We start from the raw sequence: 238,244 nt of genomic DNA, 5'->3' as shown, positions 1-238,244 counted from the left end.
CATGTTTTCCTTCCTCCTCTTTAACTCCAAGATTAAGCCATGGTGTAATTGTCACACGTGTCACACCTACCTCAACATGTCATGGACCACACACTTCCTAAATCTTTGTGACTGATACATCCACCTCCTCTGCACTTCACCCACGAAAAACATCCAATTCCACGTCTTCAATAACATCACTTCCAACCCTGACACGTCCACGACATCCTCAAGACCAAGTTCAAGGGCACGTCTTTCTCCACTCTCCGGCAAGCAATATAGATTGTTGGACATTAGGACATCATGAGAAAATTCTCATTCGACATCATATGCAAATTCTCATTTAAAATAGACACTGAGTGCTTCGTTCCTTCTTTTCTAGAGTCCAAGTTGGCAGACAGTTTCGACCTCACGCTATCAGTACAACGAGCAATGTCGTCGTTGCCGCTCGTATAAAAACTGAAGCAATTACTGAACATTGGATCGGAGAAGAAGTTGAAGGAAGCGATCGGAGTGGTGGACAATGTGGTCATAGAGATGATAGGGCAAAGGAGGAGGGAGATGGCAATAACGACGACGGGTCTTAACAAATCAGACTTGCTGTCTAGATTCATGGGATCCATCGAAGACGATAACTAGTTGAAAGACATAGGCATTGGTTTCCCGAGTATGAATTGGTTGAGAACAAGTTGAGGATTTTGTTCTTGTGAACATTAAATTTATAGAGTGTTCATTGTGTAGTTTGAAGTTACAGTATTAAACTGCTAGTGTTATGCGAGATATGATGAAAATTGGGAGAGAACAGTGTCATTTCTAAACAGAGGATATCAGGGACCATTTTGTCACCTGTTAGAGTTGTCAGGGACTATTTTGTACTTCGTTAGAGATAACGGAGTAAAGGACCTAGTGACTGACAGAATTAATTGTTAGGGACCAATCGAGTAATTAATTTTAGTTGGGAACTAAAGTGTCCAATTTGAAATTTTTTGAGGACCAAAATGAGTATATACTCTTCTTTATTTTACGTGAATTATGCATTTTTTTCATTTTCTTTTTTTATGTTCTCTTCTTTTCTTTAATATTTTGTTGTTGTATTTTTTTTCTTCTTCTAATTTTATTATAGCATTTTTTATTTTTTTATCTTTTATTTTATTTAATTTTTTTCTTTTTTTCCTTTTTTATTTATTCTTTTTATAAGGTTAAAAAGTTATTTGAAAAAAATATAAAATAAAAAAATAATAAAAAAATATTTCATCGAATCTCTAATTTGATAGTAGGTATTTTATTTATGATAAAAATTTGAATATTATTTTATCGTTTTTTTTTTCTTCTTTTTATTATTTTTTATTTTTTTCCTCATCTCCAATCTCCTCATCATAGTGTTATTGTAGCATTTTTTATTTTTTCATTTTTTTCTTCTCTTTTTGTCATTCTTTGTTTTGTTTTGTTTTTTTTCTCCTCCTCTTAACGTGATTGTAACTTTTTTTCAGCGTCTTCTTCGTTCGACACATTTTTTCTTCTTCTTTTCTTATTTTTATTCTTTTATTTTTTTATAAAAAAATCATTTAAAAAATATGAAATAAAAAATAATAAAAAATTATTTCATTAAATCATAGAGTACATAATTATAACTTGGTTAAATTTGATTTAAGATTATTTGACTGCTTAATATTTTTTATTTTTTAATATTTAAAGACAAATATGTTATATTTTTCTCTTCTTAATGTATACCTCTAATCTTAAAAATGATCTTTTATTTGTTTAGATAATATATTTCATTTAAAATTGATGATGAAGAATAAAGAGGTTCTGCAGAAAAGTTGTAGTCAATAATATGGAAACCCTAAGCTATGAAGCTATGAAATACATAGTAGGTTTGTAGTTTCAAGATGAAGACTAGACAAATTAAAATAGAGCTCTACTTTTGGGTAGATACATACAAAACATGCTCAGAAAGAGAAAAGAAAGACTGCCACCATCAGAACTGCACTGTTCTCTCTCATCTGTACTCTCCAATATTGAAAATGAAGTACTTGATTAGTCACGGCTCATCTTCCACTATTTTTTCCAGGAAAGAACAGTTTTTTTCTCAGAAAAGAATGAGTTACCAAAGTTCAGTGTCTTAAATATCATAGTTGATATTTTAATTCATATGTCATAATTTAGGAAATTTATTTAGTTTTTCTGGCCCATATTCATAATTTTAATAACAAAAAATTTAGTTTTCATACAATGATAGAGTAAAAAAATTTACATAAATAATTAATTATGTGTCGTTAAATTGATAAAAATATTATTTTAAATTTAATATTTTAAAAAACTAATTAAATATATAAATACAATTAAATAACCTATAAATATAATAAGTTTTGAGGTTATAAATATCCAAACTTATATTCATTTTGGATTATTCTTATCTAATATTCTCTTTGATATCAATTAATCATCCCATTATTTAAAAAATAATTTACAAAATAATTATTGACATTAAATACTTGAAAAAATGAATTTTATTAAATATGAATATAATCAATGAAAAATAAAATTAAGAGTTCGTAAATTTAATTTATATTGACTAATATTTTTAACTAACAATTTATTTTTTTTTGTGACTAACAATCTAATTTCTTTAGTATATAGTTTAACTCTATATGTTTTGTTTATATTTTTTAATATTATTGATTAACAGTCTATAAAAATAATAAATCATAGCATTAATTAAAAAAAAGTCAATATTATCTCAACTTTTTGTGTAAGACCTTGTATCTTTTTGTGCACAGTGTCAGTCAACAGGTCAAGGCACGCGCCAGTAACTGCCTTCAAAATATGCCTTCTTCTGGAAAAAGAAACTACATCAGGGATCTGATCTTTGGACCTTGGTAAACTTTGGCCTTTGCCTACATTAGGATAAATACTAAAATTGATGTTTAAATCATTTTAGAATAAATATTTGGCAGATTTTTAATAAATTTTTTATTTAAAAAAATTCTCAAAAATTACTTTTATTACAGAATTTTAAGAGTTATTTTTATTAGATAAATTAGTTTATTTTTAATTAAAATTTTAATATGTGTATTGAATTAATAAATTCTTAACAAATTTTGATATCAGATAATTAAAATAAAAAAATAAATATAAAACAAATTACTCTCCATTCAAAATCATAGAAATCAATCTATCTAGTAAAATTAACTTTTGAAGATTTACAATGTAATAAACATTTGTTAAGAACTAAGGTGTTTAATGTAAATTCTTTAAACCAATATAGGTATTTATTAGTATCTTATTATATATTAAAACCTAATAAAATCTAATATAATTCCTAACATTATTCCAATGTTTAGTGGTTTTATATTGATAACAAGAAATAATTTAGGTATTAGAATAAGAGTTTAATTTTTATGATAGTATAAAATGTTTTATCCAATCAAGTAATCACAAATGTTTTCTAAAAATTATTTTTGCAGTTATGTAAAAAGTAGTTATTTTAGCTCATGTGACGTTATACGATTGGATGTATATATAAAACAATTTTATACTTTAAATTCTTAGAATAATTATTAAACCAAAATTAAATATAATAAAACTATTGGAGTTAACACATAATAAAATGATACTACTCAGATATTAAAAATATTTTTTCACAAAAGAACTAAACATTGAGGGATTAATTAATTTTATTATTATTAATGTTTGGCTATATGCATAGAATTTTGTGAAAGGAAGCTTAAAACAGTAAAATTAGATCATATTTTGACTATTTGCTCCTTTACACAGAATCTTAAAAATAAAAAATTTATCTTTTAGAAAAAAACAAACCCCAAAATATAAAATTAATATTTTTATAATTTAAAAAATAACAATTTTACTTTTTGACTACTCTAAAGAGTTGAAAAAAATAATATAAATAATGTTGCCGAAAGTAAATTCTGTACTTTTTGTTTTGAGAACAAAAAATAAGAATAAAAGGAAATGAAAAAATCTAATGTATAACTCAAATAAAATATGTAAAAGAGAGGCGCTAAACTATTGGAATAATAGCTAGTGTATGCACTAACCAACAAAAACAAATTCTTTTATTTGAAAGTATTTTAATTTTATAACAACAAATTTGATGTGATTTAAAATTCAAACAAATGAATTTTTGATAATATTAAAAAAATAAAATTATTCCTTTTTTCTAAGCAATTGAATTTGATGATAATATTCATTCTTTTAAAAAAAATACTCGAACGTAAGATTTGAATTATGAACGGAATTAATTTCTAAAAACATATATTAAAAGGTCATCTTAATTTATTATTTCTATCATTATATTTAATCATTAATCTAATTTTTTAGTCTAATAATTTAATAACATATTTTAATTTATAATTATAAACATTGATTATTAGATGGCTAAAATAATAAATTCTAATAATAGTACTCCTTTTAAAAATAAATTCTAATAGTCTTCTATTATTCTTATTTATCGGAACAAAATTATTTTAAAAATAAGTTGTCCATAAGACCTAATTCTTTTATGGCTAAGTTTACTGCATTCCAAAGATAAACATCTAATTCATTTCAGACAAAAATCTAATCAATAAATCAAATAATTTGGAATTAAATTATTATCATCCCAAGAACTACCTTATAATAGTTATCAATGAGCTATATATAAATTAATTCTAGTTATATATATATAAATAAACCATAAAATTAGTCTGTACTTAAAAAAAAATTTATTAGATTTAAAATTAAAATTGTACAACCTACCAATTCTTTAATTCCAAAGCGATCTTATTCCAAAAACAGTAGGTATTCCAGAAAAAAAAAACACAAAAAAAATTAGAAAAACAGCCAAAGAAAAAGAAGAAACGGAAAAGAAGACGACGATGATAATAACAATTAGCAAGCGTATAAACTAAAGTCGAGTAAGATATAGGGCTAAGAAATTAAATACAGAATATTATCAATAGATGAACTAAAATTTCTGTCAAAGAATAATAAATACAAAGTTAGGGGTAATCCATCAAAATTATTCATCATATGTAATAATCATCGTATTCGTAATTAAATCAAGATCTTGATTTCTGTAGTTAAAAAAATATTTTATTTGCAATATTAATATTACCTGTCATGAGTGTAGAAACATGTAATAGTAAGAAGAAGCCACAAAACTCAGGATAGATAGCGCCACTATAATAATGTATGGTTTGCGGTGGCGCTATCCCTCCTGAGCTTTATAGATTCTACCATACTTGCTTCATCAGTTTCTCTTTGCCATGGTTTAGTGTCAATTTTTTAAGAGATTGAGAGAGGAACAAGAGAGAGGAACCAGAGAGGAAAAAAAGAGAAGAGTAATTTATAGGAAAAAACTACGGTAGTTGGGAACCAAAATGAAGAGAGTTTCTGATGTGTGAATTCATATGATTCAATCTTTATCATGTGGTTTGAGGGAAGTCTACTTTGTTCACTTATTATATACAGGTTTTAGAGTACATAATTTCTTTTGTTTTTAATTATTAAAACTTAAAAGAAGTGTCTGCTTACATATAAATTCCGTCTTATACATACAATAATAATAATTAAAAGAATAGAATAATTATCAAGAACTTAAATATTAAACGGATTAAAAATCGTTAAATAATAATTTAATAAAATATATTAAATTATCTAAAAATTCTCAATTAATAACTTGAGTTTTTACGTAAAAATATTTATCATCTTAATCAATTTGGCTTTTAATTTATTTGATATTCTGTATTAAAAAAGATATATACACTCTTTTATTATTACAAAAAATTATATTAATGACTCCTTTCTAATTATAAAAAAACGTGTTAATTGAGTATATAACATGAGAACTAAGGTATACGTAATATAACATGTATACTTCTTTTGAAAAAATTTTATTTTCCAACAAAATCAAAAGTTCAATTGGGTTGCAAACAAAATATCGCTATAAATTTGTTTTCTGTTTTTATTTATTGTAATTTTCTATAAAATTATTTAGTCTTTTCATAGATCCCTTTAAGTTACATTACATGTTTATTAATTCATCATTTTTTTGTGTAAATTTCAAAGTATATTTTTATTTTTTTTGCTGTGAAACAACAAATAAATTTAGAGAAATAATACAAATGTGTAAGTTGGTGAGTTCGTAATTAGTGAATTATAATTTTTTATTTGACAACGTATTTTTTTATTTAATTTCTTCGTAATGTTGATTAAGTTAATTTATTATATAATTTCAATTTATTTAATATATTTTAGAGACACCAAGAGATAGTCATCTGAAATATTTATTAAAAATACTTTTTAAATAGTTTTACTTATTTGTTATATATATATATATATATATATATATATATATATATATATATATATATATATATATATAATAAGAATAATGTTAGTGAAAAAAAATTTTCAACCAATATCAACTATTTTTTTAGAATATTTTATTTATTTTAAAATTTAAAATTTAAATCATAAATTTATAATTATAAACTTTAAATATTCTGAAAAGTAATTATTTTAAGAATGAATAAAAAAGTTAATATTAATTAAAAATTAATTTCTTATATTTTTTCTCTAATAAACATCCTCTTTACTCTCGTAAAGGCAATACAATGTTAAAAAAGTTGTGCTTAATATTAAAAAAAAAAAATCGATCACCAATATTTTTAAAGATTTTTTCGCTCTCTTTTTTTTCTTTCACAATTAACTAAGAATGCTCAAGGAAAACAAATTCTTCTCTTTGTGCATAAGTATTGTAAAAGATTAAAAAAAACCGTGTATGCAATAGTTGTGTAAAGTTAGGACTGGCAATGGGTAGAGTAGGATAAGGTAAGGTACGATTTGGACTCTATTTTAGCTCTATCCGCAGGTTGAAAACTTTTTAAAATTCTATCCTACTCTACCTGGGTTGAGAATTTTTACACCCTAATTTTATCCGAACTCTAAAGTTATAAACCCTACTCTATCTAACCCTACCCATAGGAAAATAAAAAAATCAAACAAATATAAAATTCAACCCTTCCAAATATTATAAATATTAATAAAATAAAAAATAAAAATCTAAGTTCAAATTAAAATTAAAAATAATAAAATCTTAAAAAAATCTAACATAAAATTATAAATAATATGATTATCAATTAATTTAGTGGTTATTTTAATTTTTTATAAAAAAAATTTGTGAGTTCAACACTCACTTTTTTCAATACATACATAATATTTATATATATATATATATATATATATATATATATATATATATATATATATATTATATAATATATTAGGAGTGCAAGTAAAATAGAATAGAATATACCCTAAATTCGTATCTTATTATGCCCACAAATAAATTCAGATTGTATCTTATCCTACCACAATAAATCAAATAAATAATCTATCCAAACAAATTGGTCTGAATTAAATTCCTACGAATATATAGGGCAGCCCTATATGTAAAGTGCCATATACTATAACATCTATTCAAGGTTTGGCCGATCAAATTTGTTTATTCAAGTCTTCATTCCTTTGAAACAACCTGAACATACATGGGTATAAGCAATATAGATATGTGACATGAATATGTAGTAACATTAATCAATTTCTCTAGAAAAGTATTTTCCCACAATTCACAATTTTTTTTTCTCATCCTCAAAATATGTAGAAGAGAGACAAATTTCTTGATAATAAATTAGTAGCTAATTAAAAAATTTAGAGGTTTTGTTCTATTCGGAGTGATATCGTCATCAACTCAAAATTAATTTTGTGTGAGAGTAAATATATCTTTATAAAAATAACGATTTAATTATGTCTTACAACTACAAAAAATTAAGTTTTTTGTCATTTTTTTTCATAATTTTTCTAATATATTTAGATTTAATTTGGTAAAATTTTTATTTTTCACGAGTATAAAGCTTATTAAGTTAATATTTAAAAGATAACTTTTTAAATATTACAACATCTATATTTAGTAAATTAAAGTAAAATAACTTTAATAAATACAAATAACAATAATTGTATTTCGTAAATAATTTTTAAAATTTAAAATAACCATAATAGATATAAATAGAGAGAATCGGAAAAAAGTTTTAATAGTGAATAAAGTTTGGTATTAATAATTTAATTAACACTACAAAAAAATTGTTAAGTACTGTTGCATTAATCTAATAAATCCGTCACTAAAAAGATTATCGTCAGATTTATCGTTGTCTTGCAATTGAGAGTATAAACGACATCGAAAACCCCTTTCCGGTGAATTTTTTTGTTCAACGCTAATTACCGACAAATTTTTTGTCAGTGTTTTCAATGGATTGTCAAGCCTGGGGTTGATGATTACCGTCGGATTAACTTTGGCGCTATTTCGCTTTAAATGGCGCAAAAACTAATCCGACAGTAAATCCGCCGATAGCATTATTAATTTTTATTTTTTTTAATGGATTAATCTTGGATTAAAACTCTTGTTAATGAAATTGTTATCAGAAATCTAAAAGCAATAGAAATCAACAAATTATTTTATTAAAAATAAATGGTATGAATACAATAAAATGTCAGAGAAGAGTAATTACCCTAAAGAAACAAAAATGCATAAAATCCTAACAGTTAGAGATCCTGATAATCATCATCAGTCGCGACGACGATGTCGTTGTGGGTCCTCCCGCAGAGGCGACGGAGTAGGTGGTGCCATTTGTACCCGACCAGCAGCATCGCCGCCGAAACCAGCAGCGTCGCTACCTCCAGCACGCATCTGCTGGCTGTACTCCTCCATCTGCTGTTGCAGCCGATCGAGCTGCTCCAGCTTCTCCGTTAGATCCGAGCTGGCGGCAACGTGTGCAAGAATCTTTCGACACATCTGCTCAAACTGCTCCTGCTGTTGGTGAAGCTCCTGTGTTAGCTTCTACACCTCTTCCCTCAGGTCGATAACTTTCTAGGGATCAGCAGGGCTGGTGGCAGAGGCAAAGATAAAGGAAGCCGACAACGCGGAGGAGCGGAGGCCCTTGGCGAAGAACGAGCCAAACCTGAAATGGCAATTCTTGTGGGGTTCGGAGGTGATCTCGCGCCAAATCCTGTCAAGATCCACGACTGAGGTCTCCGAGCCGAATTCGTCGGCTCCACTGGATGGCTGAGATTGCTGGGTCACGGCCTCCAACATCTGCTAATACTCCTCATACATCACACACGTTAGTTATGATTAGGATAATAGTTAAATAAACGAACTTTAAACCAAATAATGTTGAAATTTAGGATTAATTTAAACTCACATAATTGGCAGCCGACCACTCGTCAGCAAATTTCTGCTTGTTTGCCTTCAAAGTATGCGTATACTTGAAGATCTCCGCCAGTGTGACCTCACGATGCAACGACTTAGAGCACAAATTCATATATCAATCAAACTGTAAAATAAACAAAAGAATTAAAAAATGACAGACAAATATATATGAAGCAAATTTTAATTTTAATTTTTTTATTTAAATAAAAATCTTATAAAAATTTCGACAGAGTCTCCCCTAAAATTCGAATTTAGCCACCATTGAAGGGTTCCATCCAAACCAAATTAACATCATTATTTTCACAATCAAGCATCCTGCTCGGGGGCATTGAACGTATCACCCATCGCAAGCTCTGTTAACGGAGTCGCTGCATCTGTAGGGGGCGAAGCAGACGGAGGCACGCAGTTCGGGTTTGGCACCATGATAAACTGATGGTCCGACGGATACTCCTATAATGTCATAGGGGTCGACGAGTAGCCGAGGTAGAAAGCGATAACTGGGCAGCCCTGGGGGATTTGGTGGCAGCTCGCTCTCTACCACGACCATGAGATGACCCACTTGACCTCCCTTTACTGTCTGTCATCATGTCTGCACAGCGAACATATTAGTAACATATTAATACCATAACAAACACTAATAAATAATAACATAAGAAGAAACACAAGAAATAACAAATAATTCTAAAATGTTTTAGTTTAGTAAATTATAAAAAAAGGGAAATTATAGTGTTTTAGTTTCAAAATAATTACATTAGAATGAACAAGTGTTTTCGTTAGTTTACTAGCATAAGAATAATACGAATGTTAAAACAAACATTAACTTCAAGAAGTTGACCAAAATTTGCAATAAAAAGTTCCTTAAGACATATGGACAACACATGACATGCGCAAAGACAAACATGCACAATGATGCAAGCAAGAAGTAATTGATAACCAAATTTAGATTAACGCCATTCAATCTAATTCTCAACAAATTTTTCAACAAAACAAGCATGCTTTCAACATACATTAGGTTACCAAAAATGATAAAAAATTAGCAGCACATCAACTAACTAAATCAACAACAACCTTTTAATAAATTTAACAATGCACTACTGAATCACAACACCATCAATCAATTCTCAAAACAATATAAATTTATAAAAAGCAATATTTTCTATTTTAATTATTCTAATATTATATTTTATTAATATATTAGAATATATTTTATATGTACAAAAATATACAATAAAGATTTTGACAATCAATAAAAATTGTACAAATTTAAAAGAACAAAATGTTTGTTATGCTTAATATCTTTAGTACTACTGAATCACAACACCATCAATCAATTCTCAAAACAATCAAGCATAATGCAGACAAGTCTAGCATCCACTTTTCAGCAAAAATAACCTTAACGCAGGAAGTTTGGAATCATCTAAAGAATTAAAACAATTCCAACATTTAGACATGTAAAAGTTAAACATCATCCAGACAATTTCAGAATCACAATTCATCAAAATCAATAGTGAAACCATGAATTTCCACACAATCAAACAAGTTTTAACCAATATCAAATCTCAGCAGCAATTTTCAGCAATTCAATCAACAACTCAAAAGAATTCCAAACACTTTCAGCTGAAATCAGAATTCAATAAACTAAACTAACCTATCCAAACTACCTAAAATTCACTAAACAATAAATTAATCTAACTAATTAACTACTATAATTAAACTAGATAAATAAAATTAAACTTAACTAAACATAAATTAGAAAGAATTTTAATCAAGAACCTGAAAGTAGAGACAACAAAAAATAGAGAAAAAGGAAAGGGTGCTCAGGCGTTGGGATGTGGTGGGAACAAAGAAGAGAGAACGGGGCGTAGGAGGCGGCGGCAATCAGAGAAGAGGGAAGGGGTGCTCAGGTGCTGTGATGCGGTGGGAGCAGAGAAGAGAGAACGGGGTGGTTGGAGGCAGTTGCGGTCTTTCCATCGGTGGCAGGGCAGGGCAGTGGCGGCGGAGGCGATTGGACCAGTGGTGGCGGCGGCAGAAGGGGCATTGAGAGGTTAGAGGTTAGAGGTTAGAGAGAGGGGGAAGGTTAAAGAGAGAAGAGAAATTCAAAATGAAAGGGAAAGGGTTTGCGGTTCCAATTTAGGGCACTATTACCGTCGGATTTATCGGCTCATATTTCCAACGGTAACGCGGTTCGGATCTCCAAAACCCAGCGTTTTCATTAAATGTGTTTACCGTCAGAGGTCCGACGGTAAATCCGATGCTACAGTTGGCACCCATTTGTTGTAGTTTCTCGCCAAAAGTTACTGGCATATTACAATAAATTATCATAATAGCGATCGATTTTAGCGATCGAAAAAATTGTTTGCTAATAACGACTGATTTAGCAACAGATATATAATTTCTAGGATCAGAAAAAAGTTGGCCGCTAAAAATTATTAAGGTGTAAAGAGAAAGAAGAAATTTCTTCAACCCCTGATTAGGTGGAAAGAGAAAGAATAAATTATTAAGGTGTAACTTATTTCAATTGTTTGATATATATTCGTATTTTTGAATTCTTAAGGTCTTTAGGTTTTTTCCTCTTCATGTAAATGGAATAATTTTTTTTCTTTGCTTGTTCTTTACATACATTTGGGCCATTGGCTATAAAGATGCACATTTAGATTGTGAATCATAAATTTGATATATTTATAAAATTTTTTATTTAATTTTTATATAGAAATTGTGAATATTTTTTGTATTTATTTAAAAAATTGATCTCTGTTTGATACTTATATTTTGTTGAAATATAATTATTTTTGAAAATCAAGTTTTAATAGTGGTATATCTAAAATTAGTAAAAATCTATATAATTAAGAAATCAGTAACAGCGACCGATTTAGCGACCGATTTTAAATTTTATAGTCAGACATCAGCGACTGATTTAGAGGCCGATTTTATTTGCAACCAATTTAGCGACCAAAGAGTTGGTTGCTATTTAGTGACCGATTTCTTCAGCGACCAATTTAGCAACCGAAAAATTGGTCGCGATTTAGCGACCAATATTATTTTGTACTAGTTTAGTGGCATTGGTTGAAAACGTTAGCGATCGAAGTTGGTTGCTATTTTTTAATTAGCGACCAAGGTTTTAGCGACCACCATAATCGATCGCTAAATCGGTCGCTGTTCCAATAATTTCTTGTAGTGGCAATTTTACCGTCGAAAGCCACTATCCGTTGGTAATTATTTGAAATGACAAATTCTTCCTCAATTCCGTTGCTGAATCCAATGCCAAATTCGACGCTAAGCATCGCGTTAAATCCAAGATAATTCCAATAATTCTAATCGTTTTTCCTTGTAGTGTAAGAGTAAATTTAAATATTGCTAATATATAGAATTATATTAATTTTTTATTTTAATAAATACAAACTAAATTACCTTAAAAAAAACTTTTTTTGATTACTAGAAAAACACCCTTGATAATATTCTAAAACTATAAATACAAACACATAATTTTTTTTAATTCAACAAATACAAATATGCTTACATTTTGAAAAGTACAAATATTTTGTCAAAAATTTTATCAAACCAAATCAGATATGAACAATTGTTTATATGGTCAAACCAAACTTTGGTTAAACAGTAGTATACTACATTTATTGAAAAAATAAAAATATTATCACAATAAATTAATACAAAATACTACTTTTATTACATATATATTAAATAGTTAAATTAATAAAAATTATAAAATATAATTTAAAATAATTATTTTATATAATTAAAAACTCTGTATATATATTAAAATTCTAACCGCATATAGATAAATATTAAATAAAACTACTTCATGGAACGCTTGACACTCAAACTCGATTATAATTACGAACCTAATATAGATATGTTTGAAGGGAACAAGAATATTAGAATGAGGATTTTCTTTTTTCTTCCTTTTAGTTCATTCTTTGTTGGAATCTAAGTATTTTTATTACAATAACTAATATTAGAATTAACCATGCAAACTTTCGTATATGATTCTGACAACAAAAAGTAGTTCTTCTTTCTAAAAAGTTTTAGAAAATACTTTTAAAATTGTTAATCATTACATGTGTTTTAAAAAAAAAAGAGTTAAAATAAAAAATAATTAAATTTAAATTTAAATTTTTAAAAAATACATAAATAGTAGCTTTCTATTTTATTTTTAAAGATTTTATGTTAATAAATAATATTTTTATAATTACTTAAATAATTATTTGTATTTAATTTTGTCTGTGTCTAAATATTTTTTAAGAAATACTACGCTTCAAATTTTAACCAAGTTATTGAAAGTTTGGAACACTATTTTTTTATTAAAAATAAAAAATTGGTTAAAGATTATGTAAACTAGTGCCACTACCTTTTATCAGTTTATACATTGAATCATAGACTATGGTTCTTCTTTGCTAAAAGACACAACTAATTTTTTTTAAATGCTGATTGTTGAGTACGTACTCTTGTACATTATTATAAGTTGCCGACTACGTATTTTTATTTCACTGTTGAGTGAATTATTAAAAAAAAGATTATGAATTTTTTTTATATAGTAAATATTTTAAAATTTTAATTAGATTTTTCTTAAAAATATTTATATGAAATTAACTGGTGTTTTTAGAATATTTTTTTGTTAATTAAACTCTAATAAATTTAAGAAAAATAGCTTTAATTATAGTTTTTTAGAATTTCGTTTATTTACATTTGAATGGATTTATAATTTTTCATTGGCACATGTACATTTTTAAATAAGTTTTTTTATATTATTGACTTTTCTTATTTCCTGAAGAATAATATTTATATGTAACTGAAATATGAGAATGAGACCAAGAATGAAATTAGTTAGAGTAATATAGAGCAAAATTGTTGCTTTACTCATATCTAAGAAAGAGAAAAGATGTGTGAAATTGTGAATCTCCATATATATATATATATATATATATAATTTTTATCTTTAATTAAAGTTTTTAAACGATTTTGATTTTGTTTTGTAATATTTTTTATTTATAAAATATATTTTTCATATTAATTAAGATGAACTACACATTAATGTAATTAGTTATTTTAAAATTTTATTTTAAAATAGCAGATATATTCTTTTATTTATAAATAGTAAAATATATGTGACATATATACATTCTTTAAATGTTAATAGCAGAGATATTCTTTTATTTATAAATGATGGATAATTTTTATTTTAGAAAATTTTATGGTTAATTTTTTTATATGGATTAAATATATGCATAGTATTTTGTAATTAAAAGTATGGATATATTTTTTAAGGTAAAATACATCATTAAACTAAACACTAACTAACATTATATAGAAGTTCTGAAACCAGAAACGTTACCAACGTTCTTGTGCATATACCTATATAAATTAAATTGGTTAAATTTAAATTATACATTATATTACTAAATCGAATCAATAGGATTTGAATTAGTAAGGAACAATGTTTGATTCGATTTATTATATATGTGTTGTTGATTCGTTTTACTATTTGTATTATTCGATTTACTATTTGTAATAGTCTTATTGACATTTATTCTATATTAATAGTAGAAAAAATGAAAAAATTGAAAATTCTAGTTTTATTTTAGATTTGAATATATTTGTTTGTATGTACGAAAAGTAATACAAAATAAGAAGTAGAAAGAGTTGTGGTCATTAGAATTAACCAGGAAGAATTTTAAATTAATTCACAAAATATCTATTTTTTTGTTAAGACTACTTATAACTTGAAAATAAATTAAATTAATTTTTTATTACTCATATATGTCATTTGGAATATTCATAACATGTTGATCATTTGCAAATGCACCTCATTGTGGAAAAATGGTTGTACATTGTTTTGTCAGAGGATGGTTAATTTAGCAAGAGAGACTATGCCATAGTTGTCCAAAGTTTTGCTAAATACAGTGGCCTGATTGATGCAGAATTATATATAGATGGAATCCCAGAATCATACAAAAGAGATTTGGTGTATGGAATATTTTTAAAAGAATGTCTTTCTGAGTCAAACCTCATCAAAGCTATAGAAACAGTGAAAAAATGAAAAAAATAAAAATTTTAATTTTAATTTTAGATTTAGATACATTTGTTTAGATGTACAAGAGAAAAACACAAAAATAAAAGGAGATTATAGTTATCAGAATTGACAAAGAAAAATTTTAAATTAATTCACGAAACATTTATATTATCTTTTTCGGTCAAAACCGCTTATACTTTAAAGGTAAATTAAATTAATTTCTCATTACTCATATATGTCCTTGAAACATTCATATCATGTTGATCAACTTTATCATTTATCAAGACTGTAGAAATGGTGAAAAAAAAAACAAAGAAAAGAAGAAATTGAACTTTATCTTTAACTTCTTTTTTTTTTCACTGTTTCTGCAGCCTTGATTTAGAGAGACATTCTAAAATCTTTTAGAAATGCTCCATACACCAATTCTCTTTTATATAATTTTGGAATTTTATATATATAAACTTTAATCTCGTTTGGTCTTTTTTAGAGGTGTTTAAGATTCGATTCGATCCAAAATCTAATTCGAATTTGAGATATACTTTGTCATATTTAAATTTTTTATTTTTATTTTGTGTTATTTTTGGATTGAATTCAAGTTATGCCTCATATCATCGCCTATGATTCGAAATGATTTTTTACAATATATTTTAAAATAAAATTAATAATGTTATATTATACTTTTATATTTCAATTAATATTTTTGTTTTAAAATAATTTATTTTATTATAAATATGATATAACATTTGTTAAATTTAATTTTAAAAATAAAATTTATAAATTTATATATGTTGATATTATATTGGATCCACCAGTTTTAACCCAATTTATTTTAGATTACTTTTAGATTTGTCAAAATTGATTCATTAATCTTTTAGATTTAAGTCTAGATCTACATAAATCCAACCCAACCTATAAATACTCTTAATCTCTTTTTATCAATCATTTTCTTCATTTTTTCTGCCTTATTGTTTCTGCTAATGCTAATTTTTTCCTCTCTTTCATAACTCTATTCCTTTGATGAATGTCGATGCCATCTTCTTCAACTCTTCCTTCTCTCCAGTTCTAATGTCGTTTCTCTTTTTATTCCGACATTGTTTTTCCTCTTTCCTATTTAGAGTGAAGATAGGACAAGTATATACATATTCACGAGTTTAGATACGAGACAAAAATTAAAATATTTGTAGATAATGAAAAAAAAATTAAATATTTAATGCGGATATAAATAATTAAATAACTCAAGCAGAAGGACTAGACGATTCAATTGTCTTTCATTCAGAGGCGGCGAATTCAATAGCAGATTTGCGAGTTCAATTCTTTTTTGTTTCCCTTTGTTTGTTAGCTTGTTAACACCAAAGAATATATTGTATTTATATTTTTAAAATACTAAGTTTGTGTTGTAGTTATCATAAATTATTGAATTTCTTTTTAAAAAAGATGAAGTTTAGTCAATGATAAATGGTTTTGCCGACTGCTTATTAATTCATGATGATTGCTTTTGAACAATTAATGGAGGCCCAAAAGTAGTAAACTCACCGGAAATGCTGTGATATTGCGGTTGATGTAATGACAGCTGACCAACCTTGTCTAATTCTACTTTTCATTAAATTAAGATATTTAAATGCATTCTTGTTCCATATAATTTGTCATAATGCAATCACAGACCTCTTAAGTCTTAACAACACTTCTCTTGCTTTCAACCACGTTTTAATTTTGTAAGATACATGGTATATCTTACTAACATACAAGAGATACACCATGGCCGGCTAGGTTAGGGATGGATGTATGGAGTTAGACTTGGGCTCCAACGAACTCAACCTAATATTTTTCATCAACGCATATATAAGTTGAGTTTATCCCGCTTTAATTGTTGTGAGAATAGTTGGATCTAATTAAAGTTTAATATACAACCAACTTGACTTGATTTAGTGGTTAGTTTACTATTTTGCTTAAATAAGTAATGGAGTTTGAATTTCTTCTTGTACATAAGCAACTCATTAGTCAGTAACAAACTTTTAAATAGAGTTTTAATCTGTGACGGATTAGTCTTTTGACCTTTTAGATTAGGGGATATTATGAAAAAAAAGTTTTAATATATAATTAATTTATTAGTTGAACTCATCTAGTTAAATAAATGTCACAGGTTCAAAACAAATGTCGAGAGTTCTTAACCTATTGATACAGAAAAATAGGATAAATATCTATCCGATCTAACTTGTCTACGACATAATTTGGGAATTAGATTGAAGGAACTCCTCAATGTTTTACCCAATTTCCGGATATAACAAGAGAGACTCACTCAATTTTATTTGTCCACATCATATTTTTTTTACAAAACCAAAAGGAAAATTTTACACCTCTAATCACTAAATGACAACTACCATAATTTATGAAGTATTTATAATATCTTATTAAGTTAACATAAAAAAAATTCTAAGCCCATAACATAAAACCCAATTTAGTAACTAAATTAGAGATATTGTGGCAAATTTTTTTTAAATATATAGATAGTTAATTTTTAATATGTACTAACATGATTGATATATATTATAATTTATAAAGTAAAATAAATTAGTTCAATATATAATATAGTTTTTTAGTATATATTACTAGTTTAATGAAAAACAAACTAGGTGAGGTCAAATTAATGTAAAATATAATTCAAAACCAACATTAGAAAAAAAAACAACAAATTTAACCTCAACCCAAAAAACTTCAGGCTTAACCAAAATTTCAGGTCGAATCAATTTGTGTAGCCCCCCTTTGAAACTGATCTCTTTGCACTTCCACGTGTAACTTGTTCTTTGTGTTTGCCCTTTTGTCTAAATCAAGCTCTCTTTGTCTAAATCAAGCTCTCTTTATTAGTAGACCACACTATATATGTTGGTTTAGGTTTGAACTTTGAACGATACAATGATGCCTTGGAGCTTGGCAAGATGTCTATGTGAATGGGAAGGTTTTTGATGTTCTCTTTAATTTGGAGCTAAGAAAGTTAAGCCTTTCCCTAACTAAAATTAAAAAAAAAAGTAATGCAGATAATATTCTTCTATTTTTTTAACACCCTAGAGTTTGCAGGATTGTTAAAACAAAATTCTAAATGTCCAATAATTTTTTTATAACAAAGACTAACTAACTTTTTTTTAGCTAAAATTATCAATGTCTTTTATTAATATTTTTTATGAATCCCGTTACACATTCAAACGATTTATGCAATCAAATAACAAGTCATATTTAATTTATGCTACGTGGAGTTTCGTCTTTTTTTTCTTTCTCCTCCTCCTCCTCCTTTTTCTTCATCTTGTTTTTATTATCGTCGTCATCACCACCACCATGAAAGAAGAAGAGAATCTTGAAGAATTTATGGAGTAACTTTTATTGAATGACAAAAAATGTGTACAAAAAGAAAAGGAACCATGTTTCTAATCCTAACCAAGCTAATCCCTTTTACACACCCACACTTATTAACTATTCTTGAGGGGTATTAACTTGATGGGCTGCTATTGGTTTATTGGGCTGCAATTGACTTATTCTTTGGGTTGCTGCTCTCAATACCCCCCTCCCTCAAGCTCAAGTTGCTTTTTGGAACAACTTTGAGCTTGTCTTTGAGCCTCTCATAGCTGGTTGTTGACAAATGTTTTGTTAAAATATCAGCAACTTGTTCAATTCTAGGAATATGTACAACTTGTAATGACTTATTGTTGATCTTTTCTCGAACAACTTGGATATCTAACTGAAAGTGCTTCGTTTTGTCATGTAAGACTGGATTTGCAGTGAGCAAAACAGTGCTTAAATTGTCACAAAATATTAACGGAACAGTAGTCAATGCAATCTTCAACTCAGACAACAAATTCTTCACGTATGTAATCTCTACTTCACAGGCTGTCAGGCTTTGAAATTCTGCTTCAGTTGACGACTTACTTATAGTTGTTTGTTTCCTGCAAGACCAAGTAACCAAATTAGCTCCGAAGAATACACAATAACCCAAAATAGACCTCTGATCCTCTAAATCTACTACCCAATCAGAATCAGAAAAACCGTACAACCTATAGTCATTGCATTTATGTAAGAGCAAACCATCCATGTTCTTGTGTTCCTTGAAGATATCGTAAAATCCTCTTCATAGCCTTCCAGTGAGCAAGTAAAGGGCTGTGCATGAATTGAGAAACCTTTCTCACAGTAAAACTCAGATCAAGCCTAGTGATGGTAGCATATTGCAATGTACCTACCATAGATCTGAAGAACTTTGGATTCTCAAATTGTTCTGAACCTGTAGACAGTAATTGCAAAGAGGAGATCATAGGAGTAGGCATAGCACTTGCCGTACTCATTCCTAATTTAGACAGTAAGTCTTTAATGTATTTAGTTTGAGATAAATGAAGCTGTCCAGTTTCAATTTTATGAACCTCAATACCAAGAAAGTAGGATAACTCTCCCAAGTCTTTTAGAGTTAAAATCTTGTTTAACTTTTGTATCATAACATCAATTTCATTCGAATCATTACCAGTGATGATAATGTCATTAACATAACATAGAATATAAATGACATAATGAGAGCCATGTTTGATGAATAAAGATGTATCAGACTTAGTACTAACAAAGTCAAAACTGTTTAGAGTATTACTAAGTTTTACAAACCATTCTCTCGGAGCCTTCTTGAGGCCATAAAGAGCTTTATTTAATTTATACACTAAACTGTCAAAATCATGAGAGAAACCAATAGGTTCATGCATATGTATATAATTTCATGTAAATCACCATTAAGAAAAGCATTATTAAAATCCAATTGTCTTATAAACCAGTCTATAGATAAAGCTATACTTAACACAATTCGAATGGTGTCAGGTCTGATAACAGGACTAAACATTTGTTCAAAGTCAAAGCCTTCAGATTGGTGGAAGCCTTGAGCCACCAATCTGGCTTTGTACTTTTGTATGGTGCATCAGGAAGTCTTTTTATAGTAAAAATCCATTTACATCCAATAATTTTGATATTTTGATATTTTAATTGGCACAAGTATCTAAGTATGATTTCTGATTAAGACATCATACTCCTCTTGCATAGCATTTTTCCAATGAGAAATAGCTAATGTAGCACTAGGTGTTTTAGGAGGTGTTTCATGTAAAATGTTTAAATCAACATTACTAATTAAGACTTTAGGTTTAGAATTTTCAGTTTTAGACTTAGTGAGCATGGGATGTTAATTTAGAGATTTAGAAGATATAAGAGCGTCTATAGATGTAGAAATGGGTGCAGAATTATTATTATTATTATTATTATTATTATTGATAGGGTCAATAGGTGGAGGGCAAATTTGTATCCCAAAAATGGGAATAGGATGATGTGTTTCAATAGTAAAGTGTATGAAATTAGAATTACTAGGAGTACTTGGATTATAACTACTAATATGGCTAGGATTATGATTTGTATATTGAATATCCGAAATAGAAGAACTATGAGATGAAGAGCCTAAAGCAGAATCTATACTAGGAATAAAATGGTTAAAAGAACTAGATTTATCTAAATCTCTAGAAGAGTCATTCTTATCAGTTTTAACAAATAATTTTTTGTAAGGAAAGGAAGTTTCATCAAATTGAACATGTCTTGTGGTATAAAGTTTACCACAAGGTAAAAAGCATTTGTAGTCTTTTGAGTTTGGAACATAACCAAAAAAGACACATTTACGAGATCTAAAATCCAACTTTGTTTTATTGTAAGGCCTTAAGAGAGGAAAATAACTACTACCAAAAATTCTAGAGAAGTATAATCAGGAACAGTGTTAAACAAGGTCTCGTAAGGAGATTTGTTGTCCAAAATTAGAGTTGGTATGCGATTAATTAAGTAAGTCACAATTAAAACAGCTTCATCCCAGAAAATAAATGGTATAGAGGCTGTAGATAGCATGACAAGACTCATTTCAATGAGGTGCCTATGTTTTCTCTTAGCTTTGCCATTTTGTTCTGGAGTGTAAGGACAACTAAATTTTTGAACAATACCTTTATTGGCCAGGAATTGACTGAACTGATGAGAAGTGCATTTTTCACCATTATCAGACTGAAAAGCTTTTATTTTGTGGTTTGTAAGATTCTCCATTTGCTGTTTAAACTATTTGAAAGCTAACAGAACTTGAAATTTAGAGACAAATAAAAAAAGAAAAATATACCGAGAATATGCATCAATAAAAGTAACATAATAATGAAATCCTAAGTGTGATACAATGGGTGCTGGACCCCAAATATCAGAATAAACAAGTTAAGAGGTGCAGTGTAGATAGTAAGTGAGGAATTAAAAGGCAATTTATACATTTTAGCATGCATATAGTTTTCACACACATCAAAAAACAAAGTATCTTTATTCTTATTCATGTCAATATTACAACTTGATAGAATTGTGAGTACAGTTTTCTTGGCTGTGTGGCCAAGTCTTTTATACCACAAGTCCAAAGAAATTTTGGATGAAATAAAAGCACAAAGTTGTAAAGAATCTAGAGAAAAATTAGAAACAGTAACATTAAAAAATCTGTAAATGCCACCCTATCTATGTTCTTGAAGAAGCACTTTGTCAGTTTGTTGGCATTTAACAAAACACATATGAGCATAAAATTAAAAATAAATATCATTATATTCAGCAAATTTAGAGACACTGATAATATTTTTTGTGATTTTTGGAGAATAAATTAAGTGTTGTAATCTAAAATATTTATTAGAATCATAAATATATAATAAAGAAGTACCAATTTTAGATATAGGCAAACTTGGGCCATTCCCAATATGAATTTGGTCAGGACCTGAGTAATCTGAGGATATGATAAACGAAGATGAATCAGGAGTAATGTGGTGGGAAGCACCAATATCTGGGTACCAAGAGGAGTCAGCAATAGATCCTGGAGCAGCTATGTAGGCAGTAGGATGATGAAAAGATGGAGGGGGTAGTGGTGGTGTAGTTGTAGTAGTACTGGCTTGTGACAGATTAAAAGAGTTTGGTGAATTGGTAAAGGAGGTGGAAGAGAGAATATGAGAATTTTGTGATGGAAGAGGTATATGTTGGTTGAATCTGTTGAAATAATGCCAAGCAACGTGGCCAAATCTACTACTTACCTGGCATTGTGGCCTATTCTGATTGAAAAGGATCTGCCTCCTTATGAAAATCTACCACCTTTACCTCTTCTTCCTCCAAAACCACGACCTGAATTGGAATTGGAAGGAAATGAACTCTGAAAGATATTAGCTTGAATCATAGAGATTGTGGATTTTCGAAATTTATCAAGCATATCATTAAAGGTCAAAATTTGAGTTTCAACCTCACAAAGGCTGAAAATTTCTCGTTTGGAATTGACAGTGTGAAGTAAAACTTGATACTCTTTATTCAATCCCTCAAGCAGTGCATTAACATATTCTTCAACAGTTAAAGGAGAGCCTAAAGCTGTTAGAGAATCTGCAATCTCCTTAATCTTCGAAATATATTCAGAAGCTGTTGAACCTTGCTTCTTGATAATCTTTATTTGTGCTTTGAGCTGTTTGACACGATATTTAGTAGATTCCTCAAAATATTATTCAATTCTGTCTCGAATTTCATGACTGAAAGAGCAACCAACCATTTTGGTTTTGAATACAGGATCAATAGATGCCAGAAGTCAAGACTGGAGATTATAATCATCTTGAAGCCACTAGGTAGTAGGTATACACTAATGACTCGATTTCATTTTGTTGATCTTCAATCGTAGTGAATCTAGGAGGAACACGATCTTTATAGAGATGATTTTCCAAAAGCTGACCTTGAACTGCCGCCAATGCTTATTGTTGTCAAGTTTTGTGATTTCTTTCTCCTAATTTATCACTAATCGGAGTAAAGGGCCCGGAGTTGAACAACTAAGGTGGGAAAGAAAAAGGATTGAGATTAGCAAGAAGATTATTGTTGTTGTTGTTGGTAGAATTTTCAGAATTTGAATTATTGTTGTTGTTGTTGGTCACAGGAGGTGAATTGTTAGATGAATATGAAGATGCATCCATGGTTGAGAAAAACCTAAAACTCTTGATACCATGAAAGAAGAAGAAAATCTTGAAAAATTTATGGAGTAACTTTTATTGAATGAGAAAGAATGTGTGCAGAAAGAAAATAAATCATGTTTTTAATCCTAACCAAGTTGATCCCTTTTACACACCCACACTTATTAACTATTCTTGAGAGATATTAACTTGATGGGCTGCAGTTGACTTATACTTTGGGCTGCTGTTCTCAATACACCATACCACCATATCCATCACTTTCTCCTCCTTCTCCTCCTCCTCATGTTTTTTTTTTATTTAAATTTCTTTGATCTCCTGCTTCCTTTTCTTCTTTCTCCTCCATCATCATTATCGTCATCACCAACGACACTAACATTTTGCTAACATCTTTATTGATTCTGATTCTCTGTGGTGACATCATTAAGTAATTTCGAAAACAAAAATATTATGAAAACGAAACTATTGTATAATATTAAATGAATAGAAAATTGTCCATTATACAAATTCGAATTCAGAAACATATGCGTCTCGAATGAACCGAAAATATTATCAAAACGAAACCATTATATAATACCAAATGAACCGAAAATTATCCATGATATAAATTTGAATTTAAAAACAAGTCAATTTTGAACAAAAATACATCCAAATCAATTTTGGATCCAACAATGTCATCAATATGACAAAAATTCGATGATAATGATAGCGACGATATGTATTAAAAGAAGACAATGACGATAACGATGATGATTATGATGATGATGATGACGATGATGATGATGATGATGGAGGGGGAGGAGGAGAAGGTTGAAAAGGAAAGAAGGGACGAAATTCGAGGAGGAGGAGGAGGATTGGAGAAGGATTGGAGGAAGAAGTATTGGCGACAACAGTAACTAAATTGAAAAATAATAAAACGAAAGAGAAAGGGAGGAGAAAAAAAAAACGCGTAATTTAAATCATTTAGATAAACTTAAATGTTAAAATTGTTTAAATGCCGGTATAATAAATTAACATTCATATATCAAATTCGTTATTTCTCCTTGTGTTAGCTAATGAATTTGTCGTACTCTGTCTTTGGTATCTCTTCATTCCTAACTCTATAAGTCATTCGAATTGGTGTTATTCTTTAATTTGCCTTGTGTCTCAGAATTGGATCTTAGTGGATTCTCAACTTGATAATAATCTTCTTGTAATATTTCTATCTACCTTCATTCTCTGCCACAATACAAGAAAACTTTTCTGTGCACTAATTCATTTGAGAATTGTGACTATCTGTGAAAGAAGAAGAATAAAGAGAACAGAGAAAAATATAGCATCGTTTTTATACTAATTCTTGATACTACTAAATGCAATGCTACTAATTGAGTTTAAATAAGCTATTTAAGCTCATCCTTGTTACATTTTAAAGTATAATATTCATACTACTACATGTGTTCATTTTTTCTTTCTAGTTTCAATTTTCTCATATTTGAGAGGCTTACTTTTTTAGTGCCAAGTATTACTAACAAAAAACATATATAAAGTATTCTTTATCCAAATGCATTAAAAAAATTTGGCTTAATTATATCATATATATACATCAAAATTTTACTACTAAATCGGTCATTCAAATAAAATAAATACATATTGATGACTGATTTTTTGTGTATAAATAGTTTTTTTTTTTACGGATGCATCAATAATATAGCAAATACCAAAATCAAAAGGATTATTATGAAGTGGTAAGCATCATCATATTCTTAAACTCCTCAAAATCAAGTTGTCCATCCAAATTAGTATCATAGGATAAAATCATTGCCCTGCAATCCTTATTCCCACTCTGTTGTTCCAACAAGCCAAGCCTCTTCAACACACACTCAAGCTCTTGGCTACTTATGAATCCATCTCCATTCAAATCAAACACCTCAAACGCCTTCGCAAGATCGCTTTCGACTTCCTCAACCTCGCCCTTGTCGTCGCCATTGTCGTTGATCTTTAACATGGAGTCGTAGAAGAACAAGAACTCATCCAAGTTGAGGCTCTTCTTTCCAACTACATGCTCTTCTAGCTCCTGGAGGCTAGTGCTGGAGCCTCCTGTCTTGTCTAGAAGCCAATTCAACTCGTCAAGGCTCACTAATCCATCGCCATTCTTGTCCAGCTTCTCAAAAATTCTTTTCAAGTCATTGTGGGTTAGGGAACACATTTTTGTTGAGTAGAGTAAAAGGGTACCAATAGCTTCAGTTTCAAAGGTCACAATTGTTATATGGTTATGTTTATGTGTTGATGCAATACGTGAAGGGTCCTTTATATAATGTGTGTAGGGTAGGCAACACTTCTAGCCTTTCATTTTTTTTTGTTTTTTTTTTTATTTTTTTTGTCAAGATCAGGAGTAAAATTCCAATCTATAATTTTTAGGTGAGTATGTATAAAAAGATTATTCCATTTGAATTATAATTCGTTAGCTTTTTATTTTTTGCATTATTATTATTACTACTATTGAGCAACATATTGACATCGAAATTTTATTATTATGACTAATCTAACAATTTAACCTGATATAATTAATTTGATTAAATTATAATTTAATTATATTATTTGTACATTAAAATAAGTTATTAAATCAGTTATATATATAAAATTAATATTAAAATATAAAATATATATTAAAAATGATTAAATGCACTTGTTATATATGAATATATGCTGACTAATTTTTTCTATGTATTTAGTATTTTTTTTATTGTAAAAAGGAGTTAAATGCAATCTTTATAACAATTTTTTTTAATTCAAATTAAAACAACTAATTTAAAACTTATCATACTTATTATTAACAACTTAATTCCACGCACGTCCTTAAATATTCTGAATTATTTATGAAAAAAGGAGAAAACTACGGTAAAGGAAATAATAATTAATTTTATAAATAATGTGGATGAGAATGATCCAAGTCAGTTTAGGAGGCAATTTGCATGAAGCTTCGCATAGTTTTGCTTTGAAAGCCACATTATTCCATCGAATGGGATGTTTTCCCCCATATCTAAAGCCTAGAATTTTCTAGTAGTCATGATATTTTCCTGCCCCCACTCAATAATTGTATATATGCCTCTTCAATAATTTGTATTTTAGTTGGATACTTTCCGTATTGATACTATACCTGTGCTGTCCTTTTGTATGTATGTATATCTCATCGACCATAGTTAAATATATAGAGGAGGGTTATACGTAAGCAGATTTTATAATTTGGAGTTATTAATTAATTATTATTAATATTTTTAATAATATAATATTATATTTAATAATATAAAATTTTTTGTTTATTAATTAAATTTTGACTAAATTTTAATAAAAATATTGATTTTTTAAACTTTTTTTAATATATAAATGGAAAAATCTAAGAAACGGTAATTTCAATTAAAATGGTTAGGATATTTAGTTAACGGTCTGACATTATATTTTTAGCCAATAATTTTAAATATTACTAATTAACTGTTTATAAAAAATGATAAATTGTACTATGTTTTGGGTCGCTCTCAATTGAGATTTCAGTAGAATATATGGGAATAGAATAGAATGGCATTCTAATCCTTGCGGGGGTGCCCCTCATTAGGAATACTTATCAACATGAACACGTATCAGGCCGGGGCCGGGCCGGGGCCCAGGGGCTGATATTCTTGTTTGTTTTCAACCAGATATTCTCACCTTCTCTTCTCTGATATTTAATTAATTAATTAAATATTCTATGAACAAATATATTAAATTATACGATTGGAACAGCTGTGGAGAGAAGCTAACCACATTAGCTGAAGCCATGGTTTGGTATGGTGTGTTGATGTCAATGAACGTACAATAATTGCAAGTTTGCTGCAACTAGCTGCTGCAATGGTGCATGATAATTGAGATAGGGGTGTGTAAATAAAATAACGAAAATATTTCAGAATAAAAAAATAAAAAAAGTTAATTTTTTTCTTATTTAATATTTGTTAAAATTAATAAATATTAAATAAAATAAAATTAATTTTTTTATATCTCTAATATTATCAAATAACAAAAATATTAATGAGCACAAGTGGCTTGTAAAAGTGTGAATGGGCTAGGGTCGAGAGTGCCTCCATGCTCTCCATTCCTATCCTTATCTCCTAAGTGCTAACTCCCAGATCATCACCATTTTTTATTTGCGTTGCGGGGACATTTTCGTTTTTGGCTTTTCTGCCAATTTTTGCGGAATCCTCCAAGTTAACTTAAAAATTGAAAAGAAAAAAAAAAAGAAAATAATCTAAAAAAAGATATGCAAAGAGAAAAGTACAACATGAAATAAAAATACAAGAATGCACGTACAAAAGGAATTGTTCAAATATGTAGAAGGAGCTTGAGAAATTAGTTTTTTCTTCAAAAGTTAATGACATGAAATACCATAAAATTTCTCAAAAAAAAATGTTGGATTTTATTAATTACTTAGTATTCTGAGGTTGTTACTTTGAACTAACAAAGACAGTTGGGCTCAAAATGAGGGCAATCTAAAGCTTTCGAGCAAGGTGTGAATGGCGGTAATTAAATTAGGTTAGTTTAGTGATTAGATTAAATAAGGGTGAAATTTTACTTTATGTATGTAGTAATTTATTAATCAATAATAAATCCTTAAATAAAATTATAATTCATGCCGGCGTGATTATTCATGCAATAAGAGGTTTATATGCAGATTGGATCCTCTCTTTAGTAAAGAATAGATTTGTTACACATCTAAATAATATTGTCATCCAAGTTTAATCAAGTAAATTCAACACGAATAAAAATTACTCTCATTTAAAAGAAAGTGATTACATTTACACGCACACAATTATTTTCTTAACCAAGTCATTTACGTTCATAAAAATCAAGTTATTCTTCTTATGGTTTCAGTGGCTAAGAGAAGGGGGTTGAATCTTAACCCCTTTTTGCTTGATTACACTTTCTGGTCTTGGAGGAGACTTTTTTGTTTTTGTCTTGTCCCTAGTCACGAGACTTTTTATTTTAGTCTCGTCACTTGGCACGAGATATTTTTGGTTTTAGCTCCTGTGCAGTAGAAACAGAAATAGAGTAGTAGAGAAAGAAGATTACACCTAGATATATCCTGGTTCAGCTGCTAAGTGCAATGCAGCCTACATCCAGTCTCCATCACAACTATGATGGAATTTCACTATAATCAATCTGATTACAAACTGTAAAGTGCTAACCCAACTTACAAGGGAATTCCCACATAATCATGAAACACAACATAGATGAACAAAGGAACTTTAAGACATCTATGATTTTTTCTTTTAATTTTTCACTTTCTGCCTTTTTTTGCTCTATGACTTTTTCATACAAACCTCACTGTTTGCCTTTTTTCCATGAGACTCAAGACATAACAAAATTAAACAGAAAAAATTACAAAACATAATACATTGAAGGAGAAGAAAATCTGTAAGCTTAGGTAGCTATGAGACTTCTGTGCCTTGCACTCTCAAACTTTCTCCCTTGAATCAAACCGTGACTATTCACCCCTTTTATAAAAAAGAGAAGCCTTCACAGTTGAAACAAAACCAAGCTTAACTTTTTTTCCTTCAAAACAGATCCGGTTCGGCCACATAGAGAGAAGAGGTAACTCATGCAAAACCCAACATACAAATACCTCTAGTTCTTCCTTGGTCATCACTCTTCATCAATCTGAGCGCTCCATCCTTGGCTTGCTCTCCAAGATGGATTTCTGGCCCTTGATGTTTCATGATGATGATGGCTTCATCTGCTCCAATCTCTGCCTCTTCCATCACTTCGCCACTCTAGCTACTTCCTGTGGTGGTTGAGCAGAATCAGAAACAAGCCATGCCTCCAAAGATCTCCTACTTGCTGGCCGAATCTCCTTCTTTCTTTTTGAGTATGAAGAGCTCGAGATTACCTCACCAAATCTTACCACTTTTGGTGAAAATCTCAGCCACAGCATACTTTTATTTTGTTATGTTTTCTTGCCATCAGCTTGATGGTCTTATAGCTTTCTCTTCCTTCGTTTCGGTAGCTCATTTTTTCTTCCATGACAACCATTGTTTTCTGGTTAATGACCAAAATAGAGAAAGAGAGTTGAGAGAGAAGAAAGAGAAATTGAACATTAACTAATGTATTTTTGACAAAGCAAGAATAAATGTCCACTTCCCTTTTACTGAACAACTTGTAGTTCAATGATACCCATCAAATCAAAGTCACTCATATTCTCTCTCATAGTTCCCATGCAATAAATGACAATTGAATGAGTTTTGGAATCCATCACATGGTTGAATTCTTGGATCCGTTGGAAGCAATTTTGCTTTCTTTCTTCATTGGTTTCTGGTCATGCATGAGGAACTTTTATCAAATATAAAATTGGATTTAGTTGCAACAACATTTAATCTAGCCCAATAATAACATTTGCTTTCCTGATGAATTTTTTCGGATCATGCAATGAGCAAATAGAAAAGCATGTTTAACTTGGACTTGTAACCATAATGGATTAATTTGGCCCAAGTAACATAATAATCAATTCAGCCATATTCATCATATATTTTTGTATCAAACCAAAGGCTAAATATTTTTTATATAATTGGGCTTGCACCAGAATTTTTTGGCCCAATATTAAAACCTGCAACAAAATTATTAATTAATATATGTTAAGTAAAAATTAAATTAATAATTTTGTAATTAATTATTTTAATAATGTTTAGTCATCACAAATATTAATTTAAAGTTTTCCAAACTCAACACTTCTTTTTCTCTTTTGCGTGTTTTCTCTTCTTCATCATTCTTTTGTTGTTGCTGTTATTACTGTTATTGCATTAGAAAGTGAAGAGAAATAGTTTTGAATTATGCAGGACAACGAGTCTAAATACACTTTAATTCACTAAAAAATGAACCAAAATTACATAAAAATTGCAACACAATTAACTCAGAAAGAGAGAGAAACAGAGAACAATGATAAAGAATCTGCAGGTTTGAGAAGCAATGGATGTTAATAATAAAAGATTTTCAATATGAACTTAGAGATTTTTGCATGTGAATTTTAAATTTAATGGAAGAGAATTTAGCTACAACAAAAGAAAAAAATTAAAAAAAGGCCTTTTAGAGAAAATGAGTATACTCATGGCATTTTATATTAGATTCATATTTTATATCAGAATTATTTGAGAGATTTATTTTTTAGGGTTGTGGAGGTTAATAAAATATTTTTTTCTCTAGTAGAATACTTGAGAAATATTCATTGTATTTATTATTTCTTGTTATGTTTTTTTTTCTATTTAATTTTACTGATTTTCTAAGACTTTGTCAAAGAGTTAAACTCAAATTTAACACATAAATTCAGAAATTGTGTTAAATTTGAGTAAATTAAGAAGAATTTTGAAAAAATTAAATAAAAAAGAGAAGATGAAGAAGAAAAAGATGAAAAGAGAAGAAGAAGAAATAGTAGAAGATGAGGAGGAAGAGAAGAAAGAGTTTTGAATTGTGTAGGACAACGAGTCCAAATGCACATTAATTTACTTAGAAATGAGCTGAAATTATATAATGATTATGACACAATTAACTCAGAAATAAATCGAAATTACATAATAATTGTGACACAATTAACTCAGAAATGAAAGAAAATTTACCATAATGATTGCGATACATAAACTCAGTTAAAAAATAAAAACACATCCAAAATCAATTTTTGAATCAGACAATGTCATTAATATATTTTTTTTCTTTTTTGTTTGATTTTTTTTCTTGATTTTATTTTTCTTAAGAGAGTAAATAAAAAAGAATTTTAAAAAATAAAATAAGAATGTGAAGATAAAAAAGAAAAGGATGAAAAAGAAGAAGAAGCAGTAGAAGATGATGAGAGAGAGGAGAAATAGTTTTGAATTGTACAAGACGAGTCCAAATGCACCTTAATTCACTTATAAATGAACCAAAATTATATAATTGATTGCGAATACTATTAACTCATAAATGAACCGAAATTACATAAGAATTGCGACACAATTAACTCAGAAAGAAAGAGAAGCAGAGAACAATGGTAAACAATCTGCAGGTTTGAGAAGTAATAGATGTTAATAATAAAAGATTTTGAACATAACATGAATTTATAGATTTTTGCATGTGGACTTCAAGTTCAATTGAGGAGAATTTAGCTACAAGCCTACCACAGAGGAAAAGATTAAAAAAAAGGCTTTTTAGAGAAAATGAGTATATTCATGGTAGCTTATATTAAATTCATAATTCATATAAAAACTGTTTGAGAGATTTTATTTTCTGGGATTGTAAAGATTGATGAAATACTTTTTTCTTTGTCTCTGTAGAATACTTGAAAAATATTCATTGTATTCATTATTCAAGAGCTAAACTCAAATTTAACGTATAAATTTAGATATTGTGTTAAATTTGAGTCAATCAAAAAGAATTTTGAAAAATAAAATAAGAAAAAGAAGATGAAGAAGCAAAAGATGAAAAAAAAAGAAAAAGAAGTAGTAGAAGATGAGGACGAAAATGAGAAATAGTTTTGAATTGTATAGGACAACAAGTTCAAATGCATCTTAATTCACTCAGAAATGAAACGAAATTATATAATGATTGCGACACAATTAACTCATAAATGAACTGAAATTACCTAATGAATTGCGACACAATTAACTCAGAAATGAATCGGAAGTTATCATAATGATTGCGATACATAAACCTAATTCGAAAACAAGCACACAAACAAGATTGAATCATAAAAAAAACATATCCAAAATTAATTTTGGATCAGACAACGTCATTAATATGCTTCTTCTTCTTTTTTGTTTGATATTTTCTTCTCTTTTTCTTGGTTTTTAAGAGAGTAAATAAAAAATTTTCTGAGAAAATAAAATAAGAAGGTGAAGATGAAGAAAAAAGATGAAAAAGAAGAAGCAGTAGAAGATGATGAGAAGAAAGAAGAGAAAGTGTTTTGAATTGTGCAGGACAACGAGTCCAAATGCACTTTAATTTACTCAGAAATGAACCAAAATTATATAATGATTGTGATATAATTAACTCTAAATGAACTAAAATTACATAACAATTGCGACACAATTAACTGAGTTCGAAAAAAATCACACAAACAAAATTGAATCATGATTAAAAATACATCGAAAATTAATTTTGGATCAGACAACATTAACATGACAAAAATTCAACATCAACAATAACAATAACGACGATAACGATAACAACGATATGTATAAGAAGATGATGATGATGATAATGATAATGATCATGATGATGAAAGAAGAGAAGAAAAAAAAGGAGAAAAAAAATTTAAATGAAAAAAGAAGGAGGATGAGGTGATGATATTGTTAGTGACGATGATAATAAAAGACTGAAAGAAAAAAATAACAAAGATAATAAAGAAGAATAAAAAAAAGGCTATAACAGATGCGCACAAATTTAAAATTCTTAGTTGGATTTAGTTAGAGTTGTAACTTGGCTCATAACTTTTTTTTTTTAGATATATTTGCAAAATGTCATTGAAAAAAGAAACCCACAAATTCGTGTGGAATCTGGCTCAGAACTTTTTTTTAAAAATATTTTTGCAAATGTCATTGAAAAAAAAAAAAAAACAAATTCGTGTGGAATCTGGAACCCCAATTTGAATAAATAACTGCAAGTTATCTTTCACAAACGGACATTTTCTTCATCAACTCCACTCCTTCAGATTCAGAATGTAAAGTCCAATCCCCATTTCACTTCTATCCATTAGCTAAATCCGTTTATGGCGGAAGAACACAAAACGCATTCCACCACCCAACAACAAAAAAATCCCACATCACAGTTCCAATTCTTCAAACACCCTTTCGGATTCGGATTCACACCTCCAATTAACCAACCAATTTAAATAAATATATATTTAAAAAAAAAACAACACCACCATGGCCACAGACGCAAAAACACCAACACCAGCAGCAAAATTTCAGAACGCAGAGTTTCGGGAATTAACGGCGCCGTTAACCTCCCAAGACGGCCTCCGTTTCTGGCAGCTAATGATCTCCGGTTCCGTCGCTGGCTCCGTCGAACACATGGCCATGTTCCCCGTCGACACTGTCAAGACCCACATGCAAGCCCTAGGCACCTGTCCGCTCAAACGAAACGTCACCGTTTCGCAAGCCCTAAGAACCATCATCACGTCGAACGGAGGGCCCATCGCTCTCTACCGCGGAATCGGCGCAATGGGCCTGGGCGCAGGTCCGGCCCATGCCGTCTACTTCTCCTTCTATGAAACCTGCAAGACCTTCTTCTCGCGCGGGAACCCTAACAATTCATTGGCGCACGCTGTTTCCGGTGTATGCGCCACTATTGTGAGCGATGCAGTGTTCACGCCGATGGACATGGTGAAGCAGAGGCTTCAGCTGAGTGGTGCGAATGGTTATCGTGGTGTCTGGGACTGTGTGAAGAGGGTGATGAGTGAGGAAGGGTTTGGTGCTTTCTATGCTTCGTATAGGACCACTGTGTTGATGAATGCTCCTTTTACCGCGGTCCATTTCGTTACTTATGAGGCTGCCAAACGCGGCCTTATTGAGGTGGCGACGCCGGAGAGCGCCGAGGACGAACGGTTGGTTGTCCATGCGACTGCTGGTGCCGCTGCCGGTGCTTTGGCCGCAGCGGTTACTACTCCACTTGATGTTGTTAAAACTCAGTTACAGTGTCAGGTATATATGTAGGGTTTGTTTTATACTTATTCAATAGTTATTTATATGTAAATATGAAAATTTGTTACATCTTTGGATCAATGCATTTAGATAGCAAGCGAGTACGAAACAATATGGATCTTAGGAGTCTAGTATGAGAATTGTACAACTATTGAGAAAATATGAGAGTAGAGAGGGAATTTGAGTGAAGAAATCAGGTAGAAAGACTCTAGTAATATTTCACTTAATGCCTCAGGTTTATACTATTTCCCTCCTATAATTAATCTATCTATTTCTAATAATTAGGCTTAATTTGCGCACGTACATGTTAGAGAGTATAATTAGAATGAGTGCATTATAAAGAAGAAATGGTTGGGGGTAGCACCTGTTGCCTATTGGTGAAAAAGATATGAGAATATTGTCTTAGGTGATTTAGTCGGGTAATGAGAATATCTACAGAGATAAGAAGACTAGAATGAATAGAAGACAGGTGAAATAGAGGAAGGCAAAGAAAATTTATTGACAAAAATATTGAAGCTGACTTTTTTGTAGATATGGTTTATCATTTTATGATAGGATGCAATAGGTGCTTTTGTTCTATGTAGTAGACACCCCTTTTCAGTGGGTAGAAGCTTGTAAGTTTTTCTTTTAATTATTCTTTTGTATCTGCCTAAAATGTTATTTGTTCTCAAGGGGATTATGATCATAGACTAGATAGTTGCAGTGTTAGGCTTTTGTGTCTACCTATTCATGCTGGTCAAGTTGCAAATATTCAAATATACTTGCAAATTAACCGAAGAAATTGTCAGCTGATGTCAAATTCGACTCTGGAGTTTTAGAAGCTCTGCTGAGGTCCTTGAAGCTGACCTAAAACTGAAAAGAAAGAAAGTAGAGTAAGTTAGTCCCTCAACATCTTGACCGACTTGTAGCAACTTCAGGACCTTTGGATTGGCCTCCTAACATTGGATAGGAATTTAATGTCAGTCACTCGTTGACTTCAATGACTAATATGATGGTTTGTTTGCAAATTTTGTGATAGCATAGCCTAACCTTTGATTGCATTAGGCTTATGACAAGTTGCAACCTAGTAATGCTATGTAGAATCATGAAGTGTCATGAACATAGATTAGTGATGGTAATGGGTCATGTCCTTGTAGCGGACACCAACCAAGGAGAAGAATAAGTTGTTGATCTGGATTTCAGATTATGATTTAATGGAACAGCTCTTTTGGGTTATTTATCAGAAATAGTTTGTTCCGGTTAGTGGGTTGTTAGGATGCTGAGTGTGAGGTTCTAACTTGTGAACAGTGTGCTCTCGTCTCACGAATCTGTATCCTGTGTGAAGGGAGTAATAACATTATAAACTTGAGGATGTGATTACAAGCTGCCTTGAATGGACCTGATGTATTTGTGGTGGGGTTGAGCTTAGATTCTCGTTATCCGATAAATGATGATTAAGATAAAATTAACCCCCCCCCCCCTTTTTTTTATTTCTTTCTCTTAGAAATGATATGAAACACATTTTCCTCCATAACTCTTCTCTACCCTCCAACCAAACATATCCTGGGAGTAGGTTATCTAGGTGGCCAGAAATGGCCTTGGTCCCAGGATCTCCTAAGAGACTTGCTGCCGTTTAAGTGTAACTATGAATATAATTTTAATTGATCGTTTGGTAATGTTGGTTTCATGGGAAGTTTGATGCCGCGTTGAAGTGTCTATCTAGTATATACTACATACCCTACAACACTTAGCCTGTAAGTTTGAATCTATCTATATGTTATTGCCTTGTTGGCTCAGTTTCGTACAAATCATGTTTTCCCTTCTTAAAATATAACTTACCCTGCTCAACTTAATTTAACAAATATCAAGAAAGAAATGGTAGTTGGAGCTGGGATTTTATTTATGATTGGTACTATGCTTTATAAACTTGATAAAAAAGATGATATTATGAAACCAGCACTTCAAAATTATTCATATACTCAAGGTAGAGTCGTATTCTGAGGTGTAAGTTTAATGTACTTGTGTGAATTGAGTTGAAAATAGTCCAAAATATATTTAGTCAAGAAGTTCACAGCGAACGGACATGGAATGAGTTGAGAGAAAGAGAGAGTTACTAATCAGGTATTTAATCTCAAACTGTAAAAATTGCTAGTCTACCATTGATTATGTTAGTAATAGTTAGTTTTCTATTATGACCCATCTGATTCTCATTTCAAGGCTAAGATGCATGCAAGAAATTTTATGCATATAGATACATGTGTTATTCCTTTGTATGTACCCTATCAGCTTCTGCACAACCAATATCATAGTTGGTATTTTAATCATATCTGCTGGAGGGAGGGAGTATCATGATATCGGTTTATGGTGCAGGGTGTCTGTGGATGCGATAGGTTTGAAAACGGTTCAATTGCAGATGTTTTAAAAACGATAGTGAAAAAGGATGGATACAGAGGGCTCATGCGAGGATGGATTCCAAGGATGCTGTTCCATGCTCCTGCAGCTGCAATCTGCTGGTCGACGTACGAGGCAGGGAAGTCCTTTTTCCAAGAATTAAATCAGAGTAAAGACAGCAGCACTATCATATGAACAAATGGAGTTAGAATATCCCTTGTTCTGTGTTTAGATTATGGTTAGTTTATTTGTCAACATCATTAGTAAAGAGCTTCTTCAATCAGGGGCATGGCCTAGCTTTTCAAGTCCAGTGGAACCCTGAAGGATTGCATAATTATGAGGCAGGCGTTAGCTTAAGTTAGGGGGTGCATTCTTTTTAGTATTGTACACCCTGCCAATTTTGATAAATTATTCTTACAATTATATTTTTATTATTTTTGTTTAGCTCATTGTAATATTTATACCTTTTACCACAAGGTTATTCCTTGAATACATCCCCTATCCCACGCTTATAGCAAATCCATAGTTTAAGGATTCATGATAATGCATTTGTTTCTTTACCTTTGTATTATTAACATTTGATCAGAAGGACTGTCATATTCTGGAACTTTAAGGGATTCACTTTTATGGCAACTACTGTGTTAGTATATTTATCTGGCTCTTTAATTTGTTGCTCTGTTATTGAAATCAGGTAGGGTAGGTTTTGTCATGTGTGATTCGTTCGTGTTTGTGGGATTCTCAGGACAGAGTTAAGTTTTGAATTTTCCATATAGTTTATATTTGGTTTTGGCTGGTCGTCCTTTTCCTGAAATTCTCCCTAACCTCTCATTTGTCACTTCACTTTTTAGTATTTTTTTTAGATCTCATAGTACTGATTAAGAATATATCAAAGTCTAAAATATCAGACAAAGGAATTGAAGAGAGTATTGTTTACCAGAATTCTAATTCAAATTACAGTAATTATAACGTTATTTTTCTGTAGAATTACTTACATAACTACCCTTCATCAGAAACAGACCTAACATTTCAGAAACAGAAATTTAATTTATAAAAAATATCACATTATACAACACACTCTAAATGCATGATGCACAACATAACACTTCATAGCAAAGCATAAATATTTCCATGATAAATCCTGATGTCCATTTTCCCAGTGCATCACCAACATTTAGTGATCACATTATACTGAAGAGAATTGCTGCTATGGTGATATCCACAATCAGGATCTTTGCTTTCTTCAAGTATAATCAACCAATCAAGGTGGATTAGCAGTTCTCAGGAACTTACAACCTGACCAACAATTACAGTAATATCATCAAGCTTTCCACCTGATACAATGATATAATAGTGTGGTTAGCCACAAATTCGGAGAAAAAATAGTCATTATAAAATTGCTAAGATTAGTCTCTAGGTAAAGATACGAATAGTAGCTTGCATGATGTCATAAATTCAAACCTCTATGCGCCTTGCAATACACAACTGTAAGAAGGAACGGATTTTCAGACGTGGAAATTTCACGACATTATCGTGTTGATTCTCGTCATTGATCAAGAAGGCAGAGCCAAGTATAGACCCATAGAAGGTCAAAAACATCTAATCAATGGTGAAAATCAACACGATAAGGTCATGGGAAATCTTCACATGAGCATACCCTCATTTTATGGTGTGTTTTGCCTTACCTGTAAGCTTCATTCCAAGAATCTTCTTCCATAGCGGCGCATCATAACCCTGGCATATTGGTAGAGAAACATTAAAAAAAAATATATGAAAAGGGAGAACCAAAGTTTGTGAAACACTTAACTAAACTTTCTCTGATTCAAAAAGTTGTCAATTTTGACAAAGTAGTACATTGAAACATTAATATACTTGGACAATCCGAGTATATTAATTTTTCAATACACTACTTTGTCGAAATTGACCATCATTTCAAAACGGAAGCGGTAACTTTTTCTTTACCTTAGACCTGGCCTCCAATGAATAGGGAGAATCAAAATTTGAATCCGTGGCATGAATTCTTGCCAAGTTAGCTAATGCCTTTGCTAGCAACAAAATGAATTTCAGGTTAATGAAGCTCAAATGGTGGTTTTCTAAATTCCTCCAAATGGATCAATCAACAAGAAAGGAAAGAAGGAAGACAATACCAGCCTCAGTAACATCTCTGTATGTAGCAATGGTCGAAACAATTTCATAGTCAAAAACATTATCAAAAAGACCATCAGACCCCATGACAATTGTATCTCCCTCTATCAACTCCACATTACTTACCTGTTTTCCCAGCTGAAGAGGTTGGTATGAAAAGATATAACAGAAAGAACCACAAATATCTCGAAGCAAAAATTAGAATATAAATCAAAATTGCAAGGTTGTGTGCAAAGGCCAGCACACAATTCTGAGTAAACATTACATGTCTTGGCCTTAACCTAAGCAAACACATGGTTCTTCATAGTTTGGGTGACAGGACGAAATTAAAGCAAGTTAAGATGAATGTGAAGTGGTACCGCTGCATCAAGATATGTTTGGCCGGCCCTCTCGGAGCTCAGTTGGAATGGACAGTCAAAGTAATGTTCTTGTGGTGAAGTGGAAAAAATTACACTGCCTGGAAAAAGAAAAACAGCACATAAAAGAAGATTTAGCTCTCAACACTGGAGGAGGGTGTTGCAAAAGAAAGAAAACATTAGCAAGAACATTAGAGTATCTCACTTTAATTTACCCAAAAATTTTCATATAGCAAATTCCATTAGACATATCAGCAAAGATCATAGTTGGATGAAATATAGCATTAGATCTTACCATTGCGGATAACTCTTAATCCACAATCCCCAACATTGGCAATCTTCAAAATCCCATTCTTCTCCAGCATAGCAACAATGCTTCATGAAAAAGATAGAAAATGAAGTAACTTAAAAGTGGAATTGTTTAAAATGCACAAGTAAATATTTGAATATATCTACTGAAAACTTAAAATCCAATTGAAAAGTGAATGGACTTACACAGTGGCTGAGCCTGTTGAGGAAGTAGCAGCATGCGATTTCCTTATAAGAATTTGAGGATCATAGTTCACCTGATTAACCCAACAATATCCAAGTTGCTAGTTAGCCAACAGCATTGACTACATAGAAACATTCACATCGATATTCCAAACAATACCCTTGATTCATCATGCTTACACATACCACCCAAGATGTTAATGGCATGTAGGGAGCTCGGTATCACATTTTGTAAGATAGAAATGTCAGTGTATTTTTTGCAAACAGAAGAGACTCGCGTGTAATATTCCTTAGCCTCAAGGGAGGACAGTGTCATTCACCCAAGAACAAATGCATGTAGCTTGAGAACAGAATCATTATAACTTAAAAAAATATTCGTTGTCAGTAATTACCTCCATATCTTCAACAAAATTAGAAGCGTTAGCCAGGAATTCACGTGGGAACAACGAAGGATCCACATCCTCTTCTGCCCAACTGTGGCACAGAACGAGAAGAAGATAATGTTAATACAGCTCAATTTTAACATATGATGCAATCTTACTCCAGTTAAAGTTAATTAATCAAAACCAGTTTCAAAGTTTTATATTCTGTTTTTGTTCAATGATTGAAGTTTTACACTAGGAAAGAGCTAGATACAGATAGAGAGAGAGAGTAGCATACCCAGAAACACCATCAGCAATAGCAAGAACTCCCCCATTATAGTTGCTGACAAGCAAAGCATCTTCCCCACCTCTATCAACCTTAAGAAAAAGAACAGGACTTCATAAAGTGGGAGGGACATGGGAAATGATAGAATAAATTCCATCTAATGCCACCATCTGGTGTTGGTTTTCTTCCCTCTAATTTGGGAGGAATAGGATTCAATGCAAAATGCTAATTTCTTTCCCCCAACAAAATTAGTATATTCCATTGCTATATAAAAAAAAATAGAATGAAAAATTACTCCATTTTAATAACAAAAATATCAAAACAATGGAACAGAACAATTATATGATTATATCACTCTACTCCATTCCATTCCCTTGCTTTCCTCTCCATCTTATTCCATTCTATTAGCTTCCACTAATTACCAATCCAAACATAAATATGACATGGGTTTATCAGAATTTAGCACTCTTAGTACCTTGTCTGGATGAGGAAGGAGGCAAGACCCAACAGAAAATGAAACCTCTGACCTATCAACATAAGCAAACATGAAACAAGCAAACCCATGTTTAAGAAAGGCCCAAGAACTCTAAAACCATGAAATATTCAGATAAGGTATAGTTTGGTCAGTAGCTGACCGAATTGCAGGATTGAGCTCAGAAGAAGAAGAAGAACAAGGAAGCAACAGTCTTTTCTTCTTTTTGGCAGTTTCATCAATACCACCAGATATAGAAGAATGAAGGAGTGGTTGAGAGTGAGGAATGATTGCAGCCCTCAATATGGGAATTGCCATTGCTTCCTTCTTCCTCTCCTTCACACACTGCCACTGCCATGAATTGTGAAAATGAACGTTTATCGCTTACAATAAAAGAAACAAAATTAAAAAATATGATATAAATCTTAAAGATTATATAATTCTCACAAGAAGCACCAGTGGTCTAGTGGTAGAATAGTACCCTGCCACGGTACAGACCCGGGTTCGATTCCCGGCTGGTGCAGAGCTGTGAAGAGGTTTGCGCTCACTGTGATGGATTGGGTCTATCACCAGCATCTGTTCACTCGGATGAAAAGGAACGCATCTGAGCTCTAATATATCAATTTTTTGTTAACCAACATTGTCTACGCCGATAGAATTTGTTGGTTTAATAATAGATGGCATGAGAATCATTTTATAAATTGTCTAAATACGAGTGTTAAGAGACGAGACCCACTCTTTTATAAAAATTGAAACATGCTAATTTTGTAGGCACTATACAACATACCCAAAAATTATTACTAACTAATTTGAATGTCGCTCATCTATTAGATAGTAACTTTTAAAAGGTTCATTAATTAGGTAAGGGTGGTTTTTTCTTTTCGTTTTCTGCCAGGAGAAGTAGTGGTGGTTGACAACGAACTAGTTCGGTTAAATCAAGGAAAAGCTATCACCTTATAGTTTAGTTTAAGCTGATAATAATTCTTGAATAACCCAAAATCAAAAGTGCTTCCATGATATTAAGGTTATAATATAATTTAGAAGCATTTCACTTAAGGTGGGCCATAATCATATAAAAGCTCATGATATTAACATTTGATATATAATGCACATTTGAAAAGAAGTAAAGGGGCTAGTATCAAATAACTTAATTAAATAGTTTGGTTGCTTATTGCTGGTGTTGTGTTCTTTCAGCCCCAATCACCACAAATTAGGAGTAGCTAGCTCTAAGGCCAATTTGTTACTTCACTATTAGTTTGTAAATAATATACTTACATTAGAACTTGATAGATATTAGAGATGTGAAAGATTAACTTGATGATGAATAATGGTGAATCACGAAAGGGATTCAATACAGCTATATACTGTGCTTTTTATATTACAGTTACATCCACCAATTAATCTACAGTAATCTAACTACAGTTGGTGTCAACTGCCAACTATGGTTAACTTAAAAGTGCCACCATGGTTAGTGTCATAGAACTGGACTCTGAGAAGGTCCAACAATTGTGTGATGCAGTGAATCAAGAAGTCCCTGAAGCTGAGAAGGTTCAGATTGCCAAATGCATTGCCAATTACCTATGTCCTCTATGTAAGGTTCTCATGGATCTGATCTTTGACAAGTTTAGCAGACAAAATTTAGTGTCTAAGTTTTTTATGGATAACTTCATTATAATGTTTTTTGTGTTCTTCGGAAAACTATGCTGTCTCTGTGGGCTTAAAAGTAGTAGAAGTGTTAGTAATCAAGGCAAAGTCTTAGGGTTAATTATGCACTTAAGCCACAGAATTTAAAAAATGTGTAAATCAACCTTCTGAATTTTCCTAAATGTGTAAATTAATCATGTTGGTAATTCTCCCATAAATTAACAAAACTAACCCATTTTTGTGTCAAGGACATTATCTATGCTTTCGTTTTTTTCTGATAGATCAATGGAAATTCAGGAACCTCGAATACTTCTAATCTCTTTTCTAACGCTACTATTTTAGATGTATCCAAAAATCAATCATTAAATTAGGCATTACTCATTAATATAAAATATATATTAAAATATAAATATTAAACAACACATATTTTATATATAAATACATCGTAATTAATTTTAATAATTATTTTTAGTGTGTATATCACAATTTTTTTTAACCAATGATAACTATTTTTAGGATTGATATGTACTAAACTTTGATGCTAGTAAAATTGTTGTTGGAATAATATTCGAGAAGGAATTTAATATACGATTTTCAATCAATTTTCTTATGATTTATAATTCAACTCGTTACATACTTTTTTGAATGTGCGGGAAAAAAAAAATATGGTTAATAATATTTTGGCGTTCATAAACACATACGCAAATATCCGAGACTATCAATCACTTCATTAACATGAAAGTCTTTCTAGATAGATATGCATAAGATTAATCTTAAAAAAATTAATTAAGAAAAAATAAGGATTAATGTTGATCAAGTGTTGGGTGACAGTCTCAACCTGCGAAGCTGATCGATCCAGCGGTCCTCGGGAACCCGATCGGCCCAATCGGGAGCCACGCCGCCGAAAGAAACGCCGCGCATGGCCTCCATAACCCGCGTCGCGTTCTCCTCACTCAGCGGCGCGTTTCTTCTATTCTCGTCCTCACTGAACGCCCTCCGTATCTCTTCTCTTCTATTCCTCTCTTCTTCTTCCTCTTCTTCTTCGTATACGACGCCGTTTTGATCCAAAGACGAGATCTCGTTCTCAGCCACACCGTTAATGCCGTTCTCGCCGTCTGATTCGCCACTGCCATCGTCGACGCCAGAGATCGGCTGGTAGTATTCCGCTGCAGCTGCCTCCTCTTCGGAATTCGTATCGGAATCGCTTCCGTGTCCGTTTTCTACGCACCACAGAAAAAAAAAAAGGGAAAAAATAATGAAATAAAAAAGAAAATTAAAATGAAATTATGGACATTGTGAAGAGATTTAGTTTTCACCTTGGTTGAAATTATTGATGGTAGCGTTCATTGTTGGGAGCTGAAGAAGAAAGTGGAGGCAAAGATCGAGACTGTAAAATAAGCGCCCTGAAACTGAAACGATATTTTAATAATAAATCAATAATAATCGTAAAAGATAAAAAATGAAATGCACCAGCCGGGAATCGAACCCGGGTCTGTACCGTGGCAGGGTACTATTCTACCACTAGACCACTGGTGCTTCTTGAAAATCTATGTACTTGCAAAGTTTATTGTTGGTATTTAGAAAATTTTACATTCTATACCAATTGCATGGATTCAATAAAAAGAAGTAAATTATTACCCTGTTTTATTTAACATAATTTTATATCTACTCAAGAATAATTGCCAGGCAACATGTTATAAATTAGTTAGTAATAATTTTTGATATACATAGCAAGCAACTAATAGAATGGTTAGGTGCCAAAAGGATCTCCTAAGACCTCTTCGCAAAATACAAGTGATGTGTGCTAACCACACCACTCTTGGAATCTCTTGGTAGAAATTGTTCAAGAAAGGTTCAAATGTTTAAATTAAATCCGAAGCTTCCATACGGCAAGTTTTTCTCATAAAAATGATGGACATAAATTCAAACCATTTTAGTTCCGGGGACGATAAGAACGAGAAAGCATGAGACATGTGTCAGCTTTTGTCACAAATATTATATTAAGTAAATTAAATAGCATGATGAACATGTATTATTGGTTCCTTCAACAAATTTGAAATCAATTAACTTTTTTTTTCATTCATTTTAATTTTTTTCTTTTTTTTTGTATAAACAAAACACTCACTCTAAACATTCTTATCATTCAGTTTCATTCATGGATTTAAAATAAGGTACTGTTTGGAGAAGATGCAAAAGATTGAGAGGCCTATTTGAGTGGTAACTAGGTGTGATGATTGTAACAGCGTGTGTGTGGGTTCTAAATTCTAGTTATGATGTAAGTTTAATTTAGGGTTTATAATAAATAACTTCTAGTATTGTAATCTATAGAATAAAAAATAGCCTTAATTTTAATTGTGTTAAATACATCTGACTATAAATTATGCATGCTTTCTTTTCATTATAGGTAGAAGATAAATTATAGGTGATTCTATGTATGCATCTTTTCTTGGTACGATTTTCACAAACAAAATCCAATAATATATGAATGAAACTTAAAGAGAGATGTTTATGAAAGAAAACAATTAATAAAGATAGCTACTTGCATGAGAATTATTAGTAATAATGCTACTACTACCTACTAGGTACCTTATATTTTTCAAATCAAATAACGCATGGATAAGAATTGAGAAACTTGCTTATTAATAAATCAAGCAAAAGAAATTTTTGTAATGGATATGTTTCTTTATTATTATATTTTGATAAACATGTCTCCTTATTATTATTATTATTATTATTATTATTATTATTATTATTATTATATAATACACATTAAAATAATAATGAAAGCGTGGCATGGAAGGGGCCAAATTACAGTTGATAATGTATTTGGGTGAATAGGCTTCAATCAACAATTATTAATCTAATGAAATAAGGGGGCCCATGGTTTCAAATTTCAGTTTGTATTGAGCTTTTTTTTTTTTTTGTACCGTTGGTGAAGCATGTAGGTCTAAGAGACAGAGAATGATGCATATCTCTCTTTTATTAATTCTTAACTTTTTAGCCTCGTAAAGTGATCTAGAAATTAACTTTTTTATATAATTGAAAAAGTTAAAAAATATTTTTCTTTTAAATAAAATAATAACTCTTATCTACTTCTAATAAAACTGAAAAATTGGTTACTTATATATATATATGAATTTTGATACACTAATCAAAGAATTTCAAGTTGTGAGTTTAAAAATTAGTTATTTTTTTCTAATATGATAACAATATCATTACATGTATGTATATCTTTTATAGTAAATATTATTTTGATATTAATATTATTTTAACAAATAATACACATTCTTTTTATTTTACTAATTAAAAACAATTTAAATATACAACTAATTATCTATTTTTATACAGATGTTAGGAATATTTGGTGTATAAATAATATTATTAATTTGGTAATACACGATCATCTGTGTTAAACTTTTTTACTTAATAATGTATAAATATTAAATTCATATATATATATATATATATATATTATGAAAATTGATTTTATTCTCAAAAAAATTATGCTTCCAAACGCACTCTAACTGCTTATAATTTGATATGTAATTTATCTTTAGTACATGACATAATTTGTACTAATCAAGAAAACGGATAAAAGCCTCATAAAGTAAGTGAATATAATGGATAGCATAACTTCAACTGTGAAAGATCTTGAGACAAATTTAGTTTACCCAAAAAATTCAATAAATGAAAAAATTGGCTTATCTTAAGAAAATTGGAGAATGGATTTATAAATATACTTTTCTTTCAAAAGGCTTGCTCGGATATATTTCTTTCCCTCTTTCTCTTTACGTAAGAAAGGAATTCTAGAACCTATTAATGTGTTCATTTATATACGGTATACTCATTCAGTATTTTGACAATTATTTAATGCTTTATTACTTAGCCCTCCAAAGGAAGCCAAAATTAAATGTTTGTTTAATTTTGACCCTTCATTGCAAGTCTCTTTGCCAATTGTGGTCAAAGCAACCCTTGGTTATTAATTAGCTTGGATTTAGTCTGTGATTTTATATTTTATTTTTAATAAAAAAATATATTCTTAATTTTTTAATTCAAAAACATATAAATATCTATTAATTAAAAATATAAAAATATTCTTATTTTTAAAAATACAAGACATTTAAGTTTTTTTGTCTAAAATATATAACGACAAATCGATCCCTTGAAATGACTCACATATCTCACATTTTAAAAAGTGATTGACGTTTTTGTATTTTTAATTAGTCAATAATTTATTTATTTTCGAAATAAAAAATCAGAGACTTATATGTCATTTACTCTCATTTTTACTTTTAATATATTTCTTTTTTAAAAGTTTGTAAAGAAAATTAAAATAATAAAAATAAAAGCTTCTTAATCCAAAAGCATCCTTAGGTTTTTATAAATTTTTGTTTCTTGAAATACACATAAAAAGGAGAAAAATTCTCGAACATTGACAAATTTAATTTATTGTGGAAAATGGTACAAGGGGTAGTATTGGAAATCCGGTAACGTTTCCTTTTATATATATATATAATTTAAGTTGAGATTCGAGAGAGAAAGAGAAACAGAAGAGTAGTACTGTAGAGAGAAGAATTTGAAACCCAAAAAGGCTCATCAAGTTCTTTTACTTTTCTGTTTTTTGAAGAAGCCTGGAGCTTGTAAGTATGAATAACAATAATAAAATTGAAGAAGTTGTGTTAGTTGTGGATGATTTGAGATCAATATGTATGAATTATCGGTGTAGAATATGCCATGAAGAAGAATTCGAGAGCTCCAAAAGCTTGGAAGCTCCTTGTGCTTGTTCTGGAACCGTTAAGGTAGTTATTTATTTTCAAATTTTCTGTTATTATGGCTTTGTTTTCTTTTTTATTTATTAATTTATTAATTGATTGCGTTTTTATGTTGTGCAGTTTGCTCATAGAGATTGCATTCAGAAATGGTGCAATGAAAAAGGCAATACAACTTGTGAGATTTGTCTCCAGGTATCAAAACTTTAATCAACTATGATTTTTTAAACTAATTAATTTCTTGTGGATGGTTTCTTCGCTTATGTATATTCGAATTCAATGATATTATTTTGACTTAGTCCGTTAAAAAAATATTGGGATTTGAATTTCGTTTTGAATATGTAAGAATGAAAGGATATTATTTAAATTTTTTTAAAAAAATTATTTATGCATCTTGTCTATTAAAATATTAAAAAATTTCAATTTTTTTAATAATTAATGATCAAATGTATTGGGGTGTCATATTGTTTTACGTTGGCAGTCGCACAAACAGAACAACCCTCCTCATTTTTTTGGACATGATGTAATAACGTTTTAATTCATGTATTTGATCTCACTTAGTGCGAAAAAGTTTAAAAAAAAGAAGTAATTAATGATCAAATAAGATATATGAACATTTAAAGTTCCTTTCAGGTTTTATTGTTTTTGATTGTCTTTGATTGACTTTGCTCAAAGTTTAAGTCTCCGTTCTATTTTTTTTCCAATGGTTTATTTGTTCTTGTTCTAATTAGCATCAATGTTATATTCTTATTATGATAATTTTGAGTGTATGGAATTTGTTTTATCTAAAATTGTTGAACATTAAGTGATCTAAAATTATTATTATGCCCCTGTTTTGACAGCAATATGAACCTGGATATACAGCACCTCCAAAGAAATCTCAGATAGCTGATGCAGCAATGACCATTAGGTAATTTCACATTATAATTAATTTTTATTTTAATAATTTTTAACGTATATTATTAGATTAGGATAAATATAAAAATCACATGCTTAGGCTGCTGATCGAGTGCAACACAGAATTTCACATGTCTCAAAGTGACTCAACTTTCCCGCGTGCAATACAATCAAAGTTAAATTATGTGCGTTGCATCTAATTATTTGACTTAATCGAATCTTAAAATGTGATCTCTTTTATTGTTTGGCACATTAAGTGTGATCCCTTTACGAAACTAAGTTGCACTTTGTTTCTTTTTATTTAGTCAAATTTGTTTTTAAAATGTAAAACTCCACACTTGTGTTCGTTTGTCCACGCTCCACATGGTATTTAAATTAACAACTAAAAAAAAAATTAAAATTGGCAAATTTTTATGAAATATATACGAGTTAATGATCAAATTAGTCTCTAAAAAATTATGCGTTATTCAAATTGGTTTTTGAAAATTTTTTTAATCAACTTTATCCTTTAAAGATTTTTAAATTAGTCATGTTAGTTTTTTCGTCACTTCCATTGTTAATGTGCCAGAATTTGTTGATGTGGTACATTAAATACCATCACAACACACACCTAGTAGTCCTAATTGACTATTAACATGACTAAATTATAAAATCAGACTAACTTAATCTCAAATTGAGGGATTCCAATGCCTCAAGTTCTCCCATCAATTACGCTTTCATTTGATCTAATTTCATAAATTTATTATGTTAATAGTCAGCTAAGACTTATAGGTGTGTGTTGTGGTGTCACTTAATGTTTTATATTAGCAAATTTTGACAATATCAACAAAAAAGTGACAGAAGGACATGACTAATAAAAAACGAATTTGATTAATAAAATATTTCGAAGACAAATTTAAAGATCGAATAATCTTTTAGAAACTAATTTGACCATTTATTCATATATATATATATATATATATATATATATATATATTGGTGAGCAATGAATTTTATTTTTTCACAAAAAAATTTATATAATTCTTTTCATTTTATTATTAGAAAAGTCTTATTTTAAATTTGAAAATATAAAAAATATATGTTGGTTTTTCCCTAAGTTCAATTAATAGGGGTTTTAGATATTACTCTTAATCTATTAAGCCGAGACACTCATAGTCACCAAAAAAAGGCAGACACTCATAAAACACATGTTAGATACATTTTTATTTATTTAATTATTTTTTTTCTCTTCCAAATTTATAGTTGTTAAGTTATAAGTATGAGAAGGATAACGAATTAGTCTCACATAAAAAAAACTAAAGAAAAATAAAAAATTTATATGACGAGAAATTCATTAATTTAACACTTTAGTGTCGATATTACTTCTTAATAGCGGTTTAACAAGTCTTTTGAATTACACATTAATGATTATTATTTTAATTGGTATACAGGGATAGCCTGCAAATAACAAGAAGGGAGGTAGAACCCTTAATAAACGCAACAACAATTGAAAGCGATTACTCTGAATGCACTTCTGCTGCAGATAGAAGCGCTTCGTGCTTTCGATCACTTGCTTTCTCTGTAAGCATTATCATCTTTTATCTTTTATTTCATACATCTAATGTATTTCCTCTTAATCACACTTAGTATTAGATTTTTCTAATGGGAAAATAACGAGTCAAGGACTCCAAGGTTGACTACAATTATGGTCAACTAAAACTACAATTGCACGTTGCCGTTTTCTTTTTCTTCAAGGAAATGAAGCATTTGTCGCCAAATGACCTTCTAAGCATTTTCTTAAAGAATTTTGGGTTAGAGAATAAATAAGATGAATAGTTCAATTTTTTTTTTCTTTGACTATGTCATGTGTAACAAGAAACATAATCCATACCTATAGATAATTGGATGTTATTTAGAAATATGAACATGGTAATATATGTCTATTGTTTGTTTAGTAAGACACATTTTAGAAAGACACATCAATATACAACAACAGCACATATTTAGTGTTTTGTTAGATAAAAAGCTAAGAAATAAATATTAAAGAAGATACAGATTTTTCTTACAATTTTATCCTTTCAAAATTTTTAAAATTTTACTTTTATTCTCATCACATCATCAACAAAAAATTTTATTAGAATTAAAATTGGTTTTTAATAACAAATGTATTTATATCTCTTTATTAGTGATTTAGTGTCTTAACAACTAAATTATAATATATATATATTATCTGAAAGTATTATACATTAGAAAGTTTTATCATTAATAATAATAATAATAATAATAATAATAATAATAATAATAATAATAATAATAATAATAATAATAATTGCACATTAGAAATTTATAGCCAAATTAGGATTCCAATAGATATTTCTATGCGTTTTTGTTTTTCTTTAAAAAAAAAGAGTTTACGGATTTCATCCTTTTCAAATTGGGTTGGATCACCTTCCATCCAGACTCCTTCACAATAATTACCTTGCAGTTTTGATGTTATATAGTGCACCTTATTATGTTGTTGGAAAGAAACCACTTTAATAAGCTAATGGGCTTATTTATTTCAAAAATCATAAAAATACTAGTCATTTTGGATATAATTAATTTGGGTCATCACAAAAAAATCCTAATCAAAACAAATTCCCAATATTTTTGTAGCCGTATTTATATCAATGATTTATCGAACTTAGCCAAGTCATCTAATAAACTTAGAAACCTTTGTGTGATAACTCATTATTGTTTCCTTTTTGTTATGCAGTTTACACTCATCTTGCTTGTAAGACATCTTTTTGCATTGCTTACAAGTGGCATGGAAGATTATCCATTTACAATTCTTACTGTAAGTACTTGGTTTCTACCATTATTTATTTATTTATTTTGAAAAAAAACTTAAATAAATATCTGCTTTTTGAATAATGTGTGTAACTTCTTTTTTATTTTTATTTTTTTAGGTGTTTATATTAAGGGCAAGTGGAATTATTGTGCCCATGTACATAATAATTAGGACAATTGGAGGCTTACATAGTAGTATTCACCGCCACTATCATCAGGTTTGAACAAACCACCTTCATTTTTTATTTGAGAAAATAATACAAATAAATAACCCCCTAAGTCCCTAACTTTGCTTTAGTTTTTGAAATGTGCAATTCAACACATTAAAGTAATCAAATGATGCAACACATTTTTAAAACTTTGGATTCAACTTTGCACATGAACCAAAGTTCAAGCGTTATCTAAAACATTCCACTTATAACTTAAATAGATACTTTAAGATATTTATTTGGTTGGATTTTATTAAGGAAAAGTATAGGTAAATAATGAAAATTTTAAACAATATAAATAATAGATATATTGGATGTTTATTTCACTAACGTACGGAAAGTTATTTTAATATTAAAATTTAAATGATTAATTTGGAGGTGTAGTGTATTTTTATTTAATTAGTAGTTGTTCATGTTGTTCAAGATAATCATTGTTTATCTAGTATTCCCTTTTTATTAATTTATTTACACACACTCTGATTTAGGCATGCAATAAAACACTTGGAGAATGACTTGTTCTGTGTATTTTAGGATTCTGATGATGATGACACATCGACAATATCTGATGGAGATGATGAAGAAAACGAGACAAGCCAGGATGAAGATTTAGGATATTCATAGTTATGGTTGTCATGGTATGCTTTAATTGTATCGGAGCATTGTGCTAATGGCTCTTGTCAAATTGCGATGTTTTGGTGTGCCACAAATTCTTTATTATCATCAAAAGAATGAAATTTAGATAGAAATGCAATTTATCTGCTGCCATAGTTTTTACTGTCTCAAGTTTTATCCTAGTGTCTATTAATCCAACAACAACAATAATTTAAAAGAAAGTATCAATATTTTTAGTATAAAAAAATTTATTCAGTATTAATTCAAAATATATGACAAAAATGTTAATCACTTAATATTTCTCTATTTAAACTTAGGATTTAGCTTAAAGACACATATTAACGTTATCAATTTTTAAAAAATATACGTACAATAATACAATATTTAAATTTCCAATACATTCATTATTTATTTATTAAAATAAAAATTTAAGAACTTCGATTAGTAATAATCTTTTTTTAACTTGTCAATCGAATGAATTTCCTAAGAAAAAAAAAAGTATTGTCACCAAAGCATTTTCTTTACTCTCCACCTAACCATCCAAACCTCAACTATGATCTTACTAACCAATGGTTGATCCAATCGAACTGGGAAGCTTAAAAAAAGGAACACCAACTATGACACAATGTTTATTAGGTACATATCGTTTAATAAATAAACCCATTATTCAGTCCAATACGTTCATCATCATGATAGTGTCAATTCTTAAAAGTTAAAACTAAAATTGAACTTTAAAATTGGCATTCAAATCCAACTGTACCTAATCTATGTTTACAAAATTTCCAAGCTCCATGTTCTCTTGCTTTGGGGATGCAACCTTTTCTCCCACATTGTACGAGACAAAATGTTGGTTTACTATTGGGTTGATTGGAATTTCGAAGTCACAGAAGGAGCAAGGTTTCACTGCCTTCTCACTTCTCAGGCACCTATGTTCTCAATATCAGCACCTTTGTCCACTCTCTTGATAATACCAGCAATTACCTGAGAAGAGAACAACAAAACAAATGTTAGCAGAGTTATAAAAATCAGGTTTAGTTTGTACTTTACTTCCAGTCCTTCACATCATGTGAACTTTCCATCAACTTTCCTAAATATGGAATTTTGATGCTCTAAATTTTGTTAAATGTGTTATTTTTGTTAATTTCTGGGAAAAGAACCAACATGGTTAATCCACACATTTAGAAAAATTCAAAACTCAAAAAGAATAATTTTCACATTTTTAAACTCCAGTGGCTTAAGTGGACATTGTGTGGTCATGGAGATAAAGTGTACTTAACCCTAAGAACTACAGGACTCCACCTTTGAAATGCTAATACCGGTTCCCCCACTGACAGTATTTGTTTACCATAACAGTATTTGTTATCTATATATCCTACCTTTCCAGGTCCTAGTTCATAACTTTTCTTCAGCCCCTTGTTTAGAAGAGTCTTCACTGTTGTTTCCCATTGAACAGGTGAAGTAACCTGCAAATTGTAGTATAGAATGCAATTATTTCCCATTCATGTATTTCTGCATGATGGAGTTTCAGCAGCATACCTGACGTGCCAATATCTTCTTGATTGTGTCGGGATCTGCATGTGGCTGTGCATCCACATTGGAGATGACTGGTATTCTTGGTGTTCTGATTTCTGTTGCTGCCAATGCTGCTTCCAACCTTGACACAGCTGGTTCCATAAAACTAGTGTGGAATGCACCGGCAACAGCTAAGCGAACCTGCAGAATAGAGTGAAAGGCATTAAAACTTTTTAAGAAAGTTAGCATTGGAAAGATAAGATTTGGGGATATGTTCATACAGTCATTCGAGCCTTGAAAGACTTTGCCTTAGATTCCAGCACTTCTACTCCTTTTAAGCCCCCAGAGACAGCATAGTTACCCTAAGAAAACAAAAAACATCAAAAAGAAGCTAGTGATGAGAAATTTAAACACTAAATTTTGTCTGCTAAGCTTGTTAAAAATCAGATCCATAAGAACCTTACAGGACATAGGTAATTGGCAATTTGAACCTTCTCAGCTTCGGGTACTTCCTGATTCGCCGCATCACACAATTGTTGGACCTTCTCTGAGTCCAGTCCTATGACACTAACCATGGCACTTTTAGCAGCATCAGCAGCATCCTAGATAAAGAGCGGAAGTTATTTCTGTGAATAAAAATTACAAGCTTCTATCCAAACAAGTTGATGTAAGTGAGACAAGAAATTGGAACACATTGTTTACCTGCATGGCTTCTCCCCTCAATTTGACCAACTTAAGTCCATCTTCAAAGCTTACAATTCAAATAAATACATGGGTTGATAGCAAGTCAATCAAAGAACAAAGTTGAACTCCAAACAAAATCGTACTTCATCGATGGTTCATAAACAATGGTTCTAACAGATGGTACTTTTATGACAGAATAGGTCACTATGACAAAAAAGAAGGGGCATATATGTCGTACTTGCTATTCCTTTGGTTTTACAGTGATTTCTTGATACATGAGGAATAATATGAAGAAAAGGGGGCCATAAGGGGAAAGCATTACAAAATCCAGTTATATATTAATTACTAATACTTGGCAAATCACCTGAAAGCCCCAGCAAAAGCAAGAGCAGTATATTCTCCCAAACTTAGACCACACGTAACATCAACAGAATCAATAATCTGTTGTCCTCCATCTCGTGCACGAAGTAGCTCCACAGCAGCGAGACTTGTGACATAAATAGCAGGCTGAAGAAGTAGAAAAAAATTGGTAAACATTATGTCCATGTAAATCTTTATATGTGACAAAAATAAACATGGAGAACAGACTGGTGGATAACTATGTATGGACTCACTAATATAATATATTAATATCATAATCATAAAAGATCTCTATTAAAGACGAATTTGTTTATTACTTCACTAATTCTTTTATTTTATTCTTGAATATAAATAAAGACACGATGAGGAGGAGAAAAATTCTTGGTGGGATTTGACCCAGGAATGAATTAACTGCCAAAGATATTTAGTATTTACACATTATAAAAAGGTTGAATGAAATACACATGCTGGAGGCACAAGTTAACAACAGCAATTTATGAATTGACTGTAAAAATATCCATCCAACCAAAACTAATTACCCTCCGCATGACAAGCAATCATTTAACTAAAGTTGCTTAGCTCAATTATTTGCACATAAACCAACTCCATAATACTCCACTAATTATTTTAACGATAAACTAAGATGAATGTACCCTATATTCTAAATTCACGTTCAATAGATTGTGAAAAAAACAACCACCACTACCCAAAAAGAAGTAAAAAAGATTTACCACTTTACCTGACTAAGAACAGTTGAATCTAACTTATCCTTTGGGCCATTGATGCATATATCAAGAAGATCATACCTGAAGGCAGAGAATAGACAATATCAGTTACAACAAGGAACCAGAATAACAGAATTTAAATAAATAAAAAGACAAACATGAGAAAATAGTTATTATAAAACGAAATCAGCAACTACCCCAATATCTCATTTGCCTTCTTATACAGAACAGCAGCAGCAGGCACATTCTGAGCTTCTTTTCCCATTCCAACGGCTTGTGCACCCTGTAATCACATTAATACAGATATTCATACATCGAATAAACAAAATATATCATATTCATAAAAATTAAATAAAAAATGCTGATCACAATTGTCCGTTTACCTGACCGGGGAAAAGAAAAGCGTTGGAGGGTTTGTAATCGGAGAAGAGAGCATCGTTGAGAACGGAGACCTGGGATCCGGAAGCGACGCTCATGAAAACCCTAGATCGAAGGAGGGGAAGGTTGAAGGTTCTAGAATGTGCATTTGATGGGGAAGAAAGGAAGTTGTTGAGAGAGAGAGAAGGGAGAGTGAGGGAAGAAGAAGAAGCCATAGCTGAGAAGGAAGAATGTGAGGTTCGGATAAGAGGGGAATGGTGAAGCAAAGCTTGCATTTGGTTGCAGAAATAAGAAAAAGTGTTGCTTGAAGACGGAGATTACAAAGACGTTGGATTCTTCATTCTTCTTCGTATTCAAAACCGAAGAAACCACAAACCACTTCACTCCCTACTAACTAAACTAATGCGGTGTTCTAAAAACCGAACCGAACCGGTCGGTTGGATCGGTTCAACCGTGAATCAGTGGCATTTGTGGTTCAGGAGTCTGAACTTTCTGGTTTCTCCTCTCAGTATCTTTCATATACACTACTAGAATTCGAACTCTTGACTAGATTCTTAAACAATCTAATTAAATCTCAACTATCCTAAGTTTTGGAAACATGCCTCTTTTTTTTTTTTTTTTCGTTATACACTTAAAAATGCAGATTTTGGCCAGCAAAAGAAAGAGAATCTTTTGGCCGGCAAAGGAATCAAGCAACTCACAACTTGGCCTGTTAAACAAAAACTTAAATCTCATTCCCTTTTCCTAAATTAAATTCTTAAAGGAAGTATTTAATTTTGATATAATGATGGTGTAAAATCGTCTATTCACATCTGTTCTTTTGGATGATCATTTATAGAATCAATATAAAAAGGAATTATTTTAACTGATGTGAAATTACGTAATTACTTATTTCATGTATGGTTAGAGATTTGTTTTCCTTATGTAAAGAACAACACAAAGTTAGTTGAGTGATTGAAGAGGCACAACATAGTTCCTCAAACTAGATTAGTTTAATTCCTATAGCAGTTGATCTATATACTGTAGTAAATAACAGACATCTAAAAATAGAAAGCAGTTGATTTGGCGTCTCGACGAATATTTGCTATAATTATTAATTTGTAAATTGGCCTTAGATAGAAAGGGATGAGAATTGAGATAGCTTGGTAGAGCTTAAACATCATTCATGATGTGTATACATGATGTTGTGGACCAAGCAAGGTTAGTGTGCATTTAACTTGGAAGCACATTCACACAACAAAGAAGACACTCATTCAGATGAGAGTGAATAGAGGAATTCATAGGAAATGGAGTTTTGAAGGAACTGCTTCCTAATTTGTTGGAAGAAGGTTGGGAAGATGTGCCAACCCTCAAGGTTATGAATTCAGAGGATATGGATTCAATGAACATGACACAAAAAACAAAAGGTATTAGCCATTAAACTCTGCTACCATTATTTGAACTTGAGTAAATTTAATTTAAACAAACAACTTTTCATTTTCTTATGTTGTAGGAGGCACTTGGAATCAGGACATACCTGCATGATCGCGGACTGATGCAATATGCAGATAAGATAGAGGCCTGCGGGAGAAGTTTGCCGGAGCTTCTCAATTTAAGCACTATAGATCTTTCTGCCCAGTTTGACATGAAGAGGGGTCATCAACAGAACCAGATTCAGTGAACCAGCATGAGCTACAAAGAAGATAGGATCCCAAAGCGCCTTTTATCTAATGGCTCCAATAGCATGATGAGATCAAATGAATACTCAAAGGATATGTCTTCAAAGGGATCCTAGAGCATGTGGCTGCGTGCAACCTCCATATTCTGCTATTGAAAATATATCAGTTCAAAAGCTAACACCGGAGTATAAGATTGGCATGGAACCATTAGTGAAAACCAAGACTCCTCCAATGATGTCTACGACGACCAGGGTAAATTCTCACAGTTTTCCATTCATTGCAAACAACCTATTTGCATAATCATATGCTTGTACAATACATTCACATGAAGGACTTCAGACAAGTAGATGTTAGGATACACAAACATGAGACATGCAAATAAAGCAAAATTAAAACAACAACAAAGCTTTATCCTACTAGGTGGGTTTGGCTACATGGATCAAACAACGCCAATAAACCCTATTATCTATCATGTCTAAAGTAGGACAAAATATAATTTAAAGCCATGTGAAGATTTCTAACCTACGCTCAATACTTATAAATATGTTTCTGTTGTTTAGGTCTAAATTCTAAATTGATAAAACATCTCTTTCAAAAATAAAATCTATTAGGGGAAATCAATGATTATTATATACAACAAAACCTCTCATGTTCAGTTGTCTTATAAAACTTAAGTTGTTAAATGAAATCTATATAGTTTCATATCTAACAACCTACGCTTACTTATAAATTGTGCATTTCTATACATCATGTAAAATTGAAACAGGTGCATCATGTGTAGAGCAGAAGCACACAAACTTTTCTCCCAGAAACCAATATTTGATGCACTTGGGGTTCAACTATTTGCTGTTCTTCATGAGCACATAGAGGCAGAGGTATTAACAGACTTCAACTATCACCATTTCTTCTATCAATCAACTTAAAGGTAAAAGATTTCTGGCCTAGATACTGGGGAGGTGTTGTACTTCAAAGCTCTTGGAGGGGGCAATCTGCTCAAGGAAAAGTTCCTAACGGTATTTCTGTTGAATCCTCGATGCAGGTAATTAATCATTGTTTCCTCCTTTTCAATATGATTGTTGGTCGCTAATAATAATTTTCTTTCGGATTTTACTAAATTTTCTGAACCTGATGCAGAACCAACAGCAAGGTTAGAGGAAGTATAACCAGCCATCAAACAAATGCATTCACTATTTCACTAGAATTCAGTTTCTTGCGATAATTCCATCTCGACTACAGCCAGTATAATGTTCTTTGCACTCTACAAGTCTGAAGCAGGTCAAGTAGCCTGAATTGAGCAACTCTAGTTTGACTTTCAATATAAATTATGCAAATCAGATATTACTTTTTTACCTTTCTATCTTCTGCCTGCTGAAAAGTATGTACTTATGGAAATTGATGTTATATCATCTTAGGAACCAGGATGAAGTTGTGAAACTTCGTAGTGTTAGAAAAGGGTTATAAAGAGTGCATTTTGACTACATAGGTATCCTTCCTTGTGCTGTAACTTCAAATCATGGTCATATCAAGTCTCTTCCGTTCTCCCCCCTTCAAATTGAGACAACCAACAATCTGTCATTTATAGAATGCATTCAGCCATACTCTTTGAAGAAAGTGATCTCATAAGTCTCAGTTATGCCAGATCTCGTGTTTCGTTCATCACATTTTGAAAGTCTGATAAATCGCTTTACACAAGTGGACTTCACCAAAAGTCTCCACATCTCTCACTAGAATTTCCCTCTGGGTGATCTTAGATATAATAAGGTTGCAAGGTTTGCGCATGAGCTAATTACACTCCCAAGGGTAAAATCATCTGCCTCCATCCCAAAGTTTTGCATATCACAAAAGACTTTAACAGCTTCTTCACTATAACCATTCTGTCCTTAATTTGATATCCTATTATAAGAATACAAGTATTGATTGATCTTACTTTAATTTCCAACAACTCACATGTCCACACAGGACAAATATGATTGTCGTATTATCACATGTGTTTTCTGTAGCTTGTCGACAAGTACAATTTTATGTTGAATTCTTAATAGAAATACAAAAACAATAGTCATGTGTTTTGTTCTCACATGTCTTTTCTTTGCTTGTCGTATCTATTTTTTTTTCATTAGATTTCAAGAAAACGGTAAAACATATTTACTAAAAGGTTGTTTCATGCAATTGCCATCCCCAATCATGAAGGAGTAGCAACTAGCAATTCGCAATTTCTCTCTCTCCTTAAATTACGGGGCGCTCTATCATACTCGTGTTCCTCGTGCCTCCTCTGACACCTTCTTCACTCAAATTAAGTGTGGATCTATCTATACGTTGGTTCTTGTTGGCTCAGTTTCGTACAAATCATGTTTTCCCTTCTTAGAATATAACTTACCCTGCTCAACTTAATTTAACAGATATCAAGAAAGAAATGGTAGTTGCAGCTGGGATTTTATTTATGATTGGTATTATGCTTTATAAACTTGATAAAAGAAAGATGGTATTATGAAACTAGCACTTCAAAAATTATTCATATACTCAAGGGTAGAGTCATATTCTGAAGTGCAAGTTTAATGTACTTGTGTGGATTGAGTTCAAAATAGTCCAAAATATATTTAGTCAAGAAGTTCACAGCTAACGGACAAGGAATGAGTTGAGAGGAAGAGAGAGTTACTAATCAGGTATTTAATATCAAACTGTATAATTGATTATGTTAGTAATAGTCTTTGATTATGGCCCATCTGATTCTCATTTCAAGGCTAAGATGCATGCATGAAATTTTATGCATATAGATACACAAGTTACACCTTTGTATGTACCTTATCAGCTTCTGCACAACCAATATCATAGTTGGTATTTTAATCATATCTGCTGGAGGGAGTATCTTTATGGTGCAGGGTGTCTGTGGATGTGATAGGTTTGGAAACGGTTCAATTGGAGATGTTTTAAAAACAATAGTGAAAAAGGATGGATAGAGGGAGGATGGATTCCAAGGATGCTGTTCCATGCGTACGAGGCTGGGAAGGCCTTTTTCCAAGAATTAAATCAGAGCAGCACTATCATATGAACAAATGGGGTTAGAATACCCCTTGTTCTGTATTTACATTGCCTTTATTTATTTGTCAACATCATTGGTATAGAGCTTCTTCAATCAGGGCCTAAACCCTAAACCCTGCCAATTTTGATAAATAATTCTAAAAATTGTATTTTTATTATTTTTGTTTAGCTCATTGTAATATTTATACCTTTTACCACAAGGTAAATCCTTGAATTCATCCCCTATCCCACGCTTATAGCAAAACCATAGTTTAAGGATTCATGATAATGCATTTGTTTCTTTACCTTTGTATTATTAACATTTGATCAGAAGGATTGCCATATATTCTGGAACTTTAAGGGATTCACTTTTATGGCAACTACTGTGTTAGTATACTCATCTGGCTCTTTAATTTGTTGCTCTGCCATTTTTCGATATAGTTATATTTGGTTCTGGCTGGTCATCCTTTTCCTGAAATTCTCCTACGATTTCAGTTGTCACATCACTTTTTAGTATTTTTTTTTGGATCTTATAGTACTGATTAAGAATATAACAAAGGCTCAAATATCAGACAAAGGAATTGAAGAGAGTATTGTTTACCAGAATTCTAATTCAAATGACAGTCATTATAACGTTATTTTTCTGTAGAATTACTTACATAACTACACTTCATCAGAAACAGACCTAACATTTTAGAAACAGAAAATGAATTTATAAAGAATATCACATTATACAACACACTCTAAATGCATGATGCACAACATAACACTTCATAGCAAAGCATAAATATTTCCATGATAAATCCTTCCGTCCATTTTTCGAGTGCATCACCAACATTTAGTGATCACAGTATACTGAAGAGAATTGCTGCTATGGTGATCTCAACAATCAGGATCCTTACTTTCTTCAAATATAATCAACCAATCAAGATGGATTAGCAGCTCTCAGGAACTTACAACCTGACTAAGAATTACAGTAATATCATCAAGCTTTCCACCTGATACAATGATATAATAGTGTGGTTAGCCACAAATTCAGAGAAAAATAGTCATTATAAAATTGCTAAGATTAGTCTCTAGGTAAAGATACGAATAGTAGCTTGCATGATATCATAAATTCAAACCTCCATGAGCCTTGCAATACACAACTGTAAGAAGGAACGGATTTTCAGACGTGAAAATTTCACGACATTATCGTGTTGATTCTCATCATTGATCAAGAAGGCAGAGCCAAGTATAGACCCATAGAAGGTCAAGAACATCTAATCAATGGTGAAGTGGAAAAAATAACACTGCCTGGAAAAAGAAAAAAAAGCACATAATAATAATAATAATAATAATAATAATAATAATAATAATAATAATAATAATAATAATAATAATAATAATAATAATAATAATTTTATATATATTTTTATCCTAATATATAAAGGAATACAAGAATCAACATTTTTAATTATGTTTAAAAAAATATAATAATCTATTTGTTTAATAAGAATTAAATTCATCCTATTTGATTTTAATAATGGAGTTGCTACAAATAAAATAAATTTTATTTTAATTTATTTGAATAAATCTAAAAAAAATCGAAATTTTTGAGTAATTCATATTTTCTTTTACTCCAGTATCCTTTTTAATGTTTTTTTTTTGACATCTTTATTTTCTTTTTATTCTAATATATCTAGTTTAATATATATATATATATATATATATATATGACTTTAATTTTAGATGTGTTCATAATTTAAATTATACATAATTATATTATTTTAAATATGTTGTAAAAATTTGATGTAGTATTTTAAATATGCTTATGACACATTTAAAATAACAAATAATAAAATTAACTTATTAATTAAATAATATTACCTATTTACTTCCGTATCCAATTATATTTTAGTTTCATATGTTTGTGTTTAAACATTCATTTTTTTTTCTTTCTTGCGTGATTATTTTTGTGGTAATTTTTTATTATTTTACATATGTTTATAACACATTTAAAATAATAAAATAACACATAAAATACTTTTGATACACATCCAAAATAATAAGACAACACATAAAATATTTTTAGTACACATCCAAAATTTATTTAATTTATGCTTATATTTTTTTTAACAAAATAAATTTTTAACACATCCAAAATTTGTTTAAATTCGTATTTATATTTTTAATTACACACTAAATAATTTCTTAACACATCCAAAATTCATCCAAAAATAATTATGTTCATTATTCTTGTTAATTAGAACTGAAAAAATTATATATACCCATCTTAAAACCGAAAAAAAATTATTTTGATAGTATTATTTTAATTTTAATTTTAATTTTAATTTAATTTTAATTTAGTTAGAATTTGATTTTAGTTTGTTAGTTTTGTTTCATTAGGTTTAAATTTAAATTTAAATATTTTAACTTTAAAAAGATATAATTTTAAATTTTAAATATATAAAAAAAATTTAAAACATAATATCTAAAAATAATTATTATAATAAAAAATAACTAATTAAAAGATAAAGTATAAATTTATAATAGATACCTAGTTTCACACTTGCACCGATACTTTGTTAGCTCTTTTGAAATGGAGTCCACTGGGGCAGCTGCTAATCATAAGGGAAAGGGAAAGCTTTTTTTCATTATACACTAGGGTTTTTCTTTTTTCTCTTTTTTTTCATAAAAGATTTAGTAAGTTTTTCTGGACGGAAAAGGCTCAGTAGTTAGTATTTGGGATGAATCCTTAGGCCCAATAATAAAGCTTTTTTTTGTGACAAAGCTTCTTATTTTATTCATAATACTTTTTTAATATTTATTTATTTATTTTAATAATAGATTTTATCTTTACTTAAGATACTAATTATATAATACATATAATTTAAATTAAAAGATATAAAATACATTTTTTCAAATATAAAAACTTAGGATAAAATACAATTATAATGACAAATTTTTTTTGTGTGGTTATTCTTTATCATTCTATAACATGTGATATATGATATCTTGAATTATACTTATTTTTAAGATAGTAATATAATAAATCTAATTTAAATTAAATATATTTTAAAAATTAAAAGATATAAACTAGACTTATATTTCAAATAAAAAATTTAAAAATTAAGACATAATTAAACGAATGCTCTTATTTGTGTTCTTTATTATATAAAATATAATATCATAAATTTTATTCATATATAAATATTAATATTTAACTATTTTCTTTGATATTTAACTCTTATGTTATATTTATATAGGATTATGAAATTTTGGTTGATTTTACACTTTTAGTTTACACATTTTTTAAAATTTATATATTTTTTATAATTTTATATATTATTTTTATTATAATTCAATTCTTTCAATTATTTTATGATTGAACCGATTAAATTTTTAAATTAATAAATCAATAATTAAAACGGTTTAATAATTGATTTGATTTTCGAAACATTGATTTCGCTCCAAATGTTAGTTTCGATGACTATTATTGTAACCCTTGATCCAACCAATTGAAATAAAATATTAGAATTTAATGCTCAATTTTTTATTATTATAATACGAATTATTCAATAAAACTTAATGAATATTATTATTATTATTATTATTATTATTAGAAGAAGAAGAAGAAGATTACTTAAAAAAATAAAAAGATAAATATTAAATTAGTATTTTAAAAATTTTGATATTGATAAAATAATATTTAAATATTATTATTAACAAAATATCTCTAAAATATTTTAAAATTTGACAAAATTACTTCTAACATAAAAATATGATGTCACAGTAAATAGAAATGCTAATATGACCATCAAAAGAGAATTTTAATAGTGACAGAAAACTCCGACAACATCAAAACTACCACCAACCCTTTCTTCTTCTTCTCTGATGGTGGGACCTAGTTAGCCCCTGCTGAAAGAGGACACCGACTTTTACAACGTATCGAAGCGCTAGTGGAGTAACGGACATGGCAGATGACAAGAGAGCCGGAGAGCTGGTCGAGTCGATGCCTTCTTGACCGCGATGCTGAAGAGCGTGGGATACGAGGTAGCAAAGGCGGGAGGTTTCGGGGTCGCCGTAGATTTCAACAACGCTGCACTTTGATCTTCACGTGGCTTTTCGTCGTCATCAGAGAAGAAGAAGAGAGACGGATGTTGGTGCTGTTGTAACTTGGGGATTGGAGAGTTGTGGTTGTGGGAGCTGGTGGCACATGTTGTGGTGGTCGCGGTGGGTTCAGCGAGGGTTTTGTTGTGGAAGAGAGGGAAGAAGAGGGTTTGGAGATTGAGGTGGTGGTGGAGGTGGCGGCAGTTGATGCGAGAGAAGAACAGATGTTCAAAAGTGAAGAAGTGGACATGAGTAAACGCGTCGCCCTCCTCCATTACACTACAGTGGGTTGTACTCTCTTGCGTTGCTAGGGGCGGAGCTAGATGAAATATTAAGGGGCCAAAAATATTTATATAATAAAATAAGACTAAAATAAAATTTTAAGGGAGATTAAATTAAAATTTACATATAATTTATATGTAAAAAAATTAAAATTGCCACTATGTGGCTCCACCCTTGTGCGTTACCATCGTGCATGTCCTCCCTCACCAGCGCCGACGAGGGAAGAAGAAGAAGGGGTTGGTGGTGGTCTTGATGTAGTTGGAGTTCTCTGCCATCATCGGAACTCTCTTTCGACAGTTATATTAGGATTTTTTGTTTGCTATGATGTCATCTTTTATGTTAGGAGTAATTTTGTCAAATTTTAAAATTTATTAAGAACTATTTTATCAATAACAACAATCAAATACTATTTTATGAGCATTAAAATCTTTCGGGTAATAATTTGTTATTTATCTCAAAAATATAAAGGTCGTATAACATGACATACCCAACATAAAGCAATAATTGAGATTCTCAAATAAATCTTCTTGCTTATTATTATGCACTACCATTTTATCCATTAGGCTTGAACACCACACTTGATGTTATATTCTTCAGAAATGCCTTGATATTAATTTGAGAAGACCCACCTTTTGCAATTGCAAGATGACACAATCTCTGAAGCTCTTTAGCCCTTTTTCTCATACCACTTCCAACAACACTATCCAATTGCATGAATTTCCTGAGTAACGTAACAATTTCATCACTTGTCACCAAAGCATCACTTCTATCATCTTTCTTCACTCTCCACCCAACCATCCAATCCTCAACTATCATCTTACTAATCAATGGTTGATCCAATCCTATTGGGAAGGTTAAAAATGGAACACCACCATAAACACCTTCCATTATGGAATTCCAACCACAATGTGTCCAATAACCCCCTATTGAAGGATGTAACAACACTTTCAATTGGTCACACCAAGGTACCACCAAACCCACCATGTTGTTGTTACCAAAAATCTCTTTTATTCTAGAACCCTCTTCACGTATAACCCACAAGAATCTAACACCACTTATTTTCAAAGCATTAGCAATTTCATCCATTTGTGCACTTGAAACCGAAAGAAAGCTTCCGTATGAGATATACAAAACAGAATTAGAGGGTTGGGTATCTAGCCACGCTAAATAATAACCGTCGCCATTAACATTTTTATCATCAACATCACTTCTTGTTCTTGAATTTTCTTCTTCAAGGCTAAAATAAGGTATGTTTGGGCCAACCGTGTAAATGGGTGTTGAGGTTTTTACTCTCATAGCATCAATGACTTTGGATTCTAAGTCATAGAAGGTGGGCAATAATATGCAATGTGATTTAAGCATCGATTCACAACTTTTCATAGCCCAATGCAACACTCTCTGGTTGTTCTTGTCAAGAAGAGGAATATCCGCTAAACGAATCCAAGATTTTCCAGGAATATAATCTACAAGTTTGTCACTATTTCCTCCTGCACATTGAAAATTTTGTTTCCTTGTATAAATATTATAATTAGAAATATGATATCAGTACAAATGATACTACTTATTGGTGCTATTAATTATAGTAAATTTTTTAAACTATGAAAATTGTACATAAAAATTGATATCCTATTATAAGAATACAAGTATTGATTGATCTTACTTTAATTTCCAACAACTCACAGGTCCACACAGGTTAAATATGATTGTCGTATTATCACATGTCTTTTCCGTTGCTTAAACTCGACAAGTACAATTCTATGTTGAATTCTTAATAGAAATACAAAAAACAATACTCATGTGTTTTGTTCTGACACGTACTATGCCTTTTTTCAAGTGAACCTGTTACTTATCTTTTTTTTTTTGTTCGCACCTGTCACTTATCTTTGTTCATGCAAGTTTCTATGACGATTTTTTTGTATGATTGTCGTATTGATTGATGCATGTTACCAACGATTTGTGAGAGAGACAAAAAAAAAAAAAAAATTGAGTCTCAGCGCGGCTGTAATTCTCAAATTTTATTATTTCCCTCACAAATTGTTTTTACTATACTTCAAACCGCTTCTACCATATTTTTAATAGTTCGCTTCATTTTCTTTTTTTTTACTATTTTTTTATCTTATTGTTACTGTTTATAAATTGCCAAGAACAATTTTCAGTGACTTTTAATATGGCAATAAAATACACAACTGTATTATAATTATGCATCACACTAAATATAATTCAATATTCAAAAATATTAACCTATCTATCACCTTTTACATTTTTTCAGTAAATTTTAAGAAAGGAGACCATTCCGATAAAGATATTAAAAATATTTTTTTTAAAGATGTTTACATGTGTTAAAATATTATTGGATATCTTTATTAAATCGGTTAATAATTTATTTTTTAATAAACCAGAACAAATCGGTTTATTATAACAATAACAATAAATCTAATTGTTCGCACTATAATTATTAGACCCAATTTGATCCGATCGATTTACACGATCTAAACCGAATCATGTTTAAATTTTTTGATAAAAAGATAAATATATCCCTGATTTTTGTTTAAAAAAAAATCATAATCCAGTGGATTATGTAAATTGGTTGGTTCTACTGGATCTAATAACAATTGAGTTTATTGTTATTATTATAAAAAATTGATTTTATTCTAATTTGTTAAAAAATTTAAAAATAATCAATTTATTGATACGTCAAATAATAATACAACACATAAATATCTTTAAAAAAATATATTTTACGCGTCTTTATGGCGTTCAAAAGAATGGTAAGCAACATATATACTTAAAAGGTTGTTAGTTGTACGAAACATCTTCGTTTGTTTCATCTAAAAATAGTAATATGAATGGTAAGATGATTCAATAAAAATATTAAATTAAATATGTTTAATTATTTAATAATTGATAATATTATAATTATATAAAAATATTTATATAAATATGTTTTTATGAAAGTAGTTACTTATACAATAATAATAATAATAATAATAATAATAATAATAATAATAATAATAATAATAGTAGTAGTAGTAGTAGTAGTAGTACTTATTACAAGTGTAGGAATATTTATATAGCTAATGTGATAAAAAGAAAAGAGCTAACAAATCCTCGTGAAAGTTTTACATTTATACATTATATTTGGCTCATAAAATTATTCATTTTAAAAGTTTAAATTATAATAAAAATAATATTATTTATTTAATTTTTGTATAAATATTTTTTATTTATTTTATGTTATTTTTTTATTTTTAAATTTTATTAAATTTTTATCGAATTCTAAATTTTTTAAACATAAAATTTTAATACCATATTATAAAATCACTCATCCAAAAAATAGAAAAAAGTAACCTAAATAACTATATTTCTAACAATAAACAAATATTTGAAAAAAAAACAATTATTTTCTACAAATACTATATATATAATATTTTTCTTAACAAGTTTTCTTAAAAGATTAATAAGGGTAATACTTTTTTATTAAAATTAATTATTTAAATATTTACATTTTTTCTTGTTACTTTTTAATGTTGAAAAAGATAATACACAAGTGAGATATCAAACTTACCTAACAGGTTTTGATGATATTGGTGCAGCAAGTTAAAAGAGTGCAGCCAGAATTCGGAAGCTGTAGTGGTCCAAAAAGCAGCCACCGGAATATTCCTCCGATTTGCAAGAGCTGCAACCCAATATAAGAAAGCGTCGTAGATGATAGCCGTGGGTGGTTGGTCAACTATTTCATTGAGTAAGCTGTCTATGGCAGGTTCCATTTTGGTCATAACGGCTTCCACGGTGCTACTAAAAGAGGGCGATGATTCGTTGGATACGAGATTGGGAATGGAATGGATTCGAATGTTGTTGTTTTGTTGTTTGGTAATAATGGAAGGGAGCCATTGTTGGGTTACAACAAAGGTGATGTGGATGTTGGGGTTGGTGGACACAATGGAATTGGAGAGGTACATCATGGGGTTTATGTGGCCGCAAGAGGGGTACGGCACAACCACCATGTGCTCATGCCTCGCCGCTCTTGGAGGATCATCAACACACTCCATCAAAACCTATAGATTATTGATTATTCTTCTCAAATGCTCACACACAATAAACTACCTTTCATTTATAGTAATCTACTCATCACAAACATTCTCGCTGAGTTATTGTGATACATTTTGAATATAATACTCATTAATATTTGTATAACATGTATGTTTATTGTGTGTTTAAATTGTGTCTTAATAAAAAATAAAAAAAATTAAACATATTTGGACACATTTATATACTATATCACATATCAGCATATATAATTTTAATTTTTAATATATATTTTTAAAATAAAATTAAAAATAGTATATATTATTATTTATTAAAATAAAAAATATTTTAAATAATTTGTGTAATTAAAATAAAACATGAGTAAAGTATCGTTTTTGTTCCTAACATTTTAGATAAGTCCAAAAGTTCATTGTTCCTAACACTTCAATAGTCCTATTTAAGTCCATAACATTTTAAAATTGATTCAATATTATCATGTCAATAGGGATCCGTTAACAAAATTGACCGCGGAACAAAATTTAGACGATTTTAAAACGTTAGGAACTTAAATAGAACGAAAACGTTGGGGACGAAAATGATACATAAAAATACATTTTAATTTTATCCTTTAATAATATTATTTTTTACTGTGTATAATATTCAATTATTTTTTAATCACATCTAAGTAAATTACACTTAATCACACTACTTTCATTCTAAATAATTTTTTTATATTTTTATATTAACTTATAACTTTAAGTGTAAAATTATAAAAAAAATAAAATGATTAAGTAAAATTTACTTAAATGTGATTAAAAAATAATTGAATACTATATACAGTAAAAAATTGATATTATTGAAGGATAAAATTAAAATTTATTTCTATATATCGTTTTTGTCCTCAACATTTTAGTCCTATTTAAATCCTAACATTTCAAAATCGCCTCAATTTTGTCCCGCCATCAATTCTGTTAACAGATCTCTAACGGCAAGACAATATTGAGTAAATTTTGAAACATTATAGACTTAAATAGGACGATTAAAATGTTAGGAATAACTTTGAGACTTACTCCAAACGTTGGAGACAAAAACGATACTTTACTCAATAAGACATTAAAAATAATAAAAATTAATTTATATTTTAATATCAATAAAATATCAAAATATTTTTACAATTTATCTAAAAAATAATTTATAATTTATATATATATATCAATGTCTCCGTATCTTATAACATTTTAATATTCATCTCTCGGCGTGTCCTGTATTAATATTCATCTTATAACATTTTAATATTCAATAAGACATTATACATTTATGTATCAATATATTTATGTATCAATATACATGTGTCATATCGTGTTCCAACATATATATTGATACATAAATATATAATGTCTAATTTTAGTATATAAATAACATTTTTGATAAGAATAATATATTATGTGTACACAAAAATAGTCACAGAATTAACTAATAATATAAAATATATTAAAATATAAAATATACATTAAAAATTAAATTAAACCATATATATATTTATATACAAATGTATAATAATTAATTTATTAGTCGATTTTTTATATTCAGGCAATATTTTTCTTATAAGAAAAAGTTATTTATGAACGTTCATTTTTATATTTTTCCCTCAGATTTATTACCTCTTTTATTTTTTAAATTAATAAAAAATTCATGCATTTACATATATATACGTTTAAAAATACTCTATCCTTGAATATATATCAAAATTATTAGTCATGTATTTTATATACTTATATGAAAAAAAATAATATAGTAAGTTTACTAAAATATCTCTCTTTTTATAAGTTTACAGAGTGATTTGTTTTAATTTTTTATTTTAACTTTAAATAAAAAAGATATACATAATATAAAAAATTATATACCAAATAATACATATATAATACTCCTAATTTAAAAGGTACATTCTATTATACATATACTAGCTATTATAGTTATAATGTTTCAAAAAATATATATTACTAAAATTAAAATAATACTTTTTATTATTTAGCAACATCTTTTAAAAAATATTATTAAAAAAGTATTATTAAAATATAAAAATATAACTTTAATTTTAATAATATTTACATGATCATTCTAGTTATAAACATACTAAAATCTACCCATATAAAATTCTAAAAATATTACATGTAGAACACTTGCTATCACATACGGAGACAAAACAATAAAATAAAAAGTAAATGCATCTTTAATTTGCTCAAATATAACCATTTTTCATTTGTTGTATTTGTGTAATATTAAATTTTAAATTATTTAATTATGTAACTTATCCTAAAAAATATATAAATAATAATGGCTAACTTTAAAAAAGAATACATGAGAAATTAAATTCACGTGGATATATATATATATATATATATATATATATATATATATATATATATATATATATATATATATATATATATATATATATATGTGGACCTATTTGAATAACTCGCTCCTAGCTAAGTCCTACCAGATACTTAAGATAACTAGATAAGTGACTTAGCTTGCTCTTATGACAACATAGTAAAAATGATCTTTTATATATTTAAAAAAGGTTTAATTATTTTGTAAGTCTCTATAATTTTATCGAATTTTTAATTATGTCTTTATATTTTTTTTTAATTGGATCTCTTTACGTGAATTTTTTTTAATTAATTCCCTGTTAACGTTTAACGTCACAAAAAACGTTCGTAAGTTATAAAATGACTTATTTACTCCTGTCTTCCACCTATAAACATTCCATGTTTGTGACTTATTTGAGGTTTCTCTTTTTCTCCGTTTTTCATTTTCATTTTTCATCTTTCATAAACTTATGGCTCAAAGTCAAAAAACCTCTTTCATTCTTTCTTTGAGAAGCTGTGTTTCCAGCAGCCCCAACTCGAAGGAAAGAAGACACCTGTGTTTCTGTGAAGAGACAATTACCGTCTGACGTTTCTCAGCCGTTTCTGACCATAGTAAGAGGTAAGTTACTTGTGGGAAGATACCAAAATGAAACTTTTTTGAGTGGATTGGTGATTTTGAGTGGATTGAGGATGATGACGGTACAAAGAATGAGTGGCCAAAGAAAAAGGAAAGGAAGGTTCACTGTTTTTGCGGTAATACTCTAAACCTTCAAATTTCAGGGACAACAAAGAATCCTAATAGAAGATTTATTTCTTACCCTAACAAAAGATGCAAATTTTTTAAGTGGATTAATGAAGTTGGTGCAAGAAGTGGCGTGTCTGCTGCTGCTGTTGGAGTTGTTGGAACACAAAATTGTGCTAAGTTGGAGGGTGAAATAAGAAAATTAGATGCATAAGAAAGAAAGATAGAGAGGCTAAACGTGAAGATGGAGAAATTGATTGTTGAAGCCAAAGAAATAGATGCTTGTGTGGGTAGATTATGTGATGAGTTCAATATTATCTAAGAATAAGTTGGGAGATTGGATGACAATATAAAAATTCAATGTAAAATGTAATATATGTTATTTATGTTTTTGCTAGTCTTAATAATTGGAAAGTGGTTTGCAAGAGTTTAATGTTATTTGTGTTATGAAATTCTAATGTAAGGGATTCTATGACTTCAATCTAATTACTGTTAATTATATTTAGTTAGAATAAATTTTGCATTTTAATACATTTTGTGTGTGCTTAACAATGAAATCATAGTTGGAAAGAAACTTTATCAATGTGAATATTTAAAGTTTTATTATTGCTCAACAAGTTGCAAGAAAAAGTGGCCATATAATAAGCCACATATCTAAATATCCAATAAGTAAATGTTTTTGTAAATCATACATATACAAAATATCACAAAATAAATGGTCATATAACATGCCACATAACTAATTCAAAATAAAGGTCCAAGAATATCTTCTCTTTAATAACATCCGTAAACTGACCAAGTGACTTGAACTCCAACTCCACCTTAAATACATATTTTCTACTCATTTTAGCCTTATTATATTTAGGGTATTTTCTCTTCTGAATTATATCATCCAGATTTTCCTCATAGCTATCAATATCTTCAGTTTCATAACCCTCAGAAATCTCTCCAACTTCAACATCATCCCTAACAGCGGCATCATGCACAACAACATTAACACCAGCAGTTTGAGCGTTGTCATTTTCATTTAACGGGCCATCAAACCCTCCCAAAAGCATTTCCAACTCCACCGTCATTTCCATCTTTAACATCAAACCTGAAATGATCCTCGTGATCTCCATCATCAGCACCATCATCAAATTCTATCCTCCTCACTAGATGCCTCTGATTCACCTTCAACTTCTACTTCTACGAAACCATTGCCACTGTACTTAGTTTCAGTTGGAACATAATCCTTATCATTCAAACATATCTCAACACCATTACCTTTCTTGCAGCCATCAACAATACACACCGAGCAATGCTTAACAGTCTGTGACACTAATAACCTACCCATTCTCATTGCATCTCCATCACTCATCAATTCTCTAAGACCCGAGCTCAATTAACAGTCTGGTTCACAGTACCATATCTTAGCATACCCTTTGTACCCTAACTTCTGCAGCTCACTAACTATTTGTTACAAACTCCATTCATCGAGCTCAAAATGCATATCTTCCAACATACCCTTCCCCCCAAATATTCTAGCACATTCCCTATATCATGAAACTTGCCACTGTGATGTATGTATATGGTAAATTTCGAATCCCCATCACTACATTAATAAAAACAGAAACAAAATACATTTAAAGTAGCATCATCACAGCAACAACAACCAACAATTAAGAATAAACAAAATTTAACATTAGCAAAATTAATTTATATTTCAATTCACCCATTAACAAAATCCATATACATAAATATCCATATTGTAAACCCTAAATAAACCATTATCAAAACAATCCAGAAATCAATTCAAGAAATAGATATTCAACCAATGTCATATTTAAAAAAATAAAATTAACCTACACATCAAGTTTTAAAACTAAAAAAAAAGCTTTTTTTTCTTCACATGTGTTCAGACAGATAGTTCGAGTGCAGGGAGATGGAGTAGACGTACAACACGGGGACGAGAGGCCAGGTGCTACAAGACTCGGCTCGATGCGGCGCAGCGACGGCGATGGGCTTCACCGTGATGGACGGCGACGGAAAAACTCGCAGACCACCTCCGAACAAAACAGATCAGAGCAGAGCAGACCGGCGCACAGAGAAGGAGGCGACGGACAGCAGACCACCAAGCGTTCGTTGCAGATGACGCCAGCGACGGATGACGATGATGGCCCGAAACAGGAGAAGCAGGAGACGACGGATGCATTCTCCAGAGAGAACCTTAGGGTTTTTTTTTTCTTGGAATAAAATGCAAGGGGTGCTTTTGGTATTTTGGAATAATACATGTTTGTTCAGCTAGCTACTCCAACCAAATGACAAGAATATTCTTTTTTTACTAAGAATATTCTGTTATCTTTAACGTTATACACATGACAGGGATTTAATTGAAAAAAAAAATCACGTATAGAGACCCAATTGAAAAGAAAAAAAGTATAGGGTTCTAATTGAAAATTCGGTAAAACTATAGGGACTTGTAGAGTAATTAAACCTTTAAATAATAATAATAATAATAATAATAATAATAATAATAATAATAATAATAATAATATAAGTTAAACTATTATTTAGTTTTCAATATTTAGACCACATTCTAATTTAATTTTTAATATTTAAAATTTTTTAAATAAATTTAACATTGTCCCACAGTTAAATTATACAAAAATTTAGAGAAAAAATATAATAATAAAAATATTATTATAAAAAAATTAATAAAAATAATAAAAAATAAATTATATTTTTTTATCAGTATCTCAAAGTATAATGTCTATGTACATACTATTCAATATAATTTTATATTTCTGTAATTTTATTTCAGTATTCAGTATTTATTTATAAATACAGTCTAATGATCAAATTAGATTTTTTATGTTAAAAAATTATTAGAAAAAATAAAAATGTCATTCTCTACTTATCTTATGAACATATATAGTAATTTGACAATTTTGTCGATAATATATCTAAGCTCTAAACTTTTGTCTCTAGTTATTAATCACTGGGAAATAAGAGTGAATGAAGTGACTTTTATACAATAAAATCTGCTATCTATAAGGGCCTATTATTGCAAATTTGCAATCCAACTTAACACATTGAAAAAGTTCTATAAAATCATAATTTATTTATTGAATGCAAAGTTCATGGGCACTTGATGCATTAATTGCTTTGCAAAATGTCTTCTAGAAATGCATTGAGATTCTGCAGAGAAGATCCACCTTCCACAATTGTATTCCTACAAACTTCTCTAACCTTATTTGCTCTTTCCCTTAACTCTCTCCCTTCCCTGCTCTCAAAATCCATAAACCCTTTGACAATCCTAGCAATTTCTTTTCTCATCACAACATCATTTTCTTTGTTATTAGTCCCTAATCTTTCTTTCATCTTAACACCAACCTTCAAATCCTCAACAATTTGCTTACTATTAGGAACTTGATCAATAGAAATTGGAAAAGTTAGAACAGGAACACCACAAAACATAGCTTCCAACACTGAATTCCAACCACAATGTGACAAAAAACCACCTATAGAGTTATGTGACAACACCCTCAATTGGTCACACCAAGGCACAAATAAACCACTGTTACTATTTTGACTTAAGAGTGTTTTGTTTGGTCCACGGTACACCATCAAGAATCTCACACCACTATCACATAACCCAACAACAAGTTCTTCCATTTGCTCCTTTGAAATTGAAAGATAACTTCCTAAGGATATGTATAGAACAGACCCTTTTGGCTGAGAATCAAGCCACTGCATGTAATTGATGTGTTCATTGTTGGTTGCTTCATAGAATGGAATTAAAGGGCCAATTGTGTAGAGTGGGAAGGAGTATTTGGATTTTAGAGTGTCTATTGCATTTGGTTCAATCTCATAGATTGAATTGAAAAGAAGGTATTTTGCATATTGGACCTTTGATATGCATTGCAAGTATAGTTGCAACACTTTTCCATTCTTGTCATGGAAAATTGAAGGCAAATCTGATATCCTTAATGGGGAAACGCCAGGGATGTAATCTACACGTTTTTCTCCATTCCCTGCTTGGAAAACCAAAATTTAATAAGAAACATATTTTTTGAACATTCATACATTCTATGTACTCTATCAACACCTATTTTATCACTGTTGAAAAGAAAAAATAGAACAGTAACTCAACAAAACATGCATAGCTTCTTCAAATCTAGATTGTGTTCTAACTTCTAAATTCAATTACATTTACCCTAGAGTTAAATGAGTGGAATCTAAATAGTATGTTCACATAATGAAATATTAAAAAAAAATAGTAAATTTTTTAGAGTCTTAAAGTTGGTCAAATGAAGTGTATTTTTTTTACAAACTATATTATTTATAAAAAAATATAAAATACATATTAAAATAAGTTAAAAGTTAAAATACATATTTTATACATGTAGTTCATTTGATGGCTGATTTTTTTTATATAAAGCATTTTTTATTTTCCTAATATTGGGTGCTAATTTCAAAATCTCCTAAAACTTTTCCTCATATATCTATAATATTTTGCTTTAAAAGTCAGGGTTAAAAAAAACACCATATCTAACTAGGATAATTCATCTATTAATGTTAATCAGTTATACTAAGTGTATATTAAAATCAACTATTAAAATTAATTATTGGTGCAGAATACATATCAAAAAACAAAATACATATATATATACAAATAAAGTATAGCTAATTCTGATGGCTAATTTTAGCGTGGAAATGGCATTTCTGAATTTGAATTTGATTTTACCGAAAGAGTGATTTTCCAGAAAGAGTTGATGATGAAGAAACATGGAGAAGACTGAAGCAGAAGCAGTCCAAAGCAAAGCCAAAGGAAGCAATCTACGAGTGGCAACAGCACGAGCCCAAAGAAGCTCAGTGTCAGCAATGATGAGATCCACATTCACATTGCCATTAATCTCATCAATCACTGCCTCAAAGGGTTCTTCCATCTTTGTCATCACTGCTTCATAGAATCCTGGGAAGTCGTTGCCGCGAACTTCCTCTGATGGCAGAACGTTTGGAAAGGTACAGATTCTAATGCTATCAGCATGAGCATGATTGGTGTTCTTGTTGATTAAGGTTTGCCATTCTTGTGTCACAACAAAGGTGATGAGAATCTGATTTCTTGAAGAAATTAATAAGGATTTGCAGAGGTTCATCATGGGATTCACATGGCCTCTGCCAGGGTATGGCACAGCCACAATATGGTACACCATTGTTGCTCAATCAAACTTATTCTCTTTCATGAAATTGCTAATGGTGTTGCCATATGTACGAGGAAAGTTTTCAAGTATATCGGTATTGGTGCAGTCAACTTCACGTGAAGTTGATACTTGAAAATTGTTAGATAATTTAACTTATTTGACTAAATTTTCATATAATGAGTCTCAGATATCAACTTTACCTGAATTTTTACCGATTTTTAATCATTAATTTTAATTACATATATTATATAATTTTTTTATAATTAAGAATAGTTAAAAATTACTGAAATAAATTTTTTTTATATATTATATGTGAAAGTTTTGTAAATTAATTTTTAATTAATAATATATTTTTTTATTTGTTAAAAAAATTAATATCAAAATGGTGTTTATTATAAAAAATACATATGTGACGGGATTTTATTTAATAAAATTAGCTAGAATATTAGGTTCCATTTATTACGAACACGTTTTGTATTCAATTATAATTGTTTCTTTCTCCTATATAGGTTCAGTATATTTGAATTCAAATGATCATTTTATTTAATTTGTAATATTTTTAAGAAGAATGTTAGGAGTTAATATTTTTTAGATTAATTAGCGTCGGTCACATATTTTTATATTCCAATTATTTCTTTAAATATTTAAAGTAGAAATAATATTTATTTGTGTACCTTATTCTAAAATAGAAAATAAGAGTTAAAATGTTTAAAAAAAAGAGTAATTTTCTAAATTAATTATTGATATTTTAAAATTAGATATTTTAGTTTTTTAAATTTTAAAATAACAAAACAATTTTTAACATTAATATTTTTGTTTAACAATACAGTTATTCTTTAATTTAATGCGAATAGTGAGTATAAATCCCTAAAGAATATAAAATATCTCAAAACAATGTTTAAAATATTTTAAAATTTGTAAAATAATTATTTTAATTAAATAGATCAAATTAAAAAAATTGTATTGGCTAACAGATATAAATTTTGAAATTATCTTGTGTAGTATAGAAAAACTTGGATGTCCAAAAAATATTTATCTAAATATCTAGGTACATGACAAAAGAAGTTTAGATATTTTCTGTGTAGGATAATATATTTTTATGACTTGATTTTAATGTAACGTCTTATTCATTCATGTAATGTCTTTTATTTATGGGGATGCATATATATAATTACTTAAATTATATTATTTTTATCAAAATTACGTTAGATAAATTAATTTAATTAAAAAATAGTGAATTAAATTTTAAATTTGTCTAAATTAATATTATTTTTTATAAAAAATGATTACAATATTTCTATTATATAAATTGACTAAAATACTCTTATTATATATATTAATTTTGAGAATTTTAAATTCTACCCTTTTTTTCTCTATCGTTATAGGGTTAGAATTTAAAAATATATATATATATATATAAATATTTTAATTGTGTTTTATAATAAAAATATTATAGTAATTTTTTATAAAAAAATATTAATTTATACCGGTTTAAATTTAATTTATTAATTTTTTTGTTAAATTAATTTGTCCGGTCTAATTTTAATAAAAATAATATAATTTAATTTATTTTACATGTTAAATTTTAATTTTTAAAAATATCTTTAAAAAAAATATTTTTATCATCTTTATTTAAGTAGCTCCTTTTATTTATTTGTCTCTGTGTTATCTTTTAGTACTGCTTTATCATTTTACTTTATATATTATTGAGATTCAGATTTCAGATTCACACGGAATGGACAAGACTGGTTTTTCTTTTCCCCTTTCTTTTCATTTGAAATTTTTAATGCTAGGCTAGCTTGGCGTTACTTGACATTTGACAAATCAGAGAGAAAAAACAGAAGCAAAAGGTCCACATGATAATGATGCTATTCTTAATTTTTCTTATCAGACAATTTTTTTTTACCCTTGAAATGATTCCATTTTATTTTTCTTTTTTCTTATATTCGTTTTTTTTACAGTAAAACACTGGTCTTTTAAAACTAATTAACTTTCATATATGAATTAAATTAATTGGAATGTCAGAAAGTTTTAGATATCATCAATAGTTTGAACTCAAACCATGTGAAAGTAAATTATAAAAACATTCATTCTATTAAAGTAACATGCTTGTAGTGAAATAAGAACACGCTTGGTTGAGATTTAACTCTGACACTAGTACATCAATCCATACATTAATTAAACAGGAATTAAAAAAGAAAAGAAAAACATTACAAATCCTCAACTAGCTAGAATCTAGCTAGATGAATTCTTTATTTGAACTATATAAGTATCTATATCGCACTCAAGTAAGTTTATTGGTGGTAGATTTAATTCCCTTAACTCATGCATGGAATCATGGGCTTGGGCCTCAAAGGTTGAATCTTAAAATCAGGCCTGTTCACTTTTTTTCTTGGGCTTGGATTTGTGAAACATAATCAATGAAAGAATCAAGATTGGTCTCAGTTGATCCACCAGGAGAAATAGCCTTTTGGCAAGCCTCCCTAAGCTCCAAAGCCCTTTTCCTCATTTCTTTGATCTCGTTATTTTCACCATCCATAAACCTTCTCACAAGGTCACATATTTCTTCCCTGGACACAAAATTCTCCTTCCCAATCTTCTTCCTCACTCCCCATCCTGCCCTCCAATCCTCCACAAACCTCTTGCTGTTAGGCACTTGGTCCCAAAATATAGGGTATGTGAGCACTGGCACCCCGGAGAAAGCAGCTTCTAAAGACGAGTTCCAGCCGCAATGCGACCAGAACCCGCCTATAGCCGGGTGGCATAAGACCTTAAGTTGTTCAACCCAAGGAACCACAATACCTTGTTCCCCAAGGCAACCATTAAGTTTCGTAGTTTCGCCACGTGCCACCCAGAGATAGGACACTCCGCTATCTCTAATCCCGGCAACAATTTCATCCATTTGAGCACTTGAAACTGAAAGAAAGCTTCCTTGTGAAATGTATAAGACTGAACCATCAGGCTGACAATCTAGCCATTTGAAGTACTCAGGAGTTTGTTCCTCCTCATGATTATGAGCATGACCATTGCTAATTAGGTTGGCATTAGAGGCAAAAGAGTCACCATTGGATTGGGCCAAAGTTGTGTTTTTGGGCTTGAGTTTGAAGAAAGGGACACTTGGGCCCACAGGGTAGACAGGAATGTTGTATTTGGATCTTAGAGCATCCACTGCTTGGGGTTCAAGCTCATAGGCTGTGGTGAACATAAGGCATTGGGCTTTTGAAACTAAGTTCACAGTGTTCAATGCTCTCTCCAATAGCCTCAGGTCCTCTCCATGAAGCACTGTTGGAAGGTCTCTAATTTGTGTTGGGCTCATTCCGGGGATGTAGTCCACCACTTCATCTCCAATTTCTGAAAATCAAGCCATGACTGTGAATTGTGATTTTTGTTGATATATTTGTATATTTTAATTTTAATGTACTTACAATTTTCACAGTCTTATAATCGTATCCGTTTTTTTATGACTATACACGTAGTTAATATAAAAAATAATTATTTTTATTGATGTGGTGTTACATAATTAGATGTACGTGTTATATTTATAACAATATATAAATATTCTTAAATGAATATGTATTTATAATTATATATAACTTACAAATAAAAAATAATTATATATTTTTAGATTAATATTAAAATAATGTTTGAACAAATAATTTTAAAAAATGAAAATGACAAAAGACTTGTAAAATATTTAAAATTTTGACCGAAATGATATTATTAAATAATAGCAGTATTTTTACTGACTAAAAGTATGACATGATTAATACGAATACTTACGTGACAATTCTATATAGTGATGGATTATTTTTGACAAATTTTTTTTTATTTTTTCAAAAATTTTTTGTCATTTATTTTCACCTTTTAAAATTATTTTATCAGAATATTTTGTATTTATCTTTGATAGTTTGTTTATACATATTATATTAGAGAGACATGATATTTAATTAAATCACTCTTTTACACACCCTCCAAAAGACAACTTTTTCTTTTTTTTTTTAACTTCTGATCAATAATCATTTTTAATATTAAAAACAAAATGATATTTAAAAGTAGGGTTTATAACATTAATCTCTACTAAAATGTTCGAAAATAGTACCTGAAATCTGAATGGGAAAATGACCATTCTCCTTGAGCATGTCAAAATGGTAGAGCAAGGAGTAAACCGTGGCGGACATGGGCCACAGCGAAGCCACCGGAATATTCTTCCGGTTGGCAACACCAATGGACCAAACCAGCTTGGTGTCAGCAATAATGGCGGTGACCGGAGGGTCAAGGCGGTCCAACAAGTCCTCAAAGGGACCCTCCATTTTGGTGGAAACCGCATTCATGAAAGCAGGGAAGTCCTTCGCTCGATCAAGCTCCGAAGGAATAACGTTCGGAATCGTGGCGAAACGAACGTTGTCGGGTTTTGCTTCGTTTCTTATGAAACCGTGCCATTCTTCGGTGACCACGAAGGATACTATGATGTCTGGTTTTCTTGTGGCTAGCATCGAGCAGAGGTTCATCATGGGGTTCACGTGGCCCCTTCCGGGGTACGGCATTGCCACCACGTGGCACATGGCTTTGGATTCCACGTGGATAGTTCCCATGACGATGATGCTCTTCTTTGAATGGAGAATTTAATGTTATTTGGGTTTGGAGGGACAATGAGGTTTGAAGGTGTTTATATATACAAAGAAGAGGAATACTTTATAGTTATATTGGAGCAGAGAATTATATTCTATTATTCTTACATTATTGTGATGGATGGGAAGAAGATAATTCATCATGTCATTTTTCGATTTTCGGACTATGATCATTTTATTTGTTTTTTTTTTCTCTATTTTATCACTTTAATTTGTGTTTTTTTTTTCTTATTATGTATGCCATGTTTTGTGGAGCAGTCTTTAATTTTAAGCAAAATTTGAAGAGAATTTTGAATGGATTACACCTGCATTTATCATAATTTTTATCTTTAAAATATGAGACTATAGGTTCAATTTGGATAAATAATTTAATTAAACTATTTTTAGAAAAATAATTTAAATAATAAATAATTATATTAAAAGTAGTTTATAAATAATTTATTTTGTATTTAGACTTTTAGTTCTAAAAGAACTTATTTTATAAAAATATAATAAAAAATAATAGTATTATGAGAGAATTCATTTTTTTAGTTTTTTTATAAGTTCCTAAATAACTTTTTAAAAAACTACAATTTTATTTTAAAAATTGTACCAAATATTAATGCTACTATTTTTAATAAATCAAAAACTCAAAAAAATTACTTTTAAAACTTTTTAAATGGAAGTAAAATTTTGAGAAAAAAAAGTAGTATTTATAAATAGTGTAATTAAGTATCTTTTAAATATTGTCTTTTATTTAATTAAAAAAAAAACAAAATAAAAAAATATATAATTTTTTTAGTTTTTTAAACAATTAGTACATAAAAATAAATATTTAAATTAAATAAATAATAATAAATTAAAAAAAACTTATTAAAAACTAAAAGTTAAAATACAACTAGCATTTCTTATTTATAAAAGGCACTATATGAAGTGCATGTTAGATATAAAGGTAGTGTAGCAATAATATGATCCTTTTGGAGAATTTCGAAACAAAATAAGAGTAATGGTTAGTTGCATGATTGTTCATGTCTGATTTATTTTAGCCCTTATTGGGCTGCTCTTTAAATGCATTGTACAATAATGGTTATTATGGAGCAATCATAGTCTGCAGAGTTGTTGTAATAATTTCTACTTTCTCCATATCCAATTTTTCACAATAAGTTACTAAATTAGTTATTATATATTTATATATAAATATATATATATATATTATTTAATTTATTTTTAATATATATTTTATATTAATAACTAATTTAAAATTAAATTTTATGATATATATATATATATATATATATATATATATATATATATATATGTTTTCAATCCATCAAACAAATAATGCATTATTTTTTAAAAATAAACAAATTTATTAAGAAAATTATTAGCACTACTTTTTTAAACATTCTGTATTGTTCACTACTTCTGTAAGACTGTCATATATATGATCACCTATATATAATTAAGAATAATCATGTTTCATGGATGTGTAAATGAATTATAATCATGCATTAGGTGTACTTTGGTCCAGAAGTTAAAATACCTTAAAATCTAAAAATTATTTTTATTTTATTTTTTTAAGAAAAAATATCATTCCTTGAAATAATTTTTCTTTTTAATATTTTAAAATGAACTTCAAACTTACTATGTTTTGAGGGAGACAAAATTAAATGTATTTAAGGTCGATAATTAATCTCGAATAAAATTTATAAAAATATATGGGAATATTGACACCTATTTTATTATTGTAATCTGTAAATATGAATTCATGATTTAAACGTTATCTTTTGTGTTATTTCTAAATACTCAAATTTGTATATGAAAAATAAAAGAAATCGACCAATGAATATAGCATTCTAGCGAAAATGAATAAACAATATAACGAAATTAAAAATTTTGAAGAAAAATTTTAAATTTTTTTTTTTGGTTTGCATCAGGGCATCCATTAGGCCATAAGTCCAATAACTAATCTCTCGGATATTACAGAGGCACACAAAATAGGCGATCTTCCCAAGTAAGCAAGTTTCATTCCCATTTTTTAGTAAGTATCAAATTCGGAAGAGATGGTTAAAGAATATATAGACCCTTATCCATCTGTGCCAACTTAAGTTGATAAAATCTCAAATATCTTTTTTTCTTTTAGTAAACTAGAGGGGTTTAAGCCCAAATAAACAAAAAACAAAACAAAAAAAGAAAAACCAAAAGACCAAAACAGCAAAGAAAGTTTAAGTACTTTCTTGTACTATCTCTACTGATCGGGTTATATTAAATCCTTTCACATCCTCAGCTAAGGTGGACCGTATGTAATCAGGCGGGAGATCTAGGAATTGAAAACTTTGCCGTTCATCAAGACTTTGCTTAGCTAAGATATCAGCACATCGATTTGATTTTCTATAAGCATGCTGAATCTTTATTTTCCATGGTCTTTCTATCAATTCTTTAATTTCTCTAATTATTGTATTATGTTCTCTGCAGGATCTTCCTTCATTCACCAGCTCTGAAACACTTTCTTCTCGGTTAGTCTCGACAATAACTCGTCTCATACCCATTTGCCAAGCCATGGTAAGACCATGAAAAATTTTCCATCGTTCAGCTTGATCTGCACTGCAAGTTCCGACATTGGCCAGGAAGCCTCTTATCTATTCTCCAAGGTGAGTCCTCAAGACCCCTCCACAACCTGCTCTTTGGTTATTTAAGTTTGTGGCTCCATCTGTATTGAGTTTGACCCATTCTTGTGGGATGGCATTCATTTAATTTGAATAATCGTAGTAGTTTTATTTGGTCTGCATATATTTCTTTTTTTGAAAGCTTTTCTTAAATTTTTGCTAAATTCTGCTATAAATTAGGTAGGATTCAAGGGTCTCGAAACTGTAAGAGAAAAAAACTCCGTGCACCTCCACTTCCATATCCACCAACAGGTTATTAAAAACTCCTCAAACCAATTTGTGGTATTAGATTTAGGCAAATTCTCTGGTATGGATGCCCAAAATAATCCATACATCTGGATCATGCGTGTCAATCTTCGGATTCTGACGCGTGTATGAATTGAATGCATTAAAAGTACTGCATTTTGAGAGTCCTGATGCAAGACAGTGACAGGAGCAGAAAAGAGCAGTGCTTCTCAGAAGTGATCACTTTTTGGCTGGAGTGATTATGTTGCTAATGATAATTTATAGTTGTTAATCTTTTTTGGCAAGTGGGCCAAAGGATGAGCTGGATGGAGTTTTTGGACGATAATGTGGGCCTTAATGCTTGGTTTTTAAAATAACAATGAAATTCTTGAAGTGCTGCATTGTTTTTTGTGTTTAATTTGGTTGTTATTTTGGAGGAGTTCTTCTATATGTCCAAAAGGAACTCATAGCAATGACCCCCCAAAAAAAAAAGAGAAGTCATAATATTACTTCGTTGACAAATTCTATTTTTCATTTTTTTGGATGAGCGTAAAAAGAAATAGAATAAGAGAATTTGGTGACCTTTGGGTGAGCTGTGACTATGTGAGCATATATTTTTCTGGGTTATTTTTAATAAAGAAAAGAGTGACTCATTTTACTCTTTCCCGCATGAGTTCATTCATCTTTTTAGTTTCTGGTACCAGTTTAATTTTTATTTTCTATTTTTCATAGAAAAGACATTACATATGAGAAACGATTTCCATAAATAATACAAATAATAACCATAGCTTTAGTGCAATTAATGGCAATACCACCAAGCACTAAGATAAAATAAATTAGTAAAAGAAACACTATTATTACTTACTAGACTCTCCAAACTAAGTCATTATAGCATAAATTCAATTTGACGACTAGTGATCTCTCTTTTTATTTCTCAATTAAATTCCTTCAATTTTTTATTTTCAACTACTGATGGCTAAATTACAATAAAAATAATTGAAATATGTCTCCTTAAAAAAAATGTATGTGTGTATCGATATTATCAATAGTGTTAGACAAGTAATACTCAAGATATTACCATATTGTTAAAGCAATATTAAGAAATTTAGGATTATTGAATTTAGGAATTTAGAGTTTTAAAATTTTTGGATTACAAGTCTTATTTATTTTTTCTAATATTTTTAGAGCTAAAAATTGATCGAGAATACTATTGTTTCCTTTTTTTTTTTGGGTCATTGCTATGAGCTTTTTTTGAACATATAGAAGAACACCTCCAAAATAACAACCAAATTAAACATAAAAAATAATGCATCATTTCGAGAATTTTATTACTATTTTAAAAACCAAGCACTAGCGGCTCACATTATGGTCCACAAAAACCCCAGCTCATCCTTTGGCCCACTTGTCAAAAAAGATTAACAATTATAAATTTTCATTAGCAACAAAATCACTGCAACCAAAAGGTGACTACTACTGAGAAGCACTGCTCTTTTCTGCTCCTGTCACTGTCTTGCATCAGGACGCTCAGAATGCGGTGCTTTCAATTCATACACGCGTCAGAATCCGAAGATTGACACGCATGATCCAGACGTATGGATTATTTTAGGCATCCATACTAAAGAATTTGCCTTAGATTTATCCATATTATTGTGGCTATTCAATTCTAGCCACTCTTGAAAGTTAGACCCAAAGAAGCGGGTTATTACCCTGAGTAGATATTCCCAAATATCTTTATATCCATAGGTAGATAAATGGGCCAATCATGGCCAAAATAACGAACAAATGACCAAAAACATGAATAGCCCGTTTATTGTATCAAGACCTTTTTATTTTATTAAAAGGGAAGTGTTTTGGGTTTAAGTTCACTGATAAAAAAAAAAGGAACTATAGTTCTTTGACCAAAATAAAAGAGGAATTAGGGTTTTTTATTACGCCCCTCTCTATCCTAAAAAGTTTCGAACTCAACTCCTACCAACAATAATAAAAAAAGAGGTAATAATGTGAGGAGTGTGTAGGTGTGTGTTATTGTACTTAGGATTGAGGATTGTTCAATCCATTTGAGATACCTAGGATTGTGGGTTGTCCAATCAACTTGACTAAAAAAACAAAAGTCTATAATTTTTTTTAAGTTGAATAATAAAATTTAAAAGTTGTCTATATTGGTCATTTTCATTAATTTACTATTAAAGTGGCAAGCTAAAATATTAAAGTAATACAATGTGTAACATCTGAATTTAATCTAAATTATATAACTTTTAAATTTTATTAGATCAAAACTGAAAAAAAAAATTATAGAAATTAAAAGTAAAAAAATGAATATTTTATGAGACCAATTAAGCCTTAATTCTTTGATACCAGGAACACTAAAATGTGTTTATAAAAAAATAGGGAGAATTACTCTAATATTAGAGGAGTTCATTGTTAAAAAGTACTTTTTAGTTTCTATACTAAAATTACTCCAAATGATTAATTTAAGTAATATTTAAGGAGAATATCCAAAAACAAAAAATTAAAACGATAATGAAATACTATTCTTTTGTTGTAAATGTTATTTTCTCTTCCTCCTCCATTATCAGCTTCCCTTGCTATCTCCAATTTCTTTATATATCTTCGTTTTTCAATTGTTATCGTCGTCTCCATCTACTGTGATGTTGAATTTAAGGAGCAAACTTGTAAAGAAAAGAATAAACTACAAGTAGAGAGAATGAAATCACAATATTTTATATATAATGACTCTTGCTATGTCATGGACTTTGCCTGTTGTTTTTCTGTAATAATATATTTGTATAATGTAGAATTAGGAATAATATTATAGAGAATTTGAATGGTATAAAAATTCAAATTTAGATTTTTTAAATTCAAATGAATTTGGATTCTTTAAATTTTAAATTTTTACTTTAGAGAATAAAATATAATTTTTTATCATTGAATAATTTTTCTTTCAGATTTTTTCTTGGTCTCATATATGAAATAAACGGTGAAAAATTACACTTTACTCTTTAAAGTAAAATTTAAAATTTAGATGATCTAAATTCAAATTATTCATAGGATCTTATTTGGATGGACTTTTCCGGTTGCTTCCTCCGAGTTTTTTTTTTTTTTTTTGTGTATTGATTTGCTTTAAGCTAATAGAATTTTTAGTGTGTATTTTTTTTGTTAGAATTATTTGGAATTTTTATTTAATGTAGAATTGCAGAATTTATTGTTTAATTGTAGGATTACTTGCTTTTGGTGTAAAATTGCAAATTACTTAATACAACTAAAATCAAAATTGTGGATTTTACTGAATTACATATATAATTGCAATTTTTCTCAATCAAAGAGGAATAATATTTACAAGAAAAAAAAATTAATGATGATGATGATGATGATAAGTGGTCCATGTTAATACTCACGTATGACGTATCTAGTTGGCCCTAATATTGTAGGAAAGTATCGTATAGGACCGTTTTTAGGACCCATATTTTTGGTGAGTGGAGCCTCCCTTTGTGGTAGAGGTAAAAACGAAAAATAATAATAATATGCATGAGTGTTCCTTTTGGAGATGGTAAAACAAAAGAACAATAATAATTGCAGTACCTTGGAATCACGACATCATCATTTTATGTTTGTTACAATTATTGGTTCCTTTTAGCTATTTAACGTGCCTTATGTTATTATTATTATTATTATTATTATTATTATTATTATTATTATTATTATTATTATTAACAAACAGTTACTTTACAATTATTATTCTCTTTTTATTTTTAACATAATTAATTTTTTAATATATATGTTCTTAAATAATTATTTAACAAGTCATTACCTCTTATTCAAGTAGAAATCTTTTAATAATGTTACACATATGCTTATATTTATAACTAACCATAGTTAGTCCTACGTACAAGTAGTGTCTAAAAACCTCTAACTAAACTCTTAAAATAGCTAACTAATTTAACTTGCGAACTAGATAACCAGTGGCTGTAAAACCTGATGATAATACAATAAACCTTCTATAAATTTCTCATTACACAACAATAAAGCCTTTTCTACTATCTTAAACTTATCGATCAGAATCACTAACAAACTTGCAATATTTAAAAATACTTAACACTCACATTATATTGTACAGTGAATACATATATAACAATTTTTTATTTTGATATTGCATAGCAACGTATAAATACATATATAATAGACAGAACGGTGTTTAATAGAAAGTTGAAAATTAATAATATATATATATATATATATATATATATATATATATATATATATATATATATATATATATATCTCCCGACAAATTGATAATACACCCTGGTAGATTATACTTTTACTAATAAAAAAATATTTTTTTATAATATGCCTTTTCCTATGCGGATTGACAATACATCTCTTATGAATTTAAATAAAAAATATATATATTTTCTTATAATACACTCCTTGCAAATTATTTATATCACAAACATTCTTAGAAGTTTATTAAATACCAAATCAATTAATATTTAAATAATTCACTAACACTAAAATAATATGTAAAAAAAATTAGTCTACAAATTAAATATATAATAACTTATCTATATCTCCAAAATGTTGCATGAGTTTTTTTTTTTTTTTTTTGAAATGATCGCATGAAGTATTTATAGTTTGGGAGAAAATTCATGTGATTCCTCACATCTTTTGTCTCTCAATTCTCAATAGACATGTCACTTCAATCTTCAAAGGTGTTTTTTTTTAACTAAAAAAAATATTACTTTACACAAAAATTATACACAGTACTATTACTTCAAATGATGCATGGCTATACATACCAATTGAAGAGATATTTATACCTTGTATATTTATATTATTTTAAATTAATTTTTAATTTCTAACATCTTAAAATGTCAAACTAGCTACTATATAAAATTGATTGGGTTGGAGATTTTTTTTTAAAGTCTATTATTCCATTGCAATTTCTCCATAAATAAAGTATCAGATAGTTTATTTTTTATTTTGAACTCATTTCCAAAATTAGGTTCTTTTATCATTATTGGTAAAGTATTATTTTAATTTAGACTAAATTTTAATTTTGTCTCTAATATTTAAATATCTTATTTTTATTCTAAATATTTTATTTTAATTTTTGTTATCAATTTTTTTTTTAAAATAGTCTTTTTCTATTATCTTTTATTATTTTATTGTTTCCAATCTCAAATAACTACAATAACTATGATAATTATTATAATTATAAATTTTGTTACTATTAGAAGAAAATAATAATAAAATATCTTTAAAAAAATATTTAATTTTAATCATAAAATTAAATTAAAATAAAATATTCTAAATAAAAAAAGTTCATACATTAAAAATAAAAAAAAAATTAATTCAAATATTAGGAATAAAAAAAATATTTTTTTATTATGTTATAACTTAACTTCTAAGTCCTAAGAGTCCCACGTGGCACTTGATTTATGACAACCCAAAAAGTGGGTCCATTTTTTTAGAAGAAAAAGAAGATATTGTGAATCTGTCAACTATTGTCGGGTCCTAAAATTCGAAGACGCGTGTCCTAATAAAGAAGTAAAGTTTCACTCTCCCATACAGAAACAAATCACTACTGAAGCATTGCCATTGGCTTTTTCTTGTGCAAAACTGATTAACATTTTTCAATTAATTTTATTTTGTGAAAACTACCTTATGACATGACACTCATTTGATTTCCGTGTAACAATCCACAAGTAAAAATCAGATTCTTTTTTTCTTTTTATGGTTCATGGTAATGTAAGTGTAAAATAACACAAATTTTCTTATAATAAGTGCAGGAAACCCTATAAAAACACAAGTTTTCCTTTTCCTTCAAAACTTTACAAAAAAAAGCATAAAACATGGAGGAGAGGTAATTAATAATTTCATTAAATCTTAACAGAAGTAAATATAAGTGCTAAATGAGCCATGTAAAAGAAACATGCCTATACTTGCACGGAAAATCATATACATATACTTTGAATCCAAAACGAATTCTATATACACACTTAACTTGTTCGAAAAATAAACTTACATACATAAAAATAAGGTGAGTTTTAGGATGTTTTTTGTTATGATATTTAAATTGTCTAATTTATTTTTTAAAATAAAAAATAAAATATTTAACGTAAAAAATAAATTATATAAAATATATTAAATATTATTTATTTTTTTTAATAACTTAGGTACAATATAATAGACACCATAGTATTTATCTAAAAATAATTACTAAATCAGTCATTAATTATATATATACATATATTTTATATTAGTGATTAATTTTAGTTTATAACTAATATAATTAAATTTGTATTTATTACTTAAAGAGATCTCTATTATTTAATATGGTTTTGGAATATAATTAATTAAACGAAAAAAATGTTTGGAATTGAAATTATATTTCTTAATTTTACATACACTTTTTTTATAATTAAAAAGAAATATTATTATCTTACAAGTGAAGTAGTGAACAATGAGGAAGAACCGAAGATTCTCTCCTCCTCACGTTTGGTTTATTCTGGCAGTTAAAAATCCAAGAAATCTTAGATATTTTTTCTTTTTATTATTATTTTGCTCTTCATTTTGTTCTTTATAAATAGCATGGACCGTTACCTGCATTCAACACCACACACATCAAAATCGTTTTAACTACATAACTAACTCATCATGTCGAAGGTCGTTTGTGTCACCGGAGCCAGCGGCGCCATCGGATCGTGGCTGGTTAAGCTCCTCCTCCAACGTGGCTACAGCGTCCACGCCTGTGTCCAAGATCTCAGTTACCCTCTCTCATAACTTCATTTTCTTTTATTCCGATCCTCACAATTCATCACTCTCATTATTATAACACACATTATCTAATATTGACTATGTTAGGTGTACCTGAGAAATCAGTTACCAAAAATATAAAATATATATTAAAAATAAATTAAATTATACACGTATTTATAATAAAGTACATAAATATTTAAAAACAATATTAGACTATTAATATTAGTCTCTTAGAATTCTTTTGTTATAACTAAAGGCATAATTTATTTAAATTTGATTTTTCATAATTTCAGAGGATGAGAAGGAGACGAAGCATTTGGAAGGCATGGAAGGAGCGAAGGGTAATTTGGAGTTCTTCGAGATGGATCTTCTAGACAAGGAGTCGATTGCGAAGGCCATAAAGGGATGTGCCGGTGTTTTCCACCTAGCATGTCCCAACATCATAGGACAAGTCCAAGACCCAGAGGTAGGATCGGAGTTTAATTAAGTTGGTCTAACGTCAACAAAAATCAGTTATGGATAGCATTACTCTAAGTATTACTATTTAACTTGATTAGATTTAGTTTATAAAAAGACTTGGATGTGTAGTATTACTCGCAGGAATTAATCTTGAATTTGTGATATTATATGGTTATTGATGAATGAATGAATGAGAGTGTAGAAGGAGATATTGGAACCAGCAATTCAAGGGACAGTGAATGTGCTGAAAGCAGCAAAGGAAGAAGGAGTGGAGAGAGTGGTGGCAACATCATCAATCTCTGCCATAACTCCAAGTCCTAATTGGCCAGCTGATAAGATTAAGAATGAAGATTGTTGGACTGATCTTGATTACTGCAAACAGAAGGGGGTCAGTATTTTAATTATTTTTTTACACTATTATCTTTTTTTTTTAATTTAATTTTAATGTATTATTAGTATAAAATAGTTTCACAAGTATATCTAATTTAAAAATACTATTTATAAATCAACCATTAAAATTAGTTACTATATATTTATATATTAATATATATATAATTTTACTATTTTAAATGTGTAATTTGTATTTCAATGTATATTCTGTATTGACCACTGATTTTTAACATAGTTATATTCTTATAGTTAATTACAAGATGCATAAATAATTATTTAAAAAATAAATATAATTAAAAATTATATAAAATATTTCATACAGCTAGTTAGGGTATTATAATTAAAACTTTTACAATAGTAGATTTCGTAAGGAGTATGATTCAAAACTCACTAACTAAAGAGGATGAATATGTATGTTATCCGAATCAATTAAGTATGTGTTCTTTCTCGCTTACTTATTTTAAGGAAGAAGAGATAATATCTAAAATGGGGAAATTTTGTGAATATACTAGCATATGTGTTTCTTCCTTATTGTGCGACTTATAATAAGTTTTAGATACATATTAGGTAAAATAATTTGTTTTAATAATTATATAAAATAACTATATTAAAAGTAAAAAGTAGGTATATATGCAAGAAGTATATTTCTTTTATATATATATCCCGTATAATTGTTAAAACGGGTTTATTTTAGCGTATCATTTATTTTTTAAATTCTAAAAATTAGGATAAATAATTTTATTTTTTTATATATGCGATCCGCATTGATTTAAAGATAAATGAAAGAGACAAGCCAGGCCAATTATAGTGAGACACTGAAACGCACGTTTTGGATGAATAGAAAAGGAGAGACAAGAAAATACAATAATTTATAGACTTAAAAAAAGTTCTAATTTATATATGATAATGATGTAACCCATTACCCTCTTTCCTGATTGGGTCCCAAACTAGTTCAATAATGCTAAAGCATAGAATGATTGTCTAAAGTTAATTGATGAGTCACTATTCAGTTTTTTTTTTTTTTAATATGAAATTGAAATCTATTTCTTAGCCATTAAATTGGAAGCTTATTCATCATATTAAGTTTTACATGTTTGTTTTTGGCGAATGCAGTAGTGTTTGCACTCTTCACTGATTGGCCTTTGTGGGTCATTTTATTTTTGGTCGGTTATTGGGGTCACTCTATGATGTCTTGATGGGACAAGACAAGTTAACTAATTAAAGGCACTTGAGGTTTTGGTTTAATGGCAATTTTAGTATCTCTAATGAAAATTTATGTGTTTTATGGGTGCAGTTATACTATCCTATTGCAAAGACATTGGCTGAGAAAGCAGGGTGGGATTTTGCAAAGGAGACGGGTTTTGATGTGGTTATGATCAATCCTGGCACTGCTTTGGGCCCTCTCATTCCACCAAGAATCAATTCTAGCATGGCTGTTCTTGTTAGTGTCCTTAAAGGTAATTTATTCTTTCCAAATAATTTTTTACTGCGACTACTTGGAATAAGTTGTTTTCGTTTGAAGATAATAGGTACAAATTATTATATAATTTGATATGTTTGATTAAATTATCTTTTTAATTATCGTCTTCATGTAAAAATAATTTTATTTGAGTAGTTACCGGATTTATTAAACATAATTATTATTGTAATTTTGGGATGATATATATAATTCATCCGAAATATAATAATTTATGTATTTTTACTTAATAATTTAAGTATGATTTTTATTACTCTTAAGAAAAAAAAAATTTAAAAAGATAAATGGTATTATACTATTATGACAAAGAATATATATGAATGATTATATTTGTAGATACCAAATAATACCATTGGAATTCTTCATAATCATATTTGTTTATCCTTTCCCCTGCAGTTAAGGAATTCATTTTGATGACATTCTAAGTATATATCATAGTCATGCAAAGTTACTAGTAAAATTTTGGAGCTTGTGAACCATTACATTACAGGTGACAAAGAAACGTACGAGGATTTCTTCATGGGAATGGCACACTTTAAGGACATAGCAATGGCACATATTTTGGCTTTTGAGAACAAGAAAGCATCTGGAAGGCACTTGTGTGTAGAAGCTATTCGTCACTATGGTGATTTTGTTGCCAAGGTTGCTGAGCTTTACCCTGAATACAATGTGGCTAAGTGAGTCACTTTCCATTCTTTTTTCAATTACCGAATTTCAGTTCAACAACAGAATCAGATGAGAATTAACGATTAGTTGAATGGTTATTTCATTTATCTGCTTAAACAAGTATCAAGGGTTTCAAAATCAAAACCCTTAAATGGAGTCTTAACCTGTTGGGTTAGAATAGGTGATACTTGGAAAAACAGAGTATTATGAGTTTTTTATTTTTATTTTTTAACTTTTAATTAGTAGTTATTTATTTTAATTTGCTTTTGTTTTTTTTAGGTTGCCAAAGGATACCCAACCAGGACTGTTGAGAGCAAAAGATGCATCAAAGAAGCTCATTGATTTAGGGTTAGAGTTCACTCCTATTGATCAAATAATCACTGATGCTGTGGAGAGTTTGAAGAGCCTTGGCTATGTCTAAATAATTTTTATTATATAATGATTCTATTGAAGAAGCCTTTGGGGACTGACTGCATATATCACTGTCACAGTGGTGATAATGGTGTTAATTATTATTATTATTTCTTCCATCATTACTTCTATGACTCATTGTTCATCATCGCATTTCATGTGGTTTTTGTTTTATACTACTTTAATTCTCAGTTACTGTTTGTGTGTGTGTCTGTTTGTGCTTATGGTGTAAAATAAAAGGTGAACTTATTGCAGTTCAGTCACCATAGTGACTATTAGTATTAATTTGACTAAGTGTTCTAATTTTATATATATCGCTATCTATAAACTTTTGGTTCGTTGTTATCAAAGATTGATGATTCGAAGAAATCACTTAAATGTAGCATAAATTTAATAAAATATATTGTCAGCATAAAATTATGTTAAGATTTATGTCATTATCTAACAAATACTGTCTACCAAATTTGTAGGAGATAGGAATTAAATTAATATGGGGCAGGATGGAAAATACTCATAATAGTCCTTAACTCCTTAACATTGGTGGGAATAAATTTTGTTACCAAATTTATACAACTCAGAATCTGACAAATGAGATTCCTCTAGGCTTTCTACTCCAACATCCATATGCTTAAACTTGAACACTCCCCAGTTTGAAGAAAGCAACTAGAGAATGTAGTTAGCAGCTTGCTAAATTAAGAATCCTTAAAATGAATTATTACTACAATTGTTTCTTTGATGCAAATTTACATGAAGCTTGTTGCAAACCAAGTAAAAATATTATGAGCTAAGGTGCCAATGATGGCCTATTTCTGCATGAAGGTAAGGAGAAGGATTCTCATGACCCATTCATTCAACCAAGAGAAATAATGACAATAATAAATATAAGCTCAGAAAAATCCATGATGTAACAATCAATTAACAAGGATCAGATTAGATCACTATACCAGTGTGTCCATGAATGACTTCAAATTCTTCGCATCTTCATCGGTTGTCAGGAACTTGGGAGGTTTAAAGAGTTTCCATAGACCAGGTGGATGCTTACTTTTAACTTTGGTAATTCCAGAAAACCGCCCATAAATCTTTTCACACTCTGGATAGGGCTTGACATAAAGATTGTAAAATCTAAGCCTGGTTGGCTTTACCATGTCCTTTAGTCCAAACTCGAAACCAAGCGTGCCTTTCGCTTTCAAGTACTCCATTACATTGTACCTAGGAACAATCTGCTTCTCAAAGTTCACACCCAAGTACTCAGGAACATGAAGCAAACAATCAACACTATAATTCATCCTCTGCACCAAGAACCCAATCTTTTTCTCAATGGACTCTACATCATAGGTTATCAACCTTGGCTCTTTCCATAACAACTTCAAAGCATCGCTTCGAATCAATCCGTGATGGCACAAGCAATCCACTTTTAACTTCACTTCAAAACAAGCCCTCAGCAAACCATCCTGAAAAATCCTCTCTTTGATGGCTTCCCTACACTTCAAACCCTCTAGCAACCGCAAACACCGTGAAAATTCCCCAATCTCCATTCCCAAAATCCTTGGCACCCTAACTACCTCGGTCCTAATTTCGTGCCTAGGAAATCTTAACTCCTCCAATTCACGAATCAGGGGCTTCAACCTCTGCTCAACCCCAATTCCCAAAACCCTTGGGTTCAACCGCACAACTCGATCAACCACCTCATCCCTCGGAATCCCAAATTCCACCAGAAACTCAATCACAGAAGCAAGTTGCCTCCTGCTCACTGCAATCACGCTCGGGAAACCCTCCAAAATCTTCGACACAACGTCATCAGAAAATCCCAAGCTCTTCAATGCCTCGACTTTCTTGGAAGCCTCAACCGGGTCCAGTTGGAATCTTCTAGAACACTCCAAGAAGTTCACAATCATGGATGAGGAAGGGTTCATGGCCTTGAGCTTCGACAATCCCTGCTCCCAGTTTTGGAGGAACTTGGGTTCCAACACGGCAGGGCAGTTGCGAATGAGGGAGACAACGGCATTTTGGGGAATTCGGAAGGAGAAGAGAGTGGCGAGTGATTTCTCAAGTTCAGGTATGTTGGAATCTAAGAGAAAGGAGTTGTTGGAGATGATGTGGGGAATTTGGGAAGGGGGGAAACCGTACCTCTGGAAGAGACTGGCGAGGGAAATCTGTTTCCGGTAACAAGAAGCAGTGGAGAAACAGAGGGAGTGGTTTCGGAGGATAGCATTGCCAATGCTTCTTGTTGCTGCCATTGTGAATGCCTCTCGTGCATTGTTCCCCCCTCCTCAATGTTGGGCAATCGGTCTTCTCTGATGTAATAAACAAACCTGCAAATTGACACGGCAAAAAATGAGTATCAAAATTATACATGAAAATTACATTGTTTAGGATATTTTTCTACATAAAAATTATTCATTTCGCAAAATGATGATAAATTGAGATGCTGTGGAATAAAAACAAATATGAAAAAATTTCACTAAATGGAATTAAACAAAGATCCAATTGTAGCAGCTAAAACACTAAGCTCACTATATCAGCTAGGAACTGAAAAAACAAAATCCAAGCAACTATAAAGATTAAACATAAGTCAGCTATAACAAAGTTATCAACAATATGTTTAATATGTTTACTCATTTTTTCTCACTTGAGATTATCTTACTTGACTTTTATCAACAATTTAATCAGCAATTTGATCAACAATCAGCAACAACAAAACATCGATAGCAGAATTTCAAAGTTCATAACTAACATCAATATGGTATTTTGTAGATTCTGGGCCAAGAGTATCTTCACTATTTTGTTTAAAGAAGTTAAACAGAAACTCAGCAAAAAAGGTTAAAATTGTTAAGAGAAGATTAAAGAGCAACTCAGCAATAGCAAACTTATTATTAATTAGGATAAACTCAAATTCATGAATCATGAATCATGAATCAAATTCAATGCAGAAATTGAGAGAACAATATGTAATAACCAAGGTTGCGAGAACCAAACTGGTCAATAAACCGGTAGAATAACTGGTTCAATGGTTTAATGGTTCAACTAAGATTCAACTGGAATTCAACCGGTTTAATTAAATATAAAATAAAATTATTAAAAAATTAATATATAATTTCAAATATTTAAATTCAATGATTTCTAAGCTAATAAACTTCAAAATTTCACAATAAATTGTTCATAATCTATCATTAAAAGTTCACAAACAACTTCAAACATCAAAGTTTATAACTAAAGAAAATTAAAACACACATAAATGACAAACACACAATGTTCTACCACCAAAATAAACATTAATAAATAAGTTTTCAACTAAACAAAGACACTACTCATCAAAAATCACAAAATTTAACAAAACAGCAACATTATTTCAAAAAATCAGCAACTGCCACTATAACAGAAAATCAGCAACAACATTGTTTCAGAAAATCAGCAACTCAGACTAACAAAATTATTTCAGAAAATTTAACAAAACACCATCAACCATCATCCATCAAAATTTAACAAAATAAGCAAAAATGAACAAAAACAGAAGAATCAGCAACTCAGAATCAGTAAAATTAACAAAATAAGCAAATATAAATTGAAGCAGCTTTGCTTACCGGCAAGGGAGGAAGGGAAGTGACGACGAGAGAGGAAGGGAAGTATGCTCGGACAGAGAGAGAGAGAGGGGGCTCGAAGACAGAGGCTTGATGATGAGGACAAAAACGGAGAAGCCAACAGCTCCGAGCAGACCTTCGAGAGGCGACGATGGCAACCGCTGGCGGCGATAGTGGTGGGGGCTGGCACACGTTCTGTTTGAAGGTGGCTGCAGCTCTGATGGGTTTAGGGGGTGTTGTGTTTTCTGCAAGGTTTTGAAAACCGGACTGGTTATCAAATCGTTCTTGTTACTGATTCACTGGTTTATTAATTCAACCGGTTCAACCGAAATAACCGTTTTACAATAAAATAATATATAAAATATAAATAAATACACAAAAACATAATTATAATCTAATATAAACATTAAAATGTCATTCAAATTTAAAGCATTATAACAACCAAAGTCTTATGATGTTAACAAAATACAAACTCAAAAACCAAATAACAAAAGAAAATATCCAAATATGAAATGCCTACATGAAAATCTCTCATCAATCATCAAAATCGCAAAAACTTACTGCAGATTTACCGCATTGCAGATTCACTGCATTAGAATCGTCTTCACCTTTATTTCCACCATCTTAAAAGGAGGAATCAAAAGATGCACAAATGAATGTTTATTGATTGACCCTATCATCCATAATTGAAAGAAAATTTCATTGAATTAACTTAATTCAATTTATGCTTTTCTTGATTGGATTAACTTCAAAACTGACCAATTTATGTTAGCACGACAATTAACAACTTTAAAAAAATTGACAAGATTTAACAAAGATTAACAAATTTTTTAACAAAAATTAACAACATTTCCCAATTTTAACAAACTCAGCACAATGATTATCGACAGAAAAAAGCACTGAATGTCTGAACGACCACAAAATTGATTATCAAGAAAATTTAACAACAAAGGAAAAGAAAAAAAAAAGCAAGATTGAGCAATGAATCAGTAACAGAGTTATCAAATTATCATGAAGCATTAAGACAGAGTTATCAAATTTAATATCATCAGGGAGCAAACTCAGCAAAGCCAATCAACCAAGAACAAACACTGAGAACTGAGCCACTGACTGAGAATTCGAGGCATTACCTTCGGCGAGGGCAGTGAGCAGAGGCTTGAGGGAGAGCGACGGACGACGAGACAAACACTGGCGAGCTGGCGACGAACACTGGCGAGCTGTAGACGCACACGACGGACGGATGACGGGCAAGAGAATTACCGAACGACCACGGTGAGACAGGAGGGCAGCGCGACGGGCGGCTAGGGTGAGACGAACGGCGGCGCGATGAGGCTAGGGTTATCAAGGAAGGGTTGTGCGATGGAAGACTTTTGGAACTTGGTAGAGGTGCGTGAGGGAGAGGGCAGAGACGCGGGTGGCGACGCAGGAGTTGAACGATGTAGAAGGAAATGTGGATAACGGAGCAACAATGCCGTCGGCGGGGACTCTGGCATAGTTGGAAGAATGGAGAGAAGAGGATGAGTCGGGGAGTTGGGCTGGGTTGAAAGGGGCGTTCGACCCGACCCTGTTTGAAAAACCGGCATGGACCCGAATCATATTTTGTAAAATTCGGATTTTTTTTTTTGGTTTAAACTTGTTGAAAGGGTAAAAATAAGAAAAATGGATTACATAGCTTTAACAAAATTATTATTAATATTACATTAATTTTGTTAAGTGTTAGTAAGACACACAAACATTTATAATCTTGATTTTTGGATCTAATAGATCTTATTCATGAATGAAAGCTACTTTTTTATATTGTCAACAAAGTTATTAAGTGTTAATAAAAAAATTGATGATGATAAAATAATATTTGTATAATTTTAAATGTTTTAGAATAAAAATAAAAAAATTAAAATATTAAAAACTAAAATAAAATTCACTCCCATGTTAGAAAAGAAAACAATATTTTATCCTATAATATAATTTAATTGTAGGCGGCTGAACTTTGCAAATAGAACCTAAAAAACCAGTTAAACCATGCATAACATATATCCCCTCCTCTTTCCCCTTTTAACTTTTTTTTTTTTGAAACAATAAATAGTTGCGGTAATTAAACTGCTAAGATAAAATTTCTATGAATAAATTTAATATATAAAATGCCATGTAAAATTTATTTATGACAATTTTTTTTAATAAGAGAATTTAACACAATAAGTAAAACAAAAATAATAACAAATAAATAGAAAAAAATAAAAAAGAACAACAAAAAAATAAAAGATAATTCATTAGTTATTTTTTGTGTTCTATTTTTTTATAGTGTACTTTTCATTTTGTACTCCTTAAAATACGTTCGACCATTCCAAATTTATTAAAACTCTGTCAATACGACTGCAAGGTCGGTCGAAACCATGTAAATTTTGGATTGCTAAGTGGAAATCCACCAATTATATATCTTGTATCCAATTTTTAGAATCGTTCACAGTCGCTATTAATCTAACATCTTTTCTCTTCTCCACGTGTACAATCTCGTTAAAATCTTTTATATAGGAGACTGACATATATTGCTATATAACTTAATTCCTTCCATACAGCAAGTTTTTCGTCTCTTGTATGAGCTTCATACACTAAAGCAAGTACAATTGAAATTATTTTTAATAAGATTCCTTTAACACACGCTCTCTTTCATGACAGCGATTCATTTTAAACATTATTTCATTCCAATTTAATAGCAAACTACCCGAAACACTTTGGGACCCAACATATTCCCATCCCGCAACATTATTCTCCCAAATTTTTATTACATCAAACTTCGTTACTACCTGCCTTTTAGCCTCAAACAAGCCTAACATATTCAATTTAAATTTTTTCTTGAGATTTTTGACCCTGCTCAATTTTTCATCTCTCCTCAATCCCCTCATTCCAAGAACAAAATTTTTTTTTGAATGAAAAAGCTCTACACCACCAGTGGAGCAAACAGTAAACATAAGTATAACTAAAAAACAGCACTAACAACCCAACGAATTAAAACAACCCCTAGTCATCTTCGAATTGTCATCAACAACCAAGAATAGTACCACCAATCCACTCGTCAAATAGCACAAAGGACCTGTTAATGATTTTCACTACACCTGAGCCTTGATTACGGAACAGCCTATCATTCCTCTCAAGCCAAATTGCCCAAATTGCCGCAAAGAAACCAATCAACCAGCGCTTCCTCTCATACTTTCTTAGTGAAGCATTCGTCCAGCTCTCAAAATGTTGCTTCAGTGTACCTGGAACGGACCATTCTCTTCCCAGAGCGAACAGCCAAGCACACCACACTTGCCAAGTAAGCGCAAAACCAAGAAAGAGATGAAAAGCAGATTTCACAGACTTACAGCACAGAGCACACATATTATCAAGCTGGTCTATGACACCTAATCTTCCCAATCTTTTCTTAGTATTCACCCTCTCAACCAATACAAACCAAGCAAATAATTCAACCTTTGGTGGGACGAAACCCCTCCAAATAGCACGTGTGAAGCTGTAGCTTGTTATTTCCTCCGGGAGTACTGCTTCCTGCATCACCTGCATGAAGGACTTAGTAGAAAACACACCACTCCTATCAAATTTCCAAACCACCCGATCCTCTCTCTCAGTTGTTAGCTTAACTGAACGTAAGATGACATGAAGTTGGTTCAAGAGTTCTAACTCCCATTGAAACAACTATCGCCTCCACTGGAAGCTCCAAATCCACTCTAGCCCATCCCAAAACCCACAGTCCCTTATAAAAGATCCTCTAAGGTTTGAAACCGAGAAAAGCCTTGGAAACAAGTCTTTCAAGACACCACTAGTTAGCCAAGCATCCTCCCAGAATCGGACTGTTTTGTCATTTCCTACTTCCATTGACAATCCACCAATCATCTGTTCCCTGACTTGTGGCTCTCTGATTTGAAGCTGACAAATATCCTTCTACGGGCCCCCTCTCAGAGGAATAGGTTGATCCCGCAGCATCACAGAAGGATTCAAGTTATTACAAGAACACACTACTTTTTTCCATAAGGGGCAATCCTCTTTCGAAAACCGCCACCACCATTTAAACAGAAGAGCTGTATTCCGAACTACTGCATCACCTACTCCCAGCCCACCCGCCTTTTTAGGGGCCATCACTACCTCCCATCTCACTAGTGGCAACCCAATCTGCCCATCCTCTTTACTCCACAAGAACCGTCTTTGTAATGAGATCAACTTCGCTGCTACTGCCTTTGGCATCTTATACAAACTAAGGTAGTATATAGGTAGGCTATTAAGAACAGATTTAATGAGTACCAGCTTACCTGCTTTATTAAGGCTCTTTGCTTGCCATAGACTCAGCTTTGCTTCCACCTTTTCAAGCACTGGTTTCCACGTCTTAACTAGTCTCGGATTAGCTCCCAAAGAGATCCCAAGGTATCGGACAGGGAGTAGTTGCTCCTTGCATCCCAGTAAAAGACACATCTTACTCGTCCACTGTTGGTCACAATTAATCGGAATGAAACTGGACTTTTCAAAATTAATATTCAAACCAGACATCAGCTCAAAGCAACGCAGTAGGCGCTTGTAATTCCTTATGGTCTCTTCCTCTGGAGGACAGAATAGGATAGTATCATCCGCAAATTGTAAGTGCGACAACTCGATGTTATCTCGACCAACCAACAGCGGCGATATGCGCCCATTCCTCACCGCCTCCCCGATCATTCTATGAAGCACATCGACAACCAGGACAAACAGAAATGGAGATAAAGGATCTCCTTGTCGTAGACCCCTTTCCATTTTGAACGGCTTAGCGGGAGATCCATTTATAAGAACTGACATAGAAGCAGAACATACACACTTCTGAATCCACCCCCGCCACCGATATCCAAAGCCCATCTTCTGCACCACGATATCCACAAAGCTCCATTTCACCCTATCATAAGCCTTTTGAAAATCCAGTTTAATTATCGCTGATCTCCGTTTTCTTGCCTTCAGCCAGTGCACTGTATCACAAGCTATCAAAGCCCCATCGTGAATTTTCCTGCCCTGCACAAATGCACTCTGAGTCTCGCCCACTAGATCTGGCATCACTTTTCGCATCCTCCGAACCAACACCTTAGATATGACCTTATAAACACACCCCACCATACTAATCGGTCGAAGGTCTTTTATCTCTGTAGCTCCAACAAATTTCGGTGCCAACGCCACCCACGTGACATTCGAATCTGTAGGTAACACAGCTGATTGGAAGAACCCCATCACTGCTTCCGTGAACTCCCTCCCAACTTCCTCCCAGCACTTCTTTATAAAATTCATGTTATACCCATCGCTTCCTGGTGCTTTTGTTGGCTCACAATCCCATACTGCAAACTTTATTTCTTCGGCACTCGGCATCAACTCCAGCTCTGTTGCCTCCTCTTCAGTTATTTGCCGTACCAGACCTTCCCGAAATCCTATATTTGGTGATGGCTCCTGATGGTACAACTCCTTATAGAAATCTACTATTGCAGCCTTAATCCGAGACTGTTGCGTCACTAATTGCCCATGGATCCTTAAGGCATCAATCCAATTGTTCCTCCTATGAGCCGAGGCTAGATTGTGGAAGTATCTAGTATTTTTATCCATCTCCTTAGCATGCTTGGACCGTGACATCTGCTTCCAATTAACTTCTTTCCTGATATACCATTTCTTACAGGAGCTCACTAGTGCCTTTCTTCTCGCTTCCGTAGTTCCATCACAAACTCCATTGCTCACCAAGTCATCTACTTTCCTGATCTCCTCTTCAAACTTATTAATCCTTATATCCACATCTCCAAAATGCTCTCTATGCCATCTGCCCAATGGACCCGTCAAAGCCTTTAACTTGTCCAAGAATGGAACTTCCCCTATGCTCCCCCACTCCTCCCTCACCATCCTCAAAAACCCATCATGAGTAAACCATGAATCCAGACTCCGAAAGGGTCGCGGCCCCCCTCCCAACCTTGTGACATTCACAATCAGAGGACAATGGTCTGACAATCCTCTTGGACCTCCTCTTAATCTTGTTTCAGGAAACGCTTCCAACCACTCCAAACTAATCAGTACTCTATCAATACGACTACATGACTGGCCTCTGAACCAAGTGAATCTACGATCAGTTAAACCTAAGTCCACTAGCTCCATATCGTGAATCCAGGATTTGAATTCTGTTGCAGATCTTGGCAATGAAATCGCCCCTTGCCTCTCTTCCACCTGAATAATCTCATTGAAATCCCCCATAAAACAGAAAGGAACTTGACATAACCCAACCAAAAAGCTCAACTCTTCCCACACAACAAGCTTGTCCTCCCTTACATGCTCACCATACACAACACGGAACGCACACCAAAAATTATTTTTTAACAGCACTCCATCCACGCATAGCCACCTAGTCCCTTTATAACAGTTGCTTAAGTTAAATACATTTACATCCCACATCAACAACAGGCCTCCCGACGCCCCTTCCGCTTCCACAAACTCCCATCCCACTACATCATTACCCCACAGTTGTACTACATCGAATTTAGTCACCACCTCCTTTTTTGTCTCTATCAAGCCTAGTATATGCACATTGAATTTCTTTCGAAAGCTTTTGACCATACTCACCTTTCCAATCCCCGCCAAACCCCGAATATTCCATGATGCAAAACTCATTTTAAAAAATTAGTACACACCTTGTTTCTATTTTTCGGACGACTCCAAGAACAAAATTATTTTAATAAATTATTACACACTTTATTTTTTATCTTTGGGTCTGCAGCGTCTTGCTTTCTTTTTCTGTTTTACCAATTTTTTTTGAGTAATTTTTTCATTTTATGCTCCAAGAATAGTCATGATATCATCTTTTTCATTGTATAAAATTGCACTTGATTCCAATACAAAGTCCTAATTTTCCCCTTACTTCCTTCATTCTTTGTCCGAATCACCATCATCAACAACCCTCTTTCTAACTACTTCTTCATCGTGTTCCGACAGATCCCCTTTCCCTTTATCAATGTTGTTCCCTTTGTACCGAAACACACACTACTATCAATCACCATGTCATCTCTATCACCCATTTTTTTCATCAATGTCTTTCGCACCATCATCAGCAACATACATATTCAACCCAACAGTCCTTTATTCAATGTCATCGTCGGGAGAGTAGTGGATTGGTTCTCCGCCACCAACTCCTCCTCGATCTCACGACCCATCATAGGCGGCGTCAGGATTGCGCATCTCCCTTGCCACATTGAGCCTCATTTGCCATAGTCAGATTTTACCTTCCCTCCTTCAACACCAATTTGGCCTCCCTCGGTCACTTCTGCGCTGATCTCCAACCCAAGTGTCACAGATGCAACTTTCTACACACTTGTCGTAGACCTTTTTCTAACGTGTCCATTTCTATCGTAGATGTTGTGATCCATTTCCATCAAGTTTGATTCGGATTCTAGACCCAACCTAACATCACCAAACTGGTTGATTGAGGAAACCGGGTCCAAAGATATTTTTCTATCTTTTTTAGACATCCTTGAATTGTTGGGCCTAACACCAAACCTACAAAGAACTTTTTTTTATTCCTTTTGTCTCTCCATTCCAGCCCAGTAGAATTACCTTTTATAACCCATGTAATTATATTTTCAAAAACAGCTTCATAATTAATATAACCACATCCCACACAATTCATTCTCCCTTCAATTCTTTCATAAATTGGTTGATATGTTATTGTTATTATCTGATTTTATTTTTTTGAATGATTATTAATCAACTCATTCAAAATAATTTCAAGAATTATCAAACTACCATTATCTTCTCTGTCTTCTTTAGCTCTCCATCACTACATCGGCTACCTGGTCGTTGAAAACCGTCGATTTTGTAGTCCGTGCACTCCTTAAACTCGTATTCACACATTCTCTTTTCACAACTGTTCTTTATTGTTCACAGCTATAGTTACTTTTTTCATTAGTTTCTTCGTAACAATTCAATCTAAAAGCCTCTTGTCTCACTTCTTTCACTAGCACATTGAATCCACTGATACCTACTGTGATATGGATTCATTCATTAATCATATCCACGATATAAGTATCAATTTGTACTCGTTCAACACCAAAAGATATGCACGGTTCTGTTACTTTGTTACAACCGACTACTTCCCTCCATTGGCCTCCTAACATGTTAAAGGTATCCGTTGACCACGCATGTAACGAAACTCTGTAGCATTCTGACCACACTTTTCGACTTTCGCATCACTCCGTCTCATCCCATCTCTATACACTATGAAAGAATTGCAAGAGACTATTCATTTTAAATGTATATGCTTCTTCTGCATTCAATACAGAATTAAAACTAAAAAAAAAATTATAAGCTCCCAGTTCTCATACTTGGATAACTTGAGACAGATTTTTTCTAATCATCTCTTTCAAGAAACTAAAATCAATTACCTTCATCGTACCGTCGACCAGACTTCTCCATAGTCAGTCTATATTCTCTTTCACCACCGATATTTCGACTTTTTTCGTCCATCCATTTCCATGCAAGTTTGGTTCTTTTTGGTGGCTCGTTAATTTCTCTATTTACCTTTGGTTATCTCTTTTATGAGGCTGAAAATTTGTCTTGTTCTACTTATCACTTTTTTCTTGAGTTATTTTTTGGATTTTTGTTTTAGTTGTCCTTCTATACTTCGCTTCTCCCACACACACAATCTTCCCTTTTAACCTCGTTCAATTCATTTCTGTTATAATCTTTAGAGCTCCACTTTTTATTGTGTATTGAACAAATACAAAAATATACATATTATCACTTCATGATAGATAAATATTGTTAATGTATCCAGTCCAATTAAATTGATAGAATAATTCATTCTTCAAAATATCTTCAAAAAAATTATTAATAAAGATGAAAAAAACCTCATTTTCTAACTATTGATACTCTTCTCGATCTTTTACATGCATTTTCCTAATTCTAATCCACCCTGTATTTTCCACCTCTTATCTCTTGCTCTTTGTCTCACTCGTTCTCTCATATTTATGACAATGTCTATCCTATTTTTATCTTTCAACTACCAGACATATCTTAATTAAGAATCAAAGTTTCCTTCAGAAAAGGTATATGTTTACTATGTATCAATGTGAATACGATGATTTCAAGTAGGGTCGACGGAACATTTGTGCAAAATAAGACATGGAACATGATTTATTATTGTAAATATAATTATCCTCATCTGTGTAAGCCAAATCTCACATGCAGAATTTGACCCGTACATCCTGATTCTTCTATTTTATCATTTTCTTTTTTCCTACTCTTTTCCTGTCATTAAACATTCATGTTCTTGATTTATGTTATAATAATATTTGCACATGATGCTCATTAAATAATACTTACATTAATTCTTTATAAATAATATATAAACTTCAATAAATCTTTTATTATTATAAAGTTTTTCTTTTGGTATTTTATTTTGGTTCAATACAATTTCCTTTTTAATTTTACATCTTGCTACATCAACAATAATTAATGGGTAAGAAATAAAATATAAACATTTAAAATTTTACTGACTAAAAATTATATATATATAGAATCCAAAATTATGCTTACCAAAATTTCTCCCTTGTTAAAAATTTTCTCTTTTGTCTTTCTTTTCGGGCCCCATTTCCCTATACGTGTCTCTCTAACATGATAAACACAAACAAGCATGCACTTATACAAGACAAAAGGTATATTCTCAGCAGACCCAAATAATAATAATAATAATAATAATAATAATAATAATAATAATAATAGTTTGATGAACAGAACTAATAAAATTCATTGATAAAGTTAACAAAAAGACTCTCTCTTAAGAGGCTCAGAGTCTTGGAATACATTTGAAGAAGAAGAAGAAGAAGAAGCAAAGCTAAGATATTGGGGAAGAAAGTCATAGTTGTTATTGTTTTCAGCTGATGATAGGAGCAGAAACTTTTCACTATAATCTTGATCTAATAATTGACTTGGTAATAAGGTAGTATTGTTATTAGAAGGGTCTTGTTGCATCTGATGGATGCTTAGAATCTCTGCCTGAGCCACTGCAAGTTGCATTTGTAATTGTGTAACTTGATTTTGAAGGTATGATATTGCTCCAACACAACCATACACAGGGTCTCTCACTCTTGCAGTTGCCTCATAAACTAAACTGCTTACAGCATCTCCTCTTTGATCAATTGGAAGTTCCTATACATACATACATACATCAATTTAATAAATAATAAATTATTAACCTTATTGCACAATAATCATAGAGAACAATAATAGATGGATGCTAGTAATTTATTAACATTAATTTCAATATATAGCATACACAAATTCTTAAGTAGGCATATCCATATATTCCCATCAATAATTGGCAAATTTTCTATATGCTAAGCTTTAGAGTTTAGACATATTGAAGAATTAATTTGAAATATTTGTTTATATGTATATCTAAAAGATTTGATGGATGAAAAAAAGAAGGTAAGAAAGAGTTGGAGAGAGATACCTGAAGCATTTTGCTGACATTGCTAGCGCCAAAGACTTTGTGCACAATGGCAAACTTGCGAGGATCATCAGAAGGAAAATAAGGAGCAAAGATGCATTCTTTGGTGCAACGCCGCCTCAACAATTTGCAAGAAGCACAAGGTGAGGAACCCCCCATTGGAAACAAATTAAAGATTGTCCTTTTTTATTTGGCGACTACTCACATGATGATGGGTGTTTTGTCTTCATGTAAATATTCTGAGTTGGCAACGATAGGATGATCACACGTGTTTCGTAGTTAGTGTATCATTAATTAAGATAAACATGTGGTCCCATCGGTTTTTTTTTATTAATATACTGGTTGGTCTGGTTCGAAGAATAAAAAATCGGTTGAACGTAGACTTGGTTCGCTGGTTTGAAAAATGAGAAAAGAATTAAATAATGAAGTGGGCTTTTTAATAGTGATGCTTGTCCAAAAAATAAAAAACAGCAGTCTAATGTTCTAATACACAAATTACAATGGTCTTAAAAAAAAAAAACCAGATTGCAATGGCCCATAAAAATACCTCGTTACTTAATTAATTATTTATTCTATTAATTTATTATGCCTGAATCAATAAATTTATATTAATACACTAAATTAGTTTGTAAAAATGTTTTAGACAGAAAATTATTATTAATAAATTTTAATTATTAAATTATTATTATATTAGATAAATTAAATTTTACATTAAATTCTGGTAAAAAATTAGATGATGACATGATAGGTTAATGTTACGTGTTATAAGATAATTGGTTGATGTGTCATGTCAGGAATACATGACATAGCACGTGTACTACTTGTTATTTGACACGTTATAAATTTATTTAGAGTCAAAATAGTTGTTTTGGTGTATAGTCAAAATAGTTGTTGAAATAACAGAATAAGTTATTTTCATACCTAAAATTTAAAAAATTAATCAAATTAGTTCCATATAAATCTCTCTTATTTTTGTCTTCATAATATTAATTCTTAATAATTTTAATACTAATTTTAGGCTTAATTACTTTGTTGGTCCTTATAGTTTTACCAAATTTTTAATTAGGTCTATGTACCTTTTTTCTTTTTAATTAAGTTTCTAAACTACCTTTAATTTTGTAATTAGGTTATTTTTCATATAAAAAATGTTAAAATTAACAGAATATTTCTTCCATAATACATGTGGCAAAGACCTAGTTGGGTTTTTAATTATGAATACTTTCAGATTACGAAGAAATATTCAGATAATTCAAACATTTTTTACACTAAAAATGAGCTAATTATAAAATTAAAAGCACTATAAGAACCCAATTGAAAGAAAAAAATTATAGAGACTTAATTAAAAAAATTTAATAAAACATAGGGATCAACAGAGTAATTGAACCTTAATTTTAATATCAATTTTTAGATCTTAATAAATAAAACTCCCTTTACATAAAAGAGGTAAATATCAAATCGGTATCCGGAAGATTCCGACGTTGACAAAATGGTACCTGACTTTTGTTATTGTCAAAATGGCCCCTAAAAATTTTTAAAATTTGACAAGCGTGTCTTCGAGCTCGACGGAGCAAATTTCCGACAAGCACAATGCTGACATAGTCACTACGTTTTGATGACATGGCAAAAATCCCCTCCAATCCTAATCCTTCTCCTGCAACGCACTTCCCCTTCCCCCTCCCCAACGCACTCCCCCCGTCCCCTTCCTGAATGCACTCTCCCCCCTCTCCAACCCTAATCCCCCTTCCCTAATCCCAAATCCTCCCTTCAAGATTAGTCACCAAGTCCAACAGACAATGACAAGAGTTAATGAAAGTTTTCACATAATTGTTGATGCCCTCACATCGTGAGGTAGTCCTAAACTCAGCACAAAATTTGTCCATCAAGTAAGAGCTAGCCCAGTTTTTCTTCCTAGCATATTGAATGTTAACCCATTCATTATTTTGCAGACCAAAAGTATCTACCATCTTAGCCCAACGGAGCTCGAACTCATCGGGATGCCACTTGCCATACATGCACTTTTTAAATTCTGCACAAAATGTTGGATCTTTGATGTTAGACGTTGCATTTTTTTGAAGGTGCCAACCGCATAATCTATGGGTTGCATTAGGGAATGCATTTGCAATACCCTCTTTCATGCCTTCATCTCCATCCGTTACCACAACAGTAGGAGATTTACCCAGCATAACATCCAGAAAGTTCTTCAACAACCATGTGTAAGTCGGTCCTGATTCATCCTCTAACACAGCGAAACCAAAAATGCAAGTTTGCCTATGGTGATTACTACCAGAAAATATCACCAGTGGCTTTTTATACTTGTTCTTTCGGTACGTGGTATCAAATGCTAGGACGTCGCCAAACAACTGGTAATCAGCCTTGGACATTCCATCTGCCCAAAATAAGTTGCCCAATCTATCTTCAGGGGTAGAACTATAGCGTGCCATCGCCATCGGGTCTAGATCAGCCTTGCCACTCAAGTATCCTATGGTAGCATTTGAATCGCCACCAATAATCCTTGCCCGTCTACTTCTTTCTATATAATTATCCAAATCTTTCTTTGAAAAGCCAACTCTATGATACCCACCTGCTTGTCCAACTAGATATCCCATAATTTGAGAAGTAGGGAGTCCATGCATGATCATTGTGTCAGTCTGAGCTTTGTTTGCATCGGTCAAACGACGATGATTTGGAATTAGGTGGACAAGGCATTGTGGTATTAACTCATGATTATGCTCCTCGACTAGTTTCCTAACCCTCCAAACTGAAGAACTTTCATCAAGGTAAATGGACAGCTTTGCCTCACAACCAGTTCGAGTCTCTGCCTTGTGCTCCCTCTTCCTATTCGAATTGTTGTAGTATTTCTCCTCTCTGTATCCTGCCTTGTTGCAAAAGAACCGTCGCCTTGTATAATTCCCATCTTTGCCACGAGCAGCATCTCCCTTACGGACTCCAAACCCAACACTTTTAGCATAACTAACATAGCACTCATATGCTGCATCAGCTGTCATCCATGAGTGGTTCCTTATGTCCTCTATTGTTAGAACACCACAATATCTACTGCTTCCACAACATGCACATGTGCAACTCACATTCTCCAGTGTCTCATTCATGTTTTGGCCTCCCTCGTCACTTTCAAAGTAAGTTGCTTCTCCTTCGATATCCATCTCCTAATGCAAACCAAACTGTTAAATGTAAAATCAAATCATAACCAAAAACATAATCATAATCCTATTTCAAATTTAACTTATTGCTGTGATAAAATTAGCATTAAAAAATTATTGTCAAATTCTACACTACAATGACACACACAAGGATCCAATAAATATATTTTTATAGTAATTCAGTTTTCAAACATGAAAATAGAAATTTTTAAACAACCACATAGGGAGGGACTCTTAAAACTAAACTAAAACTCTTGGTTTCTCTTATATCATCAACATAAAATTTAAGTTTCATCTATTACTCATTAAGACAACTACCTCAAAAATTTCGTCGTTTAAGAAATATTATTTTCACAAATAATTCTTTAAATATGATTATTTTGGATATATTTTTTAACAAAATTATTACTGATTATTTAAAGGACTAGCTTTTAGAAAATTATTAACAAAGGCACACACATAATCGGATAGGGGTTAAATAATAAAATTTATTAAAAAATACCCTACCACAAATTTCGAAAATAAATATTTGGTTTAATGTATAAATAAAACAATGCATTTAGTATTTTCCACTACCAATGTATATCCTATATCTATTCTTATTTTGAGCTTGAAATAAATTAGAGTTATGGGCAAAAACTTACCAAGAGCTGCTGAAACGATATCACTCTTCGATCTCCAGATACCTACAATTGCTCACAACTCTTTAGGAAACTTGAACTTTTTTTACTATATCAACCTTGTATATAATAACCACAATGTACTTTGTCTTCGTCATCTTCGGACAAGTACTTGGAACTGCCACACCAGCAAGGTGGTATGAATGGTCACTCCCTATGTAGACACAAGAAACTATTTTCTCTAGCTTACACTGGAAGATTGAGTTTTATCGATGGGTAATAAGGTTTTATTTTTTATTTTACTTTTATTTAAAATTTTAATTTAAATAAAAGATATCAAAATACAAACTCGATTTACTCAGTTCGGAATGAACCATTGGGTTCATCTACTTGGTTTATTAGAACTAAGTTAATTATCATGTTATTCTAAGTACATTCATTATTTTTAATGGGTCCCACAATATTGATGTGATCCTTACACACGGCAGTATTACATAGATTTAAAGTACTATCTTTGCCTGAAGACAAAACACCCATCATCATGTGAGTAGCCGCCTAGTAAAAAAAGTTCAAGTTTCCTAAAGAGTTGTGAGCAATTGTAGGTATCTGGAGATCGAAGAGTGATATCGTTTCAGCAGCTCTTGGTAAGTTTTTGCCCATAACTCTAATTTATTTCAAGCTCAAAATAAGAATAGATATAGGATATACATTGGTAGTGGAAAATACTAAATGCATTGTTTTATTTATACATTAAACCAAATATTTATTTTCGAAATTTGTGGTAGGGTATTTTTTAATAAATTTTATTATTTAACCCCTATCCGATTATGTGTGTGCCTTTGTTAATAATTTTCTAAAAGCTAGTCCTTTAAATAATCAGTAATAATTTTGTTAAAAAATATATCCAAAATAATCATATTTAAAGAATTATTTGTGAAAATAATATTTCTTAAACGACGAAATTTTTGAGGTAGTTGTCTTAATGAGTAATAGATGAAACTTAAATTTTATGTTGATGATATAAGAGAAACCAAGAGTTTTAGTTTAGTTTTAAGAGTCCCTCCCTATGTGGTTGTTTAAAAATTTCTATTTTCATGTTTGAAAACTGAATTACTATAAAAATATATTTATTGGATCCTTGTGTGTGTCATTGTAGTGTAGAATTTGACAATAATTTTTTAATGCTAATTTTATCACAGCAATAAGTTAAATTTGAAATAGGATTATGATTATGTTTTTGGTTATGATTTGATTTTACATTTAACAGTTTGGTTTGCATTAGGAGATGGATATCGAAGGAGAAGCAACTTACTTTGAAAGTGACGAGGGAGGCCAAAACATGAATGAGACACTGGAGAATGTGAGTTGCACATGTGCATGTTGTGGAAGCAGTAGATATTGTGGTGTTCTAACAATAGAGGACATAAGGAACCACTCATGGATGACAGCTGATGCAGCATATGAGTGCTATGTTAGTTATGCTAAAAGTGTTGGGTTTGGAGTCCGTAAGGGAGATGCTGCTCGTGGCAAAGATGGGAATTATACAAGGCGACGGTTCTTTTGCAACAAGGCAGGATACAGAGAGGAGAAATACTACAACAATTCGAATAGGAAGAGGGAGCACAAGGCAGAGACTCGAACTGGTTGTGAGGCAAAGCTGTCCATTTACCTTGATGAAAGTTCTTCAGTTTGGAGGGTTAGGAAACTAGTCGAGGAGCATAATCATGAGTTAATACCACAATGCCTTGTCCACCTAATTCCAAATCATCGTCGTTTGACCGATGCAAACAAAGCTTAGACTGACACAATGATCATGCATGGACTCCCTACTTCTCAAATTATGGGATATCTAGTTGGACAAGCAGGTGGGTATCATAGAGTTGGCTTTTCAAAGAAAGATTTGGATAATTATATAGAAAGAAGTAGACGGGCAAGGATTATTGGTGGCGATTCAAATGCTACCATAGGATACTTGAGTGGCAAGGCTGATCTAGACCCGATGGCGATGGCACGCTATAGTTCTACCCCTGAAGATAGATTGGGCAACTTATTTTGGGCAGATGGAATGTCCAAGGCTGATTACCAGTTGTTTGGCGACGTCCTAGCATTTGATACCACGTACCGAAAGAACAAGTATAAAAAGCCACTGGTGATATTTTCTGGTAGTAATCACCATAGGCAAACTTGCATTTTTGGTTTCGCTGTGTTAGAGGATGAATCAGGACCGACTTACACATGGTTGTTGAAGAACTTTCTGGATGTTATGCTGGGTAAATCTCCTACTGTTGTGGTAACGGATGGAGATGAAGGCATGAAAGAGGGTATTGCAAATGCATTCCCTAATGCAACCCATAGATTATGCGGTTGGCACCTTCAAAAAAATGCAACGTCTAACATCAAAGATCCAACATTTTGTGCAGAATTTAAAAAGTGCATGTATGGCAAGTGGCATCCCGATGAGTTCGAGCTCCGTTGGGCTAAGATGGTAGATACTTTTGGTCTGCAAAATAATGAATGGGTTAACATTCAATATGCTAGGAAGAAAAACTGGGCTAGCTCTTACTTGATGGACAAATTTTGTGCTGAGTTTAGGACTACCTCACGATGTGAGGGCATCAACAATTATGTGAAAACTTTCATTAACTCTTGTCATTGTCTGTTGGACTTGGTGACTAATCTTGAAGGGAGGATTTGGGATTAGGGAAGGGGGATTAGGGTTGGAGAGGGGGGAGAGTGCATTCAGGAAGGGGACGGGGGGAGTGCGTTGGGGAGGGGGAAGGGGAAGTGCGTTGCAGGAGAAGGATTAGGATTGGAGGGGATTTTTGCCATGTCATCAAAACGTAGTGACTATGTCAGCATTGTGCTTGTCGGAAATTTGCTCCGTCGAGCTCGAAGACACGCTTGTCAAATTTTAAAAATTTTTAGGGGCCATTTTGACAATAACAAAAGTCAGGTACCATTTTGTCAACGTCGGAATCTTCCGGATACCGATTTGATATTTACCTCTTTTATGTAAAGGGAGTTTTATTTATTAAGATCTAAAAATTGATATTAAAATTAAGGTTCAATTACTCTGTTGATCCCTATGTTTTATTAAATTTTTTTAATTAAGTCTCTATAATTTTTTTCTTTCAATTGGGTTCTTATAGTGCTTTTAATTTTATAATTAGCTCATTTTTAGTGTAAAAAATGTTTGAATTATCTGAATATTTCTTCGTAATCTGAAAGTATTCATAATTAAAAACCCAACTAGGTCTTTGCCACATGTATTATGGAAGAAATATTCTGTTAATTTTAACATTTTTTATATGAAAAATAACCTAATTACAAAATTAAAGGTAGTTTAGAAACTTAATTAAAAAGAAAAAAGGTACATAGACCTAATTAAAAATTTGGTAAAACTATAAGGACCAACAAAGTAATTAAGCCTAAAATTAGTATTAAAATTATTAAGAATTAATATTATGAAGACAAAAATAAGAGAGATTTATATGGAACTAATTTGATTAATTTTTTAAATTTTAGGTATGAAAATAACTTATTCTGTTATTTCAACAACTATTTTGACTATACACCAAAACAACTATTTTGACTCTAAATAAATTTATAACGTGTCAAATAACAAGTAGTACACGTGCTATGTCATGTATTCCTGACATGACACATCAACCAATTATCTTATAACACGTAACATTAACCTATCATGTCATCATCTAATTTTTTACCAGAATTTAATGTAAAATTTAATTTATCTAATATAATAATAATTTAATAATTAAAATTTATTAATAATAATTTTCTGTCTAAAACATTTTTACAAACTAATTTAGTGTATTAATATAAATTTATTGATTCAGGCATAATAAATTAATAGAATAAATAATTAATTAAGTAACGAGGTATTTTTATGGGCCATTGCAATCTGGTTTTTTTTTTTTAAGACCATTGTAATTTGTGTATTAGAACATTAGACTGCTGTTTTTTATTTTTTGGACAAGCATCACTATTAAAAAGCCCACTTCATTATTTAATTCTTTTCTCATTTTTCAAACCAGCGAACCAAGTCTACGTTCAACCGATTTTTTATTCTTCGAACCAGACCAACCAGTATATTAATAAAAAAAAACCGATGGGACCACATGTTTATCTTAATTAATGATACACTAACTACGAAACACGTGTGATCATCCTATCGTTGCCAACTCAGAATATTTACATGAAGACAAAACACCCATCATCATGTGAGTAGTCGCCATATAATATAACTAATTAAGTTCCTAGGCGGTGGTCAAACACTGCCCAAGGCGCGTGATAGGTTGGCAATCCATGCACTTGTGTAGTTTTCACGTACACATTTGACTCTTAAACTTTCTATTCTATATATATAAGATTTAATTTGTATTTTCTATTAATGCAATTATGTAAATATATTTTATTTTATATGAACATATAATATATATTCTTATATTATTGTAAAATGCGTTTGACGTAATTACTTATCATCTCAAATTAAAAGGCATATAATAAATGTAAGTATTATTAGTTAATTACATTATTACTATTATTCCATATAAAAATTAGCATAGTTTGTTGAATATCACAAATATTACTATATAATATATTCTAGCATTTAAGAATTCAACTCTCTCGACATTATTATGTTATATTTAAAATTTAAATTCTAAACCAATAATTAATTAAATAAAAAATATTCCATCCATACATGCATCACCTAGATATATATAACATATTTTATAGTGGTCGTACATGCATTTAATATCCGAAGTACTCATGTATTTATGTGCTCTAAATAGCGAGTTATGATACAGCTATTAATCTTGGACAGATGGAGTATATTAAGAAAATAATTAACTAGTATAGTTCACTTTCTATAGGTTTTTGTGAGGCAGAAAACTTAATTGGAACCCTAACTTGGACCGAGACTACCCTGGAGAGAAGAGTTCAACGTGAATGTTTGTTGTCTCGGACTTTCAAATGGAAATAAACACGCTCAAAAAACACACTCTTTCTGTATATCTCTCGCTCCTCTTGCTTAGGAATTTAAGTTGAAATTATGTAATTATGAAAATGCTGAAAATGCTCTAATCTCTACATCTATAATCTATATGACTATCTAAAAAAAAAAGAAATTGTTATATATAGAAAAATGAAATTTTCTTTTTCTCTATTTTTAAAATGTAAATTTTTCTATGAAATTAATATAACATATTCTTTAGTCTTTTTGACTAAAATACCTTCCAATAATCATTATAATTAAAAATATATAATTAGTGATAATTATTTAGTTGATACAAATAATAAGAATAAAATATACTTATTATTAATGTAATAAATTTCATTTTTTAATATTTTAGCATTAATTACGAAATACAAAAAAATTAAATTAAATACTTCTGTAACAAGTTAAAATATTTATTATTATTTAAATTAAGCAAACAATTATATATTACTAATTTTAAAAATATAATTATAATTAAGATAATTATTAAAATTATTTTAGTCAAAAGAGTAAAGCATATCTTATTTTAATCTTGTAAGATATATATATATATATATATATATATATATATATATATATATATATATATATATATATATATATAGAAGAAACTTAAGAAGAATATCATTTAGACATCTTATAATAAATAGAAAAATATCATTTTCTTTATAATTATCACTATATTAATAAAATAATCGGTATCATTGTTTTATAATTATCATCAAATCATCTTTTTAAAAATTTAAAATACTAAAAAAATATAAATAATTATATTTTTAATTCATCTTTTATTATTTTTGTACAGACTTTTTTTATTTGTTTTATTTGAAAAAAATTTTAAAATAAAAAAAATTAAATTCTAAATCTTTAAATTATAAAAATTTTATATTATATTATAAAATTATTTTTGTTAAAAATTTAAGATAAAAATATATAAATAATTATATTTCTAACCATAATTATTAAAAAAACCGACTTGGAAAACACATAGTTAATATAAAATTAATCATGTTCAGTGGAGCCAAAGGAATGAGTTGTATACTCACCGTGGCAGCAACAGAAAATTATTGGGCAGCTGCAAATCATGCATGGTCATGTTATTGCAATTCTCTTGCATATACTGCAGACAATACTTATAATTACTAAATGATTATATTATTATAAATAAGAAGCCTAGCTAGCTGTTTGATTAATGTATGTTATCGAGACTATGAAAGCCTCTATGGATATATTATTTTAAAGAATAATCTTATTAAGTAATCAATAGAAATCTAGCTAATAAATATTTTTAAACTACATTTTATACTAATTAATTATTATTAATTAGTAATTGTTTAAATTTTATTTTTTAAAATGTAAAATTAATAATTATTAATTGTAATTATTTAAAATTAGTTAATTAGGAGTTGTTTACTCACAAAATCAAGTTCCACCAAGCTCTAAAACACTGAAACCCTAAAGCCTATTCTACTTCTTTGCATTAAATGCACTTCACATGATTCTAATCTACAAATCTTTTCTTACGAGGAGTAATACTCAATTCGCAATGTTGGTGGTTCAATTAATTGGGTACATATATGATCATCAAGTCTTCTATAGTCACAAGTATATATTTTACCTATTAAAGAAAATATTATGAATTTTGATATGAAAAGCTTTTATTGAAAATTCAGATATTTGATGTCTCTAATGCCTTCTGTAGCATGTTTATTAAAAAAAAAAAAAAAAAAAAAAACTATCTACTCTAAATAACTTTAACAAGTGTTCTTAGCAAAATTCTTAAATATATATTTTTTTAGTATTCGGTAAATATTCAAAAATAAGGGAAATGATATAGTTTAAAAATAAGCATGATTAAAGGAAAAACAGGCATCTATATATTTCTCTATCCTTGAAGAAAATCATGAAACGCAAGCTCAGACGAATGATAACAATAAAAAATGTACCTCCAGCGATCGAAAGATTAATAATAATACATAATGTTTTTATGAATAAATTAAATATCCTAATAAAAATACTTGTTAAAATAAGTTTTAAAAAATGTGCCAAGTTACTTTTTCGTGTGTATTGAAATCATTAAATCTTAAAACAACTTCAACTTTTATATTATAATCATGAACAAATATCCTAATAATAATAATAATAATAATAATAATAATAATAATAATAATAATAATAATAATAATAATAATAATAATAATAATAATAATAACTTTCCTCCATTGCCTTGGCTGACATGGAAGATTCGGTTCTGGACATGAACGTGGTCTTCTAAATCTAGAACAATGGGACTAGGACTAGTAAAATAAGATTGGCACGCGAAAACAATGTTATAGACTTATTGAAACCCATCATGAGGTAGCTCAACATAGTTGATTTATGGTGCTAAATGCTAATGTCTTCTTCTAAAATAACTAGTGTACGCCAAAGAGTTAAGTTGATTTAATCATTTAAGACGAATGATTCTTCGCTTATCAAGTTAAACGTGTAGTCTTGTCTCCTATTCCACCGCATACCAAAGCCAAAACAATTTATCTTTCTATCCTAACATTACAAAATATTTTTATATTTGTATTTAGTTACATAACGTTATATTAATAACGGGCCTGCTACACATACAAGCCTACAAGCAAACAAGTTGGCCCAGCCCAAACAGAAATCACGCGCATGAAGAGAGATAAGATGGCGCGTCAAAATCACGTGCTCAACATTCGAACGGTTACGTATGGCAGACTCTTCCACTTCTTCCACTTCTTCCATTTCTCAAGGCGCTTTCAAAACAACGAAACCCTCTCATTTTCGAGCGAAAATCAAGTTTCAAAATATAGAAATCGTAGTTCGAAAACTGCATCAAAACACCATCAACCTCTCTGTGAAGAATCTGAAGAAAAAACAAACCAAGAATACTCAACGTAAGTCCATTAAAATACTGTATATTTTACTTTTCTTCTACATCGTTCTTCTAGGGTTTACTATTACTCTTGCTTCTTTGTTACACTGTTCTAAGTTATACGTCGTTCCTTCTAAGTTCTACGTCGTTCTACATTATTATTCTAAGTTCTCCTGCTATTTTTGTTGATTTTTCGGGGTTTATTCCGTAGATTCGGGGGTGTAAACTGCTTAACCTTGTAATGTGGCTTGATATTGAAGCATGGTTGAGTGATATCTGACTGATATCTATATGGATGTATCTGAATAATATCTATGGGTGTATCTCACTGTAATCAATGGGTGTATCTTCTTTGACATCTTTGGGTGTATCTGAATAATATCTATGGGTGTATCTCACTGTTATCAATGGATGTATCTTACGAATATCTTTGGGTGTATCTGACTCTTATATATGGGTGTATCTTACTGTTATCAATGGATGTATCTTATTGTTATCAATGGGTGTATCTGAGTCATATATATATGGGTGTATATTACTGATATCTTTGGGTGTATTTTTAGTTTCAGAGAAAATGGCAGCAAGAAACCAAACTAAAGACCTGAAATGTGCCACACATCTCCTGAATGATAAGTTCAGAAACATGACTGAGGAGAAGAAGGCGATTGTGAGGGATCTTGGATTCGGTGGGTTGATGCACATCCCACCATTGAGGGTGGATCACCAACTCTTAAGGGAGCTGGCAAACAACTTCAAACTTGGGGAGAACAAACTGAAGACAGGATATGGTTCTTTCCATATAACCCCAAAAAAAATAGGTGATGCGCTTGGCATCAATGCAACAGGTAATTAGCTCAAAATTATAGATGTATATTAAGTTGTTGCTTGGGTGTATATTAACCTGATGCTTGGGTGTATTTGAACCGACTTGGATGCTTTGTTGTCTTCCTTTTTGTAGGAGATCTATTTCCTGAGAAAGTTGACTATAAGAAACTTTCTGATGATGACAAAATAATTTATAGAAGATTTCAGGGTAAGACCCTCAAAAGTCTTACCGATGAAATGATGAAAATCGGCGTTGGCAACGAAGAGGAACGCCTGATGTTCAAGAGGATATTCATCCTCTACATACAGATGGCGTTCCTTTTGCCAACGACAATAAACAAAATATCGCCCGTGCACCTGGTGCCAATTTTTAAGATGGACGGCATAGAGGAGAGAAACTGGGGGGGGCATGTTTTGACCTTCATGATCAAGGGCATAACAGACTATCAAGAGAAGAAGAAGAAGGCAATCAATGGCTGCCTCTTCGCCCTGATGATAATCTACTTTCATCTTTCAAAAAATAAAGGCAAGAACAGGGTTGAAAGACCACCAAAGCCATGGATTGCCAATTGGACTAAGGAGCAGTTGGTGGAAAGAATGAATGCAGAGAGAGAAGAAATTTTGGTGAGTAATCATAATAAGTTGGTGTATTTTATTTACCCGAATAGTGCTAACTAAAATATCTCATGTTTCAGGAGATTCTGAATTTGGCAGAGACAAAAGAAAAAATGAGAAAAAAACAAAAAAAAAAACAAAAAAAACAAGAAATAAAAAAAACAAAAAAAAGGAAGGCGAGCTCAACATCGTCTTCGGAGACAGAAACTACTGACAGTGACACTTCTACCTCTGAGTCTGAGGCTCAAGAAGACTCGGAGGATTCGGGAATTAAACACCCCGGCAAAAAGGGGAAAAAGTAAGTACCATACTTGGGTGTAATTTATTTTTCGGTTTGGGTGTATTTTGTTTGTCCACGTTGGGTGTATGTAGCTTATTAAGCAGGGTGTGTTTCGTTTGCTGTTTTGGGTGTATATTGTATATTTAGTTGGGTGTATCTCGTGAATCCATTTGGGTGTATTTTTAGTATGTTCTAAATGACAATTGTTTGCCTTGCAGAATGGACTCAAGAAAAAGAAAGCAGAGGCAAGAGGAGTCAGATTCTGATTCAGAATCTGAATCTGAACCAAGTGATGAGTAATGTCCTGAAATTATTACTCCTTTCTTTTGGCTTCTTTATAAAGATTTTGTGTATTAACTGAGGTGTCTTTTATTGACTTATAGGAGCGAAGAATCATCACCTGGGAAGAAGGAGAAGAAAAAGAAAAAAACAAAAACAACACCAAAAGAGTAAGCACTTCTTTCATTAATATTCTGTGATAAAATTAATTTTTTATTTCTGATTGGTACTGTTTTTTTTTTCCACCCAGAACACCACAAAAAAAGAAAAAAGTAGTTGTGGAGGATTCACCTCCTGAAGAAGATCAATACTTTTATGGGTACAGTACCTCGTAAGCTATACTACGGTCTATCATCGTAATTATTTTTGTTAACGTCTTATTTTATGAATGTAGTGAGACATATGAAATACCGAGTGACGAACTTGATGAATTGCTAGGGGAAAACGTTCATAAATCTGCTGCAGAGGGGTATGTCTTGCTGTGCTGTGTATTTGAGATTTTGGTGTCTTTTGTTTGCTAATAATTGTATCTTGTTTCGCAGGGACAACCAAGCTGACCTGCGATCGACAGAAGGTCGCTATGTGTCCTCTGAAACGTAAGAAGCTTTATTATTTAATAAAATCTTGTTATCATGATTTGGATGTATTCTGTGAAACAATATGGGTGTATTTTGTGGATCAAGTTGGGTGTATCTTGTTTACTAAGTTGGATGTATATTTCGTTTGAATAACATGAAATCTGTTTAGACTACCGGCTATGAACTTGGGAAGTGATGATCCTTCCTCTCAAGGACGCACAAAACAGAGTAGTGTAAACCAGCCGTCTCAGAGCATGTAATTTCTCTTTCAAATAACCGTTACTTTTCTTCTTCTAATAACTTCTACTTCTAATTCTGTATATATTTTTTTTTAGAAAAAAAAGCCCTTTATTATTTTATTCAAGAAAAAAAAGGCAGGAAAAAAAAGCAAAAACTGCAAGTATGTAAGTTCTCAAAAAACAAAGCCCGTCTTCTTTTTGAATTGTTCGGGTGTATTTTTTGACCTTCTTTGGGTGTATTTTAGGTTGACTCCGGATGATTCGAATATGATGGTTGTTAGGGAACAAACGCCGTCGGAAGCGCTTGCAATGTGAGTTTTCCAAGAATATTTCAACCTTATAAGCTTATTATTTTCAAATATGTTGTTAACCTTTCATTTTTATTCTTGTTTAGAGTCCCGATCCAGTTTTTTGTACCGCCATCCCAGCAAACAACCACTGACGCAGATTCTGAACCAACCCCTATGCTACAGATTGAAGGGGCTAGAGAAACGTAAGAAAATAGTATTGGGTGTATATTTGTTTAGGGTTTGGGTGTATATTTGCTAAGAGTTTGGGTGTATACTCTTCCTGATCGATTTTGTGTAACTGTGCAGCACTCCTGAAACCCCCAAACAACTTCAAGAAACAACACCCAAGCTTCCCCCAGCTCCAACAAAAATGTAAGTTAATTAGACTAAAATCAATCTTTGCTTGTCATCCGTATATTCTTATTCTTACTCTTATTCTTATACATAATGATGCAGTCATCCAGACGCCGAGGACGCTGCTGCCCTGTTGATGATGGCACGGACAGCAGCCTATGTTCCTAAAACAGATCCGGGGATGCCATCATTCAGCCTCGGATTGACAGATTCAAGCCAGGAGGGGGCGTCGACGCAGGAGACTGAAAGGGAAAAATCTCCAGAAACTGCAACTATGCTAGAACAATTGGACAGTTTGGTCCAAAAGTTAGCAAGCAGTGCGTCAAAGGGAAAAGACGAAAGCCCACAAATTCAGAGGGAGACTGGGGGAGAAAGTTCTGCAAAGTTTGAAACCTCGGGGGGAATAAATCAAATTCCGGATGATATGAAACAAAAGTGCTACATCTGGGGGACGAGACTGAAGGAAGATGCAAAGGGCAATACTGACGAGTATGAGGAGATGTGCACTCTGATTGGCCAAGGAGAATACATTTTGATCAGAATGCACCTTGCATCCCTCCAGGCAAAAAGTGATATAGAATCTCAGGTAATATTAGAATAATATTAATGTTTTTACACCAAAGTCAACTGCAACGTTTATTAATGTAAAATTGATTTCGGCATATATTTCTAGATTGTATCTGCCATCTGCCTCATCCTAAACCAGAAAAATGAAAAGAGGTTTCAGGAACAAATATACTGTCTCCCCCTGATATTGTGGTAAGTGTTACTTCTACGAACTTTGGGTGTATTTTATGCTTTGATTTGGGTGTATTTTGTGCTTTGATTTGGGTGTATGTTGTGTATTTTCGGTTTTTCATTTCTTGTATCGCAATTCTTGCAGAGCATGGCACTTTCGGATCACCCAAGGGGGGAATTCATATCCCCGAAAACGAACAAAGAATTCAGGGTGGAAGCCTACCCGAGTTTCATTGAATTCATAGATAGAAAAAAATTAAGTTCGCATCCATATGTAAGTTTTTGTTTCCTAAATTTGTTAGTACGCTTATTTACTTATATGCCAAATAAAATAACAGACTGTTGAAATATGGAAATCCTTCAGATTTTTGCTCCTGTTTGCCACTCGGGACATTGGTGGTTATGGCTGATAAATAAAAGAACGCGGAAATGTCAAATACTTGACCCGCTACACAAAAAAGCTCCAAGCGATGAGAGAAATGACATTAATAAATTCACTGTAAGTTGCCTCTGTCTTCTTTACTTTAATACATAGGTCTATTTTGAAAGTTGAGTTGGGTGTATATTCCATATTCAGTTGGGTGTATCTTGTCCATTCATTCGGGTGAATTACTGACTTCTTTTGGTATTTAAGGGATATGTATTTTCAAGATTGATAACATATGCCGGCGGGAAACCTCTCGAGAAAGGCGAGAAGGAGAAGGAAATTAAAGCACCATATGTTAAAATTTCAGGCCAAAAAACAAGGTATAAATTTGTGACTCTGAACATTAAACTTTCCTAAATGAGATTTGTAATTTATTTTCTTCGTTTTCAGCTATGACTGCACTATCTACGTAATGAAGTGGCTTGAGTTAATAGAGCCGGAAAACATTAAAAAGGGGAAGTATGAATGGGATAATTGGACACAGGTAACTGTCTTTAGAACTATATAACTCTGTATTACTTTACTGAATTAATATTTCTGTTTAAACATAACATACTTTTTAATTGTAGGAGGAGGTGGACCACTATAGAGTGGAGTATGCTTCCCGGATACTATTCAGTGAGATGAATACACAGAGAGATCGGGCAATTAGAGAGAGTAGTGCTATAAGGCTGTCGAAGCCATCCTCTGTATTATTGAGTCCGTTTTGTCAGATTAATTCTGCTGATATAGAAACTGGGTAGTTTGTAAATTGAACAAATGATGTAAATATTTGCCATTTATCAACAACTTCTATTCCATGTATATTTTTTCCCATAGTTAAACTATCTGTGCTGGTAAACTGTCTGTGATGTATTCAAAAACTGTTTTACAGGTGGTAAAACATAAAGCAAAAAATCAAGGCATACGCATATTATAAACTGTTACACCCAACGCAAGTCTAATAATACACCCGAGGTTGAATAAAATATACACCCAATTGTCTGTGCTGTATTCAAAATGAATGAATTACATGTACTAAAATATGAAAAAAAAAATCAACTGAAATATACGCCCATAACCTGTGAATTTTTACAGCTTTTGTTCTATATGTATCTACATATGTGTCTATATGTAAATTGTCAATTAACAAAAATACACCCAAAAGTAACAGTGCTTTTACACCCATACTCTTTATAACTATACACCCAAAGAGTTATCCCCTGCTGCTGGTACCCTGAACTGATAATTTATAACTTGTCCCTGATATTGGCTGCAACTTGAATGCGCCACTGATGCAGCATCAAACAGGTTTATTTGAATATAACACTCACGCATTAGCTAAACTATTAACTAGAAAAATAAACTCAATCGCCACAAATTTAAAGAACATTACATTTACCTCGCTTAAAACTTTCGTCTTCTTCTTCTTTGTGGAATTTGCAATCTGTTTCTCCAGCTTTGAACCTAGCCTGTTTTTTGGACGTCCTCTTGTTCGAATCCTTGGCGGGCTTTGAAGCTCGTTAACGGATTCCAAGTTGGCGTCTTCGTGGGATAAAGAAGATGTCCCCTTCCTTTTGCCTTTTAGTGCTTCCATCTCGGCCATGACGTTATCGTACGCACGGTGTAGAATTGCAGTCAGCTCCTCCGATTCGGAGGCAAATTCGCAAATATTTTGCGAACGAAAAACCAATTGGTCGAACCTCTTGCTTCTTGGCTCCATTAGTGGCTCGTCGTGGCTGCTCTTGATGTGTGTGTGTCGCCTCTTTACCTTCTTGCTCCATCGTTCCAGTATGTATCTAGGGGACACTTGGCTTACTTGTTCGAAGCTTAAAACGCTTAGTGTGTGACGGCACAGTATCCCTCTCGACTCGAATAATAAGCATTGGCATTTTACCTCGGCTGCAACTGAGTCGTAGGTAACCGCGAACTTGTCGAATATTGAGCTGGAAACTTGTTCTCCGACTTCGTATACTGAATAGCCTAGAGCGGAATTCTTTAATCTGGTAATGCAATTCGCCTTTCCTCTGAATTGGGCTTGGACTTCCCTAAACTTTGCGTGGGTGTACGCATCTTGAAACTGAGCTTCGATGGAGGATTTGGTTGCACACGGTATGACCGTATGAAAATCTGCAGCATCTGATTCTCTCTTTGCTTGCTCCCTGCTTCCGAGGCAATTATCGTACTGTTTGACGAACTGAATGAGCGAGCTGTTCCGGGTGATGTACTTGTTAAAAAATGAATGCATGCTCTCGCTCCTTTGTGTGCTTCTCATCCCTGCCCAGAAGTGGTGGTCCAGATAGATAGGAACCCATATGTGACGGTCTTCGTACAGATCTGCATAATACACCCAAACACACACAGTAAAATACACCCGAGTGATCGTACAATTTACACCTCTGCTGCAGATTTTAAAAACACATTACCTGAAAGCCACTTGTTGTCCGCAAGACCAAAATTCACCAGAAAATCGTTCCAATTCCTATCGAATGAGTCTTTGCTGTGAGAGTTCCAAACAACATGGCTCATTTGTTGTTCGATATCGGCATGTCCCTTGTACCCGTTTAATTTGCTTGGAATCTTCTTCATGATGTGCCAAATACACCAGCGGTGAACTGTTGTTGGCATACAGGCCTCTAAAGCCCTTTTCATTGATGCGCACTGATCGGTGAGAAACCCTTTCGGAGCGTTTCCTCCCATGCAACGAAGCCAGCATTGAAATAACCATTTGAATGATTCAATTTCTTCGTTCTTCATCAAAGAGCATCCGAGAAGTGTTGACTGACCGTGGTGATTCACCCCGACAAAAGAACCACAAACCAAATTATACCTGAAACGAATTACCATAGTGCAGAATGCAAAATCATTAGGTACACCCCAACAAATGCTTCGAATACACCCAATGAGACGGCCAATATACACCTCTGCTGCGGATTCGTAAAAATAAATTAATTTAGCATCATAAACAGGGACATTTTGTTACCTGTTTGTATTGTAGGTGGTGTCGAATGAAATGACGTCTCCGAAATACTCAAAGGCGGCTCTGCTTCTTGCGTCGGCCCAAAAAGCCAGCTTAATCGATTGATCCTCCTCGAGTTCGAGCTCAAAAAAGAAATTCGGATTCTTCTCTTTCATTCTTAAGAAATATTTCCCGAATTCCTTTGCATCTTCTTGTTCGGAAACATTCCGCACTTCCCTGGTAATGTAATTCCTCACGTCCTTTTCGATAAAATTTAACTCGCGGTGACCCCCGGCAGCCGCAACAAATGATTGGTAGGTTTTGCTTGGTCTGATACCGGCCTCGTCGTTATTCTCTATCGTACGACGAATGGACATGCTTAGTTCCCTGTGCTGTTTGAGCATCTCTGCTTTGCTTGGACAGCAGGGGTGTGAATGATCCAGCACAACCTTTGAAATGATCCAAGCACCGACATCCTTCAATGTGTGTATATAAATTCTTGCAGGACAGTTTAAACTGGCTGTCGGATTGGTCTTCTCGGTTGGAGATATTTTAGATTTCCATTTTCCCTCTCTGCTACATGTAATCAGTTGATTCTTAATCTCGTTTCCCTTCCTATTTGTGCACCGAACTCTTGTAGAGAAACCTGCAGCCTTCGCGTAGTTCCTGTAAAATTTTCCGGCATCTTCAAGGGTCGTAAAGGTCATTCCGACCTTCGGAACAAGCTCATCATCAACAACAGAGAGAGGCTGCAGAATACACCTGGTCAGAACTGTGAATACACCCATAGATATGATACAAATACACCCAATCATGTCTAATATGATACACCCGAACCGAAACAATTCAACTACAGAATGACCTTTAAAGCCATAAACTGTCAATACACAGGCTGCAGAATACACCATGTCAAAAACTAAAAACACACCCAATCATGTCTGATATAATACACCTGAACAACAACTCAATTAAAAATAACAAAAAATCAGTAAAGTGTATATACACCCACACTTATAGCTAAAATACACCCAAAGAAAAATTGATCTACACCCGAGCGTCTGCTATAAATTCCAGGTAATTAAACAATATTCAGCAATTTTTAAACTACACAATGCTATACAAATTACTGTAAATCAAACCTCAGGAACTTCGTTAGATTCAAATTCATAATCCACATCGCCTGGATTCAGCACAGAATCTGAGCTTGAAGGATCCATCATCTTCAAAACGACTTCGAACTTTGATTTCAGAAAACAACAAATCAAAAGAGAAAACGAAGCTCGAGTTGCAGAGAGAGAAAAAGAGAACGTAAACGAAGAACATACCAGTGAGAAAAGAAGATGAAAAGATCGAAGGAGAAGAATGAGGGAAGACGCGCGAGAAGAAGAACAACCAAATCTCAAAATAACGAAAACGAAGAAGGAAACAAATATTTTAAATTTGGAAGTTAGATATACGCGGCATATTATATAGCGCGTGTAATCAACGTAGGTGGAGGAGCGCGTATTTTAAGTTTATTGTTTAATAAACTTGTAAAGCATACAAGCCCTAATGGCTTGTATGCAGAGCTTTTCCGTATTAATAAAAATAAATATTTTTTATATTGATAGTTTAAAATTTGAATAATCATTAAAAAAACAGATATAATTATAATAATTATATAAAATATTTTATACTTCACTGTATTAAAACTAACCTCCTATATTAAAGGTGAAACTGATTAACTGAATGAAAAATATTAGGTGATTATTTTTTTTGACATTTGAATTAATAATAGCTAATCATCTATTATTTACATTTTAAGTGTTGACGTTCTGATATTTTCCAAAGTAAACAGCCAAATTAACCTAGTTAGACATGAAGATAAAATATTACCATCTATTAATTATTTTGTAAGACCTCCAAATCTGACCGAGTGTAAGCCGAGGGAAAGGAATTGGAAGTGCAGTTTGACAAATGAGGCAACATAGAGACAGAAAATTTACTTGATATGTGAGAAGCACAACTGTCCTGAAATTCAATTTCAATGGCTTGTGCATATGGATTTCAGTCCCCAATGTGGTTAGTACCATCTATTTTCAACATGTTTTGTTTGCTATGACCAACCTGCAAAGCACATTTTAAAACAATAATAATTACAAGGCACATGATCACCATTTGTAGGGCCTCCATACTATCTCCCCCAGGACTTAAACGGAACGACTAACTAGTGAAATTTTAAAGTCTTAAATTAAACGTTTTAATAATGGGAGCAATAATTTATTAGTATATTCAAGTATTAGCAATCCAATTAGCTTATACTCAAAATAAACAGTATATACTAAACTCCAAGCCATGGATCCTAAATGACCAATTCAATTAGTATTATTGATTCAACTATTTTTAAAGTTCAGCAAGTGTTGCTATGAGATTGTCCCCAACATGTTGTAAATTATAAAAGGCAATAACTTATCATTCTATAATTATATTCTTGGAGGTTAAACATTAATACAGTAGTGAATAATGCAAAATTTGTTGTAGAATAATATTAGGTACTCACGTTAATTAAAAAACACCTACTCAAATAAAAATGTTAAAAATATCTTCTCATGGAGATAATTATAATAAAAATGTGATTTGTTTAGTTAGTCATATTTTAAATAAAAATAATACTTTTATAATATACTAAAATTAAATTTTATAATTCATTATCTAATAGTTAAAAAAATATTTTTACATAAAGACAATTATAAAATTTTCATTGTAATATCCATCTAATTAGAATTGTATCTATTCATTTACATATGTCTGGTTCTCAATATATATATATTATATAACTGGGGAGAGTTTCACTAGAAGGAAAACACTTTCAACGTTTTGGATTAGAAATCTTGTTTAGAATTTAACTCTAATTAATTTATAAACTTTATTTTAATCAGAAATGAATCAAAACTCATAACATAATTTAAGTTAAGAAGTATTTAATTTAAATAAGTAATTTTGATGTAATGATATTTTTCCAATAATAATGAATATTTTCAAAAGGGATAATTGAATATTAAGAAAGCTGGATTCTAGTCCCATAAATCTCATTAGTAAAGGGATTAACTCAGAGAGACAAGATTTATGACTTACCTTCTGCTATGACCTAATTCTTGTTCTATATTAATCCAATTAAACCCAATTATTCGAATACATTCCTGAAACCTCATGAGAACTCCCCTTATTAAAGGTAGTCAGGAAGGTTTTCTATTTTTAGCATTTGGTAATTGGTAGTTAAGCTTTCAGTTACATTCAGTTTTATAGGCTAACAGCTTTCTGTTATTGTACCAGACCTTAGCAACTATGTGTATATATATATATATATATATATATATATATTCTTGGTCTTACACCTCTTCTATATTTATTTCATTACATGATAATTCAGATATGAAAACTCTTCTCTCGTACTCTTCCAATCATATTCGAAAGCCTTTCACCATTACCAATACTGAGCTATTCTTGTTGTGTTCTATTTCGCGTACAATCCTCTAGAGCACTTTACACCACTAACTCAGAATCCGTGCAAGTATATCCACACTACTGAAGTGTCATAGGTCTGGAACAAGAAAGAGCGTAGAGATTTGTATCCCAACCTCACACAAGGGCAGAAAAGTCAAGTAATTATGATTTCCTAATTCTTATTTAAAGAAAAAAATACCTCCATAGGAGAGCAGTATAAAACAACCTAGACACCACTACCTCAAAATAGTAGTTATATTTGAGTAGTAGTTCTGTAACTCAGTGTTAGTCTGTTAGACTAATTCATTTAGCCTAACTCATACATTGTGCATAGTTGCATCATTTTAGCCATCTTATTCGCTGATGCTTTGTGATAGCTTAGCACTTAAAGAAACGATGTTGTGTCAATGCTGTGTTAATTTGATTATACCCAAAAGAGGAATGCTAGAGGACCAACAAAATTTATTGTTTTTGGCCAGCAGTTAACCATCAATATTTAAAAGTGTCGGCTAAAATTTTTGAAAAATGAGGATTCAAAACAAAGCAACTCTGGAGAGAACAAGACCAGTATTACATATATGGTGCAATATAGATGACTCCAGAGTCCAGATAAATATCACTCTCAATTGGTATATCCATGCCCATACAGAAGTATACCCGATACAGTGTTGACAGAGTATGAATAGTTAACTGATGGAATAAAATATGATGAATCATGTCCAAATGGTGTGTACAATGTAACATCAGAAAAACGTTTCTAGTGTGTGTTATTTACTTCTTATGTTAGTTATTAGTTTGTTACATATCTTTCAGCGTGTAACACCAAATCCAAACAAGGTTTAAACTAGAATCAATATGCCAATTTTATAAAAGCATGACATGCTTGAACAATGAATAAGGTCACTAAAAATAATCTGCAATCAGATATTGAATTCACCTCAAATTTAGATGTGATCCATCTAATTCATCATTGATCTTCAGAAGACTTTGGTGTTGGTACAACCTTCGCAAATTCTGTCTTTTAATTCCATTTCTGAACGCAGTGCTTGCCGGACATCTTTCTTCTTTGTAGGATAAACCTGATATTTTCTGCTCGCTTGTTTTCCTTCTAAGGTACTCTTCTGCTTGCACCTGAACTGATGATGAGAGAAAATTTGTAAAGAACAAGTGACTACTTTAATTCTATATAAGAATTCTTTTAATTTAAAAAAAAAAGGTTCTTTTAACATCAACGCTGTATATGCTATATAACTAACTCAGCAAGAATGGAGAAAAGGTGACATTCGAAAATTCTCTGATATATCCATCCAAAGATGTTTAGGATTTTAAAATAAACGATCCTTCATAGACTAGCAACTGATAAATAACTTCAATGGAGCTTGATTCAAAATAGCTATAAAGTTAAAACTAAACAATAAGTAGGACTAGTGCTAAAAGGGAGAAATCTCGGGTAAGCATCCTACAAACAAAAATGAAAATTAATAAGAAAACAGAGAGGAGAAGAATACAGCAAAGTTATATGCAGCATCACAGCATTTCAAATATGAAAAATTTAGGACAGTCATGGAAAATGAATATTGTAAAAGATACAATCCTATGACAAAGCAAATACTCGAACAAAATGATGCCTTCACAGATGTGAGCATGGGAGTTCTACTCTAACCAAACCAATAGAACACCATAGATTGCATACATAAACAAAATTAGTTCCTAGCTGCAACAAAAATCCTTAGAACAAATCAAGAAAAATTTTCCCTAGTATAAAGGACATGAAGAATAAAGGAAAAAAGAATCATAGATAAGGGAGGGCCAGGAAATAAAAGCGTAAGTCAAGAAAACCTCACTACTTAATATTTTTCAATCACATAATCCAAAATGATTTGAAGTCAAATCTGCTTGCAGTATTCACATTTGCATTGATGACAGGAGTTTTCAATGCAAAAGATAAGGAGATACCAGATCGTGAAGCTACCAATGTCATTGCACGGTTTCTGAGCCTTGTAATCTCGCTAATGGCATTCAGATTTTCAGTAAATGCGTCTGGTCCAGGCTTTAGAACATCATTATTCCCGTGATATGACAATGCATTTTCACATGCCTAATTTCCAGACGGAGAGTGATGAAGCATACAGTTAATTCAGATTTCAATCACCAAAAAAAGAAAAAGAAAAGAAAACAACAGCTAAAATTTAGCAAATGTATCACCATAAAATTAAAAAGGTAGCCATTAACAAAAAAAAAGTCCAGAGTATGGTTGAATTGCTTCTTCTACACAACATTTTCAATCACAATTCACAATTCAAAACACTGTTAAATTCACTCCAAAAATGTTAAAAGTCCGACTCACTAAGATATTGACATCAGTTACAGATTCTGTTCTCTTTTTTTTTTTTTTTTTTTTCTGTTGACAAGAAATATGGCTTGTTAGGTTCGTTGTCTTATCCTCCTTCAAATTGCAGTTTTCAGATCATAATTATACACTTCAAACAAACGCACCCGCTCTCTCTTATATATATACCTTCTCTGCAACAGAATGAAAACCATTATTCAGCGCGTCCTCCACAAAGCGCAACCATTCCAAAGGCGTAACTCGAAGCCATTGATATTTGGAGGACTTCGTTTCTCTCATAACTAAAGCCTCGTACCTCAAGGCCAAGCAACTCTTCAGAGAAAACCAGAATTAAAAAAAAATGTTGAATAAGCACATCGTCGCTCGCTAGTAATTCTTCAGGATTAGAAGATGAAATAAAATAAAATACGCCAAAATGAAGAAGAATTCTGATTCATCTAAAACGTGAGTGTCGTGGAACTCCGAAGCACAAGAAGAAAGTACCTCATGATCACCAACGAGTGCGAAAGCACGGACGAAAAATTCAAGGACGAGAAGCTTCTCGTGAACGGTTTTGTCGGAGATAGAAAGGAGAACGGAGATGGATTCAGATCTGAGGAGTTGCGTAACGTCAGAACGGACTTCGATCAGCGATTTCACATCCTTGGAGACCAAAAGCGATCCAAGGAATTGAAGTGTCGAGTCGCTGAAACTGGGAGAAGTAATTGCAAAAAGCTATGAGAGAGAGAGAGAGAGAGAGAGAGAGAGAGAGAGAGAGAGAGAGAGAGAGAGAAAACCTTCTAGCTTGGATTAGCGAGCGAAGGAGAGAAAGTGGTTGCTCTGTGCAGTGTGACATCGCGGGAAGAAGGATTTGGCGGTTAGGAACGGTACTTAGTATTTGAAAAAGAAATTTTCAAATTATATATTAGGATTTTTTCTTCGGTTACGAAAGTTTTTTTTTTTTTCGATTACGAAATTGTTTATCGGGATTAAACACGAAGAAAGATGGGCTTCAGCCCTTTAGTGAACTAAAGAAACACGATATAAAGTACAAAAAGAGGAGGATGTTCAGTAAAAAAAAAGATTAGCATAATTATGTTTTTTTCTTTGTCTCATCTTTTAAAATAAAAAAGATAGAAGAGAAATCAAATCCTTTATCCTTGTGTCAAGTATATATCAAGTGATAGATGCTTGTTGGGTTTTTTCTTTTCTTTTTAAGGTTCAAGTTCAATATTTTGAGGGTGTTTTTTTTCACTCGTTATGCCACAACTCTAATAAAATTTTGGGAGTCATTGAGACTTGAGAGGTAGAGTATAGCCACCAAAGTGAAAGAAAAAAAGAAAAACAGAATTTTTGCTTTTATACAAAGTAGTAAATTTCAAATGGCAGTTTCTCATTCGTTCACCGTTGGATCGGCTTGAAATTTGAACTGCGTCTTCTTCTCATCTTTTTCTTTATTCTGGTTGGTGGAGATATTGAGTGGAGATTTGCAGTGAGAGAAATTGGCTTCGCAAGAGAGAAAATAGGTTCCCGATTTTACACAGAGCAGCATTCTCTGGACAGCAATTTCTCATTCATTCACCGTTGGATCGACGTAAAATTTAGACTTCAGATTCTTCACATCTTGTTCTTCATTCTGAATGGTAAAGATTTGAATTAAAAGTCTTCAGAGGGAGAAATTGGCAACGGACAGAAGCTCTGTTTTTGAGTATTTTTCATCTTCTTGCTTTTTATTTGTAAGCTTTGGTACTTTGATGATTTGGCTGACTATATACACGTTTTTATGCTTTGTTTGAGACTCTCTTGTACCTCATTTGATTATAGTGAAGCTATTTTTATTGGTCTGAACGATCCGTGATTTTTACCTCTCACATTAAGGGGTGTTCTTGTTATTGCTTTGATTGTTATATTTGCTTGTTATAGTTGCTGTCATATTGTGTTATGAGTACTTCCATATTGCTCTTGTGTTGAATATTTGTGTTGTTTCCGCTACTAAGCTCTTTCAATACTGGCGTTATAAGAATTCATTTTCATGCGCACATTAATATTGCCATGGTGATGGGCATGCGAAAAAAGAAAGTAGAGTTATGTGAAGACTAGTATGAGCGAAAAGCAAATTATGAATCATGATACATGCATTTTCGCATAATATGTGACTTTCTCATTCTAGGTATACTTAATTATTCTTTACATGCAATAATGATTGATAAGTGCAGAAGTTTCTGAATTTTTGTGTTCTCTTTCTATTTTATAGTCAGGGAAGTAATTTTCCGACGGTTGCAGCTGCTCAACGCAAGGATATTCATCACTACACAGTACACACTACTGGTTGAGTAATTCATGCCATGTTATTAAAGGCACTAACAGAATAATGATTGATCCAAATGAGTTGCATTGTTAAATTTGCTAAACCAAAATAAATCAATTGAAAATCGAAGGACTAGATAGAATTTGATAAACTATTCTAGGTTAATTAGATTTTAAGCAATCAAATTAAATCACATACAATTTGAAAGAGATGGAGTAAAACTCATTTTCAATTTCCACATTCTGTGTCTTCACTATTCAAGTTTTTTTTTTTAAGGATTTGGTTAAGATTTCTAACGAAAAAGTACCATTAATAACTCCAACAAATAGCATTAACGAAATATTTTTTTAAAAAAAGGCTTCCAACTTTTAATTGATTTTACTTTTCTCATTAACTATAACTGCAAGCTAAAATAATGATATTAAGGAGAGGGCTTTCATTTGTTACAAAGATGGTATGTTATCACAACGTTATGAAGAAATAAATACAAAGGCAAGAACAAAATCAAAGCAGCATTCATGGGTTCATCTGCGGCCAAAAAAGCCCATCAGTCAATTTAATTGTATATTAGATCAACTATATGGCTTTCAAGTACATTCACTCGAGCAAAGACGAGCAAAAGGAAGAACATAGGGCGTTGATAACTGACGTATGACCAAAATGAAGGGCATTCTGTTAGCAAGTGATTCCCCGAAAAAGCAAAGAACCATGGAAGCTTGATGTCAGAACCACGATTTAAGGCATGTTCTGCCATCGCCCCCAATCCCCATTGCAGATAATCACCGTAGAATAGTTGCATGGAAATCTGAACTACAACGTATATCTAAACCATGCAGAAGATAATACCAATAGATACGTATAACGAACAGTTAAAAATGAACACACTAGCTATTATTTAATATTTAATAATACTTGTTTATCCCTATGGGAAGGGCGAATAAGAGACTTTATACATACATTATTAATATAAAAATAGATGCTGGATTGATTCGACTTAAGAATAAGACTGGAAAAAAGATAAACCAATAAAAGGCAAAAAGAGGGGGGTTTCTGTCATGGAGTTTTGTTTGAAGGGCTTCTATACTCAAATCAATAATGTACGAGTTGAATTTCTACAAAACTGAAAATATTTGAATTTGGAATTGCATCATTTCTTTAATTAAATAATACACACAAGACATGGTAAAATATTCCGAATTTCCGTATTTCAGTAAACCTGCCACCTAATAAGTCGCCAATCAATCAAGGACTAGTTTTCACTACTCAAATGCAATAACACAACCATGAAAAAATTGCTAACATCATGTTTGATCCTTTTGCATTAAGCAAAATTGCTAACTCATGCCATTCCTGTTCAATGCAATAATTTTAACTCACCGTGTTGGTTTCAAAATATGGGAATTGTACAATCAAATGCATTTGTTGTAAATGAATACTGCTTAAAACATATTCCACTAAGTCATCGCTTTCCTTTCAACTGGCCATGATTATAAAAGCAATTTAACAGCCAACCTATCCACTTCTCTGGCAAAAGCATATTATAGACGACAAACTCTCTCATTCGGATTCATTAATTATCCTATGGAACTATGACTAATAAAGCATTATATTTGTTAATGACATTACCAGCTTGTACCACACATGGTTTTATTCCAAGCAAGTATAAAACACATTTTCATGAAAGCGACACTCACCTGAAAAATCAACCTACCTTAGCAGCAAGCAATTTGGAGATTATCCACTTGTCTCTATAAAAACATTCACATGATTGAATTAATCCCTGTTTAAAGATCAAAAACCTACCAGCCAGTGACAGGAAACACAAAGGAGCAAAGAGGCCTCTGCTCAAAGTTCGTGAACAACCTACCTCTTTGCTTCCAGTTCAAGAAACCAGCCAACTGAAATAATAAATCCCTCAGCCCACAATTCATAGTACATAAAATGCTCATGTCAGAGCTCTCAGTAGGGTCGTGACCGGTTCCCACCATAATGCTCACGCCTATCAGGCCCAGAATTATCTCTATAATTGTCTCTGCGCCTATCTCCACCATAGCCACCTCTATTGCCCCTGTAAACAAAAGAATGCAAATCAACAATCAACTTCGAATTTTGACAAAGAAACATGAAACAATATATATATATATATATATATATATATATATATATATATATATATATATATATATATAAACCTCAATTGATATACAAAACTACAAGGTCATTTTATGAAATCATCAATAGATAAAGCAAGTACCTGTCAAAGGACTAAACTTATTCCAATATATTTAGACCAAACGATAACCTTGAAAATAATTCTTACTTATTTTTTCCCATTGTTTTAATTGATAGGGAAGTCATTCAATACTCCCACTTCAACATCTACTCAAGAGAATACGATCTACATATATGAAGAACGGCGTTGAACCCTCAAGTTCAACAATATACTAGTACCGAGCATTTTAGGTTCGTCAACATTTGGACTTAACAATGAGACGACCGTCACATTCCTACTAGTCCTTCCAACCTAAACCCACTGTCACTTCAACTATGAACTTTTATGGTGTACGTATTACGAAAATAGCACAAGTATCTCTATCAAAATATTTAACATAATGAAACCGCTACAACTAAACATTTCAACATCATTAATTCTTGGACATATATAAAGTGTCATCAGTCTATGTATAATGAATACCCATGATTATATGCAGGCCGTGGTGCAGATTTTTCTGCCATTGCAACACTGATTTTATAACCCCTCAAATCGTAATCTGAAATGCAGGAGTTATTATTAGTACTCTTCATATTCAAGAACATATATAAATATGCTAGTAGAGAAGCCAGATAAATACTATTGTAGAAACCGCCGGCTGAGTGTGCTGCAGAGGGATCTTCATAAGCAAGGCAGGCATCACCCTTGTTATTCCCATTCTCATCAGTGTATATTTTTATATTCCAGGGCCACTGATCCTTATAACCCCTCTTCTGCTTTATTCTACCAACCTACAGAGTTAAAACACAGATATGTAACAAAATTCCAACCATGTTCAACAAAAGCTAGTTAAATATAATCATATTTCCCCCTGCACAGAAATCGAGTATTTTTCTTACATGAAGCACAAATAATCAACCAATATAGCACATAAAAATATGCTTAGGGACCAAGAAGCAAGAACATTCCTCACATAATTTATTTTAAGAAAAAAAGAAAACCCTTTATAATAGCTTGTGCAGTAGGCAACAGATCAGAACATTACTTGACCAATGCCTCCAAAAAGTTCTCTCAATTCTTCGGTAGTCACATCTGGTGGTAGGTTGGAAATGTAGATTCTAGAGTTGTCACAGGTATCATCACAATTCTCATCACACTGCTTCACCGGAGCTGCAGGCTCAGCAGGAGCACCACCATACCCACCTCGACCACCACTGCCAGCGCCAGCATTATAACCACTGTCATATCCTCCTGGGGGCCCACTTCTACCACCCCCACGTGCATCGGTTACATTATCGCCACCATAACCACCCGTGTTACCTCCATAAGATGGAGGATATGAAGTAGGTCCACCAGTATAGCTTGTAGGTGGGGGACCAGCATCTGTTCCATAATTTGAATTTCCATCGTAAGAATTATAGGAGGGTGGGTAGTTACCACCAGTAGAACCACCATAAGTTTGGGCTGCAGGAGGGGGAACTTGACCATAGCCACCGTCCTCTCTCCCCTGATTACCACCATATGAACCACCTCTACTGCCACCTCCACCTCTACCATCATTATTACTACCCCGCCCACCAGTATAATCATTACCCCTGCCTCCATCATAGTTACCAGATCTACCCCCTCTGTTATTACTATACCCTCCACCTCCACCTCCTCCTCCTCCTCTGTTATACCCACCCCCACCACCACCGCCGCCACTACCACGATCATTACCACCAGTAGGAGATGGAGTACCGCATTTGTTACACTCAACCCTTCTTGCAAAGTTCAAGTTTCCACAACTAGATATAGAAATTTCCAGTGAAGTTCATAATAATAATAATAATAATAATCAACATACTTAAAATTAACAAGTTGAGTAATTTTAAAGAATTGGTAAAGAATTGATAGATCACAAACCTTGGGTAAGGGCAACGCCAATCTCCGTCTCTGCCACTACCACCGCCACCGCGGCCACCACGACCGCCACCTCGTCCGCCACGATCTCCACCACCTTGATATCCACCACCACCTCCTGAAATTCAAATCAAATTATAACATGAAATATATGAACAAAAAATTGAATCAAACAAATTTGAAAACGACAGAGCCAGAAACACAAACCTCGACCACCATAGCCTCCACCTCCTCCCCGACCACCATAACCACCACCGCCGCCTCCCCTTCCACCATAACCTCCGCCATCGTTTCCACCATATCCTCCGCTCCTTCCACCATAGCCACCACCATCGCCACCTCCACTGCCATATCCACCCCCTCCACCGCTGCCTTTCCCTCCGTATCCCCCTCCGCCATCACCACCTCCACCATAACCCCCTCCACCGGAGCCGCCTCCTCCATAGCCTCCACCTCCATAATTACCACCGCCTCCATAACCACCGGAAGCACCGTAGCCTCCTGTAGCTCCATAGGACAGTGGCGCAGAGCCGCCGCCGCCTTCTTGACCGTACGCTCCAGACATGATTCTGATCTAGGGTTCGCAAGAAACACTGCGTTCTAGAAAGAGAGAGAGAGAGTAGTGAGAATATTTTGCGAACACGAGCTTTGTTAAGTGATGTAGAGTTGTAGTAGGCAAAGAACTGTGTGACTGTGAACTGAGTCACCTATCCAAGTCTCTAAGCCCAACCCATTGCATACTAATGGGCCCGATTGGGCTAATCCATGACCCATACAAATACTGAAAACTAATTGTGCATAAAATATAATCAATTTATAAGTATCAGAATTCGAATCTCATTTTGTACATGCAATAATTATTAGCCATCGACAAATCTTAAATAAAATTAAAATTCACTATGGATTAGTCTTTGATCTCTTAGCCTGGAAAATTCGGTGGACAACAAAAAAAAATTGTGCACAAAATATATTTTTTTGTAAGACTTAATCAAGTGATTAGCTCACTCATATGCAGTAAATTAGTTTTGGCCTGGTGTTACCATAAATAAAAATAAAAAGTAGCACTGCAAACAACGTGACATATAAATAGTTAGAAAATGGTAGTAATTTTGTGATAAATTTGTGAAAGAATGGCTGATTGGTATTTTAGCCGGTAATGCAACGAGTACCATTTACAAATATCTAATCTGCATTGTTGTATTGACAAAAATTACTAGCTTTCGCCCCTTAAATTTTTTACAACAATCAAGATTAAGCTCAAATCACCAAACAGGACAAAAAAAATGTGACAAATTGAATATTACATCTGCATGAACAACTTAAAAAATAAGTTCTAGCAATTTCATTCACCGAGAAACATGTACAACAAAATTGCAGCAAGCCAGGGAAGCTGCAAAAAAATGAAGGTCATTTTTTCACCCATGTCAAACTATCACCAACTGGATTCCTATCACTAAAATGATCCACTGAAAATTATACAAACCGAAAAGTTCGGCATCAGATGTCCAAATCTCAATTGGAAACCTGCAATTATCCATAGACGGATCGACCGATGTGATTAAACCAAGTCCGCCAAAGTCACAGCTTTCGGCTCTCTGATCATGCTCCTGATAGTAACTATTAAAAGCATAAGATATGTTATTAGGCCAGCTGATATTGAAGCAAGATCCGCCGGGGGACAGCGCAGTACAATCAGCATTCGAACAAGCATCTAAAGCGCTGACAGTTGCATTAGACAAGTCCTTGTTGTTGTTCACAACACACCACTTTGAAGAAAGGTACTCAACATTTTGTGCATCCACAAGGCCCTTTGAACCCTGGCCAAGATCCACATGGTACTTTGCTTGGCCATCAAAAGTGAACAAACCCCAATGCCGTTCAAAGTTTCCTGCAGCTATGCTCCTTTGGTCCTCATCGAGAAGGCTTAAGATGTAAGTTTCTAGTGGAGGATGCCGTGGTCTAAGTGGAGTCCCCAAGTTGCTGTGAAGGTGGTTCATAAGGCCTTTCATAAAGGATTCAGCTAGATTCGAGCTTGCGTTGGCAGCTCCGTCTGTCGGCCAACCAATCTTTGCCACAACAATGTCCATACTAGGAAATCCTGCTGTTGATAATGCAGTCACGACAGTATCATAGCTCAAATCGAAGCTGTTTTTGTAAGCTTTATGGTTAAAATTATGAGGTTTTGCGGTTTCTTTAAAGAGGGAAAAGTCCAGTGATGTGTTTTTCGCTTGTAGGAGAGTCAAGAATGGAGAAATGGTCACAAAGAAAGGTGATCCATTCTTGTCAAGAAATGTGAGGAGCTCAATCATGGTTTTGTTGAGGTCGGGTCGAAAATGAACCCCGGACGAGGACATGTTAGATTCTGACTCAAAATTGTCAAGGCTGCACGGAACCACTACTTTCACTTTGCTGTCCAAATTCGCTCTCTTTAAAGCTGCTTGAATGTTCATAGCCGCTCCAACGACGAAAGGCTGAAATTGCTCACCATAACTTTTGAGAAACGGCTCATCACCAACAGCAACATATCTGCAAAAGTATGATAGGTAAAGCTGAGACAACAGAGATTCCGCCTTCCCACAAGTTCTAATTTCTTAAATCCTAATACAAATAGCTTCTTTTAACAGGATTTACGGCCTCTTTCGGAATTATTGGGAATGCGTCCAATATCAAGGAGTGAGTTATACTCATTCTTACAACTATAAGGGAAGAACCATATACAATAAAATGTGATTCTGGTTGCCAAAATAGTAAAACAAAATATTATTAAAAGTTTGATTTTGTGAAATACCTATTAGGGAGATAGAAGAACTTAGATCGACACAACTTAAAACAAAAGAGCAATGGCAATTGCCAACCAATGCGCCAAGATGTACTTGTAGTAAATTATTAAGGCATAAAAGAACCATACACATACAACATCAATATTTCAGGGCAGCAAGAACATTCGAGAAACAAAAGATAAGAATTTAAAGTTTCTGACTAGCATGCATGGTGAGATTAGAAAACAGTAATGTTATTCTGTTCAAATCAAAAGCAACATTTCACAAGATTTTCCCACTTGAGCTTGCACCAAGAAAGCATATACAAAGAAAATTAACATGGTCACGGCAAAAGATGTGAATTCAAGGAATTATGCATTATCTTGTTTCATTCAAACCCTGAAAATCTGCAGGTGTTTCTTTCTTCCATTTCCTTTAACACAATCCTGATATGTCCCTATAGCACTGTTCATGCAGTAATTAACCAGACTCTCACACTTAAATTAAACTGAACACAAGCCTTCAAAAATATTCAGGACCATTACTTAATTGAACACTAGCAAGTAGCAACATCACCAAAAGCATTTTTCTCACTGGGTAAGTTCAACTACACATGAACATAACTTAATTAAAACATAAAATAAATGATAAAGGAAAGTGAAGCTCACTCAATTTTAGCTGCATTCCCCCCATTGGAAACGTAGCGGGTGACATTATCATGGACCCAAGTGTCAGAAGCTTTGATAGAAGAGTTGAATGTTTTGAGCATGGAGTTGGGAACACCAAGAGTGATAGCAAGGTTGGAGCGAGAAAGAGCTTGAAGAACATGAGGGTTTGCATCAAAGAGCTTAACCTTGTTGATGTTGTTGGACTTCAAGAGCTTGACGACGATGTGGGGTGGCAAGGGGTGTGAAGCCATGGTGCCCCAGTTGACACCAATAGCTTCAGAAACAGTGAAGAGGATGAATGCGAGTGTGGTGATGAAGTGGCAAGTGCTACTCCCCATTTTTTGGTACACTGAAGGGGTCTTTTCCTTCTTGAGTTATTAAGAGTGAAGAGTGAAGAGTGAATTGTTATTGGGTTAGAGAGGGAGAGACAAATGGGAAAGAAATGCGTGTTGTGTGAGTTGGGATCAATGGATCATTTTTTATGAAATAAAATCATTAAGGAGAAAAGTTAAGAATCATCAGAATTTATTAATTTTTATTATTATTTAATTATTAATTAAATTTTTTAGTTTAATATTTTTAATCATCTTTTTATATTAATAATTAATTAATAATCAAAATTAATAAATTTTAACGAGTCTCTAATAATTTTTTTTATCATTTTTCATAATTAAAATGTCTAAAAGTTGAATTTATAACTTTTAGTTTAAATATGAAAATACATACCATTTTAATTAACATCACACTTGTTATGCCAATGAATTATAACTCAAACGGCATAATCTCTTCATTACTCTTAAGGGCTCTAATTATCTCAAAAATAATGAAAAAAATATTTTTTTAACTTTTAATTTTTATTCTTGTAAGACTTATCAGCTCTTATGTTAATATTTTTTTATCATTAACACATGAATTAATCAATCTCATAAAAATAAAAATTAGGAATCAAAAAAAATATTTCTATTAATATTTTTTATCATTAACACATAAACTAATCAATCTCATAAAAATAAAAATTAGAAATCAAAAAATATTTTTTATTTAAAAATTTTGTAATTTTTTCAAAAAAATTATCAAGAATTGATTTAGGTATTCACTCTTTATAAAAAGGTGTGAAAGGAATGTCTTGCACAAATTGCTTTTCCTAAAATAATTTTCATAATACAAATATTTTTGTACCGTTTCTAAAACTCAGACTCAAAATATTTTAATTAAAATATAAAATATTTACTATCTTAATTAACTTTTTATTTATTATTATTATACATAGTTAATTTATTATAAAAATGGTTTAAAAACATGTTAGTGCTTATTAATACCATGTTTTATAAATAGAAAAGAAGAATATATATTTTCTTATTTGTCCCCATATATTTAAAGGACAAGTTAATAATATATCAAGTATATATAGGTTTCTAAAATAGGAGGATGCTGCGGTCAGTATGGAGAGAAGCAGAAGTGGCTATGATGAGAATGCAGCTTCTGGCGCCGCTGGCACAGCCCTGGAAAAGGGGGTGGGTAACTGGGATCCGGCGGCAGAATTGGTTTCCGACAGGCTTACAGAGGCTGCGCAAGGAGAGGACAGAATAGTAACTTCTGATGTCTTTTTGAATGATGTGAACGTTGAGTATTTGAATTTCAAAAAGGATACGGTTGTACCAGATTCAGATAGTACCAAGGAAGGTGGAGTAGCAGATTCTAAGGGGTGTGAGGTGGTTCATGAGGGGGAGTCGGAGAATACGGTTACGCAGGTTTGTGGAGGTGTGAGAGGAGATCATGTGGAATGGGCTGGTACTTATGGTATGTATGACGAGGCCCATCAGGTGTGTTACAAGGCTGGGGCGTGTGTGGGTTATTGTAGAGGGGTGGGCTGGTCTTCAGTTGGCCCAATAGCAAATCAGGGGGTAGATGGGAGGTTGACTGTGTACGAAACACGCCTGCGAAGGGAGCCAGCTGTTGGGCTGGGCCAGGCTAGTCTACTGCATGCAACGGTCCATGGACCTCTCTCCATTGGGGGCAAGGCCGGGTCGGGTACTCTTATGATCCGACAGGTCCCACGAGATCTGGGTGATGCGGCGCAAATGGTAGGTTTGCGAGAGAGGCTGGGGTGCCAAGACGAGGAGGAACTTGAGGAGGGAGAGGTGAGGCACACAGCTAGGGGCTCGTTGGAGGATAGGATCCAGGTTTTGGAAGAGAAGGTGGAGGGAGTAGGGCCGACTGAGGAGGCTGGTGTTGAGTTGGATTGTGGCGGTGTAGCGCATGAGGGGACGAGGGTGGGGGAAGCAAATCGCCGGCAGATACAAGGGGCGCAGCACGGTGGTGGTGAGACCGGTCTCCACGATGATGGTTCCCAAACGAGTCTAAGCCGAAAAACGAGGAAGGGTGAAACCTCAGAAGCTAAAGGCAACACAGAGGGAGACATACTGGGGGTGGCTGCTAAAAGCGACGCCCGGGGGGTGGAGCAGGGAATGAGCTGGGCCCAGGTGGTCATGTAGAAGGGGAGGAGTACATGGGTACGCAGGGAGTACAGAGCCAGGAAAACCAAGCAACCTGGGCACTGGCTGTGGAATCGGGAGCGGTTTTATACGATGAGGAAGAAGACATTATGGCGATTCTACAAGCACAAAATGAGAAAATAGCGGCAAAGAGAAGGCTAGCGAAGCAGAAGGAAAAGGCGAGAAGGAGTCGGCCAAAAAATAAACAAAAGGTGAGCAAAACTTTATTTAAATGATTGTGGGCAGTTGGAATATTAGGGGGTGGAGGGGGGACGGTAAAATGAGCATGCTGAAGTCTTTGAAAAGTAAATATAAATTGAACATGTTGGGGTTGGTTGAAACAAAAAAAGAAGTGATTACTAAATATGAGGTTGCAAGGCTTTGGGGATCTAGTAATGCTGGTTGGGATTTTGTGGAAGCTGTAGGAACAGCCGGGGGGTCTGTTATTAATTTGGGATGATGGAGTGTTTCAAGTCCGTCACAGATATAAAGGTGAGAGGTGGCTGTGTGTTGAAGGCATCTTAACAAGGACCAACTTTTACTGTGCTTTTTGTTTGGTGTACGGGGCGCATGGGAGGGAGGCAAAGACGGGGGTGTGGGAGGAACTGAGTTATGTGGCAGGGCTGTGTCAGGTTCCGTTCTGTTTTATGGGGGACTTTAATGAAATTTTACAAGTTGGGGAGCGTAAAGGAGTTACTAGCTTGCCGGCATCATCGGAAGAGTTTAAGGGATGGGTGCATGACATGCAGTTGATTGATTTGCCTCTTACGGATAGGAAGTTTACATGGTTTAGGGGGCGGTCCTGTAGTCGGATTGATAGAGTGATGGTGACTATTAGAAAGGAATTGCACTGGAAACAGATGTCTCGATCTAAGCATGCTGCAAACATGGATAAGAATACCAGATACTTTCATAACATTGCCTCAGCCAGAAGACGGAATAACAGGATTTCTGTGATACAGGCTATACAAGCGGAGACTCTTTCGGCTGAAATAACGAGTTATAGTTTCACGAGCTCCGTTTGGAAAGGTTTTGTTCCTCCGAGGATTGAGCTATTTGGGTGGTTTGTGCTAGTTGATCGAGTTAACACCAAGGAGCGGCTGGGTAAAATAGGAGTCAACATTCTGGGGGATAGTTTGTGTGTAATGTGTACTAAGGAATTAGAATCTGCTGAGCATTTATTCCTTAGGTGTGAGGTAGCTTGGCAGGTGTGGTGTAAGTGGTTGAGGTCACTAGGTAGAGAGTGGGTGATCCCTGGAACCATTAGGGAAATGTTTGAAAGCTGGCATGGCTTGCATAATAGACAACAAGGGCAGCAGATGTGGATGACAGTGTTCTTTGCAGTTATTTGGAACATCTGGTTGGAACGGAATGCCCGAATCTTTAAGAATACAAGAGCAAGCCTGGAGGTAATCCACACAAAGACGGTGATGAGCTATACAGAATGGCGTGGTGGTGATTCTGGGGGAGGCTGTTGATAGGTCTGGGATGTTAGGTGTTGGTTTGGTTGGTAGCTCGTTGTGTGTCTTCTTCTTTACTTTATGCTCCACTTTAATGTGTTGAGCTTTCTATGTTTCAAAAAAAAAAGAAAGTTTGAAAATTCGCCGAACTAAATAGATAAACTTTTTTTTTTGTCTAAATAAAATGCAAACAAAAAAAGATTGGGTTATAACTTATAATATTAACTTTGAGCCAATTTTTTGGCCTTTTAATAGGATATTAGGTTAGAATTTGAAATATTTTTTAAAACTTTGGATATTTAGATTGGATTGTTAAAAAAGTTGTTAGAAACATTAAAAAATGGTTTAAAAAATGAGAAAAAAAAAACTTAAACATGCTAAATGCGCTAGTTCATTTATTTCGCCGAATAGCTCCTTTGATTCATGGGTTAAATTAACCTTAGTTTGTTAAACGTTTCATTTTCACATTGCCTATTTTTAAAGCTAAAAAGCTTGGTCATTTAAAATGGTTAAATAAATACACATGAAAGACTCGACCCATTTTAACAGCATTAATACATATATTAGCAACTCAACTAGCGGTACTAATAAGTAAGGTTGGGTTTAAACTCCATCCTAATTTACTTATAAATTTAAATTTATTAATCCGAATTTTACTCGTACACTAAAACCTTCAATTCAATTATATCTGACTCGATCAGCAAAAAACAAATTTATTTTTATTCACATACAACATCTAATTACTCCACAATTCATAGTACCAAATATTATTTATTTACTATTATTAAATACAACATATAAATACTAGTGCAAAAAATAAAAATTTAAATTTAAATCTTCACTTGTTCATATGAACATACCCATTACATATTAAAGATGCGGAAAATAGTGTTCCCAATCCTAATTCCAAAAGGTGTTTTGAGCCCCTTTTTATTCTGGTAGAAATTAATACAATTTATTAATCCACTTAAATAATAAATATCTTAAATTTTAATTAAGATGTTTTGGATTTAAGTTATAGAAATAGTAAACTATATATATATACATATATATATATATATTTATAAATTATAAATAATACAAAATATTTAAAAAAAAAGTTGCACACCAAATCCCACTCAATTTCTATTATATAGATGGAAAAAATAAATAATCAACAATGCTACCTATAAAAAATTATCACTAAATTAATTGAAAATATAAAATACATGTATACACAGATACATAATATCTATAATTCAATAGATACAAATTTGACTATATCTCAATAATTCAAAAAACTCAAAAATTATTTTTAATATGAAAATAGAGTTGATGTTTTATTTAAATATTAATATTTAAAGTGTATTATAATACTATGAAAACATATCTTACGAGTTTATTAAAATATTGTCATATGTTCAACACGTCTCTATATATATATTAGTGAGGATGTTACCACGTGAGCAACACATTCCCCATTTGTTGCAACACGTCCCTACATATTGATTCTCTATTTACAAAATTCATCCACATGTAGTTTCACTAAATATTTTCATTTTTAATAAAACTATCAATATTTTTTCATATAAAAAAATTAGCTATAAAACATAATATGAAGATATCCTGTTAAAATATAATTATTAAAAAAAAAAGGCTTGCATACAAGGTGTTCAACGAGGAGTCCAGCCATCATATTACTAACATTTAGTTGGGAAACCATGTTCTATTATTAGGTACTAAGTTTGCTGCGTAACTAAAATCATTCTCCAAGTGCAAAACGCAAACCAATTATGTGTATTTGGATTAACGTTCGTAACTGAAAATTTGTATAAAATTGTGTATAAAATTCTCTCTTCCCAAAGCAAAACCAAACACACCCTATCCTATGTATGTGGATGTTTTTTCTTTTTTCGTCATAAGATTGGCACATTGGATTTGGCGTGCGATGTGGAAACCGCACGTCCTTGTCTTTTCTTTCTCCATGCCCTCTTCTAAACATTGAAGGTTCGTTTCACTTTTTAATAATTTAAATTATTTGTCTCTTTAGCCTCTTATTCTATCATATTATTTATTTATTTTATTTTTGTTGCTTCTCAATGTTCCAATTTTCCAGCTTTCAGCTTTGTTGTTTGAATTCTAATTCTCTTCTTTGATCATACATTTGTTATGCCTTCATGCATTATGGGGTTACCTAATCATTCGTCTTTAAGAGTTTTGGTTTCTTAGCAATTCTTGGTTCAGAAATTACCAGCTCCATGGATATCTATGTTCATTGCTAGGAGGATAAACCTTGCACAAACCCATGTTTCTTTCTATTTGTCGTGAGTATTTTTCTTTTCTGCACTTTCTCTTCTTCATATAGATTGTTATAAGAGCAAGTATATGAGATCTGATATTTTGTAACTGAATTTTACTTGGTTATTTTTTCTTCAATGCTCTGTTTTCTTAGCTTAAAGGACAAATTCATGTTATTATTATTATGAGGGTATCAAACTATAGTGAATTAAAGTAGATTGAGGGAGGAATAATGAAATGTATTTGCTTATTTAACCTTGTTTGATTCCTAAGCATTGAAATTTCTGGCCTCAGAATTGTTAAAACATATTGGAGTCTATAAATAAAACCTTTTCTCTTAGAGGTTTAATTTGTACCCTGAGATTTTGTCATGGTAATTTAATACTTCACCTACTACTATGCAGAATTAGTCTTAAAAATTCAATGTCACTTTTGTTTGGTTATGTTATTTCATAAATTGCAGTGTAAATATTTGGCTATTTGGTTTCTTCTCAAATTGCAGAATAGAAAGAATGCTTATACTTTAGGATGTATATGGTAAGTTTTCATTTCAAAGACAAAAACATAAATATATAGTTTATAAAATACAGATATAATATATAAAAAAAATTGTATCTTTGAATGTTTTTGCTTATTTTAATTTATTTTAATCCTTGTGTAGCCATATACTAGGAGCAATAAAATGGCTGCACAGACAGTACCTAAGTTGGCACTAGTACATAAGCATGATTGGCTTATTCTTCTCCTTCTTGGTGCTATAGAGATACTCTTGAATTTTATAGAACCCTTTCATCGCTATGTTAATAAAGACATGATCAGAGATCTTACTTTTCCATTCAAAGAAGACACCATACCTATGTGGGGTGTTCCTGTAAGTAGTTTCGCAACTAGACTCCGTTTGATTTATGTTTTATTTTCAGTGTTTTCTGTTTTTGAGGATTTTGTAAAGAAACGTTTTAAAATGAATGACGAGGTTCTGTTGTTTTCAGATTTTCTTAATAAACAAAACATTTTTTTCAAACCAAATGCTGTTAAGAAAGAAAATTTTTTAAGAAAAATTTGTTCTATATAGCCTCTTATGTTTCTTACATTTTTCTTTCTTTTTCTTTTGTTGGCTTTAGTGCTATTATGATTAGTTTAACAAACTAGTTGATTATTCTTTTGAAACAGATAGTGTCTATACTCGTCCCCATTCTTATTTTTATTGGGTTTTACTTTCTAAGAAGGGATATCTACGATTTACACCATGCAATCATGGGTAATTTTCTTTTGATCTTTTAGTCCCTTGTTGATTTATGAACTTTTATGCTTGACCCCTGCATTCTATTAACTTCTCTTTGGTTTCTTCAACTTGGAACCTTAGGTATCATGTATTCTAGCTTAGTAACAGGTGTTATCACGGATGCGATCAAAGACGCCGTTGGTAGACCACGGCCGAACTTTTTCATGCGTTGTTTCCCCGACAAAATACCGGTTTGTTTTTGTTCTTATTAACTTCTATGTCCTAAGTGTATAAAATATTTTACACTAGCCAACATAGAATTTGGAAAAATTGACAAATTGTAAATGCTAGTTACTCGTTGTTATTCGATATAAAGATAAGTATGATATGAAAACGGAGTTATCCGACTTTTTCGTTATGTTTGATTCTTGTCATTCAGGAGTTTGATGAAGAGACTGGTGATGTTATTTGTCATGGGATTGCAAAAGTTATAAAGGAAGGATACAAAAGTTTTCCAAGTGGGCATACTTCATGTAAGTACTAAGAACATGTTTCATTTTGTTAGTTTCATGTTAGAGAGGACCATGGAAAAGAGTAAGAAGTTTTATTAAATTCATAACTACTATTCATAACATATTGAATATTCAAATTATCTCTTATGCATGGATGTTTAGTTTGTTAGTTTTCATTTTCATAATAAGGTTTGTTATGCTATCAATTAGTAAAATGATTTGATGTTAATTCTTTTTGGTAATTAATAATTGTTAAACCAAATGCAGGGTCATTTGCTGGGCTAGCCTTTCTTGCTTGGTACTTATCTGGGAAAATCAGAGTCTTTGATAGAAGGGGCCATATAGCCAAACTATGCATTGTGTTGCTTCCATTATTAATTGCTTCTCTAATTGGAATTACTAGAGTTGACGATTACTGGCATCATTGGACCGATGTCTTTGCTGGAGCTATCATTGGTCAGTACGTAGTATTCTTTAGATGGGCGAGCATTATTTTAAATAAATTGTAAGACAAAAATGCTATCTATACCCTAAAATGTTATTATTTGTTTCAGAGACTAAATAATTAGCTACTAGGATAATCAAACCTGCATTTAACGATTAACCAAACTTGTTTACAGTAGTATAGGAAAAAAGTTTTTATGAGATACTAAATATGTATTTCTATATCCGATGATTGATTTTTACTGTACACGTAACACGATTGATTATGAAAATATCGTTTACGATCCGTTGAAATTGTTGTACATGTAATATTATTGATTCCTATTAAATCTTAACAATTTGTTGTTTCAGGACTTGTGGTGTCTTCAATTTGTTATTTGTTACTCTTTCCCTTTCCTACTCTACAATCTGGTGAGTATTTATTTATTTGCTTAAATTGATGTTGTCTAATACTAAATTGGTTTCCTTTTTTTTCCCTTTTTTTGGGGTCAATTTGTGTATGTAGGTTGGGCACCTCATGCATATTTTTATATGACTGAGATATCCATTGAGATGAATAATGACTCTGAGGATTTGGAGAATGAAACAAGAACTAAGTAATTGCTGACTTAATGAAGTAAATGGAGATTGTGTGACACTAACCCGTCGTTTTATAATGAGATGCAATGTCAATTTAGCAGTCATAGCTACATGAATCGATGGCTTTATCAATAGGTAATATAAATCTGTAAATGCTTGTTGAGTTTGGAATATGTTGTAATATATATAAGTTTATTGAAAATTTTTATTATATAAAAAGAAAATTGACATAGAATGTTAGTTTAATAAATAGGTTAAATTATTTTGTTAGGCCTATAGTTTCTTCAAATTTGTAATTAAGTTCTTATATTTTAAAGTTTTTAATTGGTTCCTCCATCATCAGTTATAGAATAGTAATTATATGGGTTAAGTACAATTTTTGTCCCTAAAGTAGGGGTTGAAAATTTTTTTCGTTTTCAACCTTTTTTTGTTTACAAAATCGTCCCTAAGATTTAACTTAGTTTTAAAATTGTCTTTTTTTATTAAAATTTTAATTTTTATTACCAAATTATCCTTAATAAAAAAAACCGATTAAAGGGCTGGGGAACAGGGGAAGGGAATCACACTGGGGATTTTTGGGTTTTTCAGAGAAGAAGAGGGGGAAGGGAAGGGGAAGGGAATCCGCCGTTGCTACTTTTTGTCGCGTCCGCTGCTTGTCGTCGTTCGGTCACTGGATCTCACCATTGCTCCTCGTCGTTCGGTCCTCACCGTTGCTCCTCGACGTCGACGCCAGCAGATCCGCGAGGGTGGACGTCGTGCACCACTCGTCGTTTCTGCTTCTCTTCCTCGTTTGTTCGCCGATCATCGTTGCTCCTTGCCGGTCGCCGTTGCTCCTCGTCCTACTTGCCGGTTGTTGTTCTTTTATTGTTGTTGTTCTTCTGCTTCTGGTTGCTTTTGTTGTTGTTGTTCAAGAGGACAGGATTGGACCAATGAAATCCAACAACAAATTCCTCTAATTAATTTTTCAGTGATAAATCCCTCGAAGAGCCTTGTTGCTTTTGTTTCTTCTGATTTTGATTTTGATTCTGTTCTTTGATTTCATTATTCCTCTGATTCTGATTTATTCTGTTTCTAATTTTTTTCTGCTTCTGTTTCTTCTGCTTCATTCTGATTCTATTTATGCTTTCTGTTTCATTTTAATTCTATTTATGCTTCTGATTATATTGATTTTGCTTCTGATTTAATTATTGTTGCTGCTGGTGTTGTTGTTGTTCTTCTGCTTTTGGTTGTTGTTGTTTCATTATTGCTTCTGCTTCTCCTTCTCGTTGATTTTGGAGAAGAAGGGAAAGGGTATTTAGTTCGAATGCCGATTTTAAAACCAAGTTAAACATTATGGACGATTTTGTAAACAAAAAAGTTGGAGACGAAAAAAATTTTCAACCTCCTACCTTAGGGACCAAAATCGTACTTAACTCTAATTATATTTTTGCCGTGTGTGAGTAATGGAAAAAACAAGAGAGAATGTAACGGAGAAAAAGAGAGGAAAAGGTGGAGGAAGGTTTGGTTGTTCAGGAGGAGTCTGAGATTGATATTCGAATTTAGGATAAAAGTTACCGTCGAATTTACCTTTAAAAAAATCCAATAATAAAGAGAGTGGTTGTCAGTGAAATGATGCTTTTGTTTTATGAAATTATTATCGGACAATCTCGAGTCAAATTATTGTGTTTCGTGCCATCTTTTTGCGACGAATTTATTGTTAGAACATTGAATTCAACTGTAAAATTTTGCAAAAAAAAAATTTGCAGATTTATTTCGAACTATTCGATGCTAAATCCGACAATATGATCAAATGTGTTTCTAGTAGTGTCTTTTGGGCTTTTTTTTTTTCGTGACTTGGTTTTAATAGTATAACTTAACTAGAAAGTCTTGAGTAAGTTGAGTTCATATGTTGAAAATAACCAAAAAAAGAAATTGTATACCAACCCTTCTCTGCAATTTGTAAACGCGTGACTATTTGTAGAATACTAATTCCTAATGGTGGTATACAACATTAATATACGGATTAGAAATTAAAGATTAACAAAAAATAATATTCTAAATCAGTCTTTAAAAAATCTAACTAGACATATTTAAATTTTTAACTTCTTAACATTCTAATAGTAACTCTTAATGTTAGTTATTACAAGTAAAAACTGTCCAAAACTTCATTAGTTCCCTAACTTTTAACTCTTTGGATTCTGTTGCTTAATAATAATAGGCCAAAGATTTTATAGCTCATGTACATGTATACAAATCTAGTGTCGTACAGCGACCTTCCAAGTTCCAAGTCAATGAGCCATAAAAAGTAAAAACAATAGATACATAAATTATATATATATATATAACTATACATATGCATGCACATAGTACATTGTGAGGATAGGGGTTGAATTTGACCCCTGGCCTTCAATGGAATGAAATGTAATGGGTGATTGACAGCTCTTGCATTGTAAGCAAAACATATATAAATGCGCATTACTGTTTGATTAATATAATTAAATTTATGTTTGGAATTTCTGTAAACTAATAACTCATTTTCTTTTCTTAAAACAATAACACAATTTATGGGAGTGAATTTTTTTCAGTTGAAAAAAAATCGGATAATATTAATTATGATCTCCTATTTTTTATTGTTCTTTTTTTCTCATATTTAATTTTAATCTTATTTATAAAATTAATAGTCAAATATCACACTTTATTTTCTCAAATGTTAAAAAAATTGAAAAGAACCCATTTCCCACAACTCATCTATTTTCCACAAAACCGAAAGGGACCAGAAAATAAATATTCCAATAAGGAGGATATTCTTAAAACAATGTCTGCAGGCATTCTTACACAATGGCATGGATGTTCTATTTTGCTTTTAGAACGGAGATGTAGTATATGTTTAATTTTGAATATATATTAGAAAAGGATCGAAATTCAGCTGAACAAGTTATTTTTATAAACAAATCGAATTAAATATCTCACAAAGTGTTTTTAGAGATGGCAAACTGAGTCAAAATTTATTGGATCGACTTATTTAATTTGAAAAAAAAAAGTCAATTTAAAATTTTGAATTTACCAAAATAAAAAAATTTTACTTAACCTATAGATTTTGGCAGGTTTCGATAAAACGGAAAGAGCTGATCTGATAGGTCTGCTATTTTTTAATACTTAGACCAAAAGCTATTCAAACCCATAAATTTAACTACTAAATTCGGCATAAATAACCCTACTCATAAACACAATTCACTCTCATCAACCTCCTTACCCACCCTTAACCCTACTTACATTCGCAAGTTTGTATTTGAAATGTTTGTTTATTTTACTTCAGTTATAATTTGATAATGTTTGATTAATTAAAAATTTAAATAATGTTTAATTAAATATTTTAGACTATTTTTTAAAATATTTAATGGTTTACTAATTTTTTTTAAGAGAGAGAGTAGGTGGGTTTATTTTCCTAACTCACAAACCAGCCATTAGATAAAGAGAGGTAGAGATTTGAGACCACCTCACTAGATAGGATAGAGCGGATTAACCCACTAATTAATAGATTTTTGGTGGAATAGGGCGGGGCGAGCTTGTCTGCTTCTCATCTTTACATGTTTTCAATATATCTTATTGGCGACGCATTTGTTACTTCCGATGTTGTCTTTTTATTTTTAATAAAAATATAAAAAAACATAAATTTATTAAAAATATATATAATTTTTTAAAATAAAACATAATATTTTAGAAAGAAATGAAAGAAAAAAATACAATTCTTATATTATACAATTAAAATTTATCTGTTATGTAATTAAATTTTTTGTATTTTTTGTTATTCAATTAAAAAATTTGCATAACTCAAAACAATTTATGTATTATGAAACTAAAGTTCCTTTATTTTCTCGCATTGCAGCAAGCAAAGAAGAAAAAAATGCACAATAACAACTTTTATATGCATGTTGTGTGAACGATTTTTATTTTATCAAACCAAATTAGTTGTATTTAGTTCAAAAATCCGCTTAGTGATGTAGCATGATCGTATTTGATAATCCTAAATTGCTTATTGTCTTACTATTTCTTTACGAAGAAATGTACTCAAACATCTTTAATGAAAATTTTAATTAACCATTATCCTGGAAAATATTGGTTAGAATAAATGACTTTAATCTTTTAATTCTAAAAAATATTAGGAGCAATCACTTTTAATTAAAAACTAGAGAGTTGGTTGGTGTTGATTTAAATATATACAAGGAAAAATTGTTAATTGTTTAATATTTTTCGTTAATTATTTATTTTTTTAATTGGATATAGTAAGTATTTTTTTAATATTTATGTGTATTTCTATATAAAGAAAAAATAAAAAATTCTGAGAAAATAAAAATAAAAACACCCCAAAGAATTTTTACCAAATCAAATAATTTAATACTAATAAACTATAATTTAAATGACATAATCTTTTTTCTTTACCTAAAAATTTTGAATTTGAGTTCCACTCCTAATTAAAAAAAAAAAATCAAATAATTCAATGATTGAGGGTTCACCTACTTCAAGCCAAGAGATAATGCGGCAGTGATAGCTCATCTCTTATCCTTTAACTGTATATGACTTGTTTAGAGATTCAACTCCTATATATCTATAAGAATAAAGCATATGTTTAGGACTAGTCTTTTATTTCTTTTATTATGAGGAGAAGTTCCACAACAAGAAAATATAATTATTACCGATAAGAAAATGCTAGTCTCTTAAAAAATAGAAAAAAAAAGAAAGATAGAAAAAGAAGTTGATGGTAACCAATTACCCAACCAACCTCTTGTTGCCGCGCAAGGTATATATATATTAAAGTCAAAACTAGTATATATGTAGATGTTATTTAAAGTCAATTATTAGTCTTCTATATTTTACTTATATAAAATACACTTATTGTATTTAATATATATATATATATATATATATATATATATATATATATATATATATATATATATTTGTCCGTACCTATGCAAAATGAACTTAAAGTCAATTATTCCGCTACTATATTTTACTATGAGTTTAAACTTAATAACCAAATCGCATAATAGATGTGAACTAATAAGATTTTAAATAAAAGTATATATCCAGATTTGAGTTTGGAAAGAGAACTTTAGAGTCTTTGATAATTAATTGGAATTAGGCTGAGAACAAATTGAAATGTTACACACAAACACACACACGAGATAATAAATAATTTTTTAAGTGAAAAAATGGAGAGTTACTTTGTTTTGGCCTCAAACGTAAAGTAAATGAATAGAATGAAAAATGTTGGTGATCTAACATTTTTCATTAAGAATACAATTTCCATTTTAAATAATATTTTAATTTAAATGAACAAATAAATGTTTGAATTATTAATATTAAGAGACATTATATATTTTTATAAAATTATTTTAAAAAAGATACTCGATTTCTCTCAAATTTTGGAAAATAATTTTACTAAAATTTACATAAATAAAATTTATATATGACATTTAAGATTTAGGGTTAATGTAATAACAATATCATAATTATAAAATCATCAGTTGAACATTACTTATAGTAAAATTAAAAAAAAATTGCTTCTTAATAAAATGGAAAGAATACATAAAAAGTATACAAAGATAATAAAATTATGAAAGAATAAGAAAAAAAGAAAAAATGGATAAATTTTATTGATGGTTGATTGATTGAAGTTGTAAACTATGAAGGTAAAACTAAATATATATAGAGCATTGGCCTATGAAAGATAAAAACAAATAAAGATAAGATAAAGATAAATGAAGATAAGATACTAATAAAGACTAAAATTATAACTGAATTTGTAGACCGTGAGACTCTTTATTGTTGTCATAAGCTAATGTGGAAGAGTGGTTTAATACGTCTCCACAAGCTGGAGGATGAAAGATGTCAAGAACACCAAACTTATTTAAATTAAGATGGAAGGGTTGAGAAGACAAAGGCTTGATGAAGATGTCAACTAGCTGCCCAGAAGAGGGAATGGGGAGAAGTTTCATCACTCTAACTTGAGCTTTTTGTCGAACCAAGTGACAATCAACCTCTAAATGTTTGGTCCGTTCATGAAAAACCGGGTTAGCAGCAATATTAAGAGCACTCGGATTATCACAATATAAAACTGATGGGCGGATAGGAGAGATGCGTAAAAATTATAACACATTTAGTATCCATTGAAGTTCACAAGTTATGTTAGCAAGTGCACAATATTCTGCTTGAGTGGATGAGCAGGCAACGTTGGTTTGTTTCTTAGTCTTCCAAGAGACTAAAGAATTGCCTAAGAAGAAACAATAACCTGTTAAAGATCGTCGAGTGTCAGGACATCTGACCCAATCAGAGTCACTGAAGGCGGGAAGCTGACTTTCTGATTCTCTTGAAAAAAAAGTCTTTTGCCGGGATAATTTTCAAATATTGTAATGGCAGTTTGAAGATGAGATTCAGTAGGAGATGCCACAAATTGACTTAATTGTTGAGTGGCATACATGATGTCCAGTCGAGTAGTGGTGAGATAGATAAAACGCCCAACCAAACGGCGATATACAAATGGGTCAGATAGCAGGAAACTTTTGTCTTGATATAGTCCTATGGTACTATCAATTGAAACAGAGGCAGGCTTAGCACCTAATAAATCAGAATCCTCCAAAAGATCAAGACAATATTTTCTCTGAGATAAGCAAATTTTCTTAGCTGATTGAGCAATCTCAATACCCAAAAGATATTTTAATGATTCCAAGTCTTTAATTCGGAAGTGTTGGTGCAAAATAGACTTAATGGCAGCAAATTTAGAAATGAAATTACCAATGAGAACAATGTCGTCAACATAGACTATAAGGATAGAAATTTGGGCACCAGTGAGTTTAACAAATAGACTGTCATCAGATAAGGTCTGCTAATATCCATTAGATAGCAAAAGATAAGAAAGTTTGTCATACCACATACGACTAGATTGGCGTAAACCATACAGTGACTTTAGTAGCTTGCAGCATTGATTCGGTTGAGGAGATGTAAATCCAGGTGGCAGAGTCATATAAACATCCTCAGAAAGATCCCCATGTAAGAAAGCATTATTGACATCTAACTGATGTATGGGCTAATGCTTCATAGAGGCCAATGCCAAAACTAGTCTGATGGTGGTAGGATTGACAATAGGGGAGAAAGTTTCTAAGAAATCATCACCTTCAGTCTGAGTGAATCCTTTAACCACAAGGCATGCTTTATATCGATCAACTGAACCATCAGGCTTGCATTTGATGCGATAGACCCATTTACAGCCAACCGGCTTAAGGCCTGCAGGGCAATCAACAAGGCGCCAAATTTTGTTCAGCTCAAGAGCATCTAGCTCATCTTTCATAGCACTATGCCAATTAGAGTGTTGATTGACGTCCTTAAAAGACTTTGACTCAACGTCAGAATGTAGAGATAAAAAAACTTTTTATGTGAAGATGAAAGAGAAAAAAAGACATGACTGAAGATAAAGAATACTTGCACTTTGAGGGAGATTGATTTGCAGAGATGAGAAAGGAATTGCACAAGTAATCAGAGAGATATGCTGGAGGTCAGTGAGACCGGTTGGAATGACGAGAATGGGGTTCATCAGGTGGTGAAGAAGGTGACGGGGGATGAGGAGGTGATGGTGGACTGGTGTCTAGTGTGAAAGGAGAGATGTGTGTGTGTTGAAAGTGATTCGGTGGTCATGGGTTCAACTTGGTTAGGAAACGATAGTGAGAAAGAAGGAGAGGTTGTTGGAGAAAATAAAGAATTAGATGGAGTTGGGTCAATCGGTATAGGTGAGGGTTCAACTGAAAGACTAACTGAATCTTATTTTTGAGAAGGTGTGTTTGGCAATGTTGGGCTTAGTGTATGGAAATGGACATTTTTTGTGACTAAGGATAAGATCATTTCATAAAAAATCACATTTATGGAAATTTCAATTCTTTTATCTTCTAAAATATAAATAATATATCATGTAAAACCATGTTGAAAGCCAATAAACACAACCTTTTTGGCTCTTGGATCAAATTTTGATCAGTTTGTCATTAGGGGTAGAAACAAAACATAAGCATCCAAAAACTTTAAGGTCATGATAATTTGGTGGATGATTGAATAAAATCTCAAATGGTGTTTTAAAATTAATTGCGGATGATGGAACTCTGTTAAGTAAATAAACAACATGTTTAACAGCATATGACCAAAAAGATGATGGTAAATTAGATTGAAACATAAGAGCACGAGCTATATTCAAAATATGTTGATGCTTTCGTTCTACCCTTCCATTTTGTTGAAGAGTTTCAACACAACTACGTTGATGAATAATGCCCTTTGAAGTATAAAAATCATGTAAAATAAATTCTGGTCCATTATTGGAATGAATAGTTTTAACTTTAGAGTTGAATTGTGTTTCAACTAAAGTAATAAATTTTTTTATATGATTTTGTACTTCTCCTTTTGATTTTAATAAAATAACCCATGTAAAGCGACTAAAATCATCAACAATAGTAAAAAATATTTATGATTATGAATAGAATTTTGTCGAAACGGACTCCAAATATCAAAATGTAATAAATCAAAACTTGAATTGACTTTGTTAAAACTTCGAGAAAATGAAAGTTTCTTTTATTTAGAAAGATGACAAATGTCATAAGCCTCATCATGATGCACAAAGATAAAAGGAAAATATTTATGTAAATGATTAAGTCTTTGTCCAAAAAGGTGTCCTAAATGAAAATGCCATATATTTGAAGGTGTAATGGGTGGAGATTGGAGGAAATTTATGGAGTGTGTAGTGGATGGATTTTTACCAAAATTGGGTTCAAAGACATATAATCCCTCTCTCATTCTACCCAAATCAATCGTCCCCAAATTGTTGCTCTATAGAGTGCAAGAAGAAGATGAAAAAGTGAGTTCACATATGAGTGCTGAAGTAATTTTTGAGATGAAGATAATATTAAAGCTGAAATGAGGTAAGTAAAGAATATCATGAAAAATCAAGAATGATGAAAATTGAACAAAATATCTTTATAAGAAACAATAGTTTAAGAACCATTTGGTAAATGAACAATAATAGGATGTGATCTATGGCACCAGAATCAATGATCCAAGTATTCAAGAATGAATCACGATTTGAAAAATTGTTAACAATAGAAAAAGTATTGAAAGAGCAAAGATAATGAGTAGTTGGATTTGACAAAAATTCAAGTTGGTTTGAAGGACGAATTTTTTCATCGGAAGGAAGTGCCATGAAAGAAAAGTGATAGGCTGACGAGAGGTCCAAAAGAGGCTCCTCATGAAGTTGCTCGTGTGCCGTTTCTCCTTGACCTAGGACAGAGTAGGGAGGTTGATTCTTCATAGTAGGAGGGGAGGTTGAAGGGGTTTTAGAATCTGAATTGGTTAGTTTATTTATGGATGTTAGCAGAGATCAAAAGGGGCTTTGATACTATAATAAAACGGAAAGAGTGCATAAAAAATATGCAAAGATAATAAAATTATGAAAGAATAAGGAAAGAAAAGATGAAGAAGTTTTATTGATTGTTGATTGATTGAAACTATGAAGATAAAACTAAATATATATAGAGCATTGGCCTATGAAAGATAAAAATAAATAAAGATAAGATAAAGATAAATAAAAATAAGATAATAATAAAGATTAAAATTATAACTGAATTTGTATATTCTATTGAGCTGAATTTGTGGATTGTGAGACTTTTTATTGTTGTCATAGGTTAAGGTAGAAGAGTGATTTAATACTTACAACTATATTTTCTCAACTAAAAATAATTTTTTATTTTGATCATAATTAATCTTTATTTTAACTCAAGTATAATTGATTTTTTTGGGTATGAGATTGAATGCTTATTTATTAATATTTGTTCGTTGTTCCAAATAAATTCTTACTATATATAATATATAATATTTTCAAAGCAATAGGCTATATTTATGTTGTATTATATTTTTTTTAAATATCATAATATTATATGTGATTCTTAGCAAGTGGAAACACTAACCCGCCAAAGTTTTGATTTGTTGTGTTTTTGTTTTTAGAAAATAATTTCTAACCTTAATTTAAATTAATAAAACTAAGTTTTCCTTGGTTTATATATTACTAATATATTACTGATACATGTATAGAACTGAGGTTGATAAGAGAGACACAAGTAACAGAGAACCAATTTGAATTTATGCCAGGAAGATCTACCACTGAAGCAATACATCTATTAAGAAGGATGATGGAGAGGTATCGTAGTAATAAAAGGGATTTATATATGGTGTTTATTGATTTGGAAAAAGCGTATGATAAGGTACCAAAGGAGGTCTTATGGAAGGTTTTAGAAAAGAGGAGAGTAAGGATCGCATATATTCGAGCAATTAAAGACATGTATGATGGGGTCACAACTAGTGTGAAGACTCAAGGTGGTGTGACGGAGAAATTCCCTATTGGTATAGGATTACACCAGGGATCATCCTTAAGTCCATACCTTTTCACATTAGTCTTGGAAGTACTCACAGAGCACATCCAAGAGCCTGTGCCATGGTGCATGCTTTTTGCCGATAATATCGTCCTTATGGGAGAGTCAAGGGAAGACCTAAATAAGAAGTTGGAGTTATGGAGAGAAGCTTTAGAAGTGTATGGTCTGCGCATAAGTCGTAGCAAGACGGAATATATGGAATGTAAGTTCAGTTTGAGAAGGGAAAACCCCAATATAGAGGTGAAGATTGAAGAAAACATCCTAGGAAAAGTTAAAAATTTTAAGTATCTTGGGTACATCATACAAGATAATAGAGAGATTGAACAGGATGTAAATCATAGGATCCAAGCAGGTTGGTCAAAATGGCGGAGTGCATCTGGTTTTATATGCAACAAAAAAGTACCTTTAAAACTTAAAGGTAAATTCTATCGCACCGCTATAAGACCGGCTATGTTGTATGGTACGAAGTGTTGGGCGGCTAAAGGGGAGCACGAACATAAGTTGAGTGTGGCAGAGATGAAGATGTTGAGATGGATGAGTGGTCATATGTGATTGGATAAAATCAGGAATGAAGATATAAGGGAGAGAGTTGGAGTAGCACCCATTGTGGAAAAGATGGTTGAATCGCGTCTCAGGTGGTTTGGACATGTGAGAAGAAGATCGATAGAACATTCAGTCAGGAGGGTGGATGAGATGGAAGATGGACAAAGGGTGAAAGGCAGAGGAAGACTTAAGAAGACCATCCATGAGGTGGTCAAACGAGATCTACATGTAAATGATCTCTCTATAGACATGATACATGACAGAGCATAATGACGTCGTTTGATTCATGTAGCCGACTCTACTTAGTGGGATAAGATTTTGTTGTTGTTGTTGTTGTATTACTGATACATGCATGTATTAACGAAAGAAATTAATTTGCCTTTGTTTATTTAATTAATAAAATGATATACGCATATTATAATTTAATTGAAAAAACAACAAAAAATACCAAGTTATGACAGGTGATGATCATCTACTTCCAAATTAATAAACCATTGGTGTTGATTACTATGGTGTTGGGCCAACTGTGGAGAGCTCTCGACAACCGGGGAGACTTCGGGGAGGAATCAAGTGAGAGAACATAAGATGAGAAGACACCACATCCAACTCAAAACCTTAAGGTGTCAAGTTAATGGGTCTCTCATCTTAAAACTCCTCACTCTTCCTTGCTTTCTTTGATGTGGGACTAACTTCAACACTCCTCACACTTGCAACACTAACAATCTCCCCCTCAAGTGTGAGCCTCCACATCAAGGATCAACTCTCCTCTAGCTCCTCCACCACCACGAGTATTCGTCCATCACACCGCCGCAAAATACCGCGGGACACGCCGCCCGGACCACCTTTGCCGGGAAGATTTTCGATGCTTTACCTTGAATACCCCTTAAAACCACCAGACCGATTAACCATCGGCTCTGATACCACTTGTTGGGTCAACTGTGGAGAGCTCTCGACAACCGGGGAGACTTCGGGGAGGAATCAAGTGAGAGAACATAAGATGAGAAGACACCACATCCAACTCAAAACCTTAAGGTGTCAAGTTAATGGGTCTCTCATCTTAAAACTCCTCACTCTTCCTTGCTTTCTTTGATGTGGGACTAACTTCAACACTCCTCATACTTGCAACACTAACATATGAAACTATTTTATCTTACTCTATTAGGATTGTTTTAACATTTTAGGTTTTTTTTGGCTAATTCTATGGTGTCTATTAATTTTTGTCTAAATTTTGCTTAACTTACTTTTTATAATAAATTTTAATTTTTAAAAAATTATTTATTTTTATATCTTTTAAATTAAATAATAATTTTTAATTCTTTTTAATAAATAAACATCACTTTTTAAGCACTATAGCATTCACCTTTTTTTTAGGGACAAGGGCCTGCCAAGGTTTTAATTCAAGCGACAAATTATATGTTTTTTAATATATTGCATCTGAATTCGAATCTTGATAAATGTCTAATGAATAAACTCATAAAAATGTGTGTAAACGTGTAATATGGATAAAGAGAAAGTATAAAGAACCAATGAAATATTTGTACAATGTGTACAATGAAAGTTTAGGGAGTATTAGAGATATAATCATTAGTATTATTTTTTTCTATCCGTGTAAGTTTTTGAGATGAGTGGTATCATAATATGGTATTAGAGCTCTAGATCCAAAAAGTTAAGAGTTCGATCTTTAGTAAATTGAGATGTTTATTATTCTAATATCCGAATGTTTATTATCATAAAATTTACAATTTTTCATGATAGCTAATATAAGTAAAAATTTAAAATATAACTAATCAATGCTTTATTTTCGATATTCTTTTTTATTAACTTAAACTTTTTTTTTAAAAAAAGTGATATCATGGTATTCAAAAATACAAGACAAAAAATAAAGTTGTTGGCTAGAAAAATATTAGTCACTTTAAAAAAAATATTAACAGTATTGCCTAATAAAATATAATGTGGCAGAATTTTCATTTTTTACTAGTTTGGTAGACTCATTAATTTATTAACAGGGTCGGTGTCTAATTTGTTGTACTTGTAGTCTATGTTACATAGATATAATATTTTTATGCACAAAATATTGCCTATACCTACCTTTAATTTAAACAACATTATATTATTGCTTAAAATAATGTGTTGCTCAAAATTATAATTGAAGATAAAACGTGGTTGCCCTAATCCAGATCCACCTCATCATATAAAACGAGAGAGAATGATAATTTGCAAACTGCCCATGCAACGTGCAGTTGAGATATCTGCATCCGATTGTTCAGAATTCTTCTATTGGCTCTATATTTAAAATAATAATTAAAAAAACACCAAAAACTGTTTACACATAAATATATATAATTTAATTAATTTATTTTTAATATATATTTTATATTATATATATTTTATACTAATAACTAATTTTAATGATTAATTTTAATATATATATAACATAATTAGTATTTTTATATCTTAAATTTGACGTATATGCTGATGTATTTTCGTGATCGGCATTCATATTAAGCCTTTTTTAGATATATTTATAAAAGGAGAAGTTTAACACATTGATCTAATTAATTAACATAAAAAATCACAGAAAGTTAAAGAACTGGATGAATTGGTTAGATTTATATTATTAATACATCAAAGTTAAACTATGTATTAAAAGTAGAATAGAGTTTTATATTATATTTTATATATGAAATGAAAATATTAAATCTAAGCATTACCTAATAAATCACACTCATCACAAGAGGTCAACGTGTATTTTTATTAAAGATGAAGATTATAAATCGTGTCTGTCACCAAAGTTGGTATAATTTGTCTTATTATTATTATTATTATTTGTATGTACCGGAGAAATTGTATGTTATGTAAATACTAAAGAGGGGGCATATATATATATATATGAAAATAACATTTATTCTACTCTTTCTTTGTTCAATAATTGCGAAAGACTTCAATTATGAAATTAGTTGGGTCCAATCTTATTAGTTAATTATAATGTCATTATTAATTTATATTAAATTCAGTCTCTCGTTAATTTTAATTTTTTACGATTTGAATAATAGGTGTGAAATATAAACAATTATTTTAAAAATACTAAATTGTTTATATATATATATATATATATATATATATATATATATATATAATCAAAATCAAAACGTAAAATCGTTCTTTTTTACTTCAATTTTATTTTCTTGACCAAATTATCTTTAATAATTAATAAATATAATATTAAAAAACAAAAACAAACCCCCCTAACCCCATCTCCACCCCCGACGCTGTATCTCTTCTTTCTTCCCTTTCATCCCCTTTTTTCTATTCTTTTTCCTATTCTTCCCTTCGGAATTCGTCTTCCAACCACAATTCCAATTCTTTTTCTCTCTCTTTTCGCCATCGTACCATTTCTGCCTCCGCCTTCTTCTCCACCTTCTTATTCCAGACGAAGTTCACAACCTCGCCGCCCAGTCTCACATTGTCATCTTTTTCGAATTTCCGACTACACTGCCGATGTCGTTAGGGATGGCAACGGGTCCCCATAGGGGCGGAGACATGCCCCCATCCCCCGCCCCCGCCACCCATAATCCTTCCCCGTCCCCGTCCCATCTCCATGACGGGTAATGAGGACTCCGTATCCGCCGGGGAACGGAGTCTCCGCGGATATCCGCGAATTTTTGAATAACAATTTTAATTCAATTTCAATCTATGAATAGAAATAATACAATTATGTAGAACAATCAAATAATTTAAATTACATCATAAATAACCCAGATTAGTTTCTAATTTCCATCAATTCAAAATCATCTTCCAAAAAAATACAATTCACAGTGTAATGAAATAAAAAATATTCATACATTATATTCATAAAAACGACACAGAAGATATATAAATCAAACATTAACCATATATAAATCAGAATAATATTTACATATATATCATAGATGATGATGATGATTATTAGGCAAAAAATCAAAACTTTTTGAATGATTATATAATTAAAAGAATGCAAACAGGTTATTGGCTATTGATGATGGTAGATCTAAAGAAGATGGATGCAGAAGCATAGTTGGTGATGACAGATCTGAAAATGCCGGTATGACAGAGGCAGGGCTGGAGCAGCTTCGTCTTCGCAGAACAGAGACGGCGACACGTTGCAGAGGAGGCGACGCGGGTGCAGGCGACGACGCTGGTGCAGGCGGCGCCGCGGGTGCAGGTAACGGCAACGCTGTGAGAAGCAAGCATGGAGCGACATCGGCGACTCGGTGAGAGAAAGAAGGTGAGCGGCGGCAAGGAAAGAAGAAAGAGGAAGAAAGACGGGGAAGGTGAGACCTGAGACACGATTAAGCTTGGGGTGTGAGACTGAGTGTGAACTGATGAGAGAGTGAGGGAGTGAGGCAGAGGTGGCGTGAGAAATTGAGAATAAGGTTATTTATGTAATTTCATGTATACGGGTATTATGCAGGTATCACGGGACGGGTACCACTCTCCCCGCCCCCGCCCCGTCTATTAAACGGATACCCACCCCCTATCCCCGCTAGGAGAAAATTACCCCCAAATCTGTCCTTCGACGGGTAAATCCCCACGGATACCTGCCCCACCGGGGGAAATTGCCATCCCTAGACGTCGTCGCCACCTGGGACATCTGCCTTCTGGAGGTCGTGCGTTCTCACATCTCCACCACCGGACGCTCGCACCATGATCCTCTTACGTTGCATTCAAGTGTGCGGCACACTGGTACACTGTCAATTACCGCGAGGTCTACAAGATCTTCGCCTGAAATGACATCCTCTTCAACCACGAGTCTCCTTGCAGAGGTGAGAATTTTGTGACGCGCAACATGTAACACCCTCACTATCAGAATGTCACGCTTTCAGCTGCGCTACTTTGATAGGAAGGGGTATTACGACGACTTTATATACTTAATATTAAAATAGGAGCCTTTGACTCGATACCGCATCGCTGATTTCTTTGAAAATCGGAAATAAATACTTTATTTAAAAGAAAACAAACAGACATAAATTCATATACAAGACTTCTTACATAATAGTTTATAATATAATATACATATAAAACACACAACTCCTATCCCTCTTATAAAATTGTAATGACAAAGATGAGGGAAGAAAGATAATCTAATCAATACAACATCATGTAAAATAAAAACGCGGTATAACTCTTCATAATGCTCCTTCATCCGATTCCTGAAAAGGTAATGCTGTAGGGGGTGAGAACATAACCACACGGTCTCACCACGGAGTTTCAGAATTGTTATAAGAAGATATTTAATAAGAAAACTATTTTCAAACTTAGTGATTATCATAGCCTTATGAATCTTATAAAACCAGTAGCTGATCATTCAAAACATTTTCAAAGAAACAACGTTTAATCTTCCAAAAATCCAAAACATTTCTTTTCTTATAAGAAAATCTCAATCAGAAACCAACCACGCAATCAATCAACGCAATCATCAATTCAGCACCAAAGTTCATTCTCAAATGTAGCACACCAGGACAAACACAGGCAAGACAGACAAGGAAAGCACAGGTTTAGGTAGCAGTTATAGCAAATAGTTCAGGTAGCAGTTAAGAACAATTTAACAATTAGGCAAACCAAAACAAGTTCAAACCCAAGCAAAGCATACAAATGCATATGATGCATGCCTGTCCTATGGTTAATGAGCTCATCTGTCGGTTATCCAGCCAACCCGACAAGTTCAAAAACCTTAGACTGTTCTCCGACACGCATCCCCATGAGTCTATTCATATATCAAATCGCTCAATGGGGGTACCATTCTTGGAAATTTATAAGTGCCCGGTCACCCTTACGTCGTAGGGTCAACATAGTATCGAGTCTCAACCTGGAGCAAGTGGTGGCAAGCCACTGCGTCTACCCAGAAAAAATCGTATCTCAGATAATTCAAATTCATAAGCCATATGAATAATTCATTCATCATTCATCAATATCTAAGTCATTCTCAATATCATCATTATTCGTCAATCCATATCCCATTTCTAAATTCATTCAAAAATCACATTTCAAAGTCAATCCTCATCATCCTTCTTTCTGTTCCATTAATCAACAATCACAATCCAAAACATAATTCTTTCTTTTCTAAATGAATCAATCTTAAAACACATAATGTTTAAAAACTAAATCTTTTTAAATAATTTCTTCAGGCGAAACTTCCAATTTTATAAAATTTCGACAGCATCTCCTCTAAAATTCGGACTCTGCCACCCTTTTCGGGTCCCAACCGAATCAAACCAAACGCCTGTTAATCATTTAAATCACGTCCAATTACCATTATCACAACAACAACACTTAACCCTAGGAAATTACAAAATCCATAATTCAATCAACCAATCCTATAAATCGCAATTTAAATCAACTTCAATCAACATCATCAATAATCAATAATTAAGAATCCTCAGTCTTCTCAGACAATTTCAAACCAAACCATTCCTCAAACTCTTTTTGGATCATTTCCAAAATAGCAAATCATTCTCAATAAACAAACCGTTTTCAAATATCAAGTCCTTTCCAAATTTGTCTTAAAATCAAATTCCGATATCAAGTCAGATTTAATATCAAATCGAATTTCAATATTAAATCTTTTCTAAAATCAAGTCGTTTCCAAAATTAAACTAAATGCCAATATTAAATCTCTTCTAACAACTCTAGAAAAACCACTTTAACAACATCAGTCAACTAATCAGAATATTCAACTTTCTCAATCGATCAATCAATCAATCGAACTAATAATCTCATCCATCCAAAGCAACTCAATTCAATTCATAAGACTTACAAAATCACAAAAATGTATTTTACGCATTAATATCGATTTATAACAACTTTGTAATGTAAAACAAATTAAAAAAAAAAAAGCGCCCGTACCTCGATTATTTGCAATCCGCATAATTAGACGCATTTGAATCCATTTTTTCATGTTAATCGACAACAGTAGAAATTCCCAAACAATCGTAAGGATCACGACAACAACAACATATCTGACCTACTTTAAAATTAACGCGGAATAGATGTTAAGAGATATTAGAACATAATTGATAATAGAGTATAGCGGTAAACAAGAACGGAACCAAATAATCTCACCACGACAAACAAAATAGGATGGCACAGCAGCAACTCCCAAACTGATCGGACAGCAGCTCTGGTGATGGCAGAAAACCTCAGTGGCAGCTTCAGTGATAACAATACCTAGAAACTGAAAGAACAGAAACCGAAAACAAGAATACTCTTTACCAGCGGCAGTGGCGGCGACTAGGAACTCCGACAGTGGCAACTCAGGAGTGGCTCTATTGGTTCAGCAGCAGCGGTGACTCCCTTTCCTCTCTTTCAACCGCGTTTCTGTTTTCCTATCCTTGCGTCGGATCCTCGTGGTGGCTTGACAAATTCAGAACGGCGATGGCAGTGGGTGACCCAGTAGCGGCAGAAGGTCCCAGCCCCAACCATGACGCCGTTCCTCTCCTCCGCATGCGACAACTTCGACCTCCCTTTCGCGTTCTGTCTCCCTCTCTCCTGCACGCATTGCCTCTCCCTCAGCTCAAACCGGCGACTGATTCAACCTCACCAATGACCGCAAGGGCTCACGCTGAGGACGACGACATCGGTGGTTTCGCACAGCACGACAGCATGGCGGTGGCGCGACGTCAACAACAAAACACAGCTCCTCTCCCTTCTCACGTTCTGTTTGGCGGTGCTCTCATTCCCTCTTCCCTTCGGCGGCGATGACAACCAGACAGCGGCTACACGGTGATGGCGGCGGCGAGGCAACGACGCCTCCTCCTCTTCCTTTTCTCTCTCGGATCGCGACTCCCCCTTTTCTCTCCTTCCCCTGCTCTCGTCCCCCTTTCTTTTTTAAAATTTTTGAAAAACAAAAACATGATTTTTTAATTTTTTTAATTTCAATTGCTGATTTTGGATCTGAAATTGTGGTTGATGATTGTTGAATTGTTATTTAATGTAAAATTTCTATTGATTTATTTTGTGGTGGTTGTTGCTAAAATTGTTGAATTTGTTGTTGTTGAATTTGGTTGTTACTGTGAGAAAGAAGGTGTGATAGTTATGGGGCAGTGGTGATGGTTATGGTGGCTGTGGTGATGTCGATAAGGAATGGGAGAGGAAGAGAGATACATAGCGATGATGATGATGATATAGAAGTTAATGTCCCAATTTGACAAAGGAAAACTCACCAGTTCAATCAACCACCAAGTGTATCCTGGCCCAACTTGACAAGGAAAACTAAACTTTAATTCAACAAAATCAAATTACACAGAAATATTTCTTTGACTTTTTCATGCATTTCTCTTATCTCTTCTTTCATGAGTTTTTCATAATTGTCTACTCACAATCATAAATCTTTTTCTCAAATACAAAAAGATAACATTAGATAGTCATAAAAAAGAAAATCTAAAATGAAGTACAAATTGAAGAAAAATAATTTCAGCTCAAGTGTTTTGAGATGATGCTCTTGTATCACTCTATTTTCCTTGTCTTCAAATGATGTTGTGAGCCCTGCTTTATAGGATGCAATTTGCTCTTCAAAATATCTTCATTGCCTCTTCCAATTTTTGGTACCATCTTTCCGTTGCAGCTGTTTTCTTTGGCATGCAATACTTTTTTTTCACTTTGCTCCACTATCTCTATTGTCCGAGGAGTTGCTCCACCATCTCTTCTGTCCTTGAAGCCGCTCCACTTCTTTTGTTGTGCTTGCATATTGTTTGTTTCTCTACCAACCTCTGAATTTTTTATCCTCTATTGTCTTTGAAGTGGTATTTTTGTCCTTGTTGTGTTGTTGGTGTCTCTGTGTTCCAGTTGTCTCTTATTCTCCATAGTGATGCCTAATATCCCTCTTTCATTTTGCAGAACTTCCTTTTCCTTTTACCTTTGGTTCTGCTTCTTATTATTCAAATGCAATGGGCTGATGCCTTAAGTTGGCAACAACTATTGGACTGCGATGAGTTATTGGGCTTGCACCACTAATGCACATATTAAATCACATTTGGGCTTTTGACCTAATGAATGTTTGTCATCATAATTGTATATCCAAAATCAATCCTAATTCAACAAGAAGAACAACGTATATAGTAAACAATGCAAACAATAGAGTAAAAAAAAAAGTAAAATTCATTTTAAAATTCAGATCCTTAATTACTTAATTATTTATTATCATATTTTAAATTCAAAATTTGAATTTATTAAATTAAATCATCATTTTAAGTTTTTTTATTCACATTATTACTTGTTCTTAATTTACGGGACAACCATGATTCAGAAGGCAACTTGGGCCAACACAGCTCTGTGGTACAGACTAAAAGACCATCCCTCACAGTGACAAAATTTTGGAACGCCACTGTCCCTCCTCTCCGCAGCCTGACGCAGCGTAATCACACTCGTCCATTTCTGTCACCTTCCCGTGCTGCCTCTGTCTTTCACATTCATGTGTATAGGAGTGTCGCCGCTGCAATTGTTGTCTTGCTGTTTTCGCGCCACTCTTCCCTGACAGCGTTGCTACGGTATCATGCCACCCTCTTCTGGAGTTGTTGCAGTGCCGCCACCAACTACTACCGCGCGAGTGATGCCATCGCGCCCGTTCCCCATGCATCACTGCGGCTGTCTCATCGCCGTCTTCCATCTGCTGTCATGGTTCTCCTCCTCCTCTTTTTCAGATGTGGATTCTTATTTACTATATATGTGGATGGTTATTTTCATTCTAAAGTGGATGTTCATTTAATTTGGATTGGATTTAAGTAGATATAATGAAATTTGCTAAATGTTTATTTTACTAGGTACGTTGATGGTTATCCATTAAACTCCTACCCGTCACTAACCTGTCGAAGCAGCGATCCACAATGGCACTAAGAAACTCAGCGGTGAGTTTGATGTCCGGTGAGGGAGAGAGCGACGCTGGTGGGGGATGGTTGGCGAAGCAGCAACGGCCCCACAAGCTCGACGGTGACGATAACGTCTAGCTGGGGAGAAAGCGACGCCTGTACAGGGGCTGGTTATGGAAGCAGCAACAACACTGAAAAGCCAGGGGCGACGATAATATCCGGTGAGGGAAGAGCAACGTTAGTGGGGGGCTGGTTGGGGAGCAATGGTACTGCTAGGATTTTCAGGGGAGGCAGCAGCGGCGGATGGTTAAAATTTAAAAAGATAAGGTAAAAGGGTTTTTTGTTACTTGATTTAGGTGGATTTTTTTATCTTCAGTAGGCCAAGAAAGAACTCCGCTAGGGAGACAATGAGGAATCTTGACAATGTGTACAATGGGTTTTAAATTTGGCCCAATACATAAAAAAAACACAAACAGTTATTTTAAAAAACAAATCATCCAAACTCTAATTTACCATTAGAATTTACCCAATCACTGCTACCTCTCCGGCGTTAGAAGCTCCCTCACTGGCCATCAAATAACCATCCACGTAGTTATTAAAATAATCATCCGACTACCTAGTGAGATGACCATCTAACATTTATTAATTATATATACTTAAACTGAATCAAACAAAATAACCATCTAATTAAAAATTAAAATAACCATCTATAAACCTAGTGAATTGAATATCCAGTTATGATGTAAGACGAAAAAATAATTAATTAGGATCAATGTTGAAGGCAACAATCATCATATGAGCTTTCAAGACCAAACCGCTACAGCATCCGTTGCAAACCCTTCGGGATGATACCTGACGATGACGATGAAGTCCCACATGAACATCTCAAAAGCTTTCCTGAAATCGTCATTGTTGTTGATGGTCATGATCTTCATGAAATCCTGAAAGTCTAACAAATGGTCGCCATCAGAGTCGAGGTTGGTGGGGGGCAGGGCGACATCGTTAGTAGGGGGAGGCCGTCGGACAACATGGGGTGGCGAGTTTCAACAGCTGTGCTGACGATGGCCGGTGTCGTGGCAGCATGGTGGAGGATGCATGAGGGAGGATGTGCCCACTGAGGCGCGATTGAAGAGGGTGACGCGAGGGGTGGGGGCTTGGTGTGGTGGAGGATGGCAACACGAGGGAGAAAGAGAGGATGTCGGCGCTGAGAGAAAAGAAGAAGAAGAAGAACGACGTTGAGAGAGAATTAGAATTAGAGTTAATGTTGAAAAACCTGACCCTAATATTTGAATTTAAAATAGGTAATTATTAAATTAATTATTATATTATTTTAGTCTTTTTTTACTTTTATTACACACTAAAATTATTGTCTTCCCATACTTTTTTGCCAAAAAATCAGTCATTTGTTCATGTTGTTTAAATTTTCTATTATCTATCTAGCAGAGTTCATATATATATATATATAAAGGAGGGACAAGTATATAATGTTACGTTGAAGAAGTTCAATACATCAAATCAAGCACATAGTAGCAGTTTGTTAGCGACGGATTTTTAAAATCGTTGTCAAATGGGATTTAGTGGCAGTTTGCGTGAGAAGGTAGACACCAGGAAAACAACTACATTTAGCAGTGGTTAACACAGTGAATTGCACATTATTTATAAGATCAATTTCTCAAAATCAAGTAAACTAATTAATTCAATTCAAATTATAATAGTTTGAATCTGATTAGATAAAAATTAAATTAAAATTGATAAAATACATATTATGATTTTTTAATAAAATTGAATTAAATTAAAAAATAAAAATCAAACTAATATCATGCAAATCGTACTAATTTATATCGATTTTATCTTTTATATTAATTCAAACCGTATTGTAAATATGATCTTATCTCATTATCTTACCTGTTGGGCCAACTGTGGGGAGCTCTCGAACACCGAAAAGATTTCGGAGAGGAATACATAAGATGAGATGACACCACATCCAACTCAAAACCTTAAGGTGTCAAGTAAATAGATCTCTCATCTTATAAACTCCTCACTCTTCCTTGCTTTCTTTGATATGGGACTAACTTCAACACTCCTCACACTTGCAACACTAACAATCTCCCCCTCAAGTGTGAGCCTCCACATAAAGCATCAACTCCCCTCTAGCTCCTCCACCACATATGAGCATTCGTCCATCACACTGCCGCAAAACACTGCGGGACACGCCGCCCGAAGCACCTTTGATAGAAAGACTTTCGATGCTTCACCTTGAATACCCCTTAAAACCACCAGACCGATTAACCATCAGCTCTGATACCACTTTGTTGGGCCAACCGTGGGGAGCTCTCGATCACCGGGGGAGATTTCGGGGAGAAACCAAGCGAGAACATAAGATGAGATGACACCACATCCAACTCAAAACCTTAAGGTGTCAAGTAAATGGGTCTCATCTTATAAACTCCTTACTCTTCCTTGCTTTCTTTGATATGGGACTAACTTCAACACTCCTCACACTTGCAACACTAACATTACTGACAAACTAAGATAGACTCATTCATTTATTTAAAAACACACTATATATATTTTTACTTTATTTCGTTGGCAGTGACAATTAACAAAATACGAGTAACATCATAACCAAGGTTCTGAAAATCGAACCGGACCGGCTAGTTCAACTGATTTAATCGCGAACCAGCGATGCAAGCGGTCTAGTCCTCCTCTAATAACTGCAAAAAAACCGCTGAAAAATCGGTGAACTGGCCGAAAATTCGTCGGTTGAGCCGGACCGGTGACCGGCCGGTTCTTCTAAATGACGCCGTTTTTAATTGTTTTAAAAAAAAATTTAAAAATGAAACCCGACCCGACCCGCTCATGAAGCACGGAGCACCCCCCTTTCTTCTCCCGACCCCATTCATTCATCTCAGTCTCACAGTGAACCCTAACCCTCTGAAATCTGAAGCATTCCCAGTCCAATAGCCCTCCATCGTCGCCGCAGTCTCTGGTCGTCAGCGTCACCGCCATCGCCTGGTCCTCAGCACCAGTAGCCCTCCATCGTCGCCTGTTCCCAGCCCAGTATCCCTCCATCGTCTTCATCTTCTCAACACCAATAGCCTTCTCATCGTCTTCATTGTCGCCTGGTCCTCAACACCAGTAGTCCTCCATCGAACCCAGGTGAACTTCCTCTGCTCATCTTCTTCGTTCTTTGCCTCTTCGGTCTTCTTCGGTCTTCAATTTATGTTTGTTATTTAGTATATGAAAAAAATAATCTTAAAATTAAATTAATTCCAATTTCTATTTTATTGTATTCCAAATTCACCCTAGGAGTTTTTTTTTTCCTCAGTTGATACAGAAACATGAAGACGTTCTTAGTTTACCCGTTACGCAATTTTTGTTCAATTTATTGCTGTTTTAGTGTTTTGCACTTTGCTGCTTTGCACTTTTGCACTTTTGCTGTTTCAATTGTTAATCTGTTACTCTGTTTTAATTTGTTTCTTTGTAATTGTTAATTTGTTACTCTATTTTGTTAATGTTGGAAAGTGGAAATTTACTCTATTTTAGTGTTTTACTATTTTGTAATTGCTGGATAGTGATGGCTCTGTTAGTCTATTTTAGTGTTTTACTATTTTGTTGATGATTTTTTTATTTCTCGTTGTGCTGCGGTTGTTTTCAAAATGTATCGAGGTAAGATAACAAAATGTTGTAATTACCTAACCTAAAAGCTATTTGATTGTTTACTTAGACGAAATCTATTCATTATTGGCTAAAATTCTCTGCATATTGTTTGTTCTTTTAACTAGAACTCATTTTACTTATATGTTGTTAACGTGTTATCCTTTTGGGATTCTCTTCAACAGAACACAATTACTTGTAGCTTTGTCTGGAACCCACACTCTTGGAAGCAAGGTTTAGAAAACCGGAACGGTCATCAAATCGTTCTAGCTACTGGTTCACTGGTTTACTGGTCCAACCGGTCTAATCGGTGGTTCAACCGAAAAAACCGTTTTAAATTAAAATAATAAATAAATTATAAATAAACATGCTAAAATATAATTATAGTATAACATAAATATTAAAATAGTTTTCAAATTTAAAAAACTACATTAAATGTCATCAATCAAATTCATATAATCTTATTAATACGTTGATGGTGGTGGTGTCTTCTGAGGCATCAATATCTCCTCATCCAGCCCCTCCAATTTCTTCAGCTAAAGCCAGCAATTAGAAAACAAAGCCAGCAATTACAAAACACTAAACCTTCACCCAGCAATTACAAACAAAGCTAGCAAAACCAACACAACCAACAACTACAAATCAAAGCAAAACCAGCAACTACAACACAATGAAAACAGAGTAGCATTCATCAACAACCATTACAAAACAGTAGCATAACAACAACAGTGCCATAACAAAACAGCAGCATAACAACAACAGCATCTTAACAAGTCACTAATCAGAAATTCCAAAATTAATTAGCAATCCTATTCTTGTTTCGTGCATTTAATTACTCATAAACAAAAATCAACTCCACCTGAATATTTAATTTAACCTTGGTCTTATGGAATCATAAATAGGAATATATTACATTGTTCTTTTTCCTAAAATTCAAGCAACAACACAAGATTTCACAGTTTTAAATCTTATTCACCGGCTTCTCTTCTGATGCTGTGACTGGGAAGCAACAAATTTAGCAACAAGCAACAAATTTAACAAATCCTGGTAAAGTCCCGATTTATAGCAAAAAGGCAAATTTATTGATTACCAATTCAGCAACATGCAGAAATACAAGAGAAGGGAAATCTGGAAAAGAGAGAACACCAAACCAAAACATTAACCAATAATCACAAAATACTAAACTTTCACCCAACAATTACAAACAAAGCCAGCAATTGAGCAACAAACAGAAATTGAGCTACAAACAGAAATTGAGCAACAAATAGAAATTGAGCTGCAAACCAACAAACAGAAATCTGCAAACCGGCCAGTTAATTTTCAGATTATTTATTTCTCATGCTAACCAACAAACAGAAATCTGCTAACCAACAAACAGATTATTTATTTCTCATGCTAACCAACAAACAGATTTTTTGATAGTCATGCTAACCAACAAACAGAGGAAGTTCACAATTAAACTGAAATCTGAGTTCACAGAGGAAGTCGAAGTTCACATAGTATCAATTTCACAGAGGAAGTTCACAGAGGCAAAGAACAAAGAAGATGAGCAGAGAACGAGTCATTCACCTAGGGTCGACGGAGGGCTACTGGTGTTAACTGTTGAGGACCGCGCGACGATAAAGACGATGAGACGGGCTACTGCCTGCTGGTGTTGAGAAGATGAAGACGATGCAGATGGAGGGCTACTGGGTAGGGAACCAGGCGAAGGAGGGTTACTTGGGCTGATGACCAGGCGACGGCAGTCGCACTGATGACCGGTGACCGCGGCGACGAAAGAGGGTGCGGTGGCAGGTTAGGGTTTGGGCGGCTAGGGTTCACTCTTCTCTGTTCTCTCTGTGAGATGAATATGATTCAGAATCAGCTGAATCATGAGTGAATGGGTTCGGGGGAAGAAAGGGGAGTGGGGGTGCAGGGTGCTCCACGGGTCGGGTCGGGTTTAGGATTTTTTTAACAATAAAACGGCGTCATTTATGCAGAACCGGCCGGTCACCGGTTCGGCCCAACCGGCCAATTTTTGGCCAGTTCGCCAGTTCTTTGACGGTTCTTCCCAGGATGGTTTCTACAGGAGGATCGGGCCGTTTGCGTTGCCGGTTCAAATTCGCGGTTAAACCGGTCATACCGGCTGGTCCGATTTTCATAACCTTGCTTGGAAGTAAAGGTTTTAGAAGTCCAACTTCTTTTGACAATGCATATTATAAGATTCTTTTGGAGAAGTCTTGGGCAAATTCAGGTAGGCTCATAACTAAGTTAGAAGATTGTTGTCTGACTCAATTCTTTTTTTAATGAAAATGAAGGAGTTGAAGGCATAACATGCCTTCAAGATTCAATAACTAGCTTATTTTGATGATTTGTGCCTGTTAACGGATCTTAATGTTAGAAAAAAAATTTCAATTTTTTTGGCATCATTTTTTTTTTGCAACAAGCTATAAATGACATGAACATTTGTGATGATTTAATTGTGTGCTCAATTTTTTGGATAGACCAAATGTGTTCAATCTTTTTTTTGTTACCTTTTGGTTTTGTGAACAACTTTTCTTGTCATTTTTAAATGCTGGTTTTGTTCTCTCAGGTGGCATGTCAAGTATGATTGGCCTTCTTTCAGATCTCAAATGCCGATTTTGTTCTCAAATGCTTCAATATTAGGATTAAATTATTATATAAATGGGTAAAACAAGTTAGGATTAGAAGCATAATGTTCAATTTTAATATTTTGATATTTTTTTATTATTTAACTTTTGAGTTTGTATTTTGATAAAGATCATATGGTTTTAGTTGATGACATTTCATGTAGTGTTTTAAATTTGAAAGATATTTAAAGATTTATATTAGACTATAATTATATTTTAGGATGTTTATTTATAATTTATTTATTATTTTATTTTAAAACGATTTTTTCGATCGAACCACAGTTAAACCGGTTGAACCAATAAAACCGTAAATCAATACTTAGAGCAGTTCAATGACCGATCCGATTCTCAAAACCTTGATCATAACATTCGCAGGTGAGACAAGTTAACAAGATAAATAACATAATGTTAAAATATAATTTTTTTTAAATGTATACATCTAATAATATTGAATTTATTTTATTTATTTTAAAAATTCCAACAAATAATATAGGAGTAATATTAAAAAGAACACACAGTGTTCCTTCCTTTACCTACCTAACTAGAGAACGAAATAGGGCAGCGATTGTTCATAGTTCATACACCATTTTTGTCGAAGTCAATCTTTTCGTGCAGAGTTGACTATTTGTCCATATCTCCCTTAATTGTGTTCCCCCCAGGAATTATATTCACTTTCTTTCATTGTAATTAGTTAATAATTAAAGATAAAATGTAATTAGATATCATTCGCATTATCTATATTTTAACATCTTTTCTTTCTTTTATTATTAATATCTTGTCTCCTTTTATTAATATATTTTTATTTAATTCACATTATATATTGTAGCCAGATTATAGTAGCTAGAGTAGCTCGTTAGCTTAGGTAATTGATAGTTTGGCAGCACGTATAACAAGTTGTCCTAATATATTAACATCAAAATTAGTTAGAATAGTGTAAGGAATTTAATCAGGTAGTTATCATTATGTTGTTCATATTAAGTGTATATATATCAATTTTGCAATAATGAAATCACACTTTTTGCCTCTCTTTACTATTTCACATTTTTTGAATTTCCTTCTCTTGCGTGGAGCAATTTTTCTGTCTCACCATCACACTCTGCAACCCAACAAAATTCCCTCATATATGTTGGCATTTTCTCTCTCATTTCTCTTTTTTAAATAAAATATTTTTAAGAAAAATATGTTTAACAATAATTTAATAAAATTTCAATATTAAATATACAATTTTTATTTATAATTTTTTTTATTTTTGGTTCCTCATTCACAAAAAAAAATTAACATAAAGTTTTGTTTACTGCAGTTTTTCTTTTGTTTTTATGTTTAAATACATTCTATTTTGTAAAATAAATAAATAAATTGACATTAATTTAATTTTAATATCAACAGGAGGAAATTAAAAAATAGTATATAAGTAAGTAATATTAGTACATTAAAGTATTAGATATGTCTACAGAAAAAAAATACTAATAAAATATTTAGTGTAGGTAAGATATATAAAAGATAAATTTAACAAAAAGAAAGAAAAAGATAATTGAATGTAAAACGAAAAATGTGAATTTTATGTCCAAACCAAAATGTGTAGGATGCTAATCTAGACATGAACTTGAGAACTTGTGTATGTTATTAAACACACAATATATATATATACTAAATATTTTTTAATTTAACCTCCAACTAGCAGTTGTATGCGCGTACTTGAGCAAGAAAAGTCTTGGCATAGGTGCATGTACATATCTGGAGAAATATAATTGTATATTGATAAGAAAAATATTTGTGTTCTCCTAGCTAAAATCGACTACTTGATTTTATTTTATATTAGTTTAACATTATATAAATAGAAATGATGAGTTTTAAATAATTTTAAAGTACGTATTAGTAATATTTCATCAATATAAAAATCATTACATGTAGATATCCATAAATAATCTCATGTCCAATTTAATTATTCGTCACTATTATACGCGTGAACACAACGAGGTGATGAGAAATATTTATATGTCCTTAAAGCTAAGTATAAGTATAAGTATATATATATATATATATATATATATATATATATATATATATATATATATATATATATATATATATATATATATATATATATATATATATTACAAACATTTACACTTATTCCTTTTTTATTAAATAATTTTTTTTGACATTATAAACAAAAATGAAAGTTAAATCTAGACAAACATTAATTAATTGAAGTTAATTTTTTCCCTTCAATAGTTTACTTAACTACATAAATTAGTACACGCCCACAAACATTAATTATTATCCGAAATGTTTAGTAACCAAAGAATCATTATATGATTTTTCTATATATTTAACGAATAATATTAAGGAACGAATTTTTTTGAATCGATCATTTAATATTTTTAAAATTATTTTAATTTCTTAAATTTTATACTTTAAATCATAAATTTTAAATTATATAAATATAAATTTTAAAATTAACTAAAAGTTGACTCGCTATATTTTTCGTTTTTAACTTCTTCATTTTTAGTATAAGAAGTTTGTTAGATTTAAAAAAAAAAAACTCAAGTTTGTAAGACATGATTAAAACTAATAATAAAGATAATTTAGTTTATGAATGATGGTCATGGCGACAAGAAGGTTCATCTACCAAGTGTTATTATATAAACCACCTCTCATATCTCTCAAATCTCACTAAACCATTTCTCATATCTCAAATCTCAGTAACATAGAATCTTTCACCAAATTCATACACACATACACAATTTTAATTTCCATGGCAAATCATCATAAGAGAACGCTAAAGTTTGACATTAAACAAATTGTTTATGTGAAACCATCAAAACCCACACCAAATGGCAACATTTCACTCTCTGCACTTGATAATAGAGCTGATAACAATGGCCTATGCCATATTGTTCAAATATATCAATCCCCGAAAAATGACCAAAATGACCCTGCCCTTATGATCAAAGAAGCACTCTCAAAGGCTTTGTTTTATTACTACCCTTTGGCGGGTAGAATAGTAAAACATGCTGATGGGAAACTTAGAGTTAATTGCAATGCAAATGGAGTTCCCTTTGTAGAAGCCATTGCTAATTGCAACCTTTCTTCTCTCCACTACCTTGATGGTAGTAACACAGAGATTGCAAAACACTTGGTACTTGATCTTCCTTCTGAAGATGAACATGGTTTCCAATTATACCCTTTGTTGATCAAGGTAACCAAGTTTCTATGTGGGGGTTTCACAATTGGCTTAGGAACCTCACATGCTATAATTGATGGCAGTGGAAAATCTCAATTCTTGCAAGCCATAGCCGAATTTGCAAGTGGGAAAACCGAGCCATCGGTGAAGCCTGCATGGGAGAGAGAAAAGCTTGTTGGATCAATTACCAAAATGCCCTTGGAGATTCCTATGGATGAGTCCTCTGCCGCAGTCTCACCTTATTTGCCCACCAAAAAACTTGTTCATGCATGCTTTAAAGTTGACAATGAGAGCATAAAAAGGCTCAAGATGAGTTTGATGAAGGAAGTTATTAGTGACCAAAACAATAACATGGAAGAAAGCTTCACAAGTTTTGAGTCTCTTGCTTCCTATGTTTGGAGGGCAAGAACAAGAGCTTTGAAATTGAACAGTGATGGTAAAGTTATGTTGACTATCATAGTAGGGATAAGAAAGGACCTTCTTGATCCTCCTTTGCCTAAAGGGTATTATGGGAATATTGCTGTGGATGCAAACATTGTGTTGACTGCTAGAGAAGTCAACGAAAGACCACTCTCCCATGTAGCGAAGATCATCAAAGAAACTAAGAAGGTTGCTCAGACAAAGGAGTACGTCAAGAGAATGATCGACACGTCGGCGACGGCGGCCGACGACGATTTCGATTATGATGGAAGGGGTGCGTGCATGGTTTTGACAGACTGGAAACATTTGGGTTTTTCAAAGAACATGGATTTAGGATGGACACAACCGGTGAATTTTGTTCCTGCCCCATGTGGTTTGTTTGATAAATTGCATTTGTGTATTTTCTCATCTCCGAGTAGCTTGGATCCTTCAATGGATGGAGGTGCTAGGATCTTTGTGTCACTCCCCAATGCAGCCATGCCCAAGTTTAGGAACGAGATTGAAGCTCTTATTACGAAACCATAGGAGATTAGATGTATTTCAATTCATGTTCTAATTGTATGTGTTGTGTCTGTAGAGGGCAATATAGTAATTTCATGTTTGTTTCTATTTTATAAGTCAATGGAATAAGATTTGATTGTGTTTATTACTATACCCATTTCAACGAAGGGAAATTCAACTTTATCCTAGTTTGTTGTAAAAAAGACCTGGAGTGAAAGATTTTAGTTATGCTTTTTACAATTCTTTATCGTTCTTATATTTTTCATGGGTTTCTAAATTTCTCATTATGTGCAAAGAACAATATAATTCGAAAGGTTTGACTTTGTAATATTTTTTCCGATCGATATTTGATATTTCTGTTCTTTAATTTTACAATAATAAAAATTTTAGAGTTATGTCATGTATCTGTTGAGTTTGTAGTGAAATTTTGACTTCTAATATAGATAGAAAGTAATATGAAATTGAACATTACTCACAATAATACATTCATTATATAGTTATTAAAGAGAAAAAAAAGAAAATGAATAATTGCTATGGATGTAAATTCCTTTTGTTTTAATTGAATTGAATACATTTTGATTTTACTCATTTATATAGTTTTCTAACTTCTATAAATAATAAGAGAGCATACTATAAAATAGTTTTCTATAAAAGCTCCTTACCTATTCACCATTTTCTTTTTTCCATCCTTTGTCTGCCTCCCTTTGTTTTCTCTCTGCCTTTTTTTTATTCTCACAATTCTCCACCTCGTTCACAATTTGAAATCTACTCAAATTTTGAACGATCAAAGTATGGTATTCATATCCGGTTGCATCATTTTTACAATGACTGTCTACGTACCCTTGTTTAGGATCAAACCAATCGTAATTTATCTATTTCTTCATGTAATGCCTAACATGAAGTAACATTGAGCAATTTCAAATAGTGTTGGAACTTGCTTCCTAACACTATTTTAGTCAACATATCAGCAGGGTTTTCATCTGTGTGTACTTTTATAAGAAAAATATTACCTTTCTCTATAAAATTGCGCACGAAGTGATATCTTACATCAATATGCTTGGTACGAGCATGATGAACTTGATTTTTAGCCAAATGAATTGCACTTTGACTATCACAACTCAGATTCATGCAATCTTGTTTCAACCCCAAATCATCTAGAAGACCCCTTAGCCACAATGCTTCTTTGACCCCTTATGCTACTGCCATGTACTCAACCTCTGTAATAGATGATGCCACTATAGCTTGTAACATCAATCGCCAACTAACTAGAGCACTTTATATTTTATATACATAACCAGTCGTAGAACGTCTTCTATCCAGATCACCAGCATAATCAGAATCAACAAAGTCGCTGATTTGACATGATGATTTTCCACTAAAGTATAAACATTTATCAATGATACCCTTCAAGTATCTTAATATCCACTTGACTGCTTCCCAATGTGTCTTATCCGGGTTTGCCATGAACCTGCTAACAACACTGATTGCTTGTGAAATATCTGGGCGTGTACACACCATAGCATACGTTAGGCTACCGACTGCACTAGCATAAGGTACATTTTTCATGTAAGCCTTATCCTCTGTTGTTGTGGGAGATTGCTTACTAGAGAGCCTAAAATGTGGAGCCAACGGCATTACCACTGATTTAGCATTTTTCATTTCAAACCTTTCAATGACGCGCTCAATGTATCCTCTTTGGCTCAAGAACAATTTTTGGCTTGATCTCTCTCTCTTTTAATTTTCATGCCTAATATTTTTCGTGCAGCACCCAAGTCTTTTCTTTCAAATTCTTTACCAAGTTGAACCTTTAACATATCTATCTCTACCTTACTCTAAGAGACAATAAGTATGTCATCCACGTACAATGGAAGATATATATAATCACCTCTAGGAAGCTTACGAATGTATACACAACAATCATAATTATTTCTGGAAAAACCTTATTTTAATATAAAGGAGTCAAATCGCTTGTACCATTGCTGAGGAGATTGTTTCAATCCATATAGCAATTTCCTTAAGCAACATACCTGACTTTCTTTACCCTTAACCTTGAAACCCTCAAGTTGATACATGTAGATTTCTTCCTCTAAGTCACCGTGCAAGAATGCAGTCTTCACGTCTAGTTGTTCCAACTCAAGATCACCATAAGCGACAAGACTTAAAAGCACCCGTATGGAAGTGTGTTTCACCATAGGAGAAAATATCTCATTGTAATCAACACCTTCTTTCTGTGCAAATCCCTTTGCTACTAACCTAGCTTTGAATCTTGTACCATCTGACTTAGTAGGATCTTCTTTTCTTTTATACACCCACTTACAACCAATTGCAGTCTTTTTCATGGACAATGGGACCACATCCCATGTCTTGTTCTTATGAAGAGATTGCATCTCTTCCTCTATAGCGACAAACCAACTCTCTCTATCTTTGTCTTTGATAGCATGTTTGAAGGTGACCGGTTCATCATCCTCCATTGAGAGTTCATAATCTACCAAGTTTACCTGCCCATAATGTCTCAAAAGCTTGTCTGACCCAAATTTCTGAACAAATTTATAATTCCTCTTTGGCCTAGTAGATGCCAAAGAATCCTACTGCTGCTGTTGTAATGCATGTGCATTTTCTCGCTAAATTTTTTCATGATCAAGTTCATCCTCTGCGTCATCTCGAGTAGCATTAAGATGCTCCCCCTGAACATTACTAGAGTCTATTTGTTGGTATTTAGACTCTATCTCCACCATTTGAGTATTTGAAGTTTTTCCAACATCACCATCATCTAGCACCATATCTTTAGACAAATCTACGATAGATCGTTCATCAAAGGTAACATCCCTGCTAATTACAAACTTAGAATCATTTACACTCCAAAGGTGATAGCCTTGAACCCCTCTTGGATACCCCAAAAAGATTGCCTTCTTAGCTCTATCATCAAGCTTATTATCTTTGACATGATAATAGGCTGTGCATCCAAAGACTCTGAGTTTCTCGTAATCTGCATGTTCCCCCTAACAATACCTTATAAGGTGTGTTTTCATCTAGAGAAGAATGTGGGGATCGATTCACTATGTAGCAAGCTGTAGCAACCGATTCTACCCACCATTCTCTGCCTAACCCGAAATTAGAGCGCATACACCTTGCCTTCTCAAGTAGCGTACGATTCAGTCGTTCGACGACTCCATTTTGTTGTGGTGTTTCTCTAACTGTCCAGTGTCTTGCAATGCTTTCTCGGTCAAAGAACACCTTGAAAGCCCCATACGTGTACTCTGTGTCATTATCAGATCGTAGAGTTTTCAACTTCCTACCTGTTCGGTTTTCAACCATTGCTCTCCACTACTTAAAAGTATTGAATACCTATTCTTATGTTTGAGGAAGTAAATCCAAACATATTTGGAATAATCATCAACAAAAGTAACAAAATACCTGGAACCACCCTTGGAAGTAACTTTAGCCGGGCCCCAAACATCAGTATGCACGTAGTCTAACAACCATATGCTTTTATGCTTACTTGTAAAAAATTTCACCCTATGTGCCTTTCCTACACACAATGCTCACAAAATTTCATTTATGGTTTCTTCATATTCTTTAGTAAATCTTGTCCACAAAGCAATGATAGACCTTTCTCTGACATATGTCCAAGCCGCATATGTCATATTCTTGTGCAATTTGTTTGATCTCTACTTTCACTGATTTCAACTGCTAACTCAACTGTGACTGTTGTCCCTAAAAGAGAATAAAGATTACCGTGTTGAACTCCCTTCTTCACTACCAAAGAACTACGAATAACTTTTAGTACCCCATTTTTCGCAACTATTTTGCAGCCATTTTTCTCCAACAAACTTATGGAGATTAGATTTTTTTGCAAGTCTAGAATATGCCTCACATCCTTTAATGTTCTTACTCCTCTATCATGCATCTTGATTCTTATAGTTCCCAACCCTACAGTTTTATAAGCATGATCATTGCCCATTAAAACTGTGCCACCATTTATGCTTTCATAGGTAGTAAACCACTTCCTATTTGAACATATATGGTGAGAGGCTCCTGAATCAAGAATCCACTTACCAGAGATTTCATAAGATTGTTCTGTTACAAAGTAACAATCCTCTTCATCATTCGAGACGTAGCTTGCTTCTTGCTTTTTTTTTTTGGATTGTCGTTGTTCTGTTTCTTGAAAGTTATCTTCTTATTTGGACAATTTGCTTTGAAATGTCCAGCGGCCTCACCACATTTAAAGCATGTTCTATCCGCGTGAGGTCTAGATTTTGGCCTACACTTTCCACGCTTATTACCTTTTCCTCTTTCATTAGTCCTTGCTCTAGCCGCGAACAATCCTTGTGCTTTATCATTATACTCTCTTCCATTTGAAGATGACATTACACTTGTAGCAACCTTACGTAGATCATTCGCTAAAAGTGATGCCCTCGTCTCATCCATTGTCAGAGTGTCAGCCACCAGTATCAATATCTATACTAGATTTTCATAGGACTTCGGTAATGAAAGTAACAATATGAGTGCCTGGTCTTCATTATCAACCTTCACATCTATATCCTTTAAGTTTAATATGATCCTATCAAACTTATTGATGTATTCTCGGATTGAGGTGCCTTCCTCCATCTTACATGTATACAATTTGGATTTTAAGTAGATCCTGTTAGTGTCATGAAGTTACTCTCTAACTTTGTCCAGACGCCTGCTGCAGTTGTTTCTTTGTTCACCAAGAAAGCAACATCCCTCTCAAGGGATAAGATTATTGTAGCCTGTGCCTCAATATCTAATTCTTTCCAATCCTCATCTTTCATTCCTTCTGGTTTTTTCTCTTTTTCCGCTAGTGCCTTGTGTAACTTTTGTGATATAAGCAGATTTTTCATCTGCATCCTCCAATAGGAAAAATCATTTTTTCCATTGAACTTCTCGATTTCATATTTGCTTACTTTGACATTACTACTAGTAGAAGCCATTATATTCAAAATTGAATTTTACCATTCAAATAATGAATAATATAACGTTGGCTCTTGATACCAATTATTGAGTCTGCAGCGAAATTTTGACTTCTAATAGATAGAAAGTAATATAAAATTGAACATTGCTCACAATAATACACTCGTTGTATAATTATTAAAGAGAAAAAAAATGAATAATTGCTATGGATGTGAATTCCTTTTGTTTTAATTGAATTGAATATATTTTGATTTCACTCATTTATATAGTTTCCTAACTTCTATAAATAACAAGAGAGCATACTATAAAATAGTTTCTTATAAAAGCTCCTTAACTATCCATCATTTTCTCTCTTCCATCCTTTGTCTGCCTCTCTTTGTTTTCTCTCTGCCTTTCTTTTATTCTCATAGTATCTAATATCAATAACACCAGATTTTTAACCAAATTAATTACAATTAGGGAGCCATTTAGATAAAGACGTTTAAAACGTTTTTTTTAAATATGTTTTTAAGTAATTAAAATTAAATACATATAATTGATTAAACTATGTTATTTTTATCAAAATTAGATCAGATAAATTGATATGACTAAAAAATCGATAAATTATACATTGAACCGGTCTAAATTAATATTTTTTTATAAAAATAATTATAATATTTCTATTATAAAAAATGACTAAAATATTCTTATATATATATATATATATATGGGAAAGTATGAGGAGCCAATGAAATATTTATACAATGTGTATAATGGAGGTTTATAGAGTATTAGAGATATAATCGTTAGTGTTACATTTTTCCATTAGCTGAATCCAAAAATTAAATTATTTTTTCGAGAAGATGTTTATTATTCCTTGTACTCGGATGGTTATTCTAAATAGTATAGAGGATGTTCATTTCATAACTCAATAGCCATTGTACACATTGTACAAATAGTCCATTGTCTCCCTAGCAGGATCCTATATATATATATATATATATATATATATATATATATATATATATATATATATATATATATATATAAAGAACTCTAAATCCTAATATTTTTTTTGTGTATATAAAGAACTCTAAATCCTAATATTTTTTTTGTGTCGTTATAGGGTTAGAATTCAGAATTTTTAAAATTAAAAAATATATATAATAAAAATATTTTAGTCATTTTTTATAATAAAATTATTAAAATTATTTTTTATAAAAAATAATACTAATTTAAATCGGTTCAAAATTTAGTTTATTAATTTTTTGACCAAATTAATTTATATCATTTAATTTTGACAAAAATAATATAATTTAATTAATTATATATATTAAATTTTAGTTAATAACAAATATTTAAAAAAAAAATATGAAGTTTATTAATTTTTTGACCAAATTAATTTATATCATTTAATTTTGATAAAAATAATATAATTTAATTAATTATATATATTAAATTTTAGTTAATAATAAATATTTTAAAAAAAAATATTTTAAACATCTTTATCGAAGTCTCTCCCTTACAATTAATGTGTAAATACATATCAACTTGTTACTAGGCACAGGATTCGGTGGTCCAGGAACCTTTGGACCACTAAGTGGTCCAAGTAGAAAACATGTTTTTAGAGTTTTTTTATCAATTGCTACGTAGTTCTTGAACTAATTTTAATTACAAATCAACCCCATATATTTTATTTAATTATAAAAATAGTTTTTTATTTTATAAATTATTATTTTATCAATTATCAATTATATTTATTAACAATCAAATACAAAAATAACAACCAATTATATCCTCCATTCATCCTAATAATTCCAATTGATTAAAAAATTAACTTTGATCTCGTTACGTTCGTCCATGGCTTCCAAATCGTGTTTCCTTGAAATTCAATCGATTGGTTTTTCAAAACAATCGATTGAATGATAACTCAATCGATTGTACACTATATCACAAAACAATCGATTGAAAGTTGTAAGGTAGAATGGTAAAAAGCTTAAACCAATCGATTGTTTATACTTTCCAATCGAATGAATGCCTCAAAACAATCGATTGTTGTTGTTACTCAATCGATTGAATTCACGAAAACAACATGGATTTGCCAAATACAATCGATTGAAAAGTGATGACATTGAAGTTTTAGCCAAATTCAATCGATTGGTAATGTAATCCAATCGATTGGAAGGTGATGAAGTTGAATGTTTTGCCAATTTCAATCGATTGGTAATGGTACATAAAATTTATAAAACGTCAATGATATTTTTTCTTAAATTAATTTATAAAATTTTTTAGACTTGTGTCTTATGAAAAGTAAAAAAAAAAATTATAGTAGATTAAAACTTAGCTGAAACCAAATAACATAGTGTAACACACATCTTTGATCAATATTAAAAAAAAATAGCCTAATTATGTACATAAAATCCTAAAAAATACAGTCCTATCTTTTTTAATTAAGTTAGCTTTAAAATACTAATAATGCTTTTTCATGTGCTGCTTTTAATCTAAAATCTTAGAAAAAAATTGATTTAAAATATTATAATATTATTATATTGGCATAACACTTTATTTTTGTATGATAAATATAAGTACATTTTTATATAAAGTATTTAAAGTATATAAAAATGTACTCCTATTATAAAAAAATATTTAAAAAGTCATTAAATTTTTATATGTTATTAAAATTTAATAAATACAAGTACATTTTTATATGTTATTTTTAATTCAATGTACTAATAGGAGTTAAAATTAATTTATATTTAATAATTTTATACTAAAATTAATTTACTATAATTTTGTTTTATACTTCTTTTAGTATATTTTTTTTATATTATATAGCATTTTTTCTAGTATCTTATTGTACAATGTGTAATTCGAATTACCATTTGATTCGAAATGTGAGTAATTTGAATCAATTTGATTCGAACTTCCTCCTAATCACGTGTTCCTACTAATTCGAATTGATACAATTCGAATTATGCTTTTATAATTCGTTCTAAGTTGATTCGAATTACTTGTATGCAATGGTTGGGAATAATTGGAGCTGTATTGATTCGAATTATTAAGGAATGTAATTCAAATAAAGTTGTTTCGAATTATATTAAAGTGTGCTTTGGTGAATTCTTGTATCAGATTCTTGTTTGGCTTATATGCGTAATAAACCTCTCTCCTTGGCTTAAATACGTTTTTTACCCTCAGTTTTATATTAACTCTAAATATATTAAAAGAATTTACTCAATATATTCTAACATTTAACTAATTGCAAACACTTATCCCAAAACATATTTACAAAAATCAGAGCACTGGTTACTAATATTTTAACGAAACTAAATTTGTGCATAACACAAATAAATAAATTAAGCATACTTACTACTTGATACACTGCTACCTTATCAATATCATATACTTTTTGTATTTTTTACTCTGCCTTATTTGAATAAAAGCAAAAGGTACTATTGATCGGCAAAATTAATTTTATAAATTACCAATCTATAAATTAATTTTATGTACCATTACCAATCGATTGAAATTGGCAAAACATTCAACTTCATCACCTTCCAATCGATTGGATTATATTACCGATCGATTGAATTTGGCTAAAACTTCAATGTCATCACTTTCCAATCGATTGTTTTGAGGCATTCATTCGATTGGAAAGTATAAACAATCGATTGGTATAAGCTTTTTACCATTCTACCTTAGAACTTTTAATCGATTGTTTTGTGATATAGTGTAAACCAATCGATTGAGTTATCATTCAATCGATTGTTTGAAAAACCAATCAATTGAATTTCAAGGAAACACGATTTGAAAGCCATGGAGAAACGTAACGAGATCAAAGTTAATTTTTTAATCAATTGGAATTATTAGGATGAATGGAGGATATAATTAGTTGTTATTTTTGTATTTGATTGTTAATAAATATAATAGATAATTGATAAAATAATAATTTATAAAATAAAAAACTATTTTTATAATTAAATAAAATATATGGAGTTGATTTGTAATTAAAATTAGTTCAAAGATTACGTAACAATTGATAAAAAAACTCTAAAAACATATTTTTTACTTGGACTACTAAGTAGTCCAAAGTTCCTAGACCACCGAATTCTGTGCTTGTTACTAATAGGACATAACATGTGAGACAACTGGAACAAAAAATCTCCGTCTCTTTCTTAGTAATTTTATTTACGTGTTATGATATACGTAGCAAAAATAAAGCACGTAACTCACATTTTAGGTCTTTAAAAGATTCCAAATTTCAGATTTTTTCAATATTTAAAAAAAAAACATTCGAGATAAAACTACAAGAATAATGAATATGATTAAAAGTCCGACTAGTTAGATCGAGTTTGGATAATCAATTTTTAATTAATTTTTTTTGGTAAAATAACTTAAATAATAAATAATTATATTAAAAATAACTTATAAATAAGTTATTTTGTATTTAGATTTTTAACTATAAAAATACTTATTTTATAAAAATATAATAAAAAATAGAAATATTATGAGAAATTTTTTTTTTAATTTTTTTATAAATTCCTAAATAACTTCTTAAAAAATTACAATTTATTTTTAAAAATTACACCAGACATTAATATTTTTATTTTTTATAAATTAAAAATTAAAAAAAATTACTTCTAAAATTTCTCAAACAGACTCTTAATATATCACAATTAAATTCTTTTTTTAGTAATCAAATCTATGAATTACTACTCAAATTAGTCTCTCAAATTTTAATTTATTTAATTTGATCCCAAAATTTCTATTTAGTCAATAAAATAAATTAAAGCACCCCCGTGGAACTAAGTTTGCACCAAGACAGATTGTGAATGTTCATTCATGAACCATGAAGATGCCAAATATCTGCTACGAACCACACTTTCGTGTTCGCCCCACGTTCCCTCCACGTGGCATCCCTCGTGCCAATTGTATGAAAAAAACAAAAAGGTTAAAATATTAAACTCCCACTTCTGATTCTTGGAGATTCACCTATGGCTTCTCCCACGAGCACCTTCTTCTCCTTCTTCTTCTTCGCCGTGTTCTTATTCTCTCCTTCTTTATCAGATGATAATAAGGTATCTTTGGAACTCTACTACGAGAGCTTGTGCCCTTACAGCGCCAATTTCATCGTTAACTACCTCCCTCGGATCTTCCAAGACGATGAACTTGCCTCCATCGTTGACCTAAAGCTCGTTCCTTGGGGTAATGCCAAACTCAGGGCTAACGGTACCTTTACATGCCAGGTATATACTTCAACTCACTCTTGCCTCTCAACATTTTCAATTTAGGTTTTTATTTTTCAATTCACGTGCTTTTCTTGTGCAGCATGGAAAATACGAGTGCTTGCTCAACACCGTGGAAGCGTGTGCCATTGATGCCTGGCCTCAGTTGGTAAGAACTTACGAGATTAGGAATTCACCACTTGCCACTTAATACTCATTATTAATTAACTAATTAATTAATTGGATGTTAATGTGTAGTTACAAATTCCCTTGGTTATTGTCTGCATAATGAGTTCACAGTTCAATTTGAGAAATGCTACTTGTATAGCTCAAGGGCACAATTAATGCAATTACATGCATAGATGTAAATGTTCTTAGAGATTGGTAATGATTACTCAGTCAATTACATGGATTTTTTATTTGTTTCAATTTTATTCCATGTGATTTTGGTTCCTTCTTGATTTGATCTTACTGTTGGTTTTATATTTTCAGTATGACAGTAAATTGGCATGTATTGTACATTAGTCTAAGTATTTGTACATTACTTACCTTGTTGCAGAGCAAGCATTTTCCTTACATCTATTGTGTTGAGGATCTAGTTTACCAAGGTGAGTACAGGGAGTGGAAATCTTGTTTTGAGAAGCTTCATCTGGATTCAAAACCTATTGATCAGTGTTATCATGGTGATCGTGGGAAAGAGGTTAGTGCTAATTTTCTCTGGTTTCTTTCTTATAATCTTGAAAGACCATTCTGTTACAGAGAATGACCTGTGTTAATGTTACCTACTAATCAAAAGACTCTCTTAAATGACAAAATACCCTCAAATTATTTAAAATACAACAAAACATACCACTTAATAAGTCTAAAACTACTTTTGTACTTGGTAAACTGTTTGTGCATTTGATCTGAAAATTTGTGGGAATATTTGAAATATCGGACCAAACTATTGCAAAAGAAATCCACTTAATGTAAAATCACAAAATTTTAAGGATAAAAATGTCTCATTTTTCTAATCATGTTTCAAAAATGGCATCAAAATTTGATCTTTAAAGCCTTTTTGAGAATATAGATTTAACGGGAATGGATATTGTTATTTCAATTTTGATAATACTACCTTTTTTCTTCTATAAATTTATGCAAATATACAATGCATGGCATTATCAAAAATGGAAGTGACATTAGCATTTTCCATATTTAATGGTTGGATACTTTTGTCGCGTGTAAAAAAATTTTGAAGATATTTTTGTAGTTGATAAATTTGGAGGTACTTTTGTCCGCAATTTTATAATTTGAGAGTATTTTTGGTAGTTTACTCTAATTTTTTTAATGAAATTTTGAAGTTCTACTGACTATGCTACATGAAGTAAGCTTATGAGAAGAGAATTAGAAAGATTAACCGAAAGAAAGGTTGCTCTTGCTTTTGATTCTTTATAGAACTCTGGAGCAATGTAATACTTGGCAATCTTCGCATTACCTTATCTTCATAGATGATTTACTGCTTCTTTGTTGCAACGAATGTTAATATTATCTTCTTACATTAATAAAGAGATGATCAATGTGCCTTACCTTGATTCTATAGATAAATTGTTTGGCTTTGGTTTTTCTCACAATTTTAGCATTTACCTATCTGTATGCAGCTTGAGCTACAGTATGCAGCTGAAACCAATAAGCTGCAGCCACCTCATGAGTATGTCCCATGGGTAGTTGTGGATGGCGAACCACTCTATGAGGTTAGTTTATAATTTTACAATTCCCTTCTTCACTATTCGAAAAAGGAGTTGACAAATTAGTCCTCCTATTCAAAATTTGTACATGTATAATGTGTCTAGTAAGGAGGGTATGGTGAGGGACAAATCCGTCCAGTTAGTGATAAATTCCTTATTGTTCCTTATGCCTTAAACAATCTCATTATAGACATGATATATGATAGAGTTCAATGACATTGTTTGGTACATGTAACTGACCCTACCTAGTGGAATAAGGCTTTGTTGTTGTTGTTGTTGTTGTTGTTGTAGTAGTTGTTTGAACAGAGAAGAGATTTGGGGTTCACTCTAACAATAAAATTTGTGCTTTACAGGGTTCACTCTAACAATAAAATTTGTGCTTTACATTATACTTGAAATTTCAAGATTGATCGATTTTATTTTGCTGCAGGACTATGAAAACTTCCTAAGCTATATATGCAAAGCTTATAAAGGCAAGAATGCACCCGGAACCTGCACACAAGCATATCTTAACACAATTCGAAAGGTGGAACCAAAGAATAAGCATGGTGCTTGCTATAAGGAAAGAGTGATTCCAACATTAGCATATATGTAATTTATATGTGACAATGAATAAATGTATCATATATGTAATGTAATAATATCGAAAGTGGTTTGTTCATGTACTCATGTAACTTCTCAGCAAAACAATGCCGCAAAAGTAGCTATTCCCATCTGAAACTTGAATGTGTTTGCATTTTCTTTTTTTGGGTTGATAGACGCTTAAAGGTTGAAAGAACAAGGAAAAGGAAACGAAGAAATACACAGCTTAGACATGGCAGGGTCATGTCATGCAGTTAGCCACCATGTTTGCATTTTTCAAATATTAGTTAAAAGTAATTTCAATTTGGTGAAGTATGCAGAACTAATTGGGTTGCATTTGCTTACACAAAAAGAAATCAATTGTTTCAATAATTAGTTGTTGAAAATTGATCACACTTGTTTGAATTAGATATTATAGTTTGTTTTAGAACTTATTTGTTCTAGTCAAAATGATTGGTTTTGGTAACATTCAAACGTAACCTGAGTGTTAATATCTCTGGCTATATCCTTGACCCTGAGTAAGATCATGAGGGTCTCCACTTTGAATAACATTCCGAAAAATTTTAGAACCAGCCTCTAACTCCAAAAGTCCCAAACCATGTCTAATGCTATAATTTTTTTTTTGGACGTGAATGCTATAATATTTTCAATATCAAAATTTAGTGTAACATTGTAAATAAACTGTCGATATGTCCGAGTGGTTAAGGAGACAGACTCGAAATCTGTTGGGCTATGCCTGCGCAGGTTCGAATCCTGCTGTCGACGTTTTTCTTATTTTTTATCATATCCTTTTTTTTTTGTTAGCCTTTTTTCCATTATTTTTTTGCCACTATCTTTTTCCTATATCTTGGCATACATAGCACGTGATTTTGAACCAAAGTTTACAGGCCCAATAATCAGAATCAAATAAGCTCCTCTACATCAATAACAAAAATTTTGAACTCCACATGACTATCTACTAAAATCAGGGCATGTTCCGAGCTAAATGAGTTCTTAGTTCTTACTTCTCAAGTCTTAGAGACTTAAAACTATCACCAACATAGGTTGGTCTGTGTTAGCTCGCAAATTTATCTAAGTAAGTATCACTATATCTTGGCATACATAGCACGTGATTTTGAACCAAAGTTTACAGGCCCAATAATCAGAATCAAATAAGCTCCTCTACATCAATAACAAAAATTTTGAACTCCACATGACTATCTACTAAAATCAGGGCATGTTCCGAGCTAAATGAGTTCTTAGTTCTTACTTCTCAAGTCTTAGAGACTTAAAACTATCACCAACATAGGTTGGTCTGTGTTAGCTCGCAAATTTATCTAAGTAAGTATCACTATATCTTGGCATACATAGCACGTGATTTTGAACCAAAGTTTACAGGCCCAATAATCAGAATCAAATAAGCTCCTCTACATCAATAACAAAAATTTTGAACTCCACATGACTATCTACTAAAATCAGGGCATGTTCCGAGCTAAATGAGTTCTTAGTTCTTACTTCTCAAGTCTTAGAGACTTAAAACTATCACCAACATAGGTTGGTCTGTGTTAGCTCGCAAATTTATCTAAGTAAGTATCAGGAGTTTGAATCTCATTTTGTACATGTAACAATTTATTGGTCAACATTAAACTCTTAAATAAAACTTCAATCTATAACGAATTCTTTGGCCTATCAAGTTGTAGAATATCATAAAAAATAAATAAATAAAAAAATTATATATTTTGTACTTTTTAAAAGCAAGATAAAAAATATTCTTACAATATTATCTCTATTTTCTTATTTCAAGGATAGAGAATTCAAATGCCATTTTATAAAAACCTTTACTTTTTACTAAATACCAACTAAAAACGTTCTCACAAATAATATGTATCTTTGTAAGCGTTGTTTCCATACTCACTTAAGTGATCGCAAATTTGAGTATCTTTATATTTGGTACGGGTGTGCATGGGTCGGGTGAAACCGGATTTGATGTGATCTAGATCCGACCCAAAATATATACCGGGCCTATTTATTAGACCCGAACCTGACCCTAAACCCGATGAAATTTATACACTTTCGGGCCACGATTATACCGAGTAAAAACCGGGCCGTTAACATTACATTATCTTGATACCTTCTTATAAGCTAGCATGTGAAAATATCCAAATTTACAAGACTCCAACCATTATTTGACATGATAAAATTCACTTATAAAAATATAACAAGAACCAACTCTTCTCTAAAATTAAAGTATAATCATAATCAATACTAATATTGTCTAATAACACCAAATATTTAAATCAATACAAATAACACAATATTATGCATTAATTAGTCTAAAATCTTATGCATTTTAAACATAAAATATTAACTTATAGTCTTATAATAACTAATAACACAAAATATTAAAGTTTACAATATTTAAATTCCACATAAGAATAGTCATCATCCATTACTAATAACACAAAATATTAATTGTGTATGATGATCGGGTCACCGGGCCGATTTCGGGTGACTCGAGTTATGATCCGGACCTGACCCGAAATAATGACTGAGTCTATTTTTGAGAGCCTTATCCAGCCCTGAGCCCGGTAAAATCACACCAAATTAACTCCCTAAAATATTCGAGAACGGACCTAGTCTTCGAGTTGGATCGGACCATGCACACCCCTAATATTTGGTAAAGAAAAGAAAAATTAAGCAATAAATTCAAGTTCCCCCTTGAGTAGACAATAACTGAATCAATGAAAGTAGCTGAATTCTACATGTGATCTTTTAAATGTTGCAGTAGTAGTTTCACTACTTAACTGACACATTTCATTTAGAAGGGTCAAGAAAGCTGTGATAATTTTGATTAGACACGTGTCTGTTCCATGTTAATGGTACTATATGTATTTAGATAATTTAAAGTAAAAAAATTAATCAAATTTATAATTTTTGTTATACATGAGTTCTATTATCTTAATTAAAATTATTAATTCATCACTTTATTATTTTATTAACTTTTTATTTTAGAATATTTTGATCCAATTAATGTAAAGACAAAACGAGAAGAAAATAAAAGTGTTATATCTAAGTCTTCATGAATATGTTACCTAATTGGACAAGTAACATGTTATGTATTGAATCTGGGAGCATGAGGTTGATACTTCGGTGTTGATACATTATTACTATTGATGACTACATTCTTGATATATCACAATCTAACATTAAATAAGAGGAGGGGAAAAAGAAATTAATGGTCATACTCACTTAGGGACGATGATATATAATGACGTCTTAAATTTTAGATAGATTCAACGTTAGTTATTTTATCAAGATTAGGACATAACTTTTAGATTTTTGGGGTTTGAGCGTTTATAATTTTATGAGTTGTTCATATATAATTATCCACTCATAGAAACCTTCCTCAGTTAGGCTCAAAAAATCTTCTTATAATCCTACAGACATCAGAAAATTAAACAAAAGGAGTTATGATGATGGAAAAGAGAAACAACTAAAGTTGAATTGCCAAGAAGACTAGCCGGATTTAATTAAGGTATCAAAATTTTTGTTAAGAGAAACGGTCAGAGTTTTCAATTTGGATTCATGGAGTTTCTAGTTATATGGTTTGTATATTCTGCTAGCCATTTCATGTGTTTGGTTATCAGAAAAGTTTGGCAACAAAAAAAAAATATTAGCAAAAAATGGTCAAAATTGATTACTTTTGACTTTATTTAATGCATACTGTAATAAATAAATTTGGATTGACTATTTTTTGTTCTTCTAATATTATCGATTTTGTTATTTACATTTTTTTCTTTTTATAATTAACGGAGCTTACGCCAACAAAAAAAAACTAAATAGATATTGTTATGGGAAAAATTACACCTCTAAAATCAGCATAAAATTGAGCAGAAATAGCATGTGTTTTAACTAACTTGGATTGATCAAGTAATTAGCTCACTCGTCCGTTTAAATAAGTGTCGGAAGTTTGAGTTCTGCCTTGTATATACAACAGTCTATTGACTTGTAACAAACTCTTAAATAAAGCTCAGAGTGGATAGCTAAAAAAATAGCATATGTTTTGTTGTTTACTCTACACATTACAATTTTATATCAAATAATTAATGCCAAAAATATCGATATAACTAATATATAGACTAAGTTAATAATAAATCTCTATGCTTGGTTGGTCATGTTAAAGACCTATCATATATAGTCACAACTCACAAGCAGCAATCTAGCTAGGTACCTTTGAAAAGAAAAATTACTCTCGTGTTTTCCTTTCTGTCGGAACTCTCATCTGTGTTAAAGACTTATAGTGTTAGAAGATAAGCATGTAGTGTAGTTGTAAAATATGACCTATAGCATGGTGCGTCATTTGAATAGGGTTTACATTGGTGGGATTAAAATTTTTAAATACTAAATTACTAATAAATTTATAATTATAAAATATTTAATTATTTATGTATCTTTATTTGTCAACAACTTAAATGATAGTATTAAAATTTTTATAATGAAAAAATATAGTTCTATATTTATTATTAAAGAAAAAATAATTTTAGTATAAGACAAACTAAAAAAAAGCTTATACAAAAATTCACATAAATTAAAAAAAAAATTCTTGGTGTGAGCCTTGAGGGGTATATAAAATAAATAACCATTTATGAAGTTGCTTAAGCTTTTTTTAGATAAATAATTTTACCACAATAATATCCTTAAATGGGTATTTATATAAGAAATGAGGCTTTTTAATTTAAGAGTTTATCAAATAATAAATACTTTAAAAACAATTGTTAAACATTAAATATATTTAAAAAATTATAAAAAAATATAGCGGTCCACGTTTCCTCAGAAAATTGTCTCCATCTCATACCACTGACTATGAAGTCTTTGTAACTTTGTTAATGAATTTGATCACACAGTAGATGGACCAATATAACAATTATTGAGCATATGTTGTCTTTTAGGGTTTACAACAACCTACTTTGAAACGTCATTGATTGCAACAATTTAAGATTTGGGAATATTTTTGTTTATTTATTTATTTATTGCTTTCATTTGTAGTGTTAATTTGCTGTTGAATTTCAAGCATATGATCAATCTAACTGAACAAATGAGACACGTCCTACTGATCGAAAAGTGAATTCGGACAAAGTTAGGAATTAGTCATTACTGTTTCAGCTAGTAATATACTCGATAATTTTCGCCCAAAAAAAAAATGCTAAGCTTAGCTTGGAGAAGCTTCATTTCTGTATAGTGATTTTTTAAAATTAAAAAAAAAAGGCAGTATTATAACCAATTTTGTATAACTTTGAATAATGTGACACTAATCACTCTAACGGACATATACAATACTAATAACTTCTTTCTAAGAGAGACTTGAAAAATATTATTGTAGTCCGGATAGTTAAAATGAAATTGCAGACTAAAATAAATCTTCGCCAAATTATAGAAGATATCAACATAATTTATCCTATATTCTTAAACATATTTCCACTGATCAGGATGTTCCTTCTTAAAGGTTGATTGATCAATGCAGTTTTTGGCTAGGCCTCGCTACAAAATAATTACATTAAATATGATAATTTCTTTACATTAACAGTACATCCAAAATTGTCCCAAAAGGGAAAAGTATATCCAATTACTTAAAGACAAACATCTTCAGCTCTTTTGTTGTAGCGACAAGAATCTAATACCACATCTTCAAATATAACATACTCCTATTTTCTTTTCTAATTTATCTAGCAACAAGAAGGACAGAATTGAAGGTTGTTTCAAAGTGTAGCTCAAAGACCTAATAACAAATTGGAATCCATACACCAACAGACCAACTATACAATACAATATGTAAAATATTCTTCTACTCATTTTCAACCAAAAAAGAGAAAAACATTTAATTATTATTTTCAACTATTTGTCAGACATTATTGGTAGATGTACAATAATGCATAACGATATAAGAAACGTTTTTCCCATGCTGTAAGGACTAAGTAGATAACATTATTGCTCTTCATCTAAGTTTTCTAATTTGACCACAGTCCTCCAAAATAAATTCCAATCCACAACAGTATGCATAAATTCGGCACCTACATTTCATCTACCTTCCACTGATGGAAACTTTAAGATAATTGTCTCATCAATGGAAAACAAACTGTATCCCACATTCTAATGTCAGAGACAAGCAAAGTAGATCAGATGGCTTGTTAATTTCAAACACATTAATTTCGAAATTATTAATATCATAGTTGATCAATCAACATTCATCAATCTCCAACAAATATTCCATCCTGCAATAGTTAAAAATTACCAGTAGTAGATGGTCATAGGAAGGTACCTTCCACAGGAGAAAAGAATTATTCCTCTTGAACACTTCCTTTTGAATAATGGAACATGGTGAAATTAGATACGAGTATTATGTTAAAGTGCTTCCATGGTAAAATAACCAGCAAACAACCTTCTTTGGCATCCTAAATATTATACTCAAGAATTCACAATTTCACACCAAGGAAGCTCCAAATTCCAAATCCAACGAAGCAAGTCATCGACTACATGTGGTTTTACTGATGCAGTAATTTTTTTCTGTACCTATTACCAATGCGATGTTCTACATTGTTGATAGTGAATCACAATGCCCTCATCTGGATTCTATAATTTCAGCATAGGAAAAACGTTTCATGTAAGTGTAGGGTATGAAGGACTTGCCCACTCGATGTAGAAAACGACCCAACAGTGTAGATAACCATTTTTCTGTTGTCACCAGCTCAGAAACAGAATCTCGGTGTCGAGAAGACTCCATTAATCTGTATATCATTGCTAAACTTACTCAGTTATCTTCTTTGGATCAGTTTTGATTTCTTGATCTTGATTGGAATGGAAATAACGAACCCCAAGAGTTTTGTAGTCCCATACCATTTGAGATATTTCTTCTTGAGGAAGAATTAAACCTTTTTGCTTGACAGTTCTGAGCAATTCACAGAAAAACTTAGGATTTTCAAGTTTTATGTACTCATGCAACACCCGCTCATGACCTGGGATCCAGTTCCTTGGGAATGGAGTGTAATCACAGGATGGAATTAACGACATGTGTGAAAACTGAACACCCTCAATTACATCAACCAGCCCCATCCTCAAAAGATCTGAATATTCAGGCGCAGAATTGTTAGTGCTCTCCCTCAGCGGACGGCTAAGATTTCGCGATGCTATACCATACACTTTGGCACGTGACTTCAGCCTGTACCTAGCAGCATACAATTTGGCCAAAGAACTACGAACTACATAAGCGCAAAAGCCAACAACTTTTTTGCGATTGTCAGCATACCTATACCAATCAGCCATGGTCTCGAGAAATTTATTCATTTGGGAGTTCGTATGAGCTTGACCCGAATACAACATAGGAGTACAAGGAAGTGGCTTCGGGTCCTTGTCACCCTTCACCAGTTCTAGATGCCTAAATTGACGAATGCATTGCGACAAGCTGGCAGTAACCGAAAGCAAGGTTCCAACACCCTTTTCACTCACAATGTTACCTCCAGAACCAGTGTAACGCAATGTCGGGTATATCACCCTCCGGCATATTATATGATCCAAGAACTGGATCCCCCTTGAAATATGCTCAATCTCTATCTTCGAATTATCCAACCTTAATCCAAAAGTACTCTCACAAAACTCAATAATTTTCTTCCTAACTTCCACTGCATCCTCCCTAGGCCCTCTGATTCCAATTAAGAAATGACCCCCATATCTTATGTAATCCATCTTCCTAGTCTTCTCCTTTCCACTGGCTGGAACAAACTCCGGCCATGCAGGGTTATGACAACCATCATCAATTGAATACCGCCATATTGAATCAAACTTACAAGGCCTAAAAAACTCAGCAATCATCCCTTCCATCATGTGATCCAATTCATTAAGGCAGACATTAGCAATCAATGGACTTAAAATCCCACAATAACCATAATCAGGTACCTTAGCAGCCTCCTCTGGCGCAAAACCGAAGAAAGTCCTCAACCAATACGGGTCCGGCTTCGGCTCATTCTCATTAAGAATCCTCTTCTTAGTAGCCCTCCTCTTCTTAACCTTCCTTAACTCTTCCTTCTCCTCATCATTCTTGGACACACACTTCAAAGGATGCTCTTTAAGTGCAGATTTTATCAAACCCAAGATTTTCCTATCCTTTGTACCTTTTTCAAGACACACCATGACCACATTCTGATCCACAGTATCAAGAATCTCACTCAAATCGCCCTTCAAAAACCACAAGTATCCAGCAAAATTACTCCTAATTGTTCGAATCACGGTGTGCGCGCTTCTTCCCGGTCGAAAGGCATGTGATTTCTGTGAAAACCTAGACTCGAAAACAGGCTCAAGGATCATCAAGAGAACCTCCTGAACCACCCGGTCCTGGAAACAGGGCTCAGATGAGTTCATAAACTTTTCAAGCTTGCGTTTTGAGAGGGGTTTTAAGGAGTTGGGAGCGAGGAGGAGCTGGTGGGCCTTGTCATTCCATCTAAAACGACCACAAACAACAGCATTTCGGAGAGAGAGAAGGTTTTGGAGGTGGTGGGAGTGGATGGCGTTGCGGGGAGGGAAGGTGCCGGTGGAGTGGGCGCAAGAGCGCTGGTAGGCAAGGACCCAAAGATCAAATTTGGAGAGAAAACCGGTGAGGTTGGAGAAGGTGTAGTGGTTTGGGGAGGAGAAGGATTTGACCCACAAAGATGTGCATATTTCGATTGGGTCCTCTTTCAACAAAGAGTGAGGGTCTTCGACACGGTGGTGGTGGCTTTTTGGAGTTTGGGTGGAAAGAGTGGAGAAGGAGTGTGTGTTGGGCAGGGATTGGTGGCATGACCGAAGGTGTTTGATGAATTTCCGCATTGACATTATTGCGCCTATTGTTGAATTTACATCTGCTACCTGAAAATAAAAATGAAGGATATAAATTACTTATACAAGCTATCACATATCTTGTTAATCAATAGTCAAAACTACCAAAAAAAAATACCATCACAAAGAAAATAAAAATTTACAACACAATAAAGCCATTGCAGAAGTTTCCATGATTATAAGCTCAAAAAATAAGTACCTATGCACTTCATTTGCCTTGCCAAGAAATCTGAAACCTGATAGCCATGAGGTATAAATTACTTCATGTTTCCAATAAAAGAAGGGAAAGAAAGTAAGACACTAATTACAATTCATGATAACACTACTCACAAAAGTAATAGGGAAATAACAAAAAAACCCTATAATTTGAAATAACTTAGAAAGTAATTGCATGTGAGGTGCCTTAGCAGATATATCTCCAGACATAAGATATCTGCAACAATATTAACAGTAATAAACCACTTGATGCACCCAAAGTAAGACTGTAAGAATATAAGAATTTATATCATACTCTACATAATTTTATTAGATAAGATTCGCATAAAATACTTAAAATAAGTTGCCCATGTGAATTCCATATTATTACAACCGCTACTGATTCTTGAAAACGTTTGTGAAGATGTAAGCCTGGAGTTTATCACAGGATTGCCAAATTCACATGGTTTCACAGTGGTGCTAGTAGTAGTTGATCAACTCTCCAAATATACACACGTTCTACTGCTTAAAGGTGACTACAATGCTATGTTAACTGCTGAGTTGTTTTTCATTAACATTGTCAAGCTCCGTGGCATGCCAGGAACCATTTTATCAGACTGGGATAAGTGTTCATTAGTGCTTTTGGCAACAGTTATTTAAACTGCAAGGGACACATTTGGCCATGTCATCAGCTTACTATCCACAATAAGATGGTCAAACCGAAGGAATGAACATGATTTTAGAGATGTTTTTGCGGTGCTATTCATTTGAAAATCATAAAGAATGGGCCAAGGAATTAACATGGGAAGAAATGTGGTATAATACAGAATTCTAAAACCAATGCAGGCATGACCCCATTTGAGATTGTATATGGCCAACCTACACCCTCAATGACAAAATACGCCGTCACCACAACAGCCCCCCCGCGGCAGCCCGCCGGCCCATGGGTTCAAGAAATGCTTAGGAACAGAGATAGCATATTACAACAGCTTAAAGTGAACTTACAAAAATCACAAGTTAGAATAAAGAATCAAGGTGACAAGCTTCGGATCGATAAAGAATTCATGGAAGAAGCCAATAAGCAACATTTGATCTAACTCAGCAGAAATCAAAAGCTGAGCCTTAGACTTCACTATGAGTTATTTTATGGTTAAACCAGGTTCCATTAACACAGTTTTAAGTATTATATTTGAATAATTTACATGCAACATAAGATAATATGCAAAAATGGGACTCTACTAGTTAGGACAAATGCACTGAACATCAATTGTGGGGTGGGTTGCTAATTAGAATAGGAATGAAAAGAAAGTGGTTCAAATATGAAGAAACCACACTTCAATTAACTGTAGCAAAATAAGAAATAAATAAAGAGGAAGAAGCAAACCCGAAGAGAGGCAAACAACAAGAGGGAGAGGCAGCAGCAGCAGATCGACAGCGTCGAAAATCAAGATTGGCGGTGGCATACGTGGTGGCGCGAAGGTGAAGGGAGAGAGGGACAAAGCACGAGGAAGGAGGTTGAGGGATTGAGGCAAAGAGCACTAGCTTAAGGGTTCTCAACATAGTTATCAAAACGAACCGATAATTAAACTGATCATAATACTGGGTCATTAGTTACTGGTTCAACCAACGAAACACTGGTTGAACCGATCGACTTGGTCTCAAATAAAAGAAAAAGAGTAGCAATAACTATTATCATGCAAATTATGTAGTCAGAATTGATAAAAACACAGTAAAAGCATCCATGAGATAAAATCCATGCATTCATAGTTATCAGAATCGAACCGGTACCGGGTCATTGGTTCAACCAGTGGGTCACTGATTCACCCGGTTGACTGGATCATAATTAAATAAAAATATAAAATTATAAAAATAAAATTAAAAACAAAAGTTAAAATGCATGTTTTCACAAACATTAATAATAATCAAGTATCAATTTTTAGACATAACTAATGATGCAAAAAGAGATAATAAACTAGTCACTAGTACAAAATATTTTCTCAATTTAAATGAACAAGAGTGAGCGAAAGATAACCGCAATTGATAAATCATATCCAAGAAGTGATCTGATAGTTGGCATCTGTATCTTCTTAAGACAAATTTAAAACTTGACCAACATTTTCCTTATTTAGAGTTGCATCTATATTTCCATAGCATTGTTACTTGGTCCATCATTATCTTTAATCAATTAATCCCACCTCCCCTAACAGATTTGTGACAATATATGTACATCACAGTGATTTCCCCTGATTTTTCAAGTTGATGAGCTTGTTCTTGAGATGGTGCCTTTTCTGATAATGGTATTTGTGACTAAGACATCTTTTTAATTCTAACAAAAGAAAAACAAAAGAATTACAGCAATAAAAGATTTAGCTAAGTAATATTCAGCAACAATTCAACTTACAGTAACATTTTAAAAGAAATAAAATGCTTCAACTCTGCCACAATAAAATGCTTCATTAATTCAATGTTTTCCAGCAACAAAATGCAATGTTCAGCGATATATTGATTATATTCAGCAACAAATTCAACTTACAGAAATAAATTCAGCTAATTGATAATTTTCAACAACAAATTCAACTATGATAAAATTGAAAACAAAGAACAGGGCCGAAGGAAGCTAACCTGTCCAGGGACCAATTGACGGTGAAGGAAGCTGACCAACTAAACTGACGGCCGAACAAAAAGACGACGACCACCACCACCCGAGGGACCAGATGCTGGTTCGGTCTGCTTCTACCGCCGGCGAAGCGAGCGCACCGAAGGCGGCGACCGAGTGCGAGACGGTGACGATGCAGTCCACGACGACGAGCTTGATCCGCCGAGTCCGAGACGGTGAAGACACAGGCCGCGACGGAGGGCTTGAGTCCGCCGATTCCGAGACAGTGACGACACAGGCCACGACGACAGGTGAGACTGACAGAGCTTGCAGGTGAGGGAGACAGTGACGAGAACGATAGCAAGTCTGAGAGAGAAGAACGATGAGCAAGGTTGGTGAGGGGGACGCCGAGGGTTCTGGGATAGGAAATTGGGGTTTTTTCAATGAGAAAGTACGAGGAGCCAATGAAATATTTATATAATGCGCACAATGGAGATTTACGGAGTATTAGAGATATAATTATTAGTGTTACATTTTTCAATCAGCTGATTTAATTATTTTTTTCTAAAAAAAATTAAATATAAAAATTTATATTAAAAATAATTTATAAATAAATTATTTATAATAAAAATATTTATTTTAAAGTTGTTTTAATAAATAAAAATAATATAAGTTTTTGAAAAAAAAAGTCAATTTTTTATTTTTTCAAAAATTTTTAAATAATTTTTTTAAAAATTAAAAATATATTTAAAAAGTTATACTAAAGTAAACAACATTAATATAATTTTTTATAATTTAAAAGTTTAAAAAGATAGCTTTTCAAATTTTTCGAATAGATTCTTAGTAAAATAACTTTTATAGCCTAACTTTTATATTCAATTTCATAGCGTAATTGTCATGTTGGTGGCTAATTTTATTTTAATTATCGATTTAACAACCCAAAATCTTTATAGGCATTTTTTATTTAAATCGATCATTAATTTTATCACTAACTACTAATTTATAGACCAATTCACTAAAGATCAATCAATAGTTTTCATTGCCTAATTTCTTGTTGGCTAGTAAAATGGTCAACATCTTCATATTTACCAATAAAAAATTTAAACAAAAATCTAATTTAGTTTTAATTGCTGCTAATGTCGAATTAGCAATTAAAAGTTACGCAAAATATAACTTTAGTTATAGTTGTTAACTTCATAAATAGTGGTCGATTTAGCTATCAAATAATATGATTCTAGTGTTAATCGTTAAATCAATTGTTAAAAATATTTAGTGACTAATTTAGTTATTAATTTTTAGATCATGTAATTACTGCATTTTGAGTTATATTTATTTTTTTGGAGTTAATAAATTTTTTTTCGTAGTATTTTTTAATTTAGTAGGTCAATAATTGATTCGCTATGAATTTAAATTTTATTTAAAGGTTTATTTTGACCAATAAATTATTATATATATAAAAAATTTAAATTTTTAATACTTAATTAAATAGATTAATAAAATAATTATTAAATTAACTCAAGATAGTTAAGAGTTGAGAAACTCCTAATATAGGAGTTGTTTTCTTTTTTTCTATTGGGCCAAAAGACAAACAAGGTTGGTTGGACTCTGAAATTGAACCCTGCTACCAGAGACAACCACCATTTCATCCAAGCAGCAGTTGTAGTAGGTAGTTGGGCATAACTCAACCAATTAGTTCTAATTATGGGTTAATAGTCAAATTCGTTTTTGAGAGATCTTCGATTTTTTTAAATTAGTTTTCAAATGATTTTTTTTAGTTATATTAGTTATTGAAAGATAAAACATAAGCTAAATTAGTCCTTTCGTTAGTTAGATGATGACGTATCACGTTAAATGCCACGTGTTATCAGATGATTGGTTGATGTGTTAGGTCAGTGACACCTAGCACGTCACATGTCACTTGACATGTAAAAAAATATTTATAATCAAAATAGTCTCTGAAAGTCCAAACATAAGTCATTTTCATCCCAAAAATTTAAAAAATTAATCAAATTAGTCCTTATATAATTTTTTATTTTTTCATAATATTAAATTTAAAATATTTTTTTATAATACTAATTTTAATATTAATTTTAGACCTTAATAAATAAAATTCTCTTTACATAAAATAATAAAAATAATTAAATTATTATAAAATTATTTTATCATTTGTATTTTAAAGTTTTATATTTTTAAATTGTAAGTTTTTAATAGTAAAATTTTTTATTTAAATGAGTTTAACAAATTATTGTTAATTATATATTTAAAAATTTAATATTTTAAATTTTATTAAATAATATAATAATTATTTTAAAATTTAAATCTTTTAAATTTTTTAAATTATAATTTATATTATTGTTTAATTTATATGATAAAATTCAATATATTTAAAACCCATTTTGTATTTTTTAGAGGCCATCTTTGAGATATATAGTAGTGAAATAAAAATCTTTAATTTTCTGTTGTTTCTAACTAGTAGAACAGGGATAAATTCCTTCTCAGTGATAATTATGAAGTTAGTTATGAAACTAGTTTTTGATTTGTTTTTCATATTATATGTACGATGTATTTCTTTTGTTCATGTAATCATTTTATTAGTATGTAATCATTACTGATTAGAAGCCAATAGTTCATCCTAAATTATAAAAAATTATTGAGTTGTATCCTATAAATTAAATAATAATATAAATTATCATTTTAAAAAATTTAAAATAGTAAATTTTTAAATATATAATCAACAATAATTTGATAAATTTATTTAAATAACAAATTTTATTATAAAAAAGTTTACAATTTAAAAATATAAAACTTTAAAATACAAATAACAAAATAATTTTATAATAATTTAATTATTTTTTATTTTATATAAAGAGAATTTTGTTTATTAAAGTCTAAAAATAATATTAAAATTAGTACTATAAAAAATATTTTAAATTTAATATTATGAAAAATAAAAAAAATCGTATAAAGACTAATTTGATTAATTTTTAAAATTTTAGGGATGAAAATTACTTATGTTTGGACTTTCAAAGACTATTTGATTATAAATATCTTTTTATATGTCAAGTGACACGTGGCGTGCTAGGTGTCACTGACCTGACACGTCAACTAATCATCTGGTGATACGTGGCACTTAACGTGACACATCATCATCTAACTAACGAAAGGACTAATTAATTTGGCTTACGTTTTATCTTTTAAGGATTAATATGACTAAAAAAATCATTTGATGATTAATTTAAAAAATCGGTGATCTTTCATAGACGAATTTAACTATTAACCCTTCTAATTATTTTGCCCACACAAACTATAGAATTTTTTTCATAGAATAACTTAAAAAAATGCCTTCCAAAAATTTAGTTGATACCAAACTTATCTACAAACAATAAAAGCAAAAATATATCTTCAAAACATTTAAAAACATCATGAAAGTGTTAATATTATGACTCAAGTGATCGAAGAATAATATTTTATCTATGTGAAGGCCAGGTTTTGGTACTCAAAAACATGTGTTGTCTAATCTCCTAAAAGATAACATATAATAAATTCGCTAAACATCATCAAAATTAGATAGTTCATAGTTGCGTGAATCTTTTTCTTATAGCAATGTATATACAGTGATTAGATCTTAATCATTATTAAAAACTAATATTAAAATTAATAACGAGATTTAACGAGGTTTAAACCGTCCTATACTATTATTTTATCTTATTATATACATTAATAACGAGATTTAAAAACCTAATTAATAATACAAAGTAACATTCAAAACTCACGGAATCATTTCATATACTTTTAAAAATATCAGGTTTAAATATTTAACCCGTCTTCACAACAACAAAAATCAACCATCAATAAAAGCCACCACAAAAAAATTCTAACAAAAAGAGCTCCAATATAAAGTAAAATAAATATAAAATCCAACTTACTTTGTGTCAAAATACTTTATTTTATTTTTAATTGTCCTAAAAGTATTTTTTGTGATGAATAAAATATCAAAATAGTAGTCAAAAATTCAAATCGCTTATAAAAATAACTCCAAAAGATATTAACGAAGAAATTTTTGTTTAAACGATTTAAAAATATGACAAAAAGAGCTAAATATTAAATATTAAATATATATTCTAAAAGAAAATTTTAGAAATAAGATTTTGATACAATTTTTGTAAATATTATTAAAAAATAAGATATTTTTATTTTTAAATTTCGATAATTTTATCTCAAGTGATTTTTTTTAAAAAATATTGTGAATAATCACATTATTTTTTATGTATTTTTTAAATATATATTTAAATTACTAAAAATACAGATAAAATGAATAAATTATTTGTTAAATAAAAAATTTGACAACTTATAAAATATATTACTTATTAATTTTTTGTCGTATTTTAAAATTATTTGAAAATTATTTTATTAATAATATTTTTATTTTTTATCAACAACATCTGAATTTTTTTAGTACTAAATTAATAATGAACTCTTTCTGGCACTAAATAAAAAATTGCAATGCAAGAGGAAGAGGCAAGAAAGAAGGGTAAAGGGTTACCGTTACTAGTCCCATATACATTGCTTTTTGTAGGGGCCCCTTTTTCTGTGAAGTTGAAATATTGCTCCTCATTAAGAAGTCACCATCCATTGTGGTACAACTATTAATTAATTAATATTTTTCAACAATATACGACCCATCCGTTAGTAACAATGTGCACGTAAATAATATGTATGGTTCTAAATGCTGCATGCTTTGGACACTATGCCCCACGTGTTATTGTACCCTCCCTTTTATTTATGTGACTACAAACAATGCCATGTGGTACGTCTCACCCTCCTTATTACTATTATTATTATTATTATATTATTATTAGACCATGACTAGGGCCAAGCCTATAAAGCTATATATATGCTAACCAAAATTTCAATGTTTCATTATTCTCTTTTTCCTAACCATTTTGTGTATTCAAATCGAATTTGACTCAGATAAGAGACCAATAAAAATGATTGATGTAGGTGGCTAAAGGAAAAGGAAAAATACTAAACTTTAGAATATATGGCGTATATATATATTATACATACATAAACTAGGTATCCCCATGTGATGAATGTATATATGCTTTGTAATTACGAAAGTTATATTTGTATTTTGATTAAAATACTTGTTAGGGTAGATGACATACACTTTTTTATTTTTGATATTGGAACACTAACAGTAGTTTTTTAAAATGTGGATTGTTAGAATATTATTTTTAAATATAAAATTATTTAATTAAAGAATTAGAAATTGGATTGTCCGATTTATTAAAAATACAGAAATTAAATTGTCTGATTTGTATAGGTACAGAAATCAGACCATTTGATTTGTGAGAGGTATACAAATTAGACCGTGCGATTTGTGTACCCAAAATTTTTTAATTTTTTAAACACAAATCAAACGATTCAATTTGTGTACTTTTCACAGTTTTAAAAAATACCAAAAATTATTATGTTAAAATATATCACTCATACCATTTTTATATCTAAATTTTATAGTTAGATGATATAATCTTATAAGTTAGTATAAATTAAATGGCAATGTAAATATTAGTATAGACACTTTAATTATAATTTACAGAAGATATATATACTCTTAATTATGAAGTTAATTAATAATAGTCTTGTTAATTGGTTTTGAAAAACAAAGTTAAGCGGAAAATTGGTGTATGTAAGTATGTAGTTCTCCGATGCATGTGTCATTTAGATTGGTCGATAACAATGTACAAATTTACCTTACCATGTTTATCATTCTTATATTATGTATATGTCTCAGGTAAATTAATAATAAAGGTTCAATTTGATTTCTAAAATTGCAAATATATTTCATTTTGTTTATCGACAAATAAGAAGGTCATGTTTTATCGGCTAATAGCATTATATATTATAATTATCACTTCATAGGGAATTTTTTATCCATCAATTCACATTTTTATTAGTTATTTTTTATAAACAAAAAAATGTAGTAGTTTAGTAATTAAAAAATTCATAAAAACTACAATTTAAAGGAATCGATTTTGATTTGTTATAATAATTATTTTAAATGATCTTTATGAAATTGTACCAAAAACAAATATAAAAGAGGTTAAAATTCAAAATAAACTATTTTTTTCTTATAAATGCATAAATATATGTGATTATGTAACATTAGGTAACATATTACAATAACTGTAAATAGCAATAGATAGGATTTAAATTTTATTTTAGTCTTATTTATGCATTTAAATTTTTCAACCAGAATCTTATCCACATCATAAATCTCTCAACTTGATCCTATTGGATCCAACCTGCAAAAAGTAAATTTATTTTTACTAATAAACGCAATATTTAATCCTTTCGCATTTCATAATATCAAATATTATTTATATATGCTTAGCAAATTGAATTACTTGCTTGATGACACTAAGTTCTTATACAAAAAATAAGAATCTGAGTTTAAATCTTAGCTTTACTTGCTCGTTCATTGTATAAATCTGATCTGGATTCAAATCTAATTCTATTCATAAATTACAACAAATTAGATTGTCAACTTCCTCATTTTAACTGAATTGGAGCGAATTAAATATCTGTAAATACAAAAAATTATATTGTCAGACCTAATTACAATAGTAATTAATTAATCATTGATCAATTATATATTAAAACAATCATGTTACAGACTTACAGGTATATCAAAAATTAGTGATCAATTCAATTACTCATATAAAATATGTGTTTATTTGGGCATTATTATTTTGATAAATGAATATTTTTTTTAATGAAAAAATATTTTTTTTAATTTTTAGCATATTTGACAAATTTTTAGTAGTAAAAATAAAAGTTTTAAAAAAATAAAAAAATATTTTTTTGAGAAGCTGTAATTTATATCTTTTTTTAAAAGATTTTTTTTCTTAAAAAAAAGATGTTTTACATGTAATAAATAAATAAAAAAGTACTTTTATATTATTATACTCAAACATAATTGATAGATAAAAATATTTTTTTGCATGAGATATCCAAACATAAAATTATTTTTCCTTTTACATAAGATCTTCTAAAAAATAAATAAAAAAATATTTTCTTAAAAGTTCACCCAAACAAATTTTATATATTGTCATATAAAATATATATTAAAAATAAATTAAATATTATATATATTTATACGTAAATATATAGTGACTAATTTTTTATGTGAATATAATATTTTTATATTAAAAATTTAAACAAAATCAAATATTAAATTAATACATCATAATTTCAAAAATGAAATAAATCATGGTTGCACTTTAAGGATAAAATAAAATCTTTTTCACATCCAATAATAATGATAAGAAATTAAAGTATATAGTATTTATTTTTTCCCGGAGGAGAAAAGCAAAGATATACCCCACTGAAAAGAATCCAAAGAGCAATGAAGAGAGAGCAGAAAACCCCCTACTCCCCACCACCGTCTCCACTCATCACACTCATAAATGAAGTTATAGAAGGAGGCAGTACCACAAAGACATCAATGTATTTCTAATAATCTCTATTACTATTCTATGTGGCGACAAAAAGAGCCAAAATATTTCCCAAGCTAAGTGGGATTCTCTTCTCTCTTTTCCCTCATCAATCTTGTGACATTGCTCCCTTTGCACTTAATTCTCTTCACTGCTCTATGACCCCACTTCTCTACTCTAGACTATCATACGCTGCTTAGTGTTTGTAACATACATAGATACATACACAAACATACATAATATAAAGATATATAAATTTTATAGTGTATTTAATAATAATGTATAAGATACATATATATAAACTAAATGTTAATTTTATTTTTTTTAAAGAAAAAAAAAAGAGGAAAAATAGAAAGTGAAAAAAAAAAGATAAAATTGATAATTTTAAAAATAAAAATATCAAATTTTGTATTTTATGCATTATATTTTCGTATTTAATTTTAAAAAAATATTAAATATATATTTTGTGTATATTTATATATTACTATGTCTATCTAAATCTGTATCTCAACAAACAAATAATAAATATATATCACTGTATCTAATAATTAATATACGTATCTTAACAAACAAACACAACTTAATATCATCAACATAATTTTTTTTAAGAGTTGGATTCAGCCCAAAGGACATTGCATGTACTTTTTATTTTTATTTATTTTTTCTTCATTTTTAACGTATTTATGCCGTCGATAAAAAAAACTATTAAGAATAACCAAAATTTTCCCCCCTAAAATGCTCATAAATAATTTATTCGTTTCACAAATTTATATTATCCACAAAGAGAGGTAATTTTGCCAAGATAATTTTTTTAGGTGATTTTTCTCAAAATTTGCATATTTTGTATTTTCATTGAAATTTTGTCAGCAATATGACATGTACACAACTGTGATGTATGTATATCACTACATTGCCGGGTTTTATATTTGTTCATTTCACTATTAATTTGTCAATAATTACTTCATCCAAAATTTAAGGGATATAGAAAATCGAAAATTATTCACCATTTAGATAGTGTAAATTTTTTATTATTCATTATTTTTTATTATTCACCATTCTTTAAAACTTTAATTTTTTTTCTCTACCCATTTAGATAGTGTAAATTTTGTAATTTAAAAAATATTAAGACTAATTTTGTTTATTAACGAAAAAAAATATAACTTAAAAACACCAATCTACTCAATAAAAAAAACTCTTACATTATATTAATTAATTAATTAGTATTTTTTTATTTATCAAATTACGTCAGGTGATATTCGAATTCGAAACCTCTTAACGAAAAGAAGGAACATATGTCATATAAAATAAGATTCATTGACAGTTAGTTGGTATTCATTCTCTCTTGCCCCAACAAGTTTGAAATCTAGAACTTTTATGACCTTAATTAGTTTAACTAATTAAAGGGACAACTTTAATTAGTTAATATTAGTAATTTTTTAAAAATGATTTTCTTTTATTTTAAATTATAGATTTTAAATCTTAAATTTAAAATTTTTTAAAAGAAACTAAGAATTAAAAATAATTTTATAATAAAAAATTAATTAATTAATATTAATTATATTTATTATTGTATTCCATGATGAACACATCTTTTCTAATAAGAGCTATTGAAAAATGATACATGTATTAATAAGGGTTTGTTTATAACCTATCCAACAAAAGCGCATTTCAATGACAAACGTTTATTAAATTTTGGTAATAGATGGTTTGGTGTGGAAGCACAAGTAAACATTTTTTTCCACCCAAAAGAAATAAAAAAAAAATTAAAGCATGAAGAAATTACCAGTTATAGGAGAAGAGAATATTTGAAGAGTGACTGAGTGACCAAACAATCACGGATGTTAAGTTTTTGTTGTTAGACACAAAGAAGAGGATATATCCAATATATTTCCTTTTTGACTTTTTAGAAATCGAAATGGGTTAAAGTGGCCACCAAGCATAATAAAGAAAAAAACAAAAGAAAGTAAGGAAAATAAAGTGCCCTATACGAAATTATTTGCTTCTACAAAAGGCCAGAAAGCGAAAGTTCCTCTTAAATCCAAAAGATATGAATTATTCTTCATCGAGAAATTAGGAAGAAAATAAACAACAACAATAATAATAATAGTTTATTTATTTTGTGTGTTAATTAAGTATATATATTAAAATTATAAATTGAAATTTTTATTAAAAATATAAAAACTTAAGTTTTAATATATTTATTTTGTATTTATTAAAAAAAATTTAAAATTTTTTATTGATGATAAATTTATCATATATCTTAAGAATACACGTTAACTAAACTAATAATAATAATAATAACAATAATGTCAGATATCAAAGAACCAAACAAAAGAGTAATACAAAGAACAAAATAATTTTGCGGGTGCATTATGATAATGAGGATTGAGGAGATGAATCATGATTTTTTTAATTAGTGGATACATTATACATATATGGGTACAAAATCCCAAATTAAGATTTCAGAAATGTGGTTTTGTTTGGGAGTGGCTGGTGGGTCTATGCTATAATAACATATAGAATTTAATAAATTCTAGCTGGGGTTGTGATGACTCAAAAAATGAATAAAAAAATTTAAACAAAATAAAAAAATATAGAATGTAATAAGGAACAATACGGTTGGCTAATAGTCCTTTTCACACTTAGGTGGAGGTTACTAAAATAAAATATGATCAACAATCACAAGGTATCAAAAAAATTAATTTTTCTTTCTTTCTTTCTTCTATTCATCCATTATATTGATGCTTGCTTCCTATATCTTGTAGTAAGGTGTTATTATCACGGAAAGAAATTAAACGTCTATTATAAGTATCATAATAGAGAGGGAAAATTAAAGAAGCAAAGCATGTGAATGATTAATGTAATTAATGGAGTAACAAGAATACCAAAACTTATATATATAATAATCAATAATAAGCCAGACACAATTCTAAAAATTGAAAAACAAATTCTTATATATAACAAGTTGCAACGAAAGAAAAGCATGCACCTGATGAATCATATAAGTGCCAAAGATATTTTGTAAAATGATGGAGTGCACGTGTGCATCATTGCCGATAGATTGAGGAGCATATATATATATATATATATAAGATCAAGAAGAGCTTATGAGTTCCCCGGGGACCAATTGAACAGTGGTGATTACTGCTTGAAGTTGTGTATAGTCCTAATAAGATTAAGAAAGAGTGTTAGACCTTGTTATAATATATGGCTGCGTGTGGAGAGGAAGATGGAAACTGAGATATTGAAATTAAATTAAATTTTTATATTGGATTTAATGTAAAATATATTAGATTAAGTTTTGTTTTAATATTATATTTAATTTAAGATAAATATAAAAATTAAAAATTAAATTTAAAATTTAAAAAATTAAATAAAATATTTTTTAGATAAAATGTTATTAATATATAAATTTTAGTTTTCGTCCCAAAATCTTTAATTTTCTGTGTTTTTATTTTTTGAAAATACTATAATAATTAAAATAAACTAAAATTTTAATTTTAATTTTTAGTCCTAAAATATAATATTAAATCTTAATCCTCCCATTTTAGTATCTAAAAACAAACGCTATTATATATATTGTTTCACTTAGTAACAGCACTTTATTTTGATTTGAGTAATTTCTCTAGCATACATATACCAACTCCAATTTAATTTTGCGGTTAGAATCACAAGTATCATTTGCTAGAGAATTTTTGTTTCAAAGTTGGCAATATTTAAATTATACTCGGTTATTTAGTTTCTAAAGCAACATTTTTATACACAAAAATAAATCTAAAAAATTATCTATAAATGAATAAATATGCGCCACTTGGACAGACTCTGATCTTTTAATAACATTATCTCCACCATTTCAAAATATTCTTCATTTCACAAAATTAATAGATTCTTAACCCAAGTAATATTAATTTAAAGATGATGATATTTTTATTAGAAACAATCTTATTATAATTGAATAGTTTTATATAAGAAAGAGAAAAAGAGAGTTAACATGTCTCTCCATTGAAATTCATATATATATATATATATATATATATATATATATATTCTCATGGAACCAATTTCTTCTTTGTTATTATTAGTTGAAGCACCAAAACAAGACAAGAACGAGAGAATAATAATTAAAGAAAATGTGTCATATTCCAAATCACTTGACATATAAAAAACTTTTTGTTAGCCAGTTTAGTTTCTAATAAATTGTAGTTACTAAATTAGTCTCTAACTATTATTTCATTAGACAAATAAATTTTATATAATATTTTTACTTAGAACTGGACTAAGATTTTTTTATTATTAAGAGGAAACTTTCATCTTTTATATAGTAATAAATATTAATTTGCTAAACTTGAAATCTGATTTGAAAATTAATTTGTTTAATAAAACAAAAGTTGAGAAATGATTTATAATAAAATTTATTGTCTAATATTTGATAATAAAAAAATTGAAAGCTAATAAAGATATTACTTAAAAAATAATATTATATTTATCCACTACTTACTAAAAGTAATTATTGTGATCATAATGGAAGGGTCAATGTCTTTGATTGCCTTAGATCTAGCGAGTTACCTACCTATATACACTGTTCTACAGAATGACATCCAAGGATAAATTAAAAGATATCATTGTGATTTAATTATTTTCTTTTGAGATCGTATCTTTCTAATTTTCACCAAATTGTTATCCAAATGCACTACTTTGATTTGAGCTTCACATATAGGTCAAGACAAAAATGGAATGTCATTATGAAAGTAAATGAATGATGTGTGCTATTTGCATTGCAAGTATATAGCTATTAGTTTCCTTAATGGAATCATGCATAATCACTATAGACTATAGTGATTTGAATACATTGTGCAACACAGTGTTCTAAGCTTTCTCCTTCACTCTCCAACAGTAGTAGCATTTCCCTATAAAAGAAACTAGAAATTAAGAAAATGAACGACATCATTGATGATGAGTTCCTAATGATGAAAATGAAATAAAGGACTTTGAGAATTTTGAGTTTAATTTCCATCCTCCTAAAGGTACTAAGAAATATATAGGGACCCAAAAATTTCTTAACTACAAGAACATACAATTGATAATTGATACTTTTTTAAGAGAAATTTATATGGTACATACTGTTTTTATTTATTTAATATTTTTTATTATGAAAAAAATGTTCTTCAGCATAGTATTATTTTTAATAATTTTTAAAAAATTTAAAACTAAAGTATATATATAATTTAATCTAATAATTTAAAATATTCTTAAGAAGTTATATCAAGCTAGCTAGTGCATGGAGTTGTTTTTATTAATTAGATGAACACCCCCTCCCCCAAAGCAACACAAAAAACTGAATCTAACATGTGAATTATCAAATGAGAAATAAACCTAGCTAGTAGGTATGAAAGTGCCATATCAACTAATTAAATAAAAAAAACAGTATATATATATATAATTGAAAGGGGGTGTCAATTAATTAATTTGATCGTCAGAAAATAAATTTGCCACAACAATCATGTAACTTGTACTCCTTATAATCACAATTAATTTCCTACACAATAATCAAAGATAATTAAGATTTAAGAGTAATAATAATTTTTTTTAAGAAAAAAAATTAAATTAATGAAATTCAAATTACTATACGGTGGTAGAAGTAGTAGAAACATTAGCTGTAGAAGTTAGAGTACTAGCACTAGAACCACCGGCTCCACCACCACAGGCAGGAGTTTCACCACCGCCGTTGTTGCCGTCACCACCACCACCACTTCCACTAGCAATAGAAATTGCACCACTTCCACTACTACTACTCACCGCCGACACCGTCACCGTCGACCTCTTTCGCTTTTTCTTCTCATAAGGGATCCCTCTCGCTTTGGCTTGTCCTTCCCTAACTTCCCTCAGGTAAATCCTAACGGCCTTGGCGCCGAACGGGTTAGACTCAGGGCGGCCTCCGTTTTCTTCGTAGGCCGCCCTGAGTCTTCCTATAAGGGCGTCAAGGCTGCCCCACGCCTGTTTGAGAGGGCAGGCACAGGGTGCAGGAGGGTTGGGATGTCCAAAATACGGACATCCCGGCACGTGTACCTTGGTCTTTCCGAACTGATCTAAGTATTTCAAGAATTCGATCACGTGCGCGCCGCTGCACCTCGCTAGCGTTAATGGCGGCTTGTGGTTCCGAAGGTACTGCAAGAACGTGTTCCAGTCTCTTCGCTTCTGAGACTCGTACCTGCTGGGTGCCGCCGGCGGAGACGATGTCTCCGCCGGCGTGGCTGTGGTAGTGGTAATTGTTGGTGCTGCAGCAACAGGCACCGGTGATGGAGGTTCAGGCTCTCCTCTTTCTTCTCCTCTTCCTCCACCTTCACTACCTGAAGCTGTGTCCATTAATGAAGAAGCACCACAACCTAGTAATATAGGTTATGGTTTTTCTCTTTGTGTTTGGTTATTGTGTGATGGATGTGATATGGGGGTAGTTTTGATTTAAGAAGGGTTGGGTTGGGTTTCGAAGGTTTTAAGGTTTGGTTGCTGTTGTTAGTTCAGTGTTTTAAGGTTTTGAAGGTTTTAAGGAGTGTGTGTGTGTGTTTGTTTGAGTTTGCGGTGAATGTTTTCACGGGAAAGGGTTTCTGGTTTCAGAGAGAGAGAGAGAAAGGAGCGTTTAGTTTTGGTTTGGTTTGGGGGAGAAAGAGAAAGAGAGAGAAAGAGAAAGAAAAATGGGAATTTTTTTAGGGAAGAGAGAGAGAGAGATTGGTGATGGGACGTGAAAAAGCATAGGATGAATGAATGGGGCAATTTCTTTTTTTTTTTTTGGTATCGAATTTAGACACATTATGACTATAAAAATAAAAATTAGTAGATAGTCTAAGTTGAATGAAATGGTTTTTGCAAACAGAAGAAGATACAAGAAGAAGAGAATTTAGACACTATTTTCAACAGTATTCCCATTTTCACATGCTGGTGGCCCCTCTTGAAAGAGAATATATCAGTATCAAATTTTTTCATTAAAATTTAGTTAATATTAAAATAATACATATAATCTTTTATTGTTAAGATTTAATTTAAATAAATAATTTAATTAAGTTTTTTAAATTAATTTAAATAATAAATATTTATATTAAAACTATTTTATAAATAAATTATTTTATATTTAATTTTTTAATTCTAAAAGTATTTATTTAAAAAAATGTGATAAAAAAATTTTATTATGAGAGAAGTAATTTTTTTTAACTTCTTCACAAGTATTTAAATAACTTCTTAAAAAATTATAATTTAATTTTAAAAATTATATCAAATATTAATATTATTACTTTTCATAAAATAATAATTCAAAAAAATAACTTTTAAAATTTTTTAAACGAATTCTAGATATAATGTCACGTCATGAAAAATACTAATAATAATAATCAATTAATAATTATAAATCACAAAATATACTAATCTCCTGTTCTCCTAATATTACTACCTCTTGAATTTATTACACGTTATAATTCTTTTTATTTTTTCTCTTTTCTATTTCTCCTAAAGTTGTGGACTAGTAGTACGAATAATTTTTTGTTAAGAAATCTCTCCAATTTTTTGTTGACCATTTTTATTAATCTCTTCCAGATGAGTTCATTTATAACATTGGTTAAAAGGTCTTTCACATATACATATTGTTGTTAAAGACAGATTAAACTATACCCTTTACATTTAAAAATTGAGAAAATTATATGGTACAGATCTAAATCTGTACAGATTTAAAGATTTGCTTACACCACACTTTTTAAAGTCACATTTTAAATTATAACTCCTCACAAAGAAAAGCGTCACCTAATGGAAAAAAGTAAATTAAAAGAGTTACGAGAAGAAATAATTAAGTTATCAAAATTAATAGATCAAAAATTAATGATTTTAACTAATGTCAACTGTAATGACACCGAATTCTTAAAATCAATACAAAATGATTTTTCTCAAAATCTTTATTTTACTATAAGTTTGATTGAAGGACTTCAAAAACCTGAAAAAACTTATTTTTCACACGGAATTTCTAAGAAATGTTACCATGGAAATGATTCCCCACATCTTTATCATACTTTTAACCCACAATTAAATTCTATAGTAGATATACTTGAAGAAATATTAGTATCCATAAAATTTCAAAGAAATAAGGAAAAAGAGAATCCCAAAGAAGAAAAATTTCAAAATATAATCAACATAACAGATTTAAAAGTAAAACCACCACTAAAATTATGAATATTGAGGAAAAATTAGAAGAAGTTATAATGCTTTTTAAACAATTAAAAATGGCTCAAGAAAATAATATTATGGAACAAGGATTTCAAATACAAGAAGAATTAGTAAATTCTGAAAATATAGAAAATGAATAACACATTCTAGATTATTCAAGTGACGAAGAACCAGCAATTCCAATACAAGTAAAGAATGAAGCTGGAACATCTAAAGATAATCAATCTCAATTTAAATGGGAAACAGGTTTTGATAATTATGCTTTCAAAAAAGGGTTTATAAATAAAGATTCAAAATATACAAAAATACCATCAAAATACGTTCCTAAAATCCAGGAAATGGAAGGAGAAAGAATGCTTGACTTAGACTGTAAAAAGAATGAAAAGGAAATTTTTGAAAATTGGTTGAATTCCTTTTTATTAGAAGCCTTTACTAATCCAAAACTTAGTGATTTGTCTGGAAGAGATATTTGGAATTACATAGGGTTTCATACTAAAGGAACTATAAGAGATTATATGACATCAATAGAGAACCAAATAATAGAAGAATTAGCAATAAAAACAACAGCTTATGATAAAATATTATATATAATGATGATTCTATATAAAGAATTTTTTGGAAAAAATATTATAGATCATAGACAAGAAGTCTATAATAAAGAATATCAAGAAGCAAAAAACCATCTAGCTAATATTCAGATATATGATCTATGTAATGTAGAGTCTTATATATGTGAATATAGAATACATTATTACAAATTAAAAGAAGAAGATAAAAATCATTATCTTAGTATGTATATAACAAAACTTCCATATCCTGCTAATGAATTTATAATGGGAAGATTTATAAGAGAAATAAATAGAGGGACAATTGAAAATAATTTTGGTGGAGCAACCTCTGCAATAAGAGAGGAAATAAAAGAACGTTGTATGCAAGAAGTGACTCAAAAAAGATTTGCAAATATAATTAGAATTTGTTGTCAAGATAATGAAGAGATACCTCAAAAATATGGTCTTAATAAAAACCTTCAAAGAAAAAGAAAATATCAATTTAGAAAAATAAAATATTATCCAAACTGGAGAAAAATAACAATAAAAACAAAAGACAAAAAAATAACTATTGCCCAAATAAAAAAGAAAATTGTAAGTGTTGGTATTGCCAAGAAGAAGGACACTATGCAAATGAATGTCCAAAAAAGAAGGATAAAAAGAATCTTACTAAACAAATAGAAATTGCTAAGTCTTGTTTCATGGAACCATTAGAGGAATCTAATGATAACTTAGACTATATTTTTGAATATGTCTCAGAAACAGACTCAGAGATTGAGTAATAATGCCACATTTATTACTATAAAAATAACAGAAAAGTTTATAAATGCTTTCATAGATTCTGGAGCAACACAATGCTTTGCTAGTTCAAATATAAAACTTGATTGGAAAAAATTAAAGAAACCATTAAGAGTTAGAATAGCTGACAAATCAATACATAAAATTGACCAAAAAGCAGAAATGGCTGAAATTTTTATTCAAAATTGTAGGTTCATTGTTCCATCTATATATATGTTAGATTCTGGAATGGATTTTATCATAGGAAATAACTTTTTAAAGCTATATCATCCATTCATTCAAGAATTAACATATATAGTTTTAAAAGCTCCACACGATTCTTCAATAAATCAAAAATCGAAACGTATAAAAATACCAACCACTACTATAGATAAGATTCTAAAATTTAAAATATTTTCTATATTAGAGACATGTTATTTAAATTTATACTTTCAGATAAAAATTCCAAAAAATAATCTTGAAACAAAGATAGAAGAAATTCTTGATGAAATTTGTGCTGAAAATCCTTTAGATATTAAAAATACAAATAACGAATTAGTAAGTATTAAATTAAAAGACCCTACAAAAAAGATAAATGTTCCAAATAAAATTCCCTATTCCGTAAGAGATAGAGAAGAGTTCTCATTAGAATGTAGAGATCTTTTGGAAAAAGGAATTATAAGATTAAGTAAAAGTCCTCATGCGGCTCCAGCCTTTTATGTCGAAAACAATAATGAAATTAAAAGGGGAAAACGAAGAATGGTTATTAACTATAAGAAGATGAATGAAGCAACTATTGGTGATGCTCATAAACTTCCAAGAAAAGATACTATTTTAGAAAAAATCAAAGGAGCAACTTGATTTTCATCTCTTGATGCAAAATCAGGATATTGGCAACTTCGTTTAGACGAAGAAACAAAGAAATTAACTGCTTTTACTTGCCCAACAAAAGAATCAACAAGTGTGTTGCTCTATGAATGGAATGTATTACCATTCGGATTAAAACAAGCCCCCAGGTATTTATCAAAGATTTATGGAAGAAAATCTAAAAGAGTTAAATGAATTTGTTTTAGTGTATATTGATGATATACTAGTTTTTACAAAACAAGATAAGGAAGATCATCTTCAAAAATTATTAATAGTTTTAGAAAGATGTAAAGAAAAAAGGATTAGTTCTTAGCAAAAAGAAAGCAAGAATAGCAAAACAAGAAATAGAGTTTCTTAGATTAATTCTATCCACCGAAGGAAAGCTAAAACTTCAACCAAATGTTCTAGAAAAGGTAAATTTATTTCCTAATAAAATAGAAGATAGAAAACAATTACAAAGATTTTTGGGGTGTATAAATTATATCTCTGATCAAGGATTTTTAAAGAATATAACAGAATACACTAAAAGCTTATTTCCAAAAATAAGTACTAAAAAAGAATGGAAATGGGATGAAAAAGATAGTATGCAAATTCAAAGAATTAAAGAATTATGTGAAAAACTTCCAGAACTTTATATTCCAGAAGAAAATGACTACTTAATAGTAGAAACAGATGCCTCAGACATAACCTGGTCAGGATGTCTAAAAGCTAAGAAAGCTATAAAAAGCTTGGAACAAGAAAAAGAATCATTAGATTCTAAATATTCCCCAAGGGAATTACTTTGCAGGTATATTTCAGGGACTTTTACTCCAACAGAACAGAGATATACCACTCATGAAAAGGAAACTCTAGCAGCAATTAAATCTCTTAAGAAATGAAAAATTGATTTACTACCCAGAGAATTTACATTAAGGACAAATTCAAGTTACCTAACAGGTTTTATACGATATAATTTAAAAGTTGATTATAATCATGGACGATTGGTAAGATGGCAATTATTTTTGTTACAATATCCAATAAAAATTGAATACATTAAGGGTGACAAAAATGTTATTGCAGATACATTAACAAGAGAATGAAATTCGTCTACAACGCATTAGATCAAGAAATTCAGAAATACGAACAAGAACTCGAAAAGTGCAAGCATTGTCAGCAAATAAGGACACAGATCCAATCCCTCAAAAAGGCCATCGAAGCAATGAAATCAACACAACAACCAAAACCATCAGAGTTCAGCCAGCTAAGCGTGGTGGACAAATCAGGTGAAGAAAAAATTCCAGAAAATAAAACAATTGCTGAAATTATCAAAAAATCCACCCAAGATAAAAAATATTATGTAATTTATAATGGCCCCATGAAAGGAGTATATGATGCCTGGGAAAAAGCAGCACCATTTACACATCAATCAAGGATAATTCATAAATGTGGGTTTTTAACACTGGAAGAAGCAAAGGAATCTTTCAGGGAATATGAAACTCTTCATCCAGAGCAAACCCTAAAAAGAGCAGATAAAGCTCCAATTCAAACCCAGAGAACAGGAATAATAAGAAACATTCCTACAAGGGCTAAAATCAAGGAAAAGAAAAGGGTCTGTAGATCAAATCTCAGAGAAACCCTTAACATAGTCCTAAATTGGACTGAAGAAAAAAGGGCGATCTTGGGATATTATCCTATTGCCAAAGAACAGCTAACAAAGCTGGTTATATTTCCAGAGGCTTCCCCATCTGACACCTATCAGTTTTTCCAGTATGGATTAATTGATATAATTTTAATTTTTAATGATTTAAAAATTATTAGTGAGTTTCCTGCAGGATTCATTGATGCAGTAAAGAGATTTAAAAATATGATTGACAACGTAAATCCAAGGGATATATCCCTAAAATTTACGAATAGTCAACCTATTTTTAATGAAGAAGAAGAATGCTTGGTTCCAGCACATCAAGTAATCTTCATGTCCGTCTTCCCAGGAAATTTTCAACCAATTGATCAAGTTCAAGATTTAACAATCTACAGTCATGAAGGAAGACTAGCCAGCACACTAGCAAGGGTCTTCGAAAGAACTCAAAAGTAACAAGGGAATCTCACACAAGAATCAATTATAAAAGCAGAAATACTTTGCTTGTGTCCAGTAAAAGAAATGAAATTGAAGAAAGAGAGATGAGACTCTTAGTGGAATTTGAATCAACATTCTACAACTTATCTGGACTCTTAGAAAAGCTCCCCGAAGGGATAAAGAGGAATCTCTGCTATTTGATAAAAGACAGAGAAGACCACAAGTGCCAGCTATGTGTCTCAGAGTTATCTGAAGAAAGCAATAATGAAACGGAATCAACCCACATGATAAAGGAAGAAGACAACGCATTTGAAGGTCACATGATGAAAGGAGAAGATAGCACATCTGAAGCATCTCTCAACATTATTGCATAGTGACGTAAGCGCTTAGGTCATAGAGCACCAACAATGTAGCTGGTGCAAGATATAAACAATGACGTTAGCAATGACGTCATAAGAAGGGTAAGGATGTGAATTGTCCATCAGACCCAACCATTATAAATAGGTTGCTTAGGCAATTGTAAAAGGCATCAGACAATAGAAAGCAGAAGGCTAAGATAACTCATATGCTAGGAGAGCAAGGAGGAAGCTGCCAAGGCGATTCTAAAGTCTGAAGAAGAATTCCCTTAGGAAAACCCAATTCTAAACTCCCCTCTGGAGTTAGTATCTACAATCTCCCCTCTAGAGATAAAAACATCTTATGTAAAATATTCTAAATAAAGGAAGTTTTTTTCAGAAAGGTACGCCTTTATCCTAATCTCTTAGTTATGAATTATTTAGAAAGTTTAGAATTAACGGAAGAATCTGATTATTATAGATTATTTGCTTTATTAGATAATGAAAAATAGGCTGTTCTAAAAACAGAATTAAATCTCAAATCAAATAAAAATTTTAATAAACAAAATCTTTTAAAAGAAGTTTTTAATAGAAAAAATATAATATGCTATGGAAAAATTCAACTTGAAGCTCCTATAAAGATAAAATCCGCCAATGGAGAACTTGAAATAGCTTTGATAAATGATGAAGAATTGAGTAAACAGATTGAGAAAATTAAGGATCAACAAAAAAGATCTAAAATTGGATGGATTCATATTAGTACTATACAATTCTTAATCAAATCTACATATATGAAAGGAATTAATTCACCAATAAGCTTAGCAATCTGTGACAAAAGAATTACTGACGACCCAATAGATCAAATAATTGGAATTGTTCATGGAAACTTGGCAAACGTAAATGTTAAATTCAATGCCCATCTTGGATATGCTATACCTTTATCAACTGAAAACCTTGGAAGATCTATAAGTTTGGCCTATAAATTCCATAGAAAGAATCTAATGGAACAAGACGATGAACCATTTTCAATTACATATGCAATAAATTATGCTCTAACAAATAGCCAGCATAGTATAATATTTAAAAACAGAGAAAGAATTTATGTTGATGAATTATTTCAGAAAATTGTAAAAACAGAAATACCAAAATATAAAGCTATTGAAAATCCAGTTCTATTATTAAAAGAACCATCAGGAAAATTAGTTTCATCGAATTTTCAAATAAGAGAATCTAAAATTAATAGCCCTTTAAGTTTATCCAAGTTAAAGATTAAAGAAGAAAATTCTGAAATAAAAGAATTAACAAAAAAGGTCGAAAAATTAAATGAAACCCTAAACATTAAATTATGACAATAAATAAAGAAAAATATATGTAACTTATCAAGACAAGAAACAAGAGCTCGTTGAAAGAGAAAATCGGTTGAATTATTTACAGTTTTCTGAAATAAATCAAAGAGCATTTGAAGCTCTAAAAATAATCTATGACAAGTTAAAAAGAGAAGTCGAAGAGCTAGAAAAATTAATAGAATCTCTAGAAAATAGTGATGAATCGATGATAGAATTTGCAGAAATTCTAAGATAAATAATGAAGCATACAAGGATTGAGAAACCAGAAAATAAAATAAAAAGGAAAAGGGCGAAAAAATTAAAAAGTAAAATAAAGGAGTATAAAAGGGAATTAAATAATTTTCAGATTGAAATTAATGACCTTATAATAAAAAGGATAGAAATAAGAATAAATATAAACAAGTTGAAGTTAAACTTAAAAAAATTATAAATGTCTAGAAAACCATATTATGACTTAAAAGAATTAAAGCTGTTAAAAGAAAAAATGGAGAATGAAGTTGAAAAATTAAAAAGATATTTAGAAACAACAGAAAGTGTAGAAATAAAAGAAGTTTTTGAGGATTTAAGAAAATATATTAAAGAAAAAGACAAACAGATAAAAGATTTTATATACAATAATCCATGCAAAAAAGAATATTATAAACTAAAACAAGATTGAAATACTATAAAAACCAGAATTATGGTCAATACTTTTGATTATGAATTATTCAAAGTCATTTTACTTTTAAAAATTGGTATCAGAGCCAAGTTAACGATTAAGGGTAACACTTTTTCTTTAAGCAACACTTTTAGTGATACACTTTTAAATCAATAAAAAACAAAAATCTGTAAATCTGTACCAAAACACATCTGTACACTAAATGGACCCTAAAAATTGGTAAACATTCAACTTAATCTTTAAACTTTCACTATTAAATAATTAAATTGGTTTTTTATATTTTAATCTTTTATGTGTGAATCTCGTAAAGACAACCTTGTTTATTTTTCTCACCTCAATTAAATATATGTGACTATACATATCACTTTTTCTTTTTGTTTTTTCACAAGAAAAACAACAAAACTCTTCTGATCTATTCATTCTTGTTTTTATGGTTCTGAGAATGGAACTTAATTAATTTAACTGAGAATAAATTATTATATCAATTCAGTTCGGATAAAAAATCAATTTATAATAAACCAATAAAAAAATCAGTTAACTAATCGATTTTTTAGTGATTAATTAATTTAAAATAATCAAATAAAAAAATACTTTTTTTAATTATATATTTTATATATAAATATATTATTTTATTATATTCAATTTAACTCTAATTAAATTTTGATTAAACCTATAAATTTGTAAATTTTTAATTCCATCAGTTCAATAAAAGATTCAATTTTCAGAATCTTATTTCTTTCTCAAAACTCATCTCCCAAATTTTCTTTTAAATCACATGATTTGATCACATAATTATTCATTTTGACACTCTGTTAACACAGTAAAACAAAAATAATCGTAGAGACTAATGTAACAGAAAAAATTCAGTATCACTTTGATGCAAACAAAAAATAATCATAGAGACTAATGTAACAGAAAAAATTCAGTATCACTTTGATGCAAACAAATGTAAAATTCAGAAACTAAAATAAATATATATTCTTTAAAAATAAATATTTAATGAGGATTTTAAATTATTTAATTAATTTTTTTTAAATAAAAGAGCTCAATATATTAAAGTGGAGTATACAGATTGAACAACATAAATCGATAGACAACTCCAAAAAATATCATAAACCAAAAGAAAAAAGTCTACATACTATTTTTTGTATAATCATCAACAACACTATAAATGTATACCTTTCCACTTGTCGCAGTTAAGTATGGTCATGTTGATGATATCTTCTACGTCTTTATTTTTATTTTGAAATATCTTTCAATTCCTCTCCATCTAAATATGCCAAATGCTCACACAAAAATATCTCAAACGCTGCTTTCGATCTTCTTTTTTACACCGTTCATCTGTCCAATTTAGATAATGGTCCTTTATCAATCCCGGAAAAAAGAGATATCCATGTATACTCCACACTTATCAAGCAAATTCACAGCCAAAAAATAAGTGATGGACCTGCTCAACATCTTTATTACATAAAACACAACTTTTATCATCTTGGCTAATAATCTTGAACCGACTTAGCCGTTTCTTGGTATTTATCCTGTCTACCAGGACAAACCTTTTCAAATGGTCTTCGTGAAGCTGTAACTGGTTATATCCTCTGATAGTATTTTTTTTTGTAGTACCTGTACAAAGGAGTTAGTCAAAAAGATACAAAGTCTATCATATTTTCACACAATTCTATCATCTTTATTATTCACTAGCCTCACAAGTCTCAAAACTTCATGTAACTAATTTAAAAAATCTAATTCTCACCGAAAAATTAAGCTCTTGCCTCTATTATTAAAAATTTCAAACTCATTCTAACTCATTTCAAAATCTACAATCACCAATAACTGAATCATATTATTAGTTTAAAATAAAAAAAAAAAACTTGAGAAACCGATCTTTTAAAAATTCACAATGTAACTAAATATTATCGCAAAATCGAATTCGTCTATTATCATCAATCTCCATAATCAGACCTGTAATTAACTACCAATAATCATGTTAGACGCTACTAGTATATCATATAAAAGTTAGAAATTTAATTAATCAACCTTAACAGAAAATATCATTAGAAATTTCAATGAATTCAACCGAATTTGACTGAAAAATCTTTTCATTTGCATGGCTTTAACTGGATACTTCTAATTAATTATTATTCAAAATACTTATTATGTTAACTAATTGAGTTGCGTAATTAGAAGTTTTATTTAAATTAGTAATTATTCATTTTTTAAAAGAATTTTATTTTTTCAGAGCCGATATTATTCTGGTTTTCTTTTTTAATTTTTTAAGATATATATTCTCCCGTTTGGTAGGCAAAAATTAATCTATCATAAATCATAATTCTATTTAAAAATTTATTTTGACCAATAAATTATTATATACATAAAATAGTATTTGAACTTTTCGATTTATTTAAGAGCAAAATAAGTCAATCACTTTAGTAATTCGAATTGATTAATATTTTCGTGAATAAAATATTTTGTCACTAAATTTTATTAAAATTTTTAAAAATATTTAAGTTTTATTTTGTTTGAATTTTATTCTAAAATTTTTGTTATTTACATCAAATATATTCTCTGATAATTAATTTTTTCATAAATTTAAGACTAATTCATCAATAATTTTACAAAAACAACCTTTAATATAAATAGAATGATTCTTAACTAGACTACTAGTTATAAGTATTATTGATATATAAGTTCTAAATTTTTTAAAAATTTAGCTATAAAAATACATTTCATACAAATTAAAAAATTTTAGAATAAAATTAAAATAAAATAAACCTAAAAATACTAAATTTTGTTCACAAATTTTAGACAAACAAATATTTTACCAATTCAACACGAGAGGTTTGATATTTACCAGAGAGCGCGTGTTAATGTAGAAAGACCAGAGCGCGTGGATAATTTTTTTATTTGTGTTTTACGTTGACCGTTGATCTGCTGCAGTACATGAAAATAGAGGGTCTTAAAAGGGTCAAATTTTCAAACAAGGTTAAGATTTAACAGTAGATACTCTTCATATGGATAAGCTATTTTTTAAAAATAAATAAAAAGCTAATATTTTTTAATTAAGAGAATGATATTTATGTACCATAAAAGCAATATATTTAATATTAATTAATATTTTATTTTATTAATTTCTACACTTAAAAGTTTTTTATTTTTATATTCTTTATCACTTGCTTTTTGTTTTGTTGAAAAATATAAATATATGTATCTAATTTATATAGTGGTGGATATAAAAAAACACTCAAATTAATTTTTGAAGAATTTTAAATTGAAAATTTTAATATTTAACAAATTTTTTATTATTTTAAAAGTACTCAATATTGAATTAACTAATTTGTCTTATAATAAAATTTATTAAAAATTTATTTATTCAATATACATATATTAAAAGTTTTATTAAATGTAACAAAAGAATTAATTTGTTTAACAAAAACAATTATCGATAATTTTTAAAATAATTAAAATTTATTGAGATTTAAGTATTCAATCTAAAATTTGTTAGAAATCAATTAAATTGTTTAATTCTAATATATATATATATATATATATATATATATATATATATATATATATATATATATATATGTTCTCAAGGAAAAATAAGTTTAAGATAAGAATAAAATGAAGGATTGATATTATCTTTAGATTATAAAATATATTATATATACATATTCTAAAATGACTCAAACGAAAATAGGTTCTTAAATGTTTTTGTTAAAAGGTAAACTCTATAATATTTATAACAAATATTTACTTAAAAAGAGTTTTAACTTTTAGAGTTTATTTATTTGAGTATTGTTATGAAATTATTTATTTTAAAAATTTAAGTTGATAGAAAAAGATAATATTAATAGTTATATGATTATATTTCTAATATTTTTTTTTAAATAAGAATTTTTTTTTTGGTTTATTTGATTTTGTATATAGATCTTCTTTTTTCATTTATTTATTTTATGCTATTTTTTTTATTTTTGAGATTCACTAAAAATCAAACTTTTGACCTTTTGAACATAAATTCTGATATCATGTTTTAAAAATATAAATTAATAGATGAAGATAATATTAATGATTATATCTTTAACAACTACATTAAAATGTTAAAACAAATTTACATTGACCGCATCAATTATATATTACTATAAAAAAAATATTTAGTTTAGCTACTTACTGTCTGATAATAGTCAAAGGAATCATGTAATTGACAAATTAAAAGTCTTGAGGATGCTCTTTAAACATTCAAAAAGTATTTTTTTTTAAAGATTTGATATATTCAATGATTTTTTTTCTTTTGTAGGCTGATATGTTGAATGAATTTTGAACTTCAATATTTTATTTTTATAAAAAGTTCCATTTGCAAATTCTAACATATTATCAACACTTCAAATTAAATGGGGGCATATATGCTCCCACAGTGTTGAACGTAAATCTATTGCTGAACAGTATAGTATTTATATATGAACTTTTTTTTTGTAATTATTATTGATAAGTCTTTGATGTAAATTAAAAACTGATTTTATTGTATTTATATTATTACTTAAAAGAATTCTTGAACATATATTAAATCATTTTACTATGAAACGTTTGTTTGAAAAACTTATAAAATAACTTGGACTTATATAAAAGATGATCAAATACAATACAAGATAGATAATTATAATTTTTAACGACGTATTTATGATAAAATATTTAATTTTTTGGAGAGCTGTATGTTGTCCATAGAGATTAATCACTGGTGACGATTTGTGTAACATATTATACTAACAAGAATTTAATACATATGTATTGTAAAATTAATAATTATTTGTTGAATTTTAGAAAAGTGACAACATAAAAATCTTTTGAACATAGTGTACTTTTTTCAAGAATAATGGTATCTGAAAAATTAAATAAATGGCTCTATTTGCATATATTAAAAAATATATATTTGAGTCTTGTGGTTTTTGGTCCGTGACTTTTCCACGTTAAAAAGAAGCAAAATTAACTAGATTTTTTATTTTTATTTTTTTCCCAAAATCCTCCCCTCTTACTGTTGGCTGAGCCTCACACTGTTTTGTTTTCTTTATTTTATTTTTTTAATTGGGAGAGAATATTTAGTGCCTCCAATCATGCCCTTTGGTTGTTGTGTTCCCTCTTTTTTATGAATTTTTTCCCATTTCCCATTCATTATTGACCCCTTAAAGCACAAGAGGAAGATATATTAATAGATTAGATTAATAAAAAAGAAAGAGAGATATATGTTTTGACCATTTTCTTAAAAGAATTTTCAAAGCAATAATAAATCAACAAAGGAGAAGATTATGGGAAATCAATCACTCGTGTATCTTCAAATCCACTAATATTGCGTTTGTATATTTCTTTATTAATAATATTGGTAGGAATTGAAAGTACTAGATCCATTACACAAGTGTAATAATACGTTTAATTTTTATATGATATATATGATAAAGATACACAATTTTAAGTTTAATATTAGTTTATATGTTTATATGGCACTTGACAATTTCTATTATTGTACATTACTACTATGGCACTTCTTCTTGAAGGAAATAAACATTAGTAATTGTCATAATTAATAATAATATACACTTTTAAAAAATATATATATAAATAATTATATAAGATAAAGCATCACTTATTATCTTTTTGAAAAAAGAAAAGCTCAAATAATAGACAATTAAGGGGTTTACATTGATTGAACTTATGTCAATCTATGCATGGCTTTAATTCAACAGTGAATAAATGAATTTAAATCATTTCAAGAAAATATTCGTCCAAAATTTTCCTTTTTTTTTTTTTTGTAATGCATGATTTGTGTTGGTCCTATTTATAGAACCCTCACTAACCCTATTTATGTACCTTTATAGATATATAAAACATGCATGCACTAAATTAAGAAGGGTTGTTTGGGATTAATATTAGTGATTGATAGATTGGACAACTGGAATAATGACCCTGTAATATATACATAACATTTGAAGCGTGTATTGGCTAAAATAAAAATCAACAAAAAATTAAAAGCTACAACACTTACATTGTAGGAGAAAAATAGAAGAAAAGAAATGGTAAAAAATTATAGTAGCTTCAATTTGAGGCTGAAAAGAAGTTTCTGAAAGGTTAAGATTTATTGATACTGTTTTGAGGTCTAGCCGGTGGCAAGAATCGTTAAAATGGAACTGAAATTGGAATTGAGTATTATTAATATTTATTTCAACTATTTATAATTAAAGAACGTTGACAAAAAAATCGACTTCCTTCTGTAATAATTTACTCAAATTTATGTAATTAAAGCAAGATAATTATTTTATAATTAAGTTTTTATATCAGAAAAAAATTTTGAGTTAAATTTTTTCGGACAATTACCACTAGAAATGAAAACAGATAATGTTAGGACAAACTTTACAATTAAAAATGTTGAGTTTGGAAAACAATTTAATTTATTGATATTAATATTGACAAATATGAGTTTGATTGGGTTAAAAATTTTGATTGATGTATTATTTGTGCAGGCCCAAGAGTTATTGGTGCAGCCCAAATAACAGAACCACAAGGCCAAAAAATCAGTATGCCCAATAAGAAGAACATTATGTACATAGAGTTTCTAAAAAGGACCAAGCCCACAAGCCTCAAACAAAAGCTGCATCAGCTGCAATGTTAAACACTTCGAGTAAAGCTTAGGAAGGAAAATGGAGTTCACATCTTAATCTATCATCGAAGAAGAAAGAGGAAGAAGTCAAATCACATTGGAGCCATGAATCAAATCTACGGCAGATCAGGCATAATCAGAAGGAAGAGGTAAAAGCTTTCCATAGCTTAAATCCTCCTTCCCTCTCTACATACATTTCGGATAACAGCAAAAATCTGCTGTGAATCAATAGTTGATATTGAAATTTGGGGGTAAAACACAAAATTAAGGGTTTGAATTTGGCAAATGTTTTATGGAACTCATTTCAATAAGCATGCTGCTGCTCATCTATGCTGTGCTGCTTATCTCTGCTCTAAATCCGTAATTTCTGCTCTGATTTATTGAAAGAAAGAGAAGACTTAAAGCTGGTTCAAGATTTAAGGAGTTGAGTTAGCTCAAAAAATCCTAACCTTGGCAATCTTACTCCATACAAAAAGAAAATCTGAATCTCAATTTGAGAGAGAGGAGAGAGCCCAAAGTTCAGAGTTTCAAAAGCACCAAACACACATTTCGAGCTTCAAGTTTTGGACAATACACCTACATTAAAGGATGCATTTGAGAGTGCTAGATTCGGGTTCATCACATAGAGTTCGAGCTGTTCAATATTATCTCCTTCATGGTTTATTATTGCATATTCAGTTTTCAGTTTTCAGTTTTCTGTATTATCTTTCTGTGCTTTAGTTTTAATGAAAAATGCATATAAGTGAGGCATTGAGAAAAAAAAAAAAAGGCAAAGAGAGAACACTTATTGAGAAATTATGGAGAAAAGTCAAAATTTATTTTTAATATCTTTCAATTGTTTTTCTGTTTTGTGTCATGTATATGTGAGATATTCCTTGTTATGTTAGGTGAGCATTTAGTGTGTTGTAAATTTAGAGAGTGAACCTAGCTAAGTCAAGTTTGGGTTGAAACTTGATTTGTTCTGGATAGGATTAGGTTGAATTTTTGAGAATTGGTATTTGTAACATATGAAAAGATAGTGAAAATTCCGCCTTGTGGTGGAGACTGAATGTAGGCTTTATTGTACAAGGTAGTTAAATCAGGATACCTGACTGTGTCATCTTTTCTTTTCACCTCTGTTTCAGTTTTTATTTTTTGAGACAAAATGAAATTGTCTCTGCATCATCCATCACGCAATTAAAAAGCTCAGTTTCAGTTTGTGTTTTGAGAAGCTATCAATCAAGATTTTAAAAAAAAAAATCATAGATTCAACTCTCTTCTTTAGGTCATTCAGAAACTTCAAAAAGTCATGTCTATGTTGTAGTTATTTAACCTGAAATTAACTCGTGATCTATTAAAGGCTTGTTCAATTTAGATGCTTGAGTTTGATATCCTAAGACAATTTTTTTTATCTCTAGTTAGAGTTGAAATTTTGTATCAAATTGCCATATCGTGGTTCTGCTAGTGGAATGAGCTATGAAGTCCGAAAAGATAGGAAAGAGTTTCTATGCATTTGCAGTAGCAAAATTAAAATTGACCAAGTTGGACTTCTTAAAGATGTTAGTGATTTTGTTTATTCAAAGGCAGTTCAGTTTTTCCTAGAACTGAAATCAAATGAAAATAAATATCCTTCAGCTTTGGATCCTGTGGAAGGTATTATCATTTACTATTTTGGGTTTTAAAAAACTATTTGAATTTGATCATTTTTCCACTTGTATAACAAATAAATCATGTGTAGTTGAAAATTGGAAGAAAAAAAGAATAATGAAAAGGAAGAAAAAATCATGTAAATTTCTCTTGTCAATACCATCAATTCGACTTGGCTTTTGGGCATCTTAAATTGAAAAAGCATGAAAGATGGCTGAATTATAGAAGCCATTTGTTTGCCAATTGATTTTTAAAACAGCTGTGACCTGCAAGCTGTAATGCTGATAGTTTAGACTTGAGGCTGTTTTTCATACTCATTTGGGTGTAGAAACATGAACATTGTTATCTTGTAACATTTGGGCAAACTGTGCTGGTTATAAAACCTAGACTTAATGGAGTATCA

The 238,244-nt window shown here is 31.2% G+C and overlaps 24 protein-coding genes, 2 long non-coding RNA genes and 4 other non-coding genes across 60 annotated transcripts in view; 13 read left to right on the top strand and 17 right to left on the bottom strand.

Annotated features, from left to right (window-relative positions):
• Positions 1 to 24,783: 24,783 nt before the first annotated feature.
• On the bottom strand, positions 24,784 to 25,711 carry LOC112793078 (probable calcium-binding protein CML44). The gene has a single exon (XM_025836206.3). The coding sequence runs from the start codon at positions 25,449 to 25,451 to the stop codon at positions 24,981 to 24,983; it is 471 nt and encodes a 156-aa protein (XP_025691991.1). The 5' UTR covers positions 25,452 to 25,711; the 3' UTR covers positions 24,784 to 24,980.
• Positions 25,712 to 32,621: 6,910 nt separating this feature from the next.
• On the top strand, positions 32,622 to 36,936 carry LOC112793011 (uncharacterized). The gene is made up of 2 exons (XM_025836201.3): positions 32,622 to 33,933; positions 36,283 to 36,936. The coding sequence occupies exons 1-2, from the start codon at positions 33,157 to 33,159 to the stop codon at positions 36,496 to 36,498; spliced, it is 993 nt and encodes a 330-aa protein (XP_025691986.1). The 5' UTR covers positions 32,622 to 33,156; the 3' UTR covers positions 36,499 to 36,936.
• A 281-nt stretch (positions 36,937 to 37,217) lies between these two features.
• Positions 37,218 to 40,814, bottom strand: LOC112793027 (probable protein phosphatase 2C 26). Of its 10 annotated transcripts, none has more exons than XR_011881598.1 (12): positions 40,577 to 40,814; positions 40,417 to 40,468; positions 39,954 to 40,033; positions 39,686 to 39,767; positions 39,297 to 39,367; positions 39,097 to 39,176; positions 38,805 to 38,902; positions 38,448 to 38,583; positions 38,263 to 38,340; positions 37,986 to 38,034; positions 37,762 to 37,785; positions 37,218 to 37,634 (listed from the first exon to the last, which is right to left on the bottom strand). XR_011881598.1 is itself a non-coding variant. In XM_029297193.2 (12 exons), the coding sequence occupies exons 1-12, from the start codon at positions 40,729 to 40,731 to the stop codon at positions 37,582 to 37,584; spliced, it is 963 nt and encodes a 320-aa protein (XP_029153026.1). In that variant the 5' UTR covers positions 40,732 to 40,814; the 3' UTR covers positions 37,218 to 37,581. The 10 variants fall into 10 exon arrangements, 6 of the variants coding, with proteins under 6 accessions (XP_029153026.1, XP_029153027.1, XP_025691987.1 ...); XR_011881602.1 differs by having other exon boundaries at positions 38,448 to 38,571; XM_029297193.2 differs by having other exon boundaries at positions 38,263 to 38,345.
• A 51-nt stretch (positions 40,815 to 40,865) lies between these two features.
• TRNAG-GCC (transfer RNA glycine (anticodon GCC)) lies at positions 40,866 to 40,936 on the top strand. Its single transcript has one exon. It is a non-coding gene; the product is annotated as a tRNA-Gly (tRNA).
• Positions 40,937 to 41,025, top strand: LOC112714795 (small nucleolar RNA snoR114). The gene has a single exon (XR_003159364.1). It is a non-coding gene; the product is annotated as a small nucleolar RNA snoR114 (small nucleolar RNA).
• Positions 41,026 to 42,646: 1,621 nt separating this feature from the next.
• Positions 42,647 to 43,543, bottom strand: LOC112792995 (uncharacterized). The gene is made up of 2 exons (XM_025836200.2): positions 43,374 to 43,543; positions 42,647 to 43,277 (listed from the first exon to the last, which is right to left on the bottom strand). The coding sequence occupies exons 1-2, from the start codon at positions 43,402 to 43,404 to the stop codon at positions 42,871 to 42,873; spliced, it is 438 nt and encodes a 145-aa protein (XP_025691985.1). The 5' UTR covers positions 43,405 to 43,543; the 3' UTR covers positions 42,647 to 42,870.
• TRNAG-GCC (transfer RNA glycine (anticodon GCC)) lies at positions 43,523 to 43,593 on the bottom strand. Its single transcript has one exon. It is a non-coding gene; the product is annotated as a tRNA-Gly (tRNA).
• Positions 43,594 to 46,576: 2,983 nt separating this feature from the next.
• LOC112792979 (uncharacterized) lies at positions 46,577 to 51,523 on the top strand. The gene is made up of 7 exons (XM_025836199.3): positions 46,577 to 46,856; positions 46,950 to 47,021; positions 47,669 to 47,736; positions 49,154 to 49,283; positions 50,458 to 50,538; positions 50,651 to 50,749; positions 51,272 to 51,523. The coding sequence occupies exons 1-7, from the start codon at positions 46,704 to 46,706 to the stop codon at positions 51,359 to 51,361; spliced, it is 693 nt and encodes a 230-aa protein (XP_025691984.1). The 5' UTR covers positions 46,577 to 46,703; the 3' UTR covers positions 51,362 to 51,523.
• Positions 51,524 to 51,970: 447 nt separating this feature from the next.
• On the bottom strand, positions 51,971 to 55,705 carry LOC112792941 (uncharacterized). Its single transcript, XM_025836198.3, has 10 exons — positions 55,017 to 55,705; positions 54,831 to 54,916; positions 54,648 to 54,714; positions 53,913 to 54,055; positions 53,567 to 53,615; positions 53,329 to 53,466; positions 53,146 to 53,226; positions 52,889 to 53,065; positions 52,729 to 52,815; positions 51,971 to 52,333 (listed from the first exon to the last, which is right to left on the bottom strand). Exons 1-10 carry the CDS (start codon positions 55,284 to 55,286, stop codon positions 52,271 to 52,273), a joined length of 1,161 nt encoding a protein of 386 aa, XP_025691983.1. The 5' UTR covers positions 55,287 to 55,705; the 3' UTR covers positions 51,971 to 52,270.
• A 1,696-nt stretch (positions 55,706 to 57,401) lies between these two features.
• LOC112792957 (uncharacterized) lies at positions 57,402 to 58,121 on the top strand. The gene is made up of 2 exons (XR_003197677.3): positions 57,402 to 57,708; positions 57,804 to 58,121. It is a non-coding gene; the product is annotated as an uncharacterized lncRNA (long non-coding RNA).
• A 6,344-nt stretch (positions 58,122 to 64,465) lies between these two features.
• On the bottom strand, positions 64,466 to 68,195 carry LOC112792925 (UDP-glycosyltransferase 87A1). The gene is made up of 2 exons (XM_025836197.2): positions 67,624 to 68,195; positions 64,466 to 65,545 (listed from the first exon to the last, which is right to left on the bottom strand). Exons 1-2 carry the CDS (start codon positions 68,105 to 68,107, stop codon positions 64,611 to 64,613), a joined length of 1,419 nt encoding a protein of 472 aa, XP_025691982.1. The 5' UTR covers positions 68,108 to 68,195; the 3' UTR covers positions 64,466 to 64,610.
• A 5,991-nt stretch (positions 68,196 to 74,186) lies between these two features.
• LOC112792909 (UDP-glycosyltransferase 87A2) lies at positions 74,187 to 76,590 on the bottom strand. The gene is made up of 2 exons (XM_025836196.3): positions 75,928 to 76,590; positions 74,187 to 75,214 (listed from the first exon to the last, which is right to left on the bottom strand). The coding sequence occupies exons 1-2, from the start codon at positions 76,394 to 76,396 to the stop codon at positions 74,337 to 74,339; spliced, it is 1,347 nt and encodes a 448-aa protein (XP_025691981.1). The 5' UTR covers positions 76,397 to 76,590; the 3' UTR covers positions 74,187 to 74,336.
• A 1,903-nt stretch (positions 76,591 to 78,493) lies between these two features.
• Positions 78,494 to 81,041, bottom strand: LOC112792893 (UDP-glycosyltransferase 87A1). The gene is made up of 2 exons (XM_025836195.3): positions 80,484 to 81,041; positions 78,494 to 79,735 (listed from the first exon to the last, which is right to left on the bottom strand). Exons 1-2 carry the CDS (start codon positions 80,974 to 80,976, stop codon positions 78,765 to 78,767), a joined length of 1,464 nt encoding a protein of 487 aa, XP_025691980.1. The 5' UTR covers positions 80,977 to 81,041; the 3' UTR covers positions 78,494 to 78,764.
• A 2,206-nt stretch (positions 81,042 to 83,247) lies between these two features.
• On the top strand, positions 83,248 to 84,550 carry LOC112804205 (uncharacterized). Its single transcript, XR_003203344.3, has 2 exons — positions 83,248 to 83,642; positions 83,838 to 84,550. It is a non-coding gene; the product is annotated as an uncharacterized lncRNA (long non-coding RNA).
• A 5,709-nt stretch (positions 84,551 to 90,259) lies between these two features.
• Positions 90,260 to 94,329, top strand: LOC112792877 (phenylacetaldehyde reductase). Its single transcript, XM_025836194.3, has 6 exons — positions 90,260 to 90,648; positions 90,935 to 91,107; positions 91,303 to 91,488; positions 92,785 to 92,947; positions 93,458 to 93,644; positions 93,913 to 94,329. Exons 1-6 carry the CDS (start codon positions 90,540 to 90,542, stop codon positions 94,052 to 94,054), a joined length of 960 nt encoding a protein of 319 aa, XP_025691979.1. The 5' UTR covers positions 90,260 to 90,539; the 3' UTR covers positions 94,055 to 94,329.
• A 379-nt stretch (positions 94,330 to 94,708) lies between these two features.
• LOC112792851 (transcription termination factor MTERF15, mitochondrial) lies at positions 94,709 to 99,164 on the bottom strand. Its single transcript, XM_072236439.1, has 4 exons — positions 98,753 to 99,164; positions 97,626 to 97,867; positions 94,989 to 96,356; positions 94,709 to 94,853 (listed from the first exon to the last, which is right to left on the bottom strand). Exons 3-4 carry the CDS (start codon positions 96,279 to 96,281, stop codon positions 94,848 to 94,850), a joined length of 1,299 nt encoding a protein of 432 aa, XP_072092540.1. The 5' UTR covers positions 96,282 to 96,356; positions 97,626 to 97,867; positions 98,753 to 99,164; the 3' UTR covers positions 94,709 to 94,847.
• A 1,494-nt stretch (positions 99,165 to 100,658) lies between these two features.
• LOC112795795 (uncharacterized) lies at positions 100,659 to 101,507 on the bottom strand. The gene is made up of 2 exons (XM_025837988.1): positions 101,363 to 101,507; positions 100,659 to 101,254 (listed from the first exon to the last, which is right to left on the bottom strand). The coding sequence occupies exons 1-2, from the start codon at positions 101,505 to 101,507 to the stop codon at positions 100,659 to 100,661; spliced, it is 741 nt and encodes a 246-aa protein (XP_025693773.1).
• Positions 101,508 to 107,375: 5,868 nt separating this feature from the next.
• LOC112792835 (LOB domain-containing protein 12) lies at positions 107,376 to 108,288 on the bottom strand. Its single transcript, XM_025836190.3, has 2 exons — positions 108,106 to 108,288; positions 107,376 to 107,801 (listed from the first exon to the last, which is right to left on the bottom strand). The coding sequence occupies exons 1-2, from the start codon at positions 108,259 to 108,261 to the stop codon at positions 107,412 to 107,414; spliced, it is 546 nt and encodes a 181-aa protein (XP_025691975.1). The 5' UTR covers positions 108,262 to 108,288; the 3' UTR covers positions 107,376 to 107,411.
• A 1,559-nt stretch (positions 108,289 to 109,847) lies between these two features.
• LOC112795664 (protein FAR1-RELATED SEQUENCE 5-like) lies at positions 109,848 to 112,438 on the bottom strand. Its single transcript, XM_025837761.2, has 2 exons — positions 111,905 to 112,438; positions 109,848 to 111,266 (listed from the first exon to the last, which is right to left on the bottom strand). The coding sequence occupies exon 2, from the start codon at positions 111,261 to 111,263 to the stop codon at positions 109,848 to 109,850; it is 1,416 nt and encodes a 471-aa protein (XP_025693546.1). The 5' UTR covers positions 111,264 to 111,266; positions 111,905 to 112,438.
• Positions 112,439 to 113,687: 1,249 nt separating this feature from the next.
• LOC112795587 (protein FAR1-RELATED SEQUENCE 5-like) lies at positions 113,688 to 114,581 on the top strand. Its single transcript, XM_025837633.1, has one exon. It carries the CDS (start codon positions 113,688 to 113,690, stop codon positions 114,579 to 114,581), a length of 894 nt encoding a protein of 297 aa, XP_025693418.1.
• An 18,191-nt stretch (positions 114,582 to 132,772) lies between these two features.
• On the bottom strand, positions 132,773 to 134,102 carry LOC112803329 (protein DOUBLE-STRAND BREAK FORMATION-like). Its single transcript, XM_072236390.1, has 3 exons — positions 133,963 to 134,102; positions 133,670 to 133,877; positions 132,773 to 133,498 (listed from the first exon to the last, which is right to left on the bottom strand). Exons 1-3 carry the CDS (start codon positions 134,019 to 134,021, stop codon positions 133,343 to 133,345), a joined length of 423 nt encoding a protein of 140 aa, XP_072092491.1. The 5' UTR covers positions 134,022 to 134,102; the 3' UTR covers positions 132,773 to 133,342.
• A 1,784-nt stretch (positions 134,103 to 135,886) lies between these two features.
• On the bottom strand, positions 135,887 to 140,242 carry LOC112792815 (transcription initiation factor TFIID subunit 15b). 2 transcript variants are annotated; one of them, XR_003197551.3, is made up of 7 exons: positions 139,795 to 140,242; positions 139,591 to 139,705; positions 138,731 to 139,472; positions 138,326 to 138,476; positions 138,169 to 138,244; positions 137,341 to 137,541; positions 135,887 to 137,221 (listed from the first exon to the last, which is right to left on the bottom strand). XR_003197551.3 is itself a non-coding variant. In XM_025836189.3 (6 exons), exons 1-6 carry the CDS (start codon positions 140,150 to 140,152, stop codon positions 137,433 to 137,435), a joined length of 1,551 nt encoding a protein of 516 aa, XP_025691974.1. In that variant the 5' UTR covers positions 140,153 to 140,242; the 3' UTR covers positions 137,169 to 137,432. The 2 variants fall into 2 exon arrangements, 1 of the variants encoding a protein (XP_025691974.1); XM_025836189.3 differs by having other exon boundaries at positions 137,169 to 137,541.
• Positions 140,243 to 140,838: 596 nt separating this feature from the next.
• Positions 140,839 to 143,474, bottom strand: LOC112792806 (glucan endo-1,3-beta-glucosidase 9). Its single transcript, XM_025836181.3, has 2 exons — positions 143,015 to 143,474; positions 140,839 to 142,113 (listed from the first exon to the last, which is right to left on the bottom strand). The coding sequence occupies exons 1-2, from the start codon at positions 143,350 to 143,352 to the stop codon at positions 141,012 to 141,014; spliced, it is 1,440 nt and encodes a 479-aa protein (XP_025691966.1). The 5' UTR covers positions 143,353 to 143,474; the 3' UTR covers positions 140,839 to 141,011.
• Positions 143,475 to 148,639: 5,165 nt separating this feature from the next.
• Positions 148,640 to 153,014, top strand: LOC112792774 (probable lipid phosphate phosphatase 4). Of its 16 annotated transcripts, none has more exons than XR_011881569.1 (11): positions 148,643 to 148,955; positions 149,178 to 149,272; positions 149,749 to 149,783; positions 149,908 to 150,117; positions 150,417 to 150,504; positions 150,610 to 150,719; positions 150,908 to 151,001; positions 151,248 to 151,436; positions 151,776 to 151,835; positions 151,930 to 152,138; positions 152,592 to 153,014. XR_011881569.1 is itself a non-coding variant. In XM_025836151.3 (10 exons), exons 3-10 carry the CDS (start codon positions 149,775 to 149,777, stop codon positions 152,022 to 152,024), a joined length of 855 nt encoding a protein of 284 aa, XP_025691936.1. In that variant the 5' UTR covers positions 148,643 to 148,955; positions 149,178 to 149,272; positions 149,749 to 149,774; the 3' UTR covers positions 152,025 to 152,238. The 16 variants fall into 16 exon arrangements, 11 of the variants coding, with proteins under 11 accessions (XP_072092484.1, XP_025691936.1, XP_072092451.1 ...); XR_011881570.1 differs by having other exon boundaries at positions 152,541 to 153,014; XR_011881572.1 differs by having other exon boundaries at positions 148,820 to 148,955; positions 149,193 to 149,272.
• Positions 153,015 to 181,869: 28,855 nt separating this feature from the next.
• Positions 181,870 to 183,243, top strand: LOC112795514 (tetrahydroanabasine acetyltransferase). The gene has a single exon (XM_025837505.1). The coding sequence runs from the start codon at positions 181,870 to 181,872 to the stop codon at positions 183,241 to 183,243; it is 1,374 nt and encodes a 457-aa protein (XP_025693290.1).
• A 9,683-nt stretch (positions 183,244 to 192,926) lies between these two features.
• Positions 192,927 to 195,796, top strand: LOC112792771 (gamma-interferon-responsive lysosomal thiol protein). Its single transcript, XM_025836129.2, has 5 exons — positions 192,927 to 193,373; positions 193,456 to 193,521; positions 193,912 to 194,052; positions 194,990 to 195,082; positions 195,507 to 195,796. Exons 1-5 carry the CDS (start codon positions 193,122 to 193,124, stop codon positions 195,669 to 195,671), a joined length of 717 nt encoding a protein of 238 aa, XP_025691914.1. The 5' UTR covers positions 192,927 to 193,121; the 3' UTR covers positions 195,672 to 195,796.
• A 545-nt stretch (positions 195,797 to 196,341) lies between these two features.
• On the top strand, positions 196,342 to 196,423 carry TRNAS-CGA (transfer RNA serine (anticodon CGA)). The gene has a single exon. It is a non-coding gene; the product is annotated as a tRNA-Ser (tRNA).
• Positions 196,424 to 201,486: 5,063 nt separating this feature from the next.
• LOC112792746 (nuclear intron maturase 1, mitochondrial) lies at positions 201,487 to 207,781 on the bottom strand. 5 transcript variants are annotated; one of them, XM_072236345.1, is made up of 4 exons: positions 207,317 to 207,738; positions 206,079 to 207,020; positions 204,699 to 204,735; positions 201,487 to 204,529 (listed from the first exon to the last, which is right to left on the bottom strand). In XM_072236345.1, the coding sequence occupies exon 4, from the start codon at positions 204,494 to 204,496 to the stop codon at positions 202,439 to 202,441; it is 2,058 nt and encodes a 685-aa protein (XP_072092446.1). In that variant the 5' UTR covers positions 204,497 to 204,529; positions 204,699 to 204,735; positions 206,079 to 207,020; positions 207,317 to 207,738; the 3' UTR covers positions 201,487 to 202,438. The 5 variants fall into 5 exon arrangements, with proteins under 5 accessions (XP_072092446.1, XP_025691878.1, XP_025691885.1 ...); XM_025836093.2 differs by lacking the exon at positions 206,079 to 207,020 and having other exon boundaries at positions 207,317 to 207,781; XM_025836100.2 differs by lacking the exon at positions 206,079 to 207,020 and having other exon boundaries at positions 204,699 to 204,759.
• Positions 207,782 to 213,659: 5,878 nt separating this feature from the next.
• Positions 213,660 to 221,595, bottom strand: LOC112792734 (protein LIGHT-DEPENDENT SHORT HYPOCOTYLS 6). Of its 2 annotated transcripts, XR_003817919.2 has the most exons (3): positions 220,413 to 221,595; positions 217,779 to 217,955; positions 213,660 to 213,877 (listed from the first exon to the last, which is right to left on the bottom strand). XR_003817919.2 is itself a non-coding variant. In XM_025836082.3 (2 exons), coding segments are annotated over exons 1-2 (741 nt in total). In that variant the 5' UTR covers positions 221,153 to 221,595; the 3' UTR covers positions 219,504 to 219,695. The 2 variants fall into 2 exon arrangements, 1 of the variants encoding a protein (XP_025691867.1); XM_025836082.3 differs by lacking the exons at positions 213,660 to 213,877; positions 217,779 to 217,955 and adding an exon at positions 219,504 to 219,696.
• A 16,448-nt stretch (positions 221,596 to 238,043) lies between these two features.
• LOC112792725 (DExH-box ATP-dependent RNA helicase DExH11) overlaps positions 238,044 to 238,244 on the top strand; it is a 1,697-nt gene continuing 1,496 nt past the window's right edge. The window contains exon 1 of the mRNA XM_025836069.2: positions 238,044 to 238,244. This exon is cut by the window's right edge and continues 232 nt beyond it. Within this exon, the coding sequence (XP_025691854.1) occupies positions 238,234 to 238,244 (11 nt within the window). The 5' untranslated portion in view covers positions 238,044 to 238,233.

This window comes from Arachis hypogaea, chromosome 1 (assembly GCF_003086295.3).
Source record: "Arachis hypogaea cultivar Tifrunner chromosome 1, arahy.Tifrunner.gnm2.J5K5, whole genome shotgun sequence".
Classification (NCBI taxonomy): domain Eukaryota; kingdom Viridiplantae; phylum Streptophyta; class Magnoliopsida; order Fabales; family Fabaceae; genus Arachis; species Arachis hypogaea.
This window is presented reverse-complemented; position numbering and strand designations above follow the sequence as displayed.

What these genes read in the sequence shown, in the direction of transcription:
- LOC112793078 (XM_025836206.3), bottom strand. Translation starts at nt 25,451, where the DNA reads ATGTGTTCCCTAACCCACAATGACTTGAAAAGAATTTTTGAGAAGCTG.
- LOC112793011 (XM_025836201.3), top strand. Translation starts at nt 33,157, where the DNA reads ATGGCCACAGACGCAAAAACACCAACACCAGCAGCAAAATTTCAGAAC. An exon ending in AAACTCAGTTACAGTGTCAG is followed by an intron (nt 33,934 to 36,282) that starts GTATATATGTAG and finishes TTTATGGTGCAG; the next exon opens with GGTGTCTGTGGATGCGATAG.
- LOC112793027 (XM_029297193.2), bottom strand. Translation starts at nt 40,731, where the DNA reads ATGGCAATTCCCATATTGAGGGCTGCAATCATTCCTCACTCTCAACCA. An exon ending in CAGAGATGTTACTGAGGCTG is followed by an intron (nt 38,346 to 38,447) that starts GTATTGTCTTCC and finishes TTTTGTTGCTAG; the next exon opens with CAAAGGCATTAGCTAACTTG. An exon ending in CATTGGAGGCCAGGTCTAAG is followed by an intron (nt 38,035 to 38,262) that starts GTAAAGAAAAAG and finishes CCAATATGCCAG; the next exon opens with GGTTATGATGCGCCGCTATG.
- LOC112792995 (XM_025836200.2), bottom strand. Translation starts at nt 43,404, where the DNA reads ATGAACGCTACCATCAATAATTTCAACCAAG. An exon ending in CATCAATAATTTCAACCAAG is followed by an intron (nt 43,278 to 43,373) that starts GTGAAAACTAAA and finishes TGTGGTGCGTAG; the next exon opens with AAAACGGACACGGAAGCGAT.
- LOC112792979 (XM_025836199.3), top strand. Translation starts at nt 46,704, where the DNA reads ATGAATAACAATAATAAAATTGAAGAAGTTGTGTTAGTTGTGGATGAT. An exon ending in CTTGTTCTGGAACCGTTAAG is followed by an intron (nt 46,857 to 46,949) that starts GTAGTTATTTAT and finishes TATGTTGTGCAG; the next exon opens with TTTGCTCATAGAGATTGCAT. An exon ending in TTCACCGCCACTATCATCAG is followed by an intron (nt 50,750 to 51,271) that starts GTTTGAACAAAC and finishes TGTGTATTTTAG; the next exon opens with GATTCTGATGATGATGACAC.
- LOC112792941 (XM_025836198.3), bottom strand. Translation starts at nt 55,286, where the DNA reads ATGCAAGCTTTGCTTCACCATTCCCCTCTTATCCGAACCTCACATTCT. An exon ending in AAGGCAAATGAGATATTGGG is followed by an intron (nt 54,715 to 54,830) that starts GTAGTTGCTGAT and finishes CTCTGCCTTCAG; the next exon opens with GTATGATCTTCTTGATATAT. An exon ending in CTTTCAAGGCTCGAATGACT is followed by an intron (nt 53,066 to 53,145) that starts GTATGAACATAT and finishes TCTATTCTGCAG; the next exon opens with GTTCGCTTAGCTGTTGCCGG.
- LOC112792925 (XM_025836197.2), bottom strand. Translation starts at nt 68,107, where the DNA reads ATGGAGTGTGTTGATGATCCTCCAAGAGCGGCGAGGCATGAGCACATG. An exon ending in ATATCATCAAAACCTGTTAG is followed by an intron (nt 65,546 to 67,623) that starts GTAAGTTTGATA and finishes TTCAATGTGCAG; the next exon opens with GAGGAAATAGTGACAAACTT.
- LOC112792909 (XM_025836196.3), bottom strand. Translation starts at nt 76,396, where the DNA reads ATGGTGTACCATATTGTGGCTGTGCCATACCCTGGCAGAGGCCATGTG. An exon ending in TCTGGAAAATCACTCTTTCG is followed by an intron (nt 75,215 to 75,927) that starts GTAAAATCAAAT and finishes TTTTCCAAGCAG; the next exon opens with GGAATGGAGAAAAACGTGTA.
- LOC112792893 (XM_025836195.3), bottom strand. Translation starts at nt 80,976, where the DNA reads ATGGGAACTATCCACGTGGAATCCAAAGCCATGTGCCACGTGGTGGCA. An exon ending in TTTTCCCATTCAGATTTCAG is followed by an intron (nt 79,736 to 80,483) that starts GTACTATTTTCG and finishes CTTGATTTTCAG; the next exon opens with AAATTGGAGATGAAGTGGTG.
- LOC112792877 (XM_025836194.3), top strand. Translation starts at nt 90,540, where the DNA reads ATGTCGAAGGTCGTTTGTGTCACCGGAGCCAGCGGCGCCATCGGATCG. An exon ending in GACAAGTCCAAGACCCAGAG is followed by an intron (nt 91,108 to 91,302) that starts GTAGGATCGGAG and finishes ATGAGAGTGTAG; the next exon opens with AAGGAGATATTGGAACCAGC. An exon ending in CCTGAATACAATGTGGCTAA is followed by an intron (nt 93,645 to 93,912) that starts GTGAGTCACTTT and finishes TGTTTTTTTTAG; the next exon opens with GTTGCCAAAGGATACCCAAC.
- LOC112792851 (XM_072236439.1), bottom strand. Translation starts at nt 96,281, where the DNA reads ATGGCAGCAACAAGAAGCATTGGCAATGCTATCCTCCGAAACCACTCC.
- LOC112795795 (XM_025837988.1), bottom strand. Translation starts at nt 101,507, where the DNA reads ATGATTGGTGGATTGTCAATGGAAGTAGGAAATGACAAAACAGTCCGA. An exon ending in AGGATCTTTTATAAGGGACT is followed by an intron (nt 101,255 to 101,362) that starts GTGGGTTTTGGG and finishes TCTTACGTTCAG; the next exon opens with TTAAGCTAACAACTGAGAGA.
- LOC112792835 (XM_025836190.3), bottom strand. Translation starts at nt 108,261, where the DNA reads ATGGGGGGTTCCTCACCTTGTGCTTCTTGCAAATTGTTGAGGCGGCGT. An exon ending in ATGTCAGCAAAATGCTTCAG is followed by an intron (nt 107,802 to 108,105) that starts GTATCTCTCTCC and finishes ATGTATGTATAG; the next exon opens with GAACTTCCAATTGATCAAAG.
- LOC112795664 (XM_025837761.2), bottom strand. Translation starts at nt 111,263, where the DNA reads ATGGATATCGAAGGAGAAGCAACTTACTTTGAAAGTGACGAGGGAGGC.
- LOC112795587 (XM_025837633.1), top strand. Translation starts at nt 113,688, where the DNA reads ATGATCATGCATGGACTCCCTACTTCTCAAATTATGGGATATCTAGTT.
- LOC112803329 (XM_072236390.1), bottom strand. Translation starts at nt 134,021, where the DNA reads ATGTCACACTGCACAGAGCAACCACTTTCTCTCCTTCGCTCGCTAATC. An exon ending in TCGCTAATCCAAGCTAGAAG is followed by an intron (nt 133,878 to 133,962) that starts GTTTTCTCTCTC and finishes TACTTCTCCCAG; the next exon opens with TTTCAGCGACTCGACACTTC. An exon ending in CACTCGTTGGTGATCATGAG is followed by an intron (nt 133,499 to 133,669) that starts GTACTTTCTTCT and finishes TTTTCTCTGAAG; the next exon opens with AGTTGCTTGGCCTTGAGGTA.
- LOC112792815 (XM_025836189.3), bottom strand. Translation starts at nt 140,152, where the DNA reads ATGTCTGGAGCGTACGGTCAAGAAGGCGGCGGCGGCTCTGCGCCACTG. An exon ending in TGGCGTTGCCCTTACCCAAG is followed by an intron (nt 139,473 to 139,590) that starts GTTTGTGATCTA and finishes TTCTATATCTAG; the next exon opens with TTGTGGAAACTTGAACTTTG. An exon ending in AGCCGGCGGTTTCTACAATA is followed by an intron (nt 138,245 to 138,325) that starts GTATTTATCTGG and finishes CCTGCATTTCAG; the next exon opens with ATTACGATTTGAGGGGTTAT.
- LOC112792806 (XM_025836181.3), bottom strand. Translation starts at nt 143,352, where the DNA reads ATGGGGAGTAGCACTTGCCACTTCATCACCACACTCGCATTCATCCTC. An exon ending in GGGAATGCAGCTAAAATTGA is followed by an intron (nt 142,114 to 143,014) that starts GTGAGCTTCACT and finishes ATACTTTTGCAG; the next exon opens with ATATGTTGCTGTTGGTGATG.
- LOC112792774 (XM_025836151.3), top strand. An exon ending in TACCTATGTGGGGTGTTCCT is followed by an intron (nt 150,118 to 150,416) that starts GTAAGTAGTTTC and finishes CTTTTGAAACAG; the next exon opens with ATAGTGTCTATACTCGTCCC. An exon ending in TCCAAGTGGGCATACTTCAT is followed by an intron (nt 151,002 to 151,247) that starts GTAAGTACTAAG and finishes AACCAAATGCAG; the next exon opens with GGTCATTTGCTGGGCTAGCC.
- LOC112795514 (XM_025837505.1), top strand. Translation starts at nt 181,870, where the DNA reads ATGGCAAATCATCATAAGAGAACGCTAAAGTTTGACATTAAACAAATT.
- LOC112792771 (XM_025836129.2), top strand. Translation starts at nt 193,122, where the DNA reads ATGGCTTCTCCCACGAGCACCTTCTTCTCCTTCTTCTTCTTCGCCGTG. An exon ending in TTGATGCCTGGCCTCAGTTG is followed by an intron (nt 193,522 to 193,911) that starts GTAAGAACTTAC and finishes ACCTTGTTGCAG; the next exon opens with AGCAAGCATTTTCCTTACAT. An exon ending in ATGGCGAACCACTCTATGAG is followed by an intron (nt 195,083 to 195,506) that starts GTTAGTTTATAA and finishes ATTTTGCTGCAG; the next exon opens with GACTATGAAAACTTCCTAAG.
- LOC112792746 (XM_025836093.2), bottom strand. Translation starts at nt 204,496, where the DNA reads ATGTCAATGCGGAAATTCATCAAACACCTTCGGTCATGCCACCAATCC.
- LOC112792734 (XM_025836082.3), bottom strand. Translation starts at nt 221,152, where the DNA reads ATGGACACAGCTTCAGGTAGTGAAGGTGGAGGAAGAGGAGAAGAAAGA.